Here is a 279,133-nt window from a genome sequence, read left to right as displayed (position 1 = left end):
CTGCGAGACTCAGGGCCCCGTGGGGCCCGGGGATGATTGAGACACTGCAAGGCCTCATGGAACCAGATTCATGGTGACACTGTGAGGGTTCGTGGAAGGAAAGGGACCCTGGGACAATGTGTGACCCTGTGGCAGCAAAGGGACCCTGGGACACCAAAGAGACCCTGGGACACTGTGTGACCCTGTGGCACCAAAGGGACCCTGGGACACCAAAGGGACCCTGGGACACTGTGTGACCCTGTGGCACCAAAGGGACCCTGGGACACCAAAGGGACCCTGGGACACTGTGTGACCCTGTGGCACCAAAGGGACCCTGGGACACCAAAGAGACCCTGGGACACTGTGTGACCCTGTGGCACCAAAGGGACCCTGGGACACCAAAGGGACCCTGGGACAATGTGTGACCCTTTGGCACAGAGAACCCTGGGACACCAAAGAGACCCTGGGACACTGTGTGACCCTGTGGCACCAAAGGGACCCTGGGACACCAAAGGGACCCTGGGACAATGTGTGACCCTGTGGCACCAAAGGGACCCTGGGACACCAAAGAGACCCTGGGACACTGTGTGACCCTTTGGCACAGAGAACCCTGGGACACCAAAGAGACCCTGGGACAATGTGTGACCCTGTGGCACCAAAGAGACCGTGAGACAATGTGTGACCCTGTGGCACAGCCCCTGGGACACCAAAGGGAACCTGGGACACTTTGTGACCCTGTGGCACCAAAGGGACCCTGGGATACTTTGTGACCCAGTGGCACAGAGAACCCTGGGACACCAAAGGGACTCTGGGACACTGTGTGACCCTGTGGCACCAAAGAGACCCTGGGACACTGTGTGACCCTGTGACACCAAAGGGACCCTGGGACAGCAAAGGGCCTCATGGAACCAAGCGCACTCAGAGACACTGTGGGGCCTTCTGGTTCTCAGTCTCTTCTGACACTTGGGTCCCTCTACAAAGACACAAATTAGGCAGCCTGAGCCTGTTGATCCAGGATATTCCCATCTCCATGGGAGGACAGCCCTGACGTCTGTGGTGCTGTGTGTTCCCTCCGCTCTCCGAGGGAACTGAATCCCACAAGAGACACCGACCCCTCTGGCAGATGGCACCACAGGGCCTCCTGTGGGGTGGGAGCAGAGATATATCTTTTGTTCCATCATGTTCCTCAGAGTCCGTCCAACCAGGAGTGTTTCTGAGGATGGGGCATCCACCAGGTGTCTGAGAAACCTGTGCCAGTGATTCACTAACCTCAGCATCAAAAATGTCTTCCTTATCTCCTCTCTGAACTTATCCTCTTCTGCTTTAAAACCATTTCCCCTTCTCCAGTTGCAACAGGCCCTACTAAAACATTTCTCTTCATGTTTCCTTGAAGTCCTGCCAGGTCACAGTGGGGTGTCCCCACGGTCTTTTCTGCTCTGGGCTGAACCAGCCCATCTCTGTCGCAGAGGGGCTCCATGAAATGCAGAGAAAAATCAAGAGCCCACAGATCCAAAAAAGATTTGTAGGGACAGTAATTTTATTACAGCGCTGGGCGCACGTGGGGATCGTTCCCCTTCAAAGGACATGTGTGCCCCTGAGGATTCCCCAAACTTTTTTAATTGCCCCTTACTAATTTACATATGCATAGAATTTCACAGTAGGTTCATGGATATTCATTCTGCTGATTTCACATTACAACTTGCAATTTTCAATGAGTCCTTGTACAGAGAACTCTCTAATCCCTTTGTCCATCTCTTGCAGACTTAGCTTTGGGTTTTTTCTTTCTTTCAGAGTTCAAGGGGCCCCTCTTATGTCTCCAGTTTGGAGATTCGCAATCTTTCTCCTTGGCTGGAACAGTTTTACAAGCACAGCAGAGTTAGCAGAATAAACAGCATATTTTACCCATGTTAGCAAGCTACTACACGGCACATTTCTCCTAAATCCAAATGGATTTCTACTCCGTTAAATTTTTCCACTGTTTCACCCAACCCTTTGGAGCATCTCAGCCTCCTCCACAAGTGCTCCGTCCAGTCTGGACCTTTCCTGTGCTGAGGAGCCATTGTAAATTGTTCATGCAAAAGGACCAGCCAGTCGAAGAGGGGAAATACCTCACTGCTGAAAGGAAATGCTGCTGAGATGGAGGGACAGTTTCTGCAAAGCTCACCGACAGCCCTGGGGTGGGCAGGGACGCTCCCAAGGGACGCCCAGAGCTGGAGGCCAGTCCAACTGCACCAGGAGCCTCCACGTGTGTCCAGATTGTTCTCCCCGGGCTGTTGGCACATGGACAGTGGTTGTCCAATGACATCCCCCTGACTGGCATTGTTCTCCAGGAAGCCTGGAGCTCTCCTTGGCCAAAGTTCCCCAATCTGGACCCTGCAGAAATGTCCTCAATTCCCCTCCAAGGGGGCCTCAGCACAGCAGTGACCTCACAGCTCTTCTCCCTCTGCTCAAGAATCCCCCACAGGGACATTCTGCTCTCTCCTCCATGGGCACCAAGCAGCAAAACTCCCGAGGAAAATCTTCCCCCGTGGATCCTGCGGCTCCTTGGCTGAGGTCCAGAGCAAACAACCAAGGCAGTGGCCTGAAGTGTTTTCCCAGCTGGCACACACTTATCTGCCGGATGCACATTGTCCCTGAGGAAAGAGAGGTGCAGAACCCTTCACTAATGGCCTGGAATGTTCAACAGCAATCTCAGCCATGGACAGCTCTCGGGAACCACTGCACCGTGGATTTTCCTTCCTGGAAGGCCAAGACTGGGAATGTCCTGCTGGTGCCTCAGGGCCTGGCTGAACAGGGCTTGTCAGAGATGCTGCCAGGGCACCGACAGCCCTGCTCCTCACAGGGCACCTCTGTCACCCCGTCAGCTCCGAGGGGCTGCCTGGGGACAGGTGCCCACTCCCCCATGGCCCCTGGCACGGGCCCATCCTGCTCAGGGCCAGCGCTGGCCTTGGCTCAGGGCCAGGGCCATGGCCCAGGTGCTCTGGGAGGGCTCAGGGGCTGCAGGTGTGACAGGATGAGGGGCAGGGCAGGGCACGTTCCCCTCTGGACACTGCTCTGGGGATGGAGCTGGGACGGGTCTGGCACCTGCAGGGAAAGGGATCTGGGGCTGTGCGGATGTGGGAATTGTCACCGCTGAGCCATGGCCCAGGCCTCAGCCTTGGCTGCAGGTGATCAGCATGGCCCAGGGCTCCCAGTGTCCCCGGGACGGGAGATGCCGATGCCCCAGCTGATGACATGTCCCTGGTTCCCCTTGTTCCCCACATGTTGGGTTTGGGGCCGGGCTCCGCTCTGGGCTGTCCCACAGGGAAAGCTCTGGGAGGGAAGGGGCAGCAGGAGATGGGGGATCTGGCTCTGGGGGCTGTGGGAGGATGGATTGTGTTGCACTGGGGGCTGTCCCCACAGGGTCCCCAGGTGCCTTTGGCTCCCTGCCTGCCCCCCTGCCCCCCCAGGTGCCTGGGCCCCTCCAGGGGCAGCTGCCCCGGGCAGGAAGCTGGAGGGATGCCGGGCAAGGGGGCTGGACCCGTGCCACAGCTGGGCTGGGGTGGACTCTGGGCCAGGGCTGGGCTTGTGGCCAGGGCTGGGGGCTGTGCCAAGCCGGGCTTTGGCCTGGGGGCTGGCAGGGAGGGTGCAGGGAGGAGTCCCGGCAGGGATAAAGGTGCTCCTCACCTGCTGCAGCCTCACCCAGCGCTGCCCGGAGCCAGAGGAAGATGAAGGTGGCTGTGCTCAGCGTGGCCCTGCTCTTCTCCATCCTGCTGTGCCCCCCGGCTCAGGCCCAGGTGAGGCACCCGCCAAACGCTGTCCCCACACCCTGCCCTTTCTGGCCTCCCACCCCACCCTTTCGCTCCCTCCTCTGTGGCCCATTCAGGGTCCCCAGCCGCCCTCCCACTGACCATTCCCAAGGCCTTTCCTTCCATGGCCCCCCTCCATCCTTTGCCTTTCTTCCTGGCCTCGGCAGAGGGGTCCCCCTGGACAATTCCCTGACTCACCCCCACTCCCACAGCATCTCCCAGTCCCGTGGGTTTTGTCCCCTCCCGTCCTCGTCCTTCTGTGCCCACCAAGCCCCTGCCCTGCACTCCCATGGCCCTGCACTGCAATTCCTTTCTCCTGCCCTGGGCCTTACACCCTGCTCCTCCCACACCCCAGCCCTGTCCCCTGGGCCCTCAGCTGAGCCCAGATCAGTGACTTTGGGTCTCCCCCACCTCAAAAAGATCTCCTGGGAGTCCCTGAATTCCCATCCCTCTGCCCCCACCCTGCTCCCTGCCCTCGTGTCTCCCCACAGCCCGACAAGGTCCAGTCCAGTCCCTGCCTTTGTTCTCCTTCCCAGGCACCCCTGGAAGAAACCCAAGATGATCTCGTGAAGGTGAGTGGGGTGCTGGCATAGGAGGGCACCCCCTCAGGGGACTCGGGGGCAGTCCTCCCATCCGGACATCCTAGTGACCAGCGAGGTGACGTGGTCCCTCTGAAGGTGGATTTAAGCAATGTGGCCGTGGACAAGCCTCTGGTAGGTACCATGAGTTCTGCCGGTGTCAGACCCTCCCCTTGCACGGCCTCCAGAGCCCAGGCCATCCCAGTTTGTCCCAGCCCAGCCCAGTGCCCCCATTGCATCTCTAACTATTCCTTTGTCCCCAGCCCCGGGTGGCTAAAAAGCTGGTGTCTCTTCTGCGACCAAAGCGCCTGGCTGCCGCTCTCCATGGATAGGTGAGCGGATGGTGGTGGTCCCCCGACCCCCCTTTAATCTGTGATTTTTGAGGGGAACTCTGGAGTGTTCTCGGTTCGCAGAGTTTGGGGCCAGCAGAGGGACAGAAATGAGGCTTTCACTGATCCATTTCCCTGGGGTGCTGGACAGAGCATTTCCCAGGTGTTTCCTGGCATTTGGGGAGCTCTGGGGAACCCCACAGTCCTGGTGGGGGCAGGGAGCTTCTCTGGCAGCTTTTGGAGCTTCCCAGGGCTTTGGCGGTCTGAATGCTCTGTGGATCTGAGGAGCCAAATCCTGTCCTGGGTCTTCCCAGGGCCTCAATTCATTTCTCCCTCAGAAACAGGGCTGGGCACAAGGCCCCTCTCCATTCCCAGTGGACACAGGGGATCACCTTTTTGGGCTCTGTGTTTTAGCATTGGAACTGTTGGTGAACACCATGACCTTCTTGTCCCCCTCCAGGACCACGAGGAGATGATCATCCCTGGAGGAGTGGCCTCATCCCCTGTGAGCCCTCAGCCTTTTTCCTAAAATGAGCAATAAAACCTTTCAGCAAAGTTACGCTCTGTATCCGTGTGTATTTTACAAACAAAACCCCCCAGATCTCCAAGAGGTTTCACCCAGAGCTGTTGTCCTGTCCCTGCGTCCATCTGCCCACCCCATCTCTCTGTCACTGTAACCTGCATGTGGGAACCCAGGACATCCCTCTGGCTGGCCTGGCTGTCTTGAGCCCCTGGCAATGGGCTCGGAGACCTTGGCACAAAGTCAAAAACACCTGTGGCTTCAATTTTAGCCCATGGAAAAAACTGCCAACCTTACGTGAAAAATTACAAGCCACAAGGATTTGAGTAGTGTGGTAGTTGAATTAACACAGAGTGAAAAAGTAGAATTTTGGGGCTTTTTAGAATGTGCTTAAGGGGTTACAAGATGGAGGGATTTGGGCGTGTCCTGACCTTCTTCTCCTTCTTCTTGCCCTCCATGTCTTGGTGTGATGGTGACATTTTTCTATTGGTTTAAGGTAGAGACACACCGTCCAACATAAATGATAGATATTGGCACGTTGTTGTAAACATAGCACACGTAGTTTTTAGTATAAAATGTATACACCACCCTAGAGGGCAGACAGAATGCCATGGCCAACTTGTTAGACAGAGCTCGGCAGGTCAGAGAAAGAATGTTATAGACAAGAGAAAATAAACAGCCTTGAGAAGCCAAACCTACTCATTCCAGACTTCTTTGGTTGCTCGGGCTGGGAGAAAAAGGACTTTTACAATCTTGGGGTCACCTTGACACTCGGACCCCGAGACTTTGGCATCCCTCAGGGCCTCGTGGCTACCAGGGATCATGGTGGCACGCTGTGGCATCACCAAACCTAGGAGACATTATGGCACTGCTGGGCCTCACAGAACTTCGTCGCTGCAACAGGCCCCCAACCGGGTAAGGATTAGCACTGACTTCACGATTCACAGAAAGCTGATCAATCTCTTTATTATATATATCATTATTAAGAAACACATTGCTTTTATAGACAGCTACGATACTGCTGGACCTAATTGGTCCTCCAATCATGACACCATCACCATTGGCTAATTAGGAAATCACCCTTTGGTAAACAAATCTCCACAACACATTCCACATGTGCACAACAACAGGTGCAGCAGGCTAAGATAAGAATTGTTTCTCATTTTTTTCTCTGATCTTCTCACAGCCTTTCCCAGAAAGGCCTGGGAAAGTTGTGTGCCGCTCTCTGTGGCCAGAGAACTGCTGCCACAGAACCATGGATCCCTTGGGATGCTGTGGGGCATCACAGAAGAAAGGCAGCCCGGCAATCTGTAGGGTCTCACGGAATGCAGAGGCACCTGGACACAGCAGGGCCTTCTGGAACCTCTCAGGTTTCTGTGGTCAAGATGACCCTGAGATCGTAAAAGGTCTTTTCCTCCCAGCCTCGAGAAACTAAAGAAGAAGTCCAGATGCGCTGGTTTTTCTTCTCAAGGCTGTTTATTTTCTCTTATCTATAACATTCTTTCTCTGACCTGCTGAGCTCTGTCTAGAAAGTCAGATCGTGGCATTCTGTCTGCCCTCTAGGGCGGTGTCCACATTTTATACTGTAAACTATGTGTACTTTATTTATTTATGATTAATTCCCCATTATATCGCCTACATTGGACAGTGTGTCTCTAAACCAATAAAAAGTGTCATCATAACAGTGAAAGATGGAGGACAAGAAGAAGGACACGAAGGACAAGACACACCCAAATTCTGCAATCTTGCCTCCTGAACCCCATTCTAAAAAACCCCCAAAATGCGACTTTTTCACCCTGTGTTACATTAACTCAAACCCTGGTGACCTGTAAATCTTCACACAAAGCCGGCAGCTTTTCCCATGGGCTAAAATCAAAGCCACTGGTGTTTTTGACTTCCTGCCAAGGTCTCTGAGCCCCTTCCAGGATCTCAAGACAGTCAGGGCAGCCAGAGGGATGTCCTGGGCTCCCACAGGGACCGAGGGACCACTGCGAGACTCAGGGCCCCGTGGGGCCCGGGGATGATTGAGACACTGCAAGGCCTCATGGAACCAGATTCATGGTGACACTGTGAGGGTTCGTGGAAGGAAAGGGACCCTGGGACACTGTGTGACCCTGTGGCACCAAAGGGACCCTGGGACACCAAAGGGACCCTGGGACACTGTGTGACCCTGTGGCACCAAAGGGACCCTGGGACACCAAAGGGACCCTGGGACACTGTGTGACCCTGTGGCACCAAAGGGACCCTGGGACACCAAAGAGACCCTGGGACACTGTGTGACCCTGTGGCACCAAAGGGACCCTGGGACACCAAAGAGACCCTGGGACACTGTGTGACCCTGTGGCACCAAAGGGACCCTGGGACACCAAAGGGACCCTGGGACAATGTGTGACCCTTTGGCACAGAGAACCCTGGGACACCAAAGAGACCCTGGGACACTGTGTGACCCTGTGGCACCAAAGGGACCCTGGGACACCAAAGGGACCCTGGGACAATGTGTGACCCTTTGGCACAGAGAACCCTGGGACACCAAAGAGACCCTGGGACACTGTGTGACCCTGTGGCACCAAAGGGACCCTGGGACACCAAAGGGACCCTGGGACACTGTGTGACCCTTTGGCACAGAGAACCCTGGGACACCAAAGAGACCCTGGGACAATGTGTGACCCTGTGGCACCAAAGAGACCGTGAGACAATGTGTGACCCTGTGGCACAGCCCCTGGGACACCAAAGGGAACCTGGGACACTTTGTGACCCTGTGGCACCAAAGGGACCCTGGGATACTTTGTGACCCAGTGGCACAGAGAACCCTGGGACACCAAAGGGACTCTGGGACACTGTGTGACCCTGTGGCACCAAAGAGACCCTGGGACACTGTGTGACCCTGTGACACCAAAGGGACCCTGGGACAGCAAAGGGCCTCATGGAACCAAGCGCACTCAGAGACACTGTGGGGCCTTCTGGTTCTCAGTCTCTTCTGACACTTGGGTCCCTCTACAAAGACACAAATTAGGCAGCCTGAGCCTGTTGATCCAGGATATTCCCATCTCCATGGGAGGACAGCCCTGACGTCTGTGGTGCTGTGTGTTCCCTCCGCTCTCCGAGGGAACTGAATCCCACAAGAGACACCGACCCCTCTGGCAGATGGCACCACAGGGCCTCCTGTGGGGTGGGAGCAGAGATATATCTTTTGTTCCATCATGTTCCTCAGAGTCCGTCCAACCAGGAGTGTTTCTGAGGATGGGGCATCCACCAGGTGTCTGAGAAACCTGTGCCAGTGATTCACTAACCTCAGCATCAAAAATGTCTTCCTTATCTCCTCTCTGAACTTATCCTCTTCTGCTTTAAAACCATTTCCCCTTCTCCAGTTGCAACAGGCCCTACTAAAACATTTCTCTTCATGTTTCCTTGAAGTCCTGCCAGGTCACAGTGGGGTGTCCCCACGGTCTTTTCTGCTCTGGGCTGAACCAGCCCATCTCTGTCGCAGAGGGGCTCCATGAAATGCAGAGAAAAATCAAGAGCCCACAGATCCAAAAAAGATTTGTAGGGACAGTAATTTTATTACAGCGCTGGGCGCACGTGGGGATCGTTCCCCTTCAAAGGACATGTGTGCCCCTGAGGATTCCCCAAACTTTTTTAATTGCCCCTTACTAATTTACATATGCATAGAATTTCACAGTAGGTTCATGGATATTCATTCTGCTGATTTCACATTACAACTTGCAATTTTCAATGAGTCCTTGTACAGAGAACTCTCTAATCCCTTTGTCCATCTCTTGCAGACTTAGCTTTGGTTTTTTTCTTTCTTTCAGAGTTCAAGGGGCCCCTCTTATGTCTCCAGTTTGGAGATTCGCAATCTTTCTCCTTGGCTGGAACAGTTTTACAAGCACAGCAGAGTTAGCAGAATAAACAGCATATTTTACCCATGTTAGCAAGCTACTACACGGCACATTTCTCCTAAATCCAAATGGATTTCTACTCCGTTAAATTTTTCCACTGTTTCACCCAACCCTTTGGAGCATCTCAGCCTCCTCCACAAGTGCTCCGTCCAGTCTGGACCTTTCCTGTGCTGAGGAGCCATTGTAAATTGTTCATGCAAAAGGACCAGCCAGTCGAAGAGGGGAAATACCTCACTGCTGAAAGGAAATGCTGCTGAGATGGAGGGACAGTTTCTGCAAAGCTCACCGACAGCCCTGGGGTGGGCAGGGACGCTCCCAAGGGACGCCCAGAGCTGGAGGCCAGTCCAACTGCACCAGGAGCCTCCACGTGTGTCCAGATTGTTCTCCCCGGGCTGTTGGCACATGGACAGTGGTTGTCCAATGACATCCCCCTGACTGGCATTGTTCTCCAGGAAGCCTGGAGCTCTCCTTGGCCAAAGTTCCCCAATCTGGACCCTGCAGAAATGTCCTCAATTCCCCTCCAAGGGGGCCTCAGCACAGCAGTGACCTCACAGCTCTTCTCCCTCTGCTCAAGAATCCCCCACAGGGACATTCTGCTCTCTCCTCCATGGGCACCAAGCAGCAAAACTCCCGAGGAAAATCTTCCCCCGTGGATCCTGCGGCTCCTTGGCTGAGGTCCAGAGCAAACAACCAAGGCAGTGGCCTGAAGTGTTTTCCCAGCTGGCACACACTTATCTGCCGGATGCACATTGTCCCTGAGGAAAGAGAGGTGCAGAACCCTTCACTAATGGCCTGGAATGTTCAACAGCAATCTCAGCCATGGACAGCTCTCGGGAACCACTGCACCGTGGATTTTCCTTCCTGGAAGGCCAAGACTGGGAATGTCCTGCTGGTGCCTCAGGGCCTGGCTGAACAGGGCTTGTCAGAGATGCTGCCAGGGCACCGACAGCCCTGCTCCTCACAGGGCACCTCTGTCACCCCGTCAGCTCCGAGGGGCTGCCTGGGGACAGGTGCCCACTCCCCCATGGCCCCTGGCACGGGCCCATCCTGCTCAGGGCCAGCGCTGGCCTTGGCTCAGGGCCAGGGCCATGGCCCAGGTGCTCTGGGAGGGCTCAGGGGCTGCAGGTGTGACAGGATGAGGGGCAGGGCAGGGCACGTTCCCCTCTGGACACTGCTCTGGGGATGGAGCTGGGACGGGTCTGGCACCTGCAGGGAAAGGGATCTGGGGCTGTGCGGATGTGGGAATTGTCACCGCTGAGCCATGGCCCAGGCCTCAGCCTTGGCTGCAGGTGATCAGCATGGCCCAGGGCTCCCAGTGTCCCCGGGACGGGAGATGCCGATGCCCCAGCTGATGACATGTCCCTGGTTCCCCTTGTTCCCCACATGTTGGGTTTGGGGCCGGGCTCCGCTCTGGGCTGTCCCACAGGGAAAGCTCTGGGAGGGAAGGGGCAGCAGGAGATGGGGGATCTGGCTCTGGGGGCTGTGGGAGGATGGATTGTGTTGCACTGGGGGCTGTCCCCACAGGGTCCCCAGGTGCCTTTGGCTCCCTGCCTGCCCCCCTGCCCCCCCAGGTGCCTGGGCCCCTCCAGGGGCAGCTGCCCCGGGCAGGAAGCTGGAGGGATGCCGGGCAAGGGGGCTGGACCCGTGCCACAGCTGGGCTGGGGTGGACTCTGGGCCAGGGCTGGGCTTGTGGCCAGGGCTGGGGGCTGTGCCAAGCCGGGCTTTGGCCTGGGGGCTGGCAGGGAGGGTGCAGGGAGGAGTCCCGGCAGGGATAAAGGTGCTCCTCACCTGCTGCAGCCTCACCCAGCGCTGCCCGGAGCCAGAGGAAGATGAAGGTGGCTGTGCTCAGCGTGGCCCTGCTCTTCTCCATCCTGCTGTGCCCCCCGGCTCAGGCCCAGGTGAGGCACCCGCCAAACGCTGTCCCCACACCCTGCCCTTTCTGGCCTCCCACCCCACCCTTTCGCTCCCTCCTCTGTGGCCCATTCAGGGTCCCCAGCCGCCCTCCCACTGACCATTCCCAAGGCCTTTCCTTCCATGGCCCCCCTCCATCCTTTGCCTTTCTTCCTGGCCTCGGCAGAGGGGTCCCCCTGGACAATTCCCTGACTCACCCCCACTCCCACAGCATCTCCCAGTCCCGTGGGTTTTGTCCCCTCCCGTCCTCGTCCTTCTGTGCCCACCAAGCCCCTGCCCTGCACTCCCATGGCCCTGCACCGCAATTCCTTTCTCCTGCCCTGGGCCTTTCACCCTGCTCCTCCCACACCCCAGCCCTGTCCCCTGGGCCCTCAGCTGAGCCCAGATCAGTGACTTTGGGTCTCCCCCACCTCAAAAAGATCTCCTGGGAGTCCCTGAATTCCCATCCCTCTGCCCCCACCCTGCTCCCTGCCCTCGTGTCTCCCCACAGCCCGACAAGGTCCAGTCCAGTCCCTGCCTTTGTTCTCCTTCCCAGGCACCCCCGGAAAAAACCCAAGATGATCTCGTGAAGGTGAGTGGGGTGCTGGCATTGGAGGGCATCCCCTCAGGGGGCTGGGGGGCAGTTCAGCCCCCCCATCCCATGCTGGCACCTGGGACATCCCCGTGACCAGCGAGGTCTCCTGGTCTCTCTGCAGGTGGATTTTGATGATGGGGACGTGGATGCGGACGTGCCTCTGGTGGATGCGGACCTGACTCTGGTGGGTACCACGAGTTCTGCCGGGCTCAGACCCTCCCCTTGCATGGCCACCAGAGCCCAGGCCATCCCAGTTTGTCCCAGCCCATCCCAGTGCCCCCAGTGTGTCTCTAACGCTGCCCTTGTCCCCAGGAAAATCTGGATGAAAGGCTGAAGGAACTTCTGCGGCTGAAGCGCGCCGTGGCTGCCTCTCTGAGGGTCTAGGTGAGCTGTGCCTGCAGGGACAGGGCTGGGGACAAAGCCCATCCATGGCCCAGCAGGAAACACCAGTGGTCACCTTCTGGGCTTTGTCTTTCAGGGTCAGAAGGAGCGGTGTCCTTTTCCTCTCCAGGGGCATGAGGAGATGATCATCCCTGCAGGAACCCCCTGAACCCTCTGAGCCCTGGGCCATTTCCCCTGAATAATCAAGCATCAATAATCAATAAACCCTTTCAGCATAGCTTTGCTCTGTGTCTGTGTGTGTCCATGCCTCTGGATTTCCCCCTGTCCAGTGGTCCAGGGAAGTCAGGCCAGGCCTGGGCTCTGCTGCCTTGGCACAGCCCGTGCTCTCCCCCAGACAAATTGTGTGTTGGGAGTTGTGCAGGCTCCAGGGGGAGTGGGTTGAGTAGGTTGGTGGGCGTGCAGGTGCTGAGAAAGCCTGCAGCTCGCCATGAGTGTGGTAGGAATGTCCTGGTTGAAGAAAAAATATAAATTCAAAAAGAGGTTTCTTTTAAAATATTTTTTTTCCAAAAGTCTTTATTCACTCCAAAGAATTTAACAGTTCAAAAAAATCTTAATATGTCAAAAGCATGTTGAAATTATTTATTGGTCTTGCAATCTGGTTCCCTGGTGGGATTGGGTCTGTCTGCAGGGCTCTGCAGGGCTGTGGGGTCTCCTCGCTGAGGGGCCCTACACGGTCACCTGTAGTGCCTGGCCACGGTGGGGTAGAGCCACCACGGCGTCCTGGAAAAGGGCGAGTGCTTCTCCCTGGCTCTGGGCTCACTCTTGGCCGCCGGATCCATCGGCTCCAGCAGGACTTGGGTGACTTTTGGGCTGGGCCGGGTGGATCAGTTGTCCCCGGCCGTCCTGGGAGCTCACCAGGGGCTCGGTCGCGTTCCCTGACTCCAGCTCCAGCACTGAAGGAGCCGCTGGTGCCGGCAGCACCCCGGGGAAGCCTCACAGCAGAGCTGGCACAGGGCATTGCCCGGGCAGAGGGGCAGGGAAAATGTCTTGGCCACGAGCCGCAGAATGGCCAGAAACCCCCTGGCGCAGGAGTTCCCCTCCCCAGCAGGTTTGAGGCAGATTCGGGTCGCATCCCTGCTGTCCTGGCAGGGAAATTCTGGGCACAGGGCACAGAGGGGTCTTCTCCACGGGGCTCCCAGGTAACACCGAGATGCTGTGGGGGAGCTGAGCCCTGCCTGAGGGCAGCCCCAGCTCAGCAGGAGCCCGGCTGACACCGAGCTGCTGGCCATGGCTATCTCAGCGGCAATGCCGTGCCAGGAGTGGGGAACAGCTTCCCCTCAAATAGGGAGAGCTGAACCTTAGAGCCACTTGCTCTCCTGCTGGAACGGTGTCAGCGTCAGGGGCTGGACAAAACAGTCGAGGGAGGCCTTTGGTGTGAGATCCTGAAGAAAGTTCATTCATCAAAGGGATCTGGAACCGAAGAGCCCCACCCTAGTATGCTCAGGATTTTATCCAGCACCTGAACCGGTTGTAGTAGATAGGGACAGGCGAACGGAAGATTTCGGGATGTGATGGAAAGCAAAAACCCTTCCCCCTCACCCTGCAACACGTTATCTATTACGCCCAGAACATGTAACCACACTTAACCCAGTAGTTTTCCACTCCTTACTAACCCTAGAGACCCTACCTTCTCCCCCTGACGTAGCAAAGTCCCCCGAGGATATTTAACGCCATGTGATAAGATAATAAACGCCATTTGACCATCCACCACATTGGTGTCAGTGCGTGTTGGTGGCCCAAGTGGCCTGTGCGAGACGAGGCTGCTGTGCTGTTCCTTGCAACCAGGTCGCCTTGCCTGCCCCTGAAGGCAACATATCTGGTGTTGAAACCCGGGAGGATTCACTCTGGTAGCGGGTGTTGCCTGGACGAGAGACAACGGCTGGAGCGATGAGACCGAATTACCGCTGGGGGAGTCGTCCCCAGACCCGTGGTTTGTCTTCGACGCCATCGCAAAGGTCGTGAGTGTGATTCATAAGCAGTGGGGTATTAAGTGCAGACTCAAGGACTTTTATCTTGCTATCACGAGGCTCTTTGAGCTTGGGGAAATTGAATGTTCCGTGGATATATTACATCCGGAGGTATGGGAGAAATGCACAGCCATGCTGGCTGAGGACACGAAATCCTCAGGCAGTGGCAGAAGCCTTAAGGCATGGGGCAGAGTAGAGAAAGCCCTGCGTGGAGCATTAAAAGAACAGGAGACATGGAGCACAGCGCGCACGTGTTTATTGGTTACACCCAAGCTAGGGGTAGGAGCGGCAACGCAAACCGACCCTGAGGGCGATCGGCCCGAGAGCGGGGATCCAGGGGGGCCTGACGTGTCACCCCCCTCCCCAAGCCAAATCCCAAACCTCCCTATGGAACCTTCTCAAAAATCCGTGGGTTCCCCATCCGTCCCGCCACCGCCGGTCAGCAATTCGGCGCCGGAGGTGCAGCAGCACGTGGAATCCTTTTGGCAGGGACTGGTGAAGGAGGCCACAAACGCAGAAACCGGGGCTCAGGAAGAGATCCGAGCCGTGCCATCCCCGTACCCTGCTGCAAATAGTGCCAGCAGCCAAGGAGATGGGTGGGGTGTGGGCAGCCTCGGCACGAAAAGCCTGGAGGCGCGGGGTTTTACGAATGCGAGTATGCGGGAGAAAGAGAAGGAGAATGGCAGAGGGCACGGAGGCAATTGGCATCTGTGCCAGACGCTGCTACCATTTAAGGGAGAGACCTCCCCCTGTAGGAGGCAGGGCTAGCCCGGGGGGCAGAAGTGGTGCCACCCCCGATGGGAGGAGAGGGGCTGCAGCCGCACAAAAAAGGCACCGAGCCCCAGAAGTGCACTGGCATTCCACTACCGACCCTGAGTCCAGCAGCAGCTCCACCAGCTCGGAAGAGCTGATGGAAGCAGCTGGGACTCTGAAACGGAGGGAACAGAGCCAATGCAATCTAAAACAAAATCGAGCAAAGCTTTAAGCCGCACCGAAAAGCAATCACAATACAAACCAGCCCAGTTTACTGACTGGGGAGAAATAAAAATAGCCTGTGCTGAATGGTCCCCAGCAGCTGCCATCCAAGCCTTCCCAGTGAGGATCACCGGCCCGGAAGGGAACCAGCAGAGGGAATATACCCCGGTAAACCCAAAAGATGTACAGTCAATTGGCAAAGCCATTTCAGAGAAAGGAATCAATTCGGCCATGGTCTCCACCCTCGTCGATGGTCTCTTTGGTAATGACAACTTGCTTCCCTTTGATATTGAACGAATAGGTCGCATGATACTTGATGGTGCACGAATGATTGTGTTTAGGCAGCAATGGGAGGATAATTGTACAAGGCTATTAGCCCAGGCATCTGGAGCAGGACAACCACTGCACGGCTCGAGCTTATCCAGGCTGATGGGAAAACATGATGATATGATCACGCCTCTGCAAAAAGCCACACAGATGCAGGCTGAGGAGGTCAAGGCGACCACTTGGGCTGCTAGGGAGGCTATTCGTGCCGCCTCTCTAGTCGTGGCCAAGCCGTCGCCCTGGTCCACCGTGAGGCAGGCAGAGAGTAAAAGCTTCACGCAGTTTGTGGATCGCCTGCAGGCAGCGATAGACTCCTCTACCCTGCCTGTGGAAGCAAAGGGCCCCGTGGTAGCTGACTGCTTGTGCCAGCAGTGCAACTCTGTCACCAAGGATATCTTACGTTCCCTGCCAGCCGGAGCCAGCCTGGCTGACATGATCAGACATGTAGTGAGGGAAGAGCACTTAACACCCATTCAGGCAGCCATCCACACCCTGACCAGCGCAATGGCATGCTTCAAGTGTGGTGAGGCAGGTCACATCGCGGTGAGCTGTCCCCAGCTGGCATGGCAGCCCGCCACGGCATCCCCACCCCAAGCACGCTGGAGAGGAGCCTGTTGGGGCTGTGGGAAGAAGGGACACCTCGCCATGGACTGCAGGTCCTGACCCCAGGGAAATGGGAAAGGGAGGGGGCGCGCGGGCTGCACTCAGCCTCCTCCCACCGCGAATGCAAGGCGGCCCATCTATGCCAGCTCCCACTGGGGCGGGGGGCCCTTATATCCCAAAACCTTGCCCGCAAAGGTCACCAACACCCCGACCGGCCACGTAGATGCCTTCCAGATAGGCCGCTTAGCCGATTCAGACCCAAAACAAATCTTTTGCATGCTAAAAGCTACCTTTCTATCCTTGAACAAATCCAACCCGAACCTAACTGATTCCTGCTGGCTTTACTAAAATGTAAAACCCCCTTTCTATGAAGGGATTGCTCTAAACACCCCCTTCAGTTACTCCACAACTGATGCCCCCCACCAGTGCAGATAGGACACTCCCCGCAGAGGAATCACCCTGAGTCAAATCACAGGCCAGGGCAAATGTTTTGGCAATGCAACCTTAGCAAAGCGGAAAGGCAACCTCTGCACCGAAGTTCTCAAGCCCAACAGAAAGATCAATAAGTGGGTGGTCCCATCCATGTCTGGGATGTGGGTTTGTCAGCAATCTGGGGTGAGTCCTTGTGTGTTCCTTGCCAAATTTAATGACTCTATTGACTTCTGTGTCCAAGTTCTGATTGTTCCTAGGGTCCTGTACCACTCAGATTAAGAGGTATACCACCTTTTTGAAGAACCCGGCAGGCTCCGCAGAAGAGAAATAATCACAGGTATAACTATCGCAATGCTGCTCGGCCTGGGAGCAGCTGACACAGCCACGGGTGTCTCAGCCCTCGCGACCCGACACCAAGGACTTTCTCAGCCGCAAATGACCGTCAATGAAGACTTGCAGAGGATCGAGAAATCCATCTCCTTTCTAGAGCAATCAGTCTCCTCGCTTTCAGAAGTGGTCTTGCAGAACAGGCGAGGACTGGACCTCTTGTTCATGCAACAAGGAGGACTGTGTGCAGCCTTGAAAGAGGAATGCTGCTTTATGCAGACCATATGAAAGTCGTTAAAGACTCCATGGCAGAACTCCGAGATAGACTGGCTCAGAGAAAGAAAGACAGGGAAACCCAACAGAGGTGGTTTGAATCCTGTTTCAATCAATCGCCTTGGCTCACCACTTTAATTTCCGCCCTGGTAGGTCCACTGGCAATACTGCTTCTAGCTGTTACCTTAGGACCATGCCTGCTGAACAAGCTGCTCTCGTTTGTTCAGGCCTGTCTAGAACGGGCGAACATTCTGTTCGTAGGCCAGCAACAAATGCTGTAAACCAAAAACTGCAAACACAGTCGCGAAAGCCTTCTAAACTCACCTTGCGAGAATTACTCAGGTTTACCAAACCCCTTTTTCCTTACCAAGTTAAAAGTTTGTACGTCACTCCAGTGCCTATATCTATGACTATCTCATTTTATGTATGAAAAGGAGGGGGGAGATGTAGTAGATAGGGACAGGCGAATGGAAGATCTGGAGATGTGACGGAAAGAAAGATCCCTTCCCCCTCTCCTCCTACAGCACTTTATCTATTGCCCCAAAGAATGTAACCACATCTAACCCAGTAGTTTTCCACTCCTGACTGACCAAAGAGACCCTACCAACACCCCCCGACGTAGCAAAGTCCCCCGAGACTATTTAAACCCATGAGATAAGATAATAAAGGCCTTTCGACCGTCCACCACATTGGTGTTGGCGTGTATTGTTGGGCAAGTACCCCGGGCGAAGCCGGGCTGCCGTGCTGTTCCTTGCAACCAGGTCACCTTGCCTTCCCCTGAAGGCAACATGAGGCTTGGTTATGTTTTGAACAAAGTACTACTCAAGTAGGTTTGGTTGACTTAGAGAAAGTGAAAGACATAAGAAAAACCATTGCAGAGCAAAATTATTGGGAGATAACCTGAGGTGAGGATCTATTATAGACCATAGCACAGACTGCCGAAGGGGAAGAATGCTGCCACTCCTGTGAGGACGGATCCCCCGGCTCTGCCTGCACGTGAAGCGGACAAAGCTGCACTTCCTCCTCCTCGGTGTCCCTCTGGGAAGCAGCAGTGGAGTGTGCACAGACTGTGGGGCCTCCAACGCCAAGAGCTGATCTCTTTAAATAAAGACATTTTAAAGGAGAACCACCTCCTGCCCATTTATTACAATGGTGACACTGTTCTATGGGTTTAAGGCGGAGATACACTGTCGAACATAGATGATAGGTATTGACACGATATTGTAAACAGACTGTATGTAACTTTTGATATAAAATGTGAATCCTACCCGAGGCAGCAGGCAGAACACCATGGCCTGCTTGTTAGACCGAGTGTGACAGGTCAAAGAAAAAATGTTATAGATAAGAAAAAACCAACAACCTTGAGAAGCCAATCCTGTGCATTTAAGACTCCTTCTTTGGCTGCATGGACGAGGAAACAAAGACTTTTACACTCTTGGGGTCATCCCAGCACAACAGGCCCCGAGAGGCAGCATCAGGGGGCACACGTGGGCTGTGCCACCAGCGCCTTTCCCTGGAGAAGGAAAAATCCAGCTCTTCCCTGCTGAGACAGCGGTTGAGAGCAGAGGGAAAACTCATTCTTCCTGAAAGGCTGCACAACCATAGGAAGACATTCTGCCAAAATGAGACAGAGCTCTGAGGAAAGCAGGCACGTTCCCATGGCGACCAGTCCAACTGCACCAGGAGCCTCCACGTGTGTCCAGATTGTTCTCCCCGGGCTGTTGGCACGTGGCCAGTGGTTGTCCAATGACATCCCCCTGACTGGCATTGTTCTCCAGGAAGCCTGGAGCTCTCCTTGGCCAAAGTTCCCCAACGCGAACCCTGCAGAAATGTCCTCAATTCCCCTCCAAGGGGACCTCAGCACAGCAGTGACCTCACAGCTCTTCTCCCTCTGCTCAAGAATCCCCCACGGGGACATTCTGCTCTCTCCTCCATGGGCACCAAGCAGCAAAACTCCCAAGGAAAATCTTCCCCCGTGGATCCTGCGGCTCCTTGGCTGAGGTCCAGAGCAAACAACCAAGGCAGTGGCCTGAAGTGTTTTCCCAGCTGGCACACACTTCTCTGCCGGATGCACATTGTCCCTGAAGAAGGAGAGGTGCAGAACCCTTCACTAATGGCCTGGAATGTCCAACAGCAATCTCAGCCATGGACAGCTCTCGGGAACCACTCCACCGTGGATTTTCCTTCCTGGAAGGCCAAGACTGGGAATGTCCTGCTGGTGCCTCAGGGCCTGGCTGAACAGGGCTTGCCAGAGATGCTGCCAGGGCACCGACAGCCCTGCTCCTCACAGGGCACCTCTGTCACCCCGTCAGCTCCCGGGGCATTGCCCAAGCCTCAGCCCTGCCTGCAAGGTGATCAACAGGCGATCGGCGCTGCCCAGCGCTCCCAGTGTCTCCAGTGGCTGCACATCCCAATCACCTGCTGCCCTTGACTCCAAGTCCTCCCACATTCCTCTTTTCCCTGAGTCTGGGGTCCCGACGGCCCTGGAAGAGGGGTCGGTGCCCACTGCTGTTTCCTCAAAGTGCCAGAGCGGGAACAGGGGCAATTCTGCTGGGACCCAATGGATTTTGGCATGGACTCAGCTCTGGGCTGGCCAAAGGGAAAGCTCTGGGAGGGAAGGGGCAGCAGGAGATGGGTATATTAAAAATTGTGTGAGGTTCTGACTCAGGGAAGAAATTATGTCTGGCTCTAGATTAGAAGGTTGAAGGGTAGCTTTATTGAAACGATACTATATTACTTTCATATGTTACTTAAAGAGACACTATCCTATTCTACATACTTACTTACTTACCTAGCTAATTAATAAACTCGTGACTCTGCTTAGAGTCCGAGACACGGTTGAATTTGATTGATCATTGAACTGAAAGAAATTTTACTAAATTTAATCACGCAATCACTTTAGGCAAACAATCTCCATGCCACATTCAACTTGGGAAAACAAACAAGCAGAGATAAAGATTGTTTTCTCTTCTTCTCTCTGTGCTTCTCCTGAAAGAAAGAATTATGTCTCTCTGTCCAGAGAATGTGAATGTCACAGATGGGGGAGCTGGCTCTGGAGGCCCTAGGGGGATGGATTGTGTTGGACTGGGGGCTGTCCCCACCAGGGTCCATCTGCTCTCAGCCACCCCATGCACAGACCACCCAGCACCAGGCAGTCCCAGAAAGGCCAAGACTGGGAATGTCCTGCTGGTGCCTCAGGGCCTGGCTGAACAGGGCTTGTCAGAGATGCTGCCAGGGCACCGACAGCCCTGCTCCTCACAGGGCACCTCTGTCACCCCGTCAGCTCCGAGGGGCTGCCTGGGGACAGGTGCCCACTCCCCCATGGCCCCTGGCACGGGCCCATCCTGCTCAGGGCCAGCGCTGGCCTTGGCTCAGGGCCAGGGCCATGGCCCAGGTGCTCTGGGAGGGTTCAGGGGCTGCAGGTGTGACAGGATGAGGGGCAGGGCAGGGCACGTTCCCCTCTGGACACTGCTCTGGGGATGCAGCTGGGACGGGTCTGGCACCTGCAGGGAAAGGGACCTGGGGCTGTGCGGATGTGGGAATTGTCACCGCTGAGCCATGGCCCAGGCCTCAGCCTTGGCTGCAGGTGATCAGCATGGCCCAGGGCTCCCAGTGTCCCCAGGACGGGAGATGCCGATGCCCCAGCTGATGACATGTCCCTGGTTCCCCTTGTTCCCCACATGTTGGGTTTGGTGCTGGGCTCCGCTCTGGGCTGTCCCACAGGGAAAGCTCTGGGAGGGAAGGGGCAGCAGGAGATGGGGGATCTGGCTCTGGGGGCTGTGGGAGGATGGATTGTGTTGCACTGGGGGCTGTCCCCACAGGGTCCCCAGGTGCCTTTGGCTCCCTGCCTGCCCCCCTGCCCCCCCAGGTGCCTGGGCCCCTCCAGGGGCAGCTGCCCCGGGCAGGAAGCTGGAGGGATGCCGGGCAAGGGGGCTGGACCCGTGCCACAGCTGGGCTGGGGTGGACTCTGGGCCAGGGCTGGGCTTGTGGCCAGGGCTGGGGGCTGTGCCAAGCCGGGCTTTGGCCTGGGGGCTGGCAGGGAGGGTGCAGGGAGGAGTCCCGGCAGGGATAAAGGTGCTCCTCACCTGCTGCAGCCTCAGCCAGCGCTGCCCGGAGCCAGAGGAAGATGAAGGTGGCTGTGCTCAGCGTGGCCCTGCTCTTCTCCATCCTGCTGTGCCCCCCGGCTCAGGCCCAGGTGAGGCACCCGCCAAACGCTGTCCCCACACCCTGCCCTTTCTGGCCTCCCACCCCACCCTTTCGCTCCCTCCTCTGTGGCCCATTCAGGGTCCCCAGCCGCCCTCCCACTGACCATTCCCAAGGCCTTTCCTTCCATGGCCCCCCTCCATCCTTTGCCTTTCTTCCTGGCCTCGGCAGAGGGGTCCCCCTGGACAATTCCCTGACTCACCCCCACTGCCACAGCATCTCCCAGTCCCGCGGGTTTTGTCCCCTCCCGTCCTCGTCCTTCTGTCCCCACCAAGCCCCTGCCCTGCACTCCCATGGCCCTGCACCGCAATTCCTTTCTCCTGCCCTGGGCCTTACACCCTGCTCCTCCCACACCCCAGCCCTGTCCCCTGGGCCCTCAGCTGAGCCCAGATCAGTGACTTTGGGTCTCCCCCACCTCAAAAAGATCTCCTGGGAGTCCCTGAATTCCCATCCCTCTGCCCCCACCCTGCTCCCTGCACTCGTGTCCCCCCACAGCCCGACAAGGTCCAGTCCAGTCCCTGCCTTTGTTCTCCTTCCCAGGCACCCCCGGAAAAAACCCAAGATGATCTCGTGAAGGTGAGTGGGGTGCTGGCATTGGAGGGCATCCCCTCAGGGGGCTGGGGGGCAGTTCAACTGCCCCATCCCATGCTGGAACCTGGGACATCCCCATGACCAGCGAGGTCTCCTGGTCTCTCTGCAGGTGGATTTTGATGATGGGGACGTGGATGCGGACGTGCCTCTGGTGGATGCGGACCTGACTCTGGTGGGTACCACGAGTTCTGCCGGGCTCAGACCCTCCCCTTGCATCGCTACCAGAGCCCAGACCATCCCAGTTTGTCTCAGCCCATCCCAGTGCCCCCAGTGTGTCTCTAACGCTGCCCTTGTCCCCAGGAAAATCTGGATGAAAGGGTGAAGGAACTTCTGCGGCTGAAGCGCGCCGTGGCTGCCTCTCTGAGGGTCTAGGTGAGCTGTGCCTGCAGGGACAGGGCTGGGGACAAAGCCCATCCATGGCCCAGCAGGAAACACCAGTGGTCACCTTCTGGGCTTTGTCTTTCAGGGTCAGAAGGAGCGGTGTCCTTTTCCTCTCCAGGGGCATGAGGAGATGATCATCCCTGGAGGAACCCCCTGAACCCTCTGAGCCCTGGGCCATTTCCCTTGAATAATCAAGCATCAATAATCAATAAACCTTTTCAGCATAGCTTTGCTCTCTGTCTGTGTGTGTCCATGCCTCTGGATTTCCCCCTGTCCAGTGGTCCAGGGAAGTCAGGCCAGGTCTGGGCTCTGCTGCCTTGACACAGCCCGTGCTCTCCCCCAGACAAATTGTGTGTTGGGAGTTGTGCAGGCTCCAGGGGGAGTGGGTTGAGTAGGTTGGTGGGCTTGCAGGTGCTGAGAATGACTGCGGCTCGCCATGAGTGTTGTAGGAATGGCCTGGGTTGAAAAGGAAAAAAATAAATTCAAAAGAAGGTTTCCTTTAAACTTTTTTACCCCAAAATTCTTTATTCAATCCAAAGAATTTAACGGTTCAAAAAAATCTTAATATGTCAAAAGCATGTTGAAATTATTTATTGGTCTTGCAATCTGGTTCCCTGGTGGGATTGGGTCTGTCTGCAGGGCTCTGCAGGGCTGTGGGGTCTCCTCGCTGAGGGGCCCTACACGGTCACCTGTAGTGCCTGGCCACGGTGGGGTAGAGCCACCACGGCGTCCTGGAAAAGGGCGAGTGCTTCTCCCTGGCTCTGGGCTCACTCTTGGCCGCCGGATCCATCGGCTCCAGCAGGACTTGGGTGGATTTCGGGCCGGGCCGGGTGGATCAGTTGTCCCCGGCCGTCCTGGGAGCTCACCAGGGGCTCGGTCGTGTTCCCTGACTCCAGCTCCAGCACTGAAGGAGCCGCTGGTGCCGGCAGCACCCCGGGGAAGCCTCACAGCAGAGCTGGCACAGGGCATTGCCCGGGCAGAGGGGCAGGGAAAATGTCTTGGCCACGAGCCGCAGAATGGCCAGAAACCCCCTGGCGCAGGAGTTCCCCTCCCCAGCAGGTTTGAGGCAGATTCGGGTCGCATCCCTGCTGTCCTGGCAGGGAAATTCTGGGCACAGGGCACAGAGGGGTCTTCTCCACGGGGCTCCCAGGTAACACCGAGATGCTGTGGGGGAGCTGAGCCCTGCCTGAGGGCAGCCCCAGCCCAGCAGGAGCCCGGCTGACACCGAGCTGCTGGCCATGGCTATCTCAGCGGCAATGCCGTGCCAGGAGTGGGGAACAGCTTCCCCTCAAATAGGGAGAGCTGATCCTTAGAGCCACTTGCTCTCCTGCTGGAACGGTGTCAGCGTCAGGGGGTGGACAAAACAGTCGAGGGAGGCCTTTGGTGTGAGATCCTGGAGAAGGTTTATTGGTTTGAAATGCCAGGAGTCTGTGAAGGACGGCAAAAGCCTCCTGTGAAATGGAAAAGGTGAACTTCTTCTTTCTGAATTGCCACGATTTTAAAAAAAGGCTCTCAGGCAAAGGTATGGGAATGGGAATAACAGTTCTTCATTAGGAAAAAAACTAAATTTAAAAAAAAAAAAAAATGAAATTTGTACAAGCGAAACTAGTGATGGAGTCACAAACCTGACCCCCTGAGGAGTCAGGGTGTTGGGAATAGTCCAGTGAAATGGTGGCTGCTCCTCCTGGAGTGGCAGAAGAAATCTGCTGAACTGGTGATCTCCAGAAGGGTGGAGTTTTCTCTGAAGGTCTCTAGTAGTTGGGCCTGGTCTTCCTCTGGGAATTCAGCAGAGAAGAAGCTGCTCCTCTGGGAATCCAGCAATGTGGCTGCCAGTGTGTCAAAAATGCTGATTTTATGCAGGTTGGAATGCTTGGCTCCTCCCTCTGGGCGGATCATCTCACCATGGGATGATGTAAATTGATCGGTCATGCAGTGAATTATTTAATAGTTTATTAACAGAAGATTCCAGCGGGGCGGAGCTGGCAGGGGAGGGGTTCACAGGAGACTGACAGGGAAGGTTCCAGAACAGGGGCAGGGTTTACCGTGATGGATAGGGAAGGCACTGGAATACAGGGTGGGGATGATCCTGATTGAAGGGTAATAGGGGAGTGATATAAACCAGGAATAATCCAATTTGGGGAAATACAACATACAGGGGGTGAATTAGAACAGGCCATCCAACAAGCCATGAAATAAAAGGGCACTGCAACAGCGCTCGATAAAGAAGGATGCAGGACATGTTTTCTGGTGCAAAAAAAGGATCAATCCTAGTTTATTTTGGGACTCCCTTTTTATAGGGCTTTTTAAGAGTGTCCCATCTACCCCCAGTTGGTCAGTAACAAGTTGTTACCCTGTATTGATTGGTGACTCAAATCCCCAATGCGTACGTGCAGGAAAAGTTGTTAGTGAGAGATAATTTAATTTCTCTCTCTAATGGTGTAAAACCAGTTTATGCAGGTGGCTAGTGTTTATCACAGTCCTAGAACTCTTTCTCAGGGAAAGCGGGTTGTTTTCCACAGTCCTAGAGCTCTTTCTCAGGAAAAACAAGTTGTTTTCACTGCTCCAGAACTCTGTTCTCACAAAGAGCTGTCAGCTTTCTCACGGCTTCTGTCGGCTCGAGTCAGGATTCAGTTTGTCAGCCTTTGGCCTGCTGTTCCACGAGCACAGAACTCATCATTCCTGTTCCATAAAATAAAAGCAGCTGAGATGCAGCTCACTGCCTTCTAGAAGGTGAAAAGGGATGCAGGTGCCCGGAGGCCCAGGAGAGAAATGGCAGTACTGAAAATGTGAGAAGCAATGTTTTATCCATAGGGGCAGGACCTGACCTCAAGGAAGACTTTTCCTACCAGTCAAGACTTCCTTAGGGAACACCCTGCTTCAATATCAATTGAAAAATAATAAGATAATGTTATTTATAAGAAAAGTCGTTTATAAGAAAATAATGTTATACTGCCTCTTACGAAAACAAAACTAATGAGATAAAATCTTGAAAATGGGAGGGAAAATAATTTGAGGCAATTGCTCATTGAAATATTTTTCGTTAATTCCACTCCTGAACAAATTAATTCTTGAAGACAATTCTGGTAGATGTGCAGCTCCTTTGGGCTTTGTGCACTCTGACAAGACCCATGGGAGATTTGGTGCCAAGTCCATGAGCCTCAACTCCTCAAAGAAGATGTCACAAATGTCCAAGTGTCCTAGGGTGACATTATGATGCTTGTATCCCCAGTTGTCTGTTCTGTTTATGCTGGATATTATGTTCTGTGCCTTCAAGACTGGCTCTGAAAAGCCAAGTTTTGTTTTGTTATCAGCCTGCTCACTCCCCCGCGGTCTGCTGGACACAGACAGTGGTACATAGTGCTGCTTTACTTTTTGCTTTTTGCTTTCACTTTTGCTCTTGATCTTTGCCCTTGTTCCTGCTTCTGTTGGCTTTTGCTTTTTGCTTGTTAGTTAGTTTAGCTGAGCAGTCCAAATTTTATCCTGGACTGTTTTTCTTTCCCTTTTCTTGGAACCATTCAAACCTGCTCCGGACTGGGACCTGGAAAACACCGGGAGTTTGCACTTTGTGGCCTGCAGCAGCCATGCCCAGAGCCAGAGGAACCGAGAACAGAGCGACCACTCCCAGGAGAGATTTTCTGAATTTGTCATCTCTTCAGAGCAGTGAAAGAGTTTTGTCATCTGATGTTGTTCGTTCTTTGTGCTGGGGAGTGCTTTGCCTGTTAAATAAACAGGGTTTTTTCCACTTGTCTCTGAGGAAATTCTTCCTGAACCAGGTGGGAGGAGGGGCCGTGGGGGTTTGCATTCTGGGGGCTCCTTCCAGAGGTTTTCTCCCAAATTTGCCCTAAACCAGGACAATTGTGAAGCCACTTCTGTTCCGGGAGCCTGACTGGGAGGCAATTGGCCCCAAAATTTGGGGACAAGATATTAATGACCAAAGTGCTCCTGGCAGCAGAGACAAGACAGGCACAGAGGAAAGGGGAGAGCCAGGCCCAGGGGATGGGGCTGCCATGGTGATGGCACCACTGCAGCAGCCTGGCTGCCCTCAGCAGACATTCTGGCCAGGAAGCCCTGTGAGATCCCTCACACATCAGAGAACCCACACAGCAGGAATCCCTGGGGAGGCGAAGGACTGAGGCAGGAGGGAGATGCCCCAGCTGGCTCTGATTCTGGGGCACCTCTGATGCACAGCCCGACCAGCCCTGGCACTGGGGAAAAAAATCTTTCCTCGCCTCCAGGCTGAACATTCCCCGTTTCACGCAACACCCCTTGTATTCCATCCTTCTCACATGCTCCATCCAAGCTTTCCCTTCCTAAACACAATGAAGTCACAATTTCTAAATTTCTCCTTTGCAAAGTGGCCTTTCTGCCACCTCCTGGCAGTGACTTCATGGTTCCTGTCAGAGCCATCCCTGTCCCTGCACTGCCCCGGCTCTGCTGCTGGATCAGGAAGGGCAGAGCCACAGGGGAAGGAAATGCATGGGGGCTCCTCCTGGGTGGGATGAAACATAAAATTTAAGGAATTTAGAGATTTTAGAGGAGCTAAGATTCTAGTTAGAGATAAACCTTATAGAGTTAATTACAATAAATGAGTAGGCCTTAATGAAGTTAAGAGTTAGGAGTTAACTAATAATTGATTGCTTGTCAACACAATGTTTAGTTAGCTGGGTTTATAATGAAGAATAGAGAATCTGATAAATTGCCTTTAGGAACATGAGACTATTGTGGGCCTCCTGTGCTCTGAAACCAACTGAAGACAAGGAATGGGAGCTCTACCAAGAGTTCATTTGTCATGTTTGCATTGAAAAGGTAGAAAGGTCAGAACAAGGAAGACTTCATTCATTTTGGGACCGCGACCCATGAAAGGGACCACCAACCCATTTGAAGGAAAAAACTACGCATGCTTAATAGCTTTTGAAATTATTAGCATAGGAAGCGAGGAATGGGATGTACCAAAATTATGAATATGCATTTGTGTTTTGGGTATTCAATACTTGGATAGATAAAAAAGCTCTGTAATCACGCAGAAGGGGCGGTGTGGATTTGGGAGCGATCCCGCACGCTGCCCAGTGTCTCGATAAACAGACACTTTCTAACTTTAAACTGTTGGAGAGTTTTTGTCTGTCACAGTTGGATATAGGTACTAGATCAATATCCATATTTCTTTAATAATTCAGGGACCTTGGGAGGTTCCCAGGCCAGGCCAAAGCCCAGTCAGTGGAGAAGGGGCACAGGGATGGGCTGGTTGTGTGCTCTGCCATGGCAGGGGGAGAGGCAGAGCTGCAGACACCCAGAGCATGTGGATCCCTGCAGGAGCTGATCCCTCCCAAGCTTCTGATGCTCGCTGGTTGTTCGAGTTTGATCTTCCCTGCTGGCTACACCCAGCCCCACACACACCAGCTCTGTGCACACACACCAGTCCCACCAGTGCCTGGGCCCCCAAAGGACACAAGACCTGATGATTTGTGGTATCTGACACTTGGACCTCCCTTGGTACCCAGAGCAGAGAGAGCTCCCTCCTCCCAGACAGTTCCTGGCAAGGGAGGGATGGAGGAAACGGGACAGGGGATCAGCTGCAGGGCACAGCCTTGGATGGACACTGACCATCACCTTTTTACACGTGACCAGCTCTTTCATGACATTTCTTTCCCTTTCCTCATGGCTGTTCTTCCACGATCATGGTGCCACCCTCTCCCTTCCTGCGCTCCTTTCCCAGACACCCCATGACAAGTCTTGGACAGTCCCCAGCAGCCCTTTGTTGTTCTCCACCACGAGTCTCAGGCAATGAGAAACCCCCATCCTCAGCTGGGAGGTCACCCTGGAAGGCTCTACCATTGACCAACTTAGTAAATCTTTCATACGGATTTGGTGGAAATTTCTCAAGATAATTTTTAGCGGTTGGGTTTGAATTATTTCTCCAAAAACATGACAGTTCATGTCCCTTAAATGCAAGTTGTTTTATTTATATGCAAGTGTTGAGGATCAGATCAGATTAAAATTTGAATATGGTGTAAATATTTTCAGCCCTATGGAAAGGTTTGGGTTATAAGAATCACAGAATTATAAAATGCTTTGGGTTAGAAGAGACCTAAAAGACCCTCTGGTGCAACTCCCATTAGCCAGGGACATCTTCACTTGTGCAAGGGCACTTTTAGATTTCACAAAGCTGCCAACCTTGGACGCTCCAGCAATGAGGATTCCAGAGTATCCTCTGCCAGAGTCCTGCCACCCTCGTGATAAAATATTACTTCCTTATATCCAATCTAAATCTGCCCTTGTTCAGCATAAATATATTGTGCCTTGTTCTCCAATAAAACCCCTGGCAAAAAGTGTCTATCCATCATCTTGGACTGAGACCGTGGCATTTTCATGGCCTGGGGGATAATACTTTGTCCTTTTAAGCCAGGTCTTGTAAGCTCTCAGAGGTAAGTATTACACCCTAGATAGTTCAGCTACCTTAGCTGGCATAAAAGTAGCAGGATGGCTCCTGTGACAGTGTTGGAAACAGAAAAGTTTTAATAAAAGGAAAAAATAGCAAAGCTTTTTACAGAGAAAAATCGATCTAGGACAAGAGGTTCTTGATCCTGCTAAAATACTTCACAAAAGCTATTAACTTCTTTTGTTCTCTCCTTTTTCTAGTGAATTGCTTAGGCAGGACTTTTTGGCTCCTGTCCAATTAGCTATCCTTACGTTTGAGGTGAAGTCCCCAAGGTCCTATGAGGTGTCTTTTAACCAAATTGAGGAGAGAAACTTCTGGGCTTTTTGTCCTTTTTAAGGGGACAAAGCAAAAAGGGGCACAGTCCTACAGGGGAGGTCCAAGAGATGTCCTGGGAAGGAGTTTGGAGGCCTCAAGTAAAGAACAACTATATAATGAAAGAAGGCCCAGGAATAGCCTGAGAGGGCTTGAAGGGTGGTTCCAGAGATGGTGGAGCTCTTCTCCAGAGTGGAAAAAAGACTGAGAAGGAAATAATGGCACCAAGGGCAGCTGGGGAGGCCCAGACTGAACACCAGGAGAAAGGAATTTCCTTCCCAGTGAAATAGAGATTTTTGGAGTTCACTTAAGTTAACAAAATGAATTAAGCATTTATATTCTAGCTTGTAGAGTTATATGTTGAATTTTAACCTTTTACTTAAGAAACCTCTGCCATGGTACAAAAGGCATAAGAAAATGGAAATTTCTGAAGTTTCTTGCATAAAGAACAATACCCAGATAAAGAAACTCCTCTGTCTCCAAGCCTATCAAGACTGACAGACTACTCAGATAAGCACCAAAGGACCAAAAGTGCACGTGCAAAGGAGAAAAGTTCAAAATTTCAACCATGAGGAAGACCACAATCTTTCTTCATCCTCAGAGACCACCAGAGAACCCCACAGGACCACCACGGCAAACCACACATGCCTAGAAGGGTGCAGACCAATTTAGCATGAGAGGGGAGGACAGGCAGGGCCAGGGGTTGAATATGCATAGAAAAGTTGTGTAATGTACTGCATATGGAACACCTTTGTGAATGAAGGTGTGGGTCAGACTAAGGCTTGGTGGACACCGTGGGACAGCCTGGGCTGCAGAGGGCTCAGGGATGTGCAGCAGCTGCCAGGCCCTGACAGAGCCAACCTGTGCAGCCCTTTGGCCATGGCTGCTGGCCCTGGGCCTGAGGCCACCAGGGGACAAGTGACCCTTGCAGCCCTGGGGCCTCAGTGCCTCCTTGTCCCTGCTCAGCAGCCTGGCAGGGGCCACCCCATGGTCCTGCCCTTGGCACTGCACATCCCCACATGCCAGTGCCCATCCCGGGAAGAGCCCTGAGCAATGAGGGAGGGACAGGATCTGCCTTGCCAGGGGCTGGGGCTCAGGCCTGGGCCCTTTGCATTCCTGAAACACATCCAGGTTTGCTCAGCACCAGAGACACCTTTCCCTTGCCTGTCCCCAGCTGTCATCAGTGCCTCCAGTGTTCTGCTCTGAGTGGAACCTGGGGATATTTTCTCAGTCGTGTCCCTCCCGGGGATATATTTAAAGTACAAGAAACTTCAGTGTCAGAATCTGAGTTATTGATGATCCCCAGATTGTAGAAAGTCTCTGTCTTTCTGCCCTGCTGCCAAAGAAGAAGCTATAATTGGTCTGTGCTGGTTTCAAGGTTGTTTATTCTGTTTATCTCTAACATGTTCTGCTGCCCTGCCCAGCTCTGTCCTGCAGGGCAGCGTGTGGGGCTCTGCCCTCAGTGGGATGTTACAAACATTAAATACCAGAAACTCCCTGGGCTGCATTTACAATAACGTGCCAATATCTGTCACCTACGTTGGACAGTGTGTCCCCAGCCTGAACCAACAGAAAAATGCCAACACCACAGTGAGACATGGAGGGCATGAAGAAGGAGAAAAAGGACAAGGCACACCCAATTTCCTCCATCTTGTCCCCTTTGAACCCCTCCTCTAGAATCCTAACATTTTACTTTTGCATCCGTGCCACACTTAATTACTACTCATATCAAACACTCAGAGCTTGTAATTCATCCTGTAAGGTTGAAAACTCTTTTCCATGGACAGAGATCACAGCCAGTGTCTCTGGGGGCTCTGTCCAGGGGGGTTCCTGACCCCTGTCAGGGTCCTAGGCCTTCCAGGGCAGCCAGAGGGAAGCCCTGGATTCCCACACTTCAGTATTTCAATCTCACTTTGAGTTCTTGAGAAGTTCTTTGAGCACACTCTGAGGGTCTGGGTCTGATGCAAACAGCACCAAAGCCCCAATAGGGTCATTAAAGTTCTTGTGCTGCATCTGTGCTGCTGAGCTGGGCCGGGCTCCTGGCAAACCAAGAAGAGCTCAAAAAGACATTTCTCCAGAGGAGCAGCTCCTCTTCCAGCCCAGCAGGGCTGGGGCACTGCCTGCAGGTACCAGGGAGGAATGAGCCATGGGCAATGGTTAAAGCAGCTGGAAGGACAACTCCGAGCTCATTCATGGAGAAATCTTCACCACTTCTGACACCGTCAGTCTCTGGCTGCAGGGATCTCCTGAAGCTGACCCAGGACAGGACTGATGTGCCTGTAAGGACGGCTCTGCTGCCGTTTCTGGTTTGGGGGAGGATGTGCTCCAGAGCGGGGCTGTCCTGGGCACTGTCAGAGGGACAGGGCAGGACGGCTCCTGCTGCCAGCGATGGCTGCAGGGGGTGAAGCTGGGGCTGCAGCCAGAGCTGCCCAGGGCTGTCCTGCAGAGCAGCTCCTGCAGCCCTCAGGTGGCCCAGGGGATGTGCCACCTGCCAGGGGCAGCTCTCAAACTGCCTGGCAGATCCCCATGGACTGTGCAGGGGAGAAGTTGGAGGTGGAAGGAGTGACCCCCATCAGGGCAGGTTCCTCCCGCAGTGGAGATGGTGCAGCATGGCCAGGGCTGCTCTCAGCTTTCTCCTAAAGGGAAGGGAAAGGGGCTGTCAGCTTTATCTGTGTCACTGAGACTCCTGCACTGTCACCCTGGGCATCAGCAGATCTGCCTCAGATCTCCTTCAGAAAGTGCCTCCTCACCCTCCTCTACCTACAGACAGCAGCAGCAGCACCTTGGCTTGCAGCATCTCTGTTTTCTGCCCTGCCCTTAAGGCCCAGGGAGATGCCCCTGGACAGTGCCCTGTGCTGGGAGGGGTCTAAAGGGCAGAGCTGAGCCCCCAGGGCAGGGCTGGGCTCTGGCAACACTGGCAGGGACAAGGCTTGGATAGAGAGAAACAGCTCCCAGTAGGCAGAACCCCAGGCAGCTGAAAACCAGAGGAACCCTGGATACCCCTCCCTGCCCAGCTGCACAGGGAAATGGAGAAGGGTTTGAAGAAAATTATTTTTAAATCAGAGCATTCAAAAAGTCCACTTTATTTCAAGTGTGATCATGCTGAGCTAGAGGGAGGTGAAATGATCAAAGGGCACTTGTGTGGCACCAGCAGGTCTGACTGCACTGGGGCACAGGGAGCCCTGTTTTCCCTCTGGGCTCCCCAGTGTTCAGGCTGAGAGCAATGCTGACGATGAGGCAGTAACTCAGCAGCACAAACACCAACTCAAAAATAAAGTAAGTGAAATTTCCCCAAAGAAAGAGAAGTAATTTTCAGTGTCTGTGTAAGAAAATAGCATAGGACTGACTCTTCTTTCAACAGTCCACGATGCCCAGAGTGAAGAAATGTCCAACAGCAGCTCCATCAGCCACTTCATCCTGCTGGCACTGGCAGACACGCAGCAGCTGCAGCTCCTGCACTTCTGCCTCTTCCTGGGCATCTCCCTGGCTGCCTTCCTGGGCAACGGCCTCATCATCAGCGCCGTAGCCTGCGGCCACCACCTGCACACGCCCATGTTCTTCTTCCTGCTCAACCTGGCCCTCAGCGACCTGGGCTCCATCTGCACCACTGTCCCCAAAGCCATGCACAATTCCCTCTGGGGCACCAGCACCATCTCCTATGCAGGATGTGCTGCTCAGGTTTTTCTGATTATCTTCCTCCTTGGAACAGAGCTTGCCCTCCTGACCATCATGTGCTACAACCACTATGTGTCCATCTGCAAACCCCTGCACTATGGGACCCTCCTGGGCAGCAAAGCTTGTGCCCACATGGCAGCAGCTGCCTGGGCCAGTGGCTTTCTCATTGCTCTGCTGCAAACAACCAATACATTTTCCCTGCCCCTGTGCCAGGGCAGCACTCTGGGTCAGTTCTTCTGTGAAATCCCACAGATCCTCAAGCTCTCCTGCTCCAAATCCTACCTCAGGGACTTTGGGCTCATTGCAGTTAGTGCCTGTTTGCTCTTTGGTTGTTTTGTGTTCATTGTTTTCTCCTCTGTGCAGACCTTCAGGGCTGTGCTGAGGATCCCCTCAGAGCAGGGACGGCACAAAGCCTTTTCTACCTGCCTCTCTCACCTGGCTGTGGTCTCTCTGTTCATCAGCACTGGCACTTTTGCCTACCTGAAATCCCCCTCCATCTCCTCCCCATCCCTGAATCTGGCCCTGTCAGTTCTGTACTCGGTGGTGCCTCCAGCCCTGAACCCCCTCATCTACAGCCTGAGGAACCAGGAGCTCAAGGCTGCCCTGAGAAAAGCCATGACTGGGTGCTTTTCTAAAGTTAAAATCTTTCTATTTCCTTTTGCAGGGCATTCGTGGTGTAACACATTACATGCCCAGCTTCCCTTCTAAGGTTTTTAATAGTGCTGGGACTGGGAGGGCAGACTTTCCTCTTTTTATCTTGTGATAATTTTCACACTGAAAATTTAATCATCATCCCATATTGAATTGTCTAGCTCTTTAACTTGACCCATCTAAATGAGGCATCATGTTCTTGTTTGTTTAAATAAAGTAAATGTTCTTGCAGGGACTTATTTCTCAAAAAGTTCCCCTCTGTTACCTCTCCTTCAGCTGCAAGGGCAGTGCCTGTGTGCTGAGGTAGAGGGGAAAACAGTCCCAGCCCAGCAGCACTGCCAGGGACAGCAGCAGCTGGTCTTTCGAGAGCTGCACTTTTCCCACTTCCAGTCTCTCCTTTGTTGTCCTTGTCCAAGGCTGGAGTGCTCTGGCAGCTCAGTGCCTGTCCTGCTGCGTGTCCACGCTGTGCCTGCAGGCAGGGACAGGCCAGGGGCACTGCTGGACACAGCTGGGCTCCCTCATTTATTTACATCAGACAGAGAGATCTCCTTGGGCAGTGCCCGAAGGCTTCAGTCTTATTTCGATGTTAGTCTAAAGAACAAGCCCAAGGAATAAACTTTCCTTGCTTTGCTTGTTCCTCCCTGGAGTCAGTGCAGTGGGATCAGGGTCTCACTGAGGGTGAGATCAAGGTCTGAGGGCTGGCTCAGGGGTTGTGTTTTGGTGGCCCATGGCCCTGGAGATGACAAATGATCTCCAAGTCATGTGCCTGGGGCTCTGCAGCTCGTGATGGCTCTGGTGGCAGGAGAGCACTTTTCTGTAGGACATCAGAACCTGCCAGGAGAGCACAGAGGATCTGCAGGGACAGCCTGGCCCATCAGGTCAGCAGTGAATGGAGCCTGGGAGCAGGACCCTGCCCAGGGTGGCATCACCCACAGATAAAGGACTGGATCTCTCTGTCAACTTGTTATCTAAAATTGGTAAAACAAAACTCCCTAATGTTGTCATTGTACACAAAATGAGTACACAGAAGCTTGGTAAGTTCAAAAGAGAAAAAGACCCAGTTTTATTCAAGCATCTGATATTTACAGAATTCCAAAGATGGCCATGGATTGGAGGATGGAAGTACCACCTCTCCAACCACACTGGTCCAAAGATCAATCATTTATTTCCACCCACAGAGAAACATGTAAACTATTTCTATTTATACATTAAATGGTGTGGGAACTCTGACTCTCAAATATGTAACCATTATCAGAAGGCTAAAGAGTTTTATGAGAACTTTAAAACTTTAAAAAGAACTGTAAAAGAAAATTTAACACTTTTAAAAATCAGGGCAACATCCTAACACCAATGTAGCATTAAGAAGCAGCATTCTTTATTCAGCCAGAGGCACAAGGGGGCATCTCCTCCCAAGTACTGTGAATGCTGAGTACAGGAAAGCTCCTGCTTATAAACTGTATTTTACAGACATGCTCATTGATTTTCCTGGAGTAAACATCTAAATTATAATCATTCTCTGTAATCATTAACATATGTTCCTTTCCTTTGTGCAGGTATTCCTCTGTCCCAGAGGCCTCTTCGGTGGTCCCTGGTGGTTGGTGACCCCAAAGTCAAACCTGACTGCCCAGTGACCTGGTACTGCTTCCCAAATTTGGAGAAAAAGTTTGCATAACAGGGCTGGTTACTTGCCCATTCTTCTTCTTCATTAATGTTTAACATAGTCCTGCAGAATAAGCACGGAGATTAATCCATCAGGTGCCAACAGTTCCTCATCTGGCAACAAACCAGCAAAGGAGAGCTCTGCAGCCCAGGGGACACAGCAGGCACAGGGAAAGGAGTCTGGGCACTGACTCATCTGACCCTCGGGGAACTGCCCCAGGAGGATCCAGGGCAGCCCCAAGCCCATCTGGCAGTCCTGGAACAAGGCAGGCACCTCTGAGCACCCTCCATGGCCCCACAGAGCCTGTGTGGGAGGGGGTCAGTGCAGGGAGCACCATCAATGGCCTCTGCTCTTGACGCCAACTCTTCCTTCTGGTTGTTGCCTTGTGGTTGTTGCTCTTGGCCCCAACTCCTCCTCGTGGTTGTTGCTCTTGGCCCCAACTCCTCCTTGCAGTTGTTGCTCTTGACCCCAACTCCTCCTTGTGGTTGTTGCTCTTGGCCCCAACTCCTCCTTGTGGTTGTTGCCTTGTGGTTGTTGCTCTTGACCCTAACTCCTCCTTGCAGTTGTTGCTCTTGGCCCCAACTCTTCCTTGTGGTTGTTGCTCTTGGCCCCAACTCCTCCTTGCAGTTGTTGCTCTTGACCCCAACTCCTCCTTGTGGTTGTTGCTCTTGGCCCCAAGTCTTCCTTGTGGTTGTTGCTCTTGGCCTCAACTCTTCCTTGCAGTTATTGCTCTTGGCCCCAACTCCTCCTTGTGGTTGTTGCTGAAATGCCCTAAAGGGAGGCACCAACATTGCCTGGGAACAGGACCCAAACCATCCTTTAGGAAGCCGTTTATGGGCAGTCTCCACACACCCAGCAGCTCCCATTCCCAGTACCAAAGGTCTGATTTCCTATTTCCCACTGTGGGCTGCTGGTGGATCCTCCCTGTGCTGCTGTTGTGTTCCCGGTGACTTGGGGCCAGAGGAGTTTCCCAGTGGTCCTGCAGCTGGGAGTGGTGGTGTGGCACTGACCCTGACCAGCTCCAGCACCCCGAGTTCCACTGGCATTGGGAGTGATGGTAAAGCACAGAAAACCTCTCACACCGTGGCCTCTGGAACTAGAACAGGGTTTGGTTTCTCCTGAAGGGAAAGCCTAGTGAATCCTGTCAAACTGATCATTGTATCCCTGTGTTCCACAGCAGTTTTCTGTAAGTGCCCCTGCACTGACTCTGGTATGAGGCAGAGCCCAGGGACAGAGCTGTGGGACCCCACAGGGTGGGCCCTCCAAGGGAACCCCATTCTTCCAAACATTAGTTGAGAACATTTCCAACAATTAGTTACACTGAGTATTTTGGCTGCTTTGATCTTTAAGTCTTCTAAGAATTTTATGCCCAATCCCTTGGTGAAACTTAAGGGGTCTTTCTGGTCATCTTGGAGCCAATTACTGTCTTTCTTAAGTGTCTTAAGTATTTTTCTGCACTCCAGTGTATAGATTGGTGCTCTCTACCATTTCTATCATCATTTTTTGGGAAATTTAACTCGTCCAGAAGGTGTGACTGCCCATCCACCAGGGTGAAGTCTAGCTTATAATATATCCCTTAACTGAAAATCTTTTGCATCATATTCTAGCTTAATAGATGGTACACTGATCTCTTGTTGCGGATGCCTTTTTCTGCAGCCTCTTTAGCTGTCCTGTCAGCCAAGTAATTTCCCTATTTTGGCCCTATTTTACTTGTCTGGTGTGTTCTACAGTGCAGAATTGCAGCTTCAGGTGGTTTTTGTACTGCTTTCAGCAGGTGTAATATTTGTGTCCCGTGTTCGATTGATGCACCCTGTGCTGATAACAAACCCCTCTCTCCAGATTGCCCCACGGGCAGGCACTACACAAAAAGCACACTTAGAATCCGTCCAGATGATCATTTTCTTTCTTTCTCAGTTCCAATGCCTGGATGAGAGCAACCAGTTTGGTCTTCTGTGCTGAAACACCTGATGTTAGAGCCTTTGAATTAACTCCTTTGTTCAGCCTAGTCACCACATACTCTTGTGAACAAAGCTCCTTCTGTCCATGTACAGCTCCCAGTCTGGGCTCTCTGTCGGGCTGTCCTTCAAATCTTGTTGTCTGGAATCAACTTCTTTGGTTGTTTGTAGGCAATCATGTTCTGGAGTACTTTGGAGGCCAACAGAAACACAGCTGGATTAACAACAGAGGTGGTTCTGAGGGTCCATTCAAATTTCCTTGTTTGAATGAAGAACCAGTCCCAAAACTCGATCTCTGCATTCAATTTTTCCCATAAGTTTCCTACTAATAAAGGTTTTGGAGAGTTAGGCAAGTACAAAACTTGATGAGTTAGCCATAATTTTCCCAGTCTGAATTTAATTGTTAAAGGAATGGGAGGAACATGTCTTTACAAATTGCGAGTCTGCCTGTAGATAAAACCAGATACTGGCAGGTAAAAGAAGCAACAGGAGGAGCCATGCATTTCAGAGGAGTGGTACTAATTGACACATATTTCTGCTTATCCAAGGTTGTGTTAAACCCCTGGACTTAGAAAAGAAGAACAGAGGTACAAAGAAAAAGAGGGGTGCATATTGGGAGGGGATAGGTATTAGGTGATTCGGGGAGTCTGTACCTCTCAAGTACCTCAGCCAATGGGGAAAGACAGAGGGTGATGTGGATGGGAAAACAGCACTGAAAAGGAGGCTGTGTCTTCAAAAAAATTGAGAGACCCCAGGGTAAACATCTCATGGCCTCTACCTTTACTTGAGTAAAGTTACAGGACCCTTTTGTCTCCGTTTTGGACATAAACCTCTGGCATTGTGAAATTCGCATAACACAGGGAGCATTTTCACTTTCAGTTTCCAGGCTGAGCGTGACTTAGGGGAAATCGGTGTAAAGATGGGAAAGGAGGTGCGGGGCGGAGGGAGAAGCCCGAGGGGTGGGAACGGGGCCGGGCAGGGGGAGATAAAGCCGGGATGAGCAGCCCCGGTGCTCCCAGCCCAGCCCGGAGCTGCTTCCCCCCATCCCTGTGCCAGGTAAGCGCCGAGTTTCCTCTCCCGAGTTTCCCCAGGGCTCGCTCCTTCTGCTCCCGAAATCGGTGTTTCTCAGCCCAAAAGCTCCCGAAATCGCTGCTTATGGAGCTCCAAAGCGTCCCAAGTGGGGACTGCAGAGCGCAAAATTGGTTTAATTGGGTTTTTTATTGGCGCCCAGAAGCTCTCTATTTCGTTCTTGCTGATCTGAAAATATCCCCAAATCACACTTCCTGATTCCCAGAGCTCCTGACAGGATTTTTTCTCAGCCTTGAACTCCCCAAACCAGGGCTTTGTAAGCTTGTGTCCCTAAATTGGTATTTAAGAGCCCCAGTGTTCCCTTAATCAGTATTTCTGAACCCAAATGCTGTTTCAATCCCCAAAAACTCCCCGTGTGGGTGCTTCTGAGCCCCAGTGCTCCTGAAACTTCTGTGTTCTCAGCCGTGAAGTTCCCCAAATGCTGGTTTTTGAGGGCAGAAGCACCTTGAAATGGTATTGCTGAGTCCCAAAGTATCCTAAATTGCTGCTGTTGAGCCCCAAGTTTCTGGACACTGATTTTTCTGAGCCCCACAGCTCATTAAATTGGTGATTCTGAGCCCTGAAGCTCCCCAAATTGCTTTTCCTGACCCGCAAAGCTTCCTGAGATCCCTTTCTGAATACTGCAATTCCTTAAACATGTGCTTCTGAGCCCAGGAGCTCCCTAAATTGGAATGTTGAGCTGAAAAGCTGCCTAGAGGGGGCCTTCTGAGGCCAAAAGTTCCCCAAATCAGTGGTTTTGAGTCAAATGCTCCCTAAATTGGTGTTTCCCAACCCCAATGCTGCCTAAAGTTTGGGCTTGTTCAGAGCCCAAAATCTCCCTAAATCAGTGTTTGGGACCCCAGAGCTCCCTAAATCCCTGAGTCCCAGAGCTCCCAAAGTTGCAGTTTCTTAGCCCAGATGCTCCTGAATGGGAGTTCCTGATCCCTTCAGAACCCAGAATTGCTTGTTTTGATCTCAGAAGCTGCCGACATAATTTTTTCTGCGGAGCCAACCCCATCCCTAGATGGCTTGGAAGGCTGTGAGTGCTGGTGGGATGCAGTGGAAGGGGAGAGGCTCTGCCGGAGGAGTGTCGGGATGAGGATGGGAGGTGTGAAGAGCAGCTGGGAGACCCGGAGATCCTCAGCAGGATGGGCAGAGGTTAAGAGGATTTGTGTGAGCGAGCAGTGGCGGGGTCAGAAACGGGGGGACGCAGTTCAGAAACTCCCTGACCATCTGGGGGAGTTGGCAGAAGAGCTCTGGGGGCAACCTGGAGGGTTCTCCAGGCCAGTGAGCAGGTTCCCATGGGGAATGGCAACTGGCCTGGCATTCACGGCCAGGCAAAGCAAAGGGCTCCAGCAGTGTGGGGGATCTGGGGACGATGGCTCAGCAGAGCTGCCTGGTGGGTGAACAGGGGGACGCTCACGGGGACCTGGTCCAGCCCCACCAGGAAGAGCTGGGCAGGGATGTGCTCATCGGTGCCAGGCTGGGCTGTCACAGCCAGGAAATAGCGGGGTCCTGGGCACCAAGGGGCAGGGAATGAGGCCAGCAGCTGAGCACGGAGCTGGGGCTCCAGAGGAGAAGACTGTGAGGAGCTTGGGGTGCTGAACCAGGTGGTGGCAGCTGCAGCGGGTTCCCACCCCCACGGGCTCCTCCCTGCCCCCCAGCACCTCCTTTCTGGGATTTACAGGGATTTCCCGTAAATGCCTCTCAGGAAATCTGATGGGCTGTGCAGGGCAGCCCCTTCCGAGGGCAGGAAGGGTCTCTCCAAGAGCCAGGAGTAAAGCACTCATCTCCTGGGGCTCTGGGCTGGGCTGGGCGAGCTCTGGGGTGAAAAGGCAGCTCAGGGCAGGCGCAGCACATGAGCCAGCAGCAGAGCAAGGCAAGAGCAGCCGGGGCAGTGAGAGCAGGAGCGCAGGCAGGGCAGGGTTTGAGCCCCGTGCCCGGCACAGTCACAGCACACCTGCCTGGGCACAGCGGGGCTGTGGCAGCCAGGAGCCACCGCGCCGCTGGGTCACTGAGGCGGCACTGCCCCAGCTGGCACTGCCCCAGCTGTCCTCCAGGTGCCAGCGGCATTTCCTTAGGAATATCGGTGTCTGCAGCAACAGAACCAGCAGCAAGAGCGTGGCCCTGCCCAAGCAGAAGCGTCCGCAGCAGAGCAAGCTGCAGGATCCGCAGTCGCCCCTCTGGGCGAGGCCGGTGGAATCGCTGTTGGCAGCACGCAGCGGTGGCACCCCCTCCTCACAAGACTTCCCGGGCTCTCACCTGGGCTGGGCACTGCTGAGGCCCCCGAGAGTCCGGTTCTGCCAGGGGGGACCGAGTGGGGAAAGCACGCTGCTCCCCAGGCCCTCCGGGCGCCTTCCCTGGGCTTTGCTGAGGTTTGAGGGAGCCCAGCTGCCCTCAGAGCCCCCAGGGCTTTCGGGGTCTCTGCCTCAGCAGCGCCCAGCTGTGCTGCAGAGGGTGGGGGACCAGCCAAGAAGGGATGGAGGGACACCACAGAGTTAATATTTCATAGAGTTCCCGTTCAAAGTCCATTGTCCCTTCCCGCCCACAGTCTGCAGACACTAATCCAGTTCCGAATTCATTCCTACAGTGCAGAGACAAACCTGTCAATTCAGGCCTTACTTAGTTAATGGTTTTTTGTATGATCTCAATAGTTGTTGCTATGACACTTGCTACACATTAACTGGGAGAAAAGTAAAAAGTAAGTAGCATATTGATTAGGCACAGCCTGGATGCCATGAATGCATTATGGCCAATTGTTTGTTTCTTTGATCATGGCTGATCAGAAAAAGTTTTAGTCTGAATATATAATGAATAATTATTTCATGGAGTGAGTAGAACTTAATAATATAAAATAGAAAAATAATAGCTCACCTTAGCACCCAGACAAAGCATAATGAGATTTCACCACCACTTGTACAATCCTCCTGGATTTAACTTAAATGCTGGAGTTAATGTTGTATTAGACTTAATGCAGAATTCAAAGTGTCTGATTTATTGGGCCTCTGTTGGCAGACCAGACTCTGTTGGTCTCTGGGCTACAAAGCCATCACTGACAATGCAGAAGAGAGAGTTTCTTCTTTTTTTCTTCCTTTTTTTTTCTTTCTGGCCATACTTTCTCTTTCTCCTCTCTCCCCCCCATCCCCCTTCATTTTCTTCTTCTCCCCTCTCCTGCCCTTCCTCATTCGTTTTCTTTTTCACCCTCAAAGCTTCAGCTTTGGCTCAGGATTGCCGATCTGGCCCTGCATAAAATAATTTTCCTATATAACCCAGTTATCAGGGCTCCTTCTAAACATGAGAAAGAGCCAGAGAGAACGATTTGTCTCTGACTGTGAGCAGTGGGGTGAGGCATCCCTGGAAGCACATCCACCTTTCCATGAGTGATCTGAGGTAAATGTCTGTGTCCATCAGTTACCAAAGGCAGAGGCACGTTCAGGACAGCTCCTCATGCACATCATCTCTTCATTGGCACTGTTTGAGAAGCCATCACGCTGTTGCCCTGCTTTCAGGACAAAACCCCTCAAACTGAGCATTTTATGCCATTTATTTGCTTTCCCTCCTTTCAGAGCAGAGCAAAATAGGAAAAGGGAGTGGGAGGAAACAGAGCAGGGTTCAGTGCTGGGAAAGCAGCCCTGGCGTTTCCTGTCTGACCTTCAGCTAGCCCCGTGGGACAGCCGTGGGCCCTGGGGCTGTGACTTCTCCTGGGTCCCTGCTGGCATTTCTCTATTTCTATCCTCAGTGGAGTTCTTTTCCTCACCTGGGTCTGTCCTCCCTTTGAACCGCAGGAAAGCTTTCTGGACATGCAGCAGCTTTTGGTAAGGGGTTCTTAATTCAGTCCAGCTCCTCCTCCCTCTCTGGAACGTGGCCCAGGGCAAAGCAAACAGAAAGTCACAGAGAGCAGACAGCACAGGGAAGTGCAGTGCAGGAAGGAGAGGGAGAGCAGAGCAGGGCAGCGAGCTGTGCCCTGAGCAGACCTCTCCTCGCTCCTGAGCAGTCGCTGTTCCTGTCTTCCCCTCGTCACTGCTGCTCTGATGGATGTGCTCTGAAGGGACAGGCGGCTTTGCTGGAAGGGTCAGCAGGGCTCTGCTTTCTGCAGCCGGCTGTGCAGAAGAGGATATTTAGGAAACTTCCCCATCTGACCCTTCCCGAGGCTCTCTGTCCATCACGCTGCAGCCACCAGAGATGTTCAGTGCTGGGACCGGAGCCCCTCCACAGCAGCAGCTCCAGTGCCCCAATGGGCCCTGCTGGACTCCCCCACTCCCAGGCTCAGCCCCTGGGTCCTCCCTGGCTCCAGCCCAGCTTTCCCAGAGCAGAGTCTCAGCTGTGTGACTCCATAAAGCCATTTCTTCCCAGTGCAGTGACACAGGAACAGCCTGAGCTGCTCCCCCAGCGAGGGAGCCCCTCAGTTTCATCCCCTCACAGTCTGCATGCCCAAGGCTCAAGTCTGGCTCTTCCTCCCGAGCCCTCAGCTCCTGCCAGGTCTCTCGGTGTCCCTTCCCCAGCTGTGCCACCGCTCTTGGTGCCTTTGTTGTGCTTTGTTGGCTGTTCACGAGCTCTTGTCTCAGGCTCCCACCTGGAGCTCAGCTTGCAGCCGGCCCAGCCACCTGCACCAGGTGTGTTCACAACCAGGAGGAGGGGAGAGGGGCAGTGAGGTGGTTTCAGTTCTGTCTTGGTTCCTCGGCTTGCTGCTCTATTGGGAATTGCTGAGAAAGCAAAGCAAAGCAATTGTCCCCAAGTCCAAGTCCCCAAGTCCAGTCTGGTCTACCCATGGTGGCACCTGGAGAGGGATGTCCCAAGCTCTCTGTGAGCTCTTCAGTTGTATTTTTTCCTCCTGTCCAATTGAGGAGGGGGAGTGAGAGAAGTTTGGTGGGCATCGGGCAGCCAAGGCCACTTGTCCTTTCACCATAGATTTCTTCATAGCTGGTCAGGAAAACCTCCAGGATTTGAGTCTGAAGGAATGGGAAATGGTCCCTTTCCTTTGTGGAAAATTGTGGTTGGGGTTGAACACCAGGTTCTGCACTCTGCAAATGCAGAAGGTCTTAATTTTGGCCAAGGAAGATGATGTGTGTGTCTGTGAGAATTCTCAGAGCTCAGGGGCAGACAAGATGGGTTAGGGACCAGCTGGGAGTACAACAGAACATCTTATCAACTGCGTTATCTTCTCTAGTGCTGTGCTCACCGCAGAGGTTTTGCCCCTCTTTTCCCTTGCATTGCAAGTGAAACCAGTGTGAACCCAGAGTGAACCCAGAGAAAGGGATACAAGAGACAAGAAACAAGGACTGAACATTTTGAAAAGAGCTGTATTCTGTTTGGGCACGGATGGAAGGGAAAATCAGAAAATTGAGAAATCCTGAGTAGACTGGGGGTTTGAGCAGTATAAGAGATAGATGTGTCCCAAAGAAAGCTCTTAAATGCAATTTTAAGTCCTAAGGGGAAATATCATAGTGAATCTTCCACTTTTTCATTTTTCTTTTCCTTTTCAGGTGAACCTAATGGCCACAGAAAAAAAGAGCTCATCTCAGCATGACCAAGATGAACAAATGGAGTCCACAAGTAAGTGTGGAGTCATGCATCCCATTGCTCTTGTCAGTGGCCACACTGGGATGGGATGGGATGGGATGGGATGGGATGGGATGGGATGGGATGGGATGGGATGGGATGGGATGGGATGGGATGGAATGTGTTATCCCTCAGAGAAGTGAGGCCAGTGGAGGTCTCTCTCCTGGGCACATTCCCTGCAGAACCCCTTCCAGAGCACAGCAGGAGGCCTGACCTTCAGGCTGGGATCAGTCTGGTCAGAGGGGTGACCTCCTTTGGCCAGGGACACATCCTGCTCTAGCAGGGGGTGTTGCTGAGCAGGGCTTTGAGGGTCAGGCTGTGAATGTGCCAAGGGACAGAGAAGGGACCTGGGACATCCCTCTCCACTCCCAGAGTGTGAGGCAGCAGAGTCTCACACTCTCGTGGGTGCCTGTGCTCTGGTGGGACTGAGGCACCTGTGTGGTGCCCGAGTGCTGTGGCAGCTGAAGCAGCTTCCTGGCCCAGGAGAGCCTCAGTGGGCCCTGAGGGTCAGGAACCCCCAGCACTGCTGTGGGGCTCCTGGTGCACAGGACCTCTTGGCTCCTGGGCCAGGAGTGGGATGTGTTCTTCCCCAGAACCTGCTCAGGGCAGTCCTGGCATTGCTTGGATAAAGACCCTTGTAAAATGTCCTGGTTTTCTTTTTGATTTTATTTTCATGTGTACCTGATGTGCAGCAACTGTGGCTGATGGCAGTCTGGCTAAGAAAGGCATAGCAAAGATATTCAAAGGCATAGAAATTATGCTCGATGAATCAAGTAAGTGTGCTGGATCCCATTGCTCTTGTCAGAGGCCACCCTTGGGAACCCTTCTACCCCCAGGGCAGTCAGTTCCAGGTGCACTGCACACCCCTCCACGTGAAGGCAAACTTAGGCCTGCATTCTGCTGCCAGAGGATTGGAGAAAAATCCATTGGCAATATCGACAGTGGCGTGCCACTTCGATGTTTGGCCTTGGACTCCTGCTCGTCCTGGAGCTCTAACATATCTGGCACAGCAGGGTCAGAAAATTTATTCAGGATTTGGCCCATATCCTCCCATTTCCCACACCACTCAGGATTTCTCACACCTGGGGCTTCTCCTGGGTCAGGGGTCTCATCAGCCCCTCTAGAAATCTCAGCCCTCATTCTAGAGGGACTGCAGACTGTAGAGAGAAAGCTTTCCAGATTAAACACCAGGAAGATGGTCTCTTTAACAGTCAGGGAAAACTGAACATTCTCCAATAGAGAGGCAAGAGATTTAGAGGAGAAGAAGGAAAGCAAAGGCTGAAAAGTCTCATCCCCTGCTTCCCCTCTAACAAACTGGCTGCACAACCATGACCATGAACCATACATTCCTGGAACAGAACTCAGCACCTTTATAAACCCCCTGCAAGCCATGACACCCAAGCCCAGCCCGATGGATATTCTGGTCAGTGCCCTTCTACTGCAAAACCTACGTATTAGGGACAACACCAGAGATATTCCTGGACAAGAAAAGAAACCTAGGGACCATAGAGGGATTAAGATCTCAAAAAACCCCAGGGACCAGAAACCTGCAGGCCTCCACCCCAAAAGACATTATCAATTCAAAGAATATGGCTACTGACTGCTCTACAGCAACACACAGTAATTGGAACCAATATACAATTAGAACAGGGTTTTTTCCACTCTCTCAAGCTGCACGTTGGGTGCCAATTATTTGTCCTGGTTTAGGGCAAATTTGGGAGAAAACCTCCAAAAAGGGCCCCCCAGAAAGCCAACCCACACAGCTCCTCCCCCCAATCGGTTTGGGGAGAACTTCCTCAGAGAGAAGTGGGAAAAACCTGTTTATTTAAACAAGCAAAGCACCCAGCACACAAAATGAACAATAGCAGATGACAAAACTCATTTGGCGCTCGGAAGAGATGACAAATTCAGAAGGTCTCTCCTGGGAGTGGCCACTCTGTTATCGGTCCCTCCAGCCCTGGGAAAGGTGCTGCTGCCCAGAGCAGGCTGCGCTGGGCTGCAAAGTGTGAGCTCTTGGTGTTTCCCCAGCTCCCGGTCTGGAGCAGGTTCAAATGGATCCAAGAAAAGGGAAAGAAAACCGGTCCAGGGAAAACTTGGACTGCCTCAGTTGGCTAAACTAACTCAAAAGCAAAGGAGTGTAGTGTTCAGCCCCGTCCGTGCCCAGAAAACACAGAGCAGTTCTGTGTTCCAGCAGATTGTGCAGGAGTGAGTGCAGGCTGAAAACAAAACTCTGCTTCTTCTTCGCCCCGCCTTCGGTCTCAGAGCCCATTTGAAGGCACAGAATATAATATCCAGCATAAACAGAACACACAAGAGGGGAAACGAGCATCATAAAATCACCCCAGGACATCATCATAGAGATGGGATGGGATGGGATGGGATGGGATGGGATGGGATGGGATGGGATGGGATGGGATGGGATGGGATGGAATGTGTTATCCCTGAGAGAAGTGAGCCTCAGTGGGCCCTGAGGGTCAGGAACCCCCAGCACTGCTGTGGGCTCCTGGTGCACAGGACCTCTTGGCTCCTGGGCCAGGAGTGGGATTTTTTCTCCCCTGAACCTGCTCAGGGCAGTCCTGGCATTATTTGGACAAAGATCCTTGTTAAATGTCCTGGTTTTCTGTTTGATTTTATTTTCATGTGTACCTGATGTGCAGCAACTGTGGCTGATGGCAGTCTGGCTAAGAAAGGCAGATCAAAGATATTGAAAGGTGTAGAAATGATAATTGAAACATTCGGTAAGTGTGCTGGATCCCATTGCTCTTGTCAGAGGCCATCCTTGGGAACCCTTGGGATGGGATGGGATGGGATGGGATGGGATGGGATGGGATGGGATGGGATGGGATGGGATGGGATGGGATGGGATGTGTTATCCCTCAGAGAAGTGAGGCCAGTGGAGGTCTCTCTCCTGGGCACATTCCCTGCAGAACCCCTTCCAGAGCACAGCAGGAGGCCTGGCCTTTGGGCTGGGATCAGTCTGGCCAGAGGGGTGACCTCCTTTGGCCAAGGACACATCCTGCTCTAGCAAGGGGTGTTGCTGAGCAGGGCTTTGAGGGTCAGGCTGTGAATGTGCCAAGGGACAGAGAAGGGACCTGGGACATCCCTCTCCACTCCCAGAGTGTGAGGCAGCAGAGTCTCACCCTCTCGTGGGTGGCTCTGGTGGGACTGAGGCACCTGTGTGGTGCCCGAGTGCTGTGGCAGCTGAGGCAGCTTCCTGGCCCAGGAGAGCCTCAGTGGGCCCCGAGGGTCAGGAACCCCCAGCACTGCTGTGGGGCTCCTGGTGCACAGGACCTCTTGGCTCCTGGGCCAGGAGTGGGATGTGTTCTTCCCCTGAACCTGCTCAGGGCAGTCCTGGCATTGCTTGGATAAAGATCCTTGTTAAATGTCCTGGTTTTCTGTTTAATTTTATTTTCATGTGTACCTGATGTCCAGTATGTCTGGTTGCTAAGAGTGTGGTTGAGAAGATTGTAGAAATGATATTCGATGAATCAAGTAAGTGTGCTGGGTCCCATTGCTCTTGTCTGTGGCCACACTTGGGAACACTTGGGATGGGATGGGATGGGATGGGATGGGATGGGATGGGATGGGATGGGATGGGATGTGTTATCCCTCAGAGAAGTGAGGCCAGTGGAGGTCTCTCTCCTGGGCACATTCCCTGCAGAACCCCTTCCAGAGCACAGCAGGAGGCCTGGCCTTTGGGCTGGGATCAGTCTGGTCAGAGGGGTGACCTCCTTTGGCCAGGGACACATCCTGCTCTAGCAGGGGATGTTCCTCGCTATTGGTAACGATTTCAAAGACATAGCACATCCCTTCTGGGATTTCCTTTCCTTTCTTTGAACACTAAAGGAGGAATCTCACCCTGAGCTTAGCTACAGGGACAAAAGGCAAAAAACCTTTCTGCAGGTGAGTGCCAGTCCTTGCCCGCACCACCTGGAAACTAAACCCTGGCAAGCAGGAAGGAGATCCAGAGGTCTGTCATGCAGGAGGGCCCGGTGCTGTCAGATGGAGCAATCCCACCTGTCCATAAATTCCCATTTCCAAAGCCTCCAGTCAGTCCTTTGCCCATCCCTATCTAGATGCCCAGGATCCCAGGGTGCAGAGATGTCCCAGCTGTGGGCTTTTTCCAGCCTGGAGAACAGTCTGGAGTAGAGGAAACCAAAAACCAACCAGAAGAAGACTCAAGAAGAAACCCTCAAGAAGAGACTTTAAAACTGAGGATTTGTTTATCCTCAAGCAGGATGGGGTCCTCAGGTCTCCCCATCAAGCGAGCAATGTCAGCTTCCCACTGACACCAATCCTTTTCTACAGGAAAGAGCAATGAGAAGACCACAAAAGCCCTGGAATCTAGTACAGATGAATCCTCCCAGGAGCTCATAAAAACAGTGAAAGCCTTGCAGGAATATCTCAAAGAATTAAAGGAGTCCAGACAGTGTGAGTGTCAGTGCCGCAGAGCACAGCCGGAGGAGAACCAAGGTGAGCAGGGCCATTGCCAAGCAGACCTTTTTGTGCTGGGAGTTCTCTCATTGCCTGATACTTGCCAAGGGTCCCTCCTTGAAGTGCTGTCCCCGTCCCTCTCCCTTTCCCACCGCCCTTCTCCTGCTCCCCCAGTGCTGGTCCCATGCTGGGGCACATGTGAGCTCAGCCTTGTTTCCCTGGTGATGATCTGCAGGGAGAGGAGCTTCCCTGAGCAGGACCTGGATGTGTCTGTGAGAGCAGAGACCTCTGTCAGGGACACGAAACCAGAGCTTTTGGGTATCCTCGTGTCAGAGAGCTGGTCTCCCCCTCAAGGAGGAATCATTAGTGACCCAGTGCCATTGTTCTTTCTTCACAGGAGAGAATGAGAGGGGAATTTCAAGTGCTGAGATGATTAGCAATTTCCAGCAGCTCTCACAAAGAATTGAAAGTCTGGAAGAACGTTTACAGCAATTGGTGGAGTCACCATAGCATGAGTTTCAGCTTCTCAGAGCAGACCAGGAGAAGTAACAAGGTGAGCAGGGCCATGATTAAGCAAGCTTCCATCTCTCTGAAGGCAAAATCTGCTCTACAGGCCAACCACCCTGTGAGCTCCTGCTGCTCAGCTGCTCAGAGGGGATGGGGAGGGACAGTCCTTACGTGGGTAGAGGCCCGAAGAACCTGACTGTAGTCATGGGATGCAGCAGCACAATCCATCCTGCAACTGAAGTCAGGTTTTCTGAGCCTCTCAGCATTTGTGATCTGTGACCCTGAAACTCCTCTGTGCTGAAATATGCTCTGCAGGTTCTCAAAGCCCCTTTTGGCCCTCTTGTCTTTGGCGAGTGTGTGTAGGTATGGCCTGACACGACCTGACCTCTGGTAAGAGTGTCCAAATCCCGCTGCCCACTCATCTTCCTCATGACAGAGTGTTGTCTCCGTCAGATGCTGTCTGGGGAGATGGAGAGAGGCGATCCCTGCTCCCCATCCTGCCCCCCAGGCCTCTGCCAAAGCTTCAGGAATACCCACAGGGCCTGTGATCTTTCCCCAGCCCTGCTGCAGTCCATCCATCCAAAGCAATTCAAAGAACCTAGTAAGGAAAGTAGCTCTGCAGAGAAGGACCTGGGAGTTGTGGTGGACAAAGAGCTGTCCAAGAGCCAGCAATCTGTCTTTGTGGCCAGGAAGGCCCATGAGTGCCTGGGCTGCCTTAGGAAGAGCTTTGCCAACCTCCAAGGGAGGGGCAGCCCTAGTGGGGCACATCTGGAGCTCTGTGTCCCATGCTGGGTTCCTCAGTAGAAGAGAAATCTGGAGCTCTTGGGACGGGCCCAACTGAGGAGCTACAAAGATGGTCACAGGCCTGGAGCATCCCTCTGGTGAGGAGAGGCTGAAGGAGCTGGGCCTGTTTGGTCTGGAGAAGAAAAGGCTAAGGAGGGGATGCCATCAATGGGCAGAATTGTTTGAAGGGTGGATGTCAGGAGGATGGAGCTGGGCTCTTCTTGGTGGTGCTGAGCAATGGGATGACAGGCAATGGACAAGAACAGAAACAAAGGAAATTCCACCAAAACACAAGCAAGACCTTCATTACTGTGAGGGTAACAGCACAGGGAGAAGTTCTGAGAGAGGTTGTGAGGCTCCTTCTGTGGAAAAATTCAAAAGCCAGCTAGATATAAATTTGACTGATGGTCCCTGGGAGACCCTGTTTGAGTGGGAGTTTGGACTAGAAAACCTTAAGTGGTCCCTTCCAGTCTTACCCATTTGGTGATTTGTCAGGATAGGAGGAGCTTTTTGTTCCTTTCTCCTCTCTCATGACCAGACCTGAGGTAACAGCTGAAACTGTGCCAGGGTAGGCTGGATATCAGGGAAAGGTTCTTCCCCAGAGGGTTCTGAGGCACTGAACATGCTCCCCAGGGTCTGCTCATGGCCCCAGGGCTGCCAGAGCTCCAGGAGTGCTTAGACAACGCCCCAGGCACAGGATGGGATTGTTGGGGTGTCCTGGGTAGAGCCAGGAGCTGGAATCAATGAACCCTGTGTGTCCCTTGCAGCTCAGGATATTCTGTGATCCTGTGATTCTTTCCAGAGCCCATGTGCTCTCGAACCTTGGGAGGTGGACACTTGAGGGAGAGAAGGGCCATGGGAGTGGGAGAGCCCCAGAGGAGGAGCTTAAGGGAATCTTGGGCTCAGGCCTTGTCCTGGCTGGCTCAGGAGGGCTCAGTCTGTCCTGGTGTGGCTTCTCTTCTGTCAGCTCCAGACAAAACGCTTTCCCAAAGCTTTCCTTTCCCAAAGCTTGCCATGAACAGTGTCATTTTCCTGGACAAAACAGCTCAGGACCTGGATCATTAATCCTCCACTGTGCTTTGAAGATGGGTCCTCTTTGGCAGGGGATGGAATCCAGAGACTTCTTGGTCTTTTTGAACTGCAAAGGCCCAGTGTCATTGCTGAGACAAGGTGTCCCCTCAGGGCAGGCATGATCAGTGTCCCAGGGATGCTGGTCCTTCCTCTCAGGAAGGACAGTGGAGCCTGCCAAGTGTCCCCATGGGCAGCTGGAGCACAAAAGTGGCTCCTTTGTTCCCTGGGAGCTCCTTCTCTGTGAAATCCCATCTCCTTTTCAGTCCATGGTCTGGCCATTCCCCTGGCCTCTCCTTCCCATCTGAAAGTGAAGGAGAGGCTGAGCTCATCTCCCAGCAGCTTTTAGCACTCCTTGGACCGCAGAGAAGTTAGAGCCAGGAGCCCTATGTCTGGGAATTATCACACACCCTGATTTACTGATTCCTTTTGGAGACATGAGAGCAGAACTAGTTAAGAAAACAGAGTGGAGAGGAGGGGAGTGAGGGAGTGGCCTCAGAGCAGATCGTTGGTAGCTCTGTTTGGATCCCCCTCCAGTGTGTGTTAGGGGACACATCCCGAGAAGAATCAAAACCTGGAAATTACTGTGGACAATGAGCCGATTTGAAGGCACTCTGGAAATATTGCAATGGGGAAGTTGCAGTTGGCACCAGGAAATAGTCAAGGAGCTGCTGGGCTGTGGTGGGGAAGGTGCATCCCCACAGCAGATGGGACCAGTGTAGCCCTGCAGCTACAGCCCCTCCCATTGTATGGCAAACCAGAGAGGTCTCCTGCAGGGAAATCCACCTCCCTTTGTCTTGCTTTGAAAGACAGATGTCTGCCAAGGAAAGCGGCAACCTGCCGTGGAATCCAAAATGTGACCACCTTCCTCCCAAAGTATTAGAACTGCAAAATTATTGGGCTTTCAGGCAAAGATACGGGAAAGGAATAACAGTTCTTTACTAAGATAGATATGTAAAAGAAGGCAAAAAATTACAACGGTGGCAGCAACAACAAACAGAACCACGGACCCAGTGCCAGCCAGAACCCAGACCCAGTGCCAGCCAGAACCCTGACCCAGTGCCAGCCAGAACCACAGACCAAGAACCACAGACCCAGTGCCAGCCAGAACCACAGACCAAGAACCACAGACCCAGTGCCAGCCAGAACCCAGACCCAGTGCCAGCCAGAACCCAGACCCAGTGCCAGCCAGAACCACAGACCAAGAACCACAGACCCAGTGCCAGCCAGAACCCAGACCCAGTGCCAGCCAGAACCACAGACCAAGAACCACAGACCAAGAACCACAGACCAAGTGCCAGCCAGAACCACAGACCCAGTGCCAGCCAGAACCCTGGACAGTTTCACCCTCCAATCCACTGTCATTTTTGCTGTTGTATATATAGTGGAATCAGAAAATAGAGTTTACTTTTTTAAGTTCTTTTCCTTTTCCATCTAACCTGCTTCTGTAACTTATTTCCTGTCACAGTGTGACACTGGCTGTTTCATTAGTTACAATTTCTACAAATGCTTGGAGTCCTTTGATTCGGTTTCACATATCTATTGGGGTGTGATATCCTCAACTCCCACCCCGTGCCCAGGTGGCCGGACCCTGTGTTTGTTTTATTCCTTCAGGAGGCCACTCCTCGTTACCCCACTTTTGATGTCCCCCAGTTTCTCTGATTAATTCTCTTTTGTCTCTGTTTAAGGCATTGTAGACTGGTATTCCTAAATTATCTCTGTCTTGTTTTGGCAGCAGAAAGAATCTTGGTTGTATAATTCCTAGAGTACAACTTCCTTTCCACGGGGGAGGGAGTTTTGGATAAGCTTTTTCCCACATGTCCAGAATAAGCTGTCTGGTGCTTTTCAGTACTCCTCTCCTTGGTTATTCATGTTTTCCCAAAATGTACATATTTCGGGGATCCCATAATAGGGGATTTTCCCAGGACTATTACACAGGAAAATTTAATTTCATTTTCATATTTAGAATTCTTTTTCCTCTCTTGGGCTCAATAGTGTGTCAATTTTCTAGGAATGCACCACGTAGAAGTTTATTATAGACTTTTTATCTTTTACAGGGGGTTTGTCCTAAATTATCCAAGAATCTCCTTCCCATATGCCAGAGGCACTCTTCTCTGTCGGAATGGAGGGAATATTTTCCTGCCTGTCCTGAGATGTCCTGATCCCCAGGAGAGCACTGCTTTTCGCCTTCGTCCATGGAGAAAGCTTCCAAGATTTTGAGATTAATTGGAATCTACGAGTGTGCAAAATAGATAGTAGTATAGCTTATCAAAGGCTGAAAAACTTAAATTTTGGGGTTTTTAATATGGAGGTGGATTGGAGACAAGATGGAGAATTTTGGGCATTGTCTGATCTCCTTCTTGTTCTTCATCTACTCCATTTTCTGCAATGTTGGGAGCACAGGATGATAGATTAGAAAGAACCGCAATGCACATATTATGTGGACAGAAAAATAGTTATTGGTAGAAAGGTAGAAATGAAGTATGTTCTAAGAATTAATTGGATGGAATAGCTTTAAAAGACCTCAAATCTTTGTTTCTTATGACTTTTGGTGCCTTCTCTTTGTACGCTAAGTCTGAGATGTAGACAGCGTGCAGAATTTCTGGTAAGAGAAAAATAAACAATGACCTGCAGAATTAAAAACCAAGAGTCCCGTCCGTCTCTCATTCCTGGCACAGAAATTTTTAGGGGTCTCCCCATCAGGGGGACCCACGAGGGAGGTTTCAACAGACTGGTGCCTCCGTGTAAAAGTTTGGGCTCAACAAGAAGAAACTGTGCCAGGAGTCCTTGACAAAAGCCGGAAAAATTCCTCCGGAGGTAAACATCTCGGCGGGTTGGACACTCGGAGGAGCCGCTGGAAGGGGCCGATTCCCGTGACCTGCTGGTCGGAGCAGGGGCTACACCCGAGAGCAGCAGAGCCATCAGGGTCAGGAAAACTGTCAAGGAATCAGAATGGGGAGTTCCCTACCGAAAACTGAGTCGGATGTGGCTAATAATCTAAAGATATTGATGAGGCAGCATCAATTCGGGTCCCTAGACAGGAACTGGAAGTTTTGTCATCCTGGGTGAGGGAGGTGCTCCCAAATATCTCCGTTAATGATTTATCTGACCTAGATGTGTGGGAAGATGTTAATACAGAACTCACCATGCCGAGGCCCGCAAAGATCAGAAGGCTGCGAGCCTGCTCTCGGTCTGCAGAGTTGTTTATGAAGTAATTCACGCAGCAAAATGGCAAAAGCGCCCTGTAAAAGCTGTTCTGCGAGCATCCCCGCGGCTGCAGGGCCTTTCCTCGCAGGCAGGAGAGCAGGGACCTGCAGCCCCACTTCTGAGCCTCCACAACCCCCCACAGCTTCTCGGGAGAACCTGCCCCCCAAATCACAGGAGGAAGGTCTTATCGCTGTGAGTGCAGGCGCGGGGTCATCCCCGGGGCCGGGGGAGGTGGGCGGTCGGGGTGGTGCAGCCCAGGCAGAGCCCGAGAGGGATCTCGGGGCACTTCCAAAACCCAAGCAGAGGAGGGGTGTGATAGATGAGAAATGCAATGACTGACTCTCACAGTTAACAGACAAATATCATGTATATAGGTTTAGAAAAGTTTTACAGATTTATAGTTCTGTTTTACTCCCTCGCGTTGTTATCAAGGGACAGCCGGGGTTGGGACATCTGGGAGGGTTGGCTTGGTCACTAAGGAGACGTCTGACCTCCAGTCAGGATTTGAGGAAGTGATTTCCACCACTGGACAGCAAGGAAGGGGTCGATGGAGAGAACCTTGGGAGGGGTTAAAGGGTTAAAAGGCGAAACCTCTGTTGTGTGGGTGAGCACGTGGTGGGGAAAATCATAACATTTTCTCTATTCAGTCTTCAGTTGTGTTTTTGGTCCGGTTTAATAAACCTTTCCAAGATGATGACAAGTGAGTAGCCATTTCTCACAGGAGGACATGGCATTTTTCCAATTCTTTACAACTGCTCATGTTTCTGAGATGGGAGTGGGGGGTCTGTGGGAGCGAGGGGGTCCCAGGCAGTGGTAGGGACTGGAAAGCAGCCGAGGTCCTCCCCACCCCTTTCCTCATCTTGGGGACATTCCAAGCAGCAAAGCCTGCCTCCGGAGCTTGGGTGGCAACGCCTCTGCCACTTGGCCATCCCTCCATAGCTCCTGCCCCCCAAAAATTATGTTGGAAGCGTCTTTCCAGCCCCCGCGGTGGGCAGGGGCGGTCTCGGGCAGATCGGGTTCCTCGCAGCCAGACCATGCAGCACCAGGGCCACCAAGGGGACCCACTGCAGCCAACTCAGTTACGTTATCGATTCAATACTGCGATGTCAGATCCTTTGCCGCACTCAAGGCAAGCTTTCAAAGCATCTTTTCCAGTTCCCTTTTCAGGTGAATAAAATACAGCAAATATATTGTCAGGTAAAGGGGATGTGTCGGAACAAGACACATGTGCTGCAGCACGCATTCCAAACACTGCTCAGGAGAACAGAGCTCAACCCATGGCTTATTTAGGAGCACAACAGCCACCAGTTCAAGATATCAGCAGTGAAACTATTACAATCATCACAGCCGGATGAGGCATTCCTATGCCATCACAGCTCCCATACTGCTTTTAGCCCACAACAGGCAGGACTGCAGCGCCTCACCAGTCCAGCTCCATGATTCACCCACACGATTTCCCATTTCAGAAGGCTTTATACAGCAGCTCTTCCTCCAACTCGAGGAATGTGCTCAGGAATTCCCACCACGACATGGTGCAGTTTTTTCAAAGCTCCCCTCCAGGGCAAGATGGCAACACCCTTTCTGCATCCTCTGTAAATACTCCCTACCTGCCTCCATGGATGCCATCTGCAGTGCCACTGCACCCTCATTTCCCCTGTGTGCACAACCACAGGTGTCCCTCCCCATGCCTCAAACCAGAGGGGCACGGGTGCATGGGATGATGCAACCTTCAGGCCAGAAAAAGGTGCAGCCTGGCAGACTGCAAATCCACCGAATACAGCCATGGATTTGGTTCCATTTAACAGAAATGTCTCAAGAGACATGTCCAGTTCAATGAACTGGGCAGAAATCAGGAAGGAACCACTGAAAGCAAGAGGTATGGATGTAGCAGACACAGATAGCATTGCATTGCCAGTGAGATACGGGACATGAAATTAAAATCCTAGATGGGAACTTTGGATCATGACGTTGTGAAAAGTTTAGTGAAAGCAGTGAAAATTAATGGCCTCAGTTCTCCATACTGCAAACAGCTTTTGAGAGGCACATTCAACAATTATAATCTGGTGCCTTTTGGCTGTAGGTACATTGCCTTGGCAATTTTTACAGATTCACAGCTCCTGCTGTGGGACACAAGATGGCAGAGAGCTCTCCCTCAACTGAGAAATGATTATGCAGGAGGGCCACAGGCAGCTCTCACACTGGCCCAATTAGCAGGACATGAACCCCATGACAAACCTGATTTCAGTCAGCAGAGCTGCCTCAAGATGCGATTGCAGACATCACAGAGGCAGCACAAGAGGTAATTTTGCAAATCCCACCAGCTGGAACTCCAGAAGGCATTTATACCAAATAAAGCAAGGTCTTTCTGAAGCCTTCACTTCATTCATCGATCGTCTCACACAAGCAGTGGACAGACAAGTGTGGGATGAAGCGGCAAAGCCACATCTGCTTTGAAGTCTCACTTTTGCAAACGCCAGTGGAGAGTGCAAATGTATAATTAGTGCCATGCCTGGCACTAGCCATGACTGAAATGATAGAGGCATGCAGGAAGGTGGGCACACCTCAGCACGTCGCAGCAATCCAAGCAGGCTTTTGGGGAGAACAGGTCGGGAAACTCCTCCAAGAGCAGGACTAAAGACTTTCAAGAACTCTCACAGTGCTTTGTCCAATTATTCAACAGGGCAACTCCACAGAAAATGCAGCAGCATCGAGTCATTGTCCAAGATGCAAAAAAGGGGAACAAATATTATTCCAAGTATGATATAGATGGAACTCTTTTATTGTGAAAAATGCTTCATAGGGAGGGAAACCACCATGTAAAGATAAAAGTATTAGTAATGATTTAACTACCAAAAATGTCTCTGAAAACAGAGCATTTGGGAAACGTCAGTCAGATTCTATCTGCAGGGTCAGCAGCTGATTCACCAGTGGGTCAGAATTTTGGTCATCGTTGGTACTTAGTTTGTAACCTTTGTTGTTTTTGGGGTTTTATAGGTAATATTGATAAGTAGTGATTGTTGATAATGTTATATGAATGCTTATAAAAGGTTGTCTTAACCTCTTCAAGCGCTTCCTGTTGATAAGTTATTTATATAATGTGAATTCTCTGATTTTCCTAATAAGAATTATTATTAAGGTATTGTTGTAGTATTTACAGCCGGCTTTCACATGTTTTACTGTCTCTATATGTGATCACCTACAAGCCACGTGTCTCTTCAGAATCCTGCCTGTTTGTTTCTTATCTACTCACATGTTTTCTTTATCCAGACTGCGAGTTTTGTGGCTTTCTTCCGTTATTCTTACAGAAGTACTCCAGCAGAGAGTCCAGCTGTAACATTAACTTCTTTTTTGGTTTTCAGTTTTGTACTAGGTGATCAGTCTCTTATTCAGAGAGACTCGTTCTGCACTTCCTCCACTTTCACACTCTCAGTGCTCACAATCCTGACTGTGACTGTTTTCAGATCTTTCAAGAAGAGGTTTGTTGTGTTTGAAGAATCTCTATCCTGAAGGAAATTTTGGAGGGATTCAATTACTTGATGGTTTGATTGGTTTTTAACCCTAAGGTTTTTTACTCATAACTGTTATTTTTAAGAGTCTTGTTTTAAAATGTGTTAAGTGACACCCACCAATTAGCGTTTGGGTGAGTGGGTGGTTTGGAACTCCAGTACTCTCAACAGCTGGGGGGACACCTCCAGATCAACCAGGCCTCTCAGCTTCCTTCTGCTCCTCAGCAGGCTGAGCAGCTCCACTCGGAGCACTGAACTGCAGGAGCTCAACACCCAGGTCACCTGTGCACTGTCCCCCTTATTTATTTCTGTCCCTTTTCTCCAGGGACACACAGCACCACCTTCAGCTTCAGCTTGGAGGTCCCACCTGCTTCCCTCTCCCAGCAGCATCCACTGCTACCATGTTCTGCCCAGGGCTGCTGCTTCACCCTGAGGCCAAGGCTGGCTCTGGTGTCTCCTGATGAGGCTTTCCCCTGTTCTCTCCTGGGTCCCAGCAGGAAATCTTGGACCAGAAGCAGTTTGGTAGCACCTCAAATTCCCATTTTTTGTCTCGGGCACAGCTCTGGCCTCAAGCAGGGAGATTGCACAACAGCTGGCAAGAGCCTCGTTGTGCCAGTAAAAAAAACTGAAACTAATATTTTCCTGGAAAAACTCTTTATTCCAAAATAATGGCTGGCAGTTGGTGAGGAGCAGGACGACTCCTGGCACAGCTCTCCTTGTCCTCCTGCTGGTGCTATTGGTCTTGGGCCAGCTGCAGCTGCAGAGGGCACACCTGGAAGAGGCACAAGGCCCAGCTCAGCACTCCAGGAGCAGCTGCAGCCCCACGGTACCATCTGTCAGGGCAGACACAGCCCTGGCAAACACTTTGTCCTTGCAGGAGGGGAAGGAAGAGGCTCCCAGACTGGCCCTGAACAGAGCTGAGGGCACTGAGCCCTTTCCCATAGGCTGTGTCTCAGCAACAGGGCTGCTGCTTACCCAAGGCACTGAAGAACCCTTCTACTTGAGCTCCTTGGAAGCCCCAGGCACAGGGGGCAAACTCCCCCTCTCCTGATGCCTACAATGTCCCTTCCAGCTCCTCCATTGATGTTCCACCTGCACAAAGGGTGGGAGGAAGGATTACATGGAGCAAAAGGACCTCTGGATGTCAGGGCAAGGAGATGTCTCTTCAGAGACCCTTAATTGCACCAGATAACATTGGGGGTATAAAGCACTCGCTGTGGGCTCTGGAAGAGTCAGGTGTGTGTCTGGGGACACTGAGGCAAGGAGGGGGCACTGGAGTGAAAGAGCATTTGTGAAGGCCATGGGGTGCCTCAGGAGAGAGAAAATGCCAGTGTGTGCCCACAGTGAGGAGAGGGAGAGGGAAGGAAACAAGCAGAGGACTCCAAAGTGCTGCCTGGGGAGCTGTGTCATATTCCAGAGGAGCCTGAGGCTCTGCAGAGGCAGCAAAAGCCCCTTTTACCTGCCCAAGTTTCTTGCTGGGCACAGCGTTGAATTCCCTCCTCTCTGTCCTCTCTTCTGATGCCTCCAGACCCCGCACATATTCCAGGCCTTTTCTTGGCTGCCGTGACAGCCACTTCCCTTCTGCTCCAGCAGCCTGCCGAGTATTCGGAGAGGAGATGATTCCATTCTTTGAAAGCATCAGAAAAGCTGTCCCTCAGAACTCTCCATCTCTGGAAGCATCTCCTGAGCACCAGCAGTGCAGCTGCTGCTCGGCCCTTGGCACGAAGTTCTGCTCAGTTTAGTCCATCCCTCAGGACAGCTGCACCAAATCCAAACCCCCAGGTGTTGTTTCCTCTTGCCCAGGCACAGCAGAAGCAGCTCCCCGAGCCCAGCTTTTGGACTGGAGCTGGTTTGAACAGCAAGCTCCAGAGCTGTGTCAGGAATCCTCCCCACAGGCCAGTGGTCCCTGGCTGGAGTAGGTCAGCCAGATGAGGTTGCCTGCTGCAGCCCTGACTGCTTTGCCCAAGCTGGCCATGGGCTGACAGGGATGTAAATTCCCACCTCTTGATGGGAAACAGCACCGGAATCCTTCAGGGATGTTTGAGTGGGCTGAAGATCAATCCCAGTGCCTACCTGCACGCAAGACCGGTCTGTGTCCCTGCCGGGAGCTGATCTCTGCAGGATGGTTAATTTTTTCCTTAGATTCCCTTTGGAAATTTCACTCTTGGCAAGGGCAGTACTCAGGGCTTGAGCCTTCTCTCTCCATTCCTGTTCTCCATTCTCTCTTTGCTTCAAAGCAGCAGCCACATGCTTAAGCTCTTCTCTCATGGCTTCCCTCTCAGCTTCCCTTCTCATTTGCTTGAGTTCCTTCCTTTTCAAGGAAGTTGTGTGCATTAAATTCTTCTTTTCCAGCATTTTCATCTGCTTCTGGTACAACTTGATTTCCCTCTCCCTCTCTGACAGGAGGGCAGTAATGTGAGCAAGATGCCCCTGCAAAGCTTTGGCCTCTGCTACTTCTTTCTTTAGCATCTCCATTTGCTTTTCCTGTGTTTCAAGTTTTTCCTTCTTAATTTGAAAGATGGACATTACAGTCTGGAGTTCTTCCTGAAGGGAACGATTCCTGTCTATGGCTGTATTTGCTCGAACTTCAGAGGCTGTGACTGATTCTTCCAGGATTTTGATCTGACGCTCCAGTTTTTCTTTATTTGCCTGAAGATTGTCCAGTTCACGCTCCAAAAGAGGGAGAAAAAGAGTCAGGGATTCCACCTCTGTTTGCTTTTCATACCAAACCTAACCTCCTGCCGCAGTGGCAGGCACGGGCTGCCCCTCTCTCCCTGCCTCTGGGGATGCTGCAGACTCCCCCCTTGTTACTGCAGATCTTTCCCAGCTCCCTCAGCCTGTCCCAGGTTCCTTTCTGTCCTTCTCCAACCTCTTGGAGCCCTGCTCAGGTGTTCCTTTGGGGAGGAACAGAGCTCCAGGTGTGGACACTGAGAACTACAGCTTCAGGGGCAGAAAGCTCCAGCAGGGAGGAAAACCAGCAGCCTCAAGCCTACTTGGCTTTGACATGACTGTGACATCTTTTCCTCCTTATTCAGAAGAATGCCATTAGGAAAGTTAAACTGGAGGAAGGTGCTCCTTAGATATGGCAAGAGAAGGCCCCAAAACAGCAAAGAAATGGCCTTTCATGGCATCTGCCATTCTTACCAGCACATCCTCTGTGGGGACATCCCTGGCCTGAGGAGCAGTGAGGCTCACAACAGGACCCTTTTCTGAAAAGAGAAGACATTCCGGCTCAGGATTTTATCCCAGGGTCTCCAACAAACAAGGCTTCTTTCTAGGCAGAGGGTGGCAGTGCCTTTGTCACTGTCCTAGAGCTCCCCTTGCCGCAGGATCTGTGTCACAGGCTGGAGTTAATTTGGTGATCACTGATGGCCAAGGATGACTGCACGGGCCCTGTGGCTTGACAGGACTCGGGTCTTCTCCCTTCTGGTGCTGATCGTTTCTCCCTGTTCAAGCACAGACCTGTGACTCCACAGGGATGTCACACTGCCAGGACTTCGCGAGGCTGGAGCCAGCCTAAACTGAAAGGCTGAGCCTGTCATGCCAGGGTGTGGATGGGACAGTTTGGTCAGAGAGAGAAACAGAGAGCTTTCCCTGGCATCATCCTGGGGAAAAGCTGTGAGAGCGCTCAGAGAAGGAATTCAACCAATTCTTATCTCAGTCTCTGCACCTGGTATTTGTGAGCATGTGTTGTACATGATGTTCATGGAAAGATATTCTAGAGAAGGTGTCATTCCTAATCAGCTTATGGTGTGAGGGGTGTTGTTTGGGGACCAGTCCGGTTCTAGGTGAACGATCCTGTCTATAAATATGTGGTTTTCTAATAAAGCTTGCTTTACTGCTTCCTGAGCATGGATGCAATGTGGCTTCTCTTCAGCCATTCCTAACTCAACGGCGACATCAGGGTGACCCTGAGTCACTCGTCACTCCACCCGCTCTCCCACCCGTGCTCTGCGCCCGTGCTAGCCCAGCCTGCCACGCTTGCCTGAGCTCCAAGTGACCAAGTGGCTGCAGTCCCTGGTCATGCAGTGGACAGCCAACAGCAGTTTGTCCAGCTGGGACTGAGCTTCGCAGTGGGCACCGCTGGCCTGTCGGAACAGTGTGGCCAAAGCCTCTGCTCTGTCCTCTGAGCTGCAGAGCCTCGAACGCAGCTCAGAGACCTCAGCCTCCAGCAGCTGCACCGAGTCCCTCAAGCGCCGCTCTCCTGCCCGGGACTCCTCCAGCTCCTGCAGCAGCTGCTCCTCTCGAGTTGCCTGGGCAGCATCCTTCTCCTGCACTGCTTCCTGCAGGCAGCGGATCTGGAGCAGGGATGCACACAGCCTCAGGGCCCGGGCTGCTCCTGGGGCAGCAGAGCAGGCAGGAGGGCGAGCCACGAAGGAGAAATGACTTCAAGCAAAAACCACAGTGGGCATCAAAGGGGCAAAGCCGAGGATTCCAAGTAGACAAAGTAAAACAAAGGAAGGGAGGCAAGGGGCGTCCTTGTGGGGGCAGCTCTGAACACCAGATGAACTCTGGCTGTGCTGGAAGAGCCCTCCCCAGCCTGCCATAACCATTCCTGTGTCCCCACATTGCTCAGTGCCTGGCCCAGGCACAAACTCTGCCTGGGACAGCACTGCTAACAGAGGGATGGAGGAGCTCCAAAGGAGTCTGCTCCTGCTTCTCCTCTCAGACTTCCTGCTGGGACCCAGGAGAGAACAGGGGAAAACCTCATCAGGAGACACCAGAGCCAGCCTTGGCCTCAGGGTGCAGCAGCAGCCCCGGGCAGAAGTGGATGCTGCTGGGACAGCTTCCTAGTTTGACTGTATGGTGCCTTTATCCCCAGTAGTCTGCCCTGTTTATGTTGAATAATAAGTTCTACACCTTTAAGGCTTGTTCCGAGAGTGAAGGGGGGGAGGGAAGAAGCATGGAGTTTGTTTTCAAGGTTTTCAAGAACTGACTGCACTCACTCCTCCACATTCCTGCTGCTGGACTGTGTTGTCTGCAGACAGACAACAAGACAGAGCTCTCCTTTGCTTTTCTAGTTAGTTTTAGCTAGCTGAGGCAAAGAAGTTCCCTGGACTGTGGTTTTTTCCCATTTTCTGGAGCTGCTCTGGACTGAACACCAGAAGAGCAGCAGCAGCAGCACCTGTGGCCCAGCGGCATTTCCAGCGCCGGAGGGACTGATCAGAGACTGAGCCCAGCTGCAGCCCAAGTGGTTTTTTCTGAGTTTGTCTCTCTCTTGGAGTGGCAAGAAGTTTTACTGTTTAATATTGTTTAAGTTTGCTTGTTTAATAAACAGTTTTTTTCCACTTTTCTCCAAGGAGGTATCTTTCCTGAACCAGTTGGGCGGGGAGGGGCCAATTGAATCTGCTTCCTACAGGAACCCTTTTGGGGGCTCTTTCCCAAATTTGCCTTGAACCAGGACAGAGAGGGAACCTTCCAGGCTGAAGCTGAAGGTGGTGTTGTGTGTCCCTGGAGAAGAGGGTGCCAGTGCACAGGTTACCTGGGTGTTGAGCTGCTGCAGTTCTCCTATGTGGTCTGAGAGGAGCTGCTCGGCCTGCTGAAGCGCAGAAGGAAGATGAGACACCTGTTTGATCCAGGCCAGGTTCTTTTCTTCCAGGTTTCTGAGGCTCAGATCCTTCTCTTCCAGAGTTAGAGTTGGCCTGGGGAGCAGATGGCCATGAGAGACCTTCGTGTCCCTCGGGCTCCTCAGAGGGGAACTTGGCTCAGATCAGAAATGCTGGGTTTAGGATTGCTCTGCCAAGCAGAGGAATCAGGAAGCCAGGCTGATCCAGCTCCCAAAGGGCTCAAGTTACCTGACCCAAGGTGGAGCTGTGGATTTATCCAGCTCCTCACACTGCAGCTTGGGCAGGGTTAAGACACCGACCTAACAACTGAACACCCCCCTAGAGGGAAAAAGCTACTCCAAAAGCCTTTGTCTTCAGAAAAACTGTAACTATAAGCTCAAAAGAAATTAGGCACAACATCCAGAGAATGAAACACGTCTGCAGGGACACTTCAGAGCTCTGCCCCTTAGGAAATGCTGGCAGATACAAAGATCAGAAAGAGGGAATCCATTCCTCACAATGCAGGGTCCCGTTCATTTACCTGGCTTTTTCCCTCTCTAGGGCCTCACTCCCATCCTGCTGAGCTTTGTGGACAGTCAGTTCCTGCCACTTTCTGGAAGCTGCCAGCCAAGATGCCAACTCTTCCACCTCAAGTCAAACAGAAAAAAGCAGTCAGAGGCTACAGCCTGTCCCTGTCAGCCACAGCAGGCACTGTGAGGAAAGGCAAAAGACAATTTTCCATTTGTCCCTGCCCTGAAAGGACCAGATTCACAATGGATATGGACAACTTGTTTCCAGCTCTCACTGGGTCACCAGGGGCATGTGGAAAAGCACATCAAAAGCAAGGCTAGCAGGAGGAGTCCGGCAGAAATCCATGCTGATGGTTCTGGCCAGTAGCCCAGAGGACTAGCCCAGCTGTCCAGGGCAGCAGCTGAGATTCAGCAGAGCCTGAAGTGTCCTTCAGAGCAGCTGCCATGGAGCCCACAGCATGAGGCAGCCCCAGGGATCACCCCCTGAGCTCTGCTCTGGCATGGAAAGGTAAGAAGGGCACAGAACTCCTGCTGGATGGCTGCAGTGCCGCTGCTGTTTCACTGACCTGCTTTTGTGCAGCCTCCCTCTGCTCAGGGAGGAGATCAATCTCCTCTTTGATGCCTACTAGCAGGAAGCTGTTTGAGTCCTCTGTGGTAAAAAGCTCGTCTATCAGGAACTGCAGGAACAGGCAGGGAAAGAGCACAATAAGGAGCAGGGAAGATGTCTCCATGGAGCGGGGAAAAGCAGCAAGCAGAGAGACAGCTCCCCCAAAGGCAGAAGCTGTGCTTGAGAGGGTGGACAGCAAGGACACAAAAGCAGTAGAAGACAGAGCTGGGGACACCAGCAAGGCAGTGCAGGACCAGGAGAGCCAAAGGGAGAAAGAAAGGGCCTCAAGTGGCTGAGTGAATGGAAAGGTGTCGAGCTGAGCGAGGCCTCAGCAGCTGAGCCTGTGGCCAGCGGGGAGGACAAGCAGAACTTCTCACCTGAGCTGTCCTTTGTGTCCTTGCCAGCGCTTCCCAAACCAGTCCAAAGGAATGCTGTGCATCAGTGGATCTTGGGGCTGGGGGGATGTTCCCAGAGTCTGCATGCTGGGAACTGTCAGTGCAGCTACAGGAACTGGCCATGCTGCCCCTGCTGTCTAAGGACACCTGAAAGCCCACCCCAGCTGTTAGTGAGGAATTCTCTTCCAATTCCAAAGTACCCCCGAGATGTCCCTTCTAACCCCAACAAGAATGGGTGTTCATTCATGGAGAGCCAGTTCCAAAATTCAGCTAAATGCACAAAATCTGCCTCTGCATTGAGCACGGTTTGTGCTTCGTGCATTTATTCCTGGGCTTACAGTGAAATTAAATAGGGTCCTCTGAGGTCAGGTTCCTGCTCCATTCTGCAGAGTCACTGTCCCAGACCCTGTGGAGCTGATGGAGGAGAGAATTCTCCTTTGGGGAAAAACAGGGCACAGAGAGATGCAACTTTCCCCCTTCCCAGCAGTCAGGAGACCCATGGCAGGGCAGCTTCTCCCTTCCAGGCTTCCTGCACTTGCCTTCCCTAATTCCCATTGCAAAACGGCTCTGAGCCAGCTCACCACAGCTCACAGTTCATTCACCTCAGAGGCTCTTGGGAGAGTCACTGGTGAGAAAGCATTTGGGAGGTGAACTGCTGGCTCATTCCAAGCCCTTGAGCTTCCTGGAGGAGCACGGGTGAGAACCTGCTCAGACTGCAGGGCTGCTCCTGAGGGAGTCACCCTTCCAAGCCAGGAGCCCCCTGCTCCCTCCCAGGTTTGTCCCCAGAGCCAGCACCAAAGCTGCCACCAGCTCTGGAGCAGCCAGCTGTGCATGCCTCGTTATTCCCAAAGGAAACGTTCCCCCATGGGACAGTTCAGGCCCACACAGCCCTCCGTGGGCTTGGCACAGGGAGAGCAGCAGCTTCCTCACCCGCTGGGTCTCTGTCTGCCCCTTGGCATGAGCAGCGTGGGCCATGGCAAATACCAATATCCGGGGGATGGTGGCAGTGAAAAGGCTAAAAGTCAATATCCAAAGGCCATTGGCCTTGGCTGGTCCAAACCCTGATGTCCAAGGGTCATGGGCCTTGGCTGGTCCAAACCCTGATGTCCAAGGGTTGTTGGCCCTTGCAGGGTCAATAGCACAATATCAGAGTGCCATTGGCCTCTGCAAGGTCCAAACCCCCAAGGCCCAAGAGCTGTTGGCAGCTGCAGAGTGCAAACCCCAAATGTTCCATGGGCTGTTGATGGTTGCCAGGGTCCAAACCCCAAACATTCCAGCAACTGTGGGAGAGCCCTTCCCCTGGCTCTACCCTCATCCCAGCTCCCTGCTGGCACTGGCACTGGCTCTGCCACTCCCATGTCCCCACAGCCCTGCTGGGCAGCCTGGCAGTGGCATGGCTCGTGACAGGAGCTCAAAGTTCTGGGTCCAGACAGTGTCAGTTTTACACATTAGCATTACCCAGACAGCAGGCTTTGACCCACAAGCTCTTTACAGGTGCACTCAGCTCCTGAGTCACAGGAATTCTTCTGTCTTCCCTGACAAAGGGGAGATGTAAGCAAAAGCCTAAAAATATTCTTACTGGTTAAAAATATTCATGGAAAGGAAAACTTTGGGTTCAGAACAGCCACATGGGGAAGAAAAATATTGTTCCAGGATCTTTTGAAATTTCTCCAGTGCAAAGAACTGTAGTATTTAAGGCTCATAAAATAGATTAAGAATCCTGAGACATCCAGAAGTGGATTTTTTTTTCCTCTACTCTCTGGTGATATATCAATAGGCTATCTAGGCAGAAGAAAAGTCTTGCCGAGTACATGTTTTGGTTTAGGGCAAATTTAGGGAGGAAATTTCTGAAGGACTCCTTTTAGAAAGCAGATTCGAGTTGCCCCTCCCCTACCCAGTTCGAATCCTCCTGAAGGTACCTCTACCATGCATGCCCAGGAAAGAAATAATAACCAGGGTTAGAGGGGCTCTGCCTCTAGCCAGGGAGAGGCACGGGAAAACCGAATCTTCTGGATGGTGTGGATCCAATGGCCTGGCACATTAGAACTACAAAAATATGATACCTTAGCTGATACTGGTGCACACTATACCCTGATACCATCAGGACATGTGGGGGCAGAACCTGTTTCCATTGCTGGGGTGACGGGGGAATCGCAGCAATTGACCCTGTTGGGAGCAGAGGTGAGCCTGACTGGGAAGGAGCAGCAGAAACATCCATTGTGACCAGCCCAGAGGCCCCGTGTGTTCTGGGCATAGACTTCCTCTGGAACGGATGTTGCAGAGACCCAAAGGGACTCAGGTGGGCTTTTGGCACAGCTGCTGTAGAGGCAGAGGACATTAAGCAATTGAACACCTTGCCTGGACTGTCAGAGAACCCCTCTGCAGTAGGACTCCTGAGGGTGGAAGAGCAACGAGTGCCAATTGCCACCTCAACGGTGCATTGCTGGCAGTGTTGGACGAATCACGATGCCGTGATCCCCATCCACAAAATGATCCGTGAGCTGGAGGGCCAAGGGGTGGTCAGCAAAACCCACTCACCCTTCAACAGCCTCATAGACCTGTGCACATGTCTGAAGGAGAATAGAGATTGACTGTGGATTATCATGGCTTGAATGAAGTGACTCCACCGCTGAGCGCTGCTGTGCTGGATATGTTGAAACTCCAGTATGAGCTGGAGTCCAGTGCAGCAGTGCTATACCACTACTGACATTGCCAACGCGTTTTTCTTCATTCCTCTGGTGACACCTCATGTTTTAGCTTTTTTTTCCTTTTTTTTTTGATTTTGTGCTGCTTTGGTGTTTGGGTCTGGGTTTCATATAAGGGGATAGTAACCTCTCTTCTCAGAGCAGGTAGGCACAACAATTCCTTCTCAAGGACAGCCGATCCAGATCTAAGGCCCAAGAGCATCAACAATGTGGACCAAAGAGAGAAAACAAGAAGGATGGGACTCCATGGGCTGGGGTTGTAATAGGACAATTAGCCTCAATATTCTGATGGACCAAAACTTATAAAAGTATGAGACCCCGTGACCTGTTGTCCATTTTGTGGCCATTTTGGGTTGTTCTGCCCAAAGTGGATCCATTGAGGCCTCTTAATACATCCCTACTTTATTCTTTAGCTCCGTCCAATCTCTGTTCTAGGTCAGCCTTCAGAAGACATCAGATGGACCTGGAGCAGTTCCTGATCCCATGGATGAACCTGGAGCAGTTCCTCACCCCATGGATGGACCTGGAACACTTCCTGACCTCATGGTTATATCCAGAGCAGTTCCTGACCCCATGGGTGGACCTGGAGCAGTTCCTGACTCCATGAATGGACCTGGAGCAATTCCTGACCCCATGGATGGACCTGGAGCAGTTCCTGATCCCATGGATGAACCTGGAGCAGTTCCTCACCCCATGGATGGACCTGGAACACTTCCTGACCTCATGGATATATCCAGAGCAGTTCTTGACCCCATGGATGGACCTGGAGCAGTTCCTGACCCCATGGATGGACCTAGGACAATTCCTGAAACCATGGATGGACCTTGGGACACTTCCTGACTCTATGAATCGACCTGGAGCAGTTCCTGATCTCATGGATGGACCTGGGACAGTTCCTGACCCCATGGATGGACCTGGAGTCCCATTCCCACACACAGACACCAAGCTCTGCTGAGGGTTTATTGATCATTCCGGAGGAGTTCCCAGGGGTTCGGGGTGGGGTTCTCCAGGGATGGCGATCTCCTCCTGCCGCTGGAGGGGTTGGCACACGAGTGTCACCAACGATCCCGATCCTAAAGCCAGAGCCCAAACTGTGACCTGGAGAGGTTCCTGACCCCATGGAAGGACCTGGAGCAGCTCCTGACCCCATGGAGCCTCCAGAGGGCAGCCGGATGATGCTGCCCCAAAAGGTCAGGGTGGTACTGGGGGACACTGGGCGGCACTGGGGTGTACTGGGGCACACTGGGGTGACCCCAAGGGTGGTGACCATGCCTGGGGAGGGTCCGGGCCCTGAAGAACTCAGGGTGCTCACCTCAGATCTCCTCACTCGAGAGGCTCTCACTGTCCCCTGCGGAGAGACCCCAAGATGTCACCGGGGTGTCCCCAGTCCCCGTGAGGTGTCCCCAGTCCCAGTGAGGTTCCCCCACTCCCAGTGAGGTTCCCCCAGCCCCAGTAAGGTGCTCCCAGTCCCAGTAAGGAATGGGAGAGGAGCCCTCAGAGATGAGCAAATGGGGAATTGGGGACCCCAAGGGACTGGGACAGGGGTGATGAAGGCCTGGCACTGTGGGGGAGGAGGAGGATGAAGAGGATGAAAAGGAGGAGGAGGAGGAGGAAGGAATTCCAATGGAGATACACAGGGCCTGAAGGGGTGGATGGGATTGGGAGAAAATGGGACAGGGGAAAAAATCCCAAACTCCGAGGATTGTGGGAGGGGTTTTGAGAGTGGAGGGACAAGGAAGAGGATTTGGGTTGGGTTTGGGTTTGCGATTTGGGTTTGGGAAGGGGATTTGGGTTGGGTTTGGGATTTGGGTTTGGGATTTGGGTTTGGGATTTGGGTTTGGGAAGGGGGTTTGAGATGGGGATTTGGGTTTGGGATTTGGAATTTGGGTTAGGAATATGGGGTTTGGGTTTGAGATTTGGGGTTGATTTGGGATTTGGATTTGTATTGGGGAATTGGGATTTGGGATTTGGGGTTGGGATTTGGGTTTGGATTTGGGATTTGAGTCTGGGATTTGGGTTTGGGATTTGGGTTCGGGAAGGGTATTTGGGTTCAGGAAGGAGATTTGGGTTTGGGAAGGGGATTTGGGTTTGGAATTTGGGTTGGGTTTGGGAATTGAGTTCAGTTCAGGAAAGGGATTGGGTATTTGGGTTCGGAAAGGGGATTTGGGTTTGGAATTTGGGTTTGGGTTTGTGTTTGGGATTTGATTTTGGTTCAGGAAGGGGATTTGGGTTTGGAAAGAGTATTTGGGTTTGGGTTTATGTTTGGGATTTGGGTTTGGGAAGGGAATTTGGGTTTGGGTTTGGGATTTGGGGACATCCCACAGATGGGCAAAAGGAATGGGCAAGGGGGGAAAGAGGGCAAGGAGTAGACAGGGAACAATGCACTATGGCAGTTACTGGTGGGCACTGGTATAACTGGGAATACAATGAGGGTCTCACTGGGAACAACTGGGGGGCACTGGGATAAGTGGGAATACAATGGGGGACTGTAGGAAGCACTGGGATTTCCTGGGGTGCACTGGGATTTACTGGGTGCACTGGGATGGGTGATAGCCCTCAGGGGGTCTGGCCCCACAATTCCCAGTTCTTACCTTGCTCTTCCTGACTGTCACTATCCTCTGCAGAGAGATGGTGACACATCACCAGTGTGTCTCCGGCCCCAGTAAGGGATGGGCTGGACAAACTGGTTCCCAGTTGCCACAGTTCCACCAAAAACTGGTTCCCAGTTCCCCCAAAACTCCAGAACTTACCATGAGAATGGAACAACTTGCCAAGCCCAAATCCATGGTGCCCTGAGGAAGGGGAGCAGAGGGACATCAGGGTTGGACCTTATGGGGCTGAAAAGGTCCCCAAAGACCCCATCCCATGGCTAGAAAATCCCAGGAAGGCAAATCCCAGAGATTCCAACCCAAAGGAAAATCCCAGAAAGGAAAATCCAAAATATTCCAACCCAAAGAAAAATCCCAGAAAGGAAAATCTAAAAGATTCCAGCCCAAAGGAAAATCCTAGAGATCTCAACCCAAAGGATCTCCCACTTACTGTGGTGAGAGAACCCTCCACCGGAGCCGAAGTCATGGTAGCAAACCAAGCCCCGTCTTGGGTCCAGGAAACATCGTCTCCTACCCTGAGTACCTGCTGGGAGGCACAGCAGGATGGAGAAGAGCAGGGCCACGCTGAGCACAGCCACCTTCATCTTCCTCTCACCTGAGGCTGCAGCAGGTGAGGAGCACCTTTATCCCTGCCGGGACTCCTCCCTGCACCCTCCCTGCCAGCCCCCAGGCCAAAGCCCGGCTTGGCACAGCCCCCAGCCCTGGCCACAAGCCCAGCCCTGGCCCAGAGTCCACCCCAGCCCAGCTGTGGCACGGGTCCAGCCCCCTTGCCCGGCATCCCTCCAGCTTCCTGCCCGGGGCAGCTGCCCCTGGAGGGGCCCAGGCACCTGGGGGGGCCGGGGGGGCAGGCAGGGAGGCAAAGGCACCTGGGGACCCTGTGGGGACAGCCCCCAGTGCAACACAATCCATCCTCCCACAGCCCCCAGAGCCAGATCCCCCATCTCCTGCTGCCCCTTCCCTCCCAGAGCTTTCCCTGTGGGACAGCCCAGAGCGGAGCCCAGCGCCAAACCCAGCGTGGCTGAGCAGAATTGTCCCAGTTCCCACTCCAGCCCCATGGCTGAACTGGGGGCTGGACTGACCCCTCTTCTTGGGGCACCAACACCCCTGGGACCAGGAGAACGGAAAGAGCGGAGGTCAGTGTGGGAATGTCCCATGGGGAGACCAGAATGACTGGGATCTCCAAGCCCTGGAGGCACTGGGGAGCACTGGGGAGTGGTGGCAAAGGGACACCAGGGCTGGGTTGGGGCAGGGCCGGGGTGGCTGCAGTGTCTGGAATGGTGGCACAGGGACACCAGGGCTGGGTTGGGGCAGTGCTGAGGTGGCTGCAGTGTCTGGAATGGTGGCACAGGGACACCAGGGCTGGGTTGGGGCAGGGCCGGGGTGGCCGCAGTGTCTGGAATGGCGGCACAGGGACACCAGGGCTGGGTTGGGGCAGGGCCGGGGTGGCCGCAGTGTCTGGAATGGTGGCACAGGGACACCAGGGCTGGGTTGGGGCAGGGCCGGGGTGGCCACAGTGTCCAGCTCCAGCCCATTCCCGGCACTGCTGCCCCAAACTGCTCCAGGCCCTGGGGGAAGATCCCCTGCCCGGCCCCCCCGTCCCACCCGGGACCTCTGTGTCCTGCTGGATCACCCCAGTCCCGCTCTGCTGAGCTGTCCCACACATCGGCTCCCAGGGGCTCTGCCCCAGCAGGGCTGTGGCTCCAGACTGGGCTGGCCCTGGGACACGGCTCCCACAGAGCCCCTGGCCCCAGCGCTGGCCCTGAGCAGGGCTCACCTTCCTGCCCGAGGGTCCCGCGCTCCTGTCCCAGCTCAGAGCCCTGCCAGGGTGAGCCCCGAGGGCACAGATCAGGGACAGGCCCTGGCAGGGCCTCCCGGGAGCTGCCAGTGCCTCCATTGTCCACTGACATTCCCTGACATTTCCAGGAGATGTTCCCTCCTCACGGGACACTGACCACACTGAAGGGACCTGTTGTGGCCACCTGGCAGAACCCACCCTGACCGGGCACGCTGCATTTGCCTCTGGAGCCACCAGGGACCTGGAGGATTTTCCTGCTTCCCCTTTGTGCTTTGTGCCTCCTTTGTTGGGGAAATGGGGAGCCTTGACCCAGGAGGGGCCAGGGGAGGTGACCCCGCTCCAAGGGGGGAGAATGTGCAGCCCTTGGACACCCAAATGGCCACAGGGGACCATTCCAGTCATGGGTCGGTGTTTGGGTGGCCCAAACACAGAGTGCCCAGAGCACCTGTGTCTCTCAAGGTGTCCAAGGCCAGGCTGGACACTGGGGCTTGGAGCAGCCTGGGACAGGGGAAGATGTCCCTACCCATGGCAGGGGTGAACAGGATGTGCTTTATCCTTTTGTTCCTCCCTTTGTCCATCCAAACCATCCCAGGACTCCTGGATTCTGTGCTGAGAGAAGACGAGGCCGAAGACCAGTCCCCAGCCAGTTCTCCCAGTCCAAACCAGTCCAAGAGCACAGGGACCCCCTTGCTGAGTCCTGTCTCCCACAGACCACCGCTCCTGGGAATTGGGGGGCTCTGATAGGAGTGAGGAGAACAGGGCCCCCTTTCCTCCTCCCCTTTCCCTCTGTGAACCCCCAGGACACCTCCCTAAGAAGGGCCAGGCCCCAAATGGATTTGGAACCCCAGAGCAGAAAAAATCCCCTGGAAGAGGCTGTGGGAACAAGAGGCATTTCCCCAGGTGCTGGAGTCCTGGATGCTGAGAATTTTAGACTTTCTGTGCCAACAGACTCTGACCCCCAAGAGAGCACTGCATTTGACCTGAGGCCATGGAGAAAGCTTCTAAAATTAAATTACAGAACTAAGATTATAGGTGTGTAGTTTTACTAAAAGCGTGTAATATCACATAGTAGAAAACTTAGATTTTCAAGTTTTAGACTATAGAAATATATATAAAGCAAAATAGAAGTTTTAAGACAGAAGCTAGTCCTTCTCTTCATGAGTCTAGATTGTATTTTGTAATTAAACAAAAAAGTCCACATTACAAGACACAAAGATTTTGTTATTAAGTTAAAAGTAAAAATAATTCAAGTATCATTTCTTAATTAGATAGTTTTTCCTTAAAAGACCTTTTAGAGATAGATATGGGGCCATTTTGAAACTTATTAGTAAAATGTTACAAAACTCACAGCTTGTAAGACTGTAATATAGATTAAAAAAATAAACACCTAAGTCAAAACACAAAATACCATCTGAAGCACTATCAATCAGCCCAGGACACCTCCCTGAGAACAGCCAGGCCCCAAATGGATTTGGAACCCGAGAGTGGGAAAAATCCCCTGGAAGGGGCTGTGGGAACAACAGGGATTCCCTCAGGTGCTGCCAACCCTGCTCAGGGAGGGAAAGGGGGTGTGAAAAATGCCAATCACTTGGTTTTTAAAATTTTAGAAGTTTAATAATAATAAAATTGTTATAAAAATAGTAATACAATTAGAGTAATAAAATTTAGGGTTAGGACAATTACAAGAGAATAAAAAGCAAAGACTTATGGATGTTCAGATGTTTTTGGGCACTAAGCTGCCAAAAGCATGCCTTGTGAACAAAGGAATTACCCTTAAAAGTGACAGCCTGTTGCATGTTCTTATGTCATACATGATGCATAAATTCCTTGCAAATTAAGAACTTTTCTGGGTTTTGTCAGCTTCTTCCCCTTAATCCTGGTGGTTCCATAAAGATGAAGAGAAGGTGGAAGAATGTTTGTCTTTTCTGATAAGGAATCTCTAACTTTTTGTCCTGTGCTGTTATCTCTGTGCGAAGAGTTTCTTGATTATCTTATCCCTTTCTTGAGCTAGTAAAAATCCTACATCACAGAGTTTCTATTTTAATATTATGTTATAACCTAAAACTGTATTTAACACATCACTAAAGAGAATTAATGCATCATAACTTTCTAACATTACATAGATAATATTCATTTTAATACTTGTGAAAAGCCAATCATAAAATATTTTTCACACGGGACACCCAGGTGGCACCTCAGCCTTGGGCCCCCGTAGCCCCGGTGATGTCTCTGGTGCCTCTCTCAGTGGGGACATTTCCCTGTTCCCAGGAGCTGCTGATCCACAAACAGGAGCTCGGCCATGCCCAGCCAGGGGACCAAAGACCTGGAGTGGTCCCCAACAGCCATTTGGGTGTCCAAGGGCAGCACATTCTCCCCCCTTGGAGCAGGGTCACCTCCCCTGGCCCCTCCTGGGTCAAGGCTCCCCATTTCCCCAACAAAGGAGGCACAAAGCACAAAGGGGAAGCAGGAAAATCCTCCAGGTCCCTGGTGGCTCCAGAGGCAAATGCAGCGTGCCCGGTCAGGGTGGGTTCTGCCAGGTGGCCACAACAGGTCCCTTCAGTGTGGTCAGTGTCCCGTGAGGAGGGAACATCTCCTGGAAATGTCAGGGAATGTCAGTGGACAATGGAGGCACTGGCAGCTCCCGGGAGGCCCTGCCAGGGCCTGTCCCTGATCTGTGCCCTCGGGGCTCACCCTGGCAGGGCTCTGAGCTGGGACAGGAGCGCGGGACCCTCGGGCAGGAAGGTGAGCCCTGCTCAGGGCCAGCGCTGGGACCAGGGGCTCTGTGGGAGCCGTGTCCCAGGGCCAGCCCAGTCTGGAGCCACAGCCCTGCTGGGGCAGAGCCCCTGGGAGCCGATGTGTGGGACAGCTCAGCAGAGCGGGACTGGGGTGATCCAGCAGGACACAGAGGTCCTGGGTGGGACGGGGGGGCCGGGCAGGGGATCTTCCCCCAGGGCCTGGAGCAGTTTGGGGCAGCAGTGCCAGGAATGGGCTGGAGCCGGACACTGCGGCCACCCCGGCCCTGCCCCAACCCAGCCCTGGTGTCCCTGTGCCACCATTCCAGACACTGCGGCCACCCCGGCCCTGCCCCAACCCAGCCCTGGTGTCCCTGTGCCACCATTCCAGACACTGCGGCCACCCCAGCACTGGGAGGGTGAAGGGAGGAGTCCCGGCAGGGATAAAGGTGCTCCTCACCTGCTGCAGCCTCACCCAGCGCTGCCCAGAGAAAGAGGAAGATGAAGGTGGCTGTGCTCAGCGTGGCCCTGCTCTTCTCCATCCCGCTTTTCCCCCAGCACAGTCCACGCGGAGGTGAATTGTTAAAACTGAAAATCACAGACAAAGACTCTGTAACTAGTCAAAGTTAGAAAGTGATATGTTTATTATGCCAGCAGGCAGCACAGGCGGGGTTGTCCCTGAAATGCATGACTGCACCGCACAAGGATTTTTACCTTCTATTTATTTTCCCAAAATAACACATATGCACAACTCCAGCACCTCCCATCCCTGCTTTGTATTAAAATGAGGCTATTAGTCCAATTCTTCTCTTGAATTGGGTTGGTGGTCTCAAACTGGGGCTCAAACAGGGGCTCAAACAGGGATGAAGTCAGTAAGGTCTTTGTCAGGTCTCTGTGACCCTCTGGCACGATCCAAGGCCCCCTTCTTCATGATGGATTAATGTAGAGTCCAGGTGCTGGGCATTGTTCCACTGGTTTCAGTATGTTCCTCTAATGGTTCACTTGCTCCACTTCCTTCTATAAATGAGCTCATAATATAACAATTAGCTTTAGCTTAAGCATCTAATAATCATTAACTTATCACTGGTGTATTTGATTTCAATATGAATTGGTTCTTTCAGATAAAATCTTAAATTTTTAAAATAATGATTCAGAGGCACCTGCTGTCCCCACACCCTGCCCTTTCTGGCCTCCCACCCCACCCTTTTGCTCCCTCCTCTGTGGCCCATTCAGGGTCCCCAGCCGCCCTCCCACTGACCATTCCCAAGGCCTTTCCTTCCATGGCCCCCCTCCATCCTTTGCCTTTCTTCCTGGCCTCGGCAGAGGGGTCCCCCTGGACAATTCCCTGACTCACCCCCACTGCCACAGCATCTCCCAGTCCCGTGGGTTTTGTCCCCTCCCGTCCTCGTCCTTCTGTCCCCACCAAGCCCCTGCCCTGCACTCCCAGAACTTGAGCGTCCAGTTCCGGCCCCTCAGTTTGGGAAGGACGTTGAGATGCTCGAGCATGTCCAGAGGGGGCAACAAGGCTGGTGAGGGGCTGGGAACACAAACCCTGTGAGGAACGACTGAGGGAGCTGGAGGTGCTCAGCCTGGAGAAAAGGAGACCCAGAGGTGACCTTATCACCCTCTACACTCCCTGAAAGGTGGCTGTGCTCAGGTTGGGGTCAGTCTCTTTCTCCAGGCAGCACTGACAGAATGAGAGGTCACAGTCTCAGTCTGCACCAAGGGAAATTTTGGTTGGATGTTACTGAAAGAGTGATAAAGCATTGGAATTGTCAGCCCAGGGAGGGGTGGAGTCACCATCCCTGGATGTGCTGAAAGACAGACTGGATGTGGCACTCAGTGCCATGGTTTGGTTGAGGTGATGTTGGGGCATGGATTGGACTCCATGATCATAAAAGTCCCTTCCAACCTCGTGATTCTGTGTGTGAATTCTGTGTGAAGGTATTGTTGGAATCACCAGCCAGTGATATCCAGATAAACAGCGAAACAAATTTAAGGTAAGAACTGGGTAGATTTTCACCCAAAACTGACCCATGGGTTTGTACTGGGCAAAGATCAGCAGGTGGTTGGGGGTTCACTAGCAATCTAACACTTCCTCTCCTTAATTCATGACAAACTAAAATTCAGGATCTGTAAAATGGTGCTGTTGAGATGCTTATTCCAGATATCAACCTGCACCCAGACCAGACCTTCTGACTGGGTAGACCTTCTTGGGGTCTGGGTGTCAAGGTGATTCCGAGAGTGTAAAAGTCTTTTTCTCCCAGCCCGTGCAGCCAAAGAAGAAGTTGGAATGCATAGGGTCGACTTCTCAAGGTTGTTTATTTTCTCTTGTCTATAACATTCTTTCTCTGACCTGCTGAGCTCTGTCTAACAAGTCGGCCATGGCATTCTGTCTGCCCTCTAGGGCGGTGTTCACATTTTATACTAAAAACTACGTGTGCTATGTTTACAACAACGTGCCAATATCTATCATTTATGTTGTACAGTGTGTTTCTACTTTAAACCAATAGAAAAGTGTCACCACCACACCAAGACATGGAGGGCAAGAAGAAGGAGAAGAAGGTCAGGACACGCCCAAATCCCTCCATCTTCTCCCCCTAAAATTCTACATTTTCACCGTGTGTCAATTTAACTATCACACTACTCAAACCCCTGTGGTTTGTAATTCCTCATACAAAGTTGACGGTTTTTTCCATGGGCCAAAATCGAAGCAGTAGATGTTTTTGACTTCATGCCAAGGTCTCCGAGGCCCCTACCAGGGTCTCGAGCCATCCAGGGCAGCCATATAAAATCACAGTTACCAAGCACTACAATATCAAATTGTCATCCCAGAGTCTGCAGCAGCTGATTTGGAGAAATCATGTCTGGATTCATGTCTCTCCAAACTCCCTTTAAACACAGCTGTCATATATGGTCAAATTGCCAAGTCAAAAGGGTTTGAATACTTTTTGATGCAGAAAATATCTGGGTCAGTCACTCCATCCAAGTAGAGCCAGAGTTTGGCCAGAGCCCAAATTCTAATTGGAGGATATCCCTTAACACATTTTAAAACCAAACTCTTAAAAATAAGTTATGAGTAAAAAACCTTAGGGTTAAAAACCAATCAAACCATCAAGTAACTGAATCCCTCTGAAATTTCCTTCAGGATAGAGATTCCTCAAACACAGCAAACCTCTTCTTGAAAGATTTGAAAGTGATCACAATTAGGATTGTGAGCCAGGATCTGGACACTGAGAGTGTGAAAGTGGAGGAAGTGCAGAACGAGTCTCTCTGAATAAGAGACTGATCACCTAGTACAAAACTGAAAACCAAAAAAGAAGTTATGTTACAGCTGGACTCTCTGCTGGAGTACTTCTGTAATAATAACAGAAGAAAGCCACAAAACTCGCAGTCTGGATAAAGAAAACATGTGAGTAGTTAAGAAACAAAAAAGCAGGATTCTGAAGAGACACGTGTCTTGTAGGTGATCACATATAGAGACAGTAAAACATGTGAAAGCCGGCTGTAAATACTACAACAATACCTTAATAATAATTCTTATTAGAAAAATCAGAGAATTCACCTTATATAATCAACTTATCTACAAGAAGTGCTTGAAAGGGTTAAGACAACCTTTTTTCATAAAACATTCTCAACAATCACTACTTATCAATACTACCTATAGAACCCCAAAAATAACAAAGGTTACAAACTCAATACCAACAATCCCTAAAACTCCAAATCATTGCAGAATCAGCTGCTGACCCTGCAGATAGAATCTGACTGACGTTTCCCAAATGCTCTGTTTTCAGAGACATTTTTGGTAGTTAAATCGTTACTAATACTTTTATCTTTACATGGTGGTTTCCCTCCCTGGGAAGCATTTTTCACAATAAAAGAGTTCCATCTATATCATACTTGGAATAATATTTGTTCCACTCTTTTGCATCTTGGATGACGACTCGGTGCTGCTGCATTTTCTGTGGAGTTGCACTTTCCGTTGAGAAACTTCCACATGGTCACCAGAAGGAAAGTCCTGATAATCAAACACTGGCATGACTTGTTCTGCTGCATGAGGTGGCAAAGCAATAGCCTTGGCTTTTGGGGTATTTTCTGGAACAATCAATGGTGGTCGAAAAGGTTAAGCTAAAACTGTCAATTCTTTATTGAGATTTGCTGAGAAGATTGAAGGATAAATGATGAATCCAAGAATGATGCTTCTATCTTTGCCTGTTATTAAAAAGTCTTGTCTCTTTGATGCTGATCCAGTGACACCTGTGTGCATCACTGCATGATTTTCATCCATGAAACATGTCATTTTGGAAGCTGCCAGGACGTATTGTGCTCCTGGTGGCAACAACTCTGGATCACTGGGGATCCTGCAGGTTGTCCTGATGAGGGAGTCTGTTTGATGTTCTCTGATGTTTGTCCTGTTTGCAGGATTTGATCCTGAGCCATCGCCATTACTTGTGTCATCACATGCTGGCGGTTCACGCTCTTTTTTGAGTTTCCCGGATGAGGTAAAGGTCTTCCACCCGCATCTGTTTGGGAATAGCATTCACTTATGAGATGCTTTCCTCTTCTGCATCTTGAACAAATGTCTTCTGACAGTCCCGTCTTTGCAAGTTTTGGACAATTTTTCTTAAAGTGTCCATGGGCCCCACATTTGTAGCACTGTCCCTCTGATTTGTTTTTCTTTTGAAGCATTGAGAGAACCTCTTTGATGTTCTCATGTTGTGCCTGGATGATTTTCTCCATCTCTTCTCTGACGATGGATGCAACACGCTGAGCTGTTCCCACCTTGCTGCATGCTTCCACCATCTCCACCAGAGAGGGTTGCCCTGGCATTGCATTGAGGACTTGTCTGCACTCTGGGCTGGCATTTGCAAATGCAAGGCTTTGGAGCAAGTGTGGTTTCACTGCCTCCTCAGTCACTGCTCTGTCCACAGCTAATGTGAGGCAGTCAGTGAATGAAGCAAAAGGTTCAGAAGGACCTTGCTTGATCTCTGTATAAATGGTATTATTAATTCCTGCTGGTGCAATTTGCATGATTGCCTTTCGTGCTGCTCCTTTGATGACACTCAGCACTTCTTGAGGGAGTTGCACTGCTTGTTGAGCTGGATTGTCATCTGGAGGATCACCTGCCATTTGTGCCACGGTGATAGCTGCGTTTGGTCTGCCTTGGTATCTGGCTCTCAGCTCACCAAGAACTCTCCTCCATCTTGTGTCCCACACAAGAGTTTGTGTGTCAGTGAGAATCATTGGAACGAGGGATCTGATATCATACGGTGTCATATCATAGGTATTAAAAGTACATTTTAACAGTTGTTTGAAATATGAAGATCCGAGGCCATTATTTCTTATTGCTTTGATCAGGTCTTTGATGACATCGAACTCCAATCATTCCCATCTTAAATTTTGTCCCTGTGCATCATAGTTCACGGACAAGGTGATGTTCCTTGTACCAGCCATGTGGAAAACTTTTTCTTTCAATGCCTTTTTTCTGATTTCTCTCCCATTTGCCATGATAGTTGTCGGTGCTTTAGGTATTTGCAATTCCATGAGTATCTGTCACTACAGGACACAAGAAAACACAACACGAGCCACTGCAATGGCAAGGTAAAAAAGAAGAAGGTTTATTTCCTGACTCCAACTTTTATACTTTCCCAAAGGTGACCTTGGATTGGAGAGTAAATGGGCCACCTCTCCAAAGACATTGGACAAACCACCAGTACATCAACTTCCTCCGCCCCCATGAAGGAATGCAAAACAATATGTTGTTTATAGAAAATGTGTGGGAAAGTTTTCTAACAGAATGTAAACTCAGAAGGCTTTAGAAAATCTTAAGAATCAGGGCGACAAGTATCTGCTTCAAAAATTGAGTAATTTGTTCTTCTTGCTGCTGTGCAGCAGCTTGTCCCATCTTGGGATCCGCTGGCATCACTTTGCTGAACTGCAAGTGCTTCATTTCCAAAAAATGTTGACAGTCCTGGTGCTTCCCTTGGTCCTGGATGAGGAATATCTGCATCTGAAGATAAAGCACTGCTGCTTTGAATCAAATGAAAAATCTGCGAAGATTGAGTCACCAAATCCGGACGAGGTTTCAAGGCTGTATCAAAACACTCCAAAAGAAGTTGGCTCACAACATCCTCTGGTATCAGACTCGAATGTCCCTGGCTATATGAACCAGCAGCTCCTGGCGTTGAAACCATCCAAGCTGGGACACTCTCTGAAGCAGCAGTATGTAGCATGTCATCCTCTTGCTGCTCTTCAGTAGGAATGTCCTGAGCCTGATGGTGTTCAGGAGCTGACCGCTGTTCCATTTGCTGCACAGGACACGTTTTTCGTGGAGTACTCTTTTCTTTTGCAGGAAATCGGAACAGACTGCTGCGATGTTTGTTGCCATGTCGCGGTCCTGCCACCGGGTGGCGCTGTCGCTGGGCATCGCTGCTGCAATGTCGCAGTCCTGCCACCGGGTGGCGCTGTCGCCCGCTCGGCTGGGCATGACTGCTGCAATGTCGCAGTCCCGCCACCGGGTGGCGCTGTCGCCCGCTCGGCTGGGCATGGCTGCTGCAATGTCGCAGTCCCGCCACCGGGTGGCGCTGTCGCCCGCTCGGCTGGGCATGGCTGCTGCAATGTCGCAGTCTCGCCACCGGGTGGCGCTGTCGCCCGCTCGGCTGGGCATGGCTGCTGCAATGTCGCAGTCTCGCCACCGGGTGGCGCTGTCGCCCGCTCGGCTGGGCATGGCTGCTGCAATGTCGCAGTCCCGCCACCTGATGACGCTGTTGCCCGCGGCGCTGTTGCCTCCCGCGGCACCGGGGACGGGGCGGAGCCTTGCGGATCGTCTCTGCCCCTGCCACGCCCCTTTTTACTGCGTCATCGCCGTGGCCACGCCCCCTTCGCGGTCATGCCCCGCCCCTTCTCGCTCCGCTATGGCTGCACCCCCGGGATCGCCTTCCTCCCCCCCAGCCGCCTCCCGCACCGCCCCGACCCCGGCCAGGGCTCGCCCCGCTCCGATCCCCCTCGGGGCTCGCCCCTCCGGGCTCCACGACATCCCCGCGAGTGTTCCCCGCTCCGCTATGATCCCCTCCGGGGATCCGCCGCGGCTCCACCGACCCCCGCGCCTCCCCCGGGCTGCCGCGGCTCCCGGAGAGGCAATTCCCGCCCTTCCCCCGCGACCCCCGGCGCTACGGAGCCCGCCTCCCCCCTGCGCTTCCCGGCGCTGTCTCTGCCCCACCCTCCTCCCTGGTGCGGGTGTCAGCTGCCTGAAATTGCTTCTAGCATCGCCCTGGCTGGAGCCAAAATCTTTACGGCTGTTTTATCTTTTTTTTTTTTTAATTGCTAAATGATACAGATGCCTATTAATTTCCTGCAAAAATCCCGGCTCAAATAGCACATGGGATTCAGTGTGTGGGTAATTATAAAGGACCCAGAGCAAGAGTTGTTTGAGCTCCTTCTCAGGTATGATCACTGGATAAGTGGCCGTCACGCTCTCGAGAGCGGACAAGATGTTAAGTTGCTCCTGGGAGTAAGCCCCTCCCATGTTCTTATTTTTGACTGATCTCAGAAATAGCCGTGCCGTCTGTAAAATCGGTCCGGAAGTTTTCCTGGTCGCTGGCCAGCAGCTCTCAGGTGGAGAACACGCAGGGCCCGCGGATCCTCTCCGTTCCGGGTGGAGTTCGAAGCGATTTGTTCTCTGCAGTGGGGCAGGCTGTCCTCCTCAGGAATGGCTCTTCGTCTCGGGCTGGGATTCGATGCCAGATGTTCACCCCAGTTGGTGAGCCAGTGCCCACCCCGGGATGCAAAATCTCACGGTCTGGAGGTCAAGATGACCCTGAGAATGCAGAAGTCCTTGCTTCCCAGCCCACGCAGCCAAAGAAAAAGTTGGAATGTGTAGAGTCGGCTTCTCAAGGTTGTTTATTTTCTCTTATCTGTAACATTCTTTCTCAAGGAGCTGCATTCTGTCTAGCAGGTCAGTCTGTGACAGACTCCCACCCCTTGGGGTGGTGTTACCATTTTATACTAAAAAGTACATGTACTATATTTGCAATAATGCCAATATCTATCATTTACGTTGGACAGTGTGTCTCTACCTTAAACCAATAGAAAAGTGTCACCACAGCAAGACATGGAGGGCAAGAAGAAGGAGAAGAAGGCCAGGACATGCCGAAATCCCTCCATCTTGTCCCTTTGAACACCTTATTTTAAAACCCTAAAATTCTACTTTTTCACCCTGTGTTAACTCAACTACCACGCTACTCAAACCCTAGTGGCTTGTAATTCCTCATACAAAGTTGGCAGGTTTTTCCATGGGCTAAAATCAAAGCCACAGGTGTTTTTGACTTCATGCCAAGGTCTCCGAGCCCCATGCCAGGGTCTCGAGCCATCCAGGGCAGCGAGAGGGATGTCCTGGGCTCCCACAGCCTGGAGGTAGAGGAAGGAAAGCCGGTCCCCTGCCCCAGGGGGATGACCTGGCCTCCCATCCCACGGGGTCATCCCAGAGGTCTCCGTGCTGCCAAAAAGCTGCAAGGTCACAGGCGGTGACATTCCGGGGCTGTCTGTCGTGGTGTGACAAGGATGTGAATTTTTCTCGGTAAATTAGGGTCGAACCCGTCAGCGGTCAGGTTTGGATATTGACATTTGGAGTGACCACTGAAGGCATTGGACACGCTTCTGAGAACACAAGGGGTTAAAAGTAAAGAACTCTCAGAGGAACTTTTGTTTTGTTCCAGCAGGGCTGGGTGGGGAGGGGAAGACGTGCTGCCTTGGAGCTGCAGAGAGAGAAGGGGTGAGGGGAATGGAACCAGGCAGCCTCCCTGTAAGACAGAAGGGTGGAGAAACGCTGAGATGTCCCCGGCAGCCCTCTTAGAGAGAGGGAAAGAGAGAGCCCGTCCCACCTGGAAATTTGATATTACGTGCCGCTAGTACCTGCAGAGAGCACAGAGCTGGGGGGAGGAAGGTGCCCAGCTGCAGGAGCTCGGCAGCCTGCTCGGAGATCTCAGCCGGCCTGGGAGCCCGAGACTTTTAACCCTTTCCTGGGAAAAGAAAGCTTTACAAAACTCTGCTCCTCCTTGAGTTAAATTAGAGACGGCCTCAGACCTGAGATGTCAAAAGAAGATGGGGAAAGAATCCTAGGGAGAAAGAAATAATAGAGTGACTTTAGCTACATTTTTCTTGTATAGCCATAAACGGAACTAATTTTCTCTTGTGACACAGGGACTGTGTTACAGGAGAACACCGTCTCTGTGTTACAGAACAAATTTTTAGAGAGATACAATGACTTGAGCCAAGAGAGTGCAAGAATGGATTAAACAGGGGGGAAATTGAAGAAGGTGTGGTAGTACCCTCTGTCTTCAAAGAAAATGATCTCTGTTCTCACAATCCTTGGCCTCAGGGGAAGAGAAAATAGGGAGGACTGCTGTCCCAAGATAAAAAACTGTTGTTCTTTTTAGTCCTTAGCAAAGCGTCCTTAAAGGAGCCCTGTGAGCAGTTTCAGTCCATGCACAGTGGGAAGAGCACTGTGAAATAGAAAAGAAGGGTGTCACAATGCAGATTTCCTCTGGGCAGCTGTGACATGGAAACACAAGAAGCTACAATTGTGTTTCCTAGGGGTCTATAGTACAGGAGAGACTCCTCTCTCTCTTGATAAACTAAGAATTGATTATCTAAAGGGTGATAATCAATATTCCAGGGTTGGGTCTCACTGTGTTTTAGTAGAAATTAATTAGGGAGAAGAAGAATGTTTTAATAAGTTTTCATCCTAAATTCTATGTGTTCCTTTTATTGTAGTAGTAAAATATTAAAGTTTTTTCTCCTTTTATTTTAAGCTCAAGCCTGCTCTGCTCTGTTCCTAATCACATCTCACAGCACTCATTTAGAGAAAGTACATTTTCTTGAGAGCACTAGCATGACACCAGTGTCAAACCAGGACTCATGCTAAGGAGCCCATTTGGCACAGGCACTCACTGAGTGGTGAGGTGAAAAATTCCAGTCACTTGATTTTTAAAATTTTAAAAGTTTAATAATAATAAAATGGTTATAAAAATAATAATACAATTAGGGTAATAAAGTTTAGAGTTAGGACAATTACAAGACGATAAAAAGCAAAGAATTACTGACGACCGGATGCTCTTGGATACTAAGTCACTAAAAGCATGACTTGTGAACAAAGGAATCACCCTTAAACCAAATACAGTTGTTGCATATTCATATATCCTTCATGTTTATGCATACATTCTATTCTAAACAAGAAACTCTGTATGTTGTATGTCAACCATTTCCTTTAATCCCCTGGCGTCTTTGAGTCTGAGCAAGGCCCGAAGAAATTAATTTCTTCTGATAAGAAGCCATAAATTCCTCTCCTTTGGAAGATTTAGGTATTCCTCAAAGCAAGTATCTCATTCCTAAAAATAAAAACTTCCCCCACATACATAGTCTCTATTTTAACATTATGTTGGAACCTAAAACTATATTTAACACACTATTTAAGAGAATTAATACAGCACAACTTTCTAACATTACACATATAATATTTGTTGTAATATTTGCGAAAAGCCAATCATAAAATCTGCATTTTTCACAATGACATCCCAGAGGTCTCCAAGCTCCTCCAGAACGCTGGGACATCCCGGGAGTCTCCCGTTTGTGAATTTTTCTCAGTAAATTAGGGTCGAACCCGTCAGCGGTCAGGTTTGGGTATTGACATTTGGAGTGACCACTGAAGGCACTGGACACGCCTCTGAGAACACAAGGGGTTAAAAGCAGAGAACTCCCAGGGGAACGCTCTCTTCTATTGTGGTTGCAGATTTGGCTGAGGGAGAGGTGAAACGGAGATTCTTGGAGTTCACTTAACAAAATGAATTAAGCATTTATATTCTAGCTTGTAGATTTGTGTGTTGAATTTTAACCTTTTACTTAAGAAACCTCTGCCAGGGTACAAAAGGCATAGGAAAATGCAAATTTCTGAAGCTTTGTGTATAAAGAACAATACCAGAAAGAACCAAAAATGCAAAGCACCCAGTTAAAAAGTTTCCCTGTCCCTAAGCCTATCAAGACTGACAGAGATGATATCACCAAAAGACCAAAAGCGCAGGTGCAGAGAGGAAGAGCTCAAAAATTCGACCATGAGGAAGACCACGATCTTCAGCCTCAAGAGACCACCGGAGACCCCCGCAGGACCACCACGGCAAACCATGCGTGCCCAGAAGGGTGTGGACCTGTTTAGCATGAGAGGCGAGGACAGGCGGGGCCAGGGGTTGAATATGCACAGAAAAGTTGTGCTAACTGGATCGTTTCGCCCCGGGGGTGTTATAGATGCATATTATGTCATTGCCTTTTCACAAATATTAAAATGAATACTATACGTGTTATGTTGGACAGTTATGTTGTATTCATATTTTTGCAGTGCTGTATTAATCCTTTTAAGTAGTGTGGTAAATATATAGTTTTTAGGCTACAACATTATATTAAAATAGAAGCTATGTGATGTGAGATACTTTTTGTAACTGGCTCAAGGAATGGAAAAGATAATCAAGAAATTCTTTGCATTATCCTAGCTGGATAGAGATAACAGCAACAAGACACCAAGATTTCAATAAAATAATTATTGCCTCCTTATCGGGAACACTCAGACTTGGAGGAACCAAGAAAATTTATTTACAAGACGAGGGGAGAAGTAGAAATTCAACAGAAGCTGCGTTAATTTGAAAGGAATGTTTGAGTCATGTATGAGATACAAGAACATGCAACAGGCTATTGCTTTTAAGGGTTAATCCTTTGTTAGCAAGGTGTGCTTTTGTGGCTTAGTGCCCAAGAGCATCCGGACATCTGTAATTCTTTGCTTTTATTGTCTTTTATTGTCCTAACTTTGATTGTCCAAATTCTTATTGTCCTAGGTTTCATTACTATTTTATTACTATTAAGCTTCTAAAATTTTAATTTTAAAGTGAATGGCGTTTTTTCACAGGGGTGGTGCTCTTTACGTAGGTGTAATACGGTACATTGAGTACCGTATTTCTTATAACCACCCTTTTAACCCCTTTTACTATATAATAACCAAAGTTTTTAACAGTGTATGCTTAACAATTATTAACTATTTTACAACAGTTTCTTGTGGGGAATCCTTAAAACCAGAGGTTTTTGGGAAAGCTGCAAAAGGCAGGCCTCAGAGACTGCAGAACTGCGATTAGAGCTAAGCAGTAGCCATAAGATTTGTCAGCAGAAAAATTATACAAGAAATAGAAAGAAAGGACAAATAGAACAATGGTCAGTGCATTAATGCTTAGCTAGAATAACTCCTTAAGCTACATAAAAGGATATCTAGTGAGATATTAGGAATTTTTAAGCTGAATAATGGAGCTCTGTGCATTGTATCTTAAGGCTTACAAGTACCATATTTGATTTACTTTTATAACTGAAATTTTGGTGGGGTTTTTTGTTTCTTTTAATTATTTTTCTTTTTTTAAATTTAAGGTATTTTTTGTTTTGTTTTTAATTCTATTTTTGGGATAGGTTAATTAAATTTTTTGTGGTTTTATACTTTGTATGAAATTTTGAATGGTACTACCATTTATACTATGTTTTTGTTAATTGGGTTTTATGTTATTAATTACTTTTATACTTTTTGTATTATAATAAAATTTAAAGTTTATAATTTTTTGTGGATGAAATATAACATGTTAGATGCAGGTTAGAATTTTTGCGTAATTTATGTTTGCATGGGGGTTTTTTTGTTGGTTTTTTTTTGTTGTTGTTGTTGTTTTTTGGGGTTTTTTTTGCAACCAGTTGTCAAAGGATGCAACAGCATCAGCAGAACTCCCCCAAAACTGCTCCAGTGGGGACCCTGTGGGGACAGGAATGTCCCTGGAACCCCCCAGCAGCCACCCACCCCTCCTTCCACCTGGAAGGGGGTTGTAATCAGATGGGCGCTGGTCTCTTCTCCCAGGCAACCACTGACAGGAGAGGACACAGTCTTAAGCTGTGCCAGGGGAAGTTGAAGCTGGACATTAGGAAAAAATTCTTTACTGAAAGTGTGACTGGGCATTGGAAGGGGCTGTCCAGGGAGGTGGTAGAGTCACGGCACCAGGAGGTGTATGCAAAAAGACTGGATGTGGCACTCAGTGCCAGGGTTTACTTGATAAGGTGGTGTCAGGTCATGGGTTGGACTTGGTGATCTCAAAGGTCTTTTCCAACCCAGCTGATTCTGTGATTCTGTGAACTTTGGTGCTCCTGCAACTTTTCCTCTCCCAGAGGATCTTCTTCCACAACAGCCTCTGGAGGAGGGGACAAGGACAGTCCCGTGTCACCCCCGGGCCAGCACCCTTGGAGGGGGTGGGATTGGGGGTAGGGGGTGCCAACATTAAGATTGATGGACTGGGAGCTTGGGGGGGACTCTCTTTTTAGGCTTCTCGCAGCCCCCCAGCAGGTCCTCCCATCTGGGTCTGGGAGGGACCAGAGCCAGCACCCCCAGAGCACCCCTCTTTCCCTGGGAAACATCCTCCAAAGGTGCCAGATCTGTTGGGTAGGCAAAGGGGGGCTCAGGGGGGCAAAGGAGAAGGGGCAGAGGGTTTATTCTGCTCCTGGTTCAGTGCCCAGTGCCGGTGCTCAGTCCCAGTGTCCAGCCCCAGTGCCTGGTGCTGATGTCCAGTGCCAGTGTCCAGCCTCAGGGCCCCTCCTCGCTGTCCAGTCCAACCATCCAGTGCCCAGTGTCAATGCCTATTGCAAAATGCAGGTGAACCCGGTGAGATGATGATGTCTGACTCTAGTTCAGAAGGCTGAATGGTTTCTTTATTACAACTATGCTATATTAATATACTACTACATATAGGAAATTACTAAAACTACTTTCTCTAACTACCAAATCTAATTAACCACTAGCCCGTGACCCTGTTCTCGAGAGCCCAGACACAGGTGGATCTGATTGGCCACCAGGCCCAAACAATCCTCACCAGAATCCAACCAAGCAATCACCCCCAGCTAAACAATTCTCCAAACACATTCCACATGTGAAAAACAAGGAGCAGAAATAGAAATTGTTTTCTCTTTCTTTCCTCTGTGCTGCTCTATGAAAAAATCTTGGGAGAGAAAGAAATGTGCTTGCCACAAAATGCCCAGTACCGGTGGCCAGTGCCCAGCCTCAGTGTCCAGCCCCCTCCCCAGCCCCAGTCCTGGTTCCCAGCCTCATTCCTGGTGCCATGATGCCAAGCACTGATCTGGGACAGTCCCCACCCCGGTCCCAGATGGGTGCCAGCCCCACTGCCAGCCCCGGAACCAGGTGTGTGCAGATGTGTGCCAGTGTCACCCCCCATCCTGGGGGACACAGGGCAGCCACCAGTGGGGACCAGGGCCGGGCAATGCCACACCCATCCTGGAGGAGGCTGAGGGGTTTAACCCGGGGATTGGCCGGTGCAGCAGCAAGAAGGAAGCAGTGGTGGGGACAGCGATGACGGAGATGGTGACAGTGACAGAACAAGGCAGCCATTCACAGCTTGGTGTGGGGCCTGGGGCATGGCATGGGGCATGGTGTGAAGTGTGGCATGGGACATGGCACAGGGCATGCCACGGGTTGGAACATGACCCTGGAGCATGGCACGAGACACAGGACATGGGACATGTCTGGAGAGCACAGGGACATGGGACATGACTGTGAAGCATGGCACGGGACATGGGGCACAGGATATGGGACATGGCACAGGCCTCAGTCAGTCCCAGCATCATCACCCCAAACCCTTTCCCACCAACCCCACTGGGACACCCACCCCAAGCCCTGGGGACACTGGTGTCCCCAGGGAGCTGGGCCAGCTCCGGATCTCCTGGAAGAGGGCATTGCCAGGGCATTGCCAGGGCAGTTGGCATGGCTGAACTGGAGGTGGCCACACAGGGTGAAGTCTGGCTGGGCACAGCCAGAGTGGACAGCGCAGGGCTGGAGTTCATCCTGCACCAGGGCCAGGGTGTCGGGGTCCAGCAGGGTGGACGAGAAGTCCCAGATTATACCAGCGCTGAAGCCCTTGGTACTGCAGTCCTCGGTGTGGGCACTGACCCAGGGCCACCCCTGGTTCTCGCACAGGTACCCAACCGAGCCCACCATGAAGCTACAAGGACACAGCAGTGGGGACCCAGTGGTGGCAACCATGGGGGGGACAGTGGTAAGGACTGCAAAGGGATGGGGGGGCAAAAGAGACCACAGAGAGTGACAGGGACCATTGTGGGACAGTGATAGGGACAGTGGAGGGACAGTAGTGGGGACTACAAGGGGACAGGGATGGGGACCTTGGAGGGCAGCAGGACCTTCAGATGGTGACAGGGCACAGTGACATCTCCCTTGGGGGGTGCCAGCTCCCTCAGAGGGTGACAGTGACCTGCAGCCAATGTCACCCCAGCTGTGGGTGTCCTGGTGGAAGCTCTGTATGTCCCTCATGGCATGGGCACAGGTGCGGAAGCTCCAGCATGGCCTCACTGGCTCCGGGGTGTGGTGCAGGAACATGGAGCCCAGCAGGAGCCACAGCAATTGCAGGGTGCCCCAGTAGGGACCAGCCCCACACATGCAGTGGGGCAAGAGGCTCCACGTATCCCCGGAGCCCTTAGGGAGACGTCAGAGTCCACGTGGGGACAAGGGGCTCAATGGGTCCTTGGGGACATGGCAGAGTCCGTTTGGAGACAAGGGGCTTGATGGGTCTTTGGGGACATGTGGGGACACCTGAGGGACCCTCAGCCTGGATGTGGGAGGGTCCTCCTGAGAGTCACTTGATGAGATGGGAAGGGGCTACTCAGGGTGTCCTTTGTCTGGAACATTAGGTGGCCAGTGTCCAAGGGACACAAGAGTGTTGGCCATGGGGACATGGTGGTGGCCACCTCGGGACTGCAACCCAGGGACCACCACCCAGGGGAGGGAGTTCTGGTCATCCAGGGGACAGAGTTGAGTCCATACAGAGGACACGGTGGCAGTCATCAAGGGAAAACCATGGTGTCCACCCAGGCAGCACAGTGGTGGCCATCCAGAGGACATGGTGTGGGACCCAAAGGTGTCCCACCATACCAAGCCACCTGTCCCTGCCTTCATGTCTCAGTGCCCACCCACCAGATTGACCCCACCCCACTCGCCTGGGGTCCCATCTCCCCCCTTCCCCACCCCATTTGTGCAGTGACAACCCCCATTTGTGTGGTGACAAACCCCCTTTTTGTGGTAACAACTCCTGTTTAGGGGGTGACAAGCCCCGTTTGGGGGTGACAACCCCCATTTGTGTGGTGACAACCCCATTTAGGGGGTGACATCCCCTGCCCATACCCACATAGCAGTCATTTAACTCCTGTGACACCTGACAAGCCATGACGTCTACCTGCTGTGTCCTCACATCCCTCAGGAGCTGCCAGGTGTGTGACAGCGTGCCCAAAGCCTTTTGTTTCCTCCTTCTCCAGCCATCCTGGCTGCACCAGCACCCCAAAATCCCCGTGCTGTAACTACTGGAGGGGTCTCCCCATTTCCAAGCTGGTCCTGTAGTAGCCCTGGAGCAGTTTGGCCAGCAGGAGAGGCTGCTGGGCCCGTTGCACCCCCAGGACCACCCCATCCATGGCCCTGATGACCACAGCATCAGGGACAGGCGACAGGAGGCTCTGTGAGGTGCAATTTTAGTTCTCCATGTTGTCCCAGCAGCTGTTTTTTCCAGCATGGTCCCATTGCTGTCATCAGGAAAGATATCCCCGAAGCCTCAGCGATGGTGGCAGCAAAAAGAGGATCAGCAGGGGGTTGAGGCTGGGGAGGGGTCACCCAAATCCTCCAGACCTCAGTCCCATCTCAGTGCTGGCAGAGAGGGGACCGAGGGCCACCATGGAGCCACTGGGGGCCAGCGTGGCCCCATGGTCCAGTGTCACAGGAGGCGAGGGTGTCTATGATGGCAGTCACGGAGTCCAGATGGCATGTGGGACATCCGTGGGGACGCCTGGGGGGACAGGGGTGGGCAGGGGGCAGGGGTATGTGGGGGGAAGGGTGCTTGTCGCTGTCGAGGCAGGACAGGAATGAGAAGACTCTGACTTAGAAGGCTGCTGAGTGTAAAAACTCTGCTTTATTCAAAATACACTACTCGTTTATACAGAGCTTGGCAAGGATCAAATCCATTGGTTCTGAAGTGAAAACAACCCACCACCATTGGTGCAGAGTGCTTGACGCACAGTGATAGAACTTAACTATAAACAATGTGAAAAACAAGAGAGATAAAGAATTATTTACATTCTTTCCAGCACTTTCCCAGGGTTTTTGCCTGGCTAGAAACTCTCAGTTTTTTTCTTTGACTGAATCTGAGACCCACAGGGGAGATGAGGTTGAGCGGGGGAAGACACCCGAAAATGCATCAAAGATAGGGGGAGGGTGGCCAAAATTAAGAGAGAGGACCAAAATCTGAACAATGCACCTAAAACTGGGGAAAGGACCTGAAACAGGGGGGGAAAGACCCAAAAGAAAGGGAAAGAGCCCAAAACAGGGTTAAAGGACCCAAAAGAGTGGGAAAGGATGTGGAAGAGGGGGAGAGGACCCAAAACAAGGAGAAAAGACACAAAACAAGAGGTCACAGTGTCGTGGGGTGCTGTGGGGTGTCATGGGGTGTCCCAGGACAGGTGCAGATGCTCAGTGCAAGGAACAACCACGGGAACATCCTACGGGACACGGGGGCACCCTGCGGGACACGGGAATATCCCGCAGGACACGGCGCCGGGACCTCGGGGACTTTGGTCCCGCCGGGGGTGGGGGGCAGGGGACATACGGAGAGGGACAGGGACACTCGGAAGGGAACAGGGTCACACGGGAGAGGTGGGGACGGGGACACTCCGAGGGGACAGGGACACACGACAGTGGACTGGGACACGTGCAGAGGGGTCGGGACACACGGGTGGGGGACAGCGATACACAGAGGCGGGCACGGAAGGGGGGACAGGGACACACACAGGGAGAAGGGAACACGATGCCACCAGGACACACATGTGGGGACGCTGCCACCAGGACGTGTCAGCGCAGGAAGCCATCAGGACGCGTCAGAGGGCGCTGCCACCAGAACGCGCACTGGGACAAAAGGCGGATCCGGCGGCAGCCAGCGCGGCGCCCTGTGACCCCGCGGGTGACACCGCCCACGCCCGACCCTTGCCCTGTCCCCAGCCTGTCCCCAGGAGCGGTTCCATGGCGGTGGCCACGGCGCTAGGTTCCCTGGGCGCGGTGGCCCTGGGCACCTTCGTGGTGGCCCTGCTGCTGCAGTGGCTCTGGAATGCTCTGGTGGCTGTCACCCGGTTCCGGGCCACTTGTCGCCAGCTGAACAAGTTCCCCATCCCGCCCTGGCGCAGTTGGTTGCTGGGACACACCGGCATGGTGAGGGCACAGCGGGTGGCACTTGCGGGGACAGCGGGGACCAGGGGTGGAGGCACCTGCAGAGGAGCAATTGGGTGGTAGCACCTGTGAGGGGACCAAAGGAATGCGGTGGTGGCACTTGGGGGGATGGTGAGGACCGGGTGGTGGTACCTGTGAGGGGACGGTGGGGACAGCACACGTCCCCAAGGCTCGCAGTGTCCTGAGGACACACATGTCCCCAAGCCTGTCTGTGCCCCCAGTGACACGCATGTCCCCTGTTGTCCCCAGGGCCAGAGCACAGAGGAAGGCTTACAGCAGGTGGATTCCTTGGTGGCCCGGTACCGTCATGGCTGCCTCTGGTGGGGACTTCCCTGGATGCCTGTCCTGCGCCTCTTCCACCCCAGCACCCTCCGGCCACTTCTCAGTGCCTCAGGTAGGACATGGGACATCAGATGGGTCCCCAGGGCTACCCATGGGTGTCACTGCACCTGGCACAGACACCTGGCAGTGCCCAGGCAGTGGCCACCAACCCAACCCCACTGGTCCCCAGAGGTGTCACCATGGCCAGGCCAAATGCCATCCCATAATGGCCACCAACCTGTCCATGGGGTTCCCCTAGGCCACCCAAAGGTGTCACCATGTCCAGTCTCCTGGTTGTTCCCCAACCCTCATCCTTTGGTGGCCATGGGTGCTAGGAGAGAGTCCCCACTCCAGGGTCCCCACCTGAAGTTAATGGGTGCAGACAGGGTGGTGGCACCGCCAGTGTCCCCACCCAGGGGACCTGATGCCATCCCAGTGAATCCCTGCCCACCCCATCCTTGTACCCTGCAGCTTTCGTGGCCCCCAAGGACAAAATTTTCTACGGCTTCCTCAAGCCCTGGCTGGGTGAGTGGGGGGGCTAGGGTGGGAACAGCACCCCAGGGTGCCCCGTTAATGGAGTTGGGTGTCACAGGCCTGGAGACAGCAACCCAGAAGGATCTGGATGTGTCACAGGGGTGGTGGGGGACAGGGACAGCACCCCTGGGTGTCCCCAGGATGGATCTGGGTGTGTCACTGGGGACAGGGCGGTGGGGGACAGGGACAGCACCCCTGGGTGTCCCCCCAGATGGATCTGGATGTGTCACAGTGGACAGGGGCGGTGGGGACAGGGACAATCCCCTGCGTGCCCTCGGCGGACTCCGGTGTCCCCTCCCCAGGGGAGGGGCTGCTGCTGAGCGGCGGGGAGCGCTGGGCGCGGCACCGGCGGCTCCTGACGCCCGCCTTCCACGGGGACGTGCTGCGGAATTACCTGGGAATCTTCAACCAGAGCACCCGCGTGCTGCTCGTGAGAGATCCGAGATGCGCACGAGTCCCCAGCGGCACCCCAAATCATGAGTGCTGCACCCCAAACTCTGACCTGCACCCCAAATCACGAGTGCTGCACCCCAAACTCTGACCTGCACCCCAAATCACGAGTGCTGCACCCCAAACTCTGACCTGCAGCCCAAACCTTGAGTCCCACACCCAAAATTCTGTCCTACACCCACTGCTGCATCCTGAGTCCTGTCCTGCACTCAAAGTCACGTCCTGTACCCAAATCCTGTACTGTCCCATACCCCAAACCCAAACCTGTCCCCAAACCCCAGCCCCACCCCCTCACTCATCACCGCATCCCTGTTCCACACCCCCACCCCAACTCTTCTCCCTCTCCTACCCCTGTCTTACCCCCCAGTTTATCCCCTCTCCCTGTTCCCTCCCCAACCCATCCGTCCCCACAGGCCAAGTGGGGGGCAGCAGCAGCGGCAGCTGGCGGGGAGCCGGTGGAGTTGGAGGTGCTGCAGCCCCTGAGCCTCCTCACCCTGGACACGCTCCAGAAGTGCATCTTCAGCCATGAGAGCCACTGCCAGGAGTGAGTGTCACCCGTCCCCGTTGGCCATCCTGGTGGCCCTAGTGACTCCACCATTGTCCCCGTTGGCCATTCTGGTGGCCCCAATGGCCCTGCTATCATCCATGCTGGTGGCCACAGTGTCCCCCCACTGTCCCTGGTTTCCGCAGGCAGCCCAGCGAGTACATCCAGGCCATCCTGGAGCTGAGCTCGTTGGTGGTCCGGCGCCAGTTCCGGCCACTTCTCCACCCGTGGTGGCTCTACAGCCTCTCCTCTGACGGCCGGCGCTTTGCCCGTGCCTGTGCCACCGTCCACGCCTTCACTGCTGATGTGGTGCAGCGCCGGCGCCGCGCACTCGCCTGCCTGGACCACCAGGCCCGGCTGGATGGCCACCAGGGACACAGCATGGACTTCATCGACCTCCTGCTGCTTAGCAAGGTGGGGCTGGGGTGGTGGTCATGGGGCCATGGAAGTGGTCAAGAGGGTGGTCGTGGCCATGTGGAGATGATGGTGACCACAGGGTGGTGACCATGGAAGGATGGTGGTCAAGGGGATGGTGGTGGCCATGGAAGGGTTGGCCATAGAGGCCAGTAGGATGCTGGTGGCCATGGGGGGCTGGGCATAGACTGGTGGCCACAGGGGAACAGTGGTGGTCATGGGCAGCATTGACCATAGAGATGGTGGCCAGTGGGATGGTGGTGCCTGTAGGGTGGTGGCCATGGATGGGATCTGGCTGTAGACCGGTGGCCCCAGGTGGCCCATGGCTCATCTCACCCCTGCAGGATGAGAATGGCAACACTCTGTCAGATGAGGACATTGCGGCTGAGGCTGAAACCTTCATGTTTGAGGGTGGGCATGAGCTCCCAGGTGCCACTGGGCAGGAGCCACTCCAGTGTCCCCTCATTCACCCAATGTCCCCATAGGCCACGACACCACAGCCAGTGGCCTGGCATGGCTCTTCTACAACCTGGCCGGCCACCCTGAGCACCAGGAGCGATGCCGCCAGGAGGTCCAGGAGCTCCTGGCTGGCCGGGACACTGCAGACATCGAGTGGTGAGATGCCCCCAGGGCCACCCTCGGTCATTTGGCTTGGGGACACGGTGCCACTCCCACTTGTCCCCAGGGAGGACCTGTCCCAGCTGCCCTTCACCACCATGTGCATCAAGGAGAGCTTGCGGCTGCACCCTCCTGTCACTGCTGTGTCCCGGCGCTGCACCGAGGACATCCCCCTGCGTGATGGCCGTGTCATCCCCAAGGGTATGGCATGGCCAGGGTGTCTCCAATGTCACCACCCACCTCATCTGCTGTCTCTCAAGTAGCCATTCCCATCCCACCAGGGGTCATCTGCCTGATGAGCATCTATGGGACCCACCACAACCCAGACCTCTGGCCCGAGCCTGAGGTAGGGCCACCCTATGAGGTATCCTTGTCACCATGGTGGTGACAGCTGTGTCCCCTCGGCGTGACTGTGTTGATGTCACCCCAGGTGTTCAACCCTCTGAGGTTCAGCCTGGAGAACAGCAAGGGACGGTCCCCGTCATCCTTCATCCCCTTCTCTGCTGGCCCCAGGTATGTGGTGGAGCGGGGACAGGAGTGTCCCCAGGTGCCACCCCCGTCCCTGGCTGGGTTCACCATGGGGTGACAGTGACAGTGGGGATGTGCTGGCAGGAACTGCATCGGGCAGAGCTTTGCCATGGCCGAGATGAAGGTGGTAGTGGCATTGACACTGTCCCGGTTCGTGCTGCGGAGGGACACGGCGAGGCCACCCCCACGCCGCAAGCCTGAGCTGATCCTGCGTGCCGAGGACGGGCTCTGGCTGCTGCTGGAGCCACTGCTGGGAGTGGCCTGAGGGACACAGGTCACCAGGATGTGGGGACATCCTGCGAGGCGGGTGTCATGGCCAGGGGAGGAGCAGGAAATAAACGGTAGCATGAAGGGGTGGTGGGGATGTGTTGTCCTTGGTTGTGGCTATTGGACAAAAATGGTACACAGAAGCTTGGCAAGTTCAAAAGAGAAAAAGACCCAGTTTTATTCAAACATCTGGTATTTACAGAATTCCAAAGGTGGCCATGGATTGGAGGATGGAAGTACCACCTCTCCAACCACAGTGATCCAAAGACCAATCATTTCTCTCCACCCACAGAGAAATATGTAAACTATTCTATTTATACATGAAATGGTGTGGGAACTCTGACTCTCAAATACGTAACCATTATCAGAAGGCTAAAGAAGTTTTATGAGAAGTTTAAGACTTTCAAAAGAACTATAAAAGAAAACACTTGTAAAAATCAGGGCAACACTTGGTCATGGGACACCACATGGCATGGGCATGTCAACCCATGGACTTGTCCCCTACGCCACTTGTCACCATCCATGGCCATGTCCCCAATGTCCTCATCCATGGCCATATACCCCATGTCACCATCTAAATCTATGACCCCCTCCATGCCCAATATCACCATCCACAGCCATGTCCACACCCATGTCCTTGTCCATGTTCCCATCCCCATATCCACCATGTCCCCACCCATGTCCCACAGTGTCACCATGCATGTCTTAGTTGAATGTCTATATTTTTACCCCAATGTTTGGGTGAAGGGATGAAGAAAAATGAAAGAAAATCAAAGCCAAAATAAAAGGATATATGTGTCCATGCTGGCCACGTAGCCATGTCCTTGGGTGAGCAGAAAGGATCTTTTGTAGAGGAATTTCCACTCCATTGTCTCCAAAATCTTGATATTTCATCCCAGTCCATCACCATTTGGCTGTGGAAGATGCCCATGGGCCACAAACAATTAGAATAATGGATTAATTTAAGTTGGAAAAGACATCTAACACCATCCAGTATTCTGTGATGCCACCTGAAGAAATTACTGGATGCAAAAGGTAAGATCTTTTGGGGCTGAAAGTAAAAAACTGTGCTTTCCCCAATGAATTCCTGACATCAGTTTGCATCCCAATAGATTTTTCCCCTGAAGAGTCAAAGAGTCCAAGGGGAGACAGGAAGATGTGACCACCAGCCAGTGGATCACCAGCACCATAGATCATCGAGTCTCTGCCCAACGAGGGCCACTGTGCATCATCCCATGGGGGTCCTCCAGTGGGGGATGGAGTTGGAGCAGCGCACACAGTTTCTCCCGCACACAGAGCACTTGTAGAGCTGCACTACTGCTGCCTCCCTTGCTGTTGGGTCAATGTAAAGTTCTGGGATACGCTCTTCCCACTCGTGGGACATTGTTAGGGACTCTTCCCCAGTGTGGATCCACTGAAGGGTGACTGAGTGGAGTCTTTCTTAATGCCCTTCCCACAGCTGAGGGAGTGGAAGAGCCTCTACTCTGTGTGAATCAGCTGATGTGTGAAGAGACGGTATCTGCTTGGAAACCTCTCCCCACACTCACAACATTCATAGGGCCTCTCCTCAGTGTGGGTCCTCTGGTGGGCAGTCAGGCTGGATCTCTGGCTGAAGCTTTTCCAACATTCCCCGCACTTGTAGGGCCTCTCCCCAGTGTGGATCCTCTGGTGGGCACTCAGGCTAGCTCTCTGCCTGAAGCTTTTCCCACACTCCCCGCACTCGTAGGGCCTCTCGCCAGTGTGGATCCTCCGGTGGTCAACAAGGAAGGCGTTCTGGCTGAAGCCTCTACCACATTCTCCACACTTGTAGGGCCGCTCCCCAGTGTGGATCCTCTGGTGGACCATGAGGCAAGTGCTCCGGCTGAAACTCTTCCCACATTCAGAGCACACATAGGGGCTTTCCCCAGTGTGCATTGCCTGGTGGATGATCAAGCGAGTGCTGTCACAGAAGCCCTTCCCACATTCCCCACACACATAGGGTCGTATCCCCGTGTGGATCATCTGGTGGCGGTGCAGGCAGGAGCTCCTCCTGAAGCTCTTCCCACATTCCCCACACTCATAGGGTCGCTCATCGGTGTGAATCCTCCGGTGGACGATCAGCTGGGAGCTGGTGCAGAAGCTCATTCCACATTCCCCACACTCGTAGGGCCTCTCCCCAGTGTGGGTCCTCTGGTGGACGATCAGGTGGGAACTGATGCGGAACCTCCTCCCACATTCCCCACACTTGTAGGGCCGTTCCCCAGTGTGGATCCTTTCATGCTGGATCAGGTGGGAGCTGACTCTGAAGCTCTTCCCACATTCCAAGCACTGGTGGGGCTTCTTGCCATCATCAAGCTGCTCATGGACCACAACCTCAGAGCCCTGGCCAGATCTCTGGCTGCCTTCCTCACACAGGGGGGGTCTTTCCTCCTCAGAGCACACGGGGCTTGGTTTCCAGCCCCTCATATTCTGGGATCCCCAGGGCTTTTCTTCCCCATTGGATTTCTGCACTCTCGAGACGCTCAAAACGGCCTCAGCCACGAAGTTCTGCCGTGCGGATTTGTCCTCCCTGGTCTCCATCCTCAGCTCCTTCCCTGGGGGAGGAAGGACAAGGAGAGGATGGGATTTGCCTCCCTACCAGAGGGAAGGGCAAGGAGATCCCCCCAGTGCCTCCCCAGCAGGAGACCATCGGCAGCAGGGCTGTCCTGCAGCCGGGGGCCCTGCTGGGCTGGAAGATGGAGCAGGAGAGAGGGGGAAAGGGGCACTGATTTCCTCCTCAGATGTCTGGGGCTCCCGGGGCAGCTTCCGCTCATCACAGCCTCCTCCTCTCTCCAGATAAGGCTTGGGAATGGGAAATACTGCTTTGGGAGAAATACAAGAACTGAGTGCATTGCCTTTGAAGGTCCCACTGGCCAAGTCCATCCCTAGAAGTGACATGACTCCGGAATCGGCGGGGTCCAAACCTCACCAAACAAACCCCCCAAAAGAATCCCCTCCCGCAGCTGCCGCCACAGACTCGGGCCGAGCCTCCCCTCCCCGCTCACCTGCGGCACGCAGGGCAATGCGATGCTGCCGGGGCCAGCCGAGCTGCGGGCTCCGCGGGCTCGCCCTGCCACCCCGCAATGCTCCTTCCTTCCTCTGCTCCCCTCCTGCTGCTCCTCTTCCCGCTCCTCCTGCTCCTGCTCCTCCCCTTCCTCTCTGCCGCTGCCCTTCCTCCCGCTCCTCCTCCTCCGCTCCCGCCCCGGACCCCCCTTTCGCTCCCCCTCTGCCCCACGGCCGCAGCAGCAGCGGCTCTCGGGCAGGGCGAGAAACCCCCCGGAGCCCCCGGCGATGGGCAGGGGGCTCGGGGGCCCCCAGTGCAGACCCGTCCGTCCCGTGCCCCTCCCGCCCAGCCAAAATCCCGCTCCCGGGGCTCGCTGGATGCGAGCGGGCGGCGCAGGTGAGATGCAAGTGGGGAGCGCTGGGCGCTGCGGCTCTGCCCGGGAACTGCGGACTCACCGCTGAGCAGCCTTACAGATACATATTATAACATTGGCTTCTCGAAAATATTAAAAGGGCTTCTATAATGGTTGTGTTAAAGTAACTCTGTTATAAAAATATAGTTTTTGTTTGTGTTGTTAAGTAAGCTTAGTGAAATAGCTGATCTAGTGTGCTTGTGTTGCAATGCCCGCTTGGATGCGATCACATCCAAGGAACACAGGATGAGCACACCTGCTACAGGTATGCACCTCTCAGCACTCACCCTCTGAAGACAGCATGAACTAAGGCCCAATGATGAAGGTTATGATAAAAATGGACTAAAAGAATAACCAAGGAATCTGCATGCCCTAAAAAAGCAGACCTGAGGAGAAGATAAGCTAAAATGTTCTTGGAATATGTAAATTAGATTTAGGAAAAGTTTACTTCCAATGTAAGTTTAATAAAATTCACTTTTATTAGATATTACAATGATTATTAGAATTATTAGAATTTTATAAACTTTACTTACAATTATAATATACCTTTAATACGGCATAATTGTTTATGAATATAGAACAGGCTGATGCATTGGAAATGGTATCTCAAGAAGGTTTCCAAAGTAGCAGGGGAGTTCTTGGCTATGTGTGAAGAAACAGCAAGGCTATAACATCTTTGCTCGATGGTTGTTGTCTCCTATTGTCCTTTATTAAACTTTTAAATTTTCAAAGGAGACTGGAGGAGTGTTTCACAGGAAATTGGTCAGTGCGTCCTGTGGCAGGAATTGGAAAAGGCGCTACGCTCTGCGAGTCTCCCCGGCAGCTGCCGAGTCCGAGCCAGAGATCTTTCCTAACTCTTTATGTCCTTGAGACCTCTTTCCTATTTCTCTACCTCACATTTCCTGGTCAATACTATCTTAATTAAAATATATGTTCAGTAAAATCCGTGGGTTGCGGTGCTGTGGTCTCATTTGCACCTTCCCTGGGGTAGAGGTGTCTCTCCCTCCTGGGACTGCAGCCCATGGCCAGGGTCCCTACATATTCAGATTTAGGGTACACGGAATATTGCTTTGCATCTTTTGAGAAGTTTTGATGCTTAGGACACTGCTTTTAATCTTCAATTATGTGGAAACATTCTAATATTTTGGGATTAATTGGAATCTAGGAGATTTAGGGGTCTCCCCATCAGGGGAACCACAGGAGGGGCTTCCACACCTTTTCCCCGCAGTCGTTCTGGGATTCTCTCAGGGATTCTCACTTTCCTTTTCTTCTTCCCACAGCTTTGAGCTGGGAATGGGCTGCAAAATGTCCAGCAAAGCCACCTCTGCTGTCTGCTCTGGTAGCCTACCACACAGCTTCTGGACCTTGCCACCTGCCCCACCACAGCTCCCTTGGGAAGCAGGGCAGAAGCAGCCCCTGGGAGCCTTGGGAATTCCCCTCTTGGATCCATGGCACGCTCCCAAATGATCTGGAATTTCACTTTCCATGGCACGGCACTCCACGTCCCTCCCAAGAACCCTCAACTGCATCAAACCCACCATCCTCCACATGTCCCCCCCATGTCCCTGTCCCCCACGTGTCCCCACCCATGTCCGTGTCCCCTGACGTCCCCATCCACGCCCGGATCGCCACCATATCCCCATTCATGGCTCTCCCCCTCCCCAGCTGCTGCGGTGCCGGATTCCTTCAGCCCGGTTCACTCCCGACGCCGTCGGCGAGAGCGGCCGCCCCCAGAAAGCTGCTGAACCTGGGCTGCGGCTGTGGGGCACAGATGCTCTACGGCACGGGGGGACTGCGACGAGGGGGGCACAAGGAACAGGGAGAGGTCTCTGTGTGTTTTCCAAAGGGGCTTATTCCCAGGGGGTCAGGGACAGAAAGACCCTGAACAAAGGCACACAACCACTGACATCCAGGGGAGGCCTTAGGGGCGGCACAGTCTTTAACCAGCTGCGAGAAACCTGGGCAGGAACACAAGGCGGGAATACAATGTTTAACCCAAGAGGGGATTGCAGGGGAGGAGAACAACTGAAACCAATCCTTGGGGCCTCCTCCAAGGATACAAAATGGAGAGGGAAGTTTCTAGAGAAAGGGGCAGGCACGGGAAGGGGCTGACACTCAATGGGAGCAGGGACAGGGAACAAAAGGGCAGGACTTTGGGGAGAGGGACACCTAGGGTAAAAACACCAACATAGGAGAGATAGGAAAAACCCATAGCCAATAAAATATGCTATAACCATACAAAATAGGGGAGCAGTTATAAAACTGGTTACTAGGAGCAAATGACAATCCAAAACAAACACCATAATGTCCACCTCCACCCATGCCCATGTCACCCATATCTCCCTCCATGTCCATGACTCCCCATATCACTGTCCAAGGCCATGTCCCCTTCATCTCCTCTTGCATCCAGGTGCCCAAACAGAGCCAGGAACATGTGGAGACCACCAGCCAGTGAATCACTCAGCACCAGCACTGAGTCTCTGCCCAACGAGGGCCACTGTGCATCACCCCATGGGGGTCTTCCAATGGGGGATGGAATTGGAGCAGCGCAAAAGGTCCTCCCGCACACAGAGCACTTGGTGCGCTTCTCTTACTCCAGCCTCTCTTCCTGCTGCTTTACTGTAAAGGTCTGGGATACGCTCTTCCCACTCTTGGGACACTATTAGGGGCTCTCCCCAGTGTGGATCGACTGATGGGTGACCGAGTGGAGTCTTTCTTAATGGCCTTCCTGCAATCGGGACAGTGGAAGGGCCTCTACTCTGTGTGAATCCTCTGATGCTTGAGGAGACGGTATCTGCTCTGAAACCTCTCCCCACACTCACAACACTCATAGGGCCTCTCCCGAGTGTGGGTCCTCTGGTGGACACTCAGGCTGGTTCTCTGGTGAAAGCTTTTCCCACATTTCCTGCACTTGTAGGGCCTCTCCCCAGTGTGGATCCTCTGGTGAACAATCACGCTGGAGTAGTGTCTGAAACTCTTCCCACAGTCCTCACAATCATAGGGCCTCTCCCCAGTGTGGATCCTCTGGTGTGTTATAAGGTTACCTTTCTGCCTAAAGCCCTTCCCACATTCCCCACATTTGTAGGGCTGCTCCCCGGTGTGGATCCTCTGGTGGACCTTCAGCATGGAGTTCACCATGAAGCTCTTCCCACATTCTGAGCACATGTAGGGGCTTTCCCCAGTGTGCATTGCCTGGTGGATGATCAGGAGAGTGCTGTCACGGAAGCCCTTCTCACATTCCCCACACACATAGGGTCGTATCCCCGTGTGGATCATCTGGTGGCGGTGCAGGTGGGAGCTCCTCCTGAAGCCCTTCCCACACTCCCCACACTCATAGGGCCGTTCATCAGTGTGGGTCCTCTGGTGGACGATCAGCTGGGAGCTGACGCTGAACCTCATTCCACATTCCCCGCACTCGTAGGGCCTCTCCCCGGTGTGGGTCCTCTGATGCTGGACCAGCTGGTGTCTCAGGCGGAACCTCCTCCCACATTCCCCGCACTCGTAGGGCTGTTCCCCGGTGTGGATGCTTTGGTGGTCTGTCAAGTGGGAGCTGAACTTGAAGCTCTTCCCACATTCCCCACACTTGTAGGGCCGTTCCCCAGTGTGGATCCTCTGGTGGCAGACCAGGTGGGAGCGCTTTTGGAAACTCTTCCCACATTCCAAGCACTTGTGGGACTTCGTGCCATCATCAAGCTTCTCATGGACCACCACCTCAGAGCCCTGGCCAGATCTCTGGCTGCCTTCCTCACACGGGGTGGGTCTTTCCTGCTCAGAGCACCCTGGGATGGGTTTGCAGCCCCTCCTCCTGCAGGATCTCCGGGGCTTTTCCTCCCCGTTGGATTCCTGCACCAAGGAGCCACTCAAAAGGGCCTCAGCCACGAAGTTCTTCCGAAGGGATTTTTTCTTCCTGGTCTGCATCCTCAGCTCCTTGGCTAGGGGAGGAAGGACAAGGTGAGGATGGGATTTGCCTCCCTGCCAGAGGGAAGGGCAAGGAGATCCCCCCAGTGCCTCCCCAGCAGGAGAGCATCAGCAGCAGGGCTGTCCTGCAGCCGGGGGCCCTGCTGGGCTGGGAGATGGAGCAGGAGAGAGGGGGAAAGGGGCACTGCCTTCCTCCTCACCTGCCTGGGGGTCCTGGGGCAAATTCCGCTTCAACACAGCCTCCTCCTCTCTACAGATAAGGCTTGGGAATCGGAAATCCTGCTTCAGGGTTAAAAACAAGAGCTGAGTGTGTAAAAAACTGCATTGACTTGTTTGTTCATCAAGTTTGAAATTAGGATAGAGATAAAATGTAGGGGTTGGGGCATGGAACTTGCAGGCTTGGGCAAGGCTGGTAACTGCAAGCAAATATAATGAAACAAAGTAATGACTTTATATGTAAGAAAGATCTTGCAGGACAGGCTGAAACTGGTAACCGGAGCAGAAGAGACCGATCACCCAGCTTGTGAAATCTGCTGTTGCCAGCCCAGTACAACGCAGGGGAGGTATGTATGTGAAACTCTCAAGAAAAGTATAAAAAGTGACCAAAGAGAGGGAGGGGTGTCAGCCCTTGGCGGAGCACGGACACCCCAACTGCACCCAGCGCTGTTTGCTTGTTATCGCTTGCTGTAATTAATAAAATTAGTAATTGATCTTAAAAGGCTGAATCAAATTATTCACCTCAATTTATAATAAGTGCATTGCCTTTGAAGATCCCACTGGCCAAGTGCATACCTAGAAGCCACCGAGTGTCTGGTAGCCAGAAAATCCTCCAAAAATCAAGGAGGAAACCCAAAAACCTCTCCCAGGAGTTCCCTGTTTCCAGGGTCCTTACATTGGGTTTATGATGGTCCCTCTTCCCACAGCTGCTGGGGGGTTCTGTGGGTCCGGGGCATCTCCCGCCTGTCCCGGGTCCTGCTCAGCCATGCAGAGGGAGTTTTGGGCTGAGGGGCTTTGGGAGTCCCAGGGCTCATCCTCCCCTGATTCCAACGTGGCTCCCAGCTGTCCCTGGGCCCCCTTCTCCAGCATCCCCCCACTCCGCGCACTCACGCCTTCCCCCGCTCCCCGACAAGACTTTCAGGCTCCGCCCGCCCGCGCCCACTCATCCCCCGCCTCCACCACCCCTCCAGCCTGCCGCAGCCCCCCCGGCTCTGCTATCGCCCCTCTCCCCACGCCGGGGCTCCCGCCTTTCGTCCCCCGCCCCTCCCGCCCATCCCCAAAACCCATGGCCCGCCCGCCGCTCCGGCCCGAGCGCCACGTGGGCCCCGACAAATCCCCCCGGGGCCATTTACGGCTCAGCTCTGCACTCCGGCAACAGACAAAAACATCCCCTCCTCAGAGAAATTAAAACATTCCCCTCCCTGCGACACCGAAATCTGGGACATCACCGACATCTGGGACATGACTCCGGAATCGGCGGGGTCCAAACCTCACCAAACAAACCCCAACAAACCCCCCAAAAGAATCCCCTCCCGCAGCTGCCGCCACAGACTCGGGCCGAGCCTCCCCTCCCCGCTCACCTGCGGCACGCAGGGCAATGCGATGCTGCCGGGGCCAGCCGAGCTGCGGGCTCCGCGGGCTCGCCCTGCCACCCCGCAATGCTCCTTCCTTCCTCTGCTCCCCTCCTGCTGCTCCTCTAACCGCTCCTCCTGCTCCTGCTCCTCCCCTTCCTCTCTGCCGCTGCCCTTCCTCCCGCTCCTCCTCCTCCGCTCCCGCCCCGGACCCCCCTTTCGCTCCCCCTCTGCCCCACGGCCGCAGCAGCAGCGGCTCTCGGGCAGGGCGAGAAACCCCCCGGAGCCCCCGGCGATGGGCAGGGGGCTCGGGGGCCCCCAGTGCAGACCCGTCCGTCCCGTGCCCCTCCCGCCCAGCCAAAATCCCGCTCCCGGGGCTCGCTGGATGCGAGCGGGCGGCGCAGGTGAGATGCAAGTGGGGAGCGCTGGGCGCTGCGGCTCTGCCCGGCAACTGCGGACTCACCGCTGAGCAGTCTTACAGATACATATTATAACATTGGCTTCTCGAAAATATTAAAAGGGCTTCTATAAGGGTTGTTTTAAAATTAACTCTGAGGTAAAAATATAGTTTTTGTTTCTGTTGTTAATTAAGCTTAGTGAAATAGCTGATCTAATGTGCTTGTGTTGCAATGCCTGCTTGAATGGGATCACATCCAAAGAACCTGCTACAGATATTCCAACTATCAGCACTCACCTTCTGAAGACAGCGTGGACCAAGGTCCAAACCTGAAGGTTATGATATAAATGGTCTAAAACCATAACCAGGGAATCCGCTTGCCCAAAAAAGGCAGACTTGAGGAGGAGATAAGCTAAACAGTTCTTGGAATATGTAAACTGGATTTGGAAAAGTTTACATATAAGTTTAATAAAGTTTACTTTTAATAGTTATTCTGATAATTTCTAGAATTTTATAAACTTTACTTACAATTATTATATAATTCTACTTATATTATGGCATAATTATTTATGAATATGGAACAGGCTGATACATTGAAAATGGTATCTCAAGGATGTATCCCAAATAACAGGAATGCTCTTGGCTATGAATGAAGACACAGCATGGATGTAACATCTTCGCTTGATGGTTCTTGTCTCCTATTGTCCTTTATTAAACTTTTAAATTTTCACAGGAGACTAGACTTGTGTTTCACAGGAAATTGATCAGTGCGTCCTGTGGCAGGAACTGGAAAAGGCGCTGCGCTCTGCGAGTCTCCCCGGCAGCTGCCGAGTCCGAGCCAGAGATCTTTCCTAACTCTTTATGTCCCTGAGACCTCTCCTATTTCTCTACCTCACATTTCTTGGTCAATACTATCTTAATTAAAATATATGTTCAGTAAAATCCGTGGGTTGCAGTGCTGTGGTCTCATTTGCACCTTCCCTGGGGTAGAGGTGTCTCTCCCTCCTGGGACTGCAGCCCATGGCCAGGGTCCCTACGTATTCATACTTAGGGTACACGGAATATTACTTTGCATCTTTTGAGAAGTTTTGATGCTTAGGACACTGCTTTTAATCTTCAATTATGTGGAAACATTCTAATATTTTGGGATTAATTGGAATCTAGGAGATTTAGGGGTCTCCCCATCAGGGGAACCACAGGAGGGGCTTCCACACCTTTTCCCCGCAGTCGTTCTGGGATTCTCTCAGGGATTCTCACTTTCCTTTTCTTCTTCCCACAGCTTTGAGCGGGGAATGGACTGGAAATGTCCAGCAAAGCCACCTCTGATGTCTGCTCTGGTAGCCTACCACACAGCTTCTGCACCTTGCCACCTGCCCCACCAGAGCTCCCTTGGGAAGCAGGGCAGAAGCAGCCCCTGGGAGCCTTGGGAATTCCCCTCTTGGATCCATGCCATGCTCCCAAAGGATCTGGAATTTCACTTTCCATGGCACGGCACTCCACGTCCCTCCCAAGAAACCTCAACTGCATCAAACCCACCATCCTCCACATTCCCTGGGAGTTCATCCCATGTCCCACCCATGTCCATGTCCCCTGACGTCCCCATCCACGCCCGGATCGCCACCATATCCCCATTCATGGCTCTCCCCATCCCCAGCTGCTGCGGTGCCGGATTCCTTCAGCCCGGTTCACTCCCGACGCCGTCGGCGAGAGCGGCCGCCCCCAGAAAGCTGCTGAACCTGGGCTGCGGCTGTGGGGCACAGATGCTCTACAGCACGGGGGGACTGCGACGAGGGGGGCACAAGGAACAGGGAGAGGTCTCTGTGTGTTTTCCAAAGGGGCTTATTCCCAGGGGGTCAGGGACAGAAAGACCCTGAACAAAGGCACACAACCACTGACATCCAGGGCAGGCCTTAGGGGCGACAGAGACTTTAACCAGCTGCGAGAAACCTGGGCAGGAACACAAGGCGGGGATCCAATGTTTAACCCAAGAGGGGATTGCAGGGGAGGAGAACAACTGAAACCAATCCTTGGGGCCTCCTCCAAGGATACAAAATGGAAAGGGAAGTTTCTAGAGAAAGGGGCAGGCACGGGAAGGGGGTGACACTCAATGGGAGCAGGGACAGGGAACAAAAGGGCAGGTCTTTGGGGAGAGGGACACCTAGGGGAAAACCTCCAACACAGGAGAGATAGGAACAACACATAGGCAAAAAATTTGCTATAAAAATAGAAAAGAGGGAGGGGGTTATGGAACTGACTACTAGGACCGAATGACAATCGAAAATACACACCACGACACCCACTCATGCCCGTGTCACCCATGTCTCCTTCCATGTCCATGACTCCCCATATCACTGTCCAAGGCCATGTCCCCTTCATCTCCTCTTGCATCCATGTGCCCAAACAGAGCCAGGAAGACGTGGAGACCACCAGCCAGTGGATCAGCAGCACCATGGATCACCAAGTCTCTGCCCAACGAGGGCCACTGTGCATCATCCCATGGGGATCCTCCAGTGGGGGATGGAGTTGGAGCAGCGCACACAGTTTCTCCCGCACACAGAGCACTTGTAGAGCTGCACTTACTGCTGCCTCTGTTGCTGTTTGGGCACTTCGTATGTCTGGGAGACACTCTTCCCACTCTTGGGACACTGTTAGGGACTCTCCCCAGCGTGGATCCACTGAGGGGTGATGCAAGTGGAAATCTTCCTAAAGCCCTTCCTACACTCAGTGCTGCCGAAGGGCCTCTATTCTGTGTGAATCTGCTGATGCTTGAGGAGACGATATCTTCTCTGAAACCTCTCCCCACACTCAGAACACTCATAAGCCTCTCCCCAGTGTGGATCCTCTGGTGGACTCTCAGGTTACATCTCTGGCTAAAGCTTTTCCCACATTCCCCGCACTTGTAGGGCTTCTCTCCAGTGTGGATCCTCTGGTGGACCATCAGCTTGAAGTTCTGCATGAAGCTCTTCCCACATTCTGAGCACATGTAGGGGCTTTTCCCAGTGTGCATTGCCTGGTGTATGATCGGGAGAGTGCTGTCATGGAAGCCCTTCCCACATTCCCCACACACATAGGGTCGTATCCCTGTGTGGATCATCTGGTGATGATTCAGGTAAGAGATGTTTGTGAAGCCTTTCCCACATTCTCCACATTTATAGGGCCGTTCCCCAGTGTGGATCCTCTGGTAGCAGACCAGGACGGAGCGCTTGGGGAAACTCTTCCCACATTCCAAGCACTGGTGGGGCTTTTTGCCATCACGACGCTCCTTATGGACCACCACCTCAGAGCCCTGGCCAGGTCTCTGGCTGCCTTCTGTTGCAGAAGCTAGATAAATATGATTATCCATAAATAACACAGCCAGGATGAGAACAGTTTTCCCAGCTAGCCGGAAAACAACCCTGCCTACATATGGGTCCTGGGGTCAAGTGGACTGTTCCATCTCACACCCCAAATGATGTGTGGTTCACCCCGCACATCTGTCCCGCCCCTAAAACGTCAAGTGCCTGTAACCCCATTGGCCCGAGCCTTGTTCCAGCCCACCTTGAAGCTCCTTGAAAAGGGGGTTTTGAGGGGCCACACGCTCTCTTGGAACTCCCTTCCCTCTGTGGAGTTGCGTTTTTATATGTTTTATTACATTTGTATTCTGTCATGGTTTGTTTCAGTGTACCCCCATACTGTATTGGTGTCGTGGTTTTACACGGAATGAGAATTTTTTCCGGAAGGAAGAGGTCAATTTGGATATTGACCAATTGAAGGTAGACACGCCTCTGAGAACACAGAGGGGTTAAAAGCAGAATTCCCAGGAGAACTCGTTCTCTTTGGTTCCAGTCAGCGCGCAGTGCAGCCTCTCCCCTGCCCAGCGACGAGCTGGGAGGGGGAGGGGAAGGCCGATGGCCTGACTGAGGTAGGCCCAAAGGTAGTGGAAGGACTGGAACTGGGCTGGCCCCTGCAGATAAAAGGGTGGAAGAAATCTGGGATGTCTCCGTTCCCCCCCCCCAGAGTTTCTCTCCCAAGAGAGAGAGAAAGAGACATCGGCAGTTCTGTCAGCAATTCCACCGCGAGGAAGGAGGAGCGGGGGGAGCTGCAAGGTGCCCAGTGCGTGGGAGTTGCTGGATGTCTGGGCATCGAGCCATCCCTGGGAGTTTGGAGTTTTAACCCTTCCATGAGAAATAAAAGCTTTGTGAATCTTCCTTTCCCCTCCTTAGTTTGAAAGAGAGGAAGAGGGACACCTTGGACCCTGGGATGTTAGAAGGAGGAATTCTAAATGGGAGTGGGACAAGGAGTGGCTTTTGGCTAGACTTTTCCATGTTAGCCACAACCTGAACCAATCTTCTCCTCCAAGAAAGACTGTGTTTAAAGAGGATGCCAGTGAGTCAAGAGACCTGCTTCAGCTGGGAAAAGACAAAAGTGGAGTGAATGGAGAAAAGGTTAGGGGGTTTGTGGTGGCGCCCCCTTATCCTCAAAGAAAAGAGAAAAGAAGAAGATCTCTATTCTTGAACCCTCGGCCCCAGGGGAAATGGAAAAATGGGGGGGACTGTGGTCCCAAACAATGAAAAACTGAACTGTTGTTTTCTCCCCTCTTGGCAGGGCATCCTTGAAAGAAAAATCCTAAAAGCAGTCTGTCCATCCATGTATTGGTAGTGAGAGCACTGTGCATGAAAAAGAGAAAGGTCACCATAGCAAACTTTTTCTCCGGGCCGTGCCATGAGTAACATGGAAACACAGGATGTAGAGTTGTGTTTTCTTAGAGAGTCTGTGGCACAGGACAGACTCTGTTCCCTCAATAGACTAAGTATTGATTATCTAGATGATAGAAACCTAATTAGAGTCCAGATTGTGTCTCACTGTGGATTGTTGGAGTTGGGTAGTAGGGGGAGGAAGGCTTTGCAAGGTTTTCGTTTGATCTTTGTGTAGTTTTTTTCCTTTTTTCCTTTCTTTTTCCTTTTTGTAGTAGTAGCTTGTCTTGGTTTGACAAGACAGGAGTCTGTGAAGGAGGGCAAAAGCCTCCTGTGCAAAAGCCTCCTTCTGAATTACCAGGATTTTTAAAGTAAAAGGCTCTCAGGCAAAGATATGGGAATGGGAGTAACAATTCTTTATTACGAGAAAACTAGATAAAAATTTAAAAAGGCAAATGTAATTGGTACAAACAAAACTAATGAAAAAGTCCACAACCTGAGGATTCGGGGTGTTGGCAGCAGTCCGGTTGAGATGATAGCTGCTCCTCTTGCAGTGGCTGATGAATTGCAGTGAAGTGGTGATCTTTAGAAGGGTATAGTTTTCTCTGAAGATCTGGTGGCAGTTGGGTCAGTCTTCCTCTGCGCCGGGGCTGCCTCTGAGCTCTGCCGCTGCCGCCTCACCGCGCTCTGGCCGCTACTCTGGGAATTCTGCCAAAGGAGCTGCTTCTCTGGCAATCCCGTAAAGAGAGAGAGAGCTGCTTCTCTGGGAGTCCCGTAAAGAGAGAGCGAGCTCTGTCCCCCAAAAGGTACCCCTTTTATCTAATAAAAGAGTGCTTGGCTTCTCCTTCTGGGCGGCATATCTCACAATGGGATGGTGTTACGTTATCAGCCCTGCACTGAATCAGTCAATGGCCCATTAACAAACCATTACTTCTTTGGAGCAAACCATTGTTCTTGGAAAAGATAACAAACCTGCCCAACCTCCAAAAGATGGCAAATAGCATACAAGCTTATCTTACAACCCAGGACATAGCTTAATAAAGTTTTTTTTCCTGATATTAAGCATAGGCCTGCTTTACTCTGTTCTAGATTCCACTTCACAGCATTCAAAAAAGAAATCACATTTTCATGGGGGCACTGGCATTGTGCCTGTGTCAAACCATAACAATTGGTTTCTCCCTGGGTTTTCCCGCCTTCCCTCATGTGTCAGTCTCCCTAGAAAATGCCAAGTCAGTCCCCTGTCCCCTCCCAGGTGCCTTGCCTGTCACTTGGTGCCCCTTCCCCTAACTCTAGAAACTTCCATCCGGGGCACCGAGTGATTGGATGAGGTCCTGGGACCCCTACCCTGTCTCTCCCTCACTGGATCCCCCAGATGTCAATCCCCACAAGAGTCACTCCTGTCTGTTCCCCCACTGGCTGATCGGCCCCCCTCCCTCTCCCTATGGAACATGTTGCCAGCACCACTCAGTTGCTCTGGCTGGCTGGCCCCCTCCGATGCTGTTGGATCCCCAGGACCTCAATAAACATGGGATTTTTGCCCCCAACAAGTGCCTCTCCTCATTTCCTCGCCGTTGGAATCAGCAGCGACCTCAGGACCCACAAAGCACTCTCCAAAGCCCAGCTGGGTACAGTGGAGGGTGCTTCCACTCGCCCTACTCGCCCCGCAGGAGAGCTAGCCAGGGCTGAGGACAGTGCTCTGGGGCGGGGCCATGGTAGTTTGGCGCCTGCCGGGGGGCCAGAAGAGAGCCTGACCCCACGGCAGAGGACCCTCGGGGTCCAGAAGACCCGTGGATATATCCTTTTAGCCGTCAAATTACCCCGGTGGGAGCAGACCCACGTTTTAGTGAGTGGCACTCCCGGGGACGGGGCCGGCAGCTCCGGCCAGCACCACCGGATTCGGCTCCCCCTACGACGTGTCTGCAGCCTGGATTTTTTTCTTTCTGCCTGGACGTGACCGGACCCTCTTTGCTGGTGAGTGAGGGGGTCCTTGGGGCTTAGACTCCTGCTCTTTTTGAGGGTTTTCCTTTTTTCCCCATTGTTGGGGGGAGGGATTCCCTCTTTGGGTGGGTTTTTCTTGCTCCCTGGGTGTAGGGGAAAGACCCCACATTCTTTTGTTATAGTTCCCTTTCACGGGGTGCAGGGAGCTTGAAGGGCAGGTTAGTCTAAGTTGTTCAGGGTGGTCTTTTCCTTTTCGTTGTAATTCTCCCGGCTGTAGACTTTGTGGTACACCTTAAAATCTGTCAGCATGGATGCAAAGCTGACCATGCCACAGAGGAGAATCTATTCCCAGGTTGTGGGTATCCTAGTTGGAGGGGAGAAAAAGTTTAAAAAATCAGATGTTAAAAGGTTTGTCCGGTGGGTGTCACAGAGCTTCCCAGATATTTCTGCAACCACATTATACCAAGTCCCCTTTTGGCACCACGTTGCAAGGGAAATCCTCAAACAGGGGGATCCTTCCCTTTCCAAATTTACTTATTTGGCACTGCATATTAGGGATATTATATAAAAAAATTATGAAGCTCTGCCACAGCCATTGGCTGACAAACCAAATCCCAGTTCTAACAAATCCTACCCCTCTCTCCTCTCCCTCTTTCCAAAAACCGGGGATTCTTAGATAGGCATCCTGGCTATGTCCACAGGCAGATTCTGGCCCCTCTGAGAATCCTCGGGACCCTTACCAGGACAGTGCTGGCACTACTCTGGACTCTCCCTGTTTCCCTGTTTCCCCGCAATGTACAGCCCTGTCCCGTAGACATTCTGTAAGCTTTAGTCTCCCCGATCCTGTTCCTAACCCCTTATCCCACAGTCCACAAAATGGCTTCCCCTCTTCTCAAAGGACACAGGATGGCAGGGACCGCATGGCTTTTCCCTCCACATGTGCTCCTTCTTCCCACAATCCCTTTCCAGCCTCTTCCCGAAACTCCTTCCGATCAACAGCCAACCCCTTCCACTCCCCAGATTTTCCCGCCCACTTCTCTCCTCCACCCACCTCAGTCACCTCCCCTTTTGAATTATTTAACACCTCATCCCCCAGCTCCGCCTCTGGGGAGAGCTTTCCATCAGCCACTCCCCCTGGCCCTGACTCTGCCTCCTCCTCCTCCCTCGGTTCCCACGACCCAACTTCCGGTTCCCTCGCTTTGGGGTCGGGGGGGAGCGGGGGGGAGTGTGGGAACTTTGGCCTGCCCCATTCCCTGCCTGCCTTCTCTGCTGCCCCTGTCACCTTCACCCCACGGCAGGGGGGCAGCCCCCTCGCACAGTGGTCCCCCATTCCTCAACAAGTCATCAAGGACCTCTGCAAAGCCCAGAAGGAATTTGGCCACGAATGCGAGTTTTTTGGAGGGATGTTAAAGGCAACACTTGCCTCCGCAGAGTATGTTCCCACAGACATGTGGACTCTCTTTTCATGTTTAATAACTCGGGCTGAGTTGTTAGTTTGGGAGTCTGCATGGAGGCGGGAGGTGAGGGAGTTTTTCCCATTCCTCTGGGCTAATGCAGAAACCTCTGTGGATGCGAATGGGGGAATGTTATCAATTGACCATCTGTGCAAGGTTGGGGATTGGGAATTTGGGCCAAAGCAGGCTGAAAAGATCCCCAGGGAGGCTTTAGTAGTCAGCGCAAAGGCAGTGGAGAAGACCTTTTTTAAACTAAGGCCTACCGGCCCAATTATTAACTATTTATCTATGAAGCAGGAGCCATTAGAGTAATTTGTGAGTTTTGTGGATCATCTATGCCGAGCCATTGAGGCACAGGTTCCAGATGAGGGCCTCAGGAGAGGCATCATCACCGAGGTTGCCAGGCAAAATGCCAACGAGGCATGCAGGCAAGCCATCCTGACTCTCCCCCTCGACCCAGAGCCTACACTACAAAGCATGCTGGACGTCTGCTCCCGCAAGGTGACCATCCCACCTAGAGACTTGCAGGAGACTCCGCGAGCACCATCCAGGAGAGTCTCCTTTGCTGAAACCGTCACCCCATCAACTACTCCTGCTCCCAAACGCTGCTTTTCAAGGCCACCTCCAAGAGGATTTAATTCAGATAGACCCTGCAATCTTTGTAATAAAAGAGACCATTGGGCTCCACAATGCCCATTGAGGGACGACTTTTAAAATTCCTACAGCAGCAGCAAGGCTGGGGTGCCCCCAACCCAGGGGGCAACCAAAAAAACAAATGGACCAGCGCAGTCTCTCCCTGCATGTGGAAATAAATATGGTGGGACAATCAACATTCGAGGAGGGGAGGGACAAAGCCATCACCACCAGAAACTACACCCTATCAGATTTGACTACGGCTGACAAACCAGCCTATATGGGGGAGGATGTGAACTTCATTTCAAAAGCCTGGCTTGGCCGGGATCCCGACCACCCCAGGCCCATTCTTAATACTCAATCCAATTTCTCTCCCTATAGGTTGGCCCTGACTGAACCTTTACATCTGAAGGATACTGATGGGCACCTTATTACCATTGACAACAAAGACCCCGGAACCTGGAGGAACCTCCACAGTAAGTGTATCATTCTTGAGGACACAAAATTCACTCCACTTGACATCACCATTGCACCAAGTCTGACATCTGCACATCCTAAACACTTGGTCTTGTGGCTGCACTGTTCTCACCCACCAGTCTTCCTCCCCAAGGGCCAAATCATCGCCCAAGCCATTCCTGTATCTGGGCCTCCAGTTTTCCGCAAAGACATATGGAAGCAGTCACCTGACAAAATCTACCAGGCGTGTCAGGCCCAGATACTGGGGAAGGAAAGACCTAAAATTTCATGCTACATGTGGAAAGGCGGGGAGCACAAATATCTCAATGGACTTCTCGACACAGGGGCAGACGTGACGGTCATCCCCTTGCGGGACTGGCCGTCACGATGGGAATTGCAGGATGTGGCAGGACAGATTCAGGGTGTAGGTAGTTCACAATTGGCCAAACAACCAAAGAACATCGTAAAATTTGAGGGGCCAAATGGATAATCGGCTTATTTACATCCATTTGTATTAGACTGTATGGAACCCGTGTGGGGGAGGGACCTAATGGCCCAATGGGGGTCACAGTTGACATACCAATCCCCCAGGTTTTTTGGGTAGTGGCCACTGAGGAGTGTCCTACTCAGAAGTTGAATTGGCTTACGGATACACCAATCTGGGTAAAGCAGTGGCCGCTCAACAAACAAAAATTCAAAGCGTTCCGGGAGCTCGTGGATGAGCAGCTCCCTCAGGGGAACAGCCAGGAAACAACATCTCCCTGGAATTCCCCTATCTTTGTTCTCAAAAAACGTGGCAAAGACGAGTGGTGCCTCCTCGACGACCTTCGTGCAATAAATAAAGTCATTAAAGACATGGGCCCTCTCCAACCAGGGATGCCGTCCCCCACGATGTTACCTGAAAATTGGGAATTGGCAGTCATTGATATAAAAAATTGTTTTTTCCAAATTCCTCTACGTCCTGAGGACGCGCCACGTTTTGCCTTCTCAGTTCCTTCCACTAACTAAGAAGCCCCAATGGACAGGTATCACTGGAGAGTTCTACCCCAAGGCCTGAAAAATAGCCCTTTCATCTACCAGTGGTACATTTCTTCATTGCTGTCCCCTGTGCGTGCAGCCACCGAGGGCGTGATAATACAACATTACATGGATGACATACTCATTTGTGCCCCCAACAGCGATTTACTTACATACGCGCTTAACCTAACAACCGATGTGTTGGTTGCTGTGGGGTTCGAGCTGTGATCAGATAAAATTCAATCGATGGCACCCTGGAGGTACCTTGGTTTGGAAACAAACAAGCGGACCATTGTTCCGCAAAAATTGGCAATCAAAAATAACATTCGGACCCTAGCTGACGTTCAGCAGCTGTGTGGATCCTTAAACCGGGTGAGACCCTGGTTAGGTATCACTAACGAAGACCTAGCCCCCCCTTTTTGATTTATTGAAAGGGGGGAAAGAGCCTAGTTCTCCCAGGGAACTCACCAGAGGCCAAGGCTGCATTAGACAGGGTTCAGGAGACAATATCTGCCAGGCAGGCCCACCGGTACAATCTGGGTCTGCCCTTCAAATTCATCATATTGGGCAGAATGCCACACCTCCGTGGTGTTATCTTTCAGTGGACAGACACCCTAGGGAAGGGTAACCAGGACTGAAGGGACCCACTCTCCATCATCGAGTGGGTTTTCCTAAGTCGCCACCGGTCCAAGAGAATGACACGACCACAAGAGCTGGTGGCAGATCTAATCCGCAATGCTAGAGCGCGGATTCATGAGTTGGCAGGATGTGACTTTGAATGCATTCACATTCCCATTAAATTGGAATCGGGTCAATTCACAAAGGCTATGTTGGAACACCTGTTACAGGAAAATGAATCATTACAATTTGCTCTAGATAGCAACACGGACAAAATTTCAGTTTTGAGACCAGTCCACAAAATTTTTAATTCAGAGATTCAATTCACACTATCAACAAAGCGAATTCAGAGCAAGAAACCCTTGAAAGCCCTAACAGTTTTTACTGACTTGTCTGCAGGGTCCCACAAATCTGTTGTGACTTGGAAAGATCCTCAAACTCAGTGGTGGGAGGCAGATGTTGAGGTGGAAGGATCCCCTCAGGTAGCTGAGTTGGTCACAGTCATTAGAGCTTTCGAGCGGTTCTCTGAACCCTTTAATTTGGTCACCGATTCGGCTTATGTAGCAGCTGTAGTGTCTGGAGTGCAGGATGCAATCCTGCGAGGTGTTTCCAACGATGCCTTGAATAGGTTGCTCTCAAAATTAATTAAGTTAGCATCCCACTAAAAGCAGCCGTTCTATGTGATGCACATCAGGTCACATACCGACCTGCCGGGGTTCTTGGCCGAGGGCAATAGGCGTGCCGATTCCCTTGCTGCCGCCCCCATGCAAATGGCGTCACTCCTTGATAAATTCCAACAGGCTAAAATAAGCCACCAGCTCTACCATCAAAATTCACCAGGTCTGGTAAGACAGTTCCACCTTACCCGAGACCAGACTCGGGCCATTGTGGCCACATGCCCGTCCTGTAAGTCGCTCCCCCTACCATCGGTGAGCGCAGGGGCCAACCCTAGGGGTCTGAAGTCCTGTGAGGTGTGGTAGATGGACGTTACTCACATCCATTCCTTTGGGAGGATGAAGTACGTCCATGTCTCCGTTGACACCTTCTCTGGGGCAGTTTTTGCCTCAGCCCACACAGGGGAGAAAGCCTCAGATATCGAGAAAAGTCTGAAACAGGCTTTCTCTATGCTGGGTGTCCCCAAATAATCAAAACAGATAATGCCCCAGGTTACACCTCCAAGGAGTTCACCAGCTTCCTACAGCAATGGGGAATAGAACACAAGACTGGCATCGCCTGTTCTCCATCAGGCCAGGCCGTGGTGGAGAGGACTCACCAGAGTCTTAAACGGATGTTAAAACAGCAACAGCCGGTAATGAAGGTAGAGTCCCCCCAGGTACAATTAGCGCGGGCCCTCTTTACCATTAACTTTCTTAACTGCTCCTTTGAATGTTTAAATCTGCCAATGACTCGGCACTTTAACAACTACGAGCAGGGGAAGGTCAGGGAAAAGCCGCCGGTCCTCATTAAAGATTCCGAGACCTGGCGGCAGGAGGGGCCCTATGACTTAGTCACCTGGGGACCAGGATACGCTTGTGTCTCCACGCCCTCAGGCCTGAGATGGGTCCCCTCCAAATTTGTCAGGCCGTCAGCCCAAGCCAAACTGGAGAGTCCTCAGGTAGGACATGCTGCCTTCAGAAGGCAGAGAAAATCTTCCCTTTTTGGGTCTACCTCTTCCCTTTCCAGCTCCCTTGGCTCTTTGTTCCCTTTTGAGCTAGACCTCCCCTACCCTGATTATTAATGTATCTTTAAGTTATTTTTCAGAATTTCTCCCAGTTTGGATCTAACCCAGGATGTCACCCACACTAAGCCTCATCCTTCTCACCATCACAATCAACATGAGACCCCAGCAGGCATGGGTTATTCCTCAGCCTCAGGCTAACATGTGGACTACGTTGGCCAAATGCTGTATGAATCTAAGTTCTAAGGCTGAGGACATCTGTGCCACCATAGACAAAATGCAAAATATGATAACACATCTCAAGAAAGAATCATCACACTGGCTGGGGTCTCTTTTCGAAGGATGGGGACTCTGGTTAGATCCAATCCATGGTTCGAACTGGACTTTTACTTTTGTTGGCCCCTGTTGTATTTGTCATTGGCTTTAGTATTAAAAAAGTTATTTTTACTTCTCTCTTCCCTTTCCTTTTAAACAAAAAAAAGGGAAGATGTGGAGTTGCGCTTTTATATGTTTTATTACATTTTTATTCTGTCATGGTTTGTTCCAGTGTATCCCCATACTGTATTGGTTTCTCCCTGAGTTTTCCCGCCTTCCCTCATGTGTCAGTCTCCCTAGAAAATACCAAGTCAGTCCCCTGTCCCCTCCCAGGTGCCTTGTCTGTCACTTGGTGCCCCTTCCCCTACCTCTAGAAACAGGGCACCGAGTGATTGGATGAGGGCCTGGGACCCCTACCCTCTCTACCCCTCACTGGATCCCCCACATGTCAATCTCCAGAAGAGTATCTCCTGTCTGTTCCCCCACTGGCTGATCGGCCCCCTCCCTCTCCCTATGTAACATGTTGCCAGCACCCTCGAGTTGCACTTGTTGGCTGGCCCCCTCTGATGCTGTTGGATCCCCAGGACCTCAATAAACATCGGATTTTTGCCCCCAACAAGTGCCTCTCCTAATTTCCTTGCCGTTGGAATCAGCAGCGACCTCAGGACCCACAAAGCACTCTCCAAAGCCCCGCTGGTACAGTGAAGGGTGCTTCCACTAGCCCTACTCAACCCGCAGGAGAGCTAGCTGGGGCTGAGGACAGTGGTCTGGGGCAGGGCCGCAGCACCCCTCTTTTAGAATTTCCCTTCTCCTTGAACACCGTTTTTTCTCTCCCCTCCCCTACCCTCTCAAGCCTCGCCACATGCTGCATCCGGCAGCACGAGGCAGGACCTTTCTGCATCCCCAATAAACCTCATTATCTAAGAGCAGCCTTGAGAGATCGCTGTCTACATTCACCCAAACCGTCCTGGAGAGGCAGAAATATTCAACAGAGAGGCGCCCAACGAGGAAAAGGAATCCAGATGTCTGTGAAAATGTCTCCAGCCCTTCTACCCGCGGGGCACTTCTCCATGCACGGTAACTAAATTACCTGTGGTAGCCTCCTCATCGTTGTCGTGAGCATGGCATTTCATTGCAAGGCAAAGTTGACGCTGGAGCTCTTCAAAGAATTGCGGAGGCAATCATTCCTCGAGCACACCCAGCTCGTTTCTAAGTAGTGAGCTTTCAGAGCTCTTGGAAGATTCCTGCCTCGAGCACAGGAAACGCTGCGGAGTTGCAGCGACTCTGAGCTCTGTGAGGAGCCTTGTGGCACACCGCCACGTGCAGAGAGCACTGCCTGCACTGGAAGCCCTGAGGGGGAAATCTGGAGGTCCCAAGCACGGAAAACCCGTCCCGGAGAGACATCTGAATCCGGAGCTCTCAGGGGACCCCCGCAGTGTCCTGAGCTCTGACAGGAGGTACGTCGGAACTCGACAGAGGACCCTGCTTTCACGACATCGAGGTGAGCTACACAGGTCTAAAAAATGGGACAATCCCACTCTGCCCTTGATAGAGATCTCTATAAGCAACTTAACCATCTCTTACGTAGTCATAACAGTACTTTGTCTAAGAAAGAGTTAAAAAGCCTCTTGGAATGGGTCCTGCTTAACTTCCCTAACACTAAGAGGTCAGCTGCCTTTACCAGAGAATTTTGGGACTCAGCTGGAAATAGACTTTTTATTGATATTTCACGACAGTATCCTAACGCTTGTGATTTGCTCCCAGCTTTTAGAGCCGTGGCCGACTTGTTTGCCCCACAGAAACCGGACCCGGCCACGTTGCCTGTTGGCGCGGTTTCTGACGACCCCGCCATCACCGTGGTTCGCCCCCATGCAGCCCCCTCCGCCCCTGCGCCCCCTTCACCGCTTTCCCTGCCACGCCCTTATCCTCCAGCCCGCGCCACTCGGCGCCGACTCTCGCATTTTCGGCCAGCAAAGCCGCCCTGGCCCTCCCGCCTGCACCCTCAGCAGCGTCCCTGGCCACAGGGGTCGCTACTTTCGCTGGCCTATTACAAAACAACGTGGCCACGTTTTTACAAATAATTGAACCGGCGCTAGCCGCATCCGGCTTGCCGCAGCCTCCCGCGGGAATCCCCGAGGTCTGGGGCGAGATGCCACCCGCGCCGTGACAGCACGTGACCACAGCCCCAGTCCCAGCGCCACGGCAGCGATCAGCGGGAAGCCCCACGCCGCCGCTCCCCCAGCCAGAGCTCCCCCAACCACAGGGGGATGCCCCGGAGCCCCAGATCAAGAACCCGCCACCTCCCGCACTCGTGAACACGCGACAATTGGCCGGCGGCGCCGCCCCGAGCCCCCCGGACCCTCCAGTTGCGAGGAAGACACGGCCACCCTGATGCCTCGCTGTGCGGACTCAGTGACGCGCCCCGTGAATGCGCAGTTCGCGATGCCCCCAGTCCAGCCGCTCCCTGTCGCCCCTGCGGCGCCTGATGCAGCCCCCCGTTTTCCATGCACACCATGCTGCGGTCTGCACTCAGCCGGCGTCCCTGCACCCTCCGGCGGTGATGCCAAGGCCCCGAGAGCTGGAAGGGGGGGCCCTGCTGCTGCTGCCGCGGCTGGTACCACCACTTCCAGGCTCACCGCCACGTCCCTCCGCAGGGACACGCCCAATACTTCTTACAGCCGCATCACAAATAGTTCCTCCCACACCGCCGCCCTCGCAGCCTCTGGAAACCTCAGCTGTAGATCCACCAGCAGCTTCTCTGCTGCCAGTAGCTCCTGCATCCAGTTCACACAATAATCCACCACAGCTTGGCATGCAGCGAGAAAGAGAAGAATGGACCCTAGCAGCTGCTTTGACAAATACAGGACACACAGAACTCTGTGGTACCCCTGCCAATACTACCCCCACTGCCTCAGTTTCACAGGATTCCCAAAAAGGTGTTGATAACCTCCAACTGTTAGACTGGCATGCATTCAGACGTGATATTCACAAAGAAGACAGTCTGAATCCCCAGTCCATGCCTGTGGCATTCAGCCAGAAACCTGGTGGTCCCAGAGAATGGACAGTTGTCCCATCTCACGATGAGAGAAAATTACTAAAAGCAGCAAATAATGGTGGTATCCCCTTTTCTAATGGTAAACAACTCTTGAAAAGTACCATAGAAAAAACATGAAACCCTAAAGCGCAGCTTATTAAAACAGAAAAGGGGAATTTATCAGGCCACACCTCAAAAGAAGTTGAGCAATGCCCTGTATGCTCACAATTTTCTAAATAGCTCTGAAGGAGAGTCTCACCCCTTGATTTATAGACATTTTCTGAACAACAAAAGAGCAAAAATAAAAGGGCACCCCTCAGTCTTAATCAAAACCTTACACCCAGGACAAATAGAAGGTCCATGCAAATTTGTAACATGGGGGAGAGGGTTTGCTTGTGTTTTCACAGGTGAAGGATTCAAATGGGTCCCAGCGAAGTATGTGAAGCCCGCTGGCACCTCCATACCAGGCAGTGTTTCTGCAAGTCTAAGCCAAGAGGCAAAAGCTCAGACTTGAACTGTGCAGAGCCAAGAAGAAATGACCTGCCAAAAACAGCCCAAGAAAAGAATGGAGATTTTTTGTTTGCGCGCACATGTTGCTTTTGTTCCCTTGTTGTTGCTCTTGTTCTTTTGTTTTAGTTTTCATAATAGTTTCACCTGCAAGCCAACCCAAGACAAATGCCTGGGTTGCTTTAGCCAAGTCTGCAGGCCCAGGTACCATCTCTTTAGCTGACATATACCTTTTTCAATCTGTTCAAAGAACCTTCCCCAGAAGGTTTTGATAATGCTACTTCAGCTAAATTCTTCCATTATACTAAAACAGTAAAACAAGTTAAAATGTTGGCTCAGTAAAGAAATCAATGCCACCCCTACTATAATCTGTAATCTATCTGAACAGTTTATCTGATGGTTTGAGCTTTGCACCTTGGCTGAAGGAACTCTGTTAAGTAAGCTTGATTGTTTTAAAAGTAATAAGTGTAGTTTCAGTAGCAATATCCTATATAGCTCAGACTGTGCAACAAATAGTTATTAAGTCAGTGTTTAGCTTTCAAATGGTTTAACGAAACGGGGAAGATAGATAAATATTATTATCCATAAATAACACAGCCAGGATGAGAACAGTTTTCCCAGCTGGCCGGACAGCATCCTTGCCTACGTATGGGTCCAGGGGTCAAGTGGACTGTTCCATCTCACACCCCAAAAAATGTATGGTTCACCCGCACCTCTGTCCCTCCCCTAAAAAATCAAGTGCCTGTAACCCCATTGGCCCGAGCCTTGTTCCAGCCCACCCTGAACCTCCTTGAAAAGGGGACTTCGAGTGGCACATGCTCTCTTGGATCTTCTCCTCCCTTGGAACCTCCTCCCCCTCTAGGAGCTTCCCTTCTCCTAGAGCATCCTTTTGTCTCTCCCTTCCTCCACCTCTTTGAGCCTTGCCACATGCCGCATCTGGCAGCACGAGACAGGACTTTTCTGCACCCCCAATAAACCTCTTTCCCCAAGAGCAAACTTCAGAGATCTCTGCCCCCATTCATCTACACCATGCTGGAGCCTGATATTTTTTAAAGTTAAGCCAATGTCCCCCCCCATGTCCGTGTCCCCCACGTTTCCCCACCAATGTCCGTGTCCCCTGACGTCCCCATCCACGCCCGGATCACCACCATATCCCCATTCATGGCTCTCCCCCTCCCCAGCTGCTGCGGTGCCGGATTCCCTCAGCCCGGTTCACTCCCGACGCCGTCGGCGAGAGCGGCCGCCCCCAGAAAGCTGCTGAACCTGGGCTGCGGCTGTGGGGCACAGATGCTCTACGGCACGGGGGGACTGCGACGAGGGGGGCACAAGGAACAGGGAGAGGTCTCCTGTGTGTTTTCCAAAGGGGATTATTCCCAGGGGGTCAGGGACAGAAAGACCCTGAACAAAGGCACACAACCACTGATATCCAGGGGAGGCCTTAGGGGCGGCACAGTCTTTAACCAGCTGCGAGAAACCTGGGCAGGAACACAAGGCGGGGATCCAATGTTTAACCCAAGAGGGGATTGCAGGGGAGGAGAACAACTGAAACCAATCCTTGGGGCCTCCTCCAAGGATACAAAATGGAGAGGGAAGTTTCTAGAGAAAGGGGCAGGCACGGGAAGGGAGTGACACTCAATGGGAGCAGGGACAGGGAACAAAAGGGTAGGTCTTTCGGGAGAGGGACACCTTGGGCAAAAACACCAACATAGGAGAGATAGGAACAACACATCGGCAACAAATTTGCTATAAAAATATAAAAGAGGGAGGGGGTTATAGAACTGACTATGAGGACCGAATGACAATTGAAAATACACACCACGACACCCACCCATGAACGTGTCGCTCATGTCTCCTTCCCATGTCCATGACTCCCCATATCACTGTCCAAGGCCATGTCCCCTTCAGCTCCTCTTGCATCCAGTTGCCCAAACAGAGCCAGGAACATGTGGAGACCACCAGCCAGTGAATCACTCAGCACCAGCACTGAGTCTCTGCCCAACGAGGGCCACTGTGCATCACCCCATGGGGGTCTTCCAATGGGGGATGGAATTGGAGCAGCGCAAAAGGTCCTCCCGCACACAGAGCACTTGGTGCGCTTCTCTTACTCCAGCCTCTCTTCCTGCTGCTTTACTGTAAAGGTCTGGGATACGCTCTTCCCACTCTTGGGACACTATTAGGGGCTCTCCCCAGTGTGGATCGACTGATGGGTGACTGAGTGGAGTCTTTCTTAATGGCCTTCCTGCAATCGGGACAGTGGAAGGGCCTCTACTCTGTGTGAATCCTCTGATGCTTGAGGAGACGGTATCTGCTCTGAAACCTCTCCCCACACTCACAACACTCATAGGGCCTCTCCCGAGTGTGGGTCCTCTGGTGGACACTCAGGCTGGTTCTCTGGTGAAAGCTTTTCCCACATTTCCTGCACTTGTAGGGCCTCTCCCCAGTGTGGATCCTCTGGTGAACAATCACGCTGGAGTAGTGTCTGAAACTCTTCCCACAGTCCTCACAATCATAGGGCCTCTCCCCAGTGTGGATCCTCTGGTGTGTTATAAGGTTACCTTTCTGCCTAAAGCCCTTCCCACATTCCCCACATTTGTAGGGCTGCTCCCCGGTGTGGATCCTCTGGTGGACCTTCAGCATGGAGTTCACCATGAAGCTCTTCCCACATTCTGAGCACTTGTAGGGGCTTTCCCCAGTGTGCATTGCCTGGTGGATGATCAGGAGAGTGCTGTCACGGAAGCCCTTCCCACATTCCCCACACACATAGGGTCGTATCCCCGTGTGGATCATCTGGTGGCGGTGCAGGTGGGAGCTCCTCCTGAAGCCCTTCCCACACTCCCCACACCCATAGGGCCGTTCATCAGTGTGGGTCCTCTGGTGGACGATCAGCAGGGAGCTGACGCTGAACCTCATTCCACATTCCCCGCACTCGTAGGGCCTCTCCCCGGTGTGGGTCCTCTGGTGCTGGACCAGGTGGTGTCTCAGGCGGAACCTCCTCCCACATTCCCCGCACTCGTAGGGCTGCTCCCCGATGTGGATCCCTTGGTGGTCTGTCAGGTGGGAGCTGAACTTGAAGCTCTTCCCACATTCCCCACACTTGTAGGGCCGTTCCCCAGTGTGGATCCTCTGGTGGCAGACCAGGTGGGAGCGCTTTTGGAAACTCTTCCCACATTCCAAGCACTTGTGGGACTTCGTGCCATCATCAAGCTTCTCATGGACCACCACCTCAGAGCCCTGGCCAGATCTCTGGCTGCCTTCCTCACACGGGGTGGGTCTTTCCTCCTCAGAGCACCCTGGGATGGGTTTGCAGCCCCTCCTCCTGCAGGATCTCCGGGGCTTTTCCTCCCCGTTGGATTCCTGCACCAAGGAGCCACTCAAAAGGGCCTCAGCCACGAAGTTCTTCCGAAGGGATTTTTTCTTCCTGGTCTGCATCCTCAGCTCCTTGGCTAGGGGAGGAAGGACAAGGTGAGGATGGGATTTGCCTCCCTGCCAGAGGGAAGGGCAAGGAGATCCCCCCAGTGCCTCCCCAGCAGGAGAGCATCAGCAGCAGGGCTGTCCTGCAGCCGGGGGCCCTGCTGGGCTGGGAGATGGAGCAGGAGAGAGGGGGAAAGGGGCACTGCCTTCCTCCTCACCTGCCTGGGGGTCCCGGGGCAAATTCCGCTTCATCACAGCCTCCTCCTCTCTCCAGATAAGGCTTCGGAATCGGAAATTCTGCTTCGGGGTAAAAACAACAGCTGGGTGTGTAAAAAACTGCATTGACTTGTTTGTTCATCAAGAGTGGGAAATTAGGATAGAGATAAAATGTAGGGGTTGGGGCATGGAACTTGCAGGCTTGGGCAAGGCTGGTAACTGCAAGCAAATATAGTGAAACAAAGTAATGACTTTATATGTAAGAAAGATCTTGCAGGACTGGCTGAAACTGATAACCGGAGCAGAAGAGACCCATCACCCCGCTTGTGAAATCTGCTGTTGCCAGCCCAGTACAACACAGGGGAGGTATGTATGTGAAACTCTCAAGAAAAGTATAAAAAGTGACTGAAGAGAGGGAGGGGTGTCAGCCCTTGGCGGAGCACGGACACCCCAACTGCACCCAGCGCTGTTTGCTTGTTATCGCTTGCTGTAATTAATAAAATTAGTAATTGATCTTAAAAGCCTGAATCAAATTATTCACCTCAATTTATAACAAGTGCATTGCCTTTGAAGATCCCACTGGCCAAGTGCATACCTAGAAGCCACCGAGTGTCTGGTAGCCACAAAATCCTCCAAAAATCAAGGAGGAAACCCAAAAACCTCTCCCAGGAGTTCCCTGTTTCCAGTCTCCTTACTTTGGGTTTAAGAGGGTCCCTCTTCCCACGGCTGCTGGGGGGTTCTGTGGGTCCGGGGCATCTCCCGCCTGTCCCGGGTCCTGATCAGCCATGCCAAGGGGGTTTTGGGCTGAGGGGGTTTGGGAGTCCCAGGGCTCATCCTCCCCTGATTCCAACGTGGCTCCCAGCTGTCCCAGGGCCCCCTTCTCCAGCATCCCCCCACTCCGCGCACTCACGCCTTCCCCCGCTCCCCGACAAGACTTTCAGGCTCCGCCCGCCCGCGCCCACTCATCCCCCGCCTCCACCACCCCTCCAGCCTGCCGCAGCCCCCCCGGCTCTGCTATCGCCCCTCTCCCCACGCCGGGGCTCCCGCCTTTCGTCCCCCGCCCCTCCCGCCCATCCCCAAAACCCATGGCCCGCCCGCCGCTCCGGCCCGAGCGCCACGTGGGCCCCGACAAATCCCCCCGGGGCCATTTACGGCTCAGCTCTGCACTCCGGCAACAGACAAAAACATCCCCTCCTCAGAGAAATTAAAACATTCCCCTCCCTGCGACACCGAAATACATCTGGGACATGACTCCGCAATCGGCGGGGTCCAAACCTCACCAAACAAACCCCAACAAACCCCCCAAAAGAATCCCCTCCCGCAGCTGCCGCCACAGACTCGGGCCGAGCCTCCCCTCCCCGCTCACCTGCGGCACGCAGGGCAATGCGATGCTGCCGGGGCCAGCCGAGCTGCGGGCTCCGCGGGCTCGCCCTGCCACCCCGCAATGCTCCTTCCTTTCTCTGCTCCCCTCCTGCTGCTCCTCTTCCCGCTCCTCCTGCTCCTGCTCCTCCCCTTCCTCTCTGCCGCTGCCCTTCCTCCCGCTCCTCCTCCTCCGCTCCCGCCCCGGACCCCCCTTTCGCTCCCCCTCTGCCCCACGGCCGCAGCAGCAGCGGCTCTCGGGCAGGGCGAGAAACCCCCCGGAGCCCCCGGCGATGGGCAGGGGGCTCGGGGGCCCCCAGTGCAGACCCGTCCGTCCCGTGCCCCTCCCGCCCAGCCAAAATCCCGCTCCCGGGGCTCGCTGGATGCGAGCGGGCGGCGCAGGTGAGATGCAAGTGGGGAGCGCTGGGCGCTGCGGCTCTGCCCGGCAACTGCGGACTCACCGCTGAGCAGCCTTACAGATACATATTATAACATTGGCTTCTCGAAAATATTAAAAGGACGTCTATAAGGGTTGTGTTAAAGTAACTCAGTTGTAAAAATATAGTTTTTCTTTCTGTTGTTAATTAAGCTTAGTGAAATAGCTGATCTAGTGTGCTTGTGTTGCAATGCCTGCTTGGATGCGATCACATCCAAGGAACACAGGATGAGCACACCTGCTACAGATATTCCAACTATCAGCACTCACCTTCTGAAGACAGCATGAACTAAGGCCCAAATGTGAAGGTTATGATAAAAATGGACTAAAAGAATAACCAAGGAATCTGCATGCCCTAAAAAAGCAGACCTGAGGAGGAGATATGCTAAACAGTTCTTGGAATATATAAATTAGATTTAGGAAAAGTTTACTTCCAATGTAAGTTTAATAAAATTCACTTTTATTAGATATTATAATAATTATTAGAATCATTAGAATTTTATAAACTTTACTTACAATTATAATATACCCTTAATACGGCATAATTGTTTATGAATATAGAACAGGCTGATGAATTGGAAATGGTATCTCAAGAAGGTTTCCAAAGTAGCAGGGGAGTTCTTGGCCATGTGTGAAGAAACAGCACGGCTATAACATCTTTGCTTGATGGTTGTTGTCTCCTATTGCCCTTTATTAAACTTTTAAATTTTCACAGGAGACTGGACGAGTGTTTCACAGGAAATTGGTCAGTGCATCCTCTGGCAGGAATTGGGAAAGGCGCTGCGCTCTGCAAGTCTCCCCGGCAGCTGCCGAATACAAGCCAGAGATCTTTCCTAATTCTTTATGTCCCTGAGACCTCTTTCCTATTTCTCTACCTCACATTTCTTGGTCACTACTATCTTCATTAAAAAGATGTTCAATAAAATCCGTGGGTTGCAGTGCTGTGGTCTCATTTGCACCTTCCCTGGGGTAGAGGTGTCTCTCCCTCCTGGGACTGCAGCCCATGGCCAGGGTCCCTACATATTCAGACTTAGGGTACACGGAATATTACTTTTGAGAAGTTTTGATCCTTAGGTGGACACTGCTTTTAATCTTCAATTATGTGGAAACCTTCTAATATTTTGTGATGAATTGGAATCTAGGAGATTTAGGGGTCTTGCCATCAGGGGAACCACAGGAGGCGCTTCCACACCTTTTCCCCGCAGTCGTTCTGGGATTCTCTCAGGGATTCTCACTTTCCTTTTCTTCTTCCCACAGCTTTGAGCGGGGAATGGACTGGAAAATGTCCAGCAAAGCCACCTCTGCTGTCTGCTCTGGTAGCCTACCACACAGCTTCTGCACCTTGCCCCCTGCCCCTGCACAGCTCCCTGGGGAAGCAGGGCATAAGCAGCCCCTGGGAGCCTTGGGAATTCCCCTCTTGGATCCATGGCACGCTCCCGAATGATCTGGAATTTCACTTTACATGGCACGGCACTCCACGTTCCTCCCAAGAAACCTCAACTGGATCAAACCCACCATCCTCCACATTCCCTGGGAGTTCACCCCATGTCCCCCCCATGTCCCTGTCCCCCACGTGTCCCCACCCATGTCCGTGTCCCCTGACGTCCCCATCCACGCCCGGATCACCACCATATCCCCATTCATGGCTCTCCCCCTCCCCAGCTGCTGCGGTGCCGGATTCCCTCAGCCCGGTTCACTCCCGACGCCGTCGGCGAGAGCGGCCGCCCCCAGAAAGCTGCTGAACCTGGGCTGCGGCTGTGGGGCACAGATGCTCTACGGCACGGGGGGACTGCGACGAGGGGGGCACAAGGAACAGGGAGAGGTCTCCTGTGTGTTTTCCAAAGGGGATTATTCCCAGGGGGTCAGGGACAGAAAGACCCTGAACAAAGGCACACAACCACTGACATCCAGGGGAGGCCTTAGGGGCGGCACAGTCTTTAACCAGCTGCGAGAAACCTGGGCAGGAACACAAGGCGGGGATCCAATGTTTAACCCAAGAGGGGATCGCAGGGGAGGAGAACAATCGAAACCAATCCCTGGGGCCTCCTCCAAGGATACAAAATGGAGAGGGAAGTTTCTAGAGAAAGGGGCAGTCACTCTAGGGAAGGGAGTGACACTCAATGGGAGCAGGGACAGGGAACAAAAGGGCAGGTCTTTGGGGAGAGGGACACCTTGGGCAAAAACACCAACACAGGAGAGAAAGGAACAACCCATAGGCAATAAAATATGCTATAACCATACAAAATAGGAGGGGTTATAGAAATGACTACTGGGACAGAATGACAATTGAAAACACACACCGCAACACCCACCCATGCCCGTGTTACCCTTGTCTCCTTCCATGTCCGTGGGCCCCATGCCACTGTACACAGCCATGGCCCCTTCAACACCTCTTCCATTCAGGTGCCCAAACAGAGCCAGGAAGATGTGGAGACCCCCAGCCAGTGGATCAGCAGCACCATGGATCACCAAGTCTCTGCCCAACGAGGGCCACTGTGCATCATCCCATGGGGGTCCTCCAATGCGGGATGGAGTTGGAGCAGCGCACACAGTTTCTCCCGCACACAGAGCACTTGTAGAGCTGCACTTACTGCTGCCTCTGTTGCTGTTTGGGCACTTCATATGTCTGGGAGACACTCTTCCCACTCTTGGGACACTGTTAGGGGCTCTCCCCAGCGTGGATCCACTGAGGGGTGATGCAAGTGGAAATCTTCCTAAATCCCTTCCTACACTCAGCGCTGCCGAAGGGCCTCTATTCTGTGTGAATCTGCTGATGCTTGAGGAGACGATATCTTCTCTGAAACCTCTCCCCACACTCAGAACACTCATAAGCCTCTCCCCAGTGTGGATCCTCTGGTGGACTCTCAGGTTGCATCTCTGGCTAAAGCTTTTCCCACATTCCCCGCACTTGTAGGGCTTCTCTCCAGTGTGGATCCTCTGGTGGACCATCAGCTTGAAGTTCTGCATGAAGCTCTTCCCACATTCTGAGCACATGTAGGGGCTTTTCCCAGTGTGCATTGCCTGGTGGATGATCGGGAGAGTGCTGTCATGGAAGCCCTTCCCACATTCCCCACACACATAGGGTCGTATCACTGTGTGGATCATCTGGTGATGATTCAGGTAAGAGATGTTTGTGAAGCCTTTCTCACATTCTCCACATTTATAGGGCCATTCCCCAGTGTGGATCCTCTGGTGGCAGACCAGGACGGAGCGCTTGGGGAAACTCTTCCCACATTCCAAGCACTGGTGGGGCTTTTTGCCATCACCGTGCTCCTTATGGACCACCACCTCAGAGCCCTGGCCAGATCTCTGGCTGCCTTCTGTTGCAGAAGCTAGATAAATATGATTATCCATAAATAACACAGCCAGGATGAGAACACTTTTCCCATCTAGACGGAAAACAACCCCGCCTACATATGGGTCCTGCGGTCAAGTGGACTGTTCCATCTCACACCCCAAATGATGTATGGTTCACCCGCACATCTGTCCCGCCCCTAAAACATCAAGTGCCTGTAACCCCATTGGCCTGAGCCTTGTTCCAGCCCACCTTGAAGCTCCTTGAAAAGGGGGTTTTGAGGGGCCACACGCTCTCTTGGAACTCCCTCCCCTCTGTGGAGTTGCGTTTTTATATGTTTTATTACATTTGTATTCTGTCATGGTTTGTTTCAGTGTACCCCCATACTGTATTGGTGTCGTGGTTTTACACGGAATGAGAATTTTTTCCGGAAGGAAGAGGTCAATTTGGATATTGACCAATTGAAGGTAGACACGCCTCTGAGGCTCGAAGGGGTTAAAGGAGAATTCCCAGGAGAACTTGTTCTCTTTGGTTCCAGTCAGCGCGCAGTGCAGCCTCCCCTGCCCAGCGACGAGCTGGGTGGGGGAGGGGAAGGCCGATGGCCTGACTGAGGTAGGCCCAAAGGTAGTGGAAGGACTGCAATTGGGCTGGCCCCTGCAGATAAAAGGGTGGAAGAAATCTGGGATGTCTCCATTCCCCCCCCCAGAGTTTCTCTCCCGAGAGAGAGAGAAAGAGACATCGGCAGTTTTGTCAGCAATTCCACCGCGAAGAAGGAGGAGCAGGGGGAGCTGCAAGGTGCCCAGTGCGTGGGAGTTGCTGGATGTCTGGGCATTGAGCCATCCCTGGGAGTTTGGACTTTTAACCCTTCCATGAGAAATAAAAGCTTTGTGAATTTTCCTTTCCCCTCCTTAGTTTGAAAGAGAGGAAGAGGGACACCTTGGACCCTGGGATGTTAGAAGGAGGAATTTTAAATGGGAGGGGGACAAGGAGTGGCTTTTGGCTGGACTTTTCCGTGTTAGCCACAACCTGAACCAATCTTCTCCTCCAAGAAAGACTGTGTTTAAAGAGGATGCCAGTGAGTCAAGAGACCTGCTTCAGCTGGGAAAAGACAAAAGTGGAGTGAATGGAGAAAAGGTTAGGGGGTTTGTGGTGGCGCCCCCTTATCCTCAAAGAAAAGAGAAAAGAAGAAGATCTCTATTCTTGAACCCTCGGCCCCAGGGGAAATGGAAAAATGGGGGGGACTGCGGTCCCAAACAATGAAAAACTGAACTGTTGTTTTCTCCCCTCTTGGCAGGGCATCCTTGAAAAGAAAAGTCCTAAAAGCAGTCTGTCCATCCATGTATTGTAGTGAGAGCACTGTGCATGAAAAAGAGAAAGGTCACCATAGGAAACTTTTTCTCCGGGCCGTGCCATGAGTAACATGGAAACACAGGATGTAGAGTTGTGTTTTCTTAGAGAGTCTGTGGCACAGGACAGACTCTGTTCCCTCGATAGACTCTGTATCGATTATCTAGAAGATAGAAACCTAATTAGAGTCCAGATTGTGTCTCACTGTGGATTGTTGGAGTTGGGTAGTAGGGGGAGGAAGGCTTTGCAAGGTTTTCGTTTGATCTTTGTGTAGTTTTTTTCCTTTTTTCCTTTCCTTTTCCTTTTTGTAGTAGTAGCTTGTCTTGGTTTGACAAGACAGGAGTCTGTGAAGGAGGGCAAAAGCCTCCTGTGCAAAAGCCTCCTTCTGAATTACCAAGATTTTTAAAGTAAAAGGCTCTCAGGCAAAGATATGGGAATGGGAGTAACAATTCTTTATTAGGAGAAAACTAGATAAAAATTTAAAAAGGCAAATGTAATTGGTACAAACAAAACTAGTGAAAAAGTCCACAACCTGAGGATTCGGGGTGTTGGTAGCAGTCCGGTTGAGATGATAGCTGCTCCTCTTGCAGTGGCTGATGAATTGCAGCTGCAGTGGTGATCTTTAGAAGGGTATAGTTTTCTCTGAAGATCTGGTGGCAGTTGGGTCTGTCTTCCTCTGCGCCGGGGCTGCCTCCAAGCTCTGCCGCTGCTGCCTCACCGCGCTCCGGCCACTTCTCTGGGAATTCCGCCAAAGGAGCTGCTTCTCTGGCAATCCCGTAAAGAGAGAGAGAGCTGCTTCTCTGGGAGTCCCGTAAAGAGAGAGCGAGCTCTGTCCCCCAAAAGGTACCCCTTTTATCTAATAAAAGAGTGCTTGGCTTCTCCTTCTGGGCGGAATATCTCACAATGGGATGGTGTTACGTTATCAGCCCTGCACTGAATCAGTCAATGGCCCATTAACAAACCATTACTTCTTTGGAGCAAACCATTGTTCTTGGAAAAGATAACAAACCTGCCCAACCTCCAACAGATGGCAAATAGAATACAAGCTTATCTTACAACCCAGGACATAGCTTAATAAAGATTTTTTTCCTGTTATTAAGCATAGGCCTGCTTTACTCTGGTCTAGATTCCACTTCACAGCATTCAAAAAAGAAATCACATTTTCATGGGGGCACTGGCATTGTGCCTGTGTCAAACCATAACAATTGGTTTCTCCCTGGGTTTTCCCGCCTTCCCTCATGCGTCAGTCTCCATAGAAAATGCCAAGTCAGTCCCCTGTCCCCTCCTAGGTGCCTTGTCTGTCACTTGGCGCCCCTTCCCCTAACTCTAGAAACTTCCATCCAGGGCACCAAGTGATTGGATGAGGTCCTGGGACCCCTCCCCTGTCTCTCCCTCACTGGATCCCCCAGATGTCAATCCCCACAAGAGTCACTCCTGTCTGTTCCCCACTGGCTGATCGGCCCCCCTCCCTCTCCCTATGGAACATGTTGCCAGCACCCCTCAGTTGCTCTTGCTGGCTGGCCCCCTCCGATGCTGTTGGATCCCCAGGACCTCAATAAATATCGGATTTTTGTCCCCAGCAAGTGCCTCTCCTCATTTCCTCGCCGTTGGAATCAGCAGCAACCTCCGGACCCACAAAGCACTCTCCAAAGCCCAGCTGGGTACAGCGGAGGGTGCTTCCACTCGCCCTACTCGCCCCACAGGAGAGCTAGCCGGGACTGAGGACAGTGGTCTGGGGCGGGGCCATGGTAATTTGAGGCCTGCCGGGGGGCCAGAAGAGAGCCTGACCCCACGGCAGAGGACCCTCGGAGTCCAGGAGACCCGTGGATTTATCCTTTAAGCCGTCAAATTACCCCGGTGGGAGCAGACCCACGTTTTAGTGAGTGGCACTCCCGGGGATGGGGCCGGCAGCTTCGGCCAGCACCACCGGAGTCGGCTCCCCCTACGACGTGTCTGCAGCCTGGATTTTTTTGTTTCTGCCTGGACGTGACCGGACCCTCTTTGCTGGTGAGTGAGGGGGTCCTTGGGGCTTAGACTCCTGCTCTTTTTGAGGGTTTTCCTTTTTTCCCCATTGTTGGGGGGAGGGATTCCCTCTTTGGGTGGGTTTTTCTTGCTCCCTGGGTGTAGGGGAAAGACCCCACATTCTTTTGTTATAGATCCCTTTCCCGGGGTGCGGGGAGCTTGAAGGGCAGGTTAGTCTAAGTTGTTCAGGGTGGTCTTTTCCTTTTCGTTGTAATTCTCCCGGCTGTAGACTTTGTGGCACACCTTAAAATCTGTCAGCATGGGTGCAAAGCTGACCATGCCACAGAGGAGAATCTATTCCCAGGTTGTGGGTATCCTAGTTGGAGGGGAGAAAAAGTTTAAAAAATCAGATGTTAAAAGGTTTGTCCGGTGGGTGTCACAGAGCTTCCCAGATATTTCTGCAACCACATTATACCAAGTCCCTTTTGGCACCACGTTGCAAGGGAAATCCTCAAACAGGGGGATCCTTCCCTTTCCAAATTTACTTATTTGGCACTGCATATTAGGGATATTATATAAAACAATTAGGAAGCTCTGCCACAGCCATCGGCTGACAAACCAAATCCCAGTTCTACAAATCCTACCCCTCTCTCCTCTCCCTCTTTCCAAAAACCGGGGATTCTTAGATAGGCATCCTGGCTATGTCCACAGACAGATTCTGGCCCCTCTGAGAATCCTCGGGACCCTTACCAGGACAGTGCTGGCACTACTCTGGACTCTCCCTGTTTCCCTGTTTCCCCGCAATGTACAGCCCTGTCCCGTAGACATTCTGTAAGCTTTAGTCTCCCCAATCCTGTTCCTAACCCCTTATCCCACAGTCCACAAAATGGCTTCCCCTCTTCTCAAAGGACACAAGATGGCAGGGACCGCATGGCTTTTCCCTCCACATGTGCTCCTTCTTCCCACAATCCCTTTCCAGCCTCTTCCCGAAACCCCTTCTAATCAACAGCCAACCCCTTCCACTCCCCAGATTTTCCCGCCCACTTCTCTCCTCCACCCACCTCAGTCACCCCCCCTTGTGAATTATTTAACACCTTGTCCCCCAGCTCCACCTTTGGGGTGAGCTTTCCATTAGCCACTTCCCCTGGCCCTGACCCTCTCTCCTCCTCCTCCCTCGGTTCCCACGACCCAACTTCCGGTTCCCATGTTTTGAGGTCGGGGGGTGGCGAGGGGAGCGTGGGAACTCTGGCCTGCCCCATTCCCTGCCTGCCTTCTCTGCTGCCCCTGTCACCTTCACCCCACGGCAGGGGGCCAGCCCCCTCGCACAGTGGTCCCTCATTCCTCAGCAAGTCATCAAGAACCTCTATAAAGCCCAGAAGGAATTCGGCCGCGAATGCGAGTTTTTTTGAGGGATGTTAAAAGCAACACTTGCCTCCACAGAGTATGTTCCCGCAGACATGTGGACTCTCTTTTCATGTTTAATAACTCAGGCTGAGTTTTTAGTTTGGGAGTCTGCATGGAGGCGGGAGGTGAGGGAGTTTTTGCCATTCCTCTGGGCTAATGCAGAAACCTCTGTGGATGCGAATGGGGGAATGTTATCAATTGACCATCTGTGCAAGGTTGGGGATTGGGAATTTGGGCCAAAGCAGGCTGAAAAGATCCCCAGGGAGGCTTTAGTAGTCAGCGCAAAGGCAGTGGAGAAGACCTTTTTTAAACTAAGGCCTACCAGCCCAATTATTAATTATTTATCTATGAAGCAGGAGCCATTAGAGTAATTTCTGAGTTTTGTGGATCATCTATGCCGAGCCATTGAGGCACAGGTTCCAGACGAGGGCCTCAGGAGAGGCATGATCACCGAGGTTGCCAGGCAAAATGCCAACGAGGCATGCAGGCAAGCCATCCTGAGACTCCCCGTCGACCCAGAGCCTACACTACAAAGCATGCTGGACGTCTGCTCCCGCAAGGTGACCATCCCACCTAGAGACTTGCAGGGGACTCCCCGAGCACCATCCAGGAGAGTCTCCTTCGCTGAAGATGTCACCCCATCAACTACTCCTGCTCCCAAACGCTGCTTTTCAAGGCCACCTCCAAGAGGATTTAATTCAGATAGACCCTGCAATCTTTGTAATAAAAGAGACCATTGGCCTCCACAATGCCCATTGAGGGACGACTTCTAAAATTCCAACAGCAGCAGCAAGGCCGAGGTGCCCCCAACCCAGGGGGGGAACCAAAAAACTAATGGACCAGCGCAGTCTCTCCCTGCGTGCGGAAATAAATATGGTGGGACAATCAACATCCGAGGAGGGGAGGGACAAAGACATCACCACCAGAAACGACACCCTGTCGGATTTGACTACGGCTGACGAACCAGCCTATATGGGGGAGGATGTGAACTTCATTTCAAAAGCCTGGCTTGGCCGGGATCCCGACCACCCCAGGCCCATTCTTAATACTCAATCCAATTTCTCTCCCTATAGGTTGGCTCTGAGTGAACCTTTACATCTGAAGGATACTGATCGGCACTTTATTACCATTGACACCAAGGACCCCAGAACCTGGAGGAACCTCCACAGTAAGTGTATCGTTCTTGGGGACACAAAATTCACACCAGTCGACATCACCATTGCACCAAGTCTGACATCTGCACATCCTAAACACTTGGTCTTGTGGCTGCACTGTTCTCACCTGCCAGTCTTCCTCCCCAAGGGCCAAATCATCGCCCAAGCCATTCCTGTATCTGGGCCTCCAGTTTTCCGCAAAGACATATGGAAGCAGTCACCTGACAAAATCTACCAGGCGCGTCAGGCCCAGATACTGGGGAAGGAAAGACCTAAAACTTCATGCTACATGTGGAAAGCGGGGAGCACAAATATCTCAATGGACTTCTCGACACAGGGGCAGATGTGACGGTCATCCCCTTGCGGGACTGGCCGTCACGATGGGAATTGCAGGATGTGGCAGGACAGATTCAGGGTGTAGGTGGTTCACAATTGGCCAAACAATCAAAGAACATCGTAAAATTTGAGGGGCCAAATGGACAATCGGCTTATTTACATCCATTTGTATTAGACTGTACGGAACCCTTGTGGGGGAGGGACCTAATGGCCCAATGGGTGTCACAGTTGACATACCGATCCCCCAGGTTTTTTGGGTAGTGGCCACTGAGGAGTGTCCTACTCAGAAGTTGAATTGGCTTACGGATACACCAATCTGGGTAAAGCAGTGGCCGCTCAACAAACAAAAATTCAAAGTGTTCTGGGAGCTCGTGGATGAGCAGCTCATTCAGGGGAACATCCAGGAAACAACATCTCCCTGGAATTCCCCCATCTTTGTTCTCAAAAAACGTGGCAAAGACGAGTTGTGCTTCCTCCACGACCTTCGTGCAATAAATAAAGTCATTAAAGACATAGGCCCTCTCCAACCAGGGATGCCGTCCCCCACGATGTTACCTGAAAATTGGGAATTGGCAGTCATTGATATAAAAAATTGTTTTTTCCAAATTCCTCTACATCCTGAGGACGCGCCACGTTTTGCCTTCTCAGTTCCTTCCACTAACTGAGAAGCCCCAATGGACAGGTATCACTGGAGAGTTCTACCCCAAGGCCTGAAAAATAGCCCTTTCATCTACCAGTGGTACATTTCTTCATTGCTGTCCCCTGTGCATGCAGCCACCGAGGGCGTGATAATACGACATTACATGGATGACATACTCATTTGTGCCCCCAACAGCGATTTACTTACATACGCGCTTAACCTGACAACCGATGTGTTGGTTGCTGTGGGGTTCGAGCTGTGATCAGATAAAATTCAATCGATGGCACCCTGGAGGTACCTTGGTTTGGAAACAAACAAGCGGACCATTGTTCCGCAAAAATTGGCAATCAAAAATAACATTCGGACCCTAGCTGACGTTCAGCAGCTGTGTGGATCCTTAAACTGGGTGAGACCCTGGTTAGGTATCACTAACGAAGATCTAGGCCCCCCTTTTTGATTTATTGAAAGGGGGGAAAGAGCCTAGTTCTCCCAGGGAACTCACCACAGAGGCCAAGGCTGCATTAGACAGGGTTCAGGAGACAATATCTGCCAGGCAGGCCCACAGGTACGATCCGGGTCTGCCCTTCAAATTCATCATATTGGGCAGACTGCCACACCTCCATGGTGTTATCTTTCAGTGGACAGACACCCTAGGCAAGGGTAACCAGGACCGAAGGGACCCACTCTCCATCATCGAGTGGGTTTTCCTAAGTCGCCACTGGTCCAAGAGAATGACACGACCACAACACCTGGTGGCAGATCTAATCCGCAATGCTAGAGCGCGGATTCATGAGTTGGCAGGATGTGACTTTGAATGCATTCACATTCCCATTAAATTGGAATTGGGTCAATTCACAAAGGCTATGTTGGAACACCTGTTACAGGAAAATGAATCATTACAATTTGCTCTAGATAGCAACACGGACAAAATTTCAGTTTTGAGACCAGTCCACAAAATTTTTAATTCAGAGATTCAATTCACACTATCATCAAAGCGAATTCAGAGCAAGAAACCCTTGAAAGCCCTAACAGTTTTTACTGACTTGTCCGCAGGGTCCCACAAATCTGTTGTGACTTGGAAAGATCCTCAAACTCAGTGGTGGGAGGCAGATGTTGAGGTGGAAGGATCCCCTCAGGTAGCTGAGTTGGTCACAGTCATTAGAGCTTTCGAGCGATTCTCTGAACCCTTTAATTTGGTCACCGATTCGGCTTATGTAGCAGCTGTAGTGTCTGGAGTGCAGGATGCAATCCTGCGAGGTGTTTCCAACGATGCCTTGAATAGGTTGTTCTCAAAATTAATTAAGTTATCATCCCACCAAAAGCAGCCGTTCTATGTGATGCACGTCAGGTCACATACTGACCTGCCGGGGTTCTTGGCTGAGGGCAATAGGCGTGCCGATTCCCTTGCTGCCGCCCCCGTGCAAATGGCGTCACTCCTTGATAAATTCCAACAGGCTAAAATAAGCCACCAGCTCTACCATCAAAATACACCGGGTCTGGTAATACAGTTCCACCTCACCCGAGACCAGGCTCGAGCCATTGTGGCCACATGCCCATCCCGTAAGTCGCTCCCCCTACCATCGGTGAGCGCAGGGGCCAACCCTAGGGGTCTGAAGTCCTGTGAGGTGTGGTAGATGGACGTTACTCACATCCATTCCTTTGGGAGGATGAAGTACGTCCATGTCTCCGTTGACACCTTCTCTGGGGCAGTTTTTGCCTCAGCCCACACAGGGGAGAAAGCCTCAGATATCGAGAAAAGTCTGAAACAGGCTTTCTCTATGCTGGGTGTCCCCAAATAATCAAAACAGATAATGCCCCAGGTTACACCTCCAAGGAGTTCACCAGCTTCCTACAGCAATGGGGAATAGAACACAAGACTGGCATCGCCTGTTCTCCATCAGGCCAGGCCGTGGTGGAGAGGACTCACCAGAGTCTTAAACGGATGTTAAAACAGCAACAGCCGGTAATGAAGGTAGAGTCCCCCCAGGTTCAATTAGCGCGGGCCCTCTTTACCATTAACTTTCTTAACTGCTCCTTTGAATGTTTAAATCCGCCAATCACTCGGCACTTTAACAACTACGAGCAGGGGAAGGTCAGGGAAAAGCCGCCGGTCCTCATTAAAGATTCCGAGACCTGGCGGCAGGAGGGGCCCTATGACTTAGTCACCTGGGGACCAGGATACGCTTGTGTCTCCACGCCCTCAGGCCTGAGATGGGTCCCCTCCAAATTTGTCAGGCCGTCAGCCCAAGCCAAACCGGAGAGTCCTCAGGTAGGACATGCTGCCTTCAGAAGGCAGAGAAAATCTTCCCTTTTTGGGTCTACCTCTTCCCTTTCCAGCTCCCTTGGCTCTTTGTTCCCTTTTGAGCTAGACCTCCCCTACCCTGATTATTAATGTATCTTTAAGTTATTTTTCAGAATTTCTCCCAGTTTGGATCTAACCCAGGATGTCACCCACACTAAGCCTCATCCTTCTCACCATCACAATCAACATGAGACTCCAGCAGGCATGCGTTATTCCTCAGCCTCAGGCTAACATGTGGACTACGTTGGCCAAATGCTGTATGAATCTAAGTTCTAAGGCTGAGGACATCTGTGCCACCATAGACAAAATGCAAAATATGATAACACATCTCAAGAAAGAATCATCACACTGGCTGGGGTCTCTTTTCGAAGGATGGGGACTCTGGTTAGATCCAATCCATGGTTCGAACTGGACTTTTACTTTTGTTGGCCCCTGTTGTATTTGTCATTGGCTTTAGTATTAGAAAAGTTATCTTTACTTCTCTCTTCCCTTTCCTTTTAAACAAAAAAAAGGGAAGATGTGGAGTTGTGCTTTTATATGTTTTATTACATTTTTATTCTGTCATGGTTTGTTCCAGTGTATCCCCATACTGTATTGGTTTCTCCCTGAGTTTTCCCGCCTTCCCTCATGTGTCAGTCTCCCTAGAAAATGCCAAGTCAGTCCCCTGTCCCCTCCCAGGTGCCTTGTCTGTCACTTGGTGCCCCTTCCCCTACCTCTAGAAACTTCCATCCAGGGCACCGAGTGATTGGATGAGGGCCTGGGACCCCTCCCCTGTCTCTCCCTCACTGGATCCCCCACATGTCAATCTCCAGAAGAGTATCTCCTGTCTGTTCCCCACTGGCTGATCGGCCCCCCTCCCTCTCCCTATGTAACATGTTGCCAGCACCCTGGAGTTGCTCTTGCTGGCTGGCCCCCTCCGATGCTGTTGGATCCCCAGGACCTCAATAAACATCGGATTTTTGCCCCCAACAAGTGCCTCTCCTCATTTCCTCGCCATTGGAATCAGCAGCGACCTCAGGACCCACCAAGCACTCTCCAAAGCCCAGCTGGGTACAGCGGAGGGTGCTTCCACTCGCCCTACTCGCCCCACAGGAGAGCTAGCCAGGGCTGAGGACAGGGGTCTGGGGCGGGGCCGCGGCACCCCTCTTTTAGAACTTCCCTTCTCCTTGAGCATCCTCTTTTATCTCCCCTACCCTCTTAAGGTTTGCCACGTGCTGCGTCTGGCAGCACGAGGCAGGACCTTTCTGCATTCCCAATAAACCTCCTTCTCTAAGAGCAGCCTTGAGAGATCTCTGTCTACATTCACCCAAACCGTCCTGGAGAGGCAGAAATATTCAACAGACTGGTGCCCAACGAGGAAAAGGAATCCACACGTCTGTGAAAACATCTCCAGCCCTTCTACCTGTGGGACACATCTCAATGCACGGTAACTAAATTACCTGTGGTAGCCTCCTCATCGTTGTCGTGAGCACGGCATTTCATTGCAAGGCAAAGTTGACGCTGGAGCTCTTCAAAGAATTGCGGAGGCAATCATTCCTTGAGCACACCCAGCTCGTTTCTAAGTAGTGAGCTTTCAGAGCTCTTGGAAGATTCCTGCCTCGAGTACAGGAAACGCTGCGGAGTTGCAGCGACCCTGAGCTCTGTGAGGAGCCTTGTGGCACACCGCCACGTGCAGAGAGCACTGCCCGCGCTGGAAGCCCTGAGGGGGAAGTCTGGAGGTCCCGAGCACGGAAAACCCGTCCTGGAGAGACGTCTGAATCCGGAGCTCTCAGGGGACCCCCGCAGTGTCCTGAGCTCTGACAGGAGGTACGTCGGAACTCGACAGAGGACCCTGCTTTCACGACATTGAGGTGAGCTACACTGGTCTAAAACATGGGACAATCCCACTCTGCCCTTGATAGAGATCTCTGTAAGCAACTTAACCATCTCTTATGTAGCTGTAACAGTGCTTTGTCTAAGAAAGAGTTAAAAAGCCTCTTGTAATGGGTCCTGCTTAACGTCCCTAACACTAAGAGGTCAGCTGCCTTTACCAGAGAATTTTGGGACTCAGCTGGAAATAGACTTTTTATTGATATTTCACGACAGGATCCTAACGCTTGTGATTTGCTCCCAGCTTTTAGAGCCGTGGCCAACTTGTTTGCCCCACAGAAACCGGACCCAGCCACGTCACCCGTTGGCGCGGTTTCTGATGACCCTGCCCTCACCGTGGGTCTCCCCCACGCAGCCCCCTCCGCCCCTGCGCCCCCTTCGCTGCTTTCCCTGCCACGCCCTTATCCTCCAGCCCGCGCCACTCAGCGCCGACTCTCGCAGTTTCGGCCGGCACGGCCGCCCCAGCCCCCCAGCCTGCGCCCTCAGCGGCGTCCCTGGCCACAGGGGTCGCTACTTTCGCTGGCCTATTACAAAACAACGTGGCCACGTTTTTACAAATAATTGAACCGGCGCTAGCCGCATCCGGCTTGCCGCAGCCTCCCGCGGGAATCCCCGAGGTCTGGGGCAAGATGCCACCCGCGCTGCGACAGCACGTGACCACAGCCCCAGTCCCAGCGCCACGGCAGCGATCAGCGGGAAGCCCCACGCCGCCGCTCCCCCAGCCAGAGCTCCCCCAACCACAGGGGGATGCCCCGGAGCCCCAGATCAAGAACCCGCCACCTCCCGCACCCATGAACACGCGACAGTTGCCCGGCGGCACCTCCCCGACCCCTGAGCCCCCCACACACTCCAGTTGCGAGGAAGACACGGCCACCCTGATGCCTCGCTGTGCGGACTCAGTGACGCGCCCCGTGAATGCGCAGTTCGCGATGCCCCCAGTCAAACCACTCCCTGTCGCCCCTGCGGCGCCTCTGATGCAGCCCCCCGTTTTCCATGCACACCATGCTGCGGTCTGCACTCAGCCGGCGTCCCTGCACCCTCCGGCAGTGATGCCAAGGCCCCAAGAGCTGGAAAGGGGGGCCCTGCTGCTGCTGCCGCGGCTGGTACCACCACTTCCAGGCTCACCGCCACGTCCCTCCGCAGGGACACGCCCAATACTTCTTACAGCCGCATCACAAATAGTTCCTCCCACACCGCCGCCCTCGCAGCCTCTGGAAACCTCAGCTGTAGATCCACCAGCAGCTTCTCTGCTGCCAGCAGCTCCTGCATCCAGTTCACACAATAATCCACCACAGCTTGGCATGCAGCGAGAAAGAAAAGAATGGACCCTAGCAGCTGCTTTGACAAATACAGGACACACAGAACTCTGTGGTACCCCTGCCAATACTACCCCCACTGCCTCAGTTTCACAGGATTCCCAAAAAGGTGTTGATAACCTCCAACTGTTAGACTGGCATGCATTCAGACGTGATATTCACAAAGAAGACAGTCTGAATCCCCAGTCCATGCCTGTGGCATTCAGCCAGAAATCTGGTGGTCCCAGAGAATGGACAGTTGTCCCATCTCACGATGAGAGAAAATTACTAAAAGCAGCAAATAATGGTGGTATCCCCTTTTCTAATGGTAAACAACTCTTGAAAAGTACCATAGAAAAAACATGAAACCCTAAAGCGCAGCTTATTAAAACAGAAAAGGGGAATTTATCAGGCCACACCTCAAAAGAAGTTGAGCAATGCCCTGTATGCTCACAATTTTCTAAATAGCTCTGAAGGAGAGTCTCACCCCTTGATTTATAGACATTTTCTGAACAACAAAAGAGCAAAAATAAAAGGGCACCCCTCAGTCTTAATCAAAACCTTACACCCAGGACAAATAGAAGGTCCATGCAAATTTGTAACATGGGGGAGAGGGTTTGCTTGTGTTTTCACAGGTGAAGGATTCAAATGGGTCCCAGCGAAGTATGTGAAGCCCGCTGGCACCTCCATACCAGGCAGTGTTTCTGCAAGTCTAAGCCAAGAGGCAAAAGCTCAGACTTGAACTGTGCAGAGCCAAGAAGAAATGACCTGCCAAAAACAGCCCAAGAAAAGAATGGAGATTTTTTGTTTGCGCGCACATGTTGCTTTTGTTCCCCTGTTGTTGCTCTTGTTCTTTTGTTTTAGTTTTCATAATAAAGTTTCACCTGCAAGCCAACCCAAGACAAATGCCTGGGTTGCTTTAGCCAAGTCTGCAGGCTCTGGTACCATCTCTTTAGCTGACATATACCTTTTTCAATCTGTTCAAAGAACCTTCCCCAGAAGGTTTTGATAATGCTACCTCAGCTAAATTCTTCCATTATACTAAAACAGTAAAACAAGTTAAAATGTTGGCTCAGTAAAGAAATCAGTGCCACCCCTACTATAATCTGTAATCTATCTGAACAGTTTATCTGATGGTTTGAGCTTTGCACCTTGGCTGAAGGAACTCTGTTAAGTAAGCTTGATTGTTTTAAAAGTAATAAGTGTAGTTTCAGTAGCAATATCCTATATAGCTCAGAGTGTGCAACAAATAGTTATTAAGTCAGTGTTTAGCTTTCAAATGGTTTAACGAAACGGGGAAGATAGATAAATATGATTATCCATAAATAACACAGCCAGGATGAGAACACTTTTCCCATCTAGATGGAAAACAACCCCGCCTACATATGGGTCCTGGGGTCAAGTGGACTGTTCCATCTCACACCCCAAATGATGTATGGTTCACCCGCACCTCTGTCCCTCCCCTAAAAAATCAAGTGCCTGTAACCCCATTGGCCCGAGCCTTGTTCCAGCCCACCCTGAACCTCCTTGAAAAGGGGACTTCGAGTGGCACATGCTCTCTTGGATCTTCTCCTCCCTTGGAACCTCCTCCCCCTCTAGGAGCTTCCCTTCTCCTAGAGCATCCTTTTGTCTCTCCCTTCCTCCACCTCTTTGAGCCTTGCCACATGCCGCATCTGGCAGCACGAGACAGGACTTTTCTGCACCCCCAATAAACCTCTTTCCCCAAGAGCAAACTTCAGAGATCTCTGCCCCCATTCATCTACACCATGCTGGAGCCTGATATTTTTTAAAGTTAAGCCAATGTCCCCCCCTATGTCCGTGTCCCCCACGTTTCCCCACCCATGTCTGTGTCCCCTGACGTCCCCATCCACACCCGGATCGCCACCATATCCCCATTCATGGCTCTCCCCATCCCCAGCTGCTGCGGTGCCGGATTCCCTCAGCCTGGTTCACTCCCGACGCCGTCGGCGAGAGCGGCCGCCCCCAGAAAGCTGCTGAACCTGGGCTGCGGCTGTGGGGCACAGATGCTCTACGGCACGGGGGGACTGTGTCGAGGGGGACACAAGGAACAGGGAGAGGTCTCCTGTGTGTTTTCCAAAGGGGCTTATTCCCAGGGGGTCAGGGACAGAAAGACCCTGAACAAAGGCACACAACCACTGACATCCAGGGGAGGCCTTAGGGGCGGCACAGTCTTTAACCAGCTGCGAGAAACCTGGGCAGGAACACAAGGCGGGGATCCAATGTTTAACCCAAGAGGGGATTGCAGGGGAGGAGAACAATCGAAACCAATCCCTGGGGCCTCCTCCAAGGATACAAAATGGAGAGGGAAGTTTCTAGAGAAAGGGGCAGGCACGGGAAGGGGGTGACACTCACTGGGAGCAGGGACAGGGAACAAAAGGGCAGGTCTTTGGGGAGAGGGACACCTTGGGCAAAAACACCAACATAGGAGAGATAGGAACAAGACACAGGCAACAAATTTGCTATAAAAATAGAAAAGACGGAGGGGGTTATAGAACTGACTACAAGAACGGAATGACAATCCGAAACACACACCACGACACCCACCCATGCCCGTGTCGCCCATGTCTCCTTCCATGTCCATGACTCCCCATATCACTGTCCAAGGCCATGTCCCCTTCAGCTCCTCTTGCATCCAGGTGCCCAAACAGAGCCAGGAACATGTGCAGGCCACCAGCCAGTGAATCACTCAGCTCCAGCACAGAGTCTCTGCCCATTGAGGGCCACTGTGCATCATCCCATGGGGGTCCTCCAATGGGGGATGGAGTTGGAGCAGTGCAAAAGGTCCTCCCGCGCACAGAGCACTTGCTGGGCTTCTCTTACTCCTGCCTCTCTTCCTGTTGCTTTACTGTAAAGATCTGGGATACGCTCTTCCCACTCTTGGGACACTATTAGGAGCTCTACCCAGTGTGGGTCTACTGAGGTGTGACTGAGTGGAGTTTTTCTTAAAGCCCTTCCCGCAATCGGGACAGTGGAAGGGCCTCTACTCTGTGTGAATCCTCTGATGCTTGAGGAGACGGTATCTGCTCTGAAACCTCTCCCCACACTCACAACACTCATAGGGCCTCTCCCCAGTGTGGGTCCTCTGGTGGACACTCAGGCTGATTCTCTGGTGAAAGCTTTTCCCACATTCCCTGCACTTGTAGGGCCTCTCCCCAGTGTGGATCCTCTGGTGCACTAAAAGGTTACCTTTCTGACTAAAGCTCTTCCCACATTCCCCACATTTGTAGGGATGCTCCCCGGTGTGGATCATCTGGTGCGTTATAAGGTGACCTTTCTGCCTAAAGCCCTTCCCACATTCCCCACATTTGTAGGGCTGCTCCCCAGTGTGGATCCTCTGGTGGACCTTCAGCATGAAGTTCTCCATGAAGCTCTTCCCACATTCTGAGCACATGTAGGGGCTTTCCCCAGTGTGCATTGCCTGGTGGATGATCAAGCGAGTGCTGTCACAGAAGCCCTTCCCACATTCCCCACATATATAGGGTCGTATCCCCGTGTGGATCATCTGGTGGCGGTGCAGGTGGGAGTTCCTCCTGAAGTTCTTCCCGCACTCCCCACACTCATAGGGCCGTTCATCAGTGTGGGTCCTCTTGTGGACGTTCAGCTGGGAGCTGATGCTGAACCTCATTCCACATTCCCCGCACTCGTAGGGCCTCTCCCCGGTGTGGGTCCTCTGGTGCTGGACCAGGTGGTGTCTCAGGCGGAACCTCCTCCCACATTCCCCGCACTCGTAGGGCTGTTCCCCGATGTGGATCCCTTGGTGGTCTGTCAGGTGGGAGCTGAACTTGAAGCTCTTCCCACATTCCCCACACTTGTAGGGCCGTTCCCCACTGTGGGTCCTCTGGTGGCGAACCAGGAGGGAGCGCTTTTGGAAACTCTTCCCACATTCCAAGCACTTGTGGGACTTCGTGCCATCATCAAGCTTCTCATGGACCACCACCACAGAGCCCTGGCCAGATCTGTGGCTGCCTTCCTCACACGGGGTGGGTCTTTCCTGCTCAGAGCACCCTGGGCTGGGTTTGCAGCCCCTCCTCCTGCAGGATCTCTGGGGCTTTTCCTCCCCGTTGGATTCCTGCACCAAGGAGCAACTCAAAAGGGCCTCAGCCACGAAGTTCTTCTGAAGGGATTTCTTCTTCCTGGTCTGCATCCTCAGCTGCTTGTCTAGGGGAGGAAGGACAAGGAGAGGATGGGATTTGCCTCCCTGCCAGAGGGAAGGGCAAGGAGATCCCCCCAGTGCCTCCCCAGCAGGAGAGCATCGGCAGCAGGGCTGTCCTGCAGCCGGGGGCCCTGCTGGGCTGGGAGATGGAGCAGGAGACAGGGCGAAAGGGGCACTGCCTTCCTCCTCACCTGCCTGGGGGTCCCGGGGCAAATTCCGCTTCATCACAGCCTCCTCCTCTCTCCAGATAAGGCTTGGGAATCGGAAATTCTGCTTCGGGGTAAAATCAAGGGTTGAGTGTGTAAAAAACTGCATTGACTTGTTTGTTCATCTAGAGTGTGAAATTAGGATAGAGGAAAAATGTAGGGGTTGGGGCATGGAACTTGCAGGCTTGGGCAAGGCTGGTAACTGCAAGCAAATATAGTGAAACAAAGTAATGACTTTATATGTAAGAAAGATCTTGCAGGACTGGCTGAAACTGGTAACCGGAGCAGAAGAGACCCATCACCCCGCTTGTGATATCTGCTGTTGCCAGCCCAGTACAACACAGGGGAGGTATGTATGTGAAACTCTCAAGAAAAGTATAAAAAGTGACCAAAGAGAGGGAGGGGTGTCAGCCCTTGGCGGAGCACGGACACCCCAACTGCACCCAGCGCTGTTTGCTTGTTATCGCTTGCTGTAATTAATAAAATTAGTAATTGATCTTAAAAGGCTGAATCAAATTATTCACCTCAATTTATAACAAGTGCATTGCCTTTGAAGATCCCACTGGCCAAGTGCATACCTAGAAGCCACCGAGTGTCTGGTAGCCACAAAATCCTCCAAAAATCAAGGAGGAAACCCAAAAACCTCTCCCAGGAGTTCCCTGTTTCCAGGGTCCTTACATTGGGTTTATGATGGTCCCTCTTCCCACGGCTGCTGGGGGGTTCTGTGGATCCGAGGCATCTCCCGCCTGTCCCGGGTCCTGCTCAGCCATGCCGAGGGAGTTTTGGGCTGAGGGGGTTTGGGAGTCCCAGGGCTCATCCTCCCCTGATTCCAACGTGGCTCCCAGCTGTCCCTGGGCCCCCTTCTCCAGCATCCCCCCACTCCGCGCACTCACGCCTTCCCCCGCTCCCCGACAAGACTTTCAGGCTCCGCCCGCCCGCGCCCACTCATCCCCCGCCTCCACCACCCCTCCAGCCTGCCGCAGCCCCCCCGGCTCTGCTATCGCCCCTCTCCCCACGCCGGGGCTCCCGCCTTTCGTCCCCCGCCCCTCCCGCCCATCCCCAAAACCCATGGCCCGCCCGCCGCTCCGGCCCGAGCGCCACGTGGGCCCCGACAAATCCCCCCGGGGCCATTTACGGCTCAGCTCTGCACTCCGGCAACAGACAAAAACATCCCCTCCTCAGAGAAATTAAAACATTCCCCTCCCTGCGACACCGAAATACATCTGGGACATGACTCCGCAATCGGCGGGGTCCAAACCTCACCAAACAAACCCCAACAAACCCCCCAAAAGAATCCCCTCCCGCAGCTGCCGCCACAGACTCGGGCCGAGCCTCCCCTCCCCGCTCACCTGCGGCACGCAGGGCAATGCGATGCTGCCGGGGCCAGCCGAGCTGCGGGCTCCGCGGGCTCGCCCTGCCACCCCGCAATGCTCCTTCCTTCCTCTGCTCCCCTCCTGCTGCTCCTCTTCCCGCTCCTCCTGCTCCTGCTCCTCCCCTTCCTCTCTGCCGCTGCCCTTCCTCCCGCTCCTCCTCCTCCGCTCCCGCCCCGGACCCCCCTTTCGCTCCCCCTCTGCCCCACGGCCGCAGCAGCAGCGGCTCTCGGGCAGGGCGAGAAACTCCCCGGAGCCCCCGGCGATGGGCAGGGGGCTCGGGGGCCCCCAGTGCAGACCCGTCCGTCCCGTGCCCCTCCCGCCCAGCCAAAATCCCGCACCCGGGGCTCGCTGGATGCGAGCGGGCGGCGCAGGTGAGATGCAAGTGGGGAGCGCTGGGCGCTGCGGCTCTGCCCGGGAACTGCGGACTCACCGCTGAGCAGCCTTACAGATACATATTATAACATTGGCTTCTCGAAAATATTAAAAGGGCGTCTATAAGGGTTGTGTTAAAGTAACTCTGTTGTAAAAATACAGTTTTTCTTTCTGTTGTTAATTAAGCTTAGTGAAATAGCTGATCTAGTGTGCTTGTGTTGCAATGCCTGCTTGAATGGGATCACATCCAAAGAACACAGGATGAGCACACCTGCTACGGATATTCCAACTATCAGCACTCACCTTCTGAAGACAGCGTGGACCAAGGTCCAAACCTGAAGGTTATGATATAAATGGTCTAAAACCATAACCAGGGAATCCGCTTGCCCAAAAAAGGCAGACTTGAGGAGGAGATATGCTAAACAGTTCTTGGAATATGTAAACTGGATTTGGAAAAGTTTACATATAAGTTTAAAAAAGTTTACTTTTAATAGTTATTCTAATAATTTCTAGAATTTTATAAACTTTACTTACAATTATTATATAATTCTACTTATATTATGGCATAATTATTTATGAATATGGAACAGGCTGATACATTGAAAATGGTATCTCAAGGATGTATCCCAAATAACAGGAATGATCTTGGCTATGAATGAAGACACAGCATGGATGTAACATCTTCGCTTGATGGTTCTTGTCTCCTATTGTCCTTTATTAAACTTTTAAATTTTCACAGGAGACTAGACTTGTGTTTCACAGGAAATTGATCAGTGCGTCCTGTGGCAGGAATTGGGAAAGGCGCTGCACTCTGCGAGTCTCCCCGGCAGCTGCCGAGTCCGAGCCAGAGATCTTTCCTAATTCTTTATGTCCCTGAGACCTCTTTCCTATTTCTCTACCTCACATTTCCTGGTCAATACTATCTTAATTAAAATATATGTTCAGTAAAATCCGTGGGTTGCGGTACTGTGGTCTCATTTGCACCTTCCCTGGGGTAGAGGTGTCTCTCCCTCCTGGGACTGCAGCCCATGGCCAGGGTCCCTACGTATTCATACTTAGGGTACACGGAATATTACTTTGCATCTTTTGAGAAGTTTTGATGCTTAGGACACTGCTTTTAATCTTCAATTATGTGGAAAGCTTCTAATATTTTGGGATTAATTGGAATCTAGGAGATTTAGGGGTCTTGCCATCAGGGGAACCACAGGAGGGGCTTCCACACCTTTTCCCCGCAGTCGTTCTGGGATTCTCTCAGGGATTCTCACTTTGCTTTTCTTCTTCCCACAGCTTTGAGCTGGGAATGGGCTGGAAAATGTCCAGCAAAGCCACCTCTGCTGTCTGCTCTGGTAGCCTACCACACAGCTTCTGGACCTTGCCACCTGCCCCACCAGAGCTCCCTTGGGAAGCAGGGCAGAAGCAGCCTTGGGAATTCCCCTCTTGGATCCATGGCATGCTCCCAAATGATCTGGAATTTCACTTTCCATGGCACGGCACTCCACGTCCCTCCCAAGAAACCTCAACTGCATCAAACCCACCATCCTCCACATTCCCTGTGAGTTCATCCCATGTCCCCCCCATGTCCCTGTCCCCCACGTGTCCCCACCCATGTCCGTGTCCCCTGACGTCCCCATCCACGCCCGGATCGCCACCATATCCCCATTCATGGCTCTCCCCCTCCCCAGCTGCTGCGGTGCCGGATTCCTTCAGCCCGGTTCACTCCCGACGCCGTCGGCGAGAGCGGCCGCCCCCAGAAAGCTGCTGAACCTGGGCTGCGGCTGTGGGGCACAGATGCTCTACGGCACGGGGGGACTGCGACGAGGGGGGCACAAGGAACAGGGAGAGGTCTCTGTGTGTTTTCCAAAGGGGATTATTCCCAGGGGGTCAGGGACAGAAAGACCCTGAACAAAGGCACACAACCACTGATATCCAGGGGAGGCCTTAGGGGCGGCACAGACTTTAACCAGCTGCGAGAAACCTGGGCAGGAACACAAGGTGGGGATCCAATGTTTAACCCAAGAGGGGATCGCAGGGGAGGAGAACAACTGAAACCAATCCTTGGGGCCTCCTCCAAGGATACAAAATGGAGAGGGAAGTTTCTAGAGAAAGGGGCAGGCACGGGAAGGGGGTGACACTCAATGGGAGCAGGGACAGAGAAGAATAGGGCAGGTCTTTGGGGAGCGGACACCTTGGGCAAAAACACCAACATAGGAGAGATAGGAACAACACATGGGCTAGAAATTTGCTATAAAAATAGAAAACGGGGAGGGGTTTATGGAACTGACTACTAGGAACGAATGACAACTGAAAGTAGACACCGCGATACCCACCCATGCCCGTGTTGCCCATGTCTCCTTCCATGTCCATGACTCCCCATATCACTGTCCAAGGCCATAGCCCCTTCAGCACCCCTTTCATCCAGGTGCCCACACAGAGCCAGGAACATGTGGAGACCACCAGCCAGAGGATCAGCAGCACCATGGATCACCAAGTCTCTGCCCAGTGAGGACCACTGTGCATCATCCCATGGGGGTCCTCCAATGCGGGAAGGAGTTGGAGCAGCACCCAAAGCTCCTCCTGCACACGGAGCACTTATTGGGTTTCCCTTACTGCTCCCTCCCTTGCTGTTGATTCACTGTGAATGTCTGGGATATGCTCTTCCCACTCTTGAGACACTGTTTAGACTCTTCCCAGTGTGGATCCACTGGTGGGTGAGGTGAGTGGAGATTTTCTTAAAGCCCTTTCATCAGTCAGGGTAGCGGAAGAGCCTCTATTCTGTGTGAATCTGCTGATGCTTGAGGAGACGGTATCTGCTGTGAAATTTCTCCGCACACTCAGAACACTCATAGTGCTTCTCCCCAGTGTGGATCCTCTGGTGGGCAATCAGGTTGGATCTCTGGCTGAAGCTCTTCCCACATTCTGAGCACTTGTAGGGGCAATCTCCAGTGTGCATTGCCTGGTGCATGATCAGGTCAGAGCTGTCACGGAAGCCCTTCCCACATTCCCCACACACATAGGGTCGTATCCCCGTGTGGATCATCTGGTGGCGGTTCAGGTGGGAGCTCTTTGTGAAGCCTTTCCCACATTCTCCACATTTATAGGGCCGTTCCCCGGTGTGAATTCTCTGGTGGCGGATCAAACTGGAGCTCAGCCTGAAGCTCTTCCCACATTCCCCACACTCGTAGGGCCGTTCCCCACTGTGGATCCTCTGGTGGACGATCAGGTGGGAGCTGACGCTGAAGCTCTGTCCACATTCCCCACACTCGTAGGGCCGTTCCCCAGTGTGGACTCTCTGGTGGCACATCAGATCAGAGGTGTCCCTGAAGCTTTTCCCACATTCCCCACATGTGTAGGGCCGTTCCCCGGTGTGGATCTTCTGGTGGCGGTACAGGTGGGAGCTGATTCTAAAGCTCTTCCCACATTCCCCGCACTGGTGGATCTTCTTACCATCATGGGACTCCTTTTGGACCACCACCTCAGAGCCCGGGCCAGATCTCTGACTCTCTCCCTCCCATAGCGGGGGCATTTCCTCCTCAGAGAACACTGGGCTGGGTTTGCAGCCCCTGCTCCTGTGGGATCTCCGTGGCTTTTCCTCCCCATTGCATTCCTGCGCTCTCAAGACACTCAAAAAGGTCTCTGCCATGACGTTCTGCTGGGGGAATTTGTCCTCCCTAGTCACCATCCCCAATTCCTTGTCTGGGGGAGGAAGGACAAGGAGAGGATGGGATTTGCCTCCCTGCCAGAGGGAAGGAGATTCCCCCAGTGCCTCCCCAGCAGGAGAGCATCGGCAGCAGGGCTGTCCTGCAGCCGGGAGCTGGGAGATGGAGAAGGAGAGAAGGGTAAATTGGCCCTGATTTCCTCCTCAACTCCGTGGGTGTCCTGGGGCAATTTCTGCTTCAACACAGCCTCCTCCTCTCTCCAGATAAGTCTTGGGAACGGGAAATCCTGCTTTGGAGGAAAAACAAGAATTTAGTGCATTGCCTTTGAGGGCCCCACTGGCCAAGTCCATCCCTACAAGTCAGCGAGTGTCTGGTAGCCAGAAAAACCTCCAAAAATCAAGGAGGAAACCAAAAACCCTCTCCCAGGAGTTCCCTGTTTCCAGTGTCCTTACATATGTCTTTTGAGGTCCCCCTTCCCACAGCTGCTGGGGGGTTCTGTGGGTCCGGGGCATCTCCCGCCTGTCCCGGGTCCTGCTCAGCCATGCCGAGGGGGTTTTGGGCTGAGGGGCTTTGGGAGTCCCAGGGCTCATCCTCCCCTGATTCCAACGTGGCTCCCAGCTGTCCCAGGGCCCCCTACTCCAGCATCCCCCCACTCCGCGCACTCACGCCTTCCCCCGCTCCCCGACAAGACTTTCAGGCTCCGCCCGCCCGCGCCCACTCATCCCCCGCCTCCACCACCCCTCCAGCCTGCCGCAGCCCCCCCGGCTCTGCTATCGCCCCTCTCCCCACGCCGGGGCTCCCGCCTTTCGTCCCCCGCCCCTCCCGCCCATCCCCAAAACCCATGGCCCGCCCGCCGCTCCGGCCCGAGCGCCACGTGGGCCCCGACAAATCCCCCCGGGGCCATTTACGGCTCAGCTCTGCACTCCGGCAACAGACAAAAACATCCCCTCCTCAGAGAAATTAAAACATTCCCCTCCCTGCGACACCGAAATACATCTGGGACATGACTCCGCAATCGGCGGGGTCCAAACCTCACCAAACAAACCCCAACAAACCCCCCAAAAGAATCCCCTCCCGCAGCTGCCGCCACAGACTCGGGCCGAGCCTCCCCTCCCCGCTCACCTGCGGCACGCAGGGCAATGCGATGCTGCCGGGGCCAGCCGAGCTGCGGGCTCCGCGGGCTCGCCCTGCCACCCCGCAATGCTCCTTCCTTCCTCTGCTCCCCTCCTGCTGATGCTCCTCTTCCCGCTCCTCCTGCTCCTGCTCCTCCCCTTCCTCTCTGCCGCTGCCCTTCCTCCCGCTCCTCCTCCTCCGCTCCCGCCCCGGACCCCCCTTTCGCTCCCCCTCTGCCCCACGGCCGCAGCAGCAGCGGCTCTCGGGCAGGGCGAGAAACCCCCCGGAGCCCCCGGCGATGGGCAGGGGGCTCGGGGGCCCCCAGTGCAGACCCGTCCGTCCCGTGCCCCTCCCGCCCAGCCAAAATCCCGCTCCCGGGGCTCGCTGGATGCGAGCGGGCGGCGCAGGTGAGATGCAAGTGGGGAGCGCTGGGCGCTGCGGCTCTGCCCGGGAACTGCGGACTCACCGCTGAGCAGCCTTACAGATACATATTATAACACTGGCTTCTCGAAAATATTAAAAGGGCTTCTATAAGGGTTGTGTTAAAGTAACTCTATTGTAAAAATATAGTTTTTGTTTGTGTTGTTAATTAAGCTTAGTGAAATAGCTGATCTAATGTGCTTGTGTTGCAATGCCTGCTTGAATGGGATCACACCCAAAGAACACAGGATGAGCACACCTGCTACAGATATTCCAACTATCAGCACTCACCTTCTGAAGACAGCGTGGACCAAGGTCCAAACCTGAAGGTTATGATATAAATGGTCTAAAACCATAACCAGGGAATCCGCTTGCCCAAAAAAGGCAGACTTGAGGAGGAGATATGCTAAACAGTTCTTGGAATATGTAAACTGGATTTGGAAAAGTTTACATATAAGTTTAGTAAAATTTACTTTTAATAGTTATTCTGATAATTTCTAGAATTTTATAAACTTTACTTACAATTATTATATAATTCTACTTATATTATGGCATAATTATTTATGAATATGGAACAGGCTGATACATTGAAAATGGTATCTCAAGGATGTATCCCAAATAACAGGAATGATCTTGGCTATGAATGAAGACACAGCATGGATGTAACATCTTCGCTTGATGGTTCTTGTCTCCTATTGTCCTTTATTAAACTTTTAAATTTTCACAGGAGACTAGACTTGTGTTTCACAGGAAATTGGTCAGTGCGTCCTGTGGCAGGAATTGGAAAAGGCGCTGCGCTCTGCGAGTCTCCCCGGCAGCTGCCGAGTCCGAGCCAGAGATCTTTCCTAATTCTTTATGTCCCTGAGACCTCTTTCCTATTTCTCTACCTCACATTTCCTGGTCAATACTATCTTAATTAAAATATATGTTCAGTAAAATCCGTGGGTTGCAGTGCTGTGGTCTCATTTGCACCTTCCCTGGGGTAGAGGTGTCTCTCCCTCCTGGGACTGCAGCCCATGGCCAGGGTCCCTACGTATTCATACTTAGGGTACACGGAATATTACTTTGCATCTTTTGAGAAGTTTTGATGCTTAGGACACTGCTTTTAATCTTCAATTATGTGGAAACCTTCTAATATTTTGTGATGAATTGGAATCTAGGAGATTTAGGGGTCTCATCATCAGGGGAACCACAGGAGGGGCTTCCACACCTTTTCCCCGCAGTCGTTCTGGGATTCTCTCAGGGATTCTCACTTTCCTTTTCTTCTTCCCACAGCTTTGAGCTGGGAATGGGCTGGAAATGTCCAGCAAAGCCACCTCTGCTGTCTGCTCCGGTAGCCTACCACACAGCTTCTGCACCTTGCCACCTGCCCCTGCACAGCTCCCTTGGGAAGCAGGGCAGAAGCAGCCCCTGGGAGCCTTGGGAATTCCCCTATTGGATCCATGGCACGCTCCCAAAACACAAGGAATTTCACTTTACATGGCACGGCACTCCACGTTCCTCCCAAGAACCCTCAACTGGATCAAACCCACCATCCTCCACATTCCCTGGGAGTTCACCCCATGTCCCCCCCATGTCCCTGTCCCCCATGTGTCCCCACCCATGTCCGTGTCCCCTGACGTCCCCATCCACGCCCGGATCGCCACCATATCCCCATTCATGGCTCTCCCCCTCCCCAGCTGCTGCGGTGCCGGATTCCTTCAGCCCGGTTCACTCCCGACGCCTTCGGCGAGAGCGGCCGCCCCCAGAAAGCTGCTGAACCTGGGCTGCGGCTGTGGGGCACAGATGCTCTACGGCACGGGGGGACTGCGACGAGGGGGGCACAAGGAACAGGGAGAGGTCTCCTGTGTGTTTTCCAAAGGGGCTTATTCCCAGGGGGTCAGGGACAGAAAGACCCTGAACAAAGGCACACAACCACTGACATCCAGGGGAGGCCTTAGGGGCGGCACAGACTTTAACCAGCTGCGAGAAACCTGGGCAGGGACACAAGGCGGGGATCCAATGTTTAACCCAAGAGGGGATTGCAGGGGAGGAGAACAACTGAAACCAATCCTTGGGGCCTCCTCCAAGGATACAAAATGGAGAGGGAAGTTTCTAGAGAAAGGGGCAGGCACGGGAAGGGGGTGACACTCAATGGGAGCAGGGACATGGAACAAAAGGGCAGGTCCTTGGGGAGAGGGACACCTAGGGGAAAACCTCCAACACAGGAGAGATAGGAACAACACATAGGCAACAAATTTGCTATAAAAATAGAAAAGACGGAGGGGGTTATAGAACTGACTACTAGAACGGAATGACAATCCGAAACACACACCACGACACCCACTCATGCCCGTGTCGCCCATGTCTCCTTCCATGTCCATGACTCCCCATATCACTGTCCAAGGCCATGTCCCCTTCAGCTCCTCTTGCATCCAGGTGCCCAAACAGAGCCAGGAACATGTGCAGGCCACCAGCCAGTGAATCACTCAGCTCCAGCACAGAGTCTCTGCCCAACGAGGGCCACTGTGCATCATCCCATGGGGGTCCTCCAATGGGGGATGGAGTTGGAGCAGCACACAGAGGTCCTCCTGCACACAGAGCACTTGTTGGGCTTCCCTTACTGTGCCTCTCTTCCTGTTGCTTACTGTAAAGGTCTGGGATACGCTCTTTCCACTCTTGGGACACTATTAGGGGCTCTCCCCAGTGTGGGTCTACTGAGGTGTGACTGAGTGGAGTCTTTCTTAATGGTCTTCCCACAATCAGGACAGTGGAAGGGCCTCTATTCTGTGTGAATCCTTTGATGCTTGAGGAGACGGTATCTGCTCTGAAACCTCTCCCCACACTCACAACACTCATAGGGCCTCTCCCCAGTGTGAGTCCTCTGGTGAACAATCACGCTGGAGTAGTGTCTGAAACTCTTCCCACAGTCCTCACACTCATAGGGCCTCTCCCCAGTGTGGATCCTCTGGTGAACAATCACGCTGGAGTAGTGTCTGAAACTCTTCCCACAGTCCTCACACTCATAGGGCCTCTCCCCAGTGTGGGTCCTCTGGTGAACAATCACGCTGGAGTAGTGTCTGAAACTCTTCCCACAGTCCTCACACTCATAGGGCCTCTCCCCAGTGTGGATCCTCTGGTGCGTTATAAGGATACCTTTTTGCCTAAAGCTCTTCCCACATTCCCCACATTTGTAGGGCTGCTCCCCGGTGTGGATCATCTGGTGCGTTATAAGGATACCTTTTTGCCTAAAGCTCTTCCCACATTCCCCACATTTGTAGGGCTGCTCCCCGGTGTGGATCCTCTGGTGGACCTTCAGCATGAAGTTCTCCATGAAGCTCTTCCCACATTCTGAGCACTTGTAGGGGCTTTCCCCAGTGTGCATTGCCTGGTGGATGATCAGGAGAGTGCTGTCACGGAAGCCCTTCCCACATTCCCCACACACATAGGGTCGTATCCCCGTGTGGATCATCTGGTGGCGGTGCAGGTGGGAGCTCTTCGTGAAGCCCTTCCCACACTCCCCACACTCATAGGGCCGTTCCCCGGTGTGGATCCTCTGGTGGATGATCAGCTGGGAGCTGATGCTGAACCTCATTCCACATTCCCCGCACTCGTAGGGCCTCTCCCCAGTGTGGGTCCTCTGGTGCTGGACCAGCTGGTGTCTCAGGCGGAACCTCCTCCCACATTCTCCGCACTCGTAGGGCTGTTCCCCGGTGTGGATCCTCCGGTGTTGTACCAGCTCAGAGCTGAACTTGAAGCTCTTCCCACATTCCCCACACTTGTAGGGCCGTTCCCCTGTGTGGATCCTCTGGTGGCGGACCAGGAGGGAGTGTTTTTGGAAACTCTTCCCACATTCCAAGCACTTGTGGGACTTCGTGCCATCATCAAGCTTCTCATGGACAACCACCTCAGAGCCCTGGCCAGATCTCTGGCTGCCTTCCTCACACGGGGTGGGTCTTTCCTGCTCAGAGCACCCTGGGCTCGGTTTGCAGCCCCTCCTCCTGCAGGATCTCTGGGGCTTTTCCTCCCCGTTGGATTCCTGCACCAAGGAGCCAATCAAAAGCAGCTCAGACACAAGGTTCTTCCGTGGGGATTTGTTCTTCCTGGTCTGCATCCTCAGCTCCTTGTCTAGGGGAGAAAGGACAAGGAGAGGATGGGATTTGCCTCCCTGCCAGAGAGAAGGGCAAGGAGATCCCCCCAGTGCCTCCCCAGCAGGAGAGCATCGGCAGCAGGGCTGTCCTGCAGCCGGGGGCCCTGCTGGGCTGGGAGATGGAGCAGGAGACAGGGGGAAAGGGGCACTGCCTTCCTCCTCACCTGACTGGGGGTCCCGGGGCAAATTCCACTTCATCACAGCCTCCTCCTCTCTCCAGATAAGGCTTGGGAATCAGAAATTCTGCTTCAGGGTAAAAACAAGAGCTGAGTGTGTAAAAAACTGCATTGACTTGTTTGTTCATCTAGAGTGTGAAATTAGGATAGAGGAAAAATGTAGGGGTTGGGGCATGGAATTTGCAGGCTTGGGCAAGGCTGGTAACTGCAAGCAAATATAGTGAAACAATGTAATGACTATATATGTAAGAAAGATCTTGCAGGACTGGCTGAAACTGATAACCAGAGCAGAAGAGAGTCTTCACCCCGCTTGTGATATCTGCTGTTGCCAGCCCAGTAGAACGCAGAGGAGATAAGTATGTGAAACTCTCAAGAAAAGTATAAAAAGTGACTGAAGAGAGGGAGGGGTGTCAGGCCTTGGCAGAGCACAGACACCCCGGCTGCACACACTGCTGTTTGCTTGTTATCGCTTGCTGTAATTAATAAAATTCGTAATTTATTTTAAAAGGTAGAATCAAATTATTTGCCTCAATTTATAACAAGTGCATTGCCTTTGAAGATCCCACTGGCCAAGTGCATACCTAGAAGCCACCGAATGACTGGTAGCTAGAAAATCTTCCAAAAATCAAGGAGGAAACCCAAAAACCTCTCCCAGGAGTTCCCTGTTTCCAGTGTCCTTACTTTGGGTTTATGAGGGTCCCTCTTCCCACAGCTGCTGGGGGGTTCTGTGGGTCCGGGGCATCTCCCGCCTGTCCCGGGTCCTGCTCAGCCATGCCGAGGGGGTTTTGGGCTGAGGGGCTTTGGGAGTCCCAGGGCTCATCCTCCCCTGATTCCAACGTGGCTCCCAGCTGTCCCAGGGCCCCCTTCTCCAGCATCCCCCCACTCCACGCACTCACGCCTTCCCCCGCTCCCCGACAAGACTTTCAGGCTCCGCCCGCCCGCGCCCACTCATCCCCCGCCTCCACCACCCCTCCAGCCTGCCGCAGCCCCCCCGGCTCTGCTATCGCCCCTCTCCCCACGCCGGGGCTCCCGCCTTTCGTCCCCCGCCCCTCCCGCCCATCCCCAAAACCCATGGCCCGCCCGCCGCTCCGGCCCGAGCGCCACGTGGGCCCCGACAAATCCCCCCGGGGCCATTTACGGCTCAGCTCTGCACTCCGGCAACAGACAAAAACATCCCCTCCTCAGAGAAATTAAAACATCCCCCTCCCTGCGACACCGAAATACATCTGGGACATGACTCCGCAATCGGCGGGGTCCTAACCTCACCAAACAAACCCCAACAAACCCCCCAAAAGAATCCCCTCCCGCAGCTGCCGCCACAGACTCGGGCCGAGCCTCCCCTCCCCGCTCACCTGCGGCACGCAGGGCAATGCGATGCTGCCGGGGCCAGCCGAGCTGCGGGCTCCGCGGGCTCGCCCTGCCACCCCGCAATGCTCCTTCCTTCCTCTGCTCCCCTCCTGCTGCTCCTCTTCCCGCTCCTCCTGCTCCTGCTCCTCCCCTTCCTCTCTGCCGCTGCCCTTCCTCCCGCTCCTCCTCCTCCGCTCCCGCCCCGGACCCCCCTTTCGCTCCCCCTCTGCCCCACGGCCGCAGCAGCAGCGGCTCTCGGGCAGGGCGAGAAACCCCCCGGAGCCCCCGGCGATGGGCAGGGGGCTCGGGGGCCCCCAGTGCAGACCCGTCCGTCCCGTGCCCCTCCCGCCCAGCCAAAATCCCGCTCCCGGGGCTCGCTGGATGCGAGCGGGCGGCGCAGGTGAGATGCAAGTGGGGAGCGCTGGGCGCTGCGGCTCTGCCCGGGAACTGCGGACTCACCGCTGAGCAGCCTTACAGATACATATTATAACACTGGCTTCTCGAAAATATTAAAAGGGCTTCTATAAGGGTTGTTTTAAAATTAACTCTGAGGTAAAAATATAGTTTTTGTTTGTGTTGTTAATTAAGCTTAGTGAAATAGCTGATCTAATGTGCTTGTGTTGCAATGCCTGCTTGAATGGGATCACATCCAAAGAACCTGCTACAGATATTCCAACTATCAGCACTCACCTTCTGAAGACAGCGTGGACCAAGGTCCAAACCTGAAGGTTATGATATAAATGGTCTAAAACCATAACCAGGGAATCCGCTTGCCCAGAAAAGGCAGACTTGAAGAGGAGATATGCTAAACAGTTCTTGGAATATGTAAACTGGATTTGGAAAAGTTTACATATAAGTTTAATAAAGTTTACTTTTAATAGTTATTCTGATAATTTCTAGAATTTTATAAACTTTACTTACAATTATTATATAATTCTACTTATATTATGGCATAATTATTTATGAATATGGAACAGGCTGATACATTGAAAATGGTATCTCAAGGATGTATCCCAAATAACAGGAATGCTCTTGGCTATGAATGAAGACACAGCATGGATGTAACATCTTCGCTTGATGGTTCTTGTCTCCTATTGTCCTTTATTAAACTTTTAAATTTTCACAGGAGACTGGACGAGTGTTTCACAGGAAATTGGTCAGTGCGTCCTGTGGCAGGAACTGGAAAAGGCGCTGCGCTCTGCGAGTCTCCCCGGCAGCTGCCGAGTCCGAGCCAGAGATCTTTCCTAATTCTTTATGTCCCTGAGACCTCTTTCCTATTTCTCTACCTCACATTTCCTGATCAATACTATCTTAATTAAAATATATGTTCAGTAAAATCCGTGGGTTGCGGTGCTGTGGTCTCATTTGCACCTTCCCTGGGGTAGAGGTGTCTCTCCCTCCTGGGACTGCAGCCCATGGCCAGGGTCCCTACGTATTCATACTTAGGGTACACGGAATATTACTTTGCATCTTTTGAGAAGTTTTGATGCTTAGGACACTGCTTTTAATCTTCAGTTATGTGGAAACCTTCTAATATTTTGGGATTAATTGGAATCTAGGAGATTTAGGGGTCTCCCCAAGAGGGTAACCACAGGAGGGGCTTCCACACCTTTTCCCCGCAGTCGTTCTGGGATTCTCTCAGGGATTCTCACTTTCCTTTTCTTCTTCCCACAGCTTTGAGCTGGGAATGCGCTGGAAAATGTCCAGCAAAGCCACCTCTGCTGTCTGCTCTGGTAGCCTACCACACAGCTTCTGGACCTTGCCACCTGCCCCTGCACAGCTCCCTTGGGAAGCAGGGCAGAAGCAGCCCCTGGGAGCCTTGGGAATTCCCCTCTTGGATCCATGGCATGCTCCCAAATGATCTGGAATTTCACTTTCCATGGCACGGCACTCCACGTCCCTCCCAAGAAACCTCAACTGCATCAAACCCACCATCCTCCACATTCCCTGTGAGTTCATCCCATGTCCCGCCCATGTCCCTGTCCCCCACGTGTCCCCACCCATGTCCGTGTCCCCTGACGTCCCCATCCACGCCCGGATCGCCACCATATCCCCATTCATGGCTCTCCCCATCCCCAGCTGCTGCGGTGCCGGATTCCTTCAGCCCGGTTCACTCCCGACGCCGTCGGCGAGAGCGGCCGCCCCCAGAAAGCTGCTGAACCTGGGCTGCGGCTGTGGGGCACAGATGCTCTACGGCACGGGGGGACTGCGACGAGGGGGGCACAAGGAACAGGGAGAGGTCTCTGTGTGTTTTCCAAAGGGGATTATTCCCAGGGGGTCAGGGACAGAAAGACCCTGAACAAAGGCACACAACCACTGACATCCAGGGCAGGCCTTAGGGGCGGCACAGTCTTTAACCAGCTGTGAGAAACCTGGGCAGGAACACAAGGCGGGGATCCAATGTTTAACCCAAGAGGGGATTGCAGGGGAGGAGAACAACTGAAACCAATCCTTGGGGCCTCCTCCAAGGATACAAAATGGAGAGGGAAGTTTCTAGAGAAAGGGGCAGGCACGGGAAGGGGGTGACACTCAATGGGAGCAGGGACAGGGAACAAAAGGGCAGGACTTTGGGGAGAGGGACACCTTGGGCAAAAACACCAACATAGGAGAGATAGGAACAACACATGGGCTACAAATTTGCTATAAAAATAGAAAAGAGGGAGCGGGTTATGGAACTGACTACTAGGACAAAATGACAATCGAAAATACACACCACGACACCCACTCATGCCCGTGTCACCCATGTCTCCTTCCATGTCCATGACTCCCCATATCACTGTCCAAGGCCATGTCCCCTTCAGCTCCTCTTGCATCCAGGTGCCCAAACAGAGCCAGGAACATGTGGAGACCACCAGCCAGTGAATCACTCAGCTCCAGCACAGAGTCTCTGCCCAACGAGGGCCACTGTGCATCATCCCATGGGGGTCCTCCAATGGGGGATGGAGTTGGAGCAGCGCAAAAGGTCCTCCCACACACAGAGCACTTGGGCTTCCCTTACTCCTGCCTCTCTTCCTGTTGCTTTACTGTAAAGGTCTGGGATACGCTCTTCCCACTCTTGGGACACTATTAGGGGCTCTACCCAGTGTAGGTCTACTGAGGTGTGACTGTGTGGAGTTTTTCTTAAAGCCCTTCCCACAATCGGAGCACTGGAAGGGCCTCTACTCTGTGTGAATCCTCTGATGCTTGAGGAGATGGTATCTGCTCTGAAACCTCTCCCCACACTCACAACACTCATAGGGCCTCTCCCCAGTGTGGGTCCTCTGGTGGACACTCAGGCTGGTTCTCTGGTGAAAGGTTTTCCCACATTCCCTGCACTTGTAGGGCCTCTCCCCAGTGTGGATCCTCTGGTGCACTATAAGGTTACCTTTCTGACTAAAGCTCTTCCCACATTCCCCACATTTGTAGGGCTGCTCCCCGGTGTGGATCCTCTGGTGTGTTATAAGGTTACCTTTCTGCCTAAAGCCCTTCCCACATTCCCCACATTTGTAGGGCTGCTCTCCAGTGTGGATCCTCTGGTGGACCTTCAGCATGGAGTTCTCCATGAAGCTCTTCCCACATTCTGAGCACATGTAGGGGCTTTCCCCAGTGTGCATTGCCCGGTGCATGATCAGGTCAGAGCTGTCACGGAAGCCCTTCCCACATTCCCCACACACATAGGGTCGTATCCCCGTGTGGATCATCTGGTGGCGGTGCAGGTGGGAGTTCCTCCTGAAGCTCTTCCCACACTCCCCACACTCATAGGGCCGTTCATCAGTGTGGGTCCTCTGGTGGACGATCAGCTGGGAGCTGATGCTGAACCTCATTCCACATTCCCCGCACTCGTAGGGCCTCTCCCCGGTGTGGGTCCTCTGGTGCTGGACCAGGTGGTGTCTCAGGCGGAACCTCCTCCCACATTCCCCGCACTCGTAGGGCTGTTCCCCGATGTGGATCCCTTGGTGGTCTGTCAGGTGGGAGCTGAACTTGAAGCTCTTCCCACATTCCCCACACTTGTAGGGCCGTTCCCCACTGTGGGTCCTCTGGTGGCGAACCAGGAGGGAGCGCTTTTGGAAACTCTTCCCACATTCCAAGCACTTGTGGGACTTCGTGCCATCATCAAGCTTCTCATGGACCACCACCACAGAGCCCTGGCCAGATCTGTGGCTGCCTTCCTCACACGGGGTGGGTCTTTCCTGCTCAGAGCACCATGGGCTGGGTTTGCAGCCCCTCCTCCTGCAGGATCTCTGGGGCTTTTCCTCCCCGTTGGATTCCTGCACCAAGGAGCAACTCAAAAGGGCCTCAGCCACGAAGTTCTTCTGAAGGGATTTGTTCTTCCTGGTCTGCATCCTCAGCTCCTTGGCTAGGGGAGGAAGGACAAGGAGAGGATGGGATTTGCCTCCCTGCCAGAGGGAAGGGCAAGGAGATCCCCCCAGTGCCTCCCCAGCAGGAGAGCATCGGCAGCAGGGCTGTCCTGCAGCCGGGGGCCCTGCTGGGCTGGGAGATGGAGCAGGAGACAGGGGGAAAGGGGCACTGCCTTCCTCCTCACCTGCCTGGGGGTCCCGGAGCAATTTCCGCTTCATCACAGCCTCCTCCTCTCTCCAGATAAGGCTTGGGAATCGGAAATTCTGCTTCGGGGTAAAATCAAGGGTTGAGTGTGTAAAAAACTGCATTGACTTGTTTGTTCATCTAGAGTGTGAAATTAGGATAGAGATAAAATGTAGGGGTTGGGGCATGGAACTTGCAGGCTTGGGCAAGGCTGGTAACTGCAAGCAAATATAGTGAAACAAAGTAATGACTTTATATGTAAGAAAGATCTTGCAGGACTGGCTGAAACTGGTAACCGGAGCAGAAGAGACCCATCACCCCGCTTGTGATATCTGCTGTTGCCAGCCCAGTACAACACAGGGGAGGTATGTATGTGAAACTCTCAAGAAAAGTATAAAAAGTGACCAAAGAGAGGGAGGGGTGTCAGCCCTTGGCGGAGCACGGACACCCCAACTGCACCCAGCGCTGTTTGCTTGTTATCGCTTGCTGTAATTAATAAAATTAGTAATTGATCTTAAAAGCCTGAATCAAATTATTCACCTCAATTTATAACAAGTGCATTGCCTTTGAAGATCCCACTGGCCAAGTGCATACCTAGAAGCCACCGAGTGTCTGGTAGCCACAAAATCCTCCAAAAATCAAGGAGGAAACCCAAAAACCTCTCCCAGGAGTTCCCTGTTTCCAGTGTCCTTACATTGGGTTTATGATGGTCCCCCTTCCCACGGCTGCTGGGGGGTTCTGTGGGTCCGGGGCATCTCCCGCCTGTCCCGGGTCCTGCTCAGCCATGCCGAGGGAGTTTTGGGCTGAGGGGATTTGGGAGTCCCAGGGCTCATCCTCCCCTGATTCCAACGTGGCTCCCAGCTGTCCCTGGGCCCCCTTCTCCAGCATCCCCCCACTCCGCGCACTCACGCCTTCCCCCGCTCCCCGACAAGACTTTCAGGCTCCGCCCGCCCGCGCCCACTCATCCCCCGCCTCCACCACCCCTCCAGCCTGCCGCAGCCCCCCCGGCTCTGCTATCGCCCCTCTCCCCACGCCGGGGCTCCCGCCTTTCGTCCCCCGCCCCTCCCGCCCATCCCCAAAACCCATGGCCCGCCCGCCGCTCCGGCCCGAGCGCCACGTGGGCCCCGACAAATCCCCCCGGGGCCATTTACGGCTCAGCTCTGCACTCCGGCAACAGACAAAAACATCCCCTCCTCAGAGAAATTAAAACATTCCCCTCCCTGCGACACCGAAATACATCTGGGACATGACTCCGCAATCGGCGGGGTCCAAACCTCACCAAACAAACCCCAACAAACCCCCCAAAAGAATCCCCTCCCGCAGCTGCCGCCACAGACTCGGGCCGAGCCTCCCCTCCCCGCTCACCTGCGGCACGCAGGGCAATGCGATGCTGCCGGGGCCAGCCGAGCTGCGGGCTCCGCGGGCTCGCCCTGCCACCCCGCAATGCTCCTTCCTTCCTCTGCTCCCCTCCTGCTGCTCCTCTTCCCGCTCCTCCTGCTCCTGCTCCTCCCCTTCCTCTCTGCCGCTGCCCTTCCTCCCGCTCCTCCTCCTCCGCTCCCGCCCCGGACCCCCCTTTCGCTCCCCCTCTGCCCCACGGCCGCAGCAGCAGCGGCTCTCGGGCAGGGCGAGAAACCCCCCGGAGCCCCCGGCGATGGGCAGGGGGCTCGGGGGCCCCCAGTGCAGACCCGTCCGTCCCGTGCCCCTCCCGCCCAGCCAAAATCCCGCACCCGGGGCTCGCTGGATGCGAGCGGGCGGCGCAGGTGAGATGCAAGTGGGGAGCGCTGGGCGCTGCGGCTCTGCCCGGGAACTGCGGACTCACCGCTGAGCAGCCTTACAGATACATATTATAACATTGGCTTCTCGAAAATATTAAAAGGACGTCTATAAGGGTTGTGTTAAAGTAACTCAGTTGTAAAAATATAGTTTTTCTTTCTGTTGTTAATTAAGCTTAGTGAAATAGCTGATCTAGTGTGCTTGTGTTGCAATGCCTGCTTGGATGCGATCACATCCAAGGAACACAGGATGAGCACACCTGCTACAGATATTCCAACTATCAGCACTCACCTTCTGAAGACAGCATGAACTAAGGCCCAAATGTGAAGGTTATGATAAAAATGGACTAAAAGAATAACCAAGGAATCTGCATGCCCTAAAAAAGCAGACCTGAGGAGGAGATATGCTAAACAGTTCTTGGAATATATAAATTAGATTTAGGAAAAGTTTACTTCCAATGTAAGTTTTATAAAATTCACTTTTATTAGATATTATAATAATTATTAGAATCATTAGAATTTTATAAACTTTACTTACAATTATAATATACCCTTAATACGGCATAATTGTTTATGAATATAGAACAGGCTGATGCATTGGAAATGGTATCTCAAGAAGGTTTCCAAAGTAGCAGGGGAGTTCTTGGCCATGTGTGAAGAAACAGCACGGCTATAACATCTTTGCTCGATGGTTGTTGTCTCCTATTGTCCTTTATTAAACTTTTAAATTTTCACAGGAGACTGGAGGAGTGTTTCACAGGAAATTGGTCAGTGCGTCCTCTGGCAGGAATTGGGAAAGGCGCTGCGCTCTGCAAGTCTCCCCGGCAGCTGCTGAATACAAGCCAGAGATCTTTCCTAATTCTTTATGTCCCTGAGACCTCTTTCCTATTTCTCTACCTCACATTTCTTGGTAACTACTATCTTCATTAAAAAGATGTTCAATAAAATCCGTGAGTTGCAGTGCTGTGGTCTCATTTGCACCTTCCCTGGGGTAGAGGTGTCTCTCCCTCCTGGGACTGCAGCCCATGGCCAGGGTCCCTACATATTCAGACTTAGGGTACATGGAATATTACTTTTGAGAAGTTTTGATGCCTAGGACACTGCTTTTAATCTTCAATTATGTGGAAACCTTCTAATATTTTGTGATGAATTGGAATCTAGGAGATTTAGGGGTCTTGCCATCAGGGGAACCACAGGAGGGGCTTCCACACCTTTTCCCCGCAGTCGTTCTGGGATTCTCTCAGGGATTCTCACTTTCCTTTTCTTCTTCCCACAGCTTTGAGCGGGGAATGGACTGGAAAATGTCCAGCAAAGCCACCTCTGCTGTCTGTTCTGGTAGCCTACCACACAGCTTCTGCACCTTGCCCCCTGCCCCTGCACAGCTCCCTGGGGAAGCAGGGCATAAGCAGCCCCTGGGAGCCTTGGGAATTCCCCTCTTGGATCCATGGCACGCTCCCGAATGATCTGGAATTTCACTTTACGTGGCACGGCACTCCACGTTCCTCCCAAGAAACCTCAACTGGATCAAACCCACCATCCTCCACATTCCCTGGGAGTTCACCCCATGTCCCCCCCCATGTCCCTGTCCCCCACGTGTCCCCACCCATGTCCGTGTCCCCTGACGTCCCCATCCACGCCCGGATCGCCACCATATCCCCATTCATGGCTCTCCCCCTCCCCAGCTGCTGCGGTGCCGGATTCCTTCAGCCCGGTTCACTCCCGACGCCGTCGGCGAGAGCGGCCGCCCCCAGAAAGCTGCTGAACCTGGGCTGCGGCTGTGGGGCACAGATGCTCTACGGCACGGGGGGACTGCGACGAGGGGGGCACAAGGAACAGGGAGAGGTCTCCTGTGTGTTTTCCAAAGGGGCTTATTCCCAGGGGGTCAGGGACAGAAAGACCCTGAACAAAGGCACACAACCACTGATATCCAGGGGAGGCCTTAGTGGCGGCACAGTCTTTAACCAGCTGCGAGAAACCTGGGCAGGAACACAAGGCGGGGATACAGTGTTTAACCCAAGAGGGGATTGCAGGGGAGGAGAACAACTGAAACCAATCCTTGGGGCCTCCTCCAAGGATACAAAATGGAGAGGGACGTTTCTAGAGAAAGGGGAAGGCACGGGAAGGGGGTGACACTCAATGGGAGCAGGGACAGGGAACAAAAGGGCAGGTCTTTGGGGAGAGGGACACCTAGGGGAAAACCTCCAACACAGGAGAGATAGGAACAACCCATAGGCAATAAAATATGCTATAACCATACAAAATAGGAGGGGTTTTAGAAATAACTACTGGGACAGAATGACAATTGAAAACACACACCGCAACACCCACCCATGCCCATGTCATCCATGTCTCCTTTCATGTTCGTGGGACCGATGCCACTGTACACAGGCATGTCCCCTTCAGCACCTCTTCCATCCAGGTGCCCAAACAGAGCCAGGAAGATGTGGAGACCACTAGCCAGTGGATCAGCAGCACCATGGATCACCAAGTCTCTGCCCAACGAGGGCCACTGTGCATCATCCCATGGGGATCCTCCAGTGGGGGATGGAGTTGGAGCAGCGCACACAGTTTCTCCCGCACACAGAGCACTTGTAGAGCTGCACTTACTGCTGCCTCTGTTGCTGTTTGGGCACTTCATATGTCTGGGATACGCTCTTCCCACTCTTGGGACACTGTTAGGGGCTCTCCCCAGCGTGGATCCACTGAGGGGTGATGCAAGTGGAAATCTTCCTAAATCCCTTCCTACACTCAGCGCTGCCGAAGGGCCTCTATTCTGTGTGAATCTGCTGATGCTTGAGGAGACGATATCTTCTCTGAAACCTCTCCCCACACTCAGAACACTCATAAGCCTCTCCCCAGTGTGGATCCTCTGGTGGACTCTCAGGTTGCATCTCTGGCTGAAGCTTTTCCCACATTCCCCGCACTTGTAGGGCTTCTCTCCAGTGTGGATCCTCTGGTGGACCATCAGCTTGAAGTTCTGCATGAAGCTCTTTCCACATTCTGAGCACATGTAGGGGCTTTTCCCAGTGTGCATTGCCTGGTGTATGATCGGGAGAGTGCTGTCATGGAAGCCCTTCCCACATTCCCCACACACATAGGGTTGTATCCCTGTGTGGATCATCTGGTGATGATTCAGGTAAGAGATGTTTGTGAAGCCTTTCTCACATTCTCCACATTTATAGGGCCGTTCCCCAGTGTGGATCCTCTGCTGGCAGACCAGGACGGAGCGCTTGGGGAAACTCTTCCCACATTCCAAGCACTGGTGGGGCTTTTTGCCATCACGACGCTCCTTATGGACCACCACCTCAGAGCCCTGGCCAGATCTCTGGCTGCCTTCTGTTGCAGAAGCTAGATAAATATGATTATCCATAAATAACACAGCCAGGATGAGAACAGTTTTCCCAGCTAGCCGGAAAACAACCCCGCCTACATATGGGTCCTGGGGTCAAGTGGACTGTTCCATCTCACACCCCAAATGATGTATGGTTCACCCCGCACATCTGTCCCGCCCCTAAAACGTCAAGTGCCTGTAACCCCATTGGCCCGAGCCTTGTTCCAGCCCACCTTGAAGCTCCTTGAAAAGGGGGTTTTGAGGGGCCACACGCTCTCTTGGAACTCCCTCCCCTCTGTGGAGTTGCGTTTTTATATGTTTTATTACATTTGTATTCTGTCATGGTTTGTTTCAGTGTACCCCCATACTGTATTGGTGTCGTGGTTTTACACGGAATGAGAATTTTTTCCGGAAGGAAGAGGTCAATTTGGATATTGACCAATTGAAGGTAGACACGCCTCTGAGAACACAGAGGGGTTAAAAGCAGAATTCCCAGGAGAACTCGTTCTCTTTGGTTCCAGTCAGCGCGCAGTGCAGCCTCTCCCCTGCCCAGCGACGAGCTGGGTGGGGGAGGGGAAGGCCGATGGCCTGACTGAGGTAGGCCCAAAGGTAGTGGAAGGACTGCAATTGGGCTGGCCCCTGCAGATAAAAGGGTGGAAGAAATCTGGGATGTCTCCATTCCCCCCCCCAGAGTTTCTCTCCCGAGAGAGAGAGAAAGAGACATCGGCAGTTCTATCAGCAATTCCACTGCGAAGAAGGAGGAGCGGGAGGAGCTGCAAGGTGCCCAGTGCGTGGGAGTTGCTGGATGTCTGGGCATCGAGCCATCCCTGGGAGTTTGGACTTTTAACCCTTCCTTGAGAAATAAAAGCTTTGTGAATCTTCCTTTCCCCTCCTTAGTTTGAAAGAGAGGAAGAGGGACACCTTGGACCCTGGGATGTTAGAAGGAGGAATTCTAAATGGCAGGGGGACAAGGAGTGGCTTTTGGCTGGACTTTTCCGTGTTAGCCACAACCTGAACCAATCTTCTCCTCCAAGAAAGACTGTGTTTAAAGAGGATGCCAGTGAGTCAAGAGACCTGCTTCAGCTGGGAAAAGACAAAAGTGGAGTGAACGGAGAAAAGGTTAGGGGGTTTGTGGTGGCGCCCCCTTATCCTCAAAGAAAAGAGAAAAGAAGAAGATCTCTATTCTTGAACCCTCGGCCCCAGGGGAAATGGAAAAATGGGGGGGACTGCGGTCCCAAACAATGAAAAACTGAACTGTTGTTTTCTCCCCTCCTGGCAGGGCATCCTTGAAAAGAAAAATCCTAAAAGCAGTCTGTCCATCCATGCATTGATGGTGAGAGCACTGTGCATGAAAAAGGGAAAGGTCACCATAGCAAACTTTTTCTCCGGGCCGTGCCATGTGTAGTAGATAGGGACAGGCGAACGGAAGATTTCGGGTTGTGACGGAAAGAAAGACCCCTTCCCCCTCTCACCCTGCAACATGTTATCCATTACCCCAAAGAATGTAACCACACCTAACCCAGTAGTTTTCCACTCCTGACTAACCCTAGAGACCCTACCAACCCCCCCTGACGTAGCAGAGTCCCCCAAGACTATTTAAACCCATGAGATAAGATAATAAACGCTTTCGACCGTCCACCACATTGGTGTCCAGCGCGTGTTGTTAGCCCGAGTGGCCCAGGGGAGACTGGGCTGCCATGCTGTTCCTTGAAACCAGGTCGCCTTGCCTTCCCCTGAAGGCAACATAACTGGTGCCGAAGCCTGGGAATAATTCGCTCGGGTAGCGGGTGTCACCTGGACAAGAGCAGCGGCCAGACCGGCGAGACCGTGTTCTCGGCAAGGGAGACGTCCCAGGACCCGCAGTTGTCATGGACGCCATTGCCAGGGTCGTAAGTGAGGTTCATAAGCAATGGGGAATTGAATGTAAGCTCAAAGACTTTTATCTTGCTATAGCAAGGCTGCTTGAGCTTGGGGCAATTGAACACCCTGTGGATGTTTTGCATCCGAAGATATGGGAAAAATGCACAGCCGTGCTGGCCGAGGACACGAAATCCTCAGGCAGCGGCAAATGCCTTAAGGCGTGGGGAAAAGTAGAGAAAGCCCTGCGCAGAGCAATAGAAGAGCAGGAGACATGGAGCGCAGCGCGTACGTGTTTATTAGTTACACCCAAGCTAGGGGTAGGAGCGGCAACGCAAACCGCCCCTGAGGACGATCTGCCTGGGAGCGGGGATCTGGGGGGGCTCGGCGCGTCGCCCCCCTCCCCGGGCCGGGGCCCGGGGCCCCCCGCAGAAACCTCCCAAAGATCCGCGGCTTCCCCATCCGCCCCGCCACCGCCGGTCGATGACCCGGTACCGGAGGTGCAGCGGCGCACAGAGCTCTGTCAGCGGGGACTGGCGGGGGAAGCCAGAGGCGCGGGAGCCGCGGCTCGGGGGGAGATCCTGCCCATGCCGCCTCCATACCCCTTTGAAAATGGCGCCGGCAGCCAAGGGGAGGGGCGGGGCGTGGGCAGTCTCGGCGCGAAGAGCCCAGAGGCGCGGAGTTTTGCTAATGCGCGTGTGCGGGAGAAAGAGGAGGAGAGTGGCAGAGGGCTCGGAGCCGATCGGCAGCCGCGCCTGACGCCGCTACCATGTAAGGGAGAAACCCCCCCCTGCAGGAGACAGGGCGAGCCCGGGGGGCGGCAGCGGCGCCACCCCCGGGGGGAGGAGCGGGGTCGGAGCCGCACAAAACGGCACCGAGCCCCGGAAGTGCGCTGGCATTCGACTTCAGACTCTGAGTCCAGCAGCAGCTCCGGCGGCTCGGAAGAGCTGCCAGGAGCCGGCTGGGACTCTAAGACGAAGGGAACAGAGCTAACGCAATTTAAAACAAAACCAAGTAAAGCTTTAAGCCGCACCGAAAAGCAGCCACAATACGAACCAGCCCAGTTTACCGACTGGGGAGAAATAAAAGGGAAAAACACAACCCACCCCAAAACCTTGCCCCAAAAGTCACCGACACCCCGGCTGGCCATGCAGATGTATTCCAGATAAGCCGCACAGCCGAGTCCGATCCAAACCCAATTTTTCGTATGCTAGAAGCTACCTTTCTAACCCTAAACGAAACCAAACCGAACCTGACTAACTCCTGTTGGCTTTGTTATGATGTTAAACCCCCTTTCTACAAAGGCATTGCTTTAGACACCCCCTTCAGTTACTCCACAGCCAGTGCCCCCCACCAGTGCAGATGGGACACTCCCCGCAGAGGAATCACCCTGAGTCAAATCACAGGACAAGGCAAATGTTTTGGCAATGCAACTTTAGCAAAGCAGAAAGGCAACTTCTGCACTAAAGTTGTCAAGCCCAACAGAAAGACCAATAGGTGGGTGGTCCCATCCGCATCTGGGATGTGGGTTTGCCAGCGATCCGGAGTGAGTCCTTGTGTGTTCCTTGCCAAATTTAATGACTCTATTGACTTCTGTGTCCAAGTTCTGATTGTTCCTAGGGTCCTGTACCACTCAGATGAAGAAGTGTACCACCTTTTCGAAGAACCTGACAGACTCCACAAAAGAGAAATAATCACAGGTATAACTATCACAATGCTGCTCGGCCGAGGAGCAGCTGGTACAGCCACTGGTGTCTCAGCCATCGCAACCCAACAGCACGGACTCTCTCAGCTGAAAATGACCATCGATGAAGACCTGCAGAGAATCGAGAAATCCATCTCCTATCTAGAAAAATCAGTCTCTTCGCTTTCAGAAGTAGTTTTACAGAATAGGCGAGGACTGGACCTCTTGTTCATGCAACAAGGAGGACTGTGTGAAGCTTTGAAAGAGGAATGCTGCTTTTATGCAGATCATACGGGAGTCGTTAAAGACTCCATGGCAGAACTCCGAGATAGACTGGCTCAGAGAAAGAGAGACAGGGAAACCCAGCAGAGCTGGTTCGAATCCTGGTTCAATCAATCACCTTGGCTCACCACTTTAATTTCTGCCCTGGTAAGTCCACTGGCAATACTGCTTTTAGCTGTTACCATAGGACCATGCCTACTGAACAAGCTAGTCTCGTTTGTTCAGGCCCGTCTAGAACGGGCGAACATTCTGTTCGTGGGCCAGCAACAAATGCTGTAAACCAAAAAACTGCGAATACAGTCAGCTGCAAAAGCCTTCAAAACTCACCTTGCGAGATTTACTCAGGTTTACCAAAAACCCTTTTTTCCTTACCAAGTTACAAGTTTGTACCTCACTCCAGTGCCTATATCTACGACTACCTCATGTTACTTATGAAAAGGAGGGGGGAGATGTAATAGATAGGGACAGGCGAACGGAAGATTTCGGGATGTGACGGAAAGAAAGACCCCTTCCCCCTCTCACCCTGCAACATGTTATCCATTACCCCAAAGAATGTAACCACACCTAACCCAGTAGTTTTCCACTCCTGACTAACCCTAGAGACCCTACCAACCCCCCCTGACGTAGCAGAGTCCCCCAAGACTATTTAAACCCATGAGATAAGATAATAAACGCTTTCGACCGTCCACCACATTGGTGTCCAGCGCGTGTTGTTAGCCCGAGTGGCCCAGGGGAGACTGGGCTGCCGTGCTGTTCCTTGAAACCAGGTCGCCTTGCCTTCCCCTGAAGGCAACACCATGTGTGACATGGAAACACAGGATGTAGAGTTGTGTTTTCTTAGAGAGTCTGTGGCACAGGACAGACTCTGTTCCCTCGATAGACTATGTATCGATTGCCTGGAAGATAGAAACCTAATTAGAGTCCAGATTGTGTCTCACTGTGGATTGCTGGAGTTGGGTAGTAGGGGGAGGAATGCTTTGCAAGGTTTTCGTTTAATGTTTGTGTAGTTTTTTTCCTTTTTTCCTTTCCTTTTCCTTTTCCTTTTTGTAGTAGTAGCTTAATAAAGTTTTTTTCCTGTTATTAAGCATAGGTCTGCTTTACTCTGTTCTAGATTCCACTTCACAGCATTCAAAAAAGAAATCAGATTTTCATGGGGGCACTGGCATTGTGCCAGTGTCAAACCATAACAATTGGTTTCTCCCTGGGTTTTCCCGCCTTCCCTCATGTGTCAGTCTCCCTAGAAAATGCCAAGTCAGTCCCCTGTCCCCTCCTAGGCGCCTTGTCTGTCACTTGGTGCCCCTTCCCCTAACTCTAGAAACTTCCATCCAGGGCACCGAGTGATTGGATGAGGTCCTGGGACCCCTCCCCTGTCTCTCCCTCACTGGATCCCCCAGATGTCAATCCCCACAAGAGTCACTCCTGTCTGTTCCCCCACTGGCTGATCGGCCCCCCTCCCTCTCCCTATGGAACATGTTGCCAGCACCCCTCAGTTGCTCTTGCTGGCTGGCCCCCTCCGATGCTGTTGGATCCCCAGGACCTCAATAAACATCGGATTTTTGTCCCCAACAAGTGCCTCTCCTCATTTCCTTGCATTTGGAATCAGCAGCGACCTCAGGACCCACAAAGCACTCTCCAAAGCCCAGCTGGTACAGTGGTGGGTGCTTCCACTCGCCCTACTCGCCCCCGCAGGAGAGCTAGCCGGGACTGAGGACAGTGCTCTGGGGCGGGGCCATGGTAATTTGGCGCCTGCCGGGGGGCCAGAAGAGAGCCTGACCCCACGGCAGAGGACTCTCGGAGTCCAGGAGACCCGTCGATATATCCTTTAAGCTGTCAAATTACCCCGGTGGGAGCAGACCCACGTTTTAGTGAGCGGCGCTCCCGGGGATGAGGCCGCCAGCTCCAGCCAGCACCACGGGAGTTGGCTCCCCCTTGGGCGTGTCTGCAGCCTGGATTTTTTTGTTTCTGCCTGGACGTGACCGGACCCTCCTTGCTGGTGAGTGAGGGGGTCCTTGGGGCTTAGACTCCTGCTCTTTTTGAGGGTTTTCCTTTTTCCCCCAGGGTTGGGGGGAGGGATTCCCTCTTTGGGTGGGTTTTTCTTGCTCCATGGTTGTAGGGGAAAGACCCCACATTCTTTTGTTATAGCTCCCTTTTCCTGGGGTGCGGGGAGCTTGAAGGGCAGGTAGTCTAAGTTATTCAGGGTGGTCTTTTCCTTTTCGTTGTAATTCTCCCGGCTGTAGACTTTGTGGCACACCTTAAAATCTGTCAGCATGGGTGCAAAGCTGACCATGCCACAGAGGAGAATCTATTCCCAGGTTGTGGGTATCCTAGTTGGAGGGGAGAAAAAGTTTAAAAAATCAGATGTTCAAAGGTTTGTCCGGTGGGTGTCACAGAGCTTCCCAGATATTTCTGCAACCACATTATACCAAGTCCCCTTTTGGCACCACGTTGCAAGGGAAATCCTCAAACAGGGGGATCCTTCCCTTTCCAAATTTACTTATTTGGCACTGCATATTAGGGATATTAGATAAAACAATTATGAAGCTCTGCCACAGCCATCGGCTGACAAACTGTCCTGGGTTGTAAGATAAGCTTGTATTCTATTTGCCATCTGTTGAAAGTTGGGCAAGTTTGTTATCTTTTCCAAGAACCGGTTTTGCTCCTAAGAGGTAATGGTTTGCTAATGGGCCATTGACTGATTCAATGCAGGGCTGGTAAATGTAACACCATCCCATTGTGAGGGGTCCCACACAGAGGGGGAAGCCAAGCACTCTATTATTGTATAAAGGGGTAGCTTTTTGGGGAGACTAGGCAGCTCTCTTTGCGGGACTCCCAGAGAAGCAGCGCGCTCTCTCTCTTCGCGGGAATCCCAGAGAAGCAGCTCCCTCTCTCTCTTCGCGGGATCTCGCAGCGGAGCAGCCGGTGAGGCGGCGGCGGCAGAGCTCAGAGGCAACCCCGGCGCAGAGGAAGACTGGCCCCACTGCCACCAGATCTTCAGAGGAAAACTATACCCTTCTAAAGATCACCACTGCAGCTGCAGTTCATCAGCCACTGCAAGGGGAGCAATCGTCCCAGCAGGACTGCCACTGGCACCCCGAATCCTCAGGTTGTGGACTTTTTTCACTGGTTTTGTTTATACCGATTGCATTTGCCTTTTTAAATTGTTGTCTAGTTTTCTCCTAGTAAAGAATTGTTACTCCCATTCCCATATTTTTGCCTGAGAGCCTTTTAATTTAAAACTCCTAGAAATTCGGAGGGAAGGGGTTTACCTTCTCCACTGCACAGGAGGCTTTAGCCCTCCTTCACAGACACCTGTCTTGTCGAACCAAGACAGCTCTGGTAGCCTACCACACAGCTTCTGGACCTTGCCACCTGCCCCTGCACAGTCCCCTTGGGAAGCAGGGCAGAAGCAGCCCCTGGGAGCCTTGGGAATTCCCCTCTTGGATCCATGGCACGCTCCCAAAACACAAGGAATTTCACTTTACATGGCACGGCACTCCACATCCCTCCCAAGAACCCTCAACTGGATCAAACCCACCATCCTCCACATTCTCTGGGATTTCACCCCATGTCCCCCCCCATGTCCCTGTCCCCCACGTGTCCCCACCCATGTCCGTATCCCCTGACGTCCCCATCCACGCCCGGATCGCCACCATATCCCCATTCATGGCTCTCCCCCTCCCCAGCTGCTGCGGTGCCGGATTCCTTCAGCCCGGTTCACTCCCGACGCCGTCGGCGAGAGCGGCCGCCCCCAGAAAGCTGCTGAACCTGGGCTGCGGCTGTGGGGCACAGATGCTCTACGGCACGGGGGGACTGCGACGAGGGGGGCACAAGGAACAGGGAGAGGTCTCCTGTGTGTTTTCCAAAGGGGATTATTCCCAGGGGGTCAGGGACAGAAAGACCCTGAACAAAGGCACACAACCACTGATATCCAGGGGAGGCCTTAGGGACGGCACAGTCTTTAACCAACTGCGAGAAACCTGGGCAGGAACACAAGGCGGGGATCCAATGTTTAACCCAAGAGGGGATTGCAGGGGAGGAGAACAACTGAAACCAATCCTTGGGGCCTCCTCCAAGGATACAAAATGGAAAGGGAAGTTTCTAGAGAAAGGGGAAGGCACGGGAAGGGGGTGACACTCAATGGGAGCAGGGACAGGGAACAAAAGGGCAGGTCTTTGGGGAGAGGGACACCTAGGGGAAAACCTACAACACAGGAGAGATAGGAACAACACATAGGCAAAAAATTTGCTATAAAAATAGAAAAGAGGGAGGGGGTTATGGAACTGACTACTAGGACCGAATGACAATCGAAAATACACACGACGACACCCACTCATGCCCGTGTCACCCATGTCTCCTTCCATGTCCATGACTCCCCATATCACTGTCCAAGGCCATGTCCCCTTCATCTCCTCTTGCATCCAGGTGCCCAAACAGAGCCAGGAAGATGTGGAGACCACCAGCCAGTGAATCAGTCAGCACCAGCACTGAGTCTCTGCCCAACGAGGGCCACTGTGCATCACCCCATGGGGGTCCTCCAATGGGGGATGGAGTTGGAGCAGCGCAAAAGGTCCTCCCGCGCACAGAGCACTTGCTGGGCTTCCCTTACTCCTGCCTCTCTTCCTGTTGCTTTACTGTAAAGGTCTGGGATACGCACTTCCCACTCTTGGGACACTATTAGGGGCTCTACCCAGTGTGGGTCTACTGAGGTGTGACTGAGTGGAGTTTTTCTTAAAGCCCTTCCCGCAATCGGGACAGTGGAAGGGCCTCTACTCTGTGTGAATCCTCTGATGCTTGAGGAGACGGTATCTGCTCTGAAACCTCTCCCCACACTCACAACACTCATAGGGCCTCTCCCCAGTGTGGGTCCTCTGGTGGACACTCAGGCTGATTCTCTGGTGAAAGCTTTTCCCACATTCCCTGCACTTGTAGGGCCTCTCCCCAGTGTGGATCCTCTGGTGCACTATAAGGTTACCTTTCTGACTAAAGCTCTTCCCACATTCCCCACATTTGTAGGGCTGCTCCCCGGTGTGGATCATCTGGTGCGTTATAAGGTTACCTTTCTGCCTAAAGCCCTTCCCACATTCCCCACATTTGTAGGGCTGCTCTCCAGTGTGGATCCTCTGGTGGACCTTCAGCATGGAGTTCTCCATGAAGCTCTTCCCACATTCTGAGCACATGTAGGGGCTTTCCCCAGTGTGCATTGCCTGGTGGATGATCAAGCGAGTGCTGTCACAGAAGCCCTTCCCACATTCCCCACATACATAGGGTCGTATCCCCGTGTGGATCATCTGGTGGCGGTGCAGGTGGGAGTTCCTCCTGAAGTTCTTCCCACACTCCCCACACTCATAGGGCCGTTCATCAGTGTGGGTCCTCTTGTGGACGTTCAGCTGGGAGCTGATGCTGAACCTCATTCCACATTCCCCGCACTCGTAGGGCCTCTCCCCGGTATGGGTCCTCTGGTGCTGGACCAGGTGGTGTCTCAGGCGGAACCTCCTCCCACATTCCCCGCACTCATAGGGCTGCTCCCCGATGTGGATCCCTTGGTGGTCTGTCAGGTGGGAGCTGAACTTGAAGCTCTTCCCACATTCCCCACACTTGTAGGGCCGTTCCCTAGTGTGGATCCTGTGGTGGCGAACCAGGAGGGAGCGCTTTTGGAAACTCTTCCCACATTCCAAGCACTTGTGGGACTTCGTGCCATCATCAAGCTTCTCATGGACCACCACCTCAGAGCCCTGGCCAGATCTCTGGCTGCCTTCCTCACACGGGGTGGGTCTTTCCTGCTCAGAGCACCCTGGGCTGGGTTTGCAGCCCCTTCTCCTGCAGGATCTCCGGGGCTTTTCCTCCCCGTTGGATTCCTGCACCAAGGAGCAACTCAAAAGGGCCTCAGCCACGAAGTTCTTCTGAAGGGATTTGTTCTTCCTGGTCTGCATCCTCAGCTCCTTGGCTAGGGGAGGAAGGACAAGGAGAGGATGGGATTTGCCTCCCTGCCAGAGGGAAGGGCAAGGAGATCCCCCCAGTGCCTCCCCAGCAGGAGAGCATCGGCAGCAGGGCTGTCCTGCAGCCGGGGGCCCTGCTGGGCTGGGAGATGGAGCAGGAGACAGGGGGAAAGGGGCACTGCCTTCCTCCTCACCTGCCTGGGGGTCCCGGGGCAATTTCCGCTTCATCACAGCCTCCTCCTCTCTCCAGATAAGGCTTCGGAATCGGAAATTCTGCTTCGGGGTAAAATCAAGGGTTGAGTGTGTAAAAAACTGCATTGACTTGTTTGTTCATCTAGAGTGTGAAATTAGGATAGAGATAAAATGTAGGGGTTGGGGCATGGAACTTGCAGGCTTGGGCAAGGCTGGTAACTGCAAGCAAATATAGTGAAACAAAGTAATGACTTTATATGTAAGAAAGATCTTGCAGGACTGGCTGAAACTGGTAACCGGAGCAGAAGAGACCCATCACCCCGCTTGTGATATCTGCTGTTGCCAGCCCAGTACAACACAGGGGAGGTATGTATGTGAAACTCTCAAGAAAAGTATAAAAAGTGACCAAAGAGAGGGAGGGGTGTCAGCCCTTGGCGGAGCACGGACACCCCAACTGCACCCAGCGCTGTTTGCTTGTTATCGCTTGCTGTAATTAATAAAATTAGTAATTGATCTTAAAAGCCTGAATCAAATTATTCACCTCAATTTATAACAAGTGCATTGCCTTTGAAGATCCCACTGGCCAAGTGCATACCTAGAAGCCACCGAGTGTCTGGTAGCCACAAAATCCTCCAAAAATCAAGGAGGAAACCCAAAAACCTCTCCCAGGAGTTCCCTGTTTCCAGTGTCCTTACATTGGGTTTATGATGGTCCCCCTTCCCACGGCTGCTGGGGGGTTCTGTGGGTCCGGGGCATCTCCCGCCTGTCCCGGGTCCTGCTCAGCCATGCCGAGGGGGTTTTGGGCTGAGGGGCTTTGGGAGTCCCAGGGCTCATCCTCCCCTGATTCCAACGTGGCTCCCAGCTGTCCCTGGGCCCCCTTCTCCAGCATCCCCCCACTCCGCGCACTCACGCCTTCCCCCGCTCCCCGACAAGACTTTCAGGCTCCGCCCGCCCGCGCCCACTCATCCCCCGCCTCCACCACCCCTCCAGCCTGCCGCAGCCCCCCCGGCTCTGCTATCGCCCCTCTCCCCACGCCGGGGCTCCCGCCTTTCGTCCCCCGCCCCTCCCGCCCATCCCCAAAACCCATGGCCCGCCCGCCGCTCCGGCCCGAGCGCCACGTGGGCCCCGACAAATCCCCCCGGGGCCATTTACGGCTCAGCTCTGCACTCCGGCAACAGACAAAAACATCCCCTCCTCAGAGAAATTAAAACATTCCCCTCCCTGCGACACCGAAATACATCTGGGACATGACTCCGCAATCGGCGGGGTCCAAACCTCACCAAACAAACCCCAACAAACCCCCCAAAAGAATCCCCTCCCGCAGCTGCCGCCACAGACTCGGGCCGAGCCTCCCCTCCCCGCTCACCTGCGGCACGCAGGGCAATGCGATGCTGCCGGGGCCAGCCGAGCTGCGGGCTCCGCGGGCTCGCCCAGCCACCCCGCAATGCTCCTTCCTTCCTCTGCTCCCCTCCTGCTGCTCCTCTTCCCGCTCCTCCTGCTCCTGCTCCTCCCCTTCCTCTCTGCCGCTGCCCTTCCTCCCGCTCCTCCTCCTCCGCTCCCGCCCCGGACCCCCCTTTCGCTCCCCCTCTGCCCCACGGCCGCAGCAGCAGCGGCTCTCGGGCAGGGCGAGAAACCCCCCGGAGCCCCCGGCGATGGGCAGGGGGCTCGGGGGCCCCCAGTGCAGACCCGTCCGTCCCGTGCCCCTCCCACCCAGCCAAAATCCCGCTCCCGGGGCTCGCTGGATGCGAGCGGGCGGCGCAGGTGAGATGCAAGTGGGGAGCGCTGGGCGCTGCGGCTCTGCCCGGGAACTGCGGACTCACCGCTGAGCAGCGGTACAGATACATATTATAACATTGGCTTCTCGAAAATATTAAAAGGGCTTCTACAAGGGTTGTTTTAAAATTAACTCTGAGGTAAAAATATAGTTTTTCTTTCTGTTGTTAATTAAGCTTAGTGAAATAGCTGATCTAATGTGCTTGTGTTGCAATGCCTGCTTGAATGGGATCACATCCAAAGAACCTGCTACAGATATTCCAACTATCAGCACTCACCTTCTGAAGACAGCGTGGACCAAGGTCCAAACCTGAAGGTTATGATATAAATGGTCTAAAACCATAACCAGGGAATCCGCTTGCCCAAAAAAGGCAGACTTGAGGAGGAGATATGCTAAACAGTTCTTGGAATATGTAAACTGGATTTGGAAAAGTTTACATATAAGTTTAATAAAGTTTACTTTTAATAGTTATTCTGATAATTTCTAGAATTTTATAAACTTTACTTACAATTATTATATAATTCTACTTATATTATGGCATAATTATTTATGAATATGGAACAGGCTGATACATTGAAAATGGTATCTCAAGGATGTATCCCAAATAACAGGAATGCTCTTGGCTATGAATGAAGACACAGCATGGATGTAACATCTTCGCTTGATGGTTCTTGTCTCCTATTGTCCTTTATTAAACTTTTAAATTTTCACAGGAGACTGGAGGAGTGTTTCACAGGAAATTGATCAGTGCGTCCTGTGGCAGGAACTGGAAAAAGGCGCTGCGCTCTGCGAGTCTCCCCGGCAGCTGCCGAGTCCGAGCCAGAGATCTTTCCTAACTCTTTATGTCCCTGAGACCTCTCCTATTTCTCTACCTCACATTTCTTGGTCAATACTATCTTAATTAAAATATATGTTCAGTAAAATCCGTGGGTTGCAGTGCTGTGGTCTCATTTGCACCTTCCCTGGGGTAGAGGTGTCTCTCCCTCCTGGGACTGCAGCCCATGGCCAGGGTCCCTACGTATTCATACTTAGGGTACACGGAATATTACTTTGCATCTTTTGAGAAGTTTTGATGCTTAGGACACTGCTTTTAATCTTCAATTATGTGGAAACCTTCTAATATTTTGGGATGAATTGGAATCTAGGAGATTTAGGGGTCTCCCCATCAGGGGAACCACAGGAGGGGCTTCCACACCTTTTCCCCGCAGTCGTTCTGGGATTCTCTCAGGGATTCTCACTTTCCTTTTCTTCTTCCCACAGCTTTGAGCTGGGAATGGGCTGGAAATGTCCAAGAAAGCCACCTCTGCTGTCTGCTCTGGTAGCCTACCACACAGCTTCTGCACCTCGTCACATGTCCCTGAACAGCTCCCTTGGGAAGCAGGGCAGAAGCAGCACCTGGGAGCCCTGGGAATTTCCCTTCTGGATCCATGGCACACGCCCAAGCGCTTTGGAATTTCACTTTACATGGCACGGCACTAAACGTCCCTCCCAAGAACCCTCAACTGCATCAAACCCACCATCCTCCACATTCCCTGTGAGTTCACCCCATGTCCCCCCCCATGTCCCTGTCCCCCACGTGTCCCCACCCATGTCCGTGTCCCCTGACGTCCCCATCCACGCCCGGATCGCCACCATATCCCCATTCATGGCTCTCCCCATCCCCAGCTGCTGCGGTGCCGGATTCCTTCAGCCCGGTTCACTCCCGACGCCGTCGGCGAGAGCGGCCGCCCCCAGAAAGCTGCTGAACCTGGGCTGCGGCTGTGGGGCACAGATGCTCTACGGCACGGGGGGACTGCGACGAGGGGGGCACAAGGAACAGGGAGAGGTCTCTGTGTGTTTTCCAAAGGGGCTTATTCCCAGGGGGTCAGGGACAGAAAGACCCTGAACAAAGGCACACAACCACTGACATCCAGGGCAGGCCTTAGGGGCGACAGAGACTTTAACCAGCTGCGAGAAACCTGGGCAGGAACACAAGGCGGGGATCCAATGTTTAACCCAAGAGGGGATTGCAGGGGAGGAGAACAACTGAAACCAATCCTTGGGGCCTCCTCCAAGGATACAAAATGGAAAGGGAAGTTTCTAGAGAAAGGGGAAGGCATGGGAAGGGGGTGACACTCAATGGGAGCAGGGACAGGGAACAAAAGGGCAGGTCTTTGGGGAGAGGGACACCTAGGGGAAAACCTCCAACACAGGAGAGATAGGAACAACACATAGGCAAAAAATTTGCTATAAAAATAGAAAAGAGGGAGGGGGTTATGGAACTGACTACTAGGACCGAATGACAATCGAAAATACACACCACGACACCCACTCATGCCCGTGTCACCCATGTCTCCTTCCATGTCCATGACTCCCCATATCACTGTCCAAGGCCATGTCCCCTTCATCTCCTCTTGCATCCAGGTGCCCAAACAGAGCCAGGAAGACGTGGAGAACACCAGCCAGTGGATCAGCAGCACCATGGATCACCAAGTCTCTGCCCAACGAGGGCCACTGTGCATCATCCCATGGGGATCCTCCAGTGGGGGATGGAGTTGGAGCAGCGCACACAGTTTCTCCCGCACACAGAGCACTTGTAGAGCTGCACTTACTGCTGCCTCTGTTGCTGTTTGGGCACTTCATATGTCTGGGAGACACTCTTCCCACTCTTGGGACACTGTTAGGGACTCTCCCCAGCGTGGATCCACTGAGGGGTGATGCAAGTGGAAATCTTCCTAAAGCCCTTCCTACACTCAGTGCTGCCGAAGGGCCTCTATTCTGTGTGAATCTGCTGATGCTTGAGGAGACGATATCTTCTCTGAAACCTCTCCCCACACTCAGAACACTCATAAGCCTCTCCCCAGTGTGGATCCTCTGGTGGACTCTCAGGTTACATCTCTGGCTAAAGCTTTTCCCACATTCCCCGCACTTGTAGGGCTTCTCTCCAGTGTGGATCCTCTGGTGGACCATCAGCTTGAAGTTCTGCATGAAGCTCTTCCCACATTCTGAGCACATGTAGGGGCTTTTCCCAGTGTGCATTGCCTGGTGGATGATCGGGAGAGTGCTGTCATGGAAGCCCTTCCCACATTCCCCACACACATAGGGTCGTATCCCTGTGTGGATCATCTGGTGATGATTCAGGTAAGAGATGTTTGTGAAGCCTTTCCCACATTCTCCACATTTATAGGGCCGTTCCCCAGTGTGGATCCTCTGGTAGCAGACCAGGACGGAGCGCTTGGGGAAACTCTTCCCACATTCCAAGCACTGGTGGGGCTTTTTGCCATCACGACGCTCCTTATGGACCACCACCTCAGAGCCCTGGCCAGGTCTCTGGCTGCCTTCTGTTGCAGAAGCTAGATAAATATGATTATCCATAAATAACACAGCCAGGATGAGAACAGTTTTCCCAGCTAGCCGGAAAACAACCCTGCCTACATATGGGTCCTGGGGTCAAGTGGACTGTTCCATCTCACACCCCAAATGATGTGTGGTTCACCCCGCACATCTGTCCCGCCCCTAAAACGTCAAGTGCCTGTAAACCCATTGGCCCGAGCCTTGTTCCAGCCCACCTTGAAGCTCCTTGAAAAGGGGGTTTTGAGGGGCCACACGCTCTCTTGGAACTCCCTTCCCTCTGTGGAGTTGCGTTTTTATATGTTTTATTACATTTGTATTCTGTCATGGTTTGTTTCAGTGTACCCCCATACTGTATTGGTGTCGTGGTTTTACACGGAATGAGAATTTTTTCCGGAAGGAAGAGGTCAATTTGGATATTGACCAATTGAAGGTAGACACGCCTCTGAGAACACAGAGGGGTTAAAAGCAGAATTCCCAGGAGAACTCGTTCTCTTTGGTTCCAGTCAGCGCACAGTGCAGCCTCTCCCCTGCCCAGCGACGAGCTGGGAGGGGGAGGGGAAGGCCGATGGCCTGACTGAGGTAGGCCCAAAGGTAGTGGAAGGACTGGAACTGGGCTGGCCCCTGCAGATAAAAGGGTGGAAGAAATCTGGGATGTCTCCATTCCCCCCCCCAGAGTTTCTCTCCCAAGAGAGAGAGAAAGAGACATCGGCAGTTTTGTCAGCAATTCCACCGCGAGGAAGGAGGAGCGGGGGGAGCTGCAAGGTGCCAAGTGCGTGGGAGTTGCTGGATGTCTGGGCATCGAGCCATCCCTGGGAGTTTGGAGTTTTAACCCTTCCTTGAGAAATAAAAGCTTTGTGAATCTTCCTTTCCCCTCCTTAGTTTGAAAGAGAGGAAGAGGGACACCTTGGACCCTGGGATGTTAGAAGGAGGAATTCTAAATGGGAGGGGGACAAGGAGTGGCTTTTGGCTGGACTTTTCCGTGTTAGCCACAACCTGAACCAATCTTCTCCTCCAAGAAAGACTGTGTTTAAAGAGGATGCCAGTGAGTCAAGAGACCTGCTTCAGCTGGGAAAAGACAAAAGTGGAGTGAATGGAGAAAAGGTTAGGGGGTTTGTGGTGGCGCCCCCTTATCCTCAAAGAAAAGAGAAAAGAAGAAGATCTCTATTCTTGAATCCTCGGCCCCAGGGGAAATGGAAAAATGGGGGGGACTGTGGTCCCAAACAATGAAAAACTGAACTGTTGTTTTCTCCCCTCTTGGCAGGGCATCCTTGAAAGAAAAATCCTAAAAGCAGTCTGTCCATCCATGTATTGGTAGTGAGAGCACTGTGCATGAAAAAGAGAAAGGTCACCATAGCAAACTTTTTCTCCGGGCCGTGCCATGAGTAACATGGAAACACAGGATGTAGAGTTGTGTTTTCTTAGAGAGTCTGTGGCACAGGACAGACTCTGTTCCCTCGATAGACTAAGTATTGATTATCTAGATGATAGAAACCTAATTAGAGTCCAGATTGTGTCTCACTGTGGATTGTTGGAGTTGGGTAGTAGGGGGAGGAAGGCTTTGCAAGGTTTTCGTTTGATCTTTGTGTAGTTTTTTTCCTTTTTTCCTTTCTTTTTCCTTTTTGTAGTAGTAGCTTGTCTTGGTTTGACAAGACAGGAGTCTGTGAAGGAGGGCAAAAGCCTCCTGTGCAAAAGCCTCCTTCTGAATTACCAGGATTTTTAAAGTAAAAGGCTCTCAGGCAAAGATATGGGAATGGGAGTAACAATTCTTTATTACGAGAAAACTAGATAAAAATTTAAAAAGGCAAATGTAATTGGTACAAACAAAACTAATGAAAAAGTCCACAACCTGAGGATTCGGGGTGTTGGCAGCAGTCCGGTTGAGATGATAGCTGCTCCTCTTGCAGTGGCTGATGAATTGCAGTGAAGTGGTGATCTTTAGAAGGGTATAGTTTTCTCTGAAGATCTGGTGGCAGTTGGGTCGGTCTTCCTCTGCGCCGGGGCTGCCTCTGAGCTCTGCTGCTGCCGCCTCACCGCGCTCTGGCCGCTCCTCTGGGAATTCTGCCAAAGGAGCTGCTTCTCTGGCAATCCCGTAAAGAGAGAGAGAGCTGCTTCTCTGGGAGTCCCGTAAAGAGAGAGCGAGCTCTGTCCCCCAAAAGGTACCCCTTTTATCTAATAAAAGAGTGCTTGGCTTCTCCTTCTGGGCGGCATATCTCACAATGGGATGGTGTTACGTTATCAGCCCTGCACTGAATCAGTCAATGGCCCATTAACAAACCATTACTTCTTTGGAGCAAACCATTGTTCTTGGAAAAGATAACAAACCTGCCCAACCTCCAAAAGATGGCAAATAGCATACAAGCTTATCTTACAACCCAGGACATAGCTTAATAAAGTTTTTTTTCCTGATATTAAGCATAGGCCTGCTTTACTCTGTTCTAGATTCCACTTCACAGCATTCAAAAAAGAAATCACATTTTCATGGGGGCACTGGCATTGTGCCTGTGTCAAACCATAACAATTGGTTTCTCCCTGGGTTTTCCCGCCTTCCCTCATGTGTCAGTCTCCCTAGAAAATGCCAAGTCAGTCCCCTGTCCCCTCCCAGGTGCCTTGCCTGTCACTTGGTGCCCCTTCCCCTAACTCTAGAAACTTCCATCCGGGGCACCGAGTGATTGGATGAGGTCCTGGGACCCCTACCCTGTCTCTCCCTCACTGGATCCCCCAGATGTCAATCCCCACAAGAGTCACTCCTGTCTGTTCCCCACTGGCTGATCGGCCCCCCTCCCTCTCCCTATGTAACATGTTGCCAGCACCACTCAGTTGCTCTGGCTGCCTGGCCCCCTCCGATGCTGTTGGATCCCCAGGACCTCAATAAACATCGGATTTTTGCCCCCAACAAGTGCCTCTCCTCATTTCCTCGCCGTTGGAATCAGCAGCGACCTCAGGACCCACAAAGCACTCTCCAAAGCCCAGCTGGGTACAGTGGAGGGTGCTTCCACTCGCCCTACTCGCCCCGCAGGAGAGCTAGCCAGGGCTGAGGACAGTGCTCTGGGGCGGGGCCATGGTAATTTGGCGCCTGCCGGGGGGCCAGAAGAGAGCCTGACCCCACGGCAGAGGACCCTCGGGGTCCAGAAGACCCGTGGATATATCCTTTTAGCCGTCAAATTACCCCGGTGGGAGCAGACCCACGTTTTAGTGAGTGGCACTCCCGGGGACGGGGCCAGCAGCTCCGGCCAGCACCACCGGATTCGGCTCCCCCCTACGACGTGTCTGCAGCCTGGATTTTTTTGTTTCTGCCTGGACGTGACCGGACCCTCTTTGCTGGTGAGTGAGGGGGTCCTTGGGGCTTAGACTCCTGCTCTTTTTGAGGGTTTTCCTTTTTTCCCCGTTGTTGGGGGGAGGGATTCCCTCTTTGGGTGGGTTTTTCTTGCTCCCTGGGTGTAGGGGAAAGACCCCACATTCTTTTGTTATAGTTCCCTTTCACGGGGTGCAGGGAGCTTGAAGGGCAGGTTAGTCTAAGTTGTTCAGGGTGGTCTTTTCCTTTTCGTTGTAATTCTCCTGGCTGTAGACTTTGTGGTACACCTTAAAATCTGTCAGCATGGATGCAAAGCTGACCATGCCACAGAGGAGAATCTATTCCCAGGTTGTGGGTATCCTAGTTGGAGGGGAGAAAAAGTTTAAAAAATCAGATGTTAAAAGGTTTGTCCGGTGGGTGTCACAGAGCTTCCCAGATATTTCTGCAACCACATTATACCAAGTCCCCTTTTGGCACCACGTTGCAAGGGAAATCCTCAAACAGGGGGATCCTTCCCTTTCCAAATTTACTTATTTGGCACTGCATATTAGGGATATTATATAAAAAAATTATGAAGCTCTGCCACAGCCATTGGCTGACAAACCAAATCCCAGTTCTAACAAATCCTACCCCTCTCTCCTCTCCCTCTTTCCAAAAACCGGGGATTCTTAGATAGGCATCCTGGCTATGTCCACAGGCAGATTCTGGCCCCTCTGAGAATCCTCGGGACCCTTACCAGGACAGTGCTGGCACTACTCTGGACTCTCCCTGTTTCCCTGTTTCCCCGCAATGTACAGCCCTGTCCCGTAGACATTCTGTAAGCTTTAGTCTCCCCGATCCTGTTCCTAACCCCTTATCCCACAGTCCACAAAATGGCTTCCCCTCTTCTCAAAGGACACAGGATGGCAGGGACCGAATGGCTTTTCCCTCCACATGTGCTCCTTCTTCCCACAATCCCTTTCCAGCCTCTTCCCGAAACTCCTTCCGATCAACAGCCAACCCCTTCCACTCCCCAGATTTTCCCGCCCACTTCTCTCCTCCACCCACCTCAGTCACCTCCCCTTTTGAATTATTTAACACCTCATCCCCCAGCTCCGCCTCTGGGGAGAGCTTTCCATCAGCCACTCCCCCTGGCCCTGACTCTGCCTCCTCCTCCTCCCTCGGTTCCCACGACCCAACTTCCGGTTCCCTCGCTTTGGGGTCGGGGGGGAGCGGGGGGGAGTGTGGGAACTTTGGCCTGCCCCATTCCCTGCCTGCCTTCTCTGCTGCCCCTGTCACCTTCACCCCACGGCAGGGGGGCAGCCCCCTCGCACAGTGGTCCCCCATTCCTCAACAAGTCATCAAGGACCTCTGCAAAGCCCAGAAGGAATTTGGCCGCGAATGCGAGTTTTTTGGAGGGATGTTAAAGGCAACACTTGCCTCCGCAGAGTATGTTCCCACAGACATGTGGACTCTCTTTTCATGTTTAATAACTCGGGCTGAGTTGTTAGTTTGGGAGTCTGCATAGAGGCAGGAGGTGAGGGAGTTTTTGCCATTCCTCTGGGCTAATGCAGAAACCTCTGTGGATGCGAATGGGGGAATGTTATCAATTGACCATCTGTGCAAGGTTGGGGATTGGGAATTTGGGCCAAAGCAGGCTGAAAAGATCCCCAGGGAGGCTTTAGTAGTCAGCGCAAAGGCAGTGGAGAAGACCTTTTTTAAACTAAGGCCTACCGGCCCAATTATTAACTATTTATCTATGAAGCAGGAGCCATTAGAGTAATTTGTGAGTTTTGTGGATCATCTATGCCGAGCCATTGAGGCACAGGTTCCAGATGAGGGCCTCAGGAGAGGCATCATCACCGAGGTTGCCAGGCAAAATGCCAACGAGGCATGCAGGCAAGCCATCCTGACTCTCCCCCTCGACCCAGAGCCTACACTACAAAGCATGCTGGACGTCTGCTCCCACAAGGTGACCATCCCACCTAGAGACTTGCAGGAGACTCCGCGAGCACCATCCAGGAGAGTCTCCTTTGCTGAAACCGTCACCCCATCAACTACTCCTGCTCCCAAACGCTGCTTTTCAAGGCCACCTCCAAGAGGATTTAATTCAGATAGACCCTGCAATCTTTGTAATAAAAGAGACCATTGGGCTCCACAATGCCCATTGAGGGACGACTTTTAAAATTCCTACAGCAGCAGCAAGGCTGGGGTGCCCCCAACCCAGGGGGCAACCAAAAAAACAAATGGACCAGCGCAGTCTCTCCCTGCATGTGGAAATAAATATGGTGGGACAATCAACATTTGAGGAGGGGAGGGACAAAGCCATCACCACCAGAAACTACACCCTATCAGATTTGACTACGGCTGACAAACCAGCCTATATGGGGGAGGATGTGAACTTCATTTCAAAAGCCTGGCTTGGCCGGGATCCCGACCACCCCAGGCCCATTCTTAATACTCAATCCAATTTCTCTCCCTATAGGTTGGCCCTGACTGAACCTTTACATCTGAAGGATACTGATGGGCACCTTATTACCGTTGACAACAAAGACCCCGGAACCTGGAGGAACCTCCACAGTAAGTGTATCATTCTTGAGGACACAAAATTCACTCCACTTGACATCACCATTGCACCAAGTCTGACATCTGCACATCCTAAACACTTGGTCTTGTGGCTGCACTGTTCTCACCCACCAGTCTTCCTCCCCAAGGGCCAAATCATCGCCCAAGCCATTCCTGTATCTGGGCCTCCAGTTTTCCGCAAAGACATATGGAAGCAGTCACCTGACAAAATCTACCAGGCGTGTCAGGCCCAGATACTGGGGAAGGAAAGACCTAAAATTTCATGCTACATGTGGAAAGGCGGGGAGCACAAATATCTCAATGGACTTCTCGACACAGGGGCAGACGTGACGGTCATCCCCTTGCGGGACTGGCCGTCACGATGGGAATTGCAGGATGTGGCAGGACAGATTCAGGGTGTAGGTGGTTCACAATTGGCCAAACAACCAAAGAACATCGTAAAATTTGAGGGGCCAAATGGACAATCGGCTTATTTACATCCATTTGTATTAGACTGTATGGAACCCGTGTGGGGGAGGGACCTAATGGCCCAATGGGGGTCACAGTTGACATACCGATCCCCCAGGTTTTTTGGGTAGTGGCCACTGAGGAGTGTCCTACTCAGAAGTTGAATTGGCTTACGGATACACCAATCTGGGTAAAGCAGTGGCCGCTCAACAAACAAAAATTCAAAGCGTTCCGGGAGCTCGTGGATGAGCAGCTCCCTCAGGGGAACAGCCAGGAAACAACATCTCCCTGGAATTCCCCCATCTTTGTTCTCAAAAAACGTGGCAAAGACGAGTGGTGCCTCCTCGACGACCTTCGTGCAATAAATAAAGTCATTAAAGACATGGGCCCTCTCCAACCAGGGATGCCGTCCCCCACGATGTTACCTGAAAATTGGGAATTGGCAGTCATTGATATAAAAAATTGTTTTTTCCAAATTCCTCTACGTCCTGAGGACGCGCCACGTTTTGCCTTCTCAGTTCCTTCCACTAACTAAGAAGCCCCAATGGACTGGTATCACTGGAGAGTTCTACCCCAAGGCCTGAAAAATAGCCCTTTCATCTACCAGTGGTACATTTCTTCATTGCTGTCCCCTGTGCGTGCAGCCACCGAGGGCGTGATAATACAACATTACATGGATGACATACTCATTTGTGCCCCCAACAGCGATTTACTTACATACGCGCTTAACCTAACAACCGATGTGTTGGTTGCTGTGGGGTTCGAGCTGTGATCAGATAAAATTCAATCGATGGCACCCTGGAGGTACCTTGGTTTGGAAACAAACAAGCGGACCATTGTTCCGCAAAAATTGGCAATCAAAAATAACATTCGGACCCTAGCTGACGTTCAGCAGCTGTGTGGATCCTTAAACCGGGTGAGACCCTGGTTAGGTATCACTAACGAAGACCTAGCCCCCCCTTTTTGATTTATTGAAAGGGGGGAAAGAGCCTAGTTCTCCCAGGGAACTCACCAGAGGCCAAGGCTGCATTAGACAGGGTTCAGGAGACAATATCTGCCAGGCAGGCCCACCGGTACAATCTGGGTCTGCCCTTCAAATTCATCATATTGGGCAGAATGCCACACCTCCGTGGTGTTATCTTTCAGTGGACAGACACCCTAGGGAAGGGTAACCAGGACTGAAGGGACCCACTCTCCATCATCGAGTGGGTTTTCCTAAGTCGCCACCGGTCCAAGAGAATGACACGACCACAAGAGCTGGTGGCAGATCTAATCCGCAATGCTAGAGCGCGGATTCATGAGTTGGCAGGATGTGACTTTGAATGCATTCACATTCCCATTAAATTGGAATCGGGTCAATTCACAAAGGCTATGTTGGAACACCTGTTACAGGAAAATGAATCATTACAATTTGCTCTAGATAGCAACACGGACAAAATTTCAGTTTTGAGACCAGTCCACAAAATTTTTAATTCAGAGATTCAATTCACACTATCAACAAAGCGAATTCAGAGCAAGAAACCCTTGAAAGCCCTAACAGTTTTTACTGACTTGTCTGCAGGGTCCCACAAATCTGTTGTGACTTGGAAAGATCCTCAAACTCAGTGGTGGGAGGCAGATGTTGAGGTGGAAGGATCCCCTCAGGTAGCTGAGTTGGTCACAGTCATTAGAGCTTTCGAGCGGTTCTCTGAACCCTTTAATTTGGTCACCGATTCGGCTTATGTAGCAGCTGTAGTGTCTGGAGTGCAGGATGCAATCCTGCGAGGTGTTTCCAATGATGCCTTGAATAGGTTGCTCTCAAAATTAATTAAGTTAGCATCCCACTAAAAGCAGCCGTTCTATGTGATGCACATCAGGTCACATACTGACCTGCCGGGGTTCTTGGCTGAGGGCAATAGGCGTGCCGATTCCCTTGCTGCCGCCCCCATGCAAATGGCGTCACTCCTTGATAAATTCCAACAGGCTAAAATAAGCCACCAGCTCTACCATCAAAATTCACCAGGTCTGGTAAGACAGTTCCACCTTACCCGAGACCAGACTCGGGCCATTGTGGCCACATGCCCGTCCTGTAAGTCGCTCCCCCTACCATCGGTGAGCGCAGGGGCCAACCCTAGGGGTCTGAAGTCCTGTGAGGTGTGGTAGATGGACGTTACTCACATCCATTCCTTTGGGAGGATGAAGTACGTCCATGTCTCCGTTGACACCTTCTCTGGGGCAGTTTTTGCCTCAGCCCACACAGGGGAGAAAGCCTCAGATATCGAGAAAAGTCTGAAACAGGCTTTCTCTATGCTGGGTGTCCCCAAATAATCAAAACAGATAATGCCCCAGGTTACACCTCCAAGGAGTTCACCAGCTTCCTACAGCAATGGGGAATAGAACACAAGACTGGCATCGCCTGTTCTCCATCAGGCCAGGCCGTGGTGGAGAGGACTCACCAGAGTCTTAAACGGATGTTAAAACAGCAACAGCCGGTAATGAAGGTAGAGTCCCCCCAGGTTCAATTAGCGCGGGCCCTCTTTACCATTAACTTTCTTAACTGCTCCTTTGAATGTTTAAATCTGCCAATGACTCGGCACTTTAACAACTACGAGCAGGGGAAGGTCAGGGAAAAGCTGCCGGTCCTCATTAAAGATCCCGAGACCTGGCGGCAGGAGGGGCCCTATGACTTAGTCACCTGGGGACCAGGATACGCTTGTGTCTCCACACCCTCAGGCCTGAGATGGGTCCCCTCCAAATTTGTCAGGCCGTCAGCCCAAGCCAAACCGGAGAGTCCTCAGGTAGGACATGCTGCCTTCAGAAGGCAGAGAAAATCTTCCCTTTTTGGGTCTACCTCTTCCCTTTCCAGCTCCCTTGGCTCTTTGTTCCCTTTTGAGCTAGACCTCCCCTACCCTGATTATTAATGTATCTTTAAGTTATTTTTCAGAATTTCTCCCAGTTTGGATCTAACCCAGGATGTCACCCACACTAAGCCTCATCCTTCTCACCATCACAATCAACATGAGACCCCAGCAGGCATGCGTTATTCCTCAGCCTCAGGCTAACATGTGGACTACGTTGGCCAAATGCTGTATGAATCTAAGTTCTAAGGCTGAGGACATCTGTGCCACCATAGACAAAATGCAAAATATGATAACACATCTCAAGAAAGAATCATCACACTGGCTGGGGTCTCTTTTCGAAGGATGGGGACTCTGGTTAGATCCAATCCATGGTTCGAACTGGACTTTTACTTTTGTTGGCCCCTGTTGTATTTGTCATTGGCTTTAGTATTAAAAAAGTTATTTTTACTTCTCTCTTCCCTTTCCTTTTAAACAAAAAAAAGGGAAGATGTGGAGTTGCGCTTTTATATGTTTTATTACATTTTTATTCTGTCATGGTTTGTTCCAGTGTATCCCCATACTGTATTGGTTTCTCCCTGAGTTTTCCTGCCTTCCCTCATGTGTCAGTCTCCCTAGAAAATACCAAGTCAGTCCCCTGTCCCCTCCCAGGTGCCTTGTCTGTCACTTGGTGCCCCTTCCCCTACCTCTAGAAACAGGGCACCGAGTGATTGGATGAGGGCCTGGGACCCCTACCCTCTCTACCCCTCACTGGATCCCCCACATGTCAATCTCCAGAAGAGTATCTCCTGTCTGTTCCCCCACTGGCTGATCGGCCCCCTCCCTCTCCCTATGTAACATGTTGCCAGCACCCTCGAGTTGCACTTGTTGGCTGGCCCCCTCTGATGCTGTTGGATCCCCAGGACCTCAATAAACATCGGATTTTTGCCCCCAACAAGTGCCTCTCCTAATTTCCTTGCCGTTGGAATCAGCAGCGACCTCAGGACCCACAAAGCACTCTCCAAAGCCCAGCTGGGTACAGCGGAGGGTGCTTCCACTCACCCTACTCGCCCCACAGGAGAGCTAGCCGGGGCTGAGGACAGGGGTCTGGGGCAGGGCCGCAGCACCCCTCTTTTAGAATTTCCCTTCTCCTTGAACACCGTTTTTTCTCTCCCCTCCCCTACCCTCTCAAGCCTCGCCACATGCTGCATCCGGCAGCACGAGGCAGGACCTTTCTGCATCCCCAATAAACCTCATTATCTAAGAGCAGCCTTGAGAGATCGCTGTCTACATTCACCCAAACCGTCCTGGAGAGGCAGAAATATTCAACAGAGAGGCGCCCAACGAGGAAAAGGAATCCAGATGTCTGTGAAAATGTCTCCAGCCCTTCTACCCGCGGGGCACTTCTCCATGCACGGTAACTAAATTACCTGTGGTAGCCTCCTCATCGTTGTCGTGAGCATGGCATTTCATTGCAAGGCAAAGTTGACGCTGGAGCTCTTCAAAGAATTGCGGAGGCAATCATTCCTCGAGCACATCCAGCTCGTTTCTAAGTAGTGAGCTTTCAGAGCTCTTGGAAGATTCCTGCCTCGAGCACAGGAAACGCTGCGGAGTTGCAGCGACTCTGAGCTCTGTGAGGAGCCTTGTGGCACACCGCCACGTGCAGAGAGCACTGCCTGCACTGGAAGCCCTGAGGGGGAAATCTGGAGGTCCCAAGCACGGAAAACCCGTCCCGGAGAGACGTCTGAATCCGGAGCTCTCAGGGGACCCCCGCAGTGTCCTGAGCTCTGACAGGAGGTACGTCGGAACTCGACAGAGGACCCTGCTTTCACGACATCGAGGTGAGCTACACAGGTCTAAAAAATGGGACAATCCCACTCTGCCCTTGATAGAGATCTCTATAAGCAACTTAACCATCTCTTACGTAGTCATAACAGTACTTTGTCTAAGAAAGAGTTAAAAAGCCTCTTGGAATGGGTCCTGCTTAACTTCCCTAACACTAAGAGGTCAGCTGCCTTTACCAGAGAATTTTGGGACTCAGCTGGAAATAGACTTTTTATTGATATTTCACGACAGTATCCTAACGCTTGTGATTTGCTCCCAGCTTTTAGAGCCGTGGCCGACTTGTTTGCCCCACAGAAACTGGACCCGGCCATGTTGCCTGTTGGCGCGGTTTTTGACGACCCCGCCATCACCGTGGTTCGCCCCCATGCAGCCCCCTCCACCCCTGCGCCCCCTTCACCGCTTTCCCTGCCACGCCCTTATCCTCCACCCCGCGCCACTCGGCGCCGACTCTCGCATTTTCGGCCAGCAAAGCTGCCCTGGCCCTCCCGCCTGCACCCTCAGCGGCGTCCCTGGCCACAGGGGTCGCTACTTTCGCTGGCCTATTACAAAACAACGTGGCCACGTTTTTACAAATAATTGAACTGGCGCTAGCCGCATCCGGCTTGCCGCAGCCTCCCGCGGGAATCCCCGAGGTCTGGGGCGAGATGCCACCCGCGCCGCGACAGCACGTGACCACAGCCCCAGTCCCAGCGCCACGGCAGCGATCAGCGGGAAGCCCCACGCCGCCGCTCCCCCAGCCAGAGCTCCCCCAACCACAGGGGGATGCCCTGGAGCCCCAGATCAAGAACCCGCCACCTCCCACACCCATGAACACGCGACAGTTGCCCGGCGGCACCTCCCCGACCCCCGAGCCCCCCACACCCTCCAGTTGCGAGGAAGACACGGCCACCCTGATGCCTCGCTGTGCGGACTCAGTGACGCGCCCCGTGAATGCGCAGTTCGCGATGCCCCCAGTCCAGCCGCTCCCTGTCGCCCCTGCGGCGCCTGATGCAGCCCCCCGTTTTCCATGCACACCATGCTGCGGTCTGCACTCAGCCGGCGTCCCTGCACCCTCCGGCGGTGATGCCAAGGCCCCGAGAGCTGGAAGGGGGGGCCCTGCTGCTGCTGCCGCGGCTGGTACCACCACTTCCAGGCTCACCGCCACGTCCCTCCGCAGGGACACGCCCAATACTTCTTACAGCCGCATCACAAATAGTTCCTCCCACACCGCCGCCCTCGCAGCCTCTGGAAACCTCAGCTGTAGATCCACCAGCAGCTTCTCTGCTGCCAGCAGCTCCTGCATCCAGTTCACACAATAATCCACCACAGCTTGGCATGCAGCGAGAAAGAGAAGAATGGACCCTAGCAGCTGCTTTGACAAATACAGGACACACAGAACTCTGTGGTACCCCTGCCAATACTACCCCCACTGCCTCAGTTTCACAGGATTCCCAAAAAGGTGTTGATAACCTCCAACTGTTAGACTGGCATGCATTCAGACGTGATATTCACAAAGAAGACAGTCTGAATCCCCAGTCCATGCCTGTGGCATTCAGCCAGAAATCTGGTGGTCCCAGAGAATGGACAGTTGTCCCATCTCACGATGAGAGAAAATTACTAAAAGCAGCAAATAATGGTGGTATCCCCTTTTCTAATGGTAAACAACTCTTGAAAAGTACCATAGAAAAAACATGAAACCCTAAAGCGCAGCTTATTAAAACAGAAAAGGGGAATTTATCAGGCCACACCTCAAAAGAAGTTGAGCAATGTCCTGTATGCTCACAATTTTCTAAATAGCTCTGAAGGAGAGTCTCACCCCTTGATTTATAGACATTTTCTGAACAACAAAAGAGCAAAAATAAAAGGGCACCCCTCAGTCTTAATCAAAACCTTACACCCAGGACAAATAGAAGGTCCATGCAAATTTGTAACATGGGGGAGAGGGTTTGCTTGTGTTTTCACAGGTGAAGGATTCAAATGGGTCCCAGCGAAGTATGTGAAGCCCGCTGGCACCTCCATACCAGGCAGTGTTTCTGCAAGTCTAAGCCAAGAGGCAAAAGCTCAGACTTGAACTGTGCAGAGCCAAGAAGAAATGACCTGCCAAAAACAGCCCAAGAAAAGAATGGAGATTTTTTGTTTGCGCGCACATGTTGCTTTTGTTCCCTTGTTGTTGCTCTTGTTCTTTTGTTTTAGTTTTCATAATAAAGTTTCACCTGCAAGCCAACCCAAGACAAATGCCTGGGTTGCTTTAGCCAAGTCTGCAGGCTCTGGTACCATCTCTTTAGCTGACATATACCTTTTTCAATCTGTTCAAAGAACCTTCCCCAGAAGGTTTTGATAATGCTACCTCAGCTAAATTCTTCCATTATACTAAAACAGTAAAACAAGTTAAAATGTTGGCTCAGTAAAGAAATCAGTGCCACCCCTACTATAATGTGTAATCTATCTGAACAGTTTATCTGATGGTTTGAGCTTTGCACCTTGGCTGAAGGAACTCTGTTAAGTAAGCTTGATTGTTTTAAAAGTAATAAGTGTAGTTTCAGTAGCAATATCCTATATAGCTCAGAGTGTGCAACAAATAGTTATTAAGTCAGTGTTTAGCTTTCAAATGGTTTAACGAAACGGGGAAGATAGATAAATATTATTATCCATAAATAACACAGCCAGGATGAGAACAGTTTTCCCAGCTGGCCGGACAGCATCCTTGCCTACGTATGGGTCCAGGGGTCAAGTGGACTGTTCCATCTCACACCCCAAAAAATGTATGGTTCACCCGCACCTCTGTCCCTCCCCTAAAAAATCAAGTGCCTGTAACCCCATTGGCCCGAGCCTTGTTCCAGCCCACCCTGAACCTCCTTGAAAAGGGGACTTCGAGTGGCACATGCTCTCTTGGATTTTCTCCTCCCTTGGAACCTCCTCCCCCTCTAGGAGCTTCCCTTCTCCTAGAGCATCCTTTTGTCTCTCCCTTCCTCCACCTCTTTGAGCCTTGCCACATGCCGCATCTGGCAGCATGAGACAGGACTTTTCTGCACCCCCAATAAACCTCTTTCCCCAAGAGCAAACTTCAGAGATCTCTGCCCCCATTCATCTACACCATGCTGGAGCCTGATATTTTTTAAAGTTAAGCCAATGTCCCCCCCCATGTCCGTGTCCCCCACGTTTCCCCACCCATGTCCGTGTCCCCTGACGTCCCCATCCACGCCCGGATTGCCACCATATCCCCATTCATGGCTCTCCCCCTCCCCAGCTGCTGCGGTGCGGGATTCCTTCAGCCCGGTTCACTCCCGACGCCGTCGGCGAGAGCGGCCGCCCCCAGAAAGCTGCTGAACCTGGGCTGCGGATGTGGGGCACAGATGCTCTACGGCACGGGGGGACTGTGTCGAGGGGGACACAAGGAACAGGGAGAGGTCTCCTGTGTGTTTTCCAAAGGGGATTATTCCCAGGGGGTCAGGGACAGAAAGACCCTGAACAAAGGCACACAACCACTGATATCCAGGGGAGGCCTTAGGGGCGGCACAGACTTTAACCAGCTGCGAGAAACCTGGGCAGGAACACAAGGCGGGGATCCAATGTTTAACCCAAGAGGGGATCACAGGGGAGGAGAACAACTGAAACCAATCCTTGGGGCCTCCTCCAAGGATACAAAATGGAGAGGGAAGTTTCTAGAGAAAGGGGCAGGCACGGGAAGGGGGTGACACTCAATGGGAGCAGGGACAGGGAACAAAAGGGCAGGTCTTTGGGGAGAGGGACACCTAGAGGAAAACCTCCAACACAGGAGAGAAAGGAACAACCCATAGGCAACAAATTTGCTATAAAAATAGAAAAGACGGAGGGGGTTATAGAACTGACTACTAGAACGGAATGACAATCCGAAACACACACCACGACACCCACTCATGCCCGTGTCGCCCATGTCTCCTTCCATGTCCATGACTCCCCATATCACTGTCCAAGGCCATGTCCCCTTCAGCTCCTCTTGCATCCAGGTGCCCAAACAGAGCCAGGAACATGTGCAGGCCACCAGCCAGTGAATCACTCAGCTCCAGCACAGAGTCTCTGCCCAACGAGGGCCACTGTGCATCATCCCATGGGGGTCCTCCAATGGGGGATGGAGTTGGAGCAGCACACAGAGGTCCTCCTGCACACAGAGCACTTGTTGGGCTTCCCTTACTCCTGCCTCTCTTCCTGTTGCTTACTGTAAAGGTCTGGGATACGCTCTTCCCACTCTTGGGACACTATTAGGGGCTCTCCCCAGTGTGGGTCTACTGAGGTGTGACTGAGTGGAGTCTTTCTTAATGGTCTTCCCACAATCAGGACAGTGGAAGGGCCTCTATTCTGTGTGAATCCTTTGATGCTTGAGGAGACGGTATCTGCTCTGAAACCTCTCCCCACACTCACAACACTCATAGGGCCTCTCCCCAGTGTGGGTCCTCTGGTGAACAATCACGCTGGAATAGTGTCTGAAACTCTTCCCACAGTCCTCACACTCATAGGGCCTCTCCCCAGTGTGGATCCTCTGGTGAACAATCACGCTGGAGTAGTGTCTGAAACTCTTCCCACAGTCCTCACACTCATAGGGCCTCTCCCCAGTGTGGGTCCTCTGGTGAACAATCACGCTGGAGTAGTGTCTGAAACTCTTCCCACAGTCCTCACACTCATAGGGCCTCTCCCCAGTGTGGATCCTCTGGTGCGTTATAAGGATACCTTTTTGCCTAAAGCTCTTCCCACATTCCCCACATTTGTAGGGCTGCTCCCCAGTGTGGATCCTCTGGTGGACCTTCAGCATGGAGTTCGCCATGAAGCTCTTCCCACATTCTGAGCACATGTAGGGGCTTTCCCCAGTGTGCATTGCCCGGTGCATGATCAGGAGAGTGCTGTCACGGAAGCCCTTCCCACATTCCCCACACACATAGGGTCGTATCCCCGTGTGGATCATCTGGTGGCGGTGCAGGTGGGAGCTCTTCGTGAAGCCCTTCCCACACTCCCCACACTCATAGGGCCGTTCCCCGGTGTGGATCCTCTGGTGGATGATCAGCTGGGAGCTGATGCTGAACCTCATTCCACATTCCCCGCACTTGTAGGGCCTCTCCCCAGTGTGGGTCCTCTGGTGCTGGACCAGCTGGTGTTTCAGGCGGAACCTCCTCCCACATTCTCCGCACTCGTAGGGCTGTTCCCCGGTGTGGATCCTCCGGTGTTGTACCAGCTCAGAGCTGAACTTGAAGCTCTTCCCACATTCTGCACACTCGTAGGGCCATTCCCCTGTGTGGATCCTCTGGTGGCGGACCAGGAGGGAGTGTTTTTGGAAACTCTTCCCACATTCCAAGCACTTGTGGGACTTCGTGCCATCATCAAGCTTCTCATGGACAACCACCTCAGAGCCCTGGCCAGATCTCTGGCTGCCTTCCTCACACGGGGTGGGTCTTTCCTGCTCAGAGCACCCTGGGCTGGGTTTGCAACCCCTCCTCCTGCAGGATCTCCGGGGCTTTTCCTCCCCGTTGGATTCCTGCACCAAGGAGCCAATCAAAAGCAGCTCAGACACAAGGTTCTTCCGTGGGGATTTGTTCTTCCTGGTCTGCATCCTCAGCTCCTTGTCTAAGGAAGGAAGGACAAGGAGAGGATGGGATTTGCCTCCCTGCCAGAGGGAAGGGCAAGGAGATCCCCCCAGTGCCTCCCCAGCAGGAGAGCATCGGCAGCAGGGCTGTCCTGCAGCCGGGGGCCCTGCTGGGCTGGGAGATGGAGCAGGAGACAGGGGGAAAGGGGCACTGCCTTCCTCCTCACCTGCCTGCGGGTCCCGGGGCAAATTCCGCTTCATCACAGCCTCCTCCTCTCTCCAGATAAGGCTTCGGAATCGGAAATTCTGCTTCGGGGTAAAAACAAGAGCTGAGTGTGTAAAAAACTGCATTGACTTGTTTGTTCATCAATGTGAAATTAGGATAGAGATAAAATGTAGGGGTTGGGGCATGGAACTTGCAGGCTTGGGCAAGGCTGGTAACTGCAAGCAAATATAGTGAAACAATGTAATGACTATATATGCAAGAAAGATCTTGCAGGACTGGCTGAAACTGATAACCAGAGCAGAAGAGACCCATCACCCCGCTTGTGAAATCTGCTGTTGCCAGCCCAGTAGAACGCAGAGGAGATAAGTATGTGAAACTCTCAAGAAAAGTATAAAAAGTGACTGAAGAGAGGGAGGGGTGTCAGCCCTTGGCGGAGCACAGACACCCCGGCTGCACACACTGCTGTTTGCTTGTTATTGCTTGCTGTAATTAATAAAATTCGTAATTTATTTTAAAAGGTAGAATCAAATTATTTGCCTCAATTTATAACAAGTGCATTGCCTTTGAAGATCCCACAGGCCAAGTCCATACCTAGAAGCCACCGAGTGTCTGGTAGCCAGAAAATCGTCCAAAAATAAAGGAGGAAACCAAAAACCTCTCCCAGGAGTTCCCTGTTTCCAATGTCCTTACTTTGGGTTTATGATGGTCCCTCTTCCCACAGTTGCTGGGGGGTTCTGTGGGTCCGGGGCATCTCCCGCCTGTCCCGGGTCCTGCTCAGCCATGCCGAGGGGGTTTGGGGCTGAGGGGCTTTGGGAGTCCCAGGGCTCATCCTCCCCTGATTCCAACGTGGCTCCCAGCTGTCCCTGGGCCCCCTTCTCCAGCATCCCCCCACTCCGCGCACTCACGCCTTCCCCCGCTCCCCGACAAGACTTTCAGGCTCCGCCCGCCCGCGCCCACTCATCCCCCGCCTCCACCACCCCTCCAGCCTGCCGCAGCCCCCCCGGCTCTGCTATCGCCCCTCTCCCCACGCCGGGGCTCCCGCCTTTCGTCCCCCGCCCCTCCCGCCCATCCCCAAAACCCATGGCCCGCCCGCCGCTCCGGCCCGAGCGCCACGTGGGCCCCGACAAATCCCCCCGGGGCCATTTACGGCTCAGCTCTGCACTCCGGCAACAGACAAAAACATCCCCTCCTCAGAGAAATTAAAACATTCCTCTCCCTGCGACACCGAAATACATCTGGGACATGACTCCGGAATCGGCAGGGTCCAAACCTCACCAAACAAACCCCAACAAACCCCCCAAAAGAATCCCCTCCCGCAGCTGCCGCCACAGACTCGGGCCGAGCCTCCCCTCCCCGCTCACCTGCGGCACGCAGGGCAATGCGATGCTGCCGGGGCCAGCCGAGCTGCGGGCTCCGCGGGCTCGCCCTGCCACCCCGCAATGCTCCTTCCTTCCTCTGCTCCCCTCCTGCTGCTCCTCTAACCGCTCCTCCTGCTCCTGCTCCTCCCCTTCCTCTCTGCCGCTGCCCTTCCTCCCGCTCCTCCTCCTCCGCTCCCGCCCCGGACCCCCCTTTCGCTCCCCCTCTGCCCCACGGCCGCAGCAGCAGCGGCTCTCGGGCAAGGCGAGAAACCCCCCGGAGCCCCCGGCGATGGGCAGGGGGCTCGGGGGCCCCCAGTGCAGACCCGTCCGTCCCGTGCCCCTCCCGCCCAGCCAAAATCCCGCTCCCGGGGCTCGCTGGATGCGAGCGGGCGGCGCAGGTGAGATGCAAGTGGGGAGCGCTGGGCGCTGCGGCTCTGCCCGGGAACTGCGGACTCACCGCTGAGCAGCCTTACAGATACATATTATAACATTGGCTTCTCGAAAATATTAAAAGGACGTCTATAAGGGTTGTGTTAAAGTAACTCTGTTGTAAAAATATAGTTTTTGTTTGTGTTGTTAATTAAGCTTAGTGAAATAGCTGATCTAGTGTGCTTGTGTTGCAATGCCCGCTTGGATCCGATCACATCCAAGGAACACAGGATGAGGACACCTGCTACAGGTATGCGAACTCAGTACTCACCCTCTGAGGACGGCATCGACCAAGGCCCAAACCTGAAGTTTAAGATAAAAATGGGCTAAAATAATAACCAAGGAAAGTGCATACCCAAAAACGGTAGAACTGAGGAGGAGATATGCTAAACAATTCTTGGAATATGGAAACTAGATATGGAAAGTCTTACTTATAAGTTTAATAAAGCTTACTTTTAATAGTTATAATAATGATTATAATTCGAAATTAATTACATTTATTTATAACTATAATTATAATAGGGCGTAATTGTCTATGAATATAGAACAGGCTGATGCATTGGAAATATTATCTCAAGAATATTTCCAAACTAGCAGGGGTGCTCTTGGCTAAATGGGAAGACACACCTGGGGCTATAACGTCTTTACTCGATGGTTGTTGTCCGCTATTGTCCTTTATTAAAGTTTTAAATTTTCACAGGAGACTGGACGAGTGTTTCACAGGAAATTGGTCAGTGCGTCCTGTAGCAGGAATTGGAAAAGGCGCTGCGCTCTGCGAGTGTCCCCGGCAGCTGCCGAGTCCGAGCCAGAGATCTTTCCTAATTCTTTATGTCCGTGAGACCTCTTTCCTATTTCTCTACCTCACATTTCCTGGTCAATACTATCTTAATTAAAATATATGTTCAGTAAAATCCGTGGGTTGCGGTGCTGTGGTCTCATTTGCACCTTCCCTGGGGTAGAGGTGTCTCTCCCTCCTGGGACTGCAGCCCATGGCCAGGGTCCCTACATATTCAGATTTAGGGTACACGGAATATTGCTTTGCATCTTTTGAGAAGTTTTGATGCTTAGGACACTGCTTTTAATCTTCAATTATGTGGAAAGCTTCTAATATTTTGGGATTAATTGGAATCTAGGAGATTTAGGGGTCTCCCCATCAGGGGAACCACAGGAGGGGCTTCCACACCTTTTCCCCGCAGTCGTTCTGGGATTCTCTCAGGGATTCTCACTTTGCTTTTCTTCTTCCCACAGCTTTGAGCTGGGAATGGGCTGGAAAATGTCCAGCAAAGCCACCTCTGCTGTCTGCTCTGGTAGCCTACCACACAGCTTCTGCACCTTGCCACCTGCCCCTGCACAGCTCCCTTGGGAAGCAGGGCAGAAGAAGCCCCTGGGAGCCTTGGGAATTCCCCTCTTGGATCCATGGCACGCTCCCAAATGATCTGGAATTTCACTTTCCATGGCACGGCACTCCACGTCCCTCCCAAGAACCCTCAACTGCATCAAACCCACCATCCTCCACATGTCCCCCCCATGTCCCTGTCCCCCACGTGTCCCCACCCATGTCCGTGTCCCCTGACGTCCCCATCCACGCCCGGATCGCCACCATATCCCCATTCATGGCTCTCCCCATCCCCAGCTGCTGCGGTGCCGGATTCCCTCAGCCCGGTTCACTCCCGACGCCGTCGGCGAGAGCGGCCGCCCCCAGAAAGCTGCTGAACCTGGGCTGCAGCTGTGGGGCACAGATGCTCCACGGCACGGGGGGACTGCGACGAGGGGGGCACAAGGAACAGGGAGAGGTCTCTGTGTGTTTTCCAAAGGGGCTTATTCCCAGGGGGTCAGGGACAGAAAGACCCTGAACAAAGGCACACAACCACTGACATCCAGGGGAGGCCTTAGGGGCGGCACAGTCTTTAACCAGCTGCGAGAAACCTGGGCAGGAACACAAGGCGGGGATCCAATGTTTAACCCAAGAGGGGATCACAGGCGAGGAGAACAACTGAAACCAATCCATGGGGCCTCCTCCAAGGATACAAAATGGAGAGGGAAGTTTCTAGAGAAAGGGGCAGGCACGGGAAGGGGGTGACACTCAATGGGAGCAGGGACAGGGAACAAAAAGGCAGGACTTTGGGGAGAGGGACACCTAGGGTAAAAACACCAACATAGGAGAGATAGGAAAAACCCATAGGCAATAAAAATATGCTATAACCATACAAAATAGGAGGGGTTTTAGAAATAACTACTGGGACAGAATGACAATTGAAAACACACACCGCAACACCCACCCATGCCCGTGTCACCCATGTCTCCTTCCATGTTCGTGGGACCCATGCCACTGTACACAGCCATGTCCCCTTCAGGACCTCTTCCATCCAGGTGCCCAAACAGAGCCAGGAAGATGTGGAGACCACCAGCCAGTGGATCAGCAGCACCATGGATCACCAAGTCTCTGCCCAACGAGGGCCACTGTGCATCATCCCATGGGGATCCTCCAGTGGGGGATGGAGTTGGAGCAGCGCACACAGTTTCTCCCGCACACAGAGCACTTGTAGAGCTGCACTTACTGCTGCCTCTGTTGCTGTTTGGGCACTTCATATGTCTGGGATACGCTCTTCCCACTCTTGGGACACTGTTAGGGGCTCTCCTCAGCATGGATCCACTGAGGGGTGATGCAAGTGGAAATCTTCCTAAGTCCCTTCCTACACTCAGCGCTGCCGAAGGGCCTCTATTCTGTGTGAATCTGCTGATGCTTGAGGAGACGATATCTTCTCTGAAACCTCTCCCCACACTCAGAACACTCATAAGCCTCTCCCCAGTGTGGATCCTCTGGTGGACTCTCAGGTTGCATCTCTGGCTGAAGCTTTTCCCACATTCCCCGCACTTGTAGGGCTTCTCTCCAGTGTGGATCCTCTGGTGGACCATCAGCTTGAAGTTCTGCATGAAGCTCTTCCCACATTCTGAGCACATGTAGGGGCTTTTCCCAGTGTGCATTGCCTGGTGTATGATCGGGAGAGTGCTGTCATGGAAGCCCTTCCCAAATTCCCCACACACATAGGGTCGTATCACTGTGTAGATCATCTGGTGATGATTCAGGTAAGAGATGTTTGTGAAGCCTTTCTCACATTCTCCACATTTATAGGGCCATTCCCCAGTGTGGATCCTCTGGTGGCAGACCAGGACGGAGCGCTTGGGGAAACTCTTCCCACATTCCAAGCACTGGTGGGGCTTTTTGCCATCACCGTGCTCCTTATGGACCACCACTTCAGAGCCCTGGCCAGATCTCTGGCTGCCTTCTGTTGCAGAAGCTAGATAAATATGATTATCCATAAATAACACAGCCAGGATGAGAACAGTTTTCCCAGCTAGCCGGAAAACAACCCTGCCTACATATGGGTCCTGGGGTCAAGTGGACTGTTCCATCTCACACCCCAAATGATGTATGGTTCACCCCGCACCTCTTTCCCACCCCTAAAACATCAAGTGCCTGTAACCCCATTGGCCCGAGCCTTGTTCCAGCCCACCTTGAAGCTCCTTGAAAAGGGGGTTTTGAGGGGCCACACGCTCTCTTGGAACTCCCTCCCCTCTGTGGAGTTGCGTTTTTATATGTTTTATTACATCTTTATTCTGTCATGGTTTGTTTCAGTGTACCCCCATACTGTATTGGTGTCATGGTTTTACACGGAATGAGAATTTTTTCTGGAAGGAAGAGGTCAATTTGGATATTGACCAATTGAAGGTAGACACGCCTCTGAGAACACAGAGGGGTTAAAAGCAGAATTCCCAGGAGAACTCGTTCTCTTTGGTTCCAGTCAGCGCGCAGTGCAGCCTCTCCCCTGCCCAGCGACGAGCTGGGTGGGGGAGGGGAAGGCCGATGGCCTGACTGAGGTAGGCCCAAAGGTAGTGGAAGGACTGCAATTGGGCTGGCCCCTGCAGATAAAAGGGTGGAAGAAATCTGGGATGTCTCCATTCCCCCCCCCAGAGTTTCTATCCCAAGAGAGAGAGAAAGAGACATCGGCAGTTCTGTCAGCAATTCCACCGCGAGGAAGGAGGAGCGGGGGGAGCTGCAAGGTGCCCAGTGCGTGGGAGTTGCTGGATGTCTGGGCATTGAGCCATCCCTGGGAGTTTGGACTTTTAACCCTTCCTTGAGAAATAAAAGCTTTGTGAATTTTCCTTTCCCCTCCTTAGTTTGAAAGAGAGGAAGAGGGACACCTTGGACCCTGGGATGTTAGAAGGAGGAATTCTAAATGGGAGTGGGACAAGGAGTGGCTTTTGGCTAGACTTTTCCATGTTAGCCACAACCTGAACCAATCTTCTCCTCCAAGAAAGACTGTGTTTAAAGAAGATGCCAGTGAGTCAAGAGACCTGCTTCAGCTGGGAAAAGACAAAAGTGGAGTGAACGGAGAAAAGGTTAGGGGGTTTGTGGTGGCGCCCCCTTATCCTCAAAGAAAAGAGAAAAGAAGAAGATCTCTATTCTTGAACCCTCGGCCCCAGGGGAAATGGAAAAATGGGGGGGACTGCGGTCCCAAACAATGAAAAACTGAACTGTTGTTTTCTCCCCTCTTGGCAGGGCATCCTTGAAAAGAAAAATCCTAAAAGCAGTCTGTCCATCCATGTATTGGTAGTGAGAGCACTGTGCATGAAAAAGAGAAAGGTCACCATAGGAAACTTTTTCTCTGGGCCGTGCCATGAGTAACATGGAAACACAGGATGTAGAGTTGTGTTTTCTTAGAGAGTCTGTGGCACAGGAGAGACTCTGTTCCCTCGATAGACTATGTATCGATTATCTGGAAGATAGAAACCTAATTAGAGTCCAGATTGTGTCTCACTGTGGATTGTTGGAGTTGGGTAGTAGGGGGAGGAAGGCTTTGCAAGGTTTTCGTTTGATCTTTGTGTAGTTTTTTTCCTTTTTTCCTTTCCTTTTCCTTTTTGTAGTAGTAGCTTGTCTTGGTTTGACAAGACAGGAGTCTGTGAAGGAGGGCAAAAGCCTCCTGTGCAAAAGCCTCCTTCTGAATTACCAGGATTTTTAAAGTAAAAGGCTCTCAGGCAAAGATATGTGAATGGGAGTAACAATTCTTTACTAGGAGAAAACTAGATAAAAATTTAAAAAGGCAAATGTAATTGGTACAAACAAAACTAGTGAAAAAGTCCACAACCTGAGGATTCGGGGTGTTGGTAGCAGTCCGGTTGAGATGATAGCTGCTCCTCTTGCAGTGGCTGATGAATTGCAGCTGCAGTGGTGATCTTTAGAAGGGTATAGTTTTCTCTGAAGATCTGGTGGCAGTTGGGTCGGTCTTCCTCTGCGCCGGGGCTGCCTCCAAGCTCTGCCGCTGCTGCCTCACTGCGCTCTGGCCGCTTCTCTGGGAATTCCGCCAAAGGAGCTGCTTCTCTGGCAATCCCGTAAAGAGAGAGAGAGCTGCTTCTCTGGGAGTCCCGTAAAGAGAGAGCGAGCTCTGTCCCCCAAAAGGTACCCCTTTTATCTAATAAAAGAGTGCTTGGCTTCTCCTTCTGGGCGGAATATCTCACAATGGGATGGTGTTACGTTATCAGCCCTGCACTGAATCAGTCAATGGCCCATTAACAAACCATTATTTCTTTGGAGCAAACCATTGTTCTTGGAAAAGATAACAAACCTGCCCAACCTCCAACAGATGGCAAATAGAATACAAGCTTATCTTACAACCCAGGACATAGCTTAATAAAGTTTTTTTTCCTGTTATTAAGCATAGGCCTGCTTTACTCTGGTCTAGATTCCACTTCACAGCATTCAAAAAAGAAATCACATTTTCATGGGGGCACTGGCATTGTGCCTGTGTCAAACCATAACAATTGGTTTCTCCCTGGGTTTTCCTGCCTTCCCTCATGCGTCAGTCTCCCTAGAAAATGCCAAGTCAGTCCCCTGTCCCCTCCCAGGTGCCTTGTCTGTCACTTGGTGCCCCTTCCCCTAACTCTAGAAACTTCCATCCAGGACAACGAGTGATTGGATGAGGGCCTGGGACCCCTCCCCTGTCTCTCCCTCATTGGATCCCCCACATGTCAATCCCCACAAGAGTCACTCCTGTCTGTTCCCTACTGGCTGATCGGCCCCCCTCCCTCTCCCTATGGAACATGTTGCCAGCACCCCCGAGTTGCTCTTGCTGGCTGGCCCCCTCTGATGCTGTTGGATCCACAGGAGCTCAATAAACATCGGATTTTTGCCCCCAACAAGTGCCTCTCCTCATTTCCTCGCCGTTGGAATCAGCAGCAACCTCAGGATCCACAAAGCACTCTCCAAAGCCCAGCTGGGTACAGTGGAGGGTGCTTCCACTCGCCCTACTCGCCCCCGCAGGAGAGCTAGCCGGGACTGAGGACAGTGGTCTGGGGCGGGGCCGTGGTAATTTGGCGCCTGCCAGGGGGCCAGAAGAGAGCCTGACCCCACGGCAGAGGACCCTCGGAGTCCAGGAGACCTGTGGATTTATCCTTTAAGCCGTCAAATTACCCTGGTGGGAGCAGACCCACGTTTTAGTGAGCGGCGCTCCCGGGGATGAGGCCGCCAGCTCCAGCCAGCACCACCGGAGTTGGCTCCCCCTTGGGCGTGTCTGCAGCCTGGATTTTTTTGTTTCTGCCTGGACGTGACCGGACCCTCTTTGCTGGTGAGTGAGGGGGTCCTTGGGGCTTAGACTCCTGCTCTTTTTGAGGGTTTTCCTTTTTCCCCCAGGGTTGGGGGGAGGGATTCCCTCTTTGGGTGGGTTTTTCTTGCTCCCTGGGTATAGGGGAAAGACCCCACATTCTTTTGTTATAGCTCCGTTTTCCTGGGGTGCGGGGAGCTTGAAGGGCAGGTAGTCTAAGTTATTCAGGGTGGTCTTTTCCTTTTCGTTGTAATTCTCCCGGCTGTAGACTTTGTGGCACACCTTAAAATCTGTCAGCATGGGTGCAAAGCTGACCATGCCACAGAAGAGAATCTATTCCCAGGTTGTGGGTATCCTAGTTGGAGGGGAGAAAAAGTTTAAAAAATCAGATGTTAAAAGGTTTGTCCGGTGGGTGTCACAGAGCTTCCCAGATATTTCTGCAACCACATTATACCAAGTCCCCTTTTGGCACCACGTTGCAAGGGAAATCCTCAAACAGGGGGATCCTTCCCTTTCCAAATTTACTTATTTGGCACTGCGTATTAGGAATATTATATAAAACAATTATGAAGCTCTGCCACAGCCATCGGCTGACAAACTGTCCTGGGTTGTAAGATAAGCTTGTATTCTATTTGCCATCTGTTGAAAGTTGGGCAAGTTTGTTATCTTTTCCAAGAACCGGTTTTGCTCCTAAGAGGTAATGGTTTGCTAATGGGCCATTGACTGATTCAATGCAGGGCTGGTAAATGTAACACCATCCCATTGTGAGGGGTCCCACCCAGAGGGGGAAGCCAAGCACTCTATTATTGTATAAAGGGGTAGCTTGTTGGGGAGACGAGGCAGCTCTCTTTGCGGGACTCCCAGAGAAGCAGCGCGTGCTCTCTCTTCGCGGGACTCCCAGAGAAGCAGCTCGCGCTCTCTGTTTGCAGGATTCCCAGAGAAGCTCTCTCTCTCTCTCTTAGCGGGATCTCGCAGCGAAGCAGCCGGTGAGGCGGCGGCGGCAGAGCTCAGAGGCAACCCCGGCGCAGAGGAAGACTGGCCCCACTGCCACCAGATCTTCAGAGGAAAACTATACCCTTCTAAAGATCACCACTGCAGCTGCAGTTCATCAGCCACTGCAAGGGGAGCAATCGTCCCAGCAGGACTGCCACTGGCACCCCGAATCCTCAGGTTGTGGACTTTTTTCACTGGTTTTGTTTATACCGATTGCATTTGCCTTTTTAAATTGTTGTCTAGTTTTCTCCTAGTAAAGAATTGTTACTCCCATTCCCATATTTTTGCCTGAGAGCCTTTTAATTTAAAACTCCTAGAAATTTGGAGGGAAGGGGTTTACCTTCTCCACTGCACAGGAGGCTTTAGCCCTCCTTCACAGACACCTGTCTTCTTGAACCAAGACAGCTCTGGTAGCCTACCACACAGCTTCTGGACCTTGCCACCTGCCCCTGCACAGTCCCCTTGGGAAGCAGGGCAGAAGCAGCCCCTGGGAGCCTTGGGAATTCCCCTCTTGGATCCATGGCACGCTCCCAAATGACAAGGAATTTCACTTTACATGGCACGGCACTCCACGTCCCTCCCAAGAACCCTCAACTGCATCAAACCCACCATCCTCCACATGTCCCCCCCCATGTCCCTGTCCCCCACGTGTCTCCACCCATGTCCGTATCCCCTGACGTCCCCATCCACGCCCGGATCGCCCGGATCGCCACCATATCCCCATTCATGGCTCTCCCCCTCCCCAGCTGCTGCGGTGCCGGATTCCTTCAGCCCGGTTCACTCCTGACGCCGTCGGCGAGAGCGGCCGCCCCCAGAAAGCTGCTGAACCTGGGCTGCGGCTGTGGGGCACAGATGCTCCACGGCACGGGGGGACCGCGACGAGGGGGGCACAAGAAACAGGGAGAGGTCTCCTGTGTGTTTTCCAAAGGGGCTTATTCCCAGGGGGTCAGGGACAGAAAGACCCTGAACAAAGGCACACAACCACTGACATCCAGGGGAGGCCTTAGGGGTGACACAGACTTTAACCAGCTGCGAGAAACCTGGGCAGGAACACAAGGCGGGGATCCAATGTTTAACCCAAGAGGGGATCGCAGGGGAGGAGAACAACTGAAACCAATCCTTGGGGCCTCCTCCAAGGATACAAAATGGAAAGGGAAGTTTCTAGAAAAAGGGGAAGGCACGGGAAGGGGGTGACACTCAATGGGAGCAGGGACAGGGAACAAAAGGGCAGGTCTTTGGGGAGAGGGACACCTACGGGAAAACCTCCAACACAGGAGAGATAGGAACAACACATAGGCAACAAATTTGCTATAAAAATAGAAAAGAGGGAGCGGGTTATGGAACTGACTACTAGGATCGAATGACAATCGAAAATACACACCACGACACCCACTCATGCCCGTGTCACCCATGTCTCCTTCCATGTCCATGACTCCCCATATCACTGTCCAAGGCCATGTCCTCTTCATCTCCTCTTGCATCCAGGTGCCCAAACAGAGCCAGGAACATGTGGAGACCACCAGCCAGTGAATCACTCAGCACCAGCACTGAGTCTCTGCCCAACGAGGGCCACTGTGCATCATCCCATGGGGGTCCTCCAATGGGGGATGGAGTTGGAGCAGCGCAAAAGGTCCTCCCACACACAGAGCACTTGGGCTTCCCTTACTCCTGCCACTCTTCCTGTTGCTTTACTGTAAAGATCTGGGATACGCTCTTCCCACTCTTGGGACACTATTAGGGGCTCTACCCAGTGTGGGTCTACTGAGGTGTGACTGAGTGGAGTTTTTCTTAAAGCCCTTCCCGCAATCGGGACAGTGGAAGGGCCTCTACTCTGTGTGAATCCTCTGATGCTTGAGGAGTCGGTATCTGCTCTGAAACCTCTCCCCACACTCACAACACTCATAGGGCCTCTCCCCAGTGTGGGTCCTCTGGTGGACACTCAGGCTGATTCTCTGGTGAAAGCTTTTCCCACATTCCCTGCACTTGTAGGGCCTCTCCCCAGTGTGGATCCTCTGGTGCACTATAAGGTTACCTTTCTGACTAAAGCTCTTCCCACATTCCCCACATTTGTTGGGCTGCTCCCCGGTGTGGATCATCTGGTGCGTTATAAGGTGACCTTTCTGCCTAAAGCCCTTCCCACATTCCCCACATTTGTAGGGCTGCTCCCCAGTGTGGATCCTCTGGTGGACCTTCAGCATGAAGTTCTCCATGAAGCTCTTCCCACATTCTGAGCACATGTAGGGGCTTTCCCCAGTGTGCATTGCCTGGTGGATGATCAAGCGAGTGCTGTCACAGAAGCTCTTCCCACATTCCCCACACACATAGGGTCGTATCCCCGTGTGGATCATCTGGTGGCGGTGCAGGTGGGAGTTCCTCCTGAAGTTCTTCCCGCACTCCCCACACTCATAGGGCCGTTCATCAGTGTGGGTCCTCTGGTGGACGATCAGCTGGGAGCTGATGGTGAACCTCATTCCACATTCCCCGCACTCGTAGGGCCTCTCCCCGGTGTGGGTCCTCTGGTGCTGGACCAGGTGGTGTCTCAGGCGGAACCTCCTCCCACATTCCCCGCACTCGTAGGGCTGTTCCCCGATGTGGATCCCTTGGTGGTCTGTCAGGTGGGAGCTGAACTTGAAGCTCTTCCCACATTCCCCACACTTGTAGGGCCGTTCCCCACTGTGGGTCCTCTGGTGGCGAACCAGGAGGGAGCGCTTTTGGAAACTCTTCCCACATTCCAAGCACTTGTGGGACTTCGTGCCATCATCAAGCTTCTCATGGACCACCACCACAGAGCCCTGGCCAGATCTGTGGCTGCCTTCCTCACACGGGGTGGGTCTTTCCTGCTCAGAGCACCCTGGGCTGGGTTTGCAGCCCCTCCTCCTGCAGGATCTCTGGGGCTTTTCCTCCCCGTTGGATCCCTGCACCAAGGAGCAACTCAAAAGGGCCTCAGCCACGAAGTTCTTCTGAAGGGATTTCTTCTTCCTGGTCTGCATCCTCAGCTGCTTGTCTAGGGGAGGAAGGACAAGGAGAGGATGGGATTTGCCTCCCTGCCAGAGGGAAGGGCAAGGAGATCCCCCCAGTGCCTCCCCAGCAGGAGAGCATCGGCAGCAGGGCTGTCCTGCAGCCGGGGGCCCTGCTGGGCTGGGAGATGGAGCAGGAGACAGGGCGAAAGGGGCACTGCCTTCCTCCTCACCTGCCTGGGGGTCCCCGGGGCAATTTCCGCTTCATCACAGCCTCCTCCTCTCTCCAGATAAGGCTTGGGAATCGGAAATTCTGCTTCGGGGTAAAATCAAGCGTTGAGTGTGTAAAAAACTGCATTGACTTGTTTGTTCATCTAGAGTGTGAAATTAGGATAGAGGAAAAATGTAGGGGTTGGGGCATGGAACTTGCAGGCTTGGCCAAGGCTGGTAACTGCAAGGAAATATAGTGAAACAAAGTAATGACTTTATATGTAAGAAAGATCTTGCAGGACTGGCTGAAACTGGTAACCGGAGCAGAAGAGACCCATCACCCCGCTTGTGATATCTGCTGTTGCCAGCCCAGTACAACACAGGGGAGGTATGTATGTGAAACTCTCAAGAAAAGTATAAAAAGTGACCAAAGAGAGGGAGGGGTGTCAGCCCTTGGCGGAGCACGGACACCCCAACTGCACCCAGCGCTGTTTGCTTGTTATCGCTTGCTGTAATTAATAAAATTAGTAATTGATCTTAAAAGGCTGAATCAAATTATTCACCTCAATTTATAACAAGTGCATTGCCTTTGAAGATCCCACTGGCCAAGTGCATACCTAGAAGCCACCGAGTGTCTGGTAGCCACAAAATCCTCCAAAAATCAAGGAGGAAACCCAAAAACCTCTCCCAGGAGTTCCCTGTTTCCAGTGTCCTTACATTGGGTTTATGATGGTCCCCCTTCCCACGGCTGCTGGGGGGTTCTGTGGGTCCGGGGCATCTCCCGCCTGTCCCGGGTCCTGCTCAGCCATGCCGAGGGGGTTTTGGGCTGAGGGGCTTTGGGAGTCCCAGGGCTCATTCTCCCCTGATTCCAACGTGGCTCCCAGCTGTCCCTGGGCCCCCTTCTCCAGCATCCCCCCACTCCGCGCACTCACGCCTTCCCCCGCTCCCCGACAAGACTTTCAGGCTCCGCCCGCCCGCGCCCACTCATCCCCCGCCTCCACCACCCCTCCAGCCTGCCGCAGCCCCCCCGGCTCTGCTATCGCCCCTCTCCCCACGCCGGGGCTCCCGCCTTTCGTCCCCCGCCCCTCCCGCCCATCCCCAAAACCCATGGCCCGCCCGCCGCTCCGGCCCGAGCGCCACGTGGGCCCCGACAAATCCCCCCGGGGCCATTTACGGCTCAGCTCTGCACTCCGGCAACAGACAAAAACATCCCCTCCTCAGAGAAATTAAAACATTCCCCTCCCTGCGACACCGAAATACATCTGGGACATGACTCCGCAATCGGCGGGGTCCAAACCTCACCAAACAAACCCCAACAAACCCCCCAAAAGAATCCCCTCCCGCAGCTGCCGCCACAGACTCGGGCCGAGCCTCCCCTCCCCGCTCACCTGCGGCACGCAGGGCAATGCGATGCTGCCGGGGCCAGCCGAGCTGCGGGCTCCGCGGGCTCGCCCTGCCACCCCGCAATGCTCCTTCCTTCCTCTGCTCCCCTCCTGCTGCTCCTCTAACCGCTCCTCCTGCTCCTGCTCCTCCCCTTCCTCTCTGCCGCTGCCCTTCCTCCCGCTCCTCCTCCTCCGCTCCCGCCCCGGACCCCCCTTTCGCTCCCCCTCTGCCCCACGGCCGCAGCAGCAGCGGCTCTCGGGCAGGGCGAGAAACCCCCCGGAGCCCCCGGCGATGGGCAGGGGGCTCGGGGGCCCCAGTGCAGACCCGTCCGTCCCGTGCCCCTCCCGCCCAGCCAAAATCCCGCTCCCGGGGCTCGCTGGATGCGAGCGGGCGGCGCAGGTGAGATGCAAGTGGGGAGCGCTGGGCGCTGCGGCTCTGCCCGGGAACTGCGGACTCACCGCTGAGCAGCCTTGCAGATACATATTATAACATTGGCTTCTCGAAAATATTAAAAGGGCTTCTATAAGGGTTGTGTTAAAGTAACTCTGAGGTAAAAATATAGTTTTTGTTTGTGTTGTTAATTAAGCTTAGTGAAATAGCTGATCTAGTGTGCTTGTGTTGCAATGCCTGCTTGAATGGGATCACATCCAAAGAACACAGGATGAGCACACCTGCTACAGATATTCCAACTATCAGCACTCACCTTCTGAAGACAGCATGGACCAAGGTCCAAACCTGAAGGTTATGATAATAATGGTCTAAAACCATAACCAGGGAATCCGCTTGCCCAAAAAAGGCAGACTTGAGGAGGAGATATGCTAAACAGTTCTTGGAATATGTAAACTGGATTTGGAAAAGTTTACATATAAGTTTAATAAAGTTTACTTTTAATAGTTATTCTGATAATTTCTAGAATTTTATAAACTTTACTTACAATTATTATATAATTCTACTTATATTATGGCATAATTATTTATGAATATGGAACAGGCTGATACATTGAAAATGGTATCTCAAGGATGTATCCCAAATAACAGGAATGATCTTGGCTATGAATGAAGATACAGCATGGATGTAACATCTTCGCTTGATGGTTCTTGTCTCCTATTGTCCTTTATTAAACTTTTAAATTTTCACAGGAGACTAGACTTGTGTTTCACAGGAAATTGGTCAGTGCGTCCTGTGGCAGGAATTGGGAAAGGCGCTGCGCTCTGCGAGTCTCCCCGGCAGCTGCCGAGTCCGAGCCAGAGATCTTTCCTAATTCTTTATGTCCCTGAGACCTCTTTCCTATTTCTCTACCTCACATTTCCTGGTCAATACTATCTTAATTAAAATATATGTTCAGTAAAATCCGTGGGTTGCGGTGCTGTGGTCTCATTTGCACCTTCCCTGGGGTAGAGGTGTCTCTCCCTCCTGGGACTGCAGCCCATGGCCAGGGTCCCTACGTATTCATACTTAGGGTACACGGAATATTACTTTGCATCTTTTGAGAAGTTTTGATGCTTAGGACACTGCTTTTAATCTTCAATTATGTGGAAAGCTTCTAATATTTTGGGATTAATTGGAATCTAGGAGATTTAGGGGTCTCCCCATCAGGGGAACCACAGGAGGGGCTTCCACACCTTTTCCCCGCAGTCGTTCTGGGATTCTCTCAGGGATTCTCACTTTGCTTTTCTTCTTCCCACAGCTTTGAGCTGGGAATGGGCTGGAAAATGTCCAGCAAAGCCACCTCTGCTGTCTGCTCTGGTAGCCTACCACACAGCTTCTGCACCTCGTCACATGTCCCTGAACAGCTCCCTTGGGAAGCAGGGCAGAAGCAGCACCTGGGAGCCCTGGGAATTTCCCTTCTGGATCCATGGCACACGCCCAAGCGCTTTGGAATTTCACTTTACATGGCACGGCACTAAACGTCCCTCCCAAGAACCCTCAACTGGATCAAACCCACCATCCTCCACATTCCCTGTGAGTTCACCCCATGTCCCCCCCCATGTCCCTGTCCCCCACGTATCCCCACCCATGTCCGTGTTCCCTGACGTTCCCATCCACGCCCGGATCGCCACCATATCCCCATTCATGGCTCTCCCCCTCCCCAGCTGCTGCGGTGCCGGATTCCTTCAGCCCGGTTCACTCCCGACGCCGTCGGCGAGAGCGGCCGCCCCCAGAAAGCTGCTGAACCTGGGCTGCGGCTGTGGGGCACAGATGCTCTACGGCACGGGGGGACTGCGACGAGGGGGGCACAAGGAACAGGGAGAGGTCTCTGTGTGTTTTCCAAAGGGGATTATTCCCAGGGGGTCAGGGACAGAAAGACCCTGAACAAAGGCACACAACCACTGACATGCAGGGGAGGCCTTAGGGGCGGCACAGTCTTTAACCAGCTGCGAGAAACCTGGGCAGGAACACAAGGCGGGGATCCAATGTTTAACCCAAGAGGGGATCACAGGGGAGGAGAACAACTGAAACCAATCCTTGGGGCCTCCTCCAAGGATACAAAATGGAGAGGGATGTTTCTAGAGAAAGGGGCAGTCACTCTAGGGAAGGGAGTGACACTCAATGGGAGCAGGGACAGGGAACAAAAGGGCAGGTCTTTGGGGAGAGGGACACCTTGGGCAAAAACACCAACACAGGAGAGAAAGGAACAACCCATAGGCAATAAAATATGCTATAACCATACAAAATAGGAGGGGTTATAGAAATGACTACTGGGACAGAATGACAATTGAAAACACACACCGCAACACCCACCCATGCCCGTGTTACCCTTGTCTCCTTCCATGTCCGTGGGCCCCATGCCACTGTACACAGCCATGGCCCCTTCAACACCTCTTCCATTCAGGTGCCCAAACAGAGCCAGGAAGATGTGGAGACCCCCAGCCAGTGGATCATCAGCACCATGGATCACCAAGTCTCTGCCCAGTGAGGACCACTGTGCATCATCCCATGGGGGTCCTCCAATGCGGATGGAGTTGGAGCAGTGCACACAGTTTCTCCCGCACACAGAGCACTTGTAGAGCTGCACTTACTGCTGCCTCTGTTGCTGTTTGGGCACTTCATATGTCTGGGAGACACTCTTCCCACTCTTGGGACACTGTTAGGGGCTCTCCCCAGCGTGGATCCACTGAGGGGTGATGCAAGTGGAAATCTTCCTAAATCCCTTCCTACACTCAGCGCTGCCGAAGGGCCTCTATTCTGTGTGAATCTGCTGATGCTTGAGGAGACGATATCTTCTCTGAAACCTCTCCCCACACTCAGAACACTCATAAGCCTCTCCCCAGTGTGGATCCTCTGGTGGACTCTCAGGTTGCATCTCTGGCTAAAGCTTTTCCCACATTCCCCGCACTTGTAGGGCTTCTCTCCAGTGTGGATCCTCTGGTGGACCATCAGCTTGAAGTTCTGCATGAAGCTCTTCCCACATTCTGAGCACATGTAGGGGCTTTTCCCAGTGTGCATTGCCTGGTGTATGATCGGGAGAGTGCTGTCATGGAAGCCCTTCCCAAATTCCCCACACACATAGGGTCGTATCACTGTGTAGATCATCTGGTGATGATTCAGGTAAGAGATGTTTGTGAAGCCTTTCTCACATTCTCCATATTTATAGGGCCATTCCCCAGTGTGGATCCTCTGGTGGCAGACCAGGACGGAGCGCTTGGGGAAACTCTTCCCACATTCCAAGCACTGGTGGGGCTTTTTGCCATCACCGTGCTCCTTATGGACCACCACTTCAGAGCCCTGGCCAGATCTCTGGCTGCCTTCTGTTGCAGAAGCTAGATAAATATGATTATCCATAAATAACACAGCCAGGATGAGAACAGTTTTCCCAGCTAGACGGAAAACAACCCCGCCTACATATGGGTCCTGGGGTCAAGTGGACTGTTCCATCTCACACCCCAAATGATGTATGGTTCACCCCGCACCTCTTTCCTGCCCCTAAAACATCAAGTGCCTGTAACCCCATTGGCCCGAGCCTTGTTCCAGCCCACCTTGAAGCTCCTTGAAAAGGGGGTTTTGAGGGGCCACACGCTCTCTTGGAACTCCCTCCCCTCTGTGGAGTTGCGTTTTTATATGTTTTATTACATCTTTATTCTGTCATGGTTTGTTTCAGTGTACCCCCATACTGTATTGGTGTCGTGGTTTTACACGGAATGAGAATTTTTTCTGGAAGGAAGAGGTCAATTTGGATATTGACCAATTGAAGGTAGACACGCCTCTGAGAACACAGAGGGGTTAAAAGCAGAATTCCCAGGAGAACTCGTTCTCTTTGGTTCCAGTCAGCACACAGTGCAGCCTCTCCCCTGCCCAGCGACGAGCTGGGAGGGGGAGGGGAAGGCCGATGGCCTGACTGAGGTAGGCCCAAAGGTAGTGGAAGGACTGCAATTGGGCTGGCCCCTGCAGATAAAAGGGTGGAAGAAATCTGGGATGTCTCCATTCCCCCCCCGAGTTTCTCTCCTGAGAGAGAGAGAAAGAGACATCGGCAGTTTTGTCAGCAATTCCACTGCGAAGAAGGAGGAGCGGGGGGAGCTGCAAGGTGCCCAGTGCGTGGGAGTTGCTGGATGTCTGGGCATTGAGCCATCCCTGGGAGTTTGGACTTTTAACCCTTCCTTGAGAAATGAAAGCTTTGTGAATTTTCCTTTCCCCTCCTTAGTTTGAAAGAGAGGAAGAGGGACACCTTGGACCCTGGGATGTTAGAAGGAGGAATTCTAAATGGGAGTGGGACAAGGAGTGGCTTTTGGCTAGACTTTTCCATGTTAGCCACAACCTGAACCAATCTTCTCCTCCAAGAAAGACTGTGTTTAAAGAAGATGCCAGTGAGTCAAGAGACCTGCTTCAGCTGGGAAAAGACAAAAGTGGAGTGAACGGAGAAAAGGTTAGGGGGTTTGTGGTGGCGCCCCCTTATCCTCAAAGAAAAGAGAAAAGAAGAAGATCTCTATTCTTGAACCCTCGGCCCCAGGGGAAATGGAAAAATGGGGGGGACTGCGGTCCCAAACAATGAAAAACTGAACTGTTGTTTTCTCCCCTCTTGGCAGGGCATCCTTGAAAAGAAAAATCCTAAAAGCAGTCTGTCCATCCATGTATTGGTAGTGAGAGCACTGTGCATGAAAAAGAGAAAGGTCACCATAGGAAACTTTTTCTCTGGGCCGTGCCATGAATAACATGGAAACACAGGATGTAGAGTTGTGTTTTCTTAGAGAGTCTGTGGCACAGGACAGACTCTGTTCCCTCAATAGACTATGTATCGATTATCTAGAAGATAGAAACCTAATTAGAGTCCAGATTGTGTCTCACTGTGGATTGTTGGAGTTGGGTAGTAGGGGGAGGAATGCTTTGCAAGGTTTTCGTTTGATCTTTGTGTAGTTTTTTTCCTTTTTTCCTTTCCTTTTCCTTTTTGTAGTAGTAGCTTGTCTTGGTTTGACAAGACAGGAGTCTGTGAAGGAGGGCAAAAGCCTCCTGTGCAAAAGCCTCCTTCTGAATTACCAGGATTTTTAAAGTAAAAGGCTCTCAGGCAAAGATATGGGAATGGGAGTAACAATTCTTTATTAGGAGAAAACTAGATAAAAATTTAAAAAGGCAAATGTAATTGGTACAAACAAAACTAGTGAAAAAGTCCACAACCTGAGGATTCGGGGTGTTGGTAGCAGTCCGGTTGAGATGATAGCTGCTCCTCTTGCAGTGGCTGATGAATTGCAGCTGCAGTGGTGATCTTTAGAAGGGTATAGTTTTCTCTGAAGATCTGGTGGCAGTTGGGTCTGTCTTCCTCTGCGCCGGGGCTGCCTCCGAGCTCTGCCGCCGCCGCCTCACCGCTCTCCGGCTGCTTCTCTGGGAATTCCGCCAAAGGAGCTGCTTCTCTGGCAATCCCGTAAAGAGAGAGAGAGCTGCTTCTCTGGGAGTCCCGTAAAGAGAGAGCGAGCTCTGTCCCCCAAAAGGTACCCCTTTTATCTAATAAAAGAGTGCTTGGCTTCTCCTTCTGGGCGGAATATCTCACAATGGGATGGTGTTACGTTATCAGCCCTGCACTGAATCAGTCAATGGCCCATTAACAAACCATTACTTCTTTGGAGCAAACCATTGTTCTTGGAAAAGATAACAAACCTGCCCAACCTCCAACAGATGGCAAATAGAATACAAGCTTATCTTACAACCCAGGACATAGCTTAATAAAGTTTTTTTTCCTGTTATTAAGCATAGGCCTGCTTTACTCTTTTCTAGATTCCACTTCACAGCATTCAAAAAAGAAATCACATTTTCATGGGGGCACTGGCATTGTGCCTGTGTCAAACCATAACAATCGGTTTCTCCCTGGGTTTTCCCGCCTTCCCTCATGCGTCAGTCTCCCCAGAAAATGCCAAGTCAGTCCCCTGTCCCCTCCCAGGTGCCTTGTCTGTCACTTGGTGCCCCTTCCCCTAACTCTAGAAACTTCCATCCAGGGCACCGAGTGATTGGATGAGGTCCTGGGACCCCTCCCCTGTCTCTCCCTCACTGGATCCCCCAGATGTCAATCCCCACAAGAGTCACTCCAGTCTGTTCCCCCACTGGCTGATCGGCCCCCCTCCCTCTCCCTATGGAACATGTTGCCAGCACCCCTCACTTGCTCTGGCTGGCTGGCCACCTCCGATGCTGTTGGATCCCCAGGACCTCAATAAACATCGGATTTTTGTCCCCAACAAGTGCCTCTCCTCATTTCCTCGCCGTTGGAATCAGCAGCGACCTCAGGACCCACAAAGCACTCTCCAAAGCCCAGCTGGTACAGTGGTGGGTGCTTCCACTCGCCCTACTCGCCCCGCAGGAGAGCTAGCCAGGGCTGAGGACAGTGCTCTGGGGAGGGGCCGTGGTAATTTGGCATCTGCCGGGGGGCCAGAAGATAGCCTGACCCCACGGCAGAGGACCCTCGGAGTCCAGGAGACCCGTGGATATATCCTTTAAGCCGTCAAATTACCCCGGTGGGAGCAGACCCACGTTTTAGTGAGCGGCGCTCACGGGGACGGGGCCAGCAGCTCCGGCCAGCACCACCGGAGTCGGCTCCCCCTTGGGCGTGTCTGCAGCCTGGATTTTTTTGTTTCTGCCTGGACGTTTCCGGACCCTCTTTGCTGGTGAGTGAGGGGGTCCTTGGGGCTTAGACTCCTGCTCTTTTTGAGGGTTTTCCTTTTTTCCCCAATGTTGGGGGGAGGGATTCCCTCTTTGGGTGGGTTTTTCTTGCTCCCTGGGTGTAGGGGAAAGACCCCACATTCTTTTGTTATAGTTCCCTTTCCCGGGGTGTAGGGAGCTTGAAGGGCAGGTGGTCTAAGTTGTTCAGGGTGGTCTTTTCCTTTTCGCTGTAATTCTCCCAGCTGTAGACTTTGTGGTACACCTTAAAATCTGTCAGCATGGATGCAAAGCTGACCATGACACAGAGGAGAATCTATTCCCAGGTTGTGGGTATCCTAGTTGGAGGGGAGAAAAAGTTTAAAAAATCAGATGTTCAAAGGTTTGTCCGGTGGGTGTCACAGAGCTTCCCAGATATTTCTGCAACCACATTATACCAAGTCCCCTTTTGGCACCACGTTGCAAGGGAAATCCTCAAACAGGGGGATCCTTCCCTTTCCAAATTTACTTATTTGGCACTGCATATTAGGGATATTATATAAAACAATTATGAAGCTCTGCCACAGCCATCGGCTGACAAACCAAATCCCAGTTCTACAAATCCTACCCCTCTCTCCTCTCCCTCTTTCCAAAAACCAGGGATTCTTAGATAGGCATCCTGGCTATGTCCACAGACAGATTATGGCCCCTCTGAGAATCCTCGGGACCCTTACCAGGACAGTGCTGGCACTACTCGGGACTCTCCCTGTTTCCCTGTTTCCCCTCAATGTACAGCCCTGTCCCATAGACATTCTGTAAGCTTTAGTCTCCCCAATCCTGTTCCTAACCCCTTATCCCACAGTCCACAGAATGGCTTCCCCTCTTCTCAAAGGACACAAGATGGCAGGGACCGCATGGCTTTTCCCTCCACATGTGCTCCTTCTTCCCACAATCCCTTTCCAGCCTCTTCCCGAAACTCCTTCCGATCAACAGCCAACCCCTTCCACTCCCCAGATTTTCCCGCCCACTTCTCTCCTCCACCACCTCAGTCACCTCCCCTTTTGAATTATTTAACACCTCATCCCCCAGCTCCGCCTCTGGGGAGAGCTTTCCATCAGCCACTCCCCCTGGCCCTGACTCTGCCTCCTCCTCCTCCTCCCTCGGTTCCCACGACCCAACTTCCGGTTCCCACGCTTTGGGGTCTGGGGGGAGCGGGGGGGAGTGTGGGAACTTTGGCCTGCCCCATTCCCTGCCTGCCTTCTCTGCTGCCCCTGTCACCTTCAGCCCACCGAGGGGGGCAGCCTCCTCGCACAGTGGTCCCCCATTCCTCAACAAGTCATCAAGGACCTCTGCAAAGCAGAGAAGGAATTCGGCTGCGAATGCGAGATTTTTTGAGGGATGTTAAAGGCAACACTTGCCTCCACAGAGTATGTTCCCACAGACATGTGGACTCTCTTTTCATGTTTAATAACTCAGGCTGAGTTTTTAGTTTGGGAGTCTGCATGGAGGTGGGAGGTGAGGGAGTTTTTGCCATTCCTCTGGGCTAATGCAGAAACCTCTGCAGATGCGAATGGGGGAATGTTATCAATTGACCATCTGTGCAAGGTTGATTGAGAATTTGGGCCAAAGCAGGCTGAAAAGATCCCCAGGGAGGCTTTAGTAGTCAGTGCGAAGGCAGTGGAGAAGACCTTTTTTAAACTAAGGCCTACCAGCCCAATTATTAAGTATTTATCTATGAAGCAGGAGCCATTAGAGTAATTTGTGAGTTTTGTGGATCGTCTATGCCAAGCCATTGAGGCACAGGTTCCAGACGAGGGCCTCAGGAGAGGCATGATCACCGAGGTTGCCAGGCAAAATGCCAACGAGGCATGCAGGCAAGCCATCCTGAGACTCCCCCTCGACCCAGAGCCTACACTACAAAGCATGCTGGACGTCTGCTCCCGCAAGGTGACCATCCCACCTAGAGACTTGCAGGAGACTCTGCGAGCACCATCCAGGAGAGTCTCCTTCGCTGAAACCGTCACCCCATCAACTACTCCTGCTTCCAAATGCTGCTTTTCAAGGCCACCTCCAAGAGGATTTAATTCAGATAGACCCTGCAATCTTTGTAATAAAAGAGACCATTGGGCTCCACAATGCCCATTGAGGGACGACTTTTAAAATTCCGACAGCAGCAGCAAGGCTGGGGTGCCCCCAACCCAGGGGGCAACCAAAAAAACAAATGGACCAGCGCAGTCTCTCCCTGCATGTGGAAATAAATATGGTGGGACAATCAACATTCGAGGAGGGGAGGGACAAAGACATCACCACCAGAAACTACACCCTATCAGATTTGACTACGGCTGACAAACCAGCCTATATGGGGGAGGATGTGAACTTCATTTCAAAAGCCTGGCTTGGCCGGGATCCCGACCACCCCAGGCCCATTCTTAATACTCAATCCAATTTCTCTCCCTATAGGTTGGCTCTGACTGAACCTTTACATCTGAAGGATACTGATCGGCACTTTATTACTGTTGACACCAAAGACCCCGGAACCTGGAGGAACCTCCACAGTAAGTGTATCGTTCTTGGGGACACAAAATTCACACCAGTCGACATCACCATTGCACCAAGTCTGACATCTGCACATCCTAAACACTTGGTCTTGTGGCTGCACTGTTCTCACCCGCCAGTCTTCCTCCCAGAGGGCCAAATCATCGCCCAAGCCATTCCTGTATCTGGGCCTCCAGTTTTCCGCAAAGACATATGGAAGCAGTCACCTGACAAAATCTACCAGGCGCGTCAGGCCCAGATACTGGGGAAGGAAAGACCTAAAATTTCATGCTACATGTGGAAAGGCGGGGAGCACAAATATCTCAATGGACTTCTCGACACAGGGGCAGACGTGACGGTCATCCCCTTGCGGGACTGGCCGTCACGATGGGAATTGCAGGATGTGGCAGGACAGATTCAGGGTGTAGGTGGTTCACAATTGGCCAAACAATCAAAGAACATCGTAAAATTTGAGGGGCCAAATGGACAATCGGCTTATTTACATCCATTTGTTTTAGACTGTACGGAACCCTTGTGGGGGAGGGACCTAATGGCCCAATGGGGGTCACAGTTGACATACCGATCCCCCAGGTTTTTTGGTTAGTGGCCACTGAGGAGTGTCCTACTCAGAAGTTGAATTGGCTTACGGATACACCAATCTGGGTAAAGCAGTGGCCGCTCAACAAACAAAAATTCAAAGCGTTCCGGGAGCTCGTGTATGAGCAGCTCCCTCAGGGGAACATCCAGGAAACAACATCTCCCTGGAATTCCCCCATCTTTGTTCTCAAAAAACGTGGCAAAGACGAGTGGTGCCTCCTCCACGACCTTCGTGCAATAAATAAAGTCATTAAAGACATGGGCCCTCTCCAACCAGGGATGCCGTCCCCCACAATGTTACCTGAAAATTGGGAATTGGCAGTCATTGATATAAAAAATTATTTTTTCCAAATTCCTCTACATCCTGAGGACGCGCCACTTTTTGCCTTCTCAGTTCCTTCCACTAACTGAGAAGCCCCAATGGACAGGTATCACTGGAGAGTTCTACCCCAAGGCCTGAAAAATAGCCCTTTCATCTACCAGTGGTACATTTCTTCATTGCTGTCCCCTGTGCGTGCAGCCACCGAGGGCGTGATAATACAACATTACATGGATGACATACTCATTTGTGCCCCCAACAGCGATTTACTTACATACGCGCTTAACCTGACAACCGATGTGTTGGTTGCTGTGGGGTTCGAGCTGTGATCAGATAAAATTCAATCGATGGCACCCTGGAGGTACCTTGGTTTGGAAACAAACAAGCGGACCATTGTTCCGCAAAAATTGGCAATCAAAAATAACATTCGGACCCTAGCTGACGTTCAGCAGCTGTGTGGATCCTTAAACCGGGTGAGACCCTGGTTAGGTATCACTAACGAAGACCTAGCCCCCCCTTTTTGATTTATTGAAAGGGGGGAAAGAGCCTAGTTCTCCTAGGGAACTCACCAGAGGCCAAGGCTGCATTAGACAGGGTTCAGGAGACAATATCTGCCAGGCAGGCCCACCGGTACAATCTGGGTCTGCCCTTCAAATTCATCATATTGGGCAGAATGCCACACCTCCGTGGTGTTATCTTTCAGTGGACAGACACCCTAGGGAAGGGTAACCAGGACCGAAGGGACCCACTCTCCATCATCGAGTGGGTTTTCCTAAGTCACCACCGGTCCAAGAGAATGACACGACCACAAGAGCTGGCGGCAGATCTAATCCGCAAGGCTAGAGCGCGGATTCATGAGTTGGCAGGATGTGACTTTGAATGCATTCACATTCCCATTAAATTGGAATCGGGTCAATTCACAAAGGCTATGTTGGAACACCTGTTACAGGAAAATGAATCATTACAATTTGCTCTAGATAGCAACACGGACAAAATTTCAGTTTTGAGACCAGTCCACAAAATTTTTAATTCAGAGATTCAATTCACACTATCAACAAAGCGAATTCAGAGCAAGAAACCCTTGAAAGCCCTAACAGTTTTTACTGACTTGTCTGCAGGGTCCCACAAATCTGTTGTGACTTGGAAAGATCCTCAAACTCAGTGGTGGGAGGCAGATGTTGAGGTGGAAGGATCCCCTCAGGTAGCTGAGTTGGTCACAGTCATTAGAGCTTTCGAGCGGTTCTCTGAACCCTTTAATTTGGTCACCGATTCGGCTTATGTAGCAGCTGTAGTGTCTGGAGTGCAGGATGCAATCCTGCGAGGTGTTTCCAACGATGCCTTGAATAGGTTGCTCTCAAAATTAATTAAGTTAGCATCCCACTAAAAGCAGCCGTTCTATGTGATGCACGTCAGGTCACATACCGACCTGCCGGGGTTCTTGGCCGAGGGCAATAGGCGTGCCGATTCCCTTGCTGCCGCCCCCATGCCAATGGCGTCACTCCTTGATAAATTCCAACAGGCTAAAATAAGCCACCAGCTCTACCATCAAAATACACCAGGTCTGGTAATACAGTTCCACCCAACCCAAGACCAGGCTCGAGCCATTGTGGCCACATGCCCATCCTGTAAGTCGCTCCCCCTACCATCGGTGAGCGCAGGGGCCAACCCTAGGGGTCTGAAGTCCTGTGAGGTGTGGTAGATGGACGTTACTCACATCCATTCCTTTGGGAGGATGAAGTACGTCCATGTCTCCGTTGACACCTTCTCTGGGGCAGTTTTTGCCTCAGCCCACACAGGGGAGAAAGCCTCGGATATCTATAAAAGTCTGAAACAGGCTTTCTCTATGCTGGGTGTCCCCAAATAATCAAAACAGATAATGCCCCAGGTTACACCTCCAAGGAGTTCACCAGCTTCCTACAGCAATGGGGAATAGAACACAAGACTGGCATCGCCTGTTCTCCATCAGGCCAGGCCGTGGTGGAGAGGACTCACCAGAGTCTTAAACGGATGTTAAAACAGCAACAGCCGGTAACGAAGGTAGAGTCCCCCCAGGTTCAATTAGCGCGGGCCCTCTTTACCATTAACTTTCTTAACTGCTCCTTTGAATGTTTAAATCCGCCAATCACTCGGCACTTTAACAACTACGAGCAGGGGAAGGTCAGGGAAAAGCCGCCGGTCCTCATTAAAGATCCCGAGACCTGGAGGCAGGAGGGGCCCTATGACTTAGTCACCTGGGGACCAGGATACGCTTGTGTCTCCACACCCTCAGGCCTGAGATGGGTCCCCTCCAAATTTGTCAGGCCGTATGTCCCCAAAGCCCAAGCCAAACCGGAGAGTCCTCAGGTAGGACATGCTGCCTTCAGAAGGCAGAGAAAATCTTCCCTTTTTGGGTCTACCTCTTCCCTTTCCAGCTCCTTTGGCTCTTTGTTCCCTTTTGAGCTAGACCTCCCCTACCCTGATTATTAATGTATCTTTAAGTTATTTTTCAGAATTTGTCCCAGTTTGGATCTAACCCAGGATGTCACCCACACTAAGCCTCATCCTCCTCACCATCACAATCAACATGAGACTCCAGCTGGCATGCGTTATTCCTCAGCCTCAGGCTAACATGTGGACTACGTTGGCCAAATGCTGTATGAATCTAAGTTCTAAGGCTGAGGACATCCGTGCCACCATAGACAAAATGCAAAATATGATAACACATCTCAAGAAAGAATCATCAGACTGGCTGGGGTCTCTTTTCGAAGGATGGGGACTCTGGTTAGATCCAATCCATGGTTCGAACTGGACTTTTACTTTTGTTGGCCCCTGTTGTATTTCTCATTTGCTTTAGTATTATATAAGTTATTTTTACTTCTCTCTTCCCTTTCCTTTTAAACAAAAAAAGGGGAAGATGTGGAGTTGCGCTTTTATATGTTTTATTACATCTTTATTCTCTCATGGTTTGTTCCAGTGTTGCCCATACTGTATTGGTTTCTCCCTGAGTTTTCCTGCCTTCCCTCATGTGTCAGTCTCCCTAGAAAATGCCAAGTCAGTCCCCTGTCCCCTCCCAGGTGCCTTGTCTATCACTTGGTGCCCCTTCCCCTACCTCTAGAAACTTCCATCCAGAGCAATGAGTGATTGGATGAGGGCCTGCAACCCCTCCCCTGTCTACCCCTCACTGGATCCCCCAGATGTCAATCCCCACAAGAGTCACTCCTGTCTGTTCCCCCACTGGCTGATCGGCCCCCCTCCCTCTCCCTATGGAACATGTTGCCAGCACCCCTCACTTGCTCTTGCTGGCTGGCCCCCTCTGATGCTGTTGGATCCACAGGAGCTCAATAAACATCGGATTTTTGCCCCCAACAAGTGCCTCTCCTCATTTCCTCGCCGTTGGAATCAGCAGCGACCTCAGGACCCACCAAGCACTCTCCAAAGCCCAGCTGGGTACAGCGGAGGGTGCTTCCACTCGCCCTACTCGCCCCGCAGGAGAGCTAGCCAGGGCTGAGGACAGGGGTCTGGGGCGGGGCCGTGGCACCCCTCTTTTAGAACTTCCTCTCTCCTTGAGCATCCTCTTTTCTCTCCCCTACCCTCTTAAGGTTTGCCACGTGCTGCATCTGGCAGCATGAGGCAGGACCTTTCTGCATTCCCAATAAACCTCCTTCTCTAAGAGCAGCCTTGAGAGATCTCTGTCTACATTCACCCAAACCGTCCTGGAGTAGCAGAAATATTCAACAGACTGGCGCCCAACGAGGAAAAGGAATCCAGATGTCTGTGAAAATGTCTCCAGCCCTTCTACCTGTGGGACACATCTCAATGCACGGTAACTAAATTACCTGTGGTAGCCTCCTCATCGTTGTCGTGAGCACGGCATTTCATTGCAAGGCAAAGTTGATGCTGGAGCTCTTTAAAGAATTGCGGAGGCAATCATTCCTCGAGCACACCCAGCTCGTTTCTAAGTAGTGAGCTTTCAGAGCTCTTGGAAGATTCCTGCCTCGAGTACAGGTAACGCTGCGGAGTTGCAGTGACCCTGAGCTCTGTGAGGAGCCTTGTGGCACACCGCCACGTGCAGAGAGCACTGCCCGCACTGGAAGCCCTGAGGGGGAAGTCTGGAGCTCCCGAGCACGGAAAACCCGTCCCGGAGAGACGTCTGAATCCGGAGCTCTCAGGGGACCCCCGCAGTGTCCTGAGCTCTGACAGGAGGTACGTTGGAGCTCAACAGAGGACCCTGCTTTCACGACATCGAGGTGAGCTACACAGGTCTAAAAAATGGGACAATCCCACTCTGCCCTTGATAGAGATCTCTATAAGCAACTTAACCATCTCTTACGTAGTCATAACAGTACTTTGTCTAAGAAAGAGTTAAAAAGCCTCCTGGAATGGGTCCTGCTTAACTTCCCTAACACTAAGAGGTCAGCTGCCTTTACCAGAGAATTTTGGGACTCAGCTGGAAATAGACTTTTTATTGATATTTCACGACAGGATCCTAACGCTTGTGATTTGCTCCCAGCTTTTAGAGCCGTGGCCGAATTGTTTGCCCCACAGAAACCGGACCCAGCCACGTCGCCCATTGGCGTGGTTTCTGATGACCCTGCCCTCACCATGGGTCTCCCCCACGCAGCCCCCTCCGCCCCTGCGCCCCCTTCGCCGCTTTCCCTGCCACGCCCCCATCCTCCACCCCGCGCCACTCGGCGCCAACTCTCACAGTTTCGGCTGGCACGGCCGCCCCAGCCCCCCGGCCTGTGCCCTCAGCGGCGTCTCTGGCCGCAGCGGTCGCTACTTTCGCTGGCCTATTACAAAACAACGTTTTGTACAAATAATTGAACCGGCACTAGCCGCATCCGGCTTGCCGCAGCCTCCCGTGGGAATCCCCAAGGTCTGGGGCGAGATGCCACCCGCGCCGTGACAGCACGTGACCACAGCCCCAGTCCCAGTCCCACGGCAGCGATCAGCGGGAAGCCCCACGCCGCCGCTCCCCCAGCCAGAGCTCCCCCAACCACAGGGGGATGCCCCGGAGCCCCAGATCAAGAACCCGCCACCTCCCGCACTCGTGAACACGCGACAATTGGCCGGCGGCGCCGCCCCGAGCCCCCCGGACCCTCCAGTTGCAAGGAAGACACGGCCACCCTGATGCCTCGCTGTGCGGACTCAGTGACGCGCCCCGTGAATGCACAGTTCGCGATGCCCCCAGTCAAACCGCTCTCTGTCGCCCCTGCGGCGCCTCTGATGCAGCCCCCCGTTTTCCATGCACACCATGCTGCGGTCTGCACTCAGCCGGCGTCCCTGCACCCTCCGGCAGTGATGCCAAGGCCCCAAGAGCTGGAAAGGGGGGCCCTGCTGCTGCTGCCGCGGCTGGTACCACCACTTCCAGGCTCACCGCCACGTCCCTCCGCAGGGACACGCCCAATACTTCTTACAGCCGCATCACAAATAGTTCCTCCCACACCGCCGCCCTCGCAGCCTCTGGAAACCTCAGCTGTAGATCCACCAGCAGCTTCTCTGCTGCCAGTAGCTCCTGCATCCAGTTCACACAATAATCCACCACAGCTTGGCATGCAGCGAGAAAGAGAAGAATGGACCCTAGCAGCTGCTTTGACAAATACAGGACACACAGAACTCTGTGGTACCCCTGCCAATACTACCCCCACTGCCTCAGTTTCACAGGATTCCCAAAAAGGTGTTGATAACCTCCAACTGTTAGACTGGCATGCATTCAGACGTGATATTCACAAAGAAGACAGTCTGAATCCCCAGTCCATGCCTGTGGCATTCAGCCAGAAATCTGGTGGTCCCAGAGAATGGACAGTTGTCCCATCTCACGATGAGAGAAAATTACTAAAAGCAGCAAATAATGGTGGTATCCCCTTTTCTAATGGTAAACAACTCTTGAAAAGTACCATAGAAAAAACATGAAACCCTAAAGCGCAGCTTATTAAAACAGAAAAGGGGAATTTATCAGGCCACACCTCAAAAGAAGTTGAGCAATGCCCTGTATGCTCACAATTTTCTAAATAGCTCTGAAGGAGAGTCTCACCCCTTGATTTATAGACATTTTCTGAACAACAAAAGAGCAAAAATAAAAGGGCACCCCTCAGTCTTAATCAAAACCTTACACCCAGGACAAATAGAAGGTCCATGCAAATTTGTAACATGGGGGAGAGGGTTTGCTTGTGTTTTCACAGGTGAAGGATTCAAATGGGTCCCAGCGAAGTATGTGAAGCCCGCTGGCACCTCCATACCAGGCAGTGTTTCTGCAAGTCTAAGCCAAGAGGCAAAAGCTCAGACTTGAACTGTGCAGAGCCAAGAAGAAATGACCTGCCAAAAACAGCCCAAGAAAAGAATGGAGATTTTTTGTTTGCGCGCACATGTTGCTTTTGTTCCCTTGTTGTTGCTCTTGTTCTTTTGTTTTAGTTTTCATAATAAAGTTTCACCTGCAAGCCAACCCAAGACAAATGCCTGGGTTGCTTTAGCCAAGTCTGCAGGCTCTGGTACCATCTCTTTAGCTGACATATACCTTTTTCAATCTGTTCAAAGAACCTTCCCCAGAAGGTTTTGATAATGCTACCTCAGCTAAATTCTTCCATTATACTAAAACAGTAAAACAAGTTAAAATGTTGGCTCAGTAAAGAAATCAGTGCCACCCCTACTATAATCTGTAATCTATCTGAACAGTTTATCTGATGGTTTGAGCTTTGCACCTTGGCTGAAGGAACTCTGTTAAGTAAGCTTGATTGTTTTAAAAGTAATAAGTGTAGTTTCAGTAGCAATATCCTATATAGCTCAGAGTGTGCAACAAATAGTTATTAAGTCAGTGTTTAGCTTTCAAATGGTTTAACGAAACGGGGAAGATAGATAAATATTATTATCCATAAATAACACAGCCAGGATGAGAACAGTTTTCCCAGCTGGCCGGACAGCATCCTTGCCTACGTATGGGTCCAGGGGTCAAGTGGACTGTTCCATCTCACACCCCAAAAAATGTATGGTTCACCCGCACCTCTGTCCCTCCCCTAAAAAATCAAGTGCCTGTAACCCCATTGGCCCGAGCCTTGTTCCAGCCCACCCTGAACCTCCTTGAAAAGGGGACTTCGAGTGGCACATGCTCTCTTGGATCTTCTCCTCCCTTGGAACCTCCTCCCCCTCTAGGAGCTTCCCTTCTCCTAGAGCATCCTTTTGTCTCTCCCTTCCTCCACCTCTTTGAGCCTTGCCACATGCCGCATCTGGCAGCACGAGACAGGACTTTTCTGCACCCCCAATAAACCTCTTTCTCCAAGAGCAAACTTCAGAGATCTCTGCCCCCATTCATCTACACCATGCTGGAGCCCGATATTTTTTAAAGTTAAGCCAATGTCCCCCCCCATGTCCCTGTCCCCCACGTGTCCCCACCCATGTCCGTGTCCCCTGACGTCCCCCTCCACGCCCGGATCGCCACCATATCCCCATTCATGGCTCTCCCCCTCCCCAGCTGCTGCGGTGCCAGATTCCTTCAGCCTGGTTCACTCCCGATGCCGTCGGCGAGAGCGGCCGCCCCCAGAAAGCTGCTGAACCTGGGCTGCGGCTGTGGGGCACAGATGCTCTACGGCACGGGGGGACTGCGACGAGGGGGGCACAAGGAACAGGGAGAGGTCTCCTGTGTGTTTTCCAAAGGGGATTATTCCCAGGGGGTCAGGGACAGAAAGACCCTGAACAAAGGCACACAACCACTGATATCCAGGGGAGGCCTCATGGGCGGCACAGACTTTAACCAGCTGCGAGAAACCTGGGCAGGAACACAAGGCGGGGATACAATGTTTAACCCAAGAGGGGATCGCAGGGGAGGAGAACAATCGAAACCAATCCCTGGGGCCTCCTCCAAGGATACAAAATGGAGAGGGAAGTTTCTAGAGAAAGGGGCAGGCACGGGAAGGGGGTGACACTCAATGGGAGCAGGGACAGGGAACAAAAGGGCAGGTCTTTGGGGAGAGGGACACCTTGGGCAAAAACACCAACATAGGAGAGATAGGAAGAAGACACAGGCAACAAATTTGCTATAAAAATAGAAAAGACGGAGGGGGTTATAGAACTGACTACTAGAACGGAATGACAATCCGAAACACACACCACGACACCCACCCATGCCCGTGTCGCCCATGTCTCCTTCCATGTCCATGACTCCCCATATCACTGTCCAAGGCCATGTCCCCTTCAGCTCCTCTTGCATCCAGGTGCCCAAACAGAGCCAGGAACATGTGCAGGCCACCAGCCAGTGAATCACTCAGCTCCAGCACTGAGTCTCTGCCCAACGAGGGCCACTGTGCATCATCCCATGGGGGTCCTCCAATGGGGGATGGAGTTGGAGCAGCACACAGAGATCCTCCCGCACACAGAGCACTTGCTGGGCTTCCCTTACTCCTGCCTCTCTTCCTGTTGCTTACTGTAAAGTCTGGGATACGCTCTTCCCACTCTTGGGACACTATTAGGGGCTCTCCCCAGTGTGGGTCTACTAAGGTGTGACTGAGTGGAGTCTTTCTTAATGGTCTTCCCACAATCAGGACAGTGGAAGGGCCTCTATTCTGTGTGAATCCTTTGATGCTTGAGGAGACGGTATCTGCTCTGAAACCTCTCCCCACACTCAGAACACTCATAGGGCCTCTCCCGAGTGTGGGTCCTCTGATGGGCAATCAGGTTGGATCTCTGGCGAAAGCTTTTCCCACATTGCCTGCACTTGTAGGGCCTCACCCCAGTGTGGATCCTCTGGTGAACAATCAGGTTGGAGTAGTGTCTGAAACTCTTCCCACAGTCCTCACACTCATAGGGCCTCTCCCCAGTGTGGATCCTCTGGTGCGTTATAAGGATACCTTTTTGCCTAAAGTTCTTCCCACATTCCCCACATTTGTAGGGTTGCTCCCCGGTGTGGATCCTCTGGTGGACCTTCAGCATGGAGTTCGCCATGAAGCTCTTCCCACATTCTGAGCACATGTAGGGGCTTTCCCCAGTGTGCATTGCCCGGTGCATGATCAGGAGAGTGCTGTCACGGAAGCCCTTCCCACATTCCCCACACACATAGGGTCGTATCCCCGTGTGGATCATCTGGTGGCGGTGCAGGTGGGAGCTCTTCGTGAAGCCCTTCCCACACTCCCCACACTCATAGGGCCGTTCCCCGGTGTGGATCCTCTGGTGAACGATCAGCTGGGAGCTGATGCTGAAACTCATTCCACATTCCCCGCACTCGTAGGGCCTCTCCCCAGTGTGGGTCCTCTGGTGCTGGACCAGCTGGTGTTTCAGGCGGAACCTCCTCCCACATTCTCCGCACCCGTAGGGCTGTTCCCTGGTGTGGATCCTCCGGTGTTGTACCAGCTCAGAGCTGAACTTGAAGCTCTTCCCACATTCTGCACACTCATAGGGCCATTCCCCTGTGTGGATCCTCTGGTGGCGGACCAGGAGGGAGTGTTTTTGGAACCTCTTCCCACATTCCAAGCACTTGTGGGACTTCGTGCCATCATCAAGCTTCTCATGGACAACCACCACAGAGCCCTGGCCAGATCTCTGGCTGCCTTCCTCACACGGGGTGCGTCTTTCCTGCTCAGAGCACCATGGGCTGGGTTTGCAGCCCCTCCTCCTGCAGGATCTCTGGGGCTTTTCCTCCCCGTTGGATTCCTGCACCAAGGAGCCAATCAAAAGCAGCTCAGACACAAGGTTCTTCCGTGGGGATTTGTTCTTCCTGGTCTGCATCCTCAGCTGCTTGTCTAAGGAAGGAAGGACAAGGAGAGGATGGGATTTGCCTCCCTGCCAGAGGGAAGGGCAAGGAGATCCCCCCAGTGCCTCCCCAGCAGGAGAGCATCGGCAGCAGGACTGTCCTGCAGCCGGGGGCCCTGCTGGGCTGGGAGATGGAGCAGGAGACAGGGGGAAAGGGGCACTGCCTTCCTCCTCACCTGCCTGGGGGTACCGGGGCAATTTCTGCTTCATCACAGCCTCCTCCTCTCTCCAGATAAGACTTGGGAATCGGAAATTCTGCTTCGGGGTAAAAACAAAAGCTGAGTGTGTAAAAAACTGCATTGACTTGTTTGTTCATCAAGAGTGTGAAATTAGGATAGAGGAAAAATGTAGGGGTTGGGGCATGGAACTTGCAGGCTTGGCCAAGGCTGGTAACTGCAAGCAAATACAGTGAAACAATGTAATGACTATATATGTAAGAAAGATCTTGCAGGACAGGCTGAAACTGATAACCGGAGCAGAAGAGACCCATCACCCCGCTTGTGATATCTGCTGTTGCCAGCTCAGTACAACGCAGAGGAGATAAGTATGTGAAACTCTCAAGAAAAGTATAAAAAGTGACTGAAGAGAGGGAAGGGTGTCAGGCCTTGGCGGAGCACAGACAACCCGGCTGCACACACTGCTGTTTGCTTGTTATCACTTGCTGTAATTAATAAAATTCATAATTTATTTTAAAAGGTAGAATCAAATTATTTGCCTCAATTTATAACAAGTGCATTGCCTTTGAAGATCCCACAGGCCAAGTCCATACCTAGAAGCAAACGAGTGTCTGGTAGCCAGAAAATCGTCCAAAAATCACGCAGGAAACCCAAAAACCTCTCCCAGGAGTTCCCTGTTTCCAGTGTCCTTGCTTCGGGTTTAAGAGGGTCCCTCTTCCCACAGCTGCTGGGGGGTTCTGTGGGTCCGGGGCATCTCCCGCCTGTCCCGGGTCCTGCTCAGCCATGCCAAGGGAGTTTTGGGCTGAGGGGATTTGGGAGTCCCAGGGCTCATTCTCCCCTGATTCCAACGTGGCTCCCAGCTGTCCCTGGGCCCCCTTCTCCAGCATCCCCCCACTCCGCGCACTCACGCCTTCCCCCGCTCCCCGACAAGACTTTCAGGCTCCGCCCGCCCGCGCCCACTCATCCCCCGCCTCCACCACCCCTCCAGCCTGCCGCAGCCCCCCCGGCTCTGCTATCGCCCCTCTCCCCACGCCGGGGCTCCCGCCTTTCGTCCCCCGCCCCTCCCGCCCATCCCCAAAACCCATGGCCCGCCCGCCGCTCCGGCCCGAGCGCCACGTGGGCCCCGACAAATCCCCCCGGGGCCATTTACGGCTCAGCTCTGCACTCCGGCAACAGACAAAAACATCCCCTCCTCAGAGAAATTAAAACATTCCCCTCCCTGCGACACCGAAATACATCTGGGACATCACCGACATCTGGGACATGACTCCGCAATCGGCGGGGTCCAAACCTCACCAAACAAACCCCAACAAACCCCCCAAAAGAATCCCCTCCCGCAGCTGCCGCCACAGACTCGGGCCGAGCCTCCCCTCCCCGCTCACCTGCGGCACGCAGGGCAATGCGATGCTGCCGGGGCCAGCCGAGCTGCGGGCTCCGCGGGCTCGCCCTGCCACCCCGCAATGCTCCTTCCTTCCTCTGCTCCCCTCCTGCTGCTCCTCTAACCGCTCCTCCTGCTCCTGCTCCTCCCCTTCCTCTCTGCCGCTGCCCTTCCTCCCGCTCCTCCTCCTCCGCTCCCGCCCCGGACCCCCCTTTCGCTCCCCCTCTGCCCCACGGCCGCAGCAGCAGCGGCTCTCGGGCAGGGCGAGAAACCCCCCGGAGCCCCCGGCGATGGGCAGGGGGCTCGGGGGCCCCCAGTGCAGACCCGTCCGTCCCGTGCCCCTCCCGCCCAGCCAAAATCCCGCTCCCGGGGCTCGCTGGATGCGAGCGGGCGGCGCAGGTGAGATGCAAGTGGGGAGCGCTGGGCGCTGCGGCTCTGCCCGGGAACTGCGGACTCACCGCTGAGCAGCCTTACAGATACATATTATAACATTGGCTTCTCGAAAATATTAAAAGGGCTTCTATAAGGGTTGTTTTAAAATTAACTCTGAGGTAAAAATATAGTTTTTGTTTGTGTTGTTAATTAAGCTTAGTGAAATAGCTGATCTAGTGTGCTTGTGTTGCAATGCCTGCTTGAATGGGATCACATCCAAGGAACACAGGATGAGCACACCTGCTACAGATATTCCAACTATCAGCACTCACCTTCTGAAGACAGCGTGGACCAAGGTCCAAACCTGAAGGTTATGATATAAATGGTCTAAAACCATAACCAGGGAATCCGCTTGCCCAAAAAAGGCAGACTTGAGGAGGAGATATGCTAAACAGTTCTTGGAATATGTAAACTGGATTTGGAAAAGTTTACATATAAGTTTAGTAAAATTTACTTTTAATAGTTATTCTGATAATTTCTAGAATTTTATAAACTTTACTTACAATTATTATATAATTCTACTTATATTATGGCATAATTATTTATGAATATGGAACAGGCTGATACATTGAAAATGGTATCTCAAGGATGTATCCCAAATAACAGGAATGATCTTGGCTATGAATGAAGACACAGCATGGATGTAACATCTTCGCTTGATGGTTCTTGTCTCCTATTGTCCTTTATTAAACTTTTAAATTTTCACAGGAGACTAGACTTGTGTTTCACAGGAAATTGGTCAGTGCGTCCTGTGGCAGGAACTGGAAAAGGCGCTGCGCTCTGCGAGTCTCCCCGGCAGCTGCCGAGTCCGAGCCAGAGATCTTTCCTAATTCTTTATGTCCCTAAGACCTCTCCTATTTCTCTACCTCACATTTCCTGGTCAATACTATCTTCAATAAAATGCCTGTTCAATAAAACCTGTGGGTTCTGGTGCTGTGGTCTCATTTGCACCTTCCCTGGGGTAGAGGTGTCTCTCCCTCCTGGGACTGCAGCCCATGGCCAGGGTCCCTACATATTCAGACTTAGGGTACACGGAATATTACTTTGCATCTTTTGAGAAGTTTTGATGCCTAGGACACTGCTTTTAATCTTCAATTATGTGGAAAGCTTCTAATATTTTGGGATTAATTGGAATCTAGGAGATTTAGGGGTCTCCCCAAGAGGGTAACCACAGGAGGGGCTTCCACACCTTTTCCCCGCAGTCGTTCTGGGATTCTCTCAGGGATTCTCACTTTCCTTTTCTTCTTCCCACAGCTTTGAGCTGGGAATGGGCTGGAAATGTCCAGCAAAGCCACCTCTGCTGTCTGCTCTGGTAGCCTACCACACAGCTTCTGCACCTCGTCACATGTCCCTGAACAGCTCCCTTGGGAAGCAGGGCAGAAGCAGCCCCTGGGAGCCCTGGGAATTTCCCTTCTGGATCCATGGCACACGCCCAAGCGCTTTGGAATTTCACTTTACATGGCACGGCACTAAACGTCCCTCCCAAGAAACCTCAACTGGATCAAACCCACCATCCTCCACATTCCCTGGGAGTTCACCCCATGTCCCCCCCCATGTCCCTGTCCCCCACGTGTCCCCACCCATGTCCGTGTCCCCTGACGTCCCCATCCACGCCCGGATCGCCACCATATCCCCATTCATGGCTCTCCCCATCCCCAGCTGCTGCGGTGCCGGATTCCTTCAGCCCGGTTCACTCCCGACGCCGTCGGCGAGAGCGGCCGCCCCCAGAAAGCTGCTGAACCTGGGCTGCGGCTGTGGGGCACAGATGCTCTACGGCACGGGGGGACTGCGACGAGGGGGGCACAAGGAACAGGGAGAGGTCTCTGTGTGTTTTCCAAAGGGGATTATTCCCAGGGGGTCAGGGACAGAAAGACCCTGAACAAAGGCACACAACCACTGACATCCAGGGGAGGCCTTAGGGGCGGCACAGACTTTAACCAGCTGCGAGAAACCTGGGCAGGAACACAAGGCGGGGATCCAATGTTTAACCCAAGAGGGGATCACAGGGGAGGAGAACAACTGAAACCAATCCTTGGGGCCTCCTCCAAGGATACAAAATGGAGAGGGAAGTTTCTAGAGAAAGGGGCAGTCACTCTAGGGAAGGGAGTGACACTCAATGGGAGCAGGGACAGGGAACAAAAGGGCAGGTCTTTGGGGAGAGGGACACCTTGGGCAAAAACACCAACACAGGAGAGAAATGAACAACCCATAGGCAATAAAATATGCTATAACCATACAAAATAGGAGGGGTTATAGAAATGACTACTGGGACAGAATGACAATTGAAAACACACACCGCGACACCCACCCATGCCCGTGTTACCCTTGTCTCCTTCCATGTCCGTGGGCCCCATGCCACTGTACACAGCCATGGCCCCTTCAACACCTCTTCCATTCAGGTGCCCAAACAGAGCCAGGAAGATGTGGAGACCCCCAGCCAGTGGATCAGCAGCACCATGGATCACCAAGTCTCTGCCCAACGAGGGCCACTGTGCATCATCCCATGGGGGTCCTCCAATGCGGATGGAGTTGGAGCAGCGCACACAGATCTCCCGCACACAGAGCACTTGTAGAGCTGCACTTACTGCTGCCTCTGTTGCTGTTTGGGCACTTCATATGTCTGGGAGACACTCTTCCCACTCTTGGGACACTGTTAGGGGCTCTCCCCAGCGTGGATCCACTGAGGGGTGATGCAAGTGGAAATCTTCCTAAATCCCTTCCTACACTCAGCGCTGCCGAAGGGCCTCTATTCTGTGTGAATCTGCTGATGCTTGAGGAGACGATATCTTCTCTGAAACCTCTTCCCACACTCAGAACACTCATAAGCCTCTCCCCAGTGTGGATCCTCTGGTGGACTCTCAGGTTGCATCTCTGGCTAAAGCTTTTCCCACATTCCCCGCACTTGTAGGGCTTCTCTCCAGTGTGGATCCTCTGGTGGACCATCAGCTTGAAGTTCTGCATGAAGCTCTTCCCACATTCTGAGCACTTGTAGGGGCTTTTCCCAGTGTGCATTGCCTGGTGTATGATCGGGAGAGTGCTGTCATGGAAGCCCTTCCCACATTCCCCACACACATAGGGTCGTATCACTGTGTAGATCATCTGGTGATGATTCAGGTAAGAGATGTTTGTGAAGCCTTTCTCACATTCTCCACATTTATAGGGCCATTCCCCAGTGTGGATCCTCTGGTGGCAGACCAGGACGGAGCGCTTGGGGAAACTCTTCCCACATTCCAAGCACTGGTGGGGCTTTTTGCCATCACCGTGCTCCTTATGGACCACCACTTCAGAGCCCTGGCCAGATCTCTGGCTGCCTTCTGTTGCAGAAGCTAGATAAATATGATTATCCATAAATAACACAGCCAGGATGAGAACAGTTTTCCCAGCTAGCCGGAAAACAACCCCGCCTACATATGGGTCCTGGGGTCAAGTGGACTGTTCCATCTCACACCCCAAATGATGTATGGTTCACCCCGCACCTCTTTCCCGCCCCTAAAACATCAAGTGCCTGTAACCCCATTGGCCTGAGCCTTGTTCCAGCCCACCTTGAAGCTCCTTGAAAAGGGGGTTTTGAGGGGCCACACGCTCTCTTGGAACTCCCTCCCCTCTGTGGAGTTGCGTTTTTATATGTTTTATTACATCTTTATTCTGTCATGGTTTGTTTCAGTGTACCCCCATACTGTATTGGTGTCGTGGTTTTACACGGAATGAGAATTTTTTCCGGAAGGAAGAGGTCAATTTGGATATTGACCAATTGAAGGTAGACACGCCTCTGAGAACACAGAGGGGTTAAAAGCAGAATTCCCAGGAGAACTCGTTCTCTTTGGTTCCAGTCAGCGCGCAGTGCAGCCTCCCCTGCCCAGCGACGAGCTGGGAGGGGGAGGGGAAGGCCGATGGCCTGACTGAGGTAGGCCCAAAGGTAGTGGAAGGACTGCAATTGGGCTGGCCCCTGCAGATAAAAGGGTGGAAGAAATCTGGGATGTCTCCATTCCCCCCACCAGAGTTTCTCTCCCGAGAGAGAGAGAAAGAGACATCGGCAGTTCTGTCAGCAATTCCACCGCGAGGAAGGAGGAGCGGGGGGAGCTGCAAGGTGCCCAGTGCGTGGGAGTTGCTGGATGTCTGGGCATTGAGCCATCCCTGGGAGTTTGGACTTTTAACCCTTCCATGAGAAATAAAAGCTTTGTGAATTTTCCTTTCCCCTCCTTAGTTTGAAAGAGAGGAAGAGGGACACCTTGGACCCTGGGATGTTAGAAGGAGGAATTCTAAATGGGAGGGGGACAAGGAGTGGCTTTTGGCTGGACTTTTCCGTGTTAGCCACAACCTGAACCAATCTTCTCCTCCAAGAAAGACTGTGTTTAAAGAGGATGCCAGTGAGTCAAGAGACCTGCTTCAGCTGGGAAAAGACAAAAGTGGAGTGAATGGAGAAAAGGTTAGGGGGTTTGTGGTGGCGCCCCCTTATCCTCAAAGAAAAGAGAAAAGAAGAAGATCTCTATTCTTGAACCCTCGGCCCCAGGGGAAATGGAAAAATGGGGGGGACTGCGGTCCCAAACAATGAAAAACTGAACTGTTGTTTTCTCCCCTCTTGGCAGGGCATCCTTGAAAAGAAAAGTCCTAAAAGCAGTCTGTCCATCCATGTATTGTAGTGAGAGCACTGTGCATGAAAAAGAGAAAGGTCACCATAGGAAACTTTTTCTCTGGGCCGTGCCATGAATAACATGGAAACACAGGATGTAGAGTTGTGTTTTCTTAGAGAGTCTGTGGCACAGGACAGACTCTGTTCCCTCAATAGACTATGTATCGATTATCTGGAAGATAGAAACCTAATTAGAGTCCAGATTGTGTCTCACTGTGGATTGTTGGAGTTGGGTAGTAGGGGGAGGAAGGCTTTGCAAGGTTTTCGTTTGATCTTTGTGTAGTTTTTTTCCTTTTTTCCTTTCCTTTTCCTTTTTGTAGTAGTAGCTTGTCTTGGTTTGACAAGACAGGAGTCTGTGAAGGAGGGCAAAAGCCTCCTGTGCAAAAGCCTCCTTCTGAATTACCAGGATTTTTAAAGTAAAAGGCTCTCAGGCAAAGATATGGGAATGGGAGTAACAATTCTTTATTAGGAGAAAACTAGATAAAAATTTAAAAAGGCAAATGTAATTGGTACAAACAAAACTAGTGAAAAAGTCCACAACCTGAGGATTCGGGGTGTTGGTAGCAGTCCGGTTGAGATGATAGCTGCTCCTCTTGCAGTGGATGATGAATTGCAGCTGCAGTGGTGATCTTTAGAAGGGTATAGTTTTCTCTGAAGATCTGGTGGCAGTTGGGTTGGTCTTCCTCTGCGCCGGGGCTGCCTCTGAGCTCTGCCGCTGCCGCCTCACCGCGCTCCGGCCGCTTCTCTGGGAATTCCGCCAAAGGAGCTGCTTCTCTGGCAATCCCGTAAAGAGAGAGAGAGCTGCTTCTCTGGGAGTCCCGTAAAGAGAGAGCGAGCTCTGTCCCCCAAAAGGTACCCCTTTTATCTAATAAAAGAGTGCTTGGCTTCTCCTTCTGGGCGGAATATCTCACAATGGGATGGTGTTACGTTATCAGCCCTGCACTGAATCAGTCAATGGCCCATTAACAAACCATTATTTCTTGGGAGCAAACCATTGTTCTTGGAAAAGATAACAAACCTGCCCAACCTCCAACAGATGGCAAATAGAATACAAGCTTATCTTACAACCCAGGACATAGCTTAATAAAGTTTTTTTTCCTGTTATTAAGCATAGGCCTGCTTTACTCTGGTCTAGATTCCACTTCACAGCATTCAAAAAAGAAATCACATTTTCATGGGGGCACTGGCATTGTGCCTGTGTCAAACCATAACAATTGGTTTCTCCCTGGGTTTTCCTGCCTTCCCTCATGTGTCAGTCTCCCTAGAAAATGCCAAGTCAGTCCCCTGTCCCCTCCTAGGTGCCTTGTCTGTCACTTGGTGCCCCTTCCCCTAACTCTAGAAACTTCCATCCAGGGCTACGAGTGATTGGATGAGGGCCTGGGACCCCTCCCCTGTCTCTCCCTCACTGGATCCCCCAGATGTCAATCCCCACAAGAGTCACTCCTGTCTGTTCCCCCACTGGCTGATCGGCCCCCCTCCCTCTCCCTATGGAACATGTTGCCAGCACCACTCAGTTGCTCTTGCTGGCTGGCCACCTCCGATGCTGTTGGATCCCCAGGACCTCAATAAACATCGGATTTTTGTCCCCAACAAGTGCCTCTCCTCATTTCCTCGCCGTTGGAATCAGCAGCAACCTCAGGACCCACAAAGCACTCTCCAAAGCCCAGCTGGGTACAGCGGAGGATGCTTCCACTCGCCCTACTCGCCCCCGCAGGAGAGCTAGCCGGGACTGAGGACAGTGGTCTGGGGCGGGGCCGTGGTAATTTGGCGCCTGCCGGGGGGCCAGAAGAGAGCCTGACCCCACGGCAGAGGACCCTCAGAGTCCAGGAGACCCGTGGATTTATCCTTTAAGCCGTCAAATTACCCTGGTGGGAGCAGACCCACGTTTTAGTGAGCGGCGCTCCCGGGGATGAGGCCGCCAGCTCCAGCCAGCACCACCGGAGTTGGCTCCCCCTTGGGCGTGTCTGCAGCCTGGATTTTTTTGTTTCTGCCTGGACGTGACCGGACCCTCTTTGGTGGTGAGTGAGGGGGTCCTTGGGGCTTAGACTCCTGCTCTTTTTGAGGGTTTTCCTTTTTCCCCAATGTTGGGGGGAGGGATTCCCTCTTTGGGTGGGTTTTTCTTGCTCCCTGGGTATAGGGGAAAGACCCCACATTCTTTTGTTATAGCTCCCTTTTCCTGGGGTGCGGGGAGCTTGAAGGGCAGGTAGTCTAAGTTATTCAGGGTGGTCTTTTCCTTTTCGTTGTAATTCTCCCGGCTGTAGACTTTGTGGCACACCTTAAAATCTGTCAGCATGGGTGCAAAGCTGACCATGCCACAGAAGAGAATCTATTCCCAGGTTGTGGGTATCCTAGTTGGAGGGGAGAAAAAGTTTAAAAAATCAGATGTTAAAAGGTTTGTCCGGTGGGTGTCACAGAGCTTCCCAGATATTTCTGCAACCACATTATACCAAGTCCCCTTTTGGCACCACGTTGCAAGGGAAATCCTCAAACAGGGGGATCCTTCCCTTTCCAAATTTACTTATTTGGCACTGCATATTAGGAATATTATATAAAACAATTATGAAGCTCTGCCACAGCCATCGGCTGACAAACTGTCCTGGGTTGTAAGATAAGCTTGTATTCTATTTGCCATCTGTTGAAAGTTGGGCAAGTTTGTTATCTTTTCCAAGAACCGGTTTTGCTCCTAAGAGGTAATGGTTTGCTAATGGGCCATTGACTGATTCAATGCAGGGCTGGTAAATGTAACACCATCCCATTGTGAGGGGTCCCACCCAGAGGGGGAAGCCAAGCACTCTATTATTGTATAAAGGGGTAGCTTTTTGGGGAGACGAGGCAGCTCTCTTTGCGGGACTCCCAGAGAAGCAGCGCGCGCTCTCTCTTCGCGGGACACCCAGAGAAGCAGCGCGCGCTCTCTCTTCGCGGGAATCCCAGAGAAGCAGCTCTCTCTCTCTCTTCGCGGGATCTCGCAGCGGAGCAGCCGGTGAGGCGGCGGCGGCAGAGCTCAGAGGCAACCCCGGCGCAGAGGAAGACTGGCCCCACTGCCACCAGATCTTCAGAGGAAAACTATACCCTTCTAAAGATCACCACTGCAGCTGCAGTTCATCAGCCACTGCAAGGGGAGCAATCGTCCCAGCAGGACTGCCACTGGCACCCCGAATCCTCAGGTTGTGGACTTTTTTCACTGGTTTTGTTTATACCGATTGCATTTGCCTTTTTAAATTGTTGTCTAGTTTTCTCCTAGTAAAGAATTGTTACTCCCATTCCCATATTTTTGCCTGAGAGCCTTTTAATTTAAAACTCCTAGAAATTTGGAGGGAAGGGGTTTACCTTCTCCACTGCACAGGAGGCTTTAGCCCTCCTTCACAGACACCTGTCTTCTTGAACCAAGACAGCTCTGGTAGCCTACCACACAGCTTCTGGACCTTGCCACCTGCCCCTGCACAGTCCCCTTGGGAAGCAGGGCAGAAGCAGCCCCTGGGAGCCTTGGGAATTCCCCTCTTGGATCCATGGCACGCTCCCAAATGACAAGGAATTTCACTTTACATGGCACGGCACTCCACATCCCTCCCAAGAACCCTCAACTGGATCAAACCCACCATCCTCCACATTCTCTGGGATTTCACCCCATGTCCCCCCCCATGTCCCTGTCCCCCACGTGTCCCCACCCATGTCCGTATCCCCTGACGTCCCCATCCACGCCCGGATCGCCCGGATCGCCACCATATCCCCATTCATGGCTCTCCCCCTCCCCAGCTGCTGCGGTGCCGGATTCCTTCAGCCCGGTTCACTCCCGACGCCGTCGGCGAGAGCGGCCGCCCCCAGAAAGCTGCTGAACCTGGGCTGCGGCTGTGGGGCACAGATGCTCCACGGCACGGGGGGACTGCGACGAGGGGGGCACAAGGAACAGGGAGAGGTCTCTGTGTGTTTTCCAAAGGGGCTTATTCCCAGGGGGTCAGGGACAGAAAGACCCTGAACAAAGGCACACAACCACTGACATCCAGGGGAGGCCTTAGGGGCGGCACAGACTTTAACCAGCTGCGAGAAACCTGGGCAGGAACACAAGGCGGGGATCCAATGTTTAACCCAAGAGGGGATCGCAGGGGAGGAGAACAACTGAAACCAATCCTTGGGGCCTCCTCCAAGGATACAAAATGGAAAGGGAAGTTTCTAGAAAAAGGGGAAGGCACGGGAAGGGGGTGACACTCAATGGGAGCAGGGACAGGGAACAAAAGGGCAGGTCTTTGGGGAGAGGGACACCTACGGGAAAACCTCCAACACAGGAGAGATAGGAACAACACATAGGCAACAAATTTGCTATAAAAATAGAAAAGAGGGAGCGGGTTATGGAACTGACTACTAGGACCGAATGACAATCGAAAATACACACCACGACACCCACTCATGCCCGTGTCACCCATGTCTCCTTCCATGTCCATGACTCCCCATATCACTGTCCAAGGCCATGTCCTCTTCATCTCCTCTTGCATCCAGGTGCCCAAACAGAGCCAGGAACATGTGGAGACCACCAGCCAGTGAATCACTCAGCACCAGCACTGAGTCTCTGCCCAACGAGGGCCACTGTGCATCATCCCATGGGGGTCCTCCAATGGGGGATGGAGTTGGAGCAGCGCAAAAGGTCCTCCCACACACAGAGCACTTGGGCTTCCCTTACTCCTGCCACTCTTCCTGTTGCTTTACTGTAAAGATCTGGGATACGCTCTTCCCACTCTTGGGACACTATTAGGGGCTCTACCCAGTGTGGGTCTACTGAGGTGTGACTGAGTGGAGTTTTTCTTAAAGCCCTTCCCGCAATCGGGACAGTGGAAGGGCCTCTACTCTGTGTGAATCCTCTGATGCTTGAGGAGTCGGTATCTGCTCTGAAACCTCTCCCCACACTCACAACACTCATAGGGCCTCTCCCCAGTGTGGGTCCTCTGGTGGACACTCAGGCTGATTCTCTGGTGAAAGCTTTTCCCACATTCCCTGCACTTGTAGGGCCTCTCCCCAGTGTGGATCCTCTGGTGCACTATAAGGTTACCTTTCTGACTAAAGCTCTTCCCACATTCCCCACATTTGTAGGGCTGCTCCCCGGTGTGGATCATCTGGTGCGTTATAAGGATACCTTTTTGCCTAAAGCCCTTCCCACATTCCCCACATTTGTAGGGCTGCTCCCCAGTGTGGATCCTCTGGTGGACCTTCAGCATGGAGTTCTCCATGAAGCTCTTCCCACATTCTGAGCACATGTAGGGGCTTTCCCCAGTGTGCATTGCCTGGTGGATGATCAAGCGAGTGCTGTCACAGAAGCTCTTCCCACATTCCCCACACACATAGGGTCGTATCCCCGTGTGGATCATCTGGTGGCGGTGCAGGTGGGAGTTCCTCCTGAAGTTCTTCCCGCACTCCCCACACTCATAGGGCCGTTCATCAGTGTGGGTCCTCTGGTGGACGATCAGCTGGGAGCTGATGGTGAACCTCATTCCACATTCCCCGCACTCGTAGGGCCTCTCCCCGGTGTGGGTCCTCTGGTGCTGGACCAGGTGGTGTCTCAGGCGGAACCTCCTCCCACATTCCCCGCACTCGTAGGGCTGTTCCCCGATGTGGATCCCTTGGTGGTCTGTCAGGTGGGAGCTGAACTTGAAGCTCTTCCCACATTCCCCACACTTGTAGGGCCGTTCCCCACTGTGGGTCCTCTGGTGGCGAACCAGGAGGGAGCGCTTTTGGAAACTCTTCCCACATTCCAAGCACTTGTGGGACTTCGTGCCATCATCAAGCTTCTCATGGACCACCACCTCAGAGCCCTGGCCAGATCTGTGGCTGCCTTCCTCACACGGGGTGGGTCTTTCCTGCTCAGAGCACCCTGGGGTGGGTTTGCAGCCCCTCCTCCTGCAGGATCTCTGGGGCTTTTCCTCCCCGTTGGATTCCTGCACCAAGGAGCAACTCAAAAGGGCCTCAGCCACGAAGTTCTTCTGAAGGGATTTCTTCTTCCTGGTCTGCATCCTCAGCTGCTTGTCTAGGGGAGGAAGGACAAGGAGAGGATGGGATTTGCCTCCCTGCCAGAGGGAAGGGCAAGGAGATCCCCCCAGTGCCTCCCCAGCAGGAGAGCATCGGCAGCAGGGCTGTCCTGCAGCCGGGGGCCCTGCTGGGCTGGGAGATGGAGCAGGAGACAGGGCGAAAGGGGCACTGCCTTCCTCCTCACCTGCCTGGGGGTCCCGGGGCAATTTCCGCTTCATCACAGCCTCCTCCTCTCTCCAGATAAGGCTTGGGAATCGGAAATTCTGCTTCGGGGTAAAATCAAGGGTTGAGTGTGTAAAAAACTGCATTGACTTGTTTGTTCATCTAGAGTGTGAAATTACGATAGAGGAAAAATGTAGGGGTTGGGGCATGGAACTTGCAGGCTTGGCCAAGGCTGGTAACTGCAAGGAAATATAGTGAAACAAAGTAATGACTTTATATGTAAGAAAGATCTTGCAGGACTGGCTGAAACTGGTAACCGGAGCAGAAGAGACCGATCACCCCGCTTGTGATATCTGCTGTTGCCAGCCCAGTACAACACAGGGGAGGTATGTATGTGAAACTCTCAAGAAAAGTATAAAAAGTGACCGAAGAGAGGGAGGGGTGTCAGCCCTTGGCGGAGCACGGACACCCCAACTGCACCCAGCGCTGTTTGCTTGTTATCGCTTGCTGTAATTAATAAAATTAGTAATTGATCTTAAAAGGCTGAATCAAATTATTCACCTCAATTTATAACAAGTGCATTGCCTTTGAAGATCCCACTGGCCAAGTGCATACCTAGAAGCCACCGAGTGTCTGGTAGCCACAAAATCCTCCAAAAATCAAGGAGGAAACCCAAAAACCTCTCCCAGGAGTTCCCTGTCCTTACTTTGGGTTTATGATGATCCCTCTTCCCACAGCTGCTGGGGGGTTCTGTGGGTCCGGGGCATCTCCCGCCTGTCCCGGGTGCTGCTCAGCCATGCCGAGGGGGTTTTGGGCTGAGGGGATTTGGGAGTCCCAGGGCTCATCCTCCCCTGATTCCAACGTGGCTCCCAGCTGTCCCTGGGCCCCCTTCTCCAGCATCCCCCCACTCCGCGCACTCACGCCTTCCCCCGCTCCCCGACAAGACTTTCAGGCTCCGCCCGCCCGCGCCCACTCATCCCCCGCCTCCACCACCCCTCCAGCCTGCCGCAGCCCCCCCGGCTCTGCTATCGCCCCTCTCCCCACGCCGGGGCTCCCGCCTTTCGTCCCCCGCCCCTCCCGCCCATCCCCAAAACCCATGGCCCGCCCGCCGCTCCGGCCCGAGCGCCACGTGGGCCCCGACAAATCCCCCCGGGGCCATTTACGGCTCAGCTCTGCACTCCGGCAACAGACAAAAACATCCCCTCCTCAGAGAAATTAAAACATTCCCCTCCCTGCGACACCGAAATACATCTGGGACATCACCGACATCTGGGACATGACTCCGCAATCGGCGGGGTCCAAACCTCACCAAACAAACCCCAACAAACCCCCCAAAAGAATCCCCTCCCGCAGCTGCCGCCACAGACTCGGGCCGAGCCTCCCCTCCCCGCTCACCTGCGGCACGCAGGGCAATGCGATGCTGCCGGGGCCAGCCGAGCTGCGGGCTCCGCGGGCTCGCCCTGCCACCCCGCAATGCTCCTTCCTTCCTCTGCTCCCCTCCTGCTGCTCCTCTAACCGCTCCTCCTGCTCCTGCTCCTCCCCTTCCTCTCTGCCGCTGCCCTTCCTCCCGCTCCTCCTCCTCCGCTCCCGCCCCGGACCCCCCTTTCGCTCCCCCTCTGCCCCACGGCCGCAGCAGCAGCGGCTCTCGGGCAGGGCGAGAAACCCCCCGGAGCCCCCGGCGATGGGCAGGGGGCTCGGGGGCCCCCAGTGCAGACCCGTCCGTCCCGTGCCCCTCCCGCCCAGCCAAAATCCCGCTCCCGGGGCTCGCTGGATGCGAGCGGGCGGCGCAGGTGAGATGCAAGTGGGGAGCGCTGGGCGCTGCGGCTCTGCCCGGGAACTGCGGACTCACCGCTGAGCACCGTTACAGATACATATTATAACATTGGCTTCTCGAAAATATTAAAAGGGCTTCTATAAGGGTTGTGTTAAAGTAACTCTGTTATAAGTTGAGGCGAATAATTTGATTCAGCCTTTTAAGATCAATTAATAATTTTATTAATTACAGCAAGCGATAGCAAGCAAAACAGCGCTGGGTTCAGCTGGGAGCCTGGCTCCGCCAAAAGCTGACAACCTTTCCTTCTCTTCAGTCCCTTTTTATCTTGCATGAGTGGGGGTGGTGAGTCTCGTTCCACCGTGGTTATCAGTCCCAAAAACAATGGATTTCACAAGTGGGGTGGTGTGTCTTCTTCCACTTCGGTTTATCAGTTTTCAGCAACAATGGGTTTCCACTGCGGTTATCAGTTCCAGCCAGTCCTGCAAAATCTTTCACAATCTTTGTTTGTGGTTACCAGTCAAGCCTGCAAATTCCATGTCCCGACTTCCCCCCACTTTTATCCTAATTTCATACTTTTGATGAACAAACAAGTCAATGCACTTTCTCACAGTCCCCCATTTCATTTTTTATCATTTTGTTCATCAAATCGTTTTATTTCTTGGTGGGCTAGAATCAAAGTCTCTTCTACTTCAGGTTCTCTAGGGAGAGTTTCATATTTGGCTTTGATTAGCATCAGGTGTGCTGCTTCCAATCTTCTTTTTACTATTTCAATTGCCTTGTTGAATATACATGGGCCAAATGTTAATCCTAACACTAATAATATTAAAGGACCCGCAGTTGTAGATAGCAAGGTAGTTAACCAAGGGGAGTGATTAAACTAGGTCTCATCCCAGCTCTGCTGGGCCTCCCTTTCCCTTTTCCTTTTCTCAAGTCCTGCTTCCAGTTTTGTCATAGTGTCTCATACCACCCCAGTGTGATCTGCATACACACAACATTCTTCCCGGAGAGCTGCACACAGTCCTCCCTGCTGTAAGAATAGAAGATCTAGTCCTCTTCTATTCTGCAGAACTACTTTCAATAAGGACCTTACTGACTTTTCCAATGCTAATATTGATTGTTCTATACATTCCAAATCTTCGTCTACAGCAATCCTCAGTGAATTAAACTCCTTTGTTTGTTTTACTAGGGAGGCTACTCCTGTACCGATACCTGCTCCCCCTGCAAGCATTAAAACTGTCACTGCAAGTGCGGTTAAAGGCTTTCGTTTTTGTATGTGGTGTTCTGGGATGTTTTGTACATTATACATATATTCGTTGGGGTGATAGATAATTTTGGGAATCACAGCCACCTGTATATAATAGTTAGAGGTTTCCTTAAATATTTCTAAGGAAATATAGGGGGTGAATCTTCCTTTTGAGCAGATCCACTTGGTGTTTTTAGCGGGAACTAGCCATTTATCTGGAGTATTTTCCCGTTTAGCTTTAGTAACAGTCTCACATAAATATTCTAGGTGTGTGGGTACTCTGCCAATACATCGTGCCCTCCCTGTTATTGAAGCCAAAGTCATTCCTTTACCCTGGGAATCTTTCCAATTACATTGCGGGGGATTGCTACCATTAAGACGTCTCGCTTTTTCAGATATCCCTACAGCTTCGTAAAACGGAGGCCTAACATCAAAGCAGAACCAACAGTGTTCTGTTAATTCTGGCTGAGTAGCATTTAAGACTTTATATACTCCCTCCATTAATTTCCAGAGAGTGTTAAACCGGGAATCCCCACTTGGCGGTGTTGTAGGAGTTGTAGTTTGGTTATCCGTTATCAGGTTCCTAGCTATTAAATCCCTAACTATTACAGGATTAGGGCCCACTGCCTGTGTGTCTGCTGGTACAGGCCCTTTCTTTATGGTAAATACGCTCCCTCTGTCTTTTCCAGGTTCCCAATACTGAAAGCCCCATGATCTTCCCACCATCCATCCTGGGTCTGTGGGCTCAGTTATGTTTAAATGTACAAATTGGCAACTCCCTTTCCACCCGCCCAAGAAGGCGCCACTAGAATCCTTTTGTGGAGGGGTACACGCATAGGGTCTCCATGATACTTTAAGAAATTTATCTCCTGCTGCTTGCCAGTCTGAGGCTATTGTTTCACACCCCTAGTACCTACAGAAATATTCTCCAGGGTAATTGCAATACCCCCTTCCTGGGTTCGATGCTGGACACATGTAAAATCCTGCGGTATTAAAATAGGGCTCTACAGGGGCTAGTTCACATAACTGTGGGGTGAAACTAGGGGGTCCGGATGTTATCTGACTCTGAATTACCCTGCCATCTATTCCGGTTAGCGTCCACTTAAAGGGCTGGTGCAGAGCCGGGGAACTCTCCCCCTTATGTACAATATAAAGCATTAAAATACTTATAATTTGCCAATAAGGGTGGGGTCCTGACCTTGTTTTTGTGGCATGATATTCTGTTTTCCCTTTTTGGGTTTGTTGCCTTTCTGGTGTTTCAGAGGAAATTAGATCGGTCATCTGGGGGAGCCTAGTACTCAGTTGGCAATAGTTGGAGCATTTCAGCATTATTCCATGGGGGGGGACCTGGCTTTTTCCCCTCTGCCTCGCTCGCCGACCCGGTTGCTTCAAGCCGCGAGGTGAATTATCTCCTCGGCAGCAGCGGTACTTGCCTAGGCGTCCCTTCCCCTGCTCCGGCCTAACTTCATACTGTTCCCAATTTTTATCTTTGACCGGGGGTGGGTCGCACGAGACCCCCTTTAGTTCCCTCTGACAACACCTTTTTAGAATTTGGGCAACAAAAACAAATGGAGTGGGTTTGTTAATATGGAAACAAAAGTTTCCTGATGCACTCCTTTGGTGTATATATATATATATATATATTTTTTTTTTTTTTTTTTTACCAGTCCTCAGACTCCAAACAAATCTACTGATTTTTCAATTTTCTTGATTTTACCACAATTTCTGTTCAGACCCCAGTTGGTGGCTTCCCCCCTTGGCAATGGACCTGCCACCGTTCTTGGCAAATTTTACATGTAAAGCACTTAAAAGGACAACAATCACAATTTACCTTATTACAAATTATTAAATAATCGTTAAAATAATTACTAACACATACAAAAGGATAATAATTATAATTTACCTTATTATAAACTACTAAATAATTACTAATAAGTAGGTAATTATATCCCTTTTTGTTCTCTTTTGCGATCGACTTAAATGATGTACACAGAGTTCATAGATTTTTCTTAATGGTAACCTTCAAATTCCCAGGCTGGCTGTCTACCTTCCACTGGTCATCCATGGTGGCCGGACTTTTAACTCGACTGGCATGCGTCCACTCTTTTTCGGCCATCCGTATTGCAGTTTTTGTAGTCTTCTTTTCTTCTCAAATTTTACCAAAAGTATGAACTACTTTATGGGCATACTTAGAATTAGTAAAAATAGTCCCACTTTTTCCTTTCAATAAATTTAGAGCTTTAAGCACAGCATATAATTTGCATGCTTGGGCTGACCAGCTGGGGCTAAGGGGACCAGATTCTACTGTCTTAAATGTTTTTCTCATCTATTGTAGCATACCTGGATTTTTTTTTTTTTTTTTTTTTTTTTTCAGAACTTGAGAGAACTTGTCCACATATAATTGAGTCCCTTCTTTTAATTTTTCTTCCTCAAGATCTGGCCTTATTTTTGTTTGTTCTTTTATTTGTTGGAGGTAATCATGTGTTAGTTCTGTAATTGGTTCTTTATATAAAAAAAAAAAAAACTGGGCTGGGTTTTTCAGGCCCATTGTTTCTTAACTTAGGAGAGGAGACTAGGATGCCTTCATACGTTAGGAATCTGGCATCCGTTATCTATTTGTCGGCCTTCTGTTGCAAAACTCCATGAATGTTATAGGGAGATAAGGTTTTTAGCTCACTTCTAAAGGTTATCTTCCCAGCTTCCTCTAGTAGGAGAGCAGTGGCCACTATTGCCTGTAAGCTTGTTTTTTTTTGTTTTTTTTTTTTTTTTAAAGCCTTTCTATTTCTGGTTTCAGTCCTTGCCTCCCCTCCTTAGATATAGGATATTGTCTAATTCTGACAGGTATCTCCGGGTTCGTAATAGTTACTTCAAAGGGTTTAATACTTAATTTTCCTATACTATCAGGGGTGTACCAAACTTCTGGATTAATCTTTTTCTCATCTTCAGCCCGGAGAGGACACAATTTTACTGTCAGTTCTCCCTTATTAATCTCTATCCCTGTTTCTAATTCAATCATTAAATCCCTTCCCAGTAAATTATAATCTGCTTCTGGTACTAATAAAAACGACCCAATTCTTAATTTGGAGTTACTTTTTAAGAGCACATCCTTGCTTATAGGTACTCCAAAGGGTTCCCCTTTGGCTCCAATCACCTGTATTATTTCAGATGAAATCTTACACCCTTGGGGAAGGGTCTGGACGGTCGATCTTTCCGTCCCTGAGTCCACAAGGAACTCATATTCTTGCTGCTGGGGACTTTTTTTTTTTTTTTTTTTTTAAATTTTACCAGGGGCTTTGTTCTTTCTCTTGTCCCCAGCAGATAGAGCCCCTGACACCCCTAATCTTCCTTAAACTGCTCTTCATCAGCCATCCTTTGTCGGCATTCCCGCTTCATATGTCCCTTTTTCCCCCAGTAAAAGCAAACAATCCTATCTCCTCTACCTTGTCTTCCTTCATTCACCTGCCGACCAGCTCCCCTCAAACCTCCTGGGTGGCCACCACCCCTTCTTTGGGGAGATTGCCTCTGTCCTTCCCTTACAGCTGCTAACATAATCTTAGACTGCTTCTTGTAGTTCTTATCCTCCCTCCTAACATAAACCTTCTGAGCCTCCCGCAGTAACTCATCCAGCCCCCTCGCTTGCCTCCCTTCTAACTTTTCCAACTTCTTTCGAATATCCACCCACGAATTTACCACAAAATGAACTTTCAACAATGTGTCTCCTTCAGGAGTGTTAGGGTCCACTCCTGAATATAACTGAAAGGCTTTTCTCAGCCTCTCCAACCACTCAGTTGGATCTTCATCCTTCTTTTGTTGTTCCTTGAATGCCTTTTGTACATTCTGTCCACGAGGGACAGCCTTCCTTATTCCCTGTATTATTATATTTCGCAAATCGCCCATATGGGTACGGTGTAACGGGTCTTGATTATTCCACTGGGGATTATGTAGGGGCCATTTAATATCTGCTAATGGTCCCTGTTGATGTTCATCATCCCAGATTCTCATGCCCGTTTCCCTAATCATTCTCCTTTCTTCTGCAGAAAACAAAATCCCTAACATGGATTGCATCTCCTCCCAAGTATAAATATTAGGTCCCAAAAAATGATCCAACCGCTCCACCACCCCTAAAGGATCTTCTAACAAATGTCCCATTTCCTTTTTTAGATTCCCTAACATCCCCTGAGTTTAATGGGACGGATATGTACCCTATTCCTAGAATCTGAGCAGGCTGTCCTGGTTGCGCAGCATTCGGGTTAGGCACCATTCCCATTCCATGCTCTCTAAGGGGAAATATACCCAATTCTTGCTTTCCCTTTTGTCAGGTCTGGCTTCGGGTTACTCGCCGAGAACCCTCAGGGATATTTTCCTCCAACCTTTCACCTTCTGGTCCCTCATCCTCCGATAATTCTTGGGTGGGTGCCGAGGGACCCGGGTGGTCGATTAGCGAAGGTTCCGGGAGGGGGGGGGTCTACAAGCTGTGGCGGTGGAGGTGGCAATGGAAGAGGTGGGGGTGGTGGCGGTATGTATGGAGGGGGAACGCCTGGAGGTAATTCAATTTCTTTTGACCTCTTTTTCTTCCTCTCGGTATTGAGAGCAAATAATTTTGCCCTTGTCTCTCCTCTTATCCAGAGGGCTGCATATTCACTTTCTTCTAGATTAAAGGGTTCTTTTGAATTAACGTAAATATTTAGGGCCTGACAGATCCAATCCTCAGAAGACCCAAATACTGGCCAATATAACTGATCCCCTCTTATTTGTTTTCCCCCCCAAACTTCCATGCAGTAATGAGCCATTTTCACTTTATCTTTTCCCTTCCTAGAAGGAAAGGCATTCCAATATTTAATCATTAAGCCTAATGGACTATTCTCTGAAATATGGGGAAGTTTTACAGGGATTCCCCCACCCATGGGTTCAGCAGGCTTGCTTTTCCTCTGACCCATCTTCTGGAGTGCCTTCTCTCACACACACACTTGCTTCCCTCAATTTGTGGCCCAGTCCGTCGCTGGATATGGGAACCGCACTACTATGAGGTCCGCACTTGCTTGGGGAGTCCGAGCTGCCGGCCCCCCTCTCATACACCACACTCGTCACACTCCAGGATCCCTGACCCGCGACCAGGCGGTCCTGTTCTCCCAGAACAGGCCTCCTCCGGACACCAGGTCCTTCGGAAAATACTTAACCATCCGGTGTCTTTGCCCGGGGCTTCGTGCACAAAGATTAAGGGGGTCGCCGGCAGTTCTTTGCTTGCTATCGGATTTTAGGTTCATCGGTCGGAGTCCGGGGAGGAGTGTCCCCGTAAGGCCACTGTTAAAGCAAAGGCAGTGGGGCGCCTCCTCAGGAGACCTCCTCTCCGGGTGTTCCGATCCGAGTCACGGCAACAAATTTGTTATAAGTTGAGGCGAATAATTTGATTCAGCCTTTTAAGATCAATTAATAATTTTATTAATTACAGCAAGCGATAGCAAGCAAAGCAGTGCTGGGTTCAGCTGGGAGCCTGGCTCCGCCAAAAGCTGACAACCTTTCCTTCTCTTCAGTCCCTTTTTATCTTGCATGAGTGGGGGTGGTGAGTCTCGTTCCACCGTGGTTATCAGTCCCAAAAACAATGGATTTCACAAGTGGGGTGGTGTGTCTTCTTCCACTTCGGTTTATCAGTTTTCAGCAACAATGGGTTTCCACTGCGGTTATCAGTTCCAGCCAGTCCTGCAAAATCTTTCACAATCTTTGTTTGTGGTTACCAGTCAAGCCTGCAAATTCCATGTCCCGACTTCCCCCCCCTTTTATCCTAATTTCATACTTTTGATGAACAAACAAGTCAATGCAGTTTCTCACAACTCTGTTGTAAAAATATAGTTTTTATTTGTGTTGTTAATTAAGCTTAGTGAAATAGCTGATCTAGTGTGCTTGTGTTGCAATGCCTGCTTGGGTGGGATCACATCCAAGGAACACAGGATGAGCACACCTGCTACAGGTATGCACCTCTCAGCACTCACCCTCTGAAGAGAGCATGAACTAAGGCCCAAAGGTGAAGGTTATGATAAAAATGGACTAAAATAATAACCAAGGAATCTGCATGCCCTAAAAAAGCAGACCTGAGGAGAAGATAAGCTAAAATGTTCTTGGAATATGTAAATTAGATTTAGGAAAAGTTTACTTCCAATGTAAGTTTAATAAAATTCACTTTTATTAGATATTATAATAATTATTAGAATCATTAGAATTTTATAAACTTTACTTACAATTATAATATACCTTTAATACGGCATAATTGTTTATGAATATAGAACAGGCTGATGCATTGGAAATGGTATCTCAAGAAGGTTTCCAAAGTAGCAGGGGAGTTCTTGGCTATGTGTGAAGAAACAGCAAGGCTATAACATCATTGCTCGATGGTTGTTGTCTCCTATTGTCCTTTATTAAACTTTTAAATTTTCACAGGAGACTGGAGGAGTGTTTCACAGGAAATTGGTCAGTGCATCCTCTGGCAGGAATTGGGAAAGGCGCTGCGCTCTGCGAGTCTCCCCGGCAGCTGCCGAGTCCGAGCCAGAGATCTTTCCTAATTCTTTATGTCCCTGAGACCTCTTTCCTATTTCTCTACCTCACATTTCCTGGTCAATACTATCTTAATTAAAATATATGTTCAGTAAAATCTGTGGGTTGCGGTGCTGTGGTCTCATTTGCACCTTCCCTGGGGTAGAGGTGTCTCTCCCTCCTGGAACTGCAGCCCATGGCCAGGGTCCCTACATATTCAGATTTAGGGTACACGGAATATTGCTTTGCATCTTTTGAGAAGTTTTGATGCTTAGGACACTGCTTTTAATCTTCAATTATGTGGAAACCTTCTAATATTTTGGGATTAATTGGAATCTAGGAGATTTAGGGGTCTCCCCATCAGGGGAACCACAGGAGGGGCTTCCACACCTTTTCCCCGCAGTCGTTCTGGGATTCTCTCAGGGATTCTCACTTTCCTTTTCTCCTTCCCACACCTTTGAGCTGGGAATGGGCTGCAAAATGTCCAGCAAAGCCACCTCTGCTGTCTGCTCTGGTAGCCTACCACACAGCTTCTGGACCTTGCCACCTGCCCCTGCACAGCTCCCTTGGGAAGCAGGGCAGAAGCAGTCCCTGGGGGCCTTGGGAATTCCCCTCTTGGATCCATGGCACGCTCCCAAATGATCTGGAATTTCACTTTCCATGGCACGGCACTCCACGTCCCTCCCAAGAACCCTCAACTGGATCAAACCCACCATCCTCCACATGTCCCCCCCATGTCCCTGTCCCCCACGTGTCCCCACCCATGTCCGTGTCCCCTGACGTCCCCATCCACGCCCGGATCGCCACCATATCCCCATTCATGGCTCTCCCCCTCCCCAGCTGCTGCGGTGCCGGATTCCTTCAGCCCGGTTCACTCCCGACGCCGTCGGCGAGAGCGGCCGCCCCCAGAAAGCTGCTGAACCTGGGCTGCGGCTGTGGGGCACAGATGCTCTACGGCACGGGGGGACTGCGACGAGGGGGGCACAAGGAACAGGGAGAGGTCTCTGTGTGTTTTCCAAAGGGGCTTATTCCCAGGGGGTCAGGGACAGAAAGACCCTGAACAAAGGCACACAACCACTGATATCCAGGGGAGGCCTTAGGGGTGGCACAGTCTTTAACCAGCTGCGAGAAACCTGGGCAGGAACACAAGGCGGGGATCCAATGTTTAACCCAAGAGGGGATTGCAGGGGAGGGGAACAACTGAAACCAATCCTTGGGGCCTCCTCCAAGGATACAAAATGGAGAGGGAAGTTTCTAGAGAAAGGGGCAGGCACGGGAAGGGGCTGACACTCAATGGGAGCAGGGACAGGGAACAAAAGGGCAGGACTTTGGGGAGAGGGACACCTTGGGCAAAAACACCAACATAGGAGAGATAGGAACAACACATGGGCTACAAATTTGCTATAAAAATAGAAAAGAGGGAGCGGGTTATGGAACTGACTACTAGGACAAAATGACAATCGAAAATACACACCACGACACCCACTCATGCCCGTGTCACCCATGTCTCCTTCCATGTCCATGACTCCCCATATCACTGTCCAAGGCCATGTCCCCTTCAGCTCCTCTTGCATCCAGGTGCCCAAACAGAGCCAGGAACATGTGGAGACCACCAGCCAGTGAATCACTCAGCACCAGCACTAAGTCTCTGCCCAACGAGGGCCACTGTGCATCATCCCATGGGGGTCCTCCAATGGGGGATGGAGTTGGAGCAGCGCAAAAGGTCCTCCCGCGCACAGAGCACTTGTTGGGCTTCCCTTACTCCTGCCTCTCTTCCTGTTGCTTTACTGTAAAGGTCTGGGATATGCTCTTCCCACTCTTGGGACACTATTAGGGGCTCTACCCAGTGTAGGTCTACTGAGGTGTGACTGTGTGGAGTTTTTCTTAAAGCCCTTACCACAATCGGAGCACTGGAAGGGCCTCTACTCTGTGTGAATCCTCTGATGCTTGAGGAGATGGTATCTGCTCTGAAACCTCTCCCCACACTCACAACACTCATAGGGCCTCTCCCCAGTGTGGGTCCTCTGGTGGACACTCAGGCTGGTTCTCTGGTGAAAGGTTTTCCCACATTCCCTGCACTTGTAGGGCCTCTCCCCAGTGTGGATCCTCTGGTGCACTATAAGGTTACCTTTCTGACTAAAGCTCTTCCCACATTCCCCACATTTGTAGGGCTGCTCCCCGGTGTGGATCCTCTGGTGTGTTATAAGGTTACCTTTCTGCCTAAAGCCCTTCCCACATTCCCCACATTTGTAGGGTTGCTCCCCAGTGTGGATCCTCTGGTGGACCTTCAGCATGGAGTTCTCCATGAAGCTCTTCCCACATTCTGAGCACATGTAGGGGCTTTCCCCAGTGTGCATTGCCCGGTGCATGATCAGGTCAGAGCTGTCACGGAAGCCCTTCCCACATTCCCCACACACATAGGGTCGTATCCCCGTGTGGATCATCTGGTGGCGGTGCAGGTGGGAGTTCCTCCTGAAGCTCTTCCCACACTCCCCACACTCATAGGGCCGTTCATCAGTGTGGGTCCTCTGGTGGACGATCAGCTGGGAGCTGATGCTGAACCTCATTCCACATTCCCCGCACTCGTAGGGCCTCTCCCCGGTGTGGGTCCTCTGGTGCTGGACCAGGTGGTGTCTCAGGCGGAACCTCCTCCCACATTCCCCGCACTCGTAGGGCTGCTCCCCGATGTGGATCCCTTGGTGGTCTGTCAGGTGGGAGCTGAACTTGAAGCTCTTCCCACATTCCCCACACTTGTAGGGCCGTTCCCTAGTGTGGATCCTGTGGTGGCGAACCAGGAGGGAGCGCTTTTGGAAACTCTTCCCACATTCCAAGCACTTGTGGGACTTCGTGCCATCATCAAGCTTCTCATGGACCACCACCTCAGAGCCCTGGCCAGATCTCTGGCTGCCTTCCTCACACAGGGTGGGTCTTTCCTCCTCAGAGCACCCTGGGATGGGTTTGCAGCCCCTCCTCCTGCAGGATCTCCGGGGCTTTTCCTCCCCGTTGGATTCCTGCACCAAGGAGCAACTCAAAAGGGCCTCAGCCACGAAGTTCTTCTGAAGGGATTTGTTCTTCCTGGTCTGCATCCTCAGCTCCTTGGCTAGGGGAGGAAGGACAAGGAGAGGATGGGATTTGCCTCCCTGCCAGAGGGAAGGGCAAGGAGATCCCCCCAGTGCCTCCCCAGCAGGAGAGCATCGGCAGCAGGGCTGTCCTGCAGCCGGGGGCCCTGCTGGGCTGGGAGATGGAGCAGGAGACAGGGGGAAAGGGGCACTGCCTTCCTCCTCACCTGCCTGGGGGTCCCGGGGCAATTTCCGCTTCATCACAGCCTCCTCCTCTCTCCAGATAAGGCTTCGGAATCGGAAATTCTGCTTCGGGGTAAAATCAAGGGTTGAGTGTGTAAAAAACTGCATTGACTTGTTTGTTCATCAAGAGTGTGAAATTAGGATAGAGGAAAAATGTAGGGGTTGGGGCATGGAACTTGCAGGCTTGGGCAAGGCTGGTAACTGCAAGCAAATATAGTGAAACAAAGTAATGACTTTATATGTAAGAAAGATCTTGCAGGATTGGCTGAAACTGGTAACCGGAGCAGAAGAGACCCATCACCCCGCTTGTGAAATCTGCTGTTGCCAGCCCAGTACAACGCAGGGGAGGTATGTATGTGAAACTCTCAAGAAAAGTATAAAAAGTGACTGAAGAGAGGGAGGGGTGTCAGGCCTTGGCGGAGCACAGACACCCCGGCTGCACACACTGCTGTTTGCTTGTTATCGCTTGCTGTAATTAATAAAATTCGTAATTTATTTTAAAAGGTAGAATCAAATTATTTGCCTCAATTTATAACAAGTGCATTGCCTTTGAAGATCCCACTGGCCAAGTGCATACCTAGAAGCCACCGAGTGTCTGGTAGCCACAAAATCCTCCAAAAATCAAGGAGGAAACCCAAAAACCTCTCCCAGGAGTTCCCTGTTTCCAGTGTCCTTACTTTGGGTTTATGATGGTCCCTTTTCCCACAGCTGCTGGGGGGTTCTGTGGGTCCGGGGCATCTCCCGCCTGTCCCGGGTCCTGCTCAGCCATGCCGAGGGGGTTTGGGGCTGAGGGGGTTTGGGAGTCCCAAGGCTCATCCTCCCCTGATTCCAACGTGGCTCCCAGCTGTCCCTGGGCCCCCTTCTCCAGCATCCCCCCACTCCGCGCACTCACGCCTTCCCCCGCTCCCCGACAAGACTTTCAGGCTCCGCCCGCCCGCGCCCACTCATCCCCCGCCTCCACCACCCCTCCAGCCTGCCGCAGCCCCCCCGGCTCTGCTATCGCCCCTCTCCCCACGCCGGGGCTCCCGCCTTTCGTCCCCCGCCCCTCCCGCCCATCCCCAAAACCCATGGCCCGCCCGCCGCTCCGGCCCGAGCGCCACGTGGGCCCCGACAAATCCCCCCGGGGCCATTTACGGCTCAGCTCTGCACTCCGGCAACAGACAAAAACATCCCCTCCTCAGAGAAATTAAAACATTCCCCTCCCTGCGACACCGAAATACATCTGGGACATGACTCCGCAATCGGCGGGGTCCAAACCTCACCAAACAAACCCCAACAAACCCCCCAAAAGAATCCCCTCCCGCAGCTGCCGCCACAGACTCGGGCCGAGCCTCCCCTCCCCGCTCACCTGCGGCACGCAGGGCAATGCGATGCTGCCGGGGCCAGCCGAGCTGCGGGCTCCGCGGGCTCGCCCTGCCACCCCGCAATGCTCCTTCCTTCCTCTGCTCCCCTCCTGCTGCTCCTCTTCCCGCTCCTCCTGCTCCTGCTCCTCCCCTTCCTCTCTGCCGCTGCCCTTCCTCCCGCTCCTCCTCCTCCGCTCCCGCCCCGGACCCCCCTTTCGCTCCCCCTCTGCCCCACGGCCGCAGCAGCAGCGGCTCTCGGGCAGGGCGAGAAACCCCCCGGAGCCCCCGGCGATGGGCAGGGGGCTCGGGGGCCCCCAGTGCAGACCCGTCCGTCCCGTGCCCCTCCCGCCCAGCCAAAATCCCGCTCCCGGGGCTCGCTGGATGCGAGCGGGCGGCGCAGGTGAGATGCAAGTGGGGAGCGCTGGGCGCTGCGGCTCTGCCCGGGAACTGCGGACTCACCGCTGAGCAGCGGTACCGATACATATTATAACATTGGCTTCTCGAAAATATTAAAAGGGCTTCTATAAGGGTTGTGTTAAAGTAACTCTGTTATAAAAATATAGTTTTTCTTTCTGTTGTTAATTAAGCTTAGTGAAATAGCTGATCTAGTGTGCTTGTGTTGCAATGCCCGCTTGGATGGGATCACATCCAAAGAACCTGCTACAGATATTCCAACTATCAGCACTCACCTTCTGAAGACAGCGTGGACCAAGGTCCAAACCTGAAGGTTATGATATAAATGGTCTAAAACCATAACCAGGGAATCCGCTTGCCCAAAAAAGGCAGACTTGAGGAGGAGATATGCTAAACAGTTCTCGGAATATGTAAACTAGATTTGGAAAAGTTTACATATAAGTTTAAAAAAGTTTACTTTTAATAGTTATTCTAATAATTTCTAGAATTTTATAAACTTTACTTACAATTATTATATAATTCTACTTATATTATGGCATAATTATTTATGAATATGGAACAGGCTGATACATTGAAAATGGTATCTCAAGGATGTATCCCAAATAACAGGGGTGCTCTTGGCTATGAATGAAGACACAGCATGGATGTAACATCTTCGCTTGATGGTTCTTGTCTCCTATTGTCCTTTATTAAACTTTTAAATTTTCACAGGAGACTAGACTTGTGTTTCACAGGAAATTGGTCAGTGCATCCTCTGGCAGGAACTGGAAAAGGCGCTGCGCTCTGCGAGTCTCCCCGGCAGCTGCCGAGTCCGAGCCAGAGATCTTTCCTAATTCTTTATGTCCCTGAGACCTCTCCTATTTCTCTACCTCACATTTCCTGGTCAATACTATCTTCAATAAAATGCCTGTTCAATAAAACCTGTGGGTTCTGGTGCTGTGGTCTCATTTGCACCTTCCCTGGGGTAGAGGTGTCTCTCCCTCCTGGGACTGCAGCCCATGGCCAGGGTCCCTACGTATTCATACTTAGGGTACACGGAATATTACTTTGCATCTTTTGAGAAGTTTTGATGCTTAGGACACTGCTTTTAATCTTCAATTATGTGGAAAGCTTCTAATATTTTGGGATTAATTGGAATCTAGGAGATTTAGGGGTCTCCCCAAGAGGGTAACCACAGGAGGGGCTTCCACACCTTTTCCCCGCAGTCGTTCTGGGATTCTCTCAGGGATTCTCACTTTCCTTTTCTTCTTCCCACAGCTTTGAGCTGGGAATGGGCTGGAAATGTCCAGCAAAGCCACCTCTGCTGTCTGCTCTGGTAGCCTACCACACAGCTTCTGCACCTCGTCACATGTCCCTGAACAGCTCCCTTAGGAAGCAGGGCAGAAGCAGCCCCTGGGAGCCCTGGGAATTTCCCTTCTGGATCCATGGCACACGCCCAAGCGCTTTGGAATTTCACTTTACATGGCACGGCACTAAACGTCCCTCCCAAGAACCCTCAACTGCATCAAACCCACCATCCTCCACATTCCCTGGGAGTTCACCCCATGTCCCCCCCCATGTCCCTGTCCCCCACGTGTCCCCACCCATGTCCGTGTCCCCTGACGTCCCCATCCACGCCCGGATCGCCACCATATCCCCATTCATGGCTCTCCCCCTCCCCAGCTGCTGCGGTGCCGGATTCCTTCAGCCCGGTTCACTCCCGACGCCGTCGGCGAGAGCGGCCGCCCCCAGAAAGCTGCTGAACCTGGGCTGCGGCTGTGGGGCACAGATGCTCTACGGCACGGGGGGACTGCGACGAGGGGGGCACAAGGAACAGGGAGAGGTCTCTGTGTGTTTTCCAAAGGGGATTATTCCCAGGGGGTCAGGGACAGAAAGACCCTGAACAAAGGCACACAACCACTGACATCCAGGGGAGGCCTTAGGGGCGGCACAGTCTTTAACCAGCTGCGAGAAACCTGGGCAGGAACACAAGGCGGGGATCCAATGTTTAACCCAAGAGGGGATTGCAGGGGAGGAGAACAACTGAAACCAATCCTTGGGGCCTCCTCCAAGGATACAAAATGGAGAGGGAAGTTTCTAGAGAAAGGGGCAGTCATTCTAGGGAAGGGAGTGACACTCAATGGGAGCAGGGACAGGGAACAAAAGGGCAGGTCTTTGGGGAGAGGGACACCTTGGGCAAAAACACCAACACAGGAGAGAAAGGAACAACCCATAGGCAATAAAATATGCTATAACCATACAAAATAGGAGGGGTTATAGAAATGACTACTGGGACAGAATGACAATTGAAAACACACACCGCAACACCCACCCATGCCTGTGTTACCCTTGTCTCCTTCCATGTCCGTGGGCCCCATGCCACTGTACACAGCCATGGCCCCTTCAACACCTCTTCCATTCAGGTGCCCAAACAGAGCCAGGAAGATGTGGAGACCCCCAGCCAGTGGATCAGCAGCACCATGGATCACCAAGTCTCTGCCCAACGAGGGCCACTGTGCATCATCCCATGGGGATCCTCCAGTGGGGGATGGAGTTGGAGCAGCGCACACAGTTTCTCCCGCACACAGAGCACTTGTAGAGCTGCACTTACTGCTGCCTCTGTTGCTGTTTGGGCACTTCATATGTCTGGGAGACACTCTTCCCACTCTTGGGACACTGTTAGGGGCTCTCCCCAGCGTGGATCCACTGAGGGGTGATGCAAGTGGAAATCTTCCTAAATCCCTTCCTACACTCAGCGCTGCCGAAGGGCCTCTATTCTGTGTGAATCTGCTGATGCTTGAGGAGACGATATCTTCTCTGAAACCTCTCCCCACACTCAGAACACTCATAAGCCTCTCCCCAGTGTGGATCCTCTGGTGGACTCTCAGGTTGCATCTCTGGCTAAAGCTTTTCCCACATTCCCCGCACTTGTAGGGCTTCTCTCCAGTGTGAATCCTCTGGTGGACCATCAGCTTGAAGTTCTGCATGAAGCTCTTCCCACATTCTGAGCACATGTAGGGGCTTTTCCCAGTGTGCATTGCCTGGTGGATGATCGGGAGAGTGCTGTCATGGAAGCCCTTCCCACATTCCCCACACACATAGGGTCGTATCACTGTGTAGATCATCTGGTGATGATTCAGGTAAGAGATGTTTGTGAAGCCCTTCTCACATTCTCCACATTTATAGGGCCATTCCCCAGTGTGGATCCTCTGGTGGCAGACCAGGACGGAGCGCTTGGGGAAACTCTTCCCACATTCCAAGCACTGGTGGGGCTTTTTGCCATCACCGTGCTCCTTATGGACCACCACTTCAGAGCCCTGGCCAGATCTCTGGCTGCCTTCTGTTGCAGAAGCTAGATAAATATGATTATCCATAAATAACACAGCCAGGATGAGAACAGTTTTCCCAGCTAGACGGAAAACAACCCCGCCTACATATGGGTCCTGGGGTCAAGTGGACTGTTCCATCTCACACCCCAAATGATGTATGGTTCACCCCGCACCTCTTTCCCGCCCCTAAAACATCAAGTGCCTGTAACCCCATTGGCCCGAGCCTTGTTCCAGCCCACCTTGAAGCTCCTTGAAAAGGGGGTTTTGAGGGGCCACACGCTCTCTTGGAACTCCCTCCCCTCTGTGGAGTTGCGTTTTTATATGTTTTATTACATTTGTATTCTGTCATGGTTTGTTTCAGTGTACCCCCATACTGTATTGGTGTCGTGGTTTTACACGGAATGAGAATTTTTTCTGGAAGGAAGAGGTCAATTTGGATATTGACCAATTGAAGGTAGACACGCCTCTGAGAACACAGAGGGGTTAAAAGCAGAATTCCCAGGAGAACTCATTCTCTTTGGTTCCAGTCAGCACGCAGTGCAGCCTCTCCCCTGCCCAGCCACGAGCTGGGTGGGGGAAGGGAAGGCCGATGGCCTGACTGAGGTAGGCCCAAAGGTAGTGGAAGGACTGCAATCAGGCTGGCCCCTGCAGATAAAAGGGTGGAAGAAATCTGGGATGTCTCCATTCCCCCCCCCAGAGTTTCTCTCCCGAGAGAGAGAGAAAGAGACATCGGCAGTTCTGTCAGCAATTCCACCGCGAAGAAGGAGGAGCGGGGGGAGCTGCAAGGTGCCCAGTGCGTGGGAGTTGCTGGATGTCTGGGCATTGAGCCATCCCTGGGAGTTTGGACTTTTAACCCTTCCATGAGAAATAAAAGCTTTGTGAATCTTCCTTTCCTCTCCTTACTTTGAAAGAGAGGAAGAGGGACACCTTGGACCCTGGGATGTTAGAAGGAGGAATTCTAAATGGGAGGGGGACAAGGAGTGGCTTTTAGCTGGACTTTTCAATGTTAGCCACAACCTGAACCTATCTTCTCCTCCAAGAAAGACTGTGTTTAAAGAGGATGCCAGTGAGTCAAGAGACCTGCTTCAGCTGGGAAAAGACAAAAGTGGAGTGAACGGAGAAAAGGTTAGGGGGTTTGTGGTGGCGCCCCCTTATCCTCAAAGAAAAGAGAAAAGAAGATCTCTATTCTTGAACCCTCGGCCCCAGGGGAAATGGAAAAATGGGGGGGACTGCGGTCCCAAACAATGAAAAACTGAACTGTTGTTTTCTCCCCTCTTGGCAGGGCATCCTTGAAAAGAAAAATCCTAAAAGCAGTCTGTCCATCCATGCATTGATGGTGAGAGCACTGTGCATGAAAAAGGGAAAGGTCACCATAGCAAACTTTTTCTCCAGGCCATGCCATGTGTAGTAGATAGGGACAGGCGAACGGAAGATTTCGGGATGTGACGGAAAGAAAGACCCCTTCCCCCTCTCACCCTGCAACATGTTATCCATTACCCCAAAGAATGTAACCACACCTAACCCAGTAGTTTTCCACTCCTGACTAACCCTAGAGACCCTACCAACCCCCCCTGACGTAGCAGAGTCCCCCAAGACTATTTAAACCCATGAGATAAGATAATAAACGCTTTCGACCGTCCACCACATTGGTGTCCAGCGCGTGTTGTTAGCCCGAGTGGCCCAGGGGAGACTGGGCTGCCGTGCTGTTCCTTGAAACCAGGTCTCCTTGCCTTCCCCTGAAGGCAACATAACTGGTGCCGAAGCCCGGGAATAATTCGCTCGGGTAGCGGGTGTCACCTGGACAAGAGCAGCGGCCAGACAGGTGAGACCGTGTTCTCGGCGAGGGAGACGTCCCAGGACCCGCAGTCGTCATGGACGCCATTGCCAGGGTCGTAAGTGAGGTTCATAAGCAATGGGGAATTGAGTGTAAACTCAAAGACTTTTATCTTGCTATAGCAAGGCTGCTTGAGCTTGGGGCAATTGAACGCCCTGTGCATGTTTTGCATCCGGAGATATGGGAAAAATGCACAGCCGTGCTGGCCGAGGACACGAAATCCTCAGGCAGCGGCAAATGCCTTAAGGCGTGGGGCAGAGTAGAGAAAGCCCTGCGCAGAGCAATAGAAGAGCAGGAGACATGGAGCGCAGCGCGTACGTGTTTATTAGTTACACCCAAGCTAGGGGTAGGAGCGGCAACGCAAACCGCCCCTGAGGACAATCTGCCTGGGAGCGGGGATCCGGGGGGGCTCGGCGCGTCGCCCCCCTCCCCGGGCCGGGGCCCGGGACCCCCCGCAGAAACCTCCCAAAAATCCGCGGCTTCTCCATCCGCCCCGCCACCGCCGGTCGATGACCCGGTACCGGAGGTGCAGCGGCGCGCAGAGCTCTGTCAGCGGAGGCTGGCGGGGGAAGCCAGAGGCGCGGGAGCCGCGGCTCGGGGGGAGATCCTGCCCACGCTGCCTCCAAACCCTATTGAAAATGGCGCCGGCAGCCAAGGGGAGGGGCGGGGCGCGGGCAGTCTCGGCGCCAAGAGCCCAGAGGTGCGGAGTTTTGCTAATGCGCGTGTGCGGGAGAAAGAGAAGGAGAGCGGCAGAGGGCTCGGAGCCGATCGGCAGCCGCGCCTGATGCCGCTACCATGTAAGGGAGAAACCCTCCCCTGCAGGAGGCAGGGCGAGCCCGGGGGGCGGCAGCGGCGCCACCCCCGGGGGGAGGAGCGGGGTCGGAGCCGCACAAAACGGCACCGAGCCCCGGAAGTGCGCTGGCATTCGACTTCCGACTCTGAGTCCAGCAGCAGCTCCGGCAGCTCGGAAGAGCTGCCAGGAGCCGGCTGGGACTCTAAGACGAAGGGAACAGAGCTAACGCAATTTAAAACAAAACCAAGTAAAGCTTTAAGCCGCACCGAAAAGCAGCCACAATACGAACCAGCCCAGTTTACCGACTGGGGAGAAATAAAAGGGAAAAACACAACCCACCCCAAAACCTTGCCCCAAAAGTCACCGACACCCCGGCTGGCCATGCAGATGTATTCCAGATAAGCCGCACAGCCGAGTCCGATCCAAACCCAATTTTTCGTATGCTAGAAGCTACCTTTCTAACCCTAAATGAAACCAAACCGAACCTGACTAACTCCTGTTGGCTTTCTTATGATGTTAAACCCCCTTTCTACGAAGGCATTGCTTTAGACACCCCCTTCAGTTACTCCACAGCCAGTGCCCCCCACCAGTGCAGATGGGACACTCCCCGCAGAGGAATCACCCTGAGTCAAATCACAGGACAAGGCAAATGTTTTGGCAATGCAACTTTAGCAAAGCAGAAAGGCAACTTCTGCACTAAAGTTGTCAAGCCCAACAGAAAGACCAATAGGTGGGTGGTCCCATCCGCATCTGGGATGTGGGTTTGCCAGCGATCCGGAGTGAGTCCTTGTGTGTTCCTTGCCAAATTTAATGACTCTATTGACTTCTGTGTCCAAGTTCTGATTGTTCCTAGGGTCCTGTACCACTCAGATGAAGAAGTGTACCACCTTTTCAAAGAACCTGACAGACTCCACAAAAGAGAAATAATCACAGGTATAACTATCGCAATGCTGCTCGGCCTAGGAGCAGCTGGTACAGCCACTGGTGTCTCAGCCATCGCAATCCAACAGCACGGACTCTCTCAGCTGAAAATGACCATCGATGAAGACCTGCAGAGAATCGAGAAATCCATCTCCTATCTAGAAAAATCAGTCTCTTCGCTTTCAGAAGTAGTTTTACAGAATAGGCGAGGACTGGACCTCTTGTTCATGCAACAAGGAGGACTGTGTGCAGCTTTGAAAGAGGAATGCTGCTTTTATGCAGATCATACGGGAGTCGTTAAAGACTCCATGGCAGAACTCCGAGATAGACTGGCTCAGAGAAAGAGAGACAGGGAAACCCAGCAGAGCTGGTTCGAATCCTGGTTCAATCAATCACCTTGGCTCACCACTTTAATTTCTGCCCTGGTAAGTCCACTGGCAATACTGCTTTTAGCTGTTACCATAGGACCATGCCTACTGAACAAGCTAGTCTCGTTTGTTCAGGCCCGTCTAGAACGGGCGAACATTCTGTTCGTGGGCCAGCAACAAATGCTGTAAACCAAAAAACTGCGAATGCAGTCAGCTGCAAAAGCCTTCAAAACTCACCTTGCGAGATTTACTCAGGTTTACCAAAAACCCTTTTTTCCTTACCAAGTTACAAGTTTGTACCTCACTCCAGTGCCTATATCTACGACTACCTCATGTTACTTATGAAAAGGAGGGGGGAGATGTAATAGATAGGGACAGGCGAACGGAAGATTTCGGGATGTGACGGAAAGAAAGACCCCTTCCCCCTCTCACCCTGCAACATGTTATCCATTACCCCAAAGAATGTAACCACACCTAACCCAGTAGTTTTCCACTCCTGACTAACCCTAGAGACCCTACCAACCCCCCCTGACGTAGCAGAGTCCCCCAAGACTATTTAAACCCATGAGATAAGATAATAAACGCTTTCAACCGTCCACCACATTGGTGTCCAGCGCGTGTTGTTAGCCCGAGTGGCCCAGGGGAGACTGGGCTGCCGTGCTGTTCCTTGAAACCAGGTCGCCTTGCCTTCCCCTGAAGGCAACACCATGTGTGACATGGAAACACAGGATGTAGAGTTGTGTTTTCTTAGAGAGTCTGTGGCACAGGAGAGACTCTGTTCCCTCGATAGACTATGTATCGATTGCCTGGAAGATAGAAACCTAATTAGAGTCCAGATTGTGTCTCACTGTGGATTGTTGGAGTTGGGTAGTAGGGGGAGGAATGCTTTGCAAGGTTTTCGTTTAATGTTTGTGTAGTTTTTTTCCTTTTTTCCTTTCCTTTTCCTTTTCCTTTTTGTAGTAGTAGCTTAATAAAGTTTTTTTCCTGTTATTAAGCATAGGTCTGCTTTACTCTGTTCTAGATTCCACTTCACAGCATTCAAAAAAGAAATCACATTTTCATGGGGGCACTGGCATTGTGCCAGTGTCAAACCATAACAATTGGTTTCTCCCTGGGTTTTCCCGCCTTCCCTCATGTGTCAGTCTCCCTAGAAAATGCCAAGTCAGTCCCCTGTCCCCTCCTAGGCGCCTTGTCTGTCACATGGTGCCCCTTCCCCTAACTCTAGAAACTTCCATCCAGGGCACCGAGTGATTGGATGAGGGCCTGGGACCCCTCCCCTGTCTCCCCCTCACTGGATCCCCCAGATGTCAATCCCCACAAGAGTCACTCCTGTCTGTTCCCCCACTGGCTGATCGGCCCCCTCCCTCTCCCTATGGAACATGTTGCCAGCACCCCTCAGTTGCTCTTGCTGGCTGGCCCCCTCCGATGCTGTTGGATCCCCAGGACCTCAATAAACATCGGATTTTTGCCCCCAACAAGTGCCTCTCCTCATTTCCTCGCATTTGGAATCAGCAGCGACCTCAGGACCCACAAAGCACTCTCCAAAGCCCAGCTGGTACAGTGGTGGGTACTTCCACTCGCCCTACTTGCCCCCGCAGGAGAGCTAGCCAGGACTGAGGACAGTGCTCTGGGGCGGGGCCGTGGTAATTTGGCTCCTGCCGAGGGGCCAGAAGAGAGCCTGACCCCACGGCAGAGGACTCTCGGAGTCCAGGAGACCCGTGGATATATCCTTTAAGCCGTCAAATTACCCCAGTGGGAGCAGGCCCACGTTTTAGTGAGCGGCGCTCCCGGGGATGAGGCCGCCATCTCCAGCCAGCACCACCGGAGTTGGCTCCCCCTTGGGCGTGTCTGCAGCCTGGATTTTTTTGTTTCTGCCTGGACGTGACCGGACCCTCTTTGCTGGTGAGTGAGGGGGTCCTTGGGGCTTAGACTCCTGCTCTTTTTGAGGGTTTTCCTTTTTCCCCCAGGGTTGGGGGGAGGGATTCCCTCTTTGGGTGGGTTTTTCTTGCTCCCTGGGTGTAGGGGAAAGACCCCACATTCTTTTGTTATAGCTCCCTTTTCCTGGGGTGCGGGGAGCTTGAAGGGCAGGTAGTCTAAGTTATTCAGGGTGGTCTTTTCCTTTTCGTTGTAATTCTCCCGGCTGTAGACTTTGTGGCACACCTTAAAATCTGTCAGCATGGGTGCAAAGCTGACCATGCCACAGAGGAGAATCTATTCCCAGGTTGTGGGTATCCTAGTTGGAGGGGAGAAAAAGTTTAAAAAATCAGATGTTAAAAGGTTTGTCCGGTGGGTGTCACAGAGCTTCCCAGATATTTCTGCAACCACATTATACCAAGTCCCCTTTTGGCACCACGTTGCAAGGGAAATCCTCAAACAGGGGGATCCTTCCCTTTCCAAATTTACTTATTTGGCACTGCATATTAGGGATATTAGATAAAACAATTATGAAGCTCTGCCACAGCCATCGGCTGACAAACTGTCCTGGGTTGTAACATAAGCTTGTATTCTATTTGCCATCTGTTGAAAGTTGGGCAAGTTTGTTATCTTTTCCAAGAACCGGTTTTGCTCCTAAGAGGTAATGGTTTGCTAATGGGCCATTGACTGATTCAATGCAGGGCTCTGTAAATGTAACACCATCCCATTGTGAGGGGTCCCACCCAGAGGGGGAAGCCAAGCACTCTATTATTGTATAAAGGGGTAGCTTTTTGGGGAGACTAGGCAGCTCTCTTTGCGGGACTCCCAGAGAAGCAGCGCGTGCTCTCTCTTCGCGGGAATCCCAGAGAAGCAGCTCCCTCTCTCTCTTCGCGGGATCTCGCAGCGGAGCAGCCGGTGAGGCGGCGGCGGCAGAGCTCAGAGGCAACCCCGGCACAGAGGAAGACTGGCCCCACTGCCACCAGATCTTCAGAGGAAAACTATACCCTTCTAAAGATCACCACTGCAGCTGCAGTTCATCAGCCACTGCAAGGGGAGCAATCGTCCCAGCAGGACTGCCACTGGCACCCCGAATCCTCAGGTTGTGGACTTTTTTCACTGGTTTTGTTTATACCGATTGCATTTCCCTTTTTAAATTGTTGTCTAGTTTTCTCCTAGTAAAGAATTGTTACTCCCATTCCCATATTTTTGCCTGAGAGCCTTTTAATTTAAAACTCCTAGAAATTCGGAGGGAAGGGGTTTACCTTCTCCACTGCACAGGAGGCTTTAGCCCTCCTTCACAGACACCTGTCTTGTCGAACCAAGACAGCTCTGGTAGCCTACCACACAGCTTCTGGACCTTGCCACCTGCCCCTGCACAGTCCCCTTGGGAAGCAGGGCAGAAGCAGCCCCTGGGAGCCTTGGGAATTCCCCTCTTGGATCCATGGCACGCTCCCAAAACACAAGGAATTTCACTTTACATGGCACGGCACTCCACATCCCTCCCAAGAACCCTCAACTGGATCAAACCCACCATCCTCCACATTCTCTGGGATTTCACCCCATGTCCCCCCCCATGTCCCTGTCCCCCACGTGTCCCCACCCATGTCCGTATCCCCTGACATCCCCATCCACGCCCGGATCGCCACCATATCCCCATTCATGGCTCTCCCCCTCCCCAGCTGCTGCGGTGCCGGATTCCTTCAGCCCGGTTCACTCCCGACGCCGTCGGCGAGAGCGGCCGCCCCCAGAAAGCTGCTGAACATGGGCTGCGGCTGTGGGGCACAGATGCTCTACGGCACGGGGGGACTGCGACGAGGGGGGCACAAGGAACAGGGAGAGGTCTCCTGTGTGTTTTCCAAAGGGGATTATTCCCAGGGGGTCAGGGACAGAAAGACCCTGAACAAAGGCACACAACCACTGATATCCAGGGGAGGCCTTAGGGGCGACACAGACTTTAACCAGCTGCGAGAAACCTGGGCAGGAACACAAGGCGGGGATACAGTGTTTAACCCAAGAGGGGATCGCAGGGGAGGAGAACAACTGAAACCAATCCTTGGGGCCTCCTCCAAGGATACAAAATGGAAAGGGAAGTTTCTAGAGAAAGGGGCAGGCACGGGAAGGGGCTGACACTCAATGGGAGCAGGGACAGGGAACAAAAGGGCAGGTCTTTGGGAAGAGGGACACCTAGGGGAAAACCTCCAACACTGGAGAGATAGGAACAACCCATAGGCAATAAAATATGCTATAACCATACAAAATAGGAGGGGTTTTAGAAATAACTACTGGGACAGAATGACAATTGAAAACACACACCGCAACACCCACCCATGCCCATGTCATCCATGTCTCCTTCCATGTTCGTGGGACCCATGCCACTGTACACAGCCATGGCCCCTTCAGCACCTCTTCCATCCAGGTGCCCAAACAGAGCCAGGAAGATGTGGAGACCACTAGCCAGTGGATCAGCAGCACCATGGATCACCAAGTCTCTGCCCAACGAGGGCCACTGTGCATCATCCCATGGGGATCCTCCAGTGGGGGATGGAGTTGGAGCAGCGCACACAGTTTCTCCCGCACACAGAGCACTTGTAGAGCTGCACTTACTGCTGCCTCTGTTGCTGTTTGGGCACTTCATATGTCTGGGATACGCTCTTCCCACTCTTGGGACACTGTTAGGGGCTCTCCCCAGCGTGGATCCACTGAGGGGTGATGCAAGTGGAAATCTTCCTAAATCCCTTCCTACACTCAGCGCTGCCGAAGGGCCTCTATTCTGTGTGAATCTGCTGATGCTTGAGGAGACGATATCTTCTCTGAAACCTCTCCCCACACTCAGAACACTCATAAGCCTCTCCCCAGTGTGGATCCTCTGGTGGACTCTCAGGTTGCATCTCTGGCTGAAGCTTTTCCCACATTCCCCGCACTTGTAGGGCTTCTCTCCAGTGTGGATCCTCTGGTGGACCATCAGCTTGAAGTTCTGCATGAAGCTCTTTCCACATTCTGAGCACATGTAGGGGCTTTTCCCAGTGTGCATTGCCTGGTGTATGATCGGGAGAGTGCTGTCATGGAAGCCCTTCCCACATTCCCCACACACATAGGGTTGTATCCCTGTGTGGATCATCTGGTGATGATTCAGGTAAGAGATGTTTGTGAAGCCTTTCCCACATTCTCCACATTTATAGGGCCATTCCCCAGTGTGGATCCTCTGCTGGCAGACCAGGACGGAGCGCTTGGGGAAACTCTTCCCACATTCCAAGCACTGGTGGGGCTTTTTGCCATCACGACGCTCCTTATGGACCACCACCTCAGAGCCCTGGCCAGGTCTCTGGCTGCCTTCTGTTGCAGAAGCTAGATAAATATGATTATCCATAAATAACACAGCCAGGATGAGAACAGTTTTCCCAGCTAGCCGGAAAACAACCCTGCCTACATATGGGTCCTGGGGTCAAGTGGACTGTTCCATCTCACACCCCAAATGATGTATGGTTCACCCCGCACATCTGTCCCGCCCCTAAAACGTCAAGTGCCTGTAACCCCATTGGCCCGAGCCTTGTTCCAGCCCACCTTGAAGCTCCTTGAAAAGGGGGTTTTGAGGGGCCACACGCTCTCTTGGAACTCCCTCCCCTCTGTGGAGTTGCGTTTTTATATGTTTTATTACATTTGTATTCTGTCATGGTTTGTTTCAGTGTACCCCCATACTGTATTGGTGTCGTGGTTTTACACGGAATGAGAATTTTTTCCGGAAGGAAGAGGTCAATTTGGATATTGACCAATTGAAGGTAGACACGCCTCTGAGAACACAGAGGGGTTAAAAGCAGAATTCCCAGGAGAACTCGTTCTCTTTGGTTCCAGTCAGCGCGCAGTGCAGCCTCTCCCCTGCCCAGCCACGAGCTGGGTGGGGGAAGGGAAGGCCGATGGCCTGACTGAGGTAGGCCCAAAGGTAGTGGAAGGACTGCAATCAGGCTGGCCCCTGCAGATAAAAGGGTAGAAGAAATCTGGGATGTCTCCATTCCCCCCCCCAGAGTTTCTCTCCCGAGAGAGAGAGAAAGAGACATCGGCAGTTCTGTCAGCAATTCCACCGCGAAGAAGGAGGAGCGGGGGGAGCTGCAAGGTGCCCAGTGCGTGGGAGTTGCTGGATGTCTGGGCATTGAGCCATCCCTGGGAGTTTGGACTTTTAACCCTTCCATGAGAAATAAAAGCTTTGTGAATCTTCCTTTCCTCTCCTTACTTTGAAAGAGAGGAAGAGGGACACCTTGGACCCTGGGATGTTAGAAGGAGGAATTCTAAACGGGAGGGGGACAAGGAGTGGCTTTTAGCTGGACTTTTCAATGTTAGCCACAACCTGAACCTATCTTCTCCTCCAAGAAAGACTGTGTTTAAAGAGGATGCCAGTGAGTCAAGAGACCTGCTTCAGCTGGGAAAAGACAAAAGTGGAGTGAACGGAGAAAAGGTTAGGGGGTTTGTGGTGGCGCCCCCTTATCCTCAAAGAAAAGAGAAAAGAAGATCTCTATTCTTGAACCCTCGGCCCCAGGGGAAATGGAAAAATGGGGGGGACTGCGGTCCCAAACAATGAAAAACTGAACTGTTGTTTTCTCCCCTCTTGGCAGGGCATCCTTGAAAAGAAAAATCCTAAAAGCAGTCTGTCCATCCATGCATTGATGGTGAGAGCACTGTGCATGAAAAAGGGAAAGGTCACCATAGCAAACTTTTTCTCCAGGCCATGCCATGTGTAGTAGATAGGGACAGGCGAACGGAAGATTTCGGGATGTGACGGAAAGAAAGACCCCTTCCCCCTCTCACCCTGCAACATGTTATCCATTACCCCAAAGAATGTAACCACACCTAACCCAGTAGTTTTCCACTCCTGACTAACCCTAGAGACCCTACCAACCCCCCCTGACGTAGCAGAGTCCCCCAAGACTATTTAAACCCATGAGATAAGATAATAAACGCTTTCGACCGTCCACCACATTGGTGTCCAGCGCGTGTTGTTAGCCCGAGTGGCCCAGGGGAGACTGGGCTGCCGTGCTGTTCCTTGAAACCAGGTCTCCTTGCCTTCCCCTGAAGGCAACATAACTGGTGCCGAAGCCCGGGAATAATTCGCTCGGGTAGCGGGTGTCACCTGGACAAGAGCAGCGGCCAGACAGGTGAGACCGTGTTCTCGGCGAGGGAGACGTCCCAGGACCCGCAGTCGTCATGGACGCCATTGTCAGGGTCGTAAGTGAGGTTCATAAGCAATGGGGAATTGAGTGTAAGCTCAAAGACTTTTATCTTGCTATAGCAAGGCTGCTTGAGCTTGGGGCAATTGAACGCCCTGTGGATGTTTTGCATCCGGAGATATGGGAAAAATGCACAGCCGTGCTGGCCGAGGACACGAAATCCTCAGGCAGCGGCAAATGCCTTAAGGCGTGGGGCAGAGTAGAGAAAGCCCTGCGCAGAGCAATAGAAGAGCAGGAGACATGGAGCGCAGCGCGTACGTGTTTATTAGTTACACCCAAGCTAGGGGTAGGAGCGGCAACGCAAACCGCCCCTGAGGACAATCTGCCTGGGAGCGGGGATCCGGGGGGGCTCGGCGCGTCGCCCCCCTCCCCGGGCCGGGGCCCGGGACCCCCCGCAGAAACCTCCCAAAAATCCGCGGCTTCTCCATCCGCCCCGCCACCGCCGGTCGATGACCCGGTACCGGAGGTGCAGCGGCGCGCAGAGCTCTGTCAGCGGAGGCTGGCGGGGGAAGCCAGAGGCGCGGGAGCCGCGGCTCGGGGGGAGATCCTGCCCACGCTGCCTCCAAACCCTATTGAAAATGGCGCCGGCAGCCAAGGGGAGGGGCGGGGCGCGGGCAGTCTCGGCGCCAAGAGCCCAGAGGTGCGGAGTTTTGCTAATGCGCGTGTGCGGGAGAAAGAGAAGGAGAGCGGCAGAGGGCTCGGAGCCGATCGGCAGCCGCGCCTGATGCCGCTACCATGTAAGGGAGAAACCCTCCCCTGCAGGAGGCAGGGCGAGCCCGGGGGGCGGCAGCGGCGCCACCCCCGGGGGGAGGAGCGGGGTCGGAGCCGCACAAAACGGCACCGAGCCCCGGAAGTGCGCTGGCATTCGACTTCCGACTCTGAGTCCAGCAGCAGCTCCGGCAGCTCGGAAGAGCTGCCAGGAGCCGGCTGGGACTCTAAGACGAAGGGAACAGAGCTAACGCAATTTAAAACAAAACCAAGTAAAGCTTTAAGCCGCACCGAAAAGCAGCCACAATACGAACCAGCCCAGTTTACCGACTGGGGAGAAATAAAAGGGAAAAACACAACCCACCCCAAAACCTTGCCCCAAAAGTCACCGACACCCCGGCTGGCCATGCAGATGTATTCCAGATACGCCGCACAGCCGAGTCCGATCCAAACCCAATTTTTCGTATGCTAGAAGCTACCTTTCTAACCCTAAACGAAACCAAACCGAACCTGACTAACTCCTGTTGGCTTTCTTATTATGTTAAACCCCCTTTCTACGAAGGCATTGCTTTAGACACCCCCTTCAGTTACTCCACAGCCAGTGCCCCCCACCAGTGCAGATGGGACACTCCCCGCAGAGGAATCACCCTGAGTCAAATCACAGGACAAGGCAAATGTTTTGGCAATGCAACTTTAGCAAAGCAGAAAGGCAACTTCTGCACTAAAGTTGTCAAGCCCAACAGAAAGACCAATAGGTGGGTGGTCCCATCCGCATCTGGGATGTGGGTTTGCCAGCGATCCGGAGTGAGTCCTTGTGTGTTCCTTGCCAAATTTAATGACTCTATTGACTTCTGTGTCCAAGTTCTGATTGTTCCTAGGGTCCTGTACCACTCAGATGAAGAAGTGTACCACCTTTTCAAAGAACCTGACAGACTCCACAAAAGAGAAATAATCACAGGTATAACTATCGCAATGCTGCTCGGCCTAGGAGCAGCTGGTACAGCCACTGGTGTCTCAGCCATCGCAATCCAACAGCACGGACTCTCTCAGCTGAAAATGACCATCGATGAAGACCTGCAGAGAATCGAGAAATCCATCTCCTATCTAGAAAAATCAGTCTCTTCGCTTTCAGAAGTAGTTTTACAGAATAGGCGAGGACTGGACCTCTTGTTCATGCAACAAGGAGGACTGTGTGCAGCTTTGAAAGAGGAATGCTGCTTTTATGCAGATCATACGGGAGTCGTTAAAGACTCCATGGCAGAACTCCGAGATAGACTGGCTCAGAGAAAGAGAGACAGGGAAACCCAGCAGAGCTGGTTCGAATCCTGGTTCAATCAATCACCTTGGCTCACCACTTTAATTTCTGCCCTGGTAAGTCCACTGGCAATACTGCTTTTAGCTGTTACCATAGGACCATGCCTACTGAACAAGCTAGTCTCGTTTGTTCAGGCCCGTCTAGAACGGGCGAACATTCTGTTCGTGGGCCAGCAACAAATGCTGTAAACCAAAAAACTGCGAATGCAGTCAGCTGCAAAAGCCTTCAAAACTCACCTTGCGAGATTTACTCAGGTTTACCAAAAACCCTTTTTTCCTTACCAAGTTACAAGTTTGTACCTCACTCCAGTGCCTATATCTATGACTACCTCATGTTACTTATGAAAAGGAGGGGGGAGATGTAAT

General features: G+C 52.5%; 10 protein-coding genes, 5 long non-coding RNA genes and 10 pseudogenes across 28 annotated transcripts; 5 read left to right on the top strand and 20 right to left on the bottom strand.

The window, feature by feature from the left end:
• The first annotated feature begins 2,652 nt into the window (after positions 1–2,652).
• On the top strand, positions 2,653–5,229 carry LOC146764653 (uncharacterized). The gene is made up of 4 exons (XR_014950624.1): positions 2,653–3,755; positions 4,304–4,480; positions 4,609–4,677; positions 5,135–5,229. It is a non-coding gene; the product is annotated as an uncharacterized LOC146764653 (long non-coding RNA).
• Positions 5,230–10,158: 4,929 nt separating this feature from the next.
• On the top strand, positions 10,159–12,197 carry LOC146764652 (uncharacterized). 2 transcript variants are annotated; one of them, XR_014950622.1, is made up of 5 exons: positions 10,159–10,991; positions 11,495–11,575; positions 11,700–11,762; positions 11,891–11,962; positions 12,057–12,197. It is a non-coding gene; the product is annotated as an uncharacterized LOC146764652 (long non-coding RNA). The 2 variants fall into 2 exon arrangements; XR_014950623.1 differs by having other exon boundaries at positions 10,176–10,991; positions 11,540–11,575.
• Positions 12,198–20,540: 8,343 nt separating this feature from the next.
• On the top strand, positions 20,541–22,282 carry LOC146764651 (uncharacterized). Of its 2 annotated transcripts, none has more exons than XR_014950625.1 (5): positions 20,541–21,076; positions 21,580–21,660; positions 21,785–21,847; positions 21,976–22,047; positions 22,142–22,282. It is a non-coding gene; the product is annotated as an uncharacterized LOC146764651 (long non-coding RNA). The 2 variants fall into 2 exon arrangements; XR_014950626.1 differs by having other exon boundaries at positions 20,582–21,076; positions 21,625–21,660.
• Positions 22,283–34,165: 11,883 nt separating this feature from the next.
• Positions 34,166–46,586, bottom strand: LOC146764650 (uncharacterized). The gene is made up of 2 exons (XR_014950680.1): positions 40,076–46,586; positions 34,166–37,070 (listed from the first exon to the last, which is right to left on the bottom strand). It is a non-coding gene; the product is annotated as an uncharacterized LOC146764650 (long non-coding RNA).
• On the top strand, positions 37,682–52,811 carry LOC146764649 (uncharacterized). The gene is made up of 8 exons (XM_085564260.1): positions 37,682–37,801; positions 43,297–43,366; positions 44,065–44,145; positions 46,030–46,110; positions 46,805–46,864; positions 47,681–47,845; positions 48,204–48,359; positions 52,222–52,811. Exons 1-7 carry the CDS (start codon positions 37,742–37,744, stop codon positions 48,314–48,316), a joined length of 630 nt encoding a protein of 209 aa, XP_085420386.1. The 5' UTR covers positions 37,682–37,741; the 3' UTR covers positions 48,317–48,359; positions 52,222–52,811.
• Positions 52,812–69,256: 16,445 nt separating this feature from the next.
• LOC144247844 (uncharacterized) lies at positions 69,257–70,355 on the bottom strand. Its single transcript, XR_013341332.2, has 3 exons — positions 69,700–70,355; positions 69,411–69,452; positions 69,257–69,278 (listed from the first exon to the last, which is right to left on the bottom strand). It is a non-coding gene; the product is annotated as an uncharacterized LOC144247844 (long non-coding RNA).
• A 21,511-nt stretch (positions 70,356–91,866) lies between these two features.
• On the top strand, positions 91,867–95,902 carry LOC110482554 (cytochrome P450 4F3). The gene is made up of 12 exons (XM_021551881.3): positions 91,867–92,124; positions 92,392–92,536; positions 92,935–92,988; positions 93,300–93,427; positions 93,861–93,991; positions 94,138–94,405; positions 94,750–94,816; positions 94,891–95,020; positions 95,091–95,224; positions 95,305–95,369; positions 95,454–95,536; positions 95,636–95,902. The coding sequence occupies exons 1-12, from the start codon at positions 91,939–91,941 to the stop codon at positions 95,814–95,816; spliced, it is 1,572 nt and encodes a 523-aa protein (XP_021407556.3). The 5' UTR covers positions 91,867–91,938; the 3' UTR covers positions 95,817–95,902.
• A 61-nt stretch (positions 95,903–95,963) lies between these two features.
• On the bottom strand, positions 95,964–126,588 carry LOC110473149 (uncharacterized). Its single transcript, XM_085564081.1, is given in 14 exon segments — positions 95,964–98,391; positions 98,842–99,306; positions 101,623–101,732; positions 101,847–101,952; positions 101,955–103,184; positions 103,371–103,452; positions 104,748–105,196; positions 105,433–105,487; positions 115,834–115,920; positions 116,628–116,706; positions 119,773–119,961; positions 120,594–120,691; positions 123,619–124,901; positions 125,088–126,588. Coding segments are annotated over 14 exon segments (5,451 nt in total). The 5' UTR covers positions 125,212–126,588; the 3' UTR covers positions 95,964–97,297.
• LOC146764648 (uncharacterized) lies at positions 105,556–122,669 on the bottom strand (annotated as a pseudogene). The gene has a single exon (XR_014950705.1). The product of XR_014950705.1 is annotated as an uncharacterized LOC146764648 (transcript).
• Positions 126,589–127,319: 731 nt separating the features above from the next.
• LOC144247860 (uncharacterized) lies at positions 127,320–130,500 on the bottom strand (annotated as a pseudogene). Its single transcript, XR_014950704.1, has one exon. The product of XR_014950704.1 is annotated as an uncharacterized LOC144247860 (transcript).
• Positions 130,501–131,951: 1,451 nt separating this feature from the next.
• LOC144247858 (uncharacterized) lies at positions 131,952–150,973 on the bottom strand. Its single transcript, XM_085564080.1, has 5 exons — positions 150,937–150,973; positions 148,913–148,915; positions 148,214–148,644; positions 146,850–146,931; positions 131,952–146,663 (listed from the first exon to the last, which is right to left on the bottom strand). Exons 1-5 carry the CDS (start codon positions 150,971–150,973, stop codon positions 145,486–145,488), a joined length of 1,731 nt encoding a protein of 576 aa, XP_085420206.1. The 3' UTR covers positions 131,952–145,485.
• Positions 131,952–180,528, bottom strand: LOC144247856 (uncharacterized). The gene is given in 4 exon segments (XM_085564371.1): positions 131,952–132,287; positions 148,214–152,041; positions 156,553–157,905; positions 179,028–180,528. Coding segments are annotated over 3 exon segments (2,142 nt in total). The 5' UTR covers positions 179,152–180,528; the 3' UTR covers positions 131,952–132,287; positions 148,214–151,376.
• LOC146764647 (uncharacterized) lies at positions 160,520–168,135 on the bottom strand. The gene is made up of 5 exons (XM_085564037.1): positions 168,072–168,135; positions 166,036–166,054; positions 165,337–165,778; positions 163,973–164,054; positions 160,520–163,786 (listed from the first exon to the last, which is right to left on the bottom strand). The coding sequence occupies exons 1-5, from the start codon at positions 168,133–168,135 to the stop codon at positions 162,609–162,611; spliced, it is 1,785 nt and encodes a 594-aa protein (XP_085420163.1). The 3' UTR covers positions 160,520–162,608.
• LOC146764646 (uncharacterized) lies at positions 168,419–171,349 on the bottom strand (annotated as a pseudogene).
• Positions 177,231–179,009, bottom strand: LOC146764645 (uncharacterized; annotated as a pseudogene).
• Positions 180,529–183,113: 2,585 nt separating the features above from the next.
• LOC146764644 (uncharacterized) lies at positions 183,114–184,153 on the bottom strand (annotated as a pseudogene).
• A 1,722-nt stretch (positions 184,154–185,875) lies between these two features.
• LOC146764643 (uncharacterized) lies at positions 185,876–202,310 on the bottom strand. Of its 3 annotated transcripts, none has more exons than XM_085564346.1 (3): positions 202,215–202,310; positions 200,855–200,936; positions 185,876–200,668 (listed from the first exon to the last, which is right to left on the bottom strand). In XM_085564346.1, exons 2-3 carry the CDS (start codon positions 200,886–200,888, stop codon positions 199,407–199,409), a joined length of 1,296 nt encoding a protein of 431 aa, XP_085420472.1. In that variant the 5' UTR covers positions 200,889–200,936; positions 202,215–202,310; the 3' UTR covers positions 185,876–199,406. The 3 variants fall into 3 exon arrangements, with proteins under 3 accessions (XP_085420472.1, XP_085420471.1, XP_085420469.1); XM_085564345.1 differs by having other exon boundaries at positions 200,855–200,933; XM_085564343.1 differs by having other exon boundaries at positions 200,855–202,310.
• A 761-nt stretch (positions 202,311–203,071) lies between these two features.
• LOC110472398 (uncharacterized) lies at positions 203,072–210,954 on the bottom strand (annotated as a pseudogene). Its single transcript, XR_014950706.1, has one exon. The product of XR_014950706.1 is annotated as an uncharacterized LOC110472398 (transcript).
• A 582-nt stretch (positions 210,955–211,536) lies between these two features.
• On the bottom strand, positions 211,537–217,588 carry LOC146764642 (uncharacterized). The gene is made up of 3 exons (XM_085564079.1): positions 217,525–217,588; positions 214,788–215,228; positions 211,537–213,236 (listed from the first exon to the last, which is right to left on the bottom strand). Exons 1-3 carry the CDS (start codon positions 217,586–217,588, stop codon positions 212,059–212,061), a joined length of 1,683 nt encoding a protein of 560 aa, XP_085420205.1. The 3' UTR covers positions 211,537–212,058.
• Positions 215,651–223,160, bottom strand: LOC146764641 (uncharacterized; annotated as a pseudogene). The gene is made up of 3 exons (XR_014950621.1): positions 223,148–223,160; positions 222,864–223,037; positions 215,651–218,600 (listed from the first exon to the last, which is right to left on the bottom strand). The product of XR_014950621.1 is annotated as an uncharacterized LOC146764641 (transcript).
• Positions 220,287–239,474, bottom strand: LOC146764640 (uncharacterized). 3 transcript variants are annotated; one of them, XM_085564347.1, is made up of 3 exons: positions 236,559–239,474; positions 235,177–235,949; positions 220,287–234,990 (listed from the first exon to the last, which is right to left on the bottom strand). In XM_085564347.1, the coding sequence occupies exons 2-3, from the start codon at positions 235,298–235,300 to the stop codon at positions 233,813–233,815; spliced, it is 1,302 nt and encodes a 433-aa protein (XP_085420473.1). In that variant the 5' UTR covers positions 235,301–235,949; positions 236,559–239,474; the 3' UTR covers positions 220,287–233,812. The 3 variants fall into 3 exon arrangements, with proteins under 3 accessions (XP_085420473.1, XP_085420476.1, XP_085420474.1); XM_085564350.1 differs by having other exon boundaries at positions 235,177–235,258; XM_085564348.1 differs by having other exon boundaries at positions 235,177–235,255; positions 236,559–239,473.
• A 165-nt stretch (positions 239,475–239,639) lies between these two features.
• On the bottom strand, positions 239,640–241,908 carry LOC146764639 (uncharacterized; annotated as a pseudogene). The gene has a single exon (XR_014950620.1). The product of XR_014950620.1 is annotated as an uncharacterized LOC146764639 (transcript).
• A 146-nt stretch (positions 241,909–242,054) lies between these two features.
• On the bottom strand, positions 242,055–263,939 carry LOC144247863 (uncharacterized). Its single transcript, XM_085564078.1, is given in 6 exon segments — positions 242,055–247,626; positions 247,813–247,894; positions 249,186–249,637; positions 259,176–260,432; positions 260,619–260,697; positions 261,983–263,939. Coding segments are annotated over 5 exon segments (3,141 nt in total). The 5' UTR covers positions 260,653–260,697; positions 261,983–263,939; the 3' UTR covers positions 242,055–246,310.
• A 357-nt stretch (positions 263,940–264,296) lies between these two features.
• On the bottom strand, positions 264,297–267,572 carry LOC146764638 (uncharacterized; annotated as a pseudogene). Its single transcript, XR_014950619.1, has 2 exons — positions 267,560–267,572; positions 264,297–265,779 (listed from the first exon to the last, which is right to left on the bottom strand). The product of XR_014950619.1 is annotated as an uncharacterized LOC146764638 (transcript).
• Positions 264,297–277,128, bottom strand: LOC146764637 (uncharacterized; annotated as a pseudogene). Its single transcript, XR_014950707.1, has one exon. The product of XR_014950707.1 is annotated as an uncharacterized LOC146764637 (transcript).
• Positions 277,129–279,133: the final 2,005 nt, after the last annotated feature.

The sequence above is a fragment of the Lonchura striata genome, chromosome 32 (assembly GCF_050655825.1).
Source record: "Lonchura striata isolate lonStrDom1 chromosome 32, ASM5065582v1, whole genome shotgun sequence".
NCBI lineage: Eukaryota > Metazoa > Chordata > Aves > Passeriformes > Estrildidae > Lonchura > Lonchura striata.
The sequence above is the reverse complement of the archived record's forward strand: the minus strand, read 5'-3'. Positions and strand labels throughout refer to the sequence as shown.

Excerpts from the sequence above, each read along its gene's own strand:
- LOC146764649 (XM_085564260.1), top strand. The coding sequence starts at position 37,742 with ATGAGCAGCCCCGGTGCTCCCAGCCCAGCCCGGAGCTGCTTCCCCCCA. Across the intron at positions 44,146-46,029 it reads AATTATGCTCGATGAATCAA|CAACTGTGGCTGATGGCAGT; the intron begins GTAAGTGTGCTG and ends CCTGATGTGCAG. Across the intron at positions 46,865-47,680 it reads AATGATATTCGATGAATCAA|GAAAGAGCAATGAGAAGACC; the intron begins GTAAGTGTGCTG and ends CCTTTTCTACAG.
- LOC110482554 (XM_021551881.3), top strand. The coding sequence starts at position 91,939 with ATGGCGGTGGCCACGGCGCTAGGTTCCCTGGGCGCGGTGGCCCTGGGC. Across the intron at positions 92,989-93,299 it reads CTTCCTCAAGCCCTGGCTGG|GGGAGGGGCTGCTGCTGAGC; the intron begins GTGAGTGGGGGG and ends TCCCCTCCCCAG. Across the intron at positions 93,428-93,860 it reads AGAGCACCCGCGTGCTGCTC|GCCAAGTGGGGGGCAGCAGC; the intron begins GTGAGAGATCCG and ends CCGTCCCCACAG.
- LOC146764642 (XM_085564079.1), bottom strand. The coding sequence starts at position 217,588 with ATGGCTGTGTACAGTGGCATGGGGCCCACGGACATGGAAGGAGACAAG. Across the intron at positions 215,229-217,524 it reads CAAGGGTAACACGGGCATGG|TTCCCGGGCAGAGCCGCAGC; the intron begins GTGGGTGTTGCG and ends GTGAGTCCGCAG. Across the intron at positions 213,237-214,787 it reads CATTGCCCTGCGTGCCGCAG|ACAAGCAGCTGAGGATGCAG; the intron begins GTGAGCGGGGAG and ends TTCCTCCCCTAG.
- LOC146764647 (XM_085564037.1), bottom strand. The coding sequence starts at position 168,135 with ATGCCTGTGTACAGTGGCATCGGTCCCACGAACATGAAAGGAGACATG. Across the intron at positions 164,055-165,336 it reads CATTGCCCTGCGTGCCGCAG|CAGAATTTCCGATTCCCAAG; the intron begins GTGAGCGGGGAG and ends TTTACCCCGAAG. Across the intron at positions 163,787-163,972 it reads GCTCCGGGACCCCCAGGCAG|CCAAGGAGCTGAGGATGCAG; the intron begins GTGAGGAGGAAG and ends TTCCTCCCCTAG.
- LOC144247858 (XM_085564080.1), bottom strand. The coding sequence starts at position 150,973 with ATGGACATGGAAGGAGACATGGGCAACACGGGCATGG. Across the intron at positions 146,932-148,213 it reads CATTGCCCTGCGTGCCGCAG|CAGAATTTCCGATTCCCAAG; the intron begins GTGAGCGGGGAG and ends TTTACCCCGAAG. Across the intron at positions 146,664-146,849 it reads GCCCCGGGACCCCCAGGCAG|ACAAGCAGCTGAGGATGCAG; the intron begins GTGAGGAGGAAG and ends TTCCTCCCCTAG.
- LOC146764643 (XM_085564343.1), bottom strand. The coding sequence starts at position 200,978 with ATGCAGTTTTTTACACACTCAGCTCTTGTTTTTACCCCGAAGCAGAAT. Across the intron at positions 200,669-200,854 it reads GCCCCGGGACCCGCAGGCAG|ACAAGGAGCTGAGGATGCAG; the intron begins GTGAGGAGGAAG and ends TTCCTTCCTTAG.
- LOC146764640 (XM_085564347.1), bottom strand. The coding sequence starts at position 235,300 with ATGCAGTTTTTTACACACTCAGCTTTTGTTTTTACCCCGAAGCAGAAT. Across the intron at positions 234,991-235,176 it reads GCCCCGGTACCCCCAGGCAG|ACAAGCAGCTGAGGATGCAG; the intron begins GTGAGGAGGAAG and ends TTCCTTCCTTAG.